The sequence below is a fragment of the Pseudomassariella vexata genome (genome assembly GCF_002105095.1).
Source record: "Pseudomassariella vexata strain CBS 129021 chromosome Unknown BCR38scaffold_2, whole genome shotgun sequence".
NCBI lineage: Eukaryota > Fungi > Ascomycota > Sordariomycetes > Amphisphaeriales > Pseudomassariaceae > Pseudomassariella > Pseudomassariella vexata.
The window spans coordinates 933,907-1,155,911 of NW_024467957.1; the positions used below are offsets into that span (position 1 = coordinate 933,907).

Sequence of the window (222,005 nt, forward strand, 5' to 3'; positions counted from 1 at the left end):
GCACACCACCCTCTCGTCTGAGTTCACAGACATGGCCAGGTTTGTATCAGGGAATCCGGCTTAGCTCCTACCGACGTTCCGAGCCTGACCCAGCCTGGCCGTGCTGAGAGTTGATTGAGCCTTCCATGGATGATGCCTATTCTCACGCAGTACTTCTTTTATACCTCTGGGATCCGGCACTGCCCCTCGTGTAAGTACTACTTGTTCTTGGTCCTTTTTTTCCCGCCGTGTCCACCCCTCACCCAAGCGCAACCATCACTATTCGGCTGCGAGTCACTCCTTTTTTGAACCTGCTCTCCCACAACCTTTATTATCCCCGTCTGGTCTATAACATTCTTGGGAGCCGGCTTTCTTCCACCTGGATGCGCCAATCTGTCTGTGCTTGCTAGACCTAACCTAACGAGTAGTTACCAACTCACCACGCTCCTTTCGGCACACACTCTGTCCCTCTCTCTCTCTCTCTCTCTCACTCACACACCCCCCCCCCTTTTTTTTGGCGCGCACCTGGCCACAAATAACTTAAGCCGTCAACTTACTTACACTCTTTGGCCCCGACCCACGCGAGACACTCCGTTGTCTGTAACATTGTATTGTACGAGAGAAAGAGATTCTCCATACCTTCGCGTTCCTCACAACCACATTGGACCAGACTGGATATCAATGGTTGCTTGAGCCGACCATAGCACTGGCTGTTATTGCTACTATGTAAGTTACGAGATGGTCTAGGGATAGGCATGTTCCATGACTCGCCTTAACAACATGGGCCATGTGGAACTCTGCTCCTAACAGTGATGGACCTCGCTACTGTCCCGCTTCATGCTAACACACATCTCGATTCAGATTAAGCCACATTCACTCCCTTGTAAAAAGTCCCATGGTCATGGACTCAAGTCAGGCACAACTGTACGCTTTAACTTGCCTATCATAACCTGCACAGGAGGCTCACTACTTCTAGGCGTCAGCAGATACAGACACCTGCTTTTACCTTCAACCCCAACAACAAATTCAGGAGAGACGTGCCGACGGCTCATCCGCCTCCTTTGATCACTATGAACGGGAACGAGACGCCAGGAAAGACGGAGGGCATGGGTGCGCCGGCAGGGGCATGGACAACACCGACGTCCCAAGGGATGCGACCCCGACCAGCGACTATTCATGAATGCTTCTCATACTGTGTCGGCGAGGAAATGGGAGGTTTGCCGTCGTGGGATTCCGCCGCCATGATGCAAAACACGCCCAGCGACACCATGTCCAGGCCAGTCTCGATGAACCATGACTTCTACCCGGTCACCACCATGGAAAGCCGTGAAGCGCACTGGAGCTTGTCCGGGTCGGCGCTGACGGGCGAGACACACCATCATCCCTGGGGCATGAAGCCTTGCGAAGACAACATGGATGTGAGTGGGCTCGACGGTGAGATACAAATTGGCCAGGCTTACACGACGGACGAGGCCATCCCGATTCTGGACTTGCGATACGCCCATGGCCCCATGGAGAACGAGACATTGAACTTTGAGCCAGGTCTGAACCCTCGCCGCATGTCTGGCTCATCATTCACCATGTCGACCTCGGGCGGCCTTTCTGACATGCCTTCTTACGAAGACTTCTCAGCAGCTCTCTCTGAAGCGCCATCCTTCTCCTCCGATTACCCGCCGCCGTCCAACCGCAACTCTCTCATGTCGTCAACCCAGCTGTCTCCGGTAGCCTCGCCACGAATGACACCCCAGAGCCGTTCCGAACTCGTCCGAACGCAAAGCCGTGGTCGTGGCGCGTCTCCTTCTCCTCGCCCAGGCATGCGGTCTGCTCCCTACAGCGTCGACAGCAGTGCGAGGAACAAGAGATGGTCTACGGGTTCATACGGTACAACGCCAAACCGGCGGCCCTCGCCTTTCGTATACCACCATTCTCATGAAGGTTTTGCCCCGCGCATGTCATCGAGACACTCTTCGCCTACCATGCCCAACAACCCTTTGCCTTTGAACTTCGGTAACCTCCAAGCCGCCCAACAACACCCGTTCTTGGTATCGCACCCTCCTGCATTCCGCAACAGCATGCTTTTGCCCTCCCAATTGCCATCACAGGGCTTTCACCCGGAAATGCACCATCACTTCGAGAACCCGCCGCCGTTGATGTCTCATGGACTATTCCGAATGCTACAAAGCAACGCCGATCCCCACTCGCTACACGGTCACTACACCGACCTGTCGGATCCTCCGGACTTGTATGCTTCTCTGCACGAAGAGCAGATTCCGCCACCTCCCGAGGATATGAACCCGTCGGATCCTGATCTGGTACCCCATGAGCAGGAACTGCGTTTCGAAGGCGATCTGTACACCCCGAGATGGGTTCGTGGTCATGGTAACAAGCGGGAAGGCTGGTGTGGCATCTGTAAGCCCGGTCGGTGGCTTGTCCTCAAAAACTCGGCTTTCTGGTACGACAAGAGTTTCACCCACGGTATCAGCGCTGCAACGGGTCAGCCCTTCCAGGAGCCCGGAGAAACACGACGCATGGATGGAAACCCAGATGTTTGGGAAGGCCTCTGTGGCAGTTGCAATGATTGGATCGCACTTGTGAGCAGCAAGAAGAAAGGAACGACGTGGTTCAGACACGCCTACAAGGTAAATAAACCCACCCGTTCAAGCCTGACCTCTGAAGACTACGAACTAACTCGGCTACAGTGTCACACACATCCCAAAATCAAGGATGCGCCCAAAAGACGCCGCGAAAGCAGCCACTCCCGGGCACTTGCGGCATCGCAAATGGCTAAGCCTAAAGTTGAATCCCAACAGCCGGTGACACCGCAAATGACTCCGTCGTCCATGGTGAACACTCCTACTCCAGGGTCAGCCATGCAACAACAGCAGCAAAATTATCTCCAGCGTCAACACCAGCAGCAGCCTTTGCAAACGCAGCAGCCTACACCCAGGAAAGCACTGTCTCCCCTCGATGGTCTCACCAACATGATCTGAGCACCATGGCAAACATGAACTTTTGCAAAAACAAAATTTTCTATTTCCTATGTCATGATGAACAATAGCAAAATTGGATGTGTCACGAAGCTTTTTTCTTGCTACACACGATGGATGGGATCAATGGACTATAGACTGGCACGGGGTTATTGGTTGACCTACCTATGCGTTTCGGTGGCTTTCATGTTCGCAGCAGCGCTTCTCTTCTCAACTCACCTTTCACATACACACACAGACACACACGAGAGATCACATTCTCTTCGGTAGGCGCGAAAACGGACAGGGGAAGATACCATATTGGAAGGAACCAACGGGGAAACGGTGGAAAGGGAAAGAAGCAACTGCGTTCGAGTTTGACACGGTCAGCATTGCGACAGCTTTTGTCGACAAGAGGAGGACTGGGGTAATTTGCAGAACGTCATTACCACCCCTCAACTTGAATTTGGCCTCTTTTTGTTTATGATGCTTCTTGTTTCTATTTTTTCTCAATTCTGCTGCAAATGTCAATATGCACGAGCACACAACTTTTTGGTTCCTTTTCTTTTCTTCTTTCTCTTAATCGTAGATAGTTAAAACACCTGATACCCCTTCACGGCACCGGGGTAGGAGCATAGGAGGAGAGGAAGACCACACAACACCAATGATGTGGTGAATCGCTAGGAGGAAAAAGCGCAGTAGATGGGAAAACTTATGGGAAAGAAGAGAGAAGGGAAAAACTGGGACACGATGATGGAATAGGGCATATTTTTTGATTCTGTTTTGAAGATGATATCCCTCACCTGTTCCATGGCAATAACTCGTAGCTAGATTCACGATGAATGGAATGATCTCAGTTTACAACAATGATCAGTCTGCTTATCTAAGTCGCTTCACATCATGACATCCACGAGTCTCAGAAGATCACTGCCTCATTTTTGACACGACATACATGGTCACCAGTTTCAAGGTACTGACTAACCTAGTAGGGACAACCCGAGCTAAGCAAACCTCTGGTAGATCGAAACGGCAAGGCCTCCAAAGCCAGGTCTCTGGATGGTTCTTTTACCCCCACCGAAATGGCCCAGGCAGTCGGCCGAATGCCGGACGGCATGAATGAGACCACTCAGGGGTTCAACAAAAAAAGGGAAAACACTGCTGGTAGATTAGAATCCCGTTTTTCTTCTTCTTCTACCTACCCCTTTGGATGTCTGTGGACAAGGCCTTGCGCCTCATTGGGCCCAACTGAACAACACGGCGTTTTTGACTGGATGAACATGGGTTAAAACTCGGCCCATCTCTCCTAACGGAGCTTTTGTGCATAAGTCCGCACACTACCAAGGACCCGCCCACTCGGCACCTGGGGAAAAGTGAAGAGAAGTAGAAATAAAAAACGAGCTCACAGGCTGCTGATTCGTGCGCGGGGCTTGGCTATCGCGCGGCTGTTGGGTGACGAGACATGTAGTATAGCGTTCGGATGATGGGTGGCTGTGTTGAGTGGGTGTCCGGATATACGTACGTAGGGTATAGGCTTGCCGCGTCAGCTGTTGCGTATGGAGTAGAGAGATATGTAAGTATCTGACAGGTGAGTAGCTTACTATAAGGTGAGGCGAGTGGCTCCTTTTCGGACAAGTATACAATTATAGGCTGCGCCGGGTTGTTAATTAGGGACCCTAGAACGCCGGGCCACTAGTCAGAGCAGGTCAGGGTAAGGCCTACTAAAGATAGAACATAGTTAGTTGCAAACCGTCGACCACGTCTGCTCGGACCCGTTCTTTAGAATCACAGATATTTTCCCCACTTTTGGTACTTTTTGTCCGTGTGAGGCGACACGTCGTCGTTCGCCAATTTATCTGAGGTGCTGATCAACGGAGACGAGGGAAACTTTAAATGGTATAAATATATCGCGGCAAAGGACGTTTTTGGCAAGCCATGCTGTGGTGCTCGAGTGGAGAAAGTTTGAGAAGTGAGATCATGATCGGAGTAGGGGTGTAGTATACATCGTCCGAACGAATGACTAAGGAATTGACTTCGGAATATGTCCAGGGTAGAATTTAGTGTTTTATAGTAGATGAGCTATCAACATTTCTCTGCGACGAGAGGAAGTTGGAAAATAACAAAAAAAGGGAAGCACACGGCGACACCGAGGCTGGGCGAGGTCTAATACTAAGACCGCGCTACGTTTGAACTCACAGGGTCGCATCGATATAACTGACATGGTGTATGCAGATGGGAAACGTGTCATTGCGTTCGATTTCAAAGGTTGAGGGGCAGGACGGACGGGGCTTCTGAGGGCCACTTACTCAGCCGTGCTCAGCATCCCCGAGATTTGCAAGTCTACCGTTGCATTCCGGGCTTTGCCGCTGTTCCTGCTGCTCGCTGTCAGAGGCCCTTACAGAGAGCGGAAACTCTATATATCGGATGACAGCTGGTTGACCCGGGTCTAGTACGCACGAAGCTTCTCGGATGCGAGGGAATCGGATTGATACCAAATGTGGACTACGCGCCGTAAAGGTACGGAGGCAGGGTAGCAGTTGACCGAGCAAGATTACTTAACAGTAAATTGCCTCTAGGGATTACCTCTCCGAATATCTTGGCTCCCAACACACTAATCCGTGCCTGGGTTGGTTCATCCGATCGGTACTTCAGGATGGGAGATGTCTTTTTACGATAGATCAGAGATTCGATCTTCTTCTCAGCTTACCAGGGCAGTGTTAATGTCTTGTCGTCCGCTTCTTCGGCCAGCTTTAGCTCAAGAGTGTAGCGTTCTTCATCTTGTGTTTACAGATAATCATAGTGACCAGGGCCATGTGCTGGGGCATGTGGTGAACTTTTTGCTGGCATGAATTTGTCACTCGCATGTTCTTGGCTTACAGCTACGTGAATCAACATCGGCTCATACCCAGCGGAGACTAGCACGACGGGAACCTTCTAGAGGTCAAAATTAGAAGTTTTCCACGGGCCATTTCGCGATGAGCGGGACTGGTCGGATGGTCCATGGGAAGCAGTAAATATGGGGGCTCTCAAAGACTAGAGCTATCGACTTTGGACTTGCTTCTGTCATCATAATAGTACTGGGAAGTACATGTGTCTCCAGATTTTAAACATGACCGAATGGATGCGTAGATCGTGAGTACGCACTTCGCAGGGGGTGGGAGCACCGGGGAACTTGCCACACTATCCTATTTATCTAGACACGGCCCTGGGTGTTCGACTTCAGCTATCAACATTGACACCACTTCTGCACATATTTCTATGCTCTACGATCAAATGCCCATAAACACAGGTTGTATCTATCGTGGTAGGCGAGGCGGTTTTATCTAGTATATGGCAGGGTCGACATGGACAGCTTAGCTCAGATATTACTGAGTCTAACAAGCATCCATCACTCCTCCGCAGGTGAGATTCCTGATAAGCCAACGGGCTTACAAGATACTCAATAACAACGATGAGATTAGCTTAAGTCTAAGCTAGGCCATTTATAGGAAACAATGTTGCCCAACTTGGGAAAACAAGCTCGTTTACGCCTGAAGTGAGATTGATAGGACACTGAACTTATACGTATCTTGAACCCGTCCGACGAAATTACACAAAAGCAAACACAAGATTTAAGATCATGAGGTAAGTCGTCTCAAGTCTATGTATGCAAGAGCTCGTGCATAGGACAATTACAAGTAATAATGTCGGTTAACTACAAGAAGGTGTGGTAGAGGGCCATACATGTTAAGCGACGAAAGTATGCCTGAAACCGTATACTGTAACGTTATGCTTCACTTATGCTCGAACAAAATTTCATTAAAAGGGCTACTCTAGCATAGTTTAGATATAATTTTCACATTAACAACGTCTGAAGTTCGGAGCACGTTCTGCTTGACGCTAACTACCTAGGTGCTTGGAGTGTAGAATCGATTAGTGAACATATCGAGCACATTGTTGGTATTTGATATCAAACATCCACGAAATCGGAAAATCAGGAATATCTGCGAAGGAGTAAAAGCAAGAAGAACTTAAATAGTTCTATGTGAACATTCGTAACTGGCATTTGACCTTTGCCACACCCTCGAGTGAAATGTATTACCATGTGCGAACAGACGATCTTCCAACCTAGCTTGTAGCAGCAAAATTAAGCAAGACCGCTCAGGCTTGAAGTAGTATTGCTTTGTAATTCCCTTATTCTAATATCTATTAACATTCAAATAAACAAAAATAAAATAGATCAGGCCTGTGGAATTGGTAGCCTAAGGTCACGTGAGATACGGGCAAAATACTTGGTGCCTTTGTGCGGCTTAGGACCCCCACCTGTACATGATCTTTGGTATGTTTTGGAGACCACAGGAAGGACAGACTACACAGCACAAGTATGCCTGCGTTTCTTTTTCAAGGGGGTTGCGGAGCAGTCCCACACCAGGACAAAGAAGTGAATACATACCTGGAGTTCAAATTATATAGGCACGAGAAAAATAATCCAGGAGACCACATGAACCTAGGCTAGGTTACCTGGAAAGTAACCTGACGGCCAACACAATCACCCAGAAGCTCTCTGGTCCATAACACTACTTGACCATATTATCTGGCATGATCAATTTGAAGAGTGAAGATGGCGTTGGGCCGCAATGCTTGCAGTCAGGGGGGAAGAGTATGGCTTAGGAACCGATGCTTGTTCGCAGTAGGATCAGGGGGGTAGGGGAAAGACTCGGCGAAATGTGATCACAGGCTGTCGCCGAAGCTGCAAAATAGTTGCTTATCAAATCATGAACTCGCCGAACTCGGGCGGCTGACGTTGCTGGTTGTTCGGATCTGAGGAGTCTATTAATCTGGATATTCCGGTGTTGGCAACTTGCAATCTCCCCCAATTCATGCAAGCCGCCAACATGACATGCTCAGCTGGGTTCGCTTGTCCTTTTCTGAAAGCGGCCCGACAAGAACATCGCCGCCTAACGAATACCAGCCTGGCTGCCTCCCAAAAATCGATTTTTTTTTAAAAAAATTCTTTTTAGTTGATACTCGGGTCAGTGGATGGTTGTAGGCTGTAGCTTCTACGAGGTAGATGGATGGAGGTTAGGGGCCAATGACCTGGGCATTGTCTGAAGACAACATTATTTGACCGGTATGGAGCAACCCCATAACATCAACTCCACGAGCACGAAGTTACAGCGGCGAATAATGATTTCTAAAATTACAAGACTTGAAGGCTCATGGAGGAAAGGACGATGGAAGGCATCGCGTGGAGAACCGGGAGGTTTAATAGAACCTAAACAGGCAAGTGGGCTTAAGGATAAGCGCCAATCACAGGCTTGGACAAACAAACATCTTCCCCCCCCAATTGGCGGGATCATTCAGCTCTCTTTTCTTTACCCAGATTTCCTCTTTCACTGGTTCAGTTGCATGTTCATCTTAGATGCATGGATCTCGACTCTCGTCAGCTCAACGCCAGATTATGGACATCTCTAGAAGTTTGTCTTATTCTTGTTCTGCCTCTTGTTTGAAGAACCGACCCCGGTTTCCATCGCACAGACAACAGACCAACAGCAGGAACGAAGTCCAATTTAACATTCAGGTTGAGCCAGACATGTGGCCCAACTGAGCCAATTTGTTCAACGTTGGTCTCTGTTGCAGTATCACGGAACACCCGAGATTGGTATTCTCCACGACGAATCAACGTGGCCAGCCACGACGGGAGCCGATGGATGCACGGGACGCCAGAACACGACGTGCTCTTTTCCCGCTTGGGAAATGCTCGTCATCTCTGTGCCGTATTTGGCTTTTCACCATTACCAGCCGCCATGCTCGGACCCGTTGCGTATAGTCTTCTGGAATCCTTCTGGCTCGCCGTGGCATACAGCGGCTAGACGATACCGTCTCAATGGGTTCCACATTGTTGCGGGATCTCGTCCGGGAGTTGAAGACAGCAATTATGGAACCAGACGCCATCAACTCTGACGGATCATTCACCTTTGCCCTGGCTTGTTTCGGCAGTTTTTGCCAGAACCCGTATATCAGCTTCATCGCCGCCCGGATTGATTGCAACCAGTAAATGTCTTGACATCGACTTTTCAAGCAAGCGTTGGAGATTGCCATTAGTCTCATTACTACAATGGTCGGATCTCCAAAGCTGCAGTGTAACGCCAACTTCCCCATTATTTCTCAGGGTCGTTGTATCTTGAGGAAATAACTACGGTCTATTTTCAAACACTAGAGAGTTTCAATTGTCACAATAATGCGGTGCTCATTACACCCGAAGATGCTCGCCTTATGGTTCGCGGCATTTCTCTTGTGCCTGCGCAATGCAACAATGCATCGTTTCTGACCTATTCATCATGCAGGAGTCAAATTGGTGCATGGGACGTAGTCGGAAGCCAGTCGTGGGTTTTAGACCGGCGCCTGTTGAGACAAAGCTGCGTGCGGGCACACAGGCCACTCGATTGGCGCGCACTCACGTACCAGCCTTCCCACTGCAGCCATCGAATAACGAAATCGAATAGTTCTGCCGACCAATGTCGGCAGCCAGACAGTTCAGCTCTTGCGGGATAATGATTGCCACACCAAATTGCCATGACCGGCTCGACCAGAGGCATGGTCAAAAGCAATGCAAATAAACGGGGGTTTAGGATCATCAAATCAGAAGATAATTGGGTGGCTACAGCATGCACGTACGTAACTCCAGTGAGATATTGCATTCGCCAAAGTCACAACCATCGTCGTCGGCTTTCTCAAAAATTGCATCTTTCCTCCACGGCCAACGCGACGTTTGCCGACGGTGATCAAGGTTCATCCCAACATACCGAGACGAGCCCTGTCACTTCTCTTTGGCTCCTTAGCCTGAGACTCAATGCAGGCTTTACATTGGCATGGCACAGATTTCTGGTCCAGTGGAATTCCCTGCATCTATCTCAGGCATATACTAGCATCATAGTAGCAGCTCGGCCATCTGCTGTCGACGAACAGTCTGCTCCTGCATCTGCTCAAGTGGGTTACGACTTGCTACAACTGTGATGGCCAATGACAATGACGGGTGGGACTGCAGCGAGTTCCTAAGCTTCCAGGTGTCCTAAGCCCGCAGTAAGCACAGTAGCTCGCTCGCTTGGCCATATTGCCTCTGCAAATCCATATCTGACAAGTGCTTCTGGTAATTGGGCACGGCAATAGCGCTGAATGGACCCTTGGCCGCGGTATTATCTCGTGCGCTCCTGGCTTTAAAGGGATTTCCACAAATACATCCCTTTTGCACCCGCCAATAAAATACCGGAAACACCAAAATCGTATGTTGCTTGTTAGCAGTACGCTGTACCATTCAACATTCTTTGTATGTATAATCGGGATGCTCGTTTTGGGCGATATACCCCTGGACCTGGCGGGTCATCGAGATCCTATTGCATTGCAGGGAATCTACGCGCCCATCCGGCTCGACCTCTGTCTTTCATCCCATGCTTCGCAGCCTATTGCCTGTTCACTTTTGTCAAACGAACCCTCTTTCCCCAGCTTCTGCCGCCCCTCTTAGCCTTTCGGAAGGCACTATCAAAACCAAAAGAGCCTCAAAGAAACTGAAGTGACGTCTCGAGCGTCTATGGTGCATCGTGTATTCTTTTATACGGTGGCTCCTCTCCTCATACCCCCTCCCCTCCCTTCCACCACGCGCACTGCCACCGATGGCAGATCTGTAGGCTTGAAATTCCGGCACGGACCCCTCTAAAATTTACCGACAGCCCTAGCATCTGGAGCCGTCCAACGTCCTTCCACTCTTCACCACCAGCCATTGGCTGTATAACAACGTCCCGCCACCTGTTGCAACGGCTTTTTCTTGTGTAGACTCTTTTTTTCACGACTAACCAGAGTTCACGAAACTTCCAAACTGGTGTGTTTGAACGTTTCCAGAAAGTCTAACTCGACATGAAGCAGCCGACTAACGACAAGCTTTCAATCTAGCTCTGCCTGATGAACACTGTCGCTCCTTGCTCTCTCTCTCTCCCTCTCTCTCTCCGCGATAGACGACCATAGTTATAATGTGCAATGATAACGACACTGACACCGCCGACAAAGTTTCCGCTGAGCGCTGAGACGGTTTCGACATCTATCTTCTGAAGTTTCCGACGTCCACTTCTGCCTGCTCGCTACTACTTCCTGTCCAACCGTTTGTCAACCGCATCCCCCCGCCGGCCCACTACTTTGCCTAGAGACAGGATCCACGCATAAGCGAGTGCTATGATCTGCCCAAGTTTTCCGAAATAGACAAGAAACTTTGCTATGAGTGGAGGTCAACTGATTTCCAGGCAAGAAATATCTTGGTCCCGTCATTCAGTTTGTCTCGGGCTAATAAGTGATCGGGTGTATAGCTTTGGTGATCCAAACGCTCAGCCTCCCACGCCGAACCGAACCCCCACCTCGGTGGTCTTCCCGAGTCCCGTTTTCGAAACGCCCAAGAACAATCGAGGGCCGTTTGAAGATTCGTCTAGCTGGACACCCCGATTTGTTGAGGAGTATTCCGTTTTCAACGCGACGCCGGGCAACCTAAGGGGCGCTCAGGGCCCGTTCGCCGATTTCTACAGCGCAACTCCGTACCCAAATCCCACTGGTCACAAACGACCATTGTCGGCTGAGAATATAGCCGCCGAAATCGCAGCCCATGTCAACCACTTCATACCCAACACCAACCTACCTTTACCGCCTGTTGACCCTTCCAGAAGGTTAGCTTCGTCTCCCGGGCCCTTGACGACGGGAGGAGCAGGTCCTCCATCTGATTCTCATTTCCAGGAGCGGTCCGTCAAGAAGGTTCGACGAAGAACCTTGGAGGAAGACCTGGCCCGGCAAACCGTGACCCCGCCACCGTCAGCGTGCAAGGGGGAACGAAAGCTTGCGCCCAAGATCCAGACGGAAATCATGCACAATGACCAAGGCTACGGTCAGGAGTATGGGGCCGGCACATCACAGCAGAACACCCTACCAAATCTCGTCACATCACCAACCGACATGTTTGGCTATGCCATATCTGCGCCGGCCACGGCTCCCGTCTTCACCGACTCGGGCCACTTCTGGGACGGGGATATGAGTGGCATGGATATCGACTTTTCCACAGCCGCCGCAAATGTATACCAGGCACCAAGCCACCGGCCGATGAACTCATTAGACTGGGGTAGATCGAATGAGATGTTCCAACCGACTGGTGCCATCCCGCAACAACCCCAGAATCAAGAGAACCGGCCAATCCAAAGGAGAGAAAGAGCATTGGCACCCAAGCCTGCCTTGCCGAACTTAGAAAGTAGTGACCAAGATGCATCGATGTATGGTGCTTCCTTCACCACTCCCATCGACAACTCCTTCAGCATGGTGAGACAGGGTGGAGGGGTCGATCCCGGATTGTTGTTCAGTAGACCGTCCTCTTCTGGTACGGAAATGGCTGCGTTCGACCGAATGGCTCAAGCTTCCTTGACGCAATCCATGTTGCAACCGGAACCATTGCAGCATCCCGTGAAGCCTGTTACGCAGGGAGGGTTGCGACGCTCGGCAACCACACGAGAGACGGGCGCAACGAACAAGCTGGACAGAACCTCGGCAAGCTCACCCAGCAAGCCTTCGGGTCGTCCTGGCTTGTCGCGTAGTATGAGCGAGAACCGTGGAAAGAAGTCAGCAAGCAGAGCAACGACCCTGCCTACTCTAGCGCCCGCTATTCGGCCAACGCCACAGCAGCCCACGAGTCGTTCAGTGCCCAAGTCTTCGAGGTCAAACGGGAGAACGTCGCCCTCCAAGAGTCACCACCGGCTTTCCAGCTTGAGTTCGATTCCGGAAGCAACTGGCCCGAAGACGCGCACGTCTGTCAAGTTTACTATCGACTCCAGGGGCCGGGCTCGAGCGGAAACAACGACGGTCGTGGTCGACGACGACGATGAAGAAACGACCCCGAGAGTTATTCGATGTAGGAAGCCTCCAAGGAACAGAAGCAGAGAATTGGAGCCATCAGACGACGATGCATCATCAAGTGATGACGAGCCCATTATTATCCCAAGCAGAAACCTCTCGTTTGCGCTCCCGGACCCCATCAAACCAAGCTCGTCGCATCCGTTCCAGCCATCGCAAAGCAGCATCAACGAGCGAAGTATCAGTAGTCTGGGTATTTACTTCCACGAGCCCAACCACAACGATGTCGAAAGCGAGGCGGAAACCGTTTTGAATGAGCCCCAGAGCAGCCGGGGCGACGCTGCTAGCGAACTTCGAAAGATGATTGAAAATCGACAGAAATGGGCCTCATTGAACACAAGTCAGCGATTTGTCTCGGGACCGTCTTATAGTAACTCCTCGACCATTTCCCCCACCACCGAGGGTGGTTTGCCCACTCCAACCTCCAGTCGAGGTAATATCATCAAATGCGTCTGTAACAATACCGAGACTCCCAGGAATACTGATGGCTTCATGGTCCAGTGGTATGCCAAGCTTTTATTTCTCGTGAAAATCCTAACTAACTCGTCTTCAGTGAGTCGTGTGAAAATTGGCTCCACGGCAAATGCATAAATATCATATCGCGGCAGGAGATGCCCTGTGTCTATATCTGCGCCTTCTGTGCGAACACGCCGGCACATGGGGCCCGCGATCGAGACGCCGGGAGGAATGTAGGAGTTCCCAGTCGGGAATCGGCCGCATCTCCGTTGGCTCACAAATCTTTCCAGTCGTTCAGGTGATGACTAGAAGTAATGACGACAGCAATGTGTTGATACGAGTCAGAGATCTTGCTGGATTAATCGGACATACCGAAAGAGGCGCGCGCCAGAGACGAAGATGACGCCAGTCGACGGAAGGACAGAAAGGAGAGCAGTTGAGAGCTGAGTTTAGGGGATATGATGCGCACGTATGATACCCTAATCTGCTAACCGATAATGATTATTAGCATCGAGACATGTTGGATAATGTTGAGCAAGCAATTTGAGGAAACGCAGCCTGATGGGCTTTTGTAGTGACATGACCTCATACATATGGCACGATGTTTGTGGGGGTTGACTTGAGTGATGCTGCCCTATGCTGGAGTGCCTGACCGCGTGTAGCATGTCAAATCATCGGCAAACAAGCTTCAATTCCGTGTTAGTCTGCTGCCAGACACATGTATCAAATATCTATCACCTATCAACGTATGGCATCCTGAGCTTGTCCGCGAGTGGATCGCCCTCGTGGTGTTGCTTCCAGCCACTAACAACGTAGTAACTGGATATACTCAACCATTGAAAGCCCATAGTCTCTGAAACCTAGTACAAAAAGTACAGACGTGGGGCCCTGAACTCTAGAGAGAGAATTCCATAAAAACACACATGGTTGGTTCCCTTACTGCAGGAAGCTACAGCAGGCGAGTCCAGTCCGACGCTGAAAGATTTCCCGAGTGTTGGAGAAGCTGCGAGTACCCCGCGTGCGCAGATTGCAGATTGGACATTCGAGCGCGGTTACCCCACTTTCCGAAATCGGAGATGCTGTGGAAAAGTTGTTGCATACTGCAAGCTTATGGACTGACTTTCTTCACCAAGCTTCTCTGTATCGTTAAAATCCTCCTTCTATCTTCTATACATCTCAATCGCATCAAGATGGCATCGCACAACATTGTAGTCTTCGCAGGAGACCATTGCGGTCCCGAGGTGAACTTTTGTCCCGCTTCTATGTGCCGTTCGTGAACCCCGCTAACACGTAGACTGCAGGTTGTTGCCGAGGCGATTAAGGTAAACTGCTTGTGTGACAGGCAATAGCAAGCAACGATGTGGTGGTTGTTGACGTTCTGTGTCAGGTTCTCAAGACAATCGAGTCGCACAGCCCGTCAGCCGGCAAGTTCAACTTACAAGAACACCTTCTCGGCGGTGTATGTAGCCCCGAGTCCTTTGCTAGCACTCCGACCTTACCTCCTTGCTTTTTCCCTTTCTCCCATTGGGGTTTGGGGATGAGTTAGCTAGGTTCCGTTAGGCTAACAATGTCTCACCTCACCCACAGTGCTCCATCGACGCCAACGGCAGCCCCCTAACCGACGAGGCCCTCAAAGCCGCCCAAAATGCCGACGCAGTCCTCCTAGGCGCCATCGGCGGGCCCGAATGGGGCACCGGCTCCGTCCGCCCAGAGCAAGGGCTCCTCAAGCTGCGCAAGGAGATGGGTACATACGGCAACTTGCGTCCCTGCAGCTTCGCCTCAGACGCCTTGGTCGAGTACTCGCCTCTCAAGGCCGAGGTCTGCCGCGGTACCGACTTCACTGTTGTGCGCGAACTGACGGGTGGCATCTACTTTGGCGACCGCAAGGAGGACGATGGCGATGGCCAGGCTTGGGACATGGAGCCGTACTCGCGTGCTGAGGTGGAGCGCATCACGCGGTTGGCAGCCCACCTCGCGCTCGCGCAGGACCCGCCCGCTCCGGTCTGGAGTCTGGATAAGGCGAACGTGTTGGCGACGAGTCGATTGTGGCGAAAGGTCGTTACCGAGGTTATGGAGAAGGAGTTCCCGCAGCTCAAGTTGGGACATCAGTTGATTGACAGTGCAGCCATGTTGATGGTGAAAAGTCCGCGTGCGCTCAACGGCGTCGTGGTGACGAGTAATTTGTTTGGTGACATTATCAGTGATGAGGCGAGTGTCATTCCGGGCAGTATTGGACTTTTGCCTAGTGCGAGTTTGAGTGGGATTCCGGATGGCAAGAATAAGTGCAATGGCATTTACGAGCCCATTCATGGTGAGTTCTCACAGCCCCTTTTCAGGACTCTCGTTCTCCTCGGAAGGAAAAAGGGGTATTGATGGGTAAAACAGGTTCCGCCCCTGACATCTCCGGCAAGGGCGTCGTCAACCCAATCGGCACGATCCTGTCCATTGCCATGATGTGCCGGTACTCCCTCCGCCTGCCTAAGGAAGCCAGCGCCATCGAGGAGGCGGTGCGCAGAGTCATCGATAACGGTGTCCGAACGAAGGACCTTGGAGGTTCCAGCGGAACCGTGGAGATGGGTGATGCGATTGTAGCGGAGCTACAGAAGGTCCTGCAGGGCTAGAATCTCGGGGGCTCGGGCAGAGGAACGAAGAGAAGACGCCCTTGTTTTCGTAGTTGGGGAGGTGCGTTTGTTGATCAGATCATTCTTGCTAGATAGATAGTGTGGAGTTCAGGAGGTGACATTCGGAGACTTTGACAGCCTGGTGAGGCAAGGTCCACGGTTGGCTAGACAAAATTTCGCTGTGATAAGTAGTTGTGCAACGAATGACATGATCAGCACAACCGGCCTGCTGAACCGTTATAAATCTGATTTGGTGCCTCCAGCCAATGTAACCTAGCCGCCCATGCCATCTTGAGGTAAAGCTAGTTCGCCGTCAGTTGGGTGGAAGCTGTACTTCCGCATCCTATGGCTTTGTTGATATACTTGGCCTGCGTACGATGTAAGTGAAATGTCATTCGGGAGATGCTTTTTCATTATCATGATTCATAACAGGCAAGTACGTGTACCCAAGTGGGTGCCTGGGCTTGTGGGTAAGAGAATGGCAACCATCATGTACTTTTTATCCTGCCAATAATCGCTGACAATTTACACCTACAGCACCACTTACTTCCCAGACTAAACCACGAGTGGACTTCAGGCACCTGCATTCAATGTCACCAGCAAACATGGCTGGAAGTAAGCTTTGCCCAATCTCCCAGTCGTAATGTTTTATTACAAGATGATCATCCTCAATAACAGCCAACAACTAGCCTGTGGTAGGCACCTCCTTAGAGGAATTTATCAGGGCATAATGCAAGGTAACTTCTGCCGCTCAGATGGCCCCATCCAGACAAGCGCGTGCTGACACAACCACAACCAGGCGCTGCTGCCAAGTCTACCAAGCCCGAGATGGTCATGACTAAATATGGACCCCGAGAGGCCATCCGAAGCACCCCGACCAAGGCCGGCGAGGGTTTCTTAACAACGAGAGCCTTGATTCTAATAGCAAGTATCGGGCGGAGCTGAAGGACGACATGAAGAAGTTCGGGCTCAAGGGACTGGCAGCATCGCGATTTGCCAAGTGAGCGCCATTCCGGATCAGACAAGGGGGAATTGATGGGCAGTGTGGGCACGACACGATGCTGGACTGTTGAGCAAGGGGTTTGGGTGCCCGAGTATGTCTGGCGTCATTCGTAGAAGGTTTTGGCACATCAATGGATCCTCCTTGACCAACCTAGGTACTTTGCGCAAAGTGGCGACGGAGAGGTGGCACATTTAATGCCTGGTATCATTACCGCCCTGTACCTGTGGATGCGTACGTACTCCCTAATGCCCGCACGCCATGAAATCAAAGCCACCACCAAACGCCGTCATGCAAATGCCAATTCCAAACCCTCACCGTGAATTTCCGCTCCATCCTCAAGATCCAGTCGGCGCTCCAGCCTCAGCGCCGGCGCCCCCGGTAGCCGCCAACACCCTTGCCGTATCCTCCCTCAGCTCCGGCATCGCCTTGTCCATCTCCCCGGCAAGCACGTCCCGAAAGCTCGCAAACGCGTCCTGCTTCCCTTTCATCATCTGATTGTTCCGGCGTACCAACTCGACGAACTCGCGCGTGTAAATATCGGGGTTGCGGCCGTTCTCGACGTACTGGATGAGCTCGGGCGGGATGCGGGGCAGGGCGTCAGGGACGGAGGCGGTGCGGTGGACGGTTTGGAGGGACGCGTCGAGGTTGCGCAGTTCGTTGGCGAGGACGTCGCGCGAGGGTCGCGAAGTGGTCGTCCCGCTGCTGTCGTAGGCGGTCACCTGGACCAGGATTTGGTAGAGAGACTGGATGGTTTCTTTGAGCTGGACTGGAAGCGGGGGTGAGTTAGCGAATTGAAAGAAGACGGGCGGAGGGGGGAATGAAGGTTTACGCTCGAGAGCATCATGGTCTACGCGAGGTACGGGCGCCATGGTTGCCGTGTTGTTGCACCTATCCAGGCGGAGTGAAGACGGAATCGCAAGTGGAACTACAATGGATGGTTGAAGTGGGATGAGTTGGCTGCGGCTCAGCGCTTGGGCTTGGCGGGGGATAAAGTCGGCCAATTAGTAGAGAGATCGCCACAGGGTAGCTCCATCTGATAGCACTAGCGTGCCTCGTAAGTGATTCCTCCGGAATGCCGACTTCGCGTTCTGTAGATCTCCAGGTCCATCCTAATTCGAGGTCCTGGATTCGATAACGGGAACCGAGTGGTCTCGCCCGGAGTTCAACTATTCCCCGCTACCACGTGCGTCGTAACTGTTGGTCAAGGTTATAGACCGTCTCTGACTCGGCGACGTTGCGACTCGGTTCCTTCGGCGGCTGAATATAACCTTCTCGTATATAAAGAAGTCTATCTCAAAGCTTCAAGAAGACGATATGTGATTGTCACTCCAGACGGACAAGAAGCTTGTCTGATCAAGATTCCATGCTAATGCCAAGGTAAACATGCTATCTAAGTTCTGCTGAACAACTACTTTTTCAGCAGCGAGGGACTCCTCAGCTCGCGGCACCCCCTCGAAACAGCCTTTTCAGCTCTGCCTGCACAACCTTCCTCCTACTGCCCGTTGACTCATCCCTTTGACCCTTGTTCGGCGACGCAGTAGCTTGGTCATCACTCAAATGTGGCGAGCTTACTGAAGACCTGCTGTTGCGCCTGAGCAAATCGGCAACATGGGGGATTTCCATTGGGTCCACATGTCGACCCCTTTTCCTTCCCGGCATAGCCATGCTAAGATTTGAGCTTGACTGGCCCGTCCCCTGTGTTGGCTTGTACAGATTGAGGTACTCCTTGGACTGCGGCGGTGGCGTGCGCCGCACAATGCGCTGCAGGTGCGAGATGACCTGCTCGGGAAGCGGCGATGATGACCTGCTGTGTAACCGCGGTGAAGATGGTCGGCTGGACTTGTCGCTTTGCTCTGAAATGGGTGAGTATGAACTGTGCGGAAAGGGAGTTTTGTTGTTACTACCACGTGCGGGAACATGGCCGGGCAGCCCTGCTGGTGCGGACTGAGGGCCACTTCCTTCTGACGAGTTCTAATACATCAGGCGAGGTGAAGGTCTACCTTCGGATGAGCCCTGGTTCAACACACGAGACGAGGGCCTCTTGAGTGGCTCGTTGGTAACGAATGAGATGGTGCGGCCGCGGGGTACAGTGATCGAAATCTGAGGTAACTCATCATATTCCGAGTGGTGGGAGCTGACGGACCCTTCGGTCCGCGAGCGGCGCGGTGATGAGCGTGTAGGTGTCAGGGGCCGTCTCGCCTCGGGCTCGGGACTTGTGGGGCAGACCGTGTTTAAGTCCGAGGCTTGCGAGTCCTTCGCGGAAGCAGATGACACATCTCGGAAGTGTTCGTCGAGAATAGAGCGAGGTCGGCGCTCTGTTTGGGCCGGAGGACGCCGCTGGTTCGGTAGCATCTGCATCCAACGCGGAATCGGCTTCGTCGGACTGGGCTTGAAAGCAGAGAGTCCTAGGGGGTCAAGCATAGAGGCATAAATGACCGAATCCAAGGGAACAATGCACTCGCCCCCATCATCACCAGATTCCCCTGAGCCACTTACTGTACCGTCACCAGCCATCCGTGAAGATCGAGGCCGTGTGTGAGAAAGGGCTGCTGCTTCTTCTGGCACCCTCGACATCTTGCTCGGCACCCTTTTGATGTGCCCCATGGCGCTGCGAGTAACAATGCCTTCCCGTTTCTCCCACCGGTTCCGACTCATGCCCCCATCCGACTTATCCACCCTCCGGAGCGCCTTTTGAACAACCGTCTTCTGATCCAACGAGTCGAGCTCAACTTCAACAACGCAATTGGCACACATGGGGATCTCAAGGATCTCCTTGGCTCTTATTCTCATATCATCGTCGTGGTCTTCTTGGCCCTCGCCCGTATCTTCACCATGAGCAAACACGTCCTCGACTTTGGTGCCGTATACCACCGATCGACTGCCGCAGAACAGGCATCCATAGCAGGAGCGATGCCAGAAGCACTAGCCTAGACTGACACACTCGCTCCCGCGGTACACGATCTCGCCACAGACCCAACATATGGCGAGTTCGATGAGGGCATTGTAGCAGGATTCGCAGGTGAGCCTCGAGGAGCGGCCGAGAACATGGGGTGGGCCACGTGCGAGATGCCAGCAGAAGGTACAAGTGAAGAGATGCGGATGGGACGGCGGATTGGTTGGTGGCGGCATTGGTCGTATGCGGCTTGTAGAGGTCATCCGAAGCACGCAGAGCAGGAAAGGTAGACTGCAATAAGTCTCCTGTATTCAACGAGTGACCAGATTGATATCGAATGAATGAATGAAGCAAGCAAGAAGCGAATGTTGCATATAACACCGATGCGAGGGTGCTCCCAAGCTAGGGTAAGAGGCGAAGATTTCAATCCTAAGAGCGGGATCAGCAGGACCGTAGGATAGATAGGATGATGTATTCAGCGAAGCCAACATGAAGGTTCAGGGAAGAACGACTTGGGCCTGGCAGAAATATTACCCTAAAAATGCCGACGTCAACACGTCAGGCAGCCACGACTAGAGGTCGAGATGCTTCCTGTCAGCCAGATCTTCAGTCCGACCCGACCCCTACATCCTAAGCACACGTATATTCCAAGATCAAACAAAGTCATGAACATTAAATCTTCATTTCCTTACCCTATGAATTAGCCATAGTTGCTGCCATGCATCACAACGCCGTAATACTCCAACACAAAACAATCCCTCCAACCACCTAAACACCTTTTCACTAGCCCTGTACAACAAAGCCATATTCAGCTCCATGTTTACAACTCCATGGCATGCGTAAAAAGCATGCCTCTGGCGGAGTGTTAGCTCTTTAGGTTAGACAGTCTGCTCCTCCAGGTACCGCCGCTGGTCGGCAAGGACGTGTCATCACCATTGACAAAAGAATGCACACGGGCTCAAGCCCGCAGATCAAGCTCATGAAATCAAAAAGTGTACATCTCGTGGCGTCGCTGTTCCGCATGAACATCGCTAGACGGCGAGAAAGCCTTCACTTGCGGACTTTCGGAAGAGCAAGCATGTTCAGCCGGCTAAGAGTCAGCCCTTTCTTCTTCTGCGGACTAGGCGTACGAGATCCAGCAGCCAGCGTCTTGATGGGAGATGAGTTTATCAGCCTAGCGCCTTCAGCAAAGGAAGGGTTCTTTCGAAGCTTCTTTGCTCCGCGTCGAGCACCCTCGTCGTCCTCCTCATGATCCCAACTAGCTCGGTGGCGCTTCTTGTTCGACATGCCGTGAGAAATTCCCTTTTTCATATCTTCGTCATCCGAGCTGGCGCGGTGGCGCTTCTTGTTCGGCATGCCGTGGGGAATACCCGTCTTAATCTCTTCATCTTCCCACATGGCACGGTGTCGTTTCTTATTGGACATTCCATGGGGAATACCTGACATCAGGGCAGGATCCGTGTTCTCTTTGTCTGGAATCGATTCGCGAGCAGCGGGGAAACTTCCGGGCATGTGATTAGCGGGGACCGTAGACTGTCGCACATGTCGTAGGCTTGCTTGGCCGGATGAGCTGCCGAAGCCGTTAGGTGATGTACTGCCAAATCGAATGGTGTGGTCGCTGCGGAAAGTGAAAGTTCCGGGTACCGATGGGGTTAGCGACGTTGCTGTGGCGGCCTCGGCTCCAAAAGCAGAAAGATCCGGATACGACACCTCTTCTCGAGTTTTCTTCGCGCTCAACACAGAACCCAAAGACGGATAGTGGGGTGCAGGGAGTTTCGCCATAGTCTTAGAACGCGGGATAGCAGACTTGACTGGAGATGGGGAGTTCTGGGTTAAGGCGGCCGCCTTCGAATCGGGTGTGAACTCAACATGCTTGTCGAACCCGAAACGTTGGCCGGGGGTTGTTACAGGTGCAGCGGCCTTCTTCTTCTCGGCGTTGCCAGGGGTCTTGGGGATCGAGCTAGCAACTTGAGGGATGCTGCTCTTCGGCTTCGACGCACTGAATTGCCTTTTCAGGATCGACTTGACTCTAGCAAATCGACCAGGGGTTTGGACAATAGTGGGGAAGGTCTTCTCCGCGTTCAAGTTGTTCAAAGTAGCCGACTTCTTCAAGCTACCAAAAGTCACCTTGCTGGGAGTTCTGGCGAGGCTGCTGAGGTCTGGTTTGCTGGGGGATCTTGCCAGACTTTCGAGATCAGGTTTGCTGGGTGACTTCACCAGTGGGATGGTGGGCGTCTTGGTGACCTGAGTGCGGGCCGTGGACGCTTTCGTGGGAGTCATGATGGAAGCAACAGTTCGGGATCGAGGGATAGCACTGCGGATAGAGTCGTTCCCACTGCTCTTGGGTCGAGGAGCAGGAATCGAGCTACCATCTCGAGACACAGGTCGAAGCGTTGAAGCGTCGTCGTCGAGGCGCTGTCTGACGCGCTTGGTGGGAGATTCAGGCTCATCGTGTTGTTTCTCTAGAGATTTGGGTGGCGCTCTGGCGGATGCCGCCTTCTTAAGCACGGACTCGGCATCATTTAGGTTGGCCTTGGACTGGCTTCGTTTGGTGCCGGCTTTGAGTGGCGTCGGGCGACCGGGCGCGGCGCGGTAAACCGACGGATGATTCGCGATCGAGTCCATCTTCTTGAACTCGGCCATATGTACATCGCTAAACCGGCCGGCCTTGCCCTTTGCCTTTGCGATTCGGCGTCTTTCGAGTACCTCATCCAGTGTCTCCTCACTACGCTTCGCAGCAAGCTCGGCCTTAATCTTAGCTGCCTCTTCGCGCAGGTCATTCATCATTTTCTGGGCCTCGGGTGTAAGGCCCTTGTCGGCGGCACTAGGTCTAGAAACGCGGAAGGTGAACGGCGTGGGCGCCTTGGAAGGAGTTTCATGGATGGCGCCGAAAGTGTGATCACGGGCATTTTGGTCGCGATTGATATCGGCAAAGCCAAGCTTGAGACCAGATGAAGGTGCAGCAGTACCCGGGTGGAACTTGCTTGGATGCATTTCCGACTTGGGCAGCTTGACTGGGCTCACAGCGGCCGGAGTGGTGGGTTGCGTTGTAGGCGAAGACATAATGGCGTCTAGACTCTTAGTAGGTTGCTCTGAACAGGACTCGTCGCCTTCGGTGAGAGCGCTCAATTGGGGTTGGACTGAAGCCGGTCGTTCCTGAAGCAATAAAAAGGCCCAAATCAGCAATTTGGGGCTAAGGAAGAACAGGTGCTGCGATGCAAACGCAACGGACGTGTTTGTTTACTCACCTTGGAGGAAGTGCCACTCGCGAGACGAGCGGACCGACGTCGCGGAGGCGACATGATGGTGCAACTCTGTAGTCGGTTGATTCTGAGAAAAAGGAACAGTCAATGATCAATGCGGAAGAGGAGTGGAAGAAGGGCGGTTGGGCGGTATAGGGTGCTTAATCACCAGTGATGTCAATCTTGGTCAAACGCACGCGGGGACCTTTGTTTACATTGGCAATTGGGCGGGTTGAAATCGACTTCTCAGGGACCGGGTTTGTGGTTGGTGCTGGTGGGGCTAGAATGGTCTGTGCCCAACGGCACCTGCCAAACAAGAGCTCCGTCCTACTCCCCGACTTCAATCACAGTCACGCTACGGTATGATGAACCCCAGTTCGCACAGCACTAGAGCTGAGCAACACACCATCAATATGACACACTTCTTCTGACTGTGACCCAAACCATCGTCGGCACTCGTTTAGGACTGAATGTTCCAGGCCTCGGGACATAATACGCCGATCTTCCATCTACAACAGTCCTGGAGCCACCCCTTGTACGAGACTTTGCTAAACACCTTAAAAGTATGTCGTCGCACGTGGACTTCAAGATCAGAGTTCCTCCATTACCCGGACATCGTCCCATTATTCCAGCAAGGAATAGCCTCTGCCCTTTTGCCCGGAGAGCCAGCCGGCTTGTCTGTAATTGGCAATCGTCTCTGGATCGCGCCGTAAGTAGCCCCTCAGCGGTTCTTTCATCTGATACGCAAAGGCCGGAGCTGCCAGTAACGGAGAGACCGACCTTTCTCAACCATAGACGTTGGCGTATATACCGAAGCAAGCAAATTCATTACAGGCGTTTATGGATAATCAGGGAGTTGGGGATGATAATTCATGGTATAATCTATGGTCTATCTTGACGTGTAGTGCAAGTCCAGTCAGTCCAACCATCTTCCGCGAGCCCAGACAGGCCATATTTCATCCACGATTGGCCAGGGTAGGCCAGGATAGGCCAGGATAGGTTCCTTGTCAGCCGCGCCCAAGACGTCATCGGTGTGACTTCGGGAGCCCGCGCCCTGAGTTTGCTCTCAAGTTTCTGGAGTGACATGAATGGACGCTGAAATCATCGGTGCCGAAGTCATCATGTTGGTTTGGGCTCTCCTTATAAAGTGTTGAGTGTATCTTCCTCTTTACATTTCTTCTTGGCTTAAAAGTCAAAGCAGCAACGTGCCAGAGCATACTTCATTTTCACTGCTTCACCCATATTAAGATGGGGTCCCTCATCATGTCAGACATCAAGCCATACACAATCTCCATCGAGTCTGCTAAACTCGCCGACCTGCAGATTCGACTCTCCTTGGTCAGATTTCCCGATGAACTTGACCACGCGGACTGGGACATGGGCGCGCCCCTCACAGATATCAAGAGGATATCAAGATACTGGCAAGACGACTTCGATTGGAGGATCGTGGAGAAGGAATTAAACAAGCTGCCCCATTTTGTCACCAATATTCAATGCGACGGCTTCGACCCGCTTGCCATCCACTTCATTCATCAGCCAAGTCCCGTCAAAGGCGCCATCCCTTTGTTGTTCATACACGGGTGGCCTGGACATTTCAATGAAGTCTCGAAGATCCTTAAGCCGCTCGCTGAGGGAGACGGTGTCGAGACGCCTGCGTTCCATATAGTGGCGCCATCCCTGCCCAATTTCGGCTTCTCTGAGGGCGTGAAAAAGCGAGGGTTTGCAATGGAGCAGTACGCGGCAACTATGAATCAGCTGATGTTGAAACTTGGCTACACTGAATACGTCACTCAAGGAGGTAAGCTGCGACTAACCCTCTTCACCATTGTGACAAACTGTTGACAGGTATCATAGGTGACTGGGGATGTCACATTAGTCGGAGTTTGGCACACCTCTACCCTGCCAATTGCAAAGCAACCCACCTGAACTTTGACAGCGCCAACCCGCCGGAGTTTGCCAAAAATCCGTTGCTTGCCGCGAAGCACGCGGTGACCCCTTACACCAAAAGGGAAAAGCACGGCGTTGGTCGCTCTAAGTGGTTTGAAGAAGAAGGCAGTGGCTACAACGTCGAGCAATCGACAAAGCCTCAAACTATTGGCTACGGATTAGCTGACAGTCCTGTCGCGTGCTTGGCATGGATATACGAGAAACTGCACGACTGGACTGACTCTTACCCTTGGACTGACGAGGAAATATGTATATGGGTCAGTATCTACTGGTTTAGTACAGCCGGTCCAGCGGCGAGTATGCGGATCTATTATGAGACAGCTCATAACGTCGATAACCGGATAGATAAGATGGATCGCCAAAAGATGATGACTTATTCCCCTGGCGTCAAGCTTGGGTTCAGTCACTTCCCAATGGATCTCCACGTCCGGCCCAGCACTTGGGTGCAAACGCTTGGCGAAGTGGTGTTTGAGAAGGATCATGAGAGTGGTGGACACTTCGCTGCGTTCGAGAGGCCCGATGATATCGTGGCCGACGTGAGGGAGATGTTTGGAAGGGGCGGTGGTGCGTACGGCGTGGCGAAGGGCGTCACTGGCTATTGTGCATGAGTTTGGCAGGCACCTGCGTACGTCCAATGAAGATACAAAATACGAATCTTCGACGATGTAGATTTCTACTCCCGGTATAGGGCCAGCTATCTCAACTGGATTAGATATCCATTGCCAAACTGGGTTGCCCAAATCCAAGTTGCGAAATCGACAAAGTTATATAGAAGCCAAACTATGCAGTTTCTTAAATGTAGAGCAATATCATGCACGCATAGAGGAATTGAGTCAGAGGATGCTGTTTTTCTATTACATATTTCGCTAACTCTGATCTATACATGTCTGCTATTTGGAGTCAGGACTTCCAGCGCAATATCAAAGAAGCTTTACTGTTACCATAAATCAGACCCGTTAAGGACAGTCTCGACCACAGCACCTCAAAAGACTCAAAGTGACGGTCATGGAACCTCGAGCAGGTGCTGGCTCGCAAAAGAATAGATTTATAAATGAGAAACTTCCCCTGTCGATACGATCCATCAAAGACACAAGTGAACGAGATCCGTATCGTTTGAGCATCTTCCAGTCGTAATCACTATTTCATCAAACAACCATCACGGGCCTTCTTATTCGCAACATTTCCTTCATTCATCGTTCAAACCATCCTTCCAGGTTCACCTCAAGAGACTAAAATATGTGGTCACCATCATCAAGCTCAACAGACGCACACCGCCCGCAATGCCTTTTGCTCCTAGCTCTCTTTCTAGAAGCTCGACTCCATCTGTCGAGCAACGCCTAGAGCTCTGTCCATCCACACCACGGCTCCATCTCCAGTTGCAGACAGCGTCGTCAGAGTTAGAAGACGACGAGTTCTGGCTGCCGCGGTCCATAGATTCCAATGGGGATGAGAACGAAGTCAATATCGTTCTTGCCGGCAAGAGAGACACCCATGGCCCCGAGGCCGGCAACGTGGTCAGGAGCCCCTTGGGTCTTAAGCACGCTGTATCTTTAGGCAAAGTCCCCAAACCGAAGCGGCATCATCCAAAATCCGAGTGGTTTGGCCCACCTAGGCTCTGGATTGCACTAAAGGTGGCGAAATTATCGAAGAATGCTGCCCACAGAAGGTCGTTGAGCCGGATGGGCAACGCTCAGCATGGCCATGCCTCGATCACCTTGCGCAACCTCCACAAAGCCGTTGTTGCAGATCCAGAAACTACCGAAGACACAGACAGCGACAGGACTACTCCCAAAGACATAAATGTCACGGAAGGAAGAGAGTCATCAGATGAGACCACCATCTCCGAGGGACGAACTATTTCAGACAGAGGAGGCGGCTCAACCCAACCTCCCCGTGAGATCACCGTCTCCGAGGACGAAAGCCCAGCTCATACTCAGTCTCCGGAGGAAACGAGCTCCTAACGGACCCATGACTCCTTCAACCCCATGAACCCTCCCGGAGAACACCTCTTGCCCCCTTTGAGGACCATCAAGAAACCCCCCCGGGAACGCCGGGTCGTCCGAAAGATGGGCGACGGTGTGGTCTTGGATGCTTTCATCATGCCCCTTCGGAGATACATGGCCAGCCTCTACATGATGGGGCAGAACAAAAAAGCCCAGGAGTGGCAACGGAAGAAGGAAGGGCAGAAGAAGGCAAAGACTGGAAAGAAAAAATGAGAAAGGAAGAAGAGAAGAAGGCGAAGGCCGAAAAGAGGAAGGTGGAGGCCGAGCAGAGGAAAAAGTCCAGGGCGAGGGTGGAGGGTCATGGTGATGGGAACTAGTGGCTTCCAGATAGGACATGCTCGCTCACTGTTGCACCTGGAGCAGGCCCCGAGAACTTTGAACGATTGTGCACCTTACTCGAATTGAGTTGATGTTGATTTCGCCTGGCCTTGCGCATTTTTGGAGAGGTCTGGTGTGGTTGATCGATTTTCTCGCGCTTGAGCTGTTGAGGGCGTACTTATACCTAATCATATCAGCGAAAACCGGCGAAATACAATAAGTTCAACAATGCTCATCCTACAGATGTTTGGTGGTGCGGAGTATACTGATCCCCAACAGTATACACCTCCGGTCAAACTTATAGTGACATAGTACATTGATTCAAGTCTCCGCATAGCGAGATATCATACAATATTCCCCCAAGCTTCCCTCTTCTCCCCCTCGCCCCTTCTCCCAACTCGCACACACGTGTAGTCCGTTAGACTCATTGACGCCCTGTTCAAGACCGCGCATGAACACAACGGCTCATATTAAAATCTGCCTATAATTACGAGTATGTCTTGTTTATTCGTGTTCGCCCTCCTCAGACTGCGGCTGTGGTCTCTTGAGCACTTCTAGATCAGCTGCAGTGTAATGTCAGTCTCAGAATCTGATTCTTTTCATAGGTAGGATAAAAATCATACACTGAACAATGTTGAGCGCCGTCCGGTTGTTACCCTCGGCATCCTGGTACGTTCTTATGGTAGCATTGCCCTGCACAAAGACCGTAGACCTGTGTTCCCCACCATAATGATCAGCAACCCAATTCCAATCTGCCCCTCCAAACTATCGCGCTTGCTCACTTACCCTTTAGGAATGCTCGTCATGAAGTCGCGGCGGGGACCCTCCTCAACAAAGGACGTGACGCGGAACCAGCTGGTGACGCGCTTGTCCTTGGGGCCCGAATTGCTCGCCACGGCATACTCAACCAGCTCGCGACCGGTGCTAGTGGCCTTGAGCTCGGGCGTCGCTGCCAGGTTGCCGACGATGGTGATCTTGGCTACGGGCCGTGGGATCGTGGCGCTGAAGGGGCGGGCAAAGCGAGGCACGGCGGCCGTTGCGCGGCGGGCGAGGAATGACATGATGGTTTGAGTACTGTGTTTTGGGAGGAGTGGTTTCGGGTTTATAAGATCGACTGGGGGGCGTTGATGTGGGTGGGTAGTGGATGCTGCTGTTAAATTTTTGTGGGATCTGATTCAATGTCGCAAACTCAGCTCGAGCTCTGTCTCTCTCCGCGTTAGAAGAAACAGAACGGACGCGGTTTAAGATTAGCTGCTAAAGTGCTCTTGGTGGCCCAAGCTCCAGGTCCCTGCTCGCTCCTACATATTACCATCAACTGCTTAACTCCAACGACCATTCTGTCGTCCACGCGATGCGCACTCGACAGCAGCGTCTATGATGATCCCATAATAGCAATTAATCTGGCTACCAAGGGAAGCCGCAACGGCCGGAAAGAGAATTGAGGAAATAGTTGTTCTGCATTAGATGTGGCGCAAAACGGAGCGTGCTGGTGTTTCGATGCTGGTTGTTCTATTCAGCTTGAGCGGTAGGTTTTGCCTCGCGGCGAGTCTGCATACGATAATTCATCACGAAACTGGCCACTTAGCCGTTGCCAAAATAGGGATACAAATACCAGTGGACCTCTCGTCACGGGGTGACTATAGCCATTCATGGCATGGTGACTTGAGAGCCGCGAGCATCATACTGCATCACTTTCGGCTGCCCATCGTGAGTATGGTCTCCATGACTCAATCGCTATGACAAACTTCAAGCAGAGGCAATACATATTTAAGTAGCTAATGCCGATTGCAGACTATTTCACATATTGTCGTTGTAAAGCTGAGTGAGCCACAACTGTGCAATCCCTCCTTGGATGTAAAGGCAAGGTTCACGATTCGAGGTTGGTCAATTTTGATGATTAGTGGTGATGCTGAACCGAGTTATGCTGTCCATCCCATGATGTTCTGCACTGGGCCCTTAGGGGCAGCTGCGGTTTTGCCAGTCTCCATTCATCAAGCTGTTTGTGAAATGCTTCAAGACTCAGATCTACGCTAGTTGTTGTGCTGTCACGCGTGGTGCTAACAGAGCTCAACACCATCGCCGAGTCTCTCCAAAATAGAACTATCCCGGCAACACGCCCAACCCCGCGGCCGTCGCCCAGCTGCACAACACTCGCTCCTGCCACGCCCGTCAACCAAAATGCCGAACAGCTTTGACGAAGCCAGATACAGCTATAACCCCGGCCTGACGGCCAATTGCGTCTGCCGCGTCTTCTTTGCCATCATCGGCACCCTCCTCTGTTGGGTCCCCTTCCACCTCCTATCGCGCAATGGCGAATTCGCAGCCGTCGTGCTCATCGCCGACGTGGTTATCCTCAACCTCTTCACCATCCTTAATTCGCTAATCTGGCGAAGTGACAATTGGGACATCTGGTGGGATGGCGTCGGCCTCTGCGACATCGAGACGTACCTCAATGGTCCCCTCCTGACGATCTATGCTGCTGCCATGTTTGCGGTCATGCGCAATCTGGCCCAACAGGTTGGTCTCATGAGAGCCAGTGCCTTGACGCCCGAGGAGAAAAAGAAACGGAACCTCATCCAGGCCGTCATCATCTTCCCGATTCCAGTTGTTCAACTAATCTTCACTTGGTTCGACCTCGCTCAGCGATACCAAATTGGCACGCTTATAGGCTGTTCAGCTGTCTACGACGGCAGCTGGCCCAAGATCCTCATCTACAGCGCACCGCCTACGCTCTTTGCGCTTGGAACTTCTCCTTATGCTTGTAAGTGATCTGAGGACAGCACAATAGAGCTCAGTAGCTAACAAGGGGTAAACAGTCCTCACCTGGAAGCGCTTCAATGCAATTTCTAAATCAACCAAAGACGCCCTAGCCGCATCCAACAGCACCGTTGCCTCACGGGCCCAGCGCACGAGACGACGCCTGTACCAGATGTCCCTCTCGATCCTGGTGCCCTACGTCCCGCTCATGGTCGCTTTCCTCATCGCTAACGTCCAGGACACCGACTTCAGGCCGTACGACTACCGTCGAATGCATTCCAATGCTCAAGAGGATGGGCAGTACCCCTGGGATGCCATTCTCTTCGTTCCCTCCTGGCTCGTGCCCTTCTCTACCATCAACCAGCCCTGGATTCCAATCCTGACTACCATGCCGATTTTTGTGTTTTTCGGCTTGACTCGAGAGGCTATCGAGACGTATAGGGGCTATGCTAGAGCTGTGGGGCTTGGAAGGTTCTTTCCAGCATAGTAAAGAGTGGACAATGTGGGGATGCTTTCTACAAGAAGGCAACGGGTTGCGTTTTGTTGTCATATGGGTGGCTTGGAATAGCGTACATGCCTAATCCAGTAGTTGCTAGTAGAAGGCAATGAGTGCAAGCCGCATCTCCCCCAAGCGGGAAAAATAGCTGCAGGCGTGGAGTCAGGTCGGACAATTCTGTCTTTTGAAGTATTCAATGGGAGGAAGGACCTTGACAACCGGTTCCTCAAAACTGAGTAAAAGATATCATGAGGAGCAAGTATATTCGGTATGCGACTCGTCGTTATCACCAAAGGAGGCGCCCTAGTTTCGACTCTTCTATTTGTTCCAACCTCCTGAACCCAGTAATGAGGGTACCCTCGTTGGAGTGGTGTATTCCGCACGCCAATGCCATGACCTCGACCACTCAGAAGCAAGTACAATTTTCAACACGACGCTGTGCCCCCAGCATATCAGCATTCTTTGATTCGAATAACCCGCTCCTAAACACACCATCCTCTTCTCACTCTTGTACGAACTGCGCAACGGCGCCATGAGGAGACGGGGCGACTCCTCACGCATACCGAGGGCTGGAAAGCGATAGGCACAAAGACTTTTGAAGCTTTACGATGTTGATGAAGACCCCGATGGATAGGATCTAGCGCACGTCTCCCTAGATGATGACGACCGTCAACCTTACGAGCCAGTTTCTCACACATGAGGCTATTTCAAGCTGAAGTGTTACCAGCGATGCAAGTGACAGCGATGACGAGGCTGCCAGTGTTCGTGACAACGATGGCGAAACTGGCGGCTTGAGTGACAGCAATTTGACCCCAGGACTCCACACTTCAGAGCGTAACTTGTACATCCTCACCTCCAGGGGTGAGTCCCTGGCCGCCTCCAAGAGCATGTTGATGGCGCTACCCCACTTGACTACAGTTTCGCAAACTCACTTCCTGTAGATTGGCCAGCTCTGTATCAGCCAATTTAACTTGGCCGAGCGGCGCAAGCAGGTGATGATTATACACCATATCTAAAGACCGGATTCAGAACGCTGATGTGGCTCGGAGAAGAAATGAGCGACACCGATCTTCTGCACAATGTTCTCGAAACCATCGGCAGCCGTCTACAGGGATATGGGTATAGTATTGATGATTCAGACGGAGAGGGGGACGAGAAGCTAGAAGAGATGCTAGTATGCGACCTTGACGAATTTGACTTTTTGCTTTCCTTTTATGGCCACATAGCTCGCGCATTTATTGGTCTCTGGAAACCTTATGGGTACGCAGAGTTGATATATGAGACGAGCGACTACATATTTAATGGCATATCGAAAGTTCGGGCATATCTAAATCCTCCAGGAAGCGATGTACTCATCACATGTACTCCCTCTTGTCAGGCAAGCTTGCGAACGATATATAGAGTCCGGGATTGCATGTCGGCTGCAGGCAAGTGGGTGAGAGTACATACCATGTTCGGAGAAGTCGCCAGGGTAATATTTCAGGGAAACCGCCCACAACAGGCCCAAGAAACTCGGTTTACGCCATGCTGGATCTATCTGCGCCGGAGTCCATTTGGCCGTCTTTGGATTACACAGTCTCGGTGGCAAATGTCTTCGCGTCCGCCACGCGATTGTATACAGGATGAGTGCAGCCTCGATATCCCGAGTCTAGGCGTTGGACAGTTGGGAACCCCCCAATGTGTCGAGTCCAAATTGGGTTGGGGGGCTTCTTTCTTGGACTCCGGATTGGTCAAGCGAAGCCCGTGGCCGCCGCTTCACTTCAACCAACTCCATACCGCCCTCTCCTTGTCAGGCACATAGAGGACGGCAACACGAACAAATGCCAAATGACACATGGAGTTTTCTCATTACAAGAGTTTTGAATATTGGGGAAGTGAAGTCGACAGTCACCAACCTGGCAGCCTTTCAAGGGACGCCATATTTGAAGACCACGACAACCTGTGATTAGCGCACCTCGTAAAAGTCCTCATCGCGGCCTCGAGCTGCGAACCCGGCAGCTACAGCAGCATGATTTGACTATTACGAATCATTACACATGACTGGCAACTGGTAAGAAACAGACTTCTTGGGGTTAGTTTAGGATACTCTAACCTTCAGGAAGTCAACTCTACTCAGGGACGAGACTCGTTAGCGACAGGAAAACACCAACTTGGAAATAAGATCACCGTACACGACATAGCCGCGGCATGTTTTGGAGAGGCCGTTGGAAGACGTCGGATGAATGACTACTTGCACCAGCTTCTGACCGACGCATCTTCCAAGGCCACGGGCTCTCCTTAGGCTTGGCACCAGATACTGCTAAAGTCGGCGACCTGGCGACCATCCGACATGGGTGTGTAACTCTGGCAATTCTTCGATTACACGATGGGGATTACCATATCATTGGAGTTTGTTGTTACGATGTCATACATGGAGATGCTGTTGATTGGGAAGAAGACGAGGCTGCCTACTTTCTACTTGCGTAAGGTCAACTTTTCAGGAACTCGCTGGACTGAGTAACCTCTGTTGCGCTTATTGTACGACCACCACTCATTGAAATCATCCTGATTTCTTTTCCAGGCAAGCACGGCCAGCCAGTTACTGCGGGTCCGGCCTCGCAATATGCCTTGAGATTAGTCACAGATTATTTCTTTACTTGGTAAATACTTTATTCTTAGCTCATGACCCCACGCCCTCACGGGCAGTCATCTATCTGCGTCTATGAAGAACCAGCAGTTTCTTAGACATCATAAACATCCAGCTTCGTACCACATCTCAACGGGGGCGATTGGCACACATCACTTCCATTCTGAATACATCGGATCCTCTAAAGTGATGGGGATACTGCTACCTGGGGAAAAGCTTCCAGGCTGAAAAGAAAAACAATACAAGGTAAGCAGGGCCAAACCAGGACGCCTCGCCATGCGTGCATATTATGCGTGTATCTAAGACGGGAAAACAGAAACAGCATTGGTAAAGGAAGAAACAATGCATGTAGGATTACAAGATCCAGATTATGGGGTGGAAGCCGGGGGTATCTTCGTGAGTCGTACAGTGTGGCGAACTTATTAGAGGCGTGCAGTTCGGTAGTATGTGAAGTAAGGGAAGAGAGAAAGCAGTGGGCAAGGCGTTAGCAGTTGGTAAGGAGTTAGTGAACACTCCCATCGTCGTGTTGCGAAGCGGGATCTGCTTGCTCGGGCCCCGATCGCGAAACCCCAGGTTCACTAGCAGCAGCTGGGGCGATTTCCGGATCCGGTATTTGAATGTCGAGCTAGCACAGTCAGCCCTCTAGAACCAAGTCTCAAGAATAGAATATTCTTACCGTCATATATCCAGATCGCCTCAGGGGGATGATCTTGGGCGCAGCAATTCCCTCTTCAGGTACAAATGTTTTCTCCATCTGCGTATTCCATTTCTCGATCCATGATTCAAGATTTCGCAGCCTAGTTTTGGCATTCGTGAATCCTATATCGTCCCAGATCCAACCTGTGAGCAGGCCTAAAGCTCCATCAAGAATGTTACGCCAGTAGTAAGGATTAAATATGAGTATCAGCTCGCCATTGAGCTTCTCGATTATGCGACGAAATTCTTGTTCCGTGATACCAGCTGGGTCCAAAATCTCAGGATACAGGTTGGAAAAGGTGGGCGCTAGATCTCCGTCGATGAGCCAGTCCCTCCGGATTCGTATGATGCGGGTGCTGGTATATTCGGGCGAGTCCATTGATACATGTGGATTCAGGTGTGGGAAGCATGGATGTTGTGGCCCCCATTCCTCGCCAATATCTGGTTGGTCTGGATCGCCCATGATAGACGAGTTGCTCGAGGATATGGCGGACCCAATGTCTTCTGGCAGGGACATGTTGTCTCGACTGTGACGATACTCATGGTCGTTGGGGCCCCTCTCCAAGTCCTTCGAAAAAGACTTCCCCGGCTCTTCATCTTCGGGGAGTGCCATGACGGCTTTGCCTTTGCCTTTGGTGGACTTCTCTGGACGAACAAGTCCGAAGCTCAGTGCTCGAGCTCGATTGGACACGCTCTGTCCTCGTTTTCTAATCCCAGTGGCCTTTGACTTGTCCTCAATAACAACCTGGGGCTGTGATGGACCGGCCCCTGTATCTTGTAGTTGTAATGCCTGCGCAAGGCGTTTCCCGTCGTAAGAGTAGCGAAGTGTTCTTGGGAGACTGACTTTCTGATCGCCGCTACGTCGGCCCTCGATCTGGAGGTTCGCACTCGTCGAGGCAGAATGGCGGTTCTGCCTCTGCTCGGGAAGACTGAGGAGTGGGTAGTTCCCAGCCACTACTCCAGTAGGATCGGGCGGGTCCGAGGATACGTCGATGGCAGGGTGCTCTAGAAGCACAGCCGGAGGCGGAGGGGTGGAACGTTGACGTCGGCGTGTTAATCTTGAAGGCGGCGGTCTCGGCGTCGAGTTGGTCGGATTCCACAGACGGGCAGCAGCAGGCCGGCGAGGTTGGGGGGACTGCAGAATAGGATCGGGAGCAGTGTCTAGAGGTCTTCGCGCCAGCAGATTTTTTCTTGCACCGGACTGGCCGGAGTGGGTAGGTTGCTGCTGTGATGGCTGGTTCACGCGAGAGTTCGCTTGTGCATCTAGGGCGGTTCGTGGCAAGCTTGCAGATTGGTCGCCTGCGTGTGAAGCCGTTGGAAGGACGATTCGGGTGCTGCAGCCGCCGCCGAGGGCTGCAAGACGGCGATCGGACGCTGCTTCCAGCTATTATATATTATTAGGTGGGTGGCGTCCCCTGCGACTTCCTCGTGACGTGCAACTAAGAGTTGACCAAGTTGAGGCTCTCGGTTGGCCTGTTGCAAATCTCGTCGGGTGCAGGTGCGGAGAGGCCAATTGCTGAGATGAGATTTTGAGTTGGAGGCCGTGAGTGGACCAAATGGACGCAAGGCACGACTCGCTGTGATGGTGCTCTCGGTGAAGGGGGCTTGTGCTGTTACTTGGGTGTCGCTGTGGCCACTGCCTGCTTGGGGCGCTGGTTGCGGTCGCCGTTCGATTTTCAGGGGATCAGCCGAGACCAGTTCGGGGCTAGCCTCATCAAGAAGTTGGCCCTTCAACCCCAGCATAGTGGTAAAATTAATATTCTCGTCTCGTCCACAATTGCAACCACTGCATGCGATCACAATTGTTAAGAAAAACCAGCCAACTATACCAAAGGTGTGGCTCGTTTGTTGGGTTTCGTTGTGCTGCTGACTTCGATAGACCTGGTTCGGGATGGGCAACTAACTACCGATGGAAGCAGCGAGCCCCGGACTTTAGATGCAGGCTCAAGTCGGACTGCTCGGTAATTGCTGCAACTTTGAAGTCCACTGTTGGTAGATGTACCCCAGATGATGGTCTGTCGAGAGCGATATCTCTTGAGCCGCACGCAGATGTTTTGTTGTCGCATCAGTGCTCTTGACAATGGAAACGGCGGCGTCGAGAAATGGAAACTGAACAGGACCTCAGCTTCTAGGGAAAGTTCCAGATAAGCACTGGCGATGTCGAGTTCTCTTAAAACATGGTCAAGGAATTTGATATGATCAAGTAGGTGTGATGAGTTGAAGGTACGCTTCCTAGAGTCAGTCAATGCACAGCTGGTGCAGGCTGAGTGTGTCAAGTTCACAGATTACGGAGCTCTGGCACGCCTCGTTTATGTATCCTCAAGTCGGTTATCCCATTCGGCATCCGTCATTCAGCCCGGCCAACAAGGTCATAATATCCCGGATCACAGCAAGATCCCAAACGCTTTAAGATTATTTATTTGCCGCAAGAATTTTCTTTCTCTCTTCCAACATTGCTTACCCAGAGGCACAGCCCAGCTGGAGTTCCCGCCGTTAAGACGCTGTCGAGGCGCTGCCAGGGGCCCCTGGTTCCATACCAGACGCTTGCTGGGATTAATAGCATTGGGAGACCCGACTGGATGGGTTCAGAGCCACTCAAAACTTCACGAATGCATTCTTTAGCTTAAGTGGATGCATCACCGCTTGTGGCACGCATCAACGGCGATTGCAGAGCTACAGTCATCGCGAAGAGCATCATAGACACAAACAATGAGCCTCTTCCAACACATGCCTCCTAGATTTTCAGATCTCCGGCCTCAGGGATGTTCGGCTATTTCTAGGTTATGTCTGTGCTGCGGACGGCATGAGCGAAATGATGTCTTCATGCCTGAGCCTTCGCTTTATCCACTTATTTACGCAGATATCCGCGTAGGGAACGCAAAAAAATGGCTCCGTCAACACAGTATGGGTCGTTGCGTATATCGTCAAAGCACCAGAACACGGCGCGGCCACAAGGCTTGATGGTTTCCGAAAGGCAGCTTACAAGGTTTTTCCTTAGAGTGTCGTTTGTGGCTGTCATCTCCAATTTCAATCTTGACACTTCTCTCAATGAGCCACAATCCCAAGGGTCTTCCTCACGAATGGACTAAGCTGTGGGATCACACTGATGCTGGCATTCCGGCTACATACGAAGGTGTAGAAGGGAAGTACAGGTGGGTGGGGAGATCCAACCCGCCCGGGGCCCTAGAGTACCTCAAGTATACTTCACCACGACCTCAGACCACCAATTCTACAGCAGCCGTATCAATAAGAGTACCCCGTATATCCTATTCTTGGAGGTTCAATTTGCTTGGACTTTGGAATGTCCTGAGTTGTTCGGATGTAGGCGAATTGTTATGTAAAGTAGACGTACGTCAAGTACTTCCTTGTTCAATGGGGTTGGTCCCAAAACCAACAAACTTCAAGCCGAAGCTGTCGTCTGATGAAAGAAATGGGCCAACGCTCAAACAAAAACGGGCTATTAACTACGAACAAGATTGGGATTGTCTTTAGCCTGGCTGCGTGCCTTGGAGATGACCGCTGGTACTGGGACTGAGCACTCTGTCTGCCTGTCTATCAAAATCATACGGTTCCTATCAGCCAACTTATAGTTCAGCAGGTGCCTAAGTCATCCGTAAAGTACTGCGCCCATCGAGGTAAATTGTGAGAGACTCTCCTTGCTGTGACATGGGTATCTGCTGTTAAACCAGAGAGGTGGGTACTGTACCTCGACGAATACTGTGGTGCACCGTTGTACTTCGAACATTTCAAGTTGGACAATACGTCCATATAAACATTTTGCGCAAGGATTTGCAACATCGTCAGATCGACTTCATCTACCACCACTGTGGACACCGCTGTAGCGTGCCAGACAGTTGGCTCTAGAAAGGGGGGCGAAATGGGGCGTGCCGCATCAAATGAACATCTTACACTCAAAATGCCGCCGGCGTGACGTCTAGAAATTTGGCGGCTTTTTGCCTGACTCCACTCTGCTTTGGAGTCGCGACTACCCCCCCCGCATTTCAAGAGCTGCCCGGTCTTGCCAGTGGAACAACTAAAGCTCTTTGGCTGTGTGGAAATAATAAGGTCAAAGATCCCTGCCAATCTAGTCGACCTTAGACAACCTAGCATCTACTACATCATCCATTCCATTCCGTCACTTCTGTCATTCATCATTGATGGTCTTGCGTTGCAACAATCATCAGTTGAAAATTGTGCAGGCTTCAATAGACTAGTCATTGGTTATGCGCTCATGCGGTCCTTTCCTCACTTCTAAAGTGATGGCCGATGACAGCTGCGCATCGACATCAGCCCCCACTGCGGCAGATAGAACGACGTCGCCGGCGAGCAATGGGAACAACGTCAACAATTCTCCCCCGGGACACGGCTTTCGGCGGGCTGTGACCGTGGATGAGGGCGTCCAATTGCGTCGCCGCTCGACTATCAACGCGGCCACTTCAGAAAATCCTCTCGGCGAGATTCGACGACGGAGCTCCAGCTTTTCCGATTACAGCTTGAACGAGGCTCGACGAAACCTCGAATCCAGTGCAGATGAACTGTTCAATCTCCGCGGTGCTAGAACACAGTCGGGGGACAAATCTCTCTATGCATCGGTCCCGCTCATCTTCGCGTTGCTGCCTGCTGTGGGTGGCATGCTCTTCAAAAATGGAAGCGCATTCCTCACCGATGTGATTCTGCTGGGACTCGCCGCCATATTCTTGCACTGGTCGGTAACACAGCCGTGGAGTTGGTATCACGCAGCACAAGAGGTTCGCGTAGTCAAGGATGAAGTCATGGCCGGATCCGTGTTCGAATCCGACAGCGAATTGGAGCTGTCCACGTCGGCATCTGTCACGACGGCGCTCGAAAACGTGCCTGAGGAAAATGGCAAGGAAAGGGAAAAAGAGAAAGTGAAGCAAGCGGAGAACGTCAAGAAGCCAGAAACTCCACAGAACTCACCAAAGCCTGCACATAGGCAATGGGAGGTGCGCAGAGCCGGTACAGCAAAGGAGCTCTATATCCACGAGATGCTAGCCTTGGTTGGATGCTTCCTATTCCCTTTACTGGGAGCATATCTTCTTCATACTATTCGCGGTCAGCTGAGCCGGCCGTCCGAAGGCCTGGTCTCTGATTATAACTTGTCGATCTTTCTCATTGCGGCCGAGGTTCGACCAATATCACATTTGATCAAGCTGGTCCAGAATCGAACCTTGCGCATCCAAAGACTCGTCGCCACGAACCCTTACCAGAGACACGCCATTCGAACCAAGCAGTTGCAGGAGCTACACGGTAGATTGGATGAATTGGAAACGCGTGCCGCGGCTGTTGAGGTGTCGTCTAGTGCTAGTGTTCAAACCGACTTGTTGAGCTCGCGAGTTATGGAAGCTACGCTTGCACGCAATGTTCGGGATGGCATGCAGCCTGAGTTGGATGCACTGAACCGTGCCGTCCGCCGCTACGAGAAGAAACTTGCTTTGCTGGCCGGCCAGATAGATACCAGGCTCGAATATCTTGACGGAAGACTAAACGACGCCATCGCACTGGCTGCCGTTGCCGCAAAGCATAGTAATGCTCAGGGGAATTTGGGTTCCTGGCTGGTTGAGACGACCGTCACGATCGTCATGTTTCCCATTCAGACGGCGATCTCAGTCTTGACCTTTCCCTTCCGAACTGTATCATCGCTGCTAGGTCGGAAGAGCAGGCCATCCTCCGAAAAATCACATAGAACGAGCCGTAATGGCAGACCATCTGGGTCGAGTAGAGCAGGCTCGGATCGCGTCCCAACCAGGATGTCTAGGAGATGAGCATAGAGGGCGTAGAGCCCAGTGTGTATGACCCTTTACGAGACCATGCATTGCTGATTAGGACTGAGATACCAGGAAAAGGATATAGGTATGGCTAATGGAGGCAATTGGGAGTACTTGGGAGGGTCTATGGGACTGACAGGATGTCACAGGAGGAGTAGTTTAGTCTCCGATATCGACTCACCGGCACCGTCGTGGTTTGACAGCGGTAAACGAGTCTGTAGACTGCACATCAGACAGTAATCTTAGCTTGTTTCGTCCAAGTGCATAACTAATGTGTTGGGTGGCTGCGTATAGTACACGATGGGCGGCGGTCTGGGAAATTATCAATGGTTTAAAGTTCAACGGTCGATTCAATAAGGTTGCGACAAATTTTACCACCGGGAACTGTTTGTTCCAGACAATAATTGGCATACATGATGTATGCCCAATCAGGCTGTCTATTTCATCACAGGCAAACAGTCTCATTTGCCGGTGAGCCCAATATATCTCAACGGAAGTCTCAAAGACGCGGGAAAACAATGTAAGCAGGGGACGAACGGAGTAGATGCAGTTTTGAGCTTTGCTAAGCTTTTTTAAGGTAGTTGAGCTCTATGGGAAATCGTTGCCGAACGACGCGATTTTACGCGATGCCGAAATTGCATCCTACTCTACTCAAGTATACTTTCCTGGTTGATATTAATTGACCCATAAGAAATGACACAGATAGTAGCTGAGAAGCCCCAGATATCTTTTCATCCAAATCCAGACGGCTGTTGACTCGTGAAGTCGTATGTCGTATGAGAAGTAACTATTGTTTTGAAAAGCTCATCTGAAGTACGCACGGATGAATAGCGGGCATTCATGCGGCTGTGTAATCGTATGGGGGTCCAAAGGAGGAAGGGGGCCCTCATGTGAGTCTGTAACAGGTATCACAAGTTGAAGCCCGATGTCGTGCGACCACGGCCGGCCGACTGTTCCAGGTTTTTCGTAAGTTTTTGTTCTTCTTGTTAGCCCGGAGGACGACGTCTCGTTTGTCTGACACGGCGGCATCGTAATTCTTTTCTTGAGCCCACTTGTCGAAAAGGATTCCGAGGCTGATCCAATTGGGCGATGGGGCCCCTCCAATAGCCCCAAGGACCTTTTCTTAGAAGCCGTTCGGTTGTCAACTTCATCATGATCTAGATCTACAAGACTGGAGCCGTGAGGTTGATCCACAATGTCTTTCACTGGAGCCCAGGTTGATGCTCCCAGAAATGCTACGCTGCAGGGTGACGCCGGTGATCGTCAATTGGCTCTGAATGGTCCAAGTCGCCGGCGCGCTCCCATTGGGTAAAGCTGCAGTTCTGATTGCTGAACTGGTTCGTCCCTGAGCTGCATGGACCGACATGTGCAGTGCTGAAGGATAAAACAAGCGAAATGGGCCGGTCCTCTGCTGGGTTGTTCAGAGACAGGGCTTGAGATCTGCTCGCCGCTCGGAGGCTTGGCTGTTCAGGATTCAGGACAGTCGCGACTGTGGTACATCGTAAGCTCCATCTATCAAGTGTTGGTCGGAGCAATTCGCCTCTGTGCTTTGCTTGTCAGCCCGAAATTGTAACATAGATCCAATGATCTACAAGTGCGTTTCCGAACGCAGACCTGCTTCATCCAGCTCTCTACCGTAGCGACGAGCTCGTAAACATGATAAATAACCCGATTTGCGTCAATGTTTCCTCGCCTTGTTCGGCGAAGCTCTTGAATATGTAAGTTAGCGTGAGTGGGTAAAAAGCCCCACGACGCAGCCCAGCTGCAAGCCCCTTGAAAGCTAGTAAGCAAGGGTGCCGTGCCGAGAATCAAAAGACACGGTGGTCAATAAGTGGCCCAGCGTTAAAAAAAAAAGGAAATACAGGTTACACACCCGATCGAGCTGCTTTTCGACCAGCACCCTGGCCGCGGGACAGCAAATGGGGATCACGGTTGCTTTGCTTTCGTCGAATAAGGCCGGCTGTCCGAGCAAAGCGGTTTCTCTTACGCTCTAACGCTACTAGTCCACCGTGGAGCGGCTGTCTGCTAATCTCCCGCGTATCGAGCTACATCCATTCGGGTGGTGGTTCCTTCGTCATGCCGCCATCACACGGCATGGCCACCCTCCACGATGAAGAAAGGCTGCCAGACAGTAAATGGGCCGTGGCAAGTGTGAAAAGCAAGTCGAGAAGGCACATCTTAACTGATGGGCTGCAAAAGATGGGCCATGCTCTCTTTCCCACAGCCGGTTCTGAATAGTTTCTTCTCCATCTCATGCCTAACGTCACTTGCATGAATATATTCTCTATTCGCTTGCCATTGATCTCCCTACCTGGAGGAGTCAATATTTTGGTATAGCCTGTTTGATCAGACATTGGGACCTCTTGGCCGTTGTGTGTCCAGTTAGTAACTGGGGCCTGTCATCTCCCCGGCTGTCGTCCTTGGAACATATCCCTCCAACCCACACCCTGCCCCCCGTTCCGTTCGTTGTAACGCGGTTTCGTAAACTTCCGGCCTGCCAGCTTTGCCCGATCCGAACACTACATAGAGGTTACTTCCCTCTTATTGCAAAGTCCCATCTGGCTTGGAAACTTTCTCAAGCGCAACAGAGGAGGATCCACGCCAGCATCACACGGCAATGGTGCTTTTCGACCGCAATCGAGCTCAACAATCATAGTTGTGGTTAGACTTTCTACGCGCTGCTTGTAGTGTGGAGTTCACCTTTGGGGCTGCACCGTTGTCGTTCCGCATATGTTTACTCGGTTGGATGAGAAGTCAGGATGCTTCTAAGGTGGCCTCGATCGTGGGCCTTTTTGTTGTGTCTGGTGCTATGCATGCACATTGTACTGGCCGAGAGAGTCCACGCGGTTCGACGACAAGATGCCTCGACGACGACGACAACAGCTGCCCCGAAAACTACTACTGAAACTGGGAAAGAGTACTCGACAACAATGGCTTGGCGCTCCAGATCAACAACAGATACTGCAACGGCTGCCAAAACTACAACGAGTGCCTCCGATACCGTGAAAGGAACAGCTATGCCTTCTGCCATCAACGACAATGCCCCAACTAGCACACTTGCGATTAACTGTAAGTCTAACCTGCAGTACCATTGTAACTAAGAATACTAGTTCTAACTTTGATCCATAGCCACTATCGTTGAGGGCGAGCTACCTCTTGAGCCCCGGCTAACACCGGCTTACGCGGTCGCCGGTGTGATATTACTTTCCACGGGTGTAGTTCATACCCTTGGTATCAAGAGAAACTTACTCCATACGTTCTTGTCGGCGGCTTATTTGGCTAGCCTCTGTACGACGGTTCTGATCGTATACATCATGAGCCCGCCCGTCTCGGATGGTATCCAAGGCGCATACCTCGTGGCAGTGGTATGCACTGGACTCGTGCTGGGTGGAGGAGCCACTATGTTCAAAGAGATCACTGAGGGGCTCGGCTGCCTGCTCGGGGGCTTTTGCTTTAGCATGTGGCTACTGACATTGCACCAGGGCGGCCTGTTGACTAGCACCGGCGGGAAGATTATCTTCATCACGGCATTCACTGTCGTGGGGTTTGCGACTTACTTCAGCCGATGGACTAGGATATACGCCCTAATTGGCTTTACTTCTTTCACTGGCTCTACGACCACGGTACTAGGCATCGATTGCTTCAGTAGAGGAGGATTGAAAGAGTTTTGGGCTTACATCTGGGCTTTGAATGATGACCTCTTCCCCCTGGGTGCTGACACATATCCGCTCACCAAAGGAATCCGGGTCGAAATCGCATTGACTGTCATCTTTTGCTTGATCGGCCTCGTGTCTCAGTTGAAACTGTGGAAGATGGTCCAAGAGCGTCGCGCAAAACGAGCAGAAGCACAAGCCGAACTCAAACGAGAGCTTGATGTGGAAGAGGCCAATGTTGGTATGCAAGTTGAAGAACAGAATGCTCGAGAAAGACAAGAGTGGGAAGCCAGCTACGGGCGGAAACCGAACGGCAGTGTGACACGGTCAGGGGACTCTGGCGTTGGCGACATGAGTGAGAATTATGCTCGAGACGGCCAAACCACCAATGAAAAACTGTCGACCACTGAGGCCATAGAAATGACCGACTTCACTCCAAACTCTCCTAATCCATCGACGGTACCGACAAAGCAAAGCCCAGATGGGAATCTTTCCGCCGACGAGAGTAGGGTGACGATCAAAACCGGAGGAGACGAACTCGATTCGCCAAAAGCAACAGCTGCGGGACAAGACGACAAAGTCTGGGTTGTTGGTACAGATGGTGAGACGCGACCAATTTCGGACGTGTCAATTCGCGACTCACAGAGGATGTCGAGATCAACCGTGCCTGAGGTTGTCCCTCTTCCCTTTACGGTCCCCAACGACGTTGACAAGGACGATGATGACGGGTTCTCAGTTGCCGCTGTGGCAGACGATGATAGCCGTTCAGTGGTGCTAAGCGAAAGGGGCTCCCGGAACTCTCTTGGCAAGCGACTTTCTGCTGGGTCTGGCAACCTGCTAAGGAGTCTGTCTCGGCATTCTCACATGTCCCTCAAGCCAACAACTCAGGAAGGTAATGATGCATCATCGCCACAGCCATCACCGACATGGGGAGGCAGCCAGGAAGACCTCATGGTAGAGCAGTCAAGAGTAGAAGGGGATGACGCTTCTGTCGCTGCAACTTTCGACGACTTGAGCAAGGATGGACTAGACAACTTGAGCATCATGAAGGATGGACGAACCCGATGGTCTATGGATATCATGGCCGAACTGGCAGACCCGGAAGGCCACGCCGAGGAGAATCCATCTCTGACGGCCAAGACAACTGAAGCCACCCCTGACAGCGGCCAAACCCCCATTCCCATCCCCACGACGTCGGAAGACACTCCTGATGCTACCAAGGTCTCGAAATCGGTGGCTGCAACCGAGGAATCCGCACCACAGAGTTTAACGAAAGAACGTCTGCCGCCCGGCCTTTCCCGCGTGGCCCTGTCATATCGAACAAATGAGTGGGCAAAACATTTGAGTCAGGCAGAGTTGCCGGAATCAGAGAGGTTGCAGCTGTACGACGATGTTGCAGGGGAAGAGTCGTCAATACCTGAGGAGGCTGCAGCTCCAGTCAATGTGGAGAGCCTCCAGCAAACTGCCCAAACCGGCGCCCCAGGTCTCGTGGTGGCACGTTCATCGTCTTCATTTTCGAGTTCACCAGCATCAATTTCTCTTTCTCGAGCCAACTCTGGAGTAGGAGCAGATACGACAATATCAGCTACCGCGAGACAAGGCTTTTCCATACCACCAACCCAGGACTTGCGCTGTCGGAATAGCGTAGCTAAAGCGACGCTATCCAACATGCACACAAGCAATAGCTTCCGAACGAAGTCGGGCAATCAGAGCCGGCGCACGTCAGCAGATATAATTGTCCAGCCTATAGCCGAAGAGCATGGCGATGAACGGCCCAGCGATATCACAAACCAGCTTGTTGAAGAGAGTAATAGCAAACAGTCTTCCCCTGCGTCGTCCCGTCGTGTCTCACTTGAGCAACGAAACTCGCGTGCCCCTATTCCGGGCGTCGTTTCCTACTCTAGCCCTCAGACACTACTTGGTCAACGGGAAGTGTTTCTACGCAATAAACCACGGCTTTCCCTCACCAACGCGTCCCCACCCGAACGTGGATCATATTCGCCCCAACCCCAAATCACGAGCGATATTGTTTCCCCCATGCACGGCTCCTACCTCGGCCAGAATGCGGACGACATTCCACTCAGCCAACGAAAGCAAATCATGCGTCAAAGCAGTCTTCTACAGATGGCTGCCGCAGGAGGCGGACGGCCTGGCAGCAAGCTGGCCATGACGCCAACCCAGCAAATAACCACAGACGGCGTGCCGTTGAACTCCTACCAACCCCACATAAGGCGCTCCACTCGAGAGAGTCAGCTAGCAAGCTTCCGCCAATCTGTCACAAACGACCTCCGGGCAGTTACCCCCGTGCAACCAGCTGGAAACACCGTACACGACTGTCGTCTTCCATCGAACTCAAGGGCATTCGTCATGCAGCACGCCGGTCGGGACGGAGAAGTCAGACGCAGCGTCGATCCAGGGTGGAGTAAGCTGCTGAAGGAAAGAGAACAAGAGGCACAACAAAAGGAAGCGGAACGCTATGAAAAGGAGAGATACGATCGCGCCTTTGAGCAGCGCATGCGAAGGGGCAACCTTACTGATGCCCACCGGGAGGCCATGAGAAAGATGCAGAACGCTGCGCATATCCAATGAGGCACAATGAGATAGATGGGGTTTCAAGCGCTACGAACAGGAATAAAGGGTTATGCTGGGATGTACATAAGTTTTCTTTACGGGTCTGGCTATGCGGTTTGGTGCGATTACATGATACCCTTTCTGTTCTTTCTCTCTTGTTCAGTAAACATTTTTGGGGTTGCCTGCGTTTAGTCTCTCTCTTCTCTTCTTTCTTTGAGAGATGTCAGGAGGAGCGGACGGATGGCCGAACATACACAACTATTCCATGGTCTATACAGACTTTATTTTCTGCCGCATTTAATATTTATGTTTTCCTACCATGCACATGTAATGGCTATTAAAGAAGGCAAAAGATCGCGGTTACATAGTCGGCAGCCAGTTATAACGGAGAATCTACTATATTAGTTAAAGCGATCGTAACGAAGTATAGTACTTGATACATAACTTTAAGGGGGCTACCCTGTAGCTATACATAACATGACAATATAGGGCTGCAAGGGTGCTAGTTAGCTAAGCAAGCTTTCCTCATATACATGAGTTGACCTCTATATGTACTCGCGTCAGTACTACACGACAGTACTCGTCGGAAGCATCACTATGGTCCTTTACGTTAAGTAGCCGAACCTAAGAAAAGTATCGTTAGCACTATATTCGCCCTTGATAAAAGGGCAATGTCACGCCGTGCAATCATGCTAGATGTCTTCATGAAAAGAAACTAATACCAAAGTCAGGGACTTTCTCACTTGCAACCACTAATCAATCAATCAATCAATTCGGACCATTCTCGGTCAATCTCGTGACAACCATCACAGGTAAGATATAATTATATTCTAGTGGTACTAGCGTTCCAACTACACATGAAGGTGAAGAAGGGAAGTACACGTATCTCGGAGTGGGGAGGGACTTCCAAGCCGCACAAGGGCACTGAAGCATCTCAGGTATACCTTAGTATGACTTCAGGCCACGAATTCCACAGCAACTCGTCTAAGGGGGGCACTTGGCCGCCGTACGGCGCTAGAGAGAAGCCTAAAGAGTATATCTTAATTTTCTTTCGGTAGTCGAGGAAAACGCTACCCTAAGGGGCGTAGCATACCTGTAGGAAGCAGTAAAAGATTCGGAGGATGGTATATTATGGGATTATGGACTACTGAGGCTGTCAGACATCGATTCTTACGATGCTAGCTGAATTTAATACTCCTCAGCCTAGATTAAGCCGTATACTAATATAAGGTACTTGGGAATAGCTTCATTTACAGTTGATTTGTACGTCTTTAGGGATTTCGAAGAGAGGTATTGCGGAGGTTAGGTTGTCCTAGTTAAGGATTGATCCTTGTCTCGAGCCCTTGTGCAGAATAAGAGAACCAGTTTACATAGCGTTGGCTGCATGCTTCGTAGAACAATTGTGAAGTGAACAAGAGACGCGTTGTTGTTGCTGTTGTTCTTGTTGTGGTCGTATAATTTCCCCGCCAAATGGAGGTATACACAAAGAGGAGGTCAATGCGGTTAGGCGATTCCCTCGTAGAATAGATGACATAGTCCCTTAGTAGATCTTCCGCTTAAATGCCTGTATCGCATCACGTATCCTGGGCCGTGCCTTCCAAAAGATTCCCCACTGCCAACTAGAACATCCATGGTCATGAGAGCCCTTAAAAAACATCTCACCAATTCTGAATTGTATATTTGTGCTATAGAGGCACTCATGTCTTGGTTTCAATAGATTGAAGCAGCTGTGTCCAAGACCAACAACTTCGGTTTCCAGGATTTGCGGGCATCCATCCCCCAAATATTAAGCTTCTGTCGGGGGCAGGGCCAACTGAGATCAGGCGGCGAGACCTGGTGCACGGACCTTTCTTTTTAACAGTTGCCCTTTGAATCACATCACACCTGGTGCTCGGGGCCGGTGTGACCAGTTTAGAACGCGCCTGCCTGATTGATTACTCCAGAGTTCATGATGCAAGCAGCCTACATCAAAGGCATGAACCATTTCAGATTCTCTTACCTCTGACTCCATTCAACTTTGAGAGCAACCTTAAGCTTACGCCCTGTCCATTGTTCCATGGCATCATCAGAGTGACTCTGAATTCACCTTTCTCCGATTGTTGGTAAGTGTGTCTCCGCTTCAAATAGTACTCGAGTACTTCGGAAGTTCTTAGGCAGTCTTGAACCCCCGCCATGAAACTATCTAACCAACACCCAAACCGCAGACCACCAACGATTCCGAATCGTTTACATCAATTTGGATTTCGCCTCCGTAACGCAAAGTCCTTTTAACACCGCGCAACTATCACGCATTCTTCTGCACATCTCTACACGAGCACACTATCTGGCTTCGACAAATTCATCACTTGAGCATCCGCCAAGATGTCTGCCGACGGTAACACCAAGATCAAGTTGCAGTCCAACGACAATGCCTTCATTGAGCTCGGTGAGTACCCCCCACGTCGCAGGCGTGTGCTTCAAATTTACTGGACGTGCGATTTCTGACGTGCGATTGCTAACCATCACATCTCGCAGACCGCCAAGTCGCTGAGCGCTCCATCCTGATCAAGCACATGCTTGAGGATCTCGGTGAGGCTGCTCTTGGCCAGACCATCCCCATCCCCAACGTAAGTGCCACTCATCAGCCCACTACTGGAACGATTGAATCTGATTATTTGATCCCAGGTCACTGAGCCCGTCCTTCGCAAGGTCGTCGAGTGGTGCGAGCACCACCGCAACGATCCTCCTTCGACCGCTGATGAGGAGTCCGACAACCGGAAGAAGACCACTGAGATTGAGGAGTGGGATCAGAAGTTCATGCAGGTCGACCAGGAGATGCTGTTCGAGATCATCTTAGTAAGTCGCGTTGATGTCATGGTTTCTGGGAGTAGTCCCAAGGCTAATATTCCTTTGCTTATAGGCTTCCAACTACCTTGACATCAAGCCCCTTCTGGATGTCGGTTGCAAAACCGTCGCCAACATGATCAAGGGCAAGTCCCCCGAGGAGATCCGCAAGACGTTCAACATCACGAACGACTTCACCCCCGAGGAGGAGGAGCAGATCCGTCGGGAGAACGAGTGGGCCGAGGACCGCTAAATCACCTTTGGTGGAAACAGCTCGTACCTGGGGTGGGCCGAAGGATTATACCTCTTCGCCATTATTGCGCCTGCCCATATAAAGACTCGGGACGAATTTCGACGTGGCACGGCTAGTGGTGGGAATGGATACCACTGGTAGAGCATTGATCAGGCGTTTTTTAATGATTTTGATGATGGCAGGTTGGTTCATGGCTTGGCTACTTTTGTGGAGTGTCCCTGGTTGACTTGATCAAGTTGGGACGCCCTTGCAATGCAGTCTCGTGATCTCCGTCATCCAGTGGTAGCATAACTGGAAACCTGCATTTGCTAGACACCGACACCTGGTAGCCTCTTTGGCATACCATGAATACAGAACATAAATCCCAATACCGTTATTCTCTGCAATCAATTCTCTGGCATCTTTGTTGTTTCTAACGGCAATGCCTAACAATGCACGCTTATATACATTGTCCAGTTTCTGAACTCTTCACTAACTAATCTATGTTGTAGATGCTTTGCCAGATATAACCAAGTACTTTGCAAGTAGGCTTGAAGGGTTCTATCGTTCCCATGATCAATACAAGCAGGCTTCTTGTTCCCACTATGCCACTACTAGAACGTGCCACATGTGGCTCAGTTATCAAATATTGATTTTCTCAACTTTCACGATATCATATTCCACGAAGTCAGCCTTCACGAGTATGTACGACGTTGGTCCTCTTAAACGAACACCAACACACTCCCCTCCCCTCCATATTATAATCAACGCCTTGTAGGCTAATAGGCCTTGTCCTCCAGTTGTTCCGAGGTTGTGGCTCCTGCGTATACGTGAGAACCAAATTCTTTCGTCATACAGCACGGCCTTCAGTCAATGGTGAAGGATGTAGTGTTGAGGTGTTACTTGATGACCGAGTTTTGGTGACACGCATCGGTCAACTTCATAATGTTCTATCAACATCAAAAGGGTACCACGCAAGGTTTGCGAATAGGTATTCTCTTCTGCTGGCGTTCAGACAGGCAGGAGCGTGTCCATGTGGGTCATAGCCTCTCTACACCGGGCCAGAACACAAGAAGCTTGTGAGTAGCGACTCGTTTGTCAACTTGGATGAGGCAGGGGCATATTCCCATGCAACCACAGCCTCCTGTATGGTGAGTAAACTAATACTTCACATTTCAACCAAAAGACAGCATCTCATAGTAGGTATAATCAGTACGTGTGCATCAAGTATTTCATTCCTATGGCCGGTACCATGCAATCGCGAGTAGAGTCCTCAAGCAAACCGAATTGACGGCAGCAGGTAAATAGTTCCCTTCGCCGCACATTTTCCGCACCCCAGAGGTCCGTGAAGGCAGACCAGATTTGTTGTCATGCTCTGCTTCGTCCGTAACCCCTAAATTTCCATCATCGTGAACGCCGCCATGGTGAAAGGCCAAGCTTTGGTGGTATCGCAGGAAAACAGGATGCCGGTTTGGAGGTGGGTGAGAGGGGCGAATCGACTAAATGCCGAGACGGGTCTTGCGCCAATGTCTTCTCTTGGCGTTGTATCTGTTGGGTATCCTGTCAGCTTACTGCTCATTTGGGATCATTCGCTCATGTTTGCTGGACTCATCATCGCCTGTTATCCACCTCAAGCGTGATCTCGAAATTCGGGGGCTCAATCGTACCTGATGCTGTTACCAGTTCGGAGACGGATCCATTGCGGGATGGGTCGGTTCTGCTTCTGGGCCTTGGCCAGCTTCTGCTTCGTGCGGAAGGACTTGTGGCTCTGAACGCGGATTGTTCGTCAGCTTGCTCATCTCGACGGCGGCTTGGAACTATGGGCCATCATTCCCCTCTCTGGTCTGGAACCACCAAGTCACAGGACCGAGATAATGGCTACGGTAATAGCCAGTTTAGGGAAGATTAGGGGATCGATAGACGGGCAGGTGAGAACATACCGGCATTTTGACGGCTGATGCGGTTCCAAATGTCGAGATGGTGGTTGATGGTCATAAAGTGAAGTGAAAATCGAGGCAAGTTCCCAAGATCCAGGGTCGGATTTTGGAAGAGGGCAGCGATTTCCCAATTTTTGTGTGGGTGGACTGTGATTGGTTAGTGACCGGTTGGATGGGAGAAAGAGTGGAGCACTTCAGGCGTGGGATCGGCCAGTCTGAGTGCACGTGACCTTCGCTGCAAAGCCACGGTAAGTACGATAAGATAAGAATAGGGCGGGATAGCGGACATAGAGTTAAAGTTGACCCCTGTTCGAGGAGGCGGTCCTGGGACGCTGACATCCAAGAGAACCGTGCCACTGCTGGATTGGCTGCCTCCTTTCATTGACCAGTTTTGGCAAGACGCAAAGAGAGAATACCGACAGATCCTTGTTGATTTCTGAATGCTTTAAAACAAATTTGCAAACAAGTACTTCATAACCACCATCACTGAACAAGACAAAGCTGTCGTTCATTGCCATTCCACCAGTTGGAGAAAGTGTGTCAGCTTCCAATACGTCGATAGCTCCACGACTTCCCACCTAGCTTACCAAAGCATCAATTGGGACAGATTGACTGCGCTGATCACAACTGAACACGCAACGAACAACCCACGGATTGGCAAAGGACAATATATCGTGGACGCCTACACTCAACATACGTACAAGATGGGCCAGAGCGTGTCGTGGCTGTCGGGCCTGCTGTGGGCCAAGAAGGAGATTAGAATACTGATTCTAGGCCTGGTAGGATAGCTGCACTGCCGCTGCAGGAGCCGCATCGCTGACCAGATCATGCAGGACAATGCCGGCAAGACGACGTTACTATACAGACTCAAGGTGCGCCCGTCTCAACTCATGCCAAACCAAACCCTTGCATTTCCAATTTGAATGGATAACTGACCGGCTAGTCTAACTGCAGATTGGGGAGGTAGTCACAACAATTCCCACAATCGGTTTCAATGTCGAGTCTGTAACGTACAAGAACCTTAACTTCAATGTGTGGGATCTGGGTGGCCAAACTTCGATTCGCCCGTACTGGCGCTGTTACTATGCCAATACAGCTGCAGTCATATTCGTCGTCGACAGCACCGATATCGAGCGCTTGCAGACAGCAGCCGAAGAATTGGGCGCCATGCTTAATGAGGATGAGCTCAAGGATGCCGCGCTACTCGTGTTCGCGAACAAGCAAGACCAGCCAGGTGCAAAGGGGGCTGGTGAGATATCCGAAGCATTGCGCCTGGGCGAGCTGAGGGATCGAAATTGGAGCATTGTTGCTTGTAGTGCTGTGGATGGTAGTGGTGTTAGTGAGGGTATGGATTGGTTGACGGTGAGTAGCATTCTGTGTGTTTCTTTGAGAGTAACTCGGTCAAGTTGGGACCTTCACTCGGGTCGAAATGAATGAGCAAAGGATCATAACTGACAGATGCATAGCAAACGGTTTCGCAAGAGTAATGGCAGCTGTAACTAGACAAGTTGCGGATGATGTACAATCCAAGACGCTATTCTTGTACACCACCTCACCACCATTACCATCACCATTCACTTTCCGATATTACCTCCGAAACTCTTGGTTAGATAGGGAAACAGACCATGATGGCACCTAGGAGATTGTCACCGGCAGCGGTGGCAGGGGCGTGGCAGAGCTATTCAAGCACAGGCGTTCTCAGGGAGTTTTCAGGGGTACAAGGTTGGCGTGAACAATCCCGCCACTATCTTGTGTGATGTGGACGGAACGCTTACTTATTGAGTGAGTGACATATATCTTCGTCTCCTGCATGAGCATGTCTTATATGGTATTGCTATGGATAAGGTTCTCAGCTTTGTGACAAAGTATATGAGTGAGCTAGGAAGGCTGATAAAACACAACGTACGTATAACGGAGAGAAATATCAAGTTCGATTGCTAGTAGAACAAACAATAGTCGGCCGCTCAGTCCATAACCGTAGGATGTGATGATTTGATTTGGGGTTTGAGAACTGTGCCAACCGCAGCGGCCAGCTGTTTATCCACAATCTGACATATATTTCACTGCTGCAGGTTTTGTGAGGTTCAGAAGGTCCTGAGCTGGCAGAACATTGCTGTGTCCAATGGGATTTGTCTCCCATCATTTTCAGCATCAACTTCACTAAGGCATGTCTCTGGGTAAATCGAAACTAGTGAGTGACCTCTGCAGGCGTGTAGCATTTGTCTCATCAGAAACGGTCCATTCTAGAACTGAGGACGATATTTAGGATACCGCGACTTTCGCATGGACAAGGATTGGAGGTGAACGAAATGATGTCACCATGGCTTCTTATGGCCCAGGACTTAGGCCTCTGGTCAGTCTAACTTGCTGTGTCAATTGTTTCGAAGTCGAAGGATGACCAATCTCTTGTCGATGAATTTTGCTCAACTGAATATTTATTGAGCCTCAGATCGAAGACACCTAATTATACACTCGGTCAGTGGCCTCGGAATTCGGGACCTTCGCATGGAAATACCCAACAGGCCGGGAAAGATCGAGGTTCGTTCCCATTCATAAACTCATGTCACGTCACAACAGTGCCCACATCTAGACTAGTCGTGTGTGCGGCCGCAGTTGACGTTTCCGCTATCCGAGCTCGAGAGCTTCCCAAGAACCACCCCTCAAGTACCGGATGCCGGCAGTCGGAACGATTGGATGAACCCGCCGTTACAAGCTTTCCTAAGCGGTGCCTGCGTTCGAATTGCCCACACTTAACACCTCATCCAATATCCCGGCGATGCCAAGCAAACTTGTGACCACTCACGAAAGAAGTACTTGACGGGACCAGGTTGCCTTTGCGATGTGATTGAGGAGAACCTATACAAGAGAAAATATCCGACATCTTTTCGGGGCGGATCCCGAATTGATAGGCGAGATATGAGGTTTGAACTAAACCGGGGTTCAGCGGGGTGTATCAACTGAAAGCTGTATAATAGCTACCGCCTTATTGGCTATTCAGCTCTGCCCCCCCCCCACTCTTCAACAGCTTGATTCTTCCCTCCCTCCACAAGCAACAGCTAAGATAACAAAGGAATTGGACCGGGTTCAACCATGCTGCCCGGCGGTTTTGTGGACTTCCGGAGGATTTCTAGCTTTCACCTTTCTGATTTCTGAAAGCTTGCAACCTGTGCTCGCCCTTCTTCAACAATGCAGTGCTCTATATAAGTTCCAACGGGAGCCTGCCTCAACTCAATCATTCCAAGTGTGAAGAACTCTACCACTTTTAATATAGCCATACTCGCAACGAGCCCCGAGTCCAAACCGTCACAATGGTCGCCGAAAAGAAGTCGGAGTCTACCTTCAAGTACAACGAGAAGCCTGTCTACACGACTTCCAATGGCGCCCCGGTCGATCACCCGTCCAAGTGGCAGCGCGTTGGCACCCATGGGCCTCTCCTACTGCAAGACTTTCACCTGATTGACTTGCTTGCCCATTTTGACCGCGAGCGTATTCCCGAGCGAGTTGTTCACGCCAAGGGTGCCGGTGCCTATGGAGAATTTGAGGTTACAGATGATATTAGTGATATCTGCACGGTAAACATGTTGAATGGCATTGGAAAGAAGACTCCCTGTATCACTCGCTTCTCCACCGTCGGTGGTGAGAAGGGCTCGCCAGACAGCGCCAGAGACCCCAGAGGTATATACTTGTTCCGCAGCCACTACGTAGTAATAATCAATGGCGACATGTTGACTCAGAGATCAAGGCTTTGCAATCAAGTTCTACACCCAAGAAGGTAACTGGGATTGGGTTTATAACAACACTCCCGTTTTCTTCCTGCGAGATCCCACCAACTTCCCCTTGTTTATCCACACCCAGAAGCGCAACCCGCAAACCAACCTGAAGGATGCCACCATGTTCTGGGATTACCTCTCGACGCACCCAGAGTCTATCCACCAGGTGATGCACCTGTTCTCGGACCGCGGAACCCCATACTCGTACCGTTTCATGAATGGCTACTCTGGCCACGCCCACAAGTTCATCAAGCCCGACGGGTCCTTCGTCTACGTCCAGATCCACCTCAAGTCGGACCAAGGTAACAAGACCTTCACCGACGAGGAGGCTGGTAAGATGGCGTCGGAGAACCCTGACTTCTCTACTCAGGACTTGTTCGAGGCTATCCAGAGGGGCGAATTCCCATCCTGGACCGTATATGTTCAGACTATGACTCCTGAGCAGGCTGAGAAGTTCAAGTATAACGTCTTTGATCTGACCAAGGTCTGGCCTCAGAAGGAGTTCCCTCTGCGCAGGTTCGGCAAGATGACACTCAACCGCAATGTTGAGAATTACTTTGCCGAGATCGAGCAGGTTGCGTTTGCTCCTTCGCACCTGGTGCCTGGTGTTGAGCCTTCTGCCGAGTAAGTAGCCCCGCCGTGTGTTTCATCATAATAAAGGCAACCGACAGGTCATCCTACAACTGCAAAATGACTAACTTGAGATGATTCTAGCCCCGTTCTGCAGTCCCGTCTCTTCTCATACCCAGATACCCACCGCCACCGCCTCGGCGTCAACTACCAGCAAATCCCCGTCAATGCTCCGCTCCAGGCCTTCAACCCCTTCCAGCGCGACGGCGGCATGGCCGTCAATGGCAACTACGGCGCAAACCCCAACTATCCCTCCAGCTACCGCCCCTTAACTTACAAGCCCGTCCAGGCCACCAACCCACACGAGCAGTGGACAGGTCAGGCCGTCAGCGCCTTGTTCGATGAGGTCAAACCTGTTGACTACGAGCAAGCTAGGGACCTGTGGCAGGTTTTGGGAAGGACTCCGGGACAGCAGGCGAATTACGTGAACAATGTTGCGGGGCACTTGAGTGCGGCGCAGAAGGATACGCGTGTGAGAACTTATGAGATGTTTTCTAGGGTTTCCCCTGAGCTGGGGGCAGCTATTCGGACGGCTGTCGAAGGGAGGGGTGCGAGATTGTAGAGTGGGGAATTCTGATATATCAATGAAGACAAAAGGTGTATAATTGGAGGGAACTGCGTTGAGAGTATATTGATACAGCAGAGAACCCAGGGTCTAAATCACGCATTTTCTTCAAGCTGAAAGTTGTCAAGGAGGAATTGTGCTGTACCGGCTTGCATAAGGGGAAAGTCACAGTTTAGTCAGTTGTCATATGTCGTCAAAACTTGATTAGTGGGATACAAAAAGGATTGGTTAGTACCGCCGTCCAATGACAACGCAGTGTACCTGATGATCACTTGAATGCTCCATACGTACGTAGACTATAGCAGCACCCATCTACGGAAGGTCCTTGTTGAAGTGCCCTGAAGGCTAGCCATGAGATGGAAGTTTACGAGCCTATTTAAGGAGTATATAATATTGTAAAATAATACACGGCGTAGTCTAGACAAAAGAACGCCTCTTGTTGATGGAGCGTAACCAGCAAACTATCCCAGAATCTCGCGGTGGGCTAGGGATTCGGGGGTTATCTGCACACAGATTAAGCAGAATTTGATATATGCGGAAGTCATGTGCCAACTGAAAATCTCATGCTTGAAGAGTTAGCTCAGAGGAAGTTCCTGCCCTCACATTAACTAGGTTGCGCTTATTACATGGTGCCCTCAATCTTTGTTTAGCCTACTTTATAGTATTGAAAACTTGTCAACATATTGCTTGTGTTTTGTATGTTGCCATGCTGTCTGAGCTCCCATGTCAGGGAACAAGAATTGGCAGGCAGGTTTACCGTAGGAATTGTGGGAAGCTGTGGCCTCAGGTATGGACAAGTACGAGGCAGGCAGGCGCGGATTGTCGTATTTAGGGACACTTCGGCCCCAACTTGGGATTCGTCCCTCACGTACCTTCGTAGAACCAATACTGCCTCTAATCCTTGGAATCCGACAGGAACCACCAACCTGTTCAGATGAGCCCCCTGCTTGGGGAACTTGGTGGACAAGGTTGGGAAGCGTCGAGGGTTTGGTAGCCCCTGCCCAACTCAACCTTATTCTGGGTGGGGCCGTCCAGCGGTGGCGCCCTAAGGCTTATCGATAAAGCCAAGAGACGGATAATCATTGGCCCCAGTGGCTGCTAAATTTGGGAGGCCACGTTCACTATAAGCTTAGCCCACGGTCGTTACTGGAACTTTTCGGAGATGATACGTAGCGACTTTGACATATAAACCAGCACGTCGAAAAGGAAGGACTGGGCCTTCTGCTTTCACTACCCAGCCGAAGTCCGGCAAGCTGCCCATCATGTCGTCCGACTACTCGTATGATGATCAGGGGCAATTCTACCCCTTCTTCATTTTTACGCTGGCGACCATCGTCACCGTCCCCCTCACTTACAGCTTGTTGCGACCCAGCAAAGATGCTGATGCACTTGCACCCCGAACCAAGACCGACTTCAAGGCTGAGCACCAGGACCTGGTAGACAAGCAACGCGCCGCCCAGAAGCGGAAGCAGCGCAAAGTGAAGCGCTTCGTTGCCGTGCTTATCGGCTGGGCCCTGATGGGCTTCATGCTCTACCTGATCATTACGACCCAACGCACCGTAGCCAAGATCTGGAATCCGTACGACATCCTGGGAATCACTGAGTCTGCAACCGAGAAGCAAATCAAAACCCATTACAAGAAGCTATCTGTCAGACTCCACCCCGACAAGGCCCGACCTGACCCAGCCAAAAATGAAACGGTTGAGTCGTTGAACGACAAATACGTCGAAATCACAAAGGCATACCAGGCGCTCACCGATGAGGAGGTGCGCAACAACTACATCCAATTTGGCCACCCCGATGGCAAGCAGAGCTTCAGCATTGGCATTGCGCTTCCCAAGTTTATTATCTCGGATGGCAACGGCACATACGTGGTCCTTGTCTATGCACTGCTTCTGGGTGTGTTGCTGCCCTATCTTGTTGGATCATGGTGGTATGGAACACAACGGATGTCCAAGGAAGGCGTCCTGATTGAGAGCGCCAACAACCTCTTCCGCGAATACAATGACACCATCGATGAGGGCGGCCTGATAACCGCATTGAGCACAGGAAAGGAATTCGAGGAACAACTCAAGGGCGACAAGGCCGAGTCTGGCCTTGCCAAGATCGAATCCAGAATTCTAGCAGCGGGCGAGTTATCACCCTTCGCCGGAGGTCTCCACGTGAAAGACAAGATAAAGCTTGAGAATCTCGATAGCGGTGTCAGGAGAAAGGTATTGGCGCTTCTGTGGGCCTACCTTGGTCGCGTTGAGCTGGACGATCCGGCCTTGAACAGTGCCAAGTACATGGTTGCGCCAATTGCACATGCCCTAACCCAGTCATTTACCGCCATCTCGCTCGCCTATGGCAATACGGTACCCATCCTGACGTCGTACTTTACGAGCCAGCGCTTGATTCAAGCACTGCCGCCCAAGGCGTCTCCTCTCTTTCAACTACCCCATTTTACTCCTGCTGTCGTCAAGGCCATTGAAGGAGACTCCAAAATACACACTTCAGTTCAGCAGTTTATGGACCAGCCCGATGCGCGGCGACGGAGTCTTGTCGTTGGCAAAGGTCTTTTAACTGAATCCCAATACAAAGAGGCCTTGGCTGTCGCAAGACAACTGCCACAACTTCGAGTAGCCAAGGCATTCTTCAAGGTCACTGGCGAGAAGTTCATTATTCCGTCGTCTTTGGTCAGCCTGGTGATCAAGGGTCGTTTCATCCCCCCTGGCAGCGTAGATGCCCCCCCTGTCAATCTCGACGATCTTGAGGATGTCGATCCAGCTGAGGACGATCTCAATGCCTTGAAAAAGGGAGACACGAAGCCCATCCTCCCGCCCATCGCCTACGCACCTCGCTTTGCTCGTGACCACTCGCCGAGGTGGTTTGTCTTCCTCACGGACAGCAAGCAGGGTAAGATGGCAGTCCCGCCTTTCACTTTCGCCACATTCGAAAAGCCCATCTTCACTGAGGATGGAAAGCCGACGTGCAACATGCAGACCCTCAAGGCCCAGTTTGCGGCACCTCCAGGGCCTGGTCATTACACTTTCGTCATGCATGTCATTTGCGACAGTTACGTTGGTTTTGATACCAAGATGGAGGTTACATTGGTAGTCGAGGACGCCAGCAAGGCGGCGGCTATGGACGCGGAGGACGAAATCAGTGAACCGGACGAAGGTGATTTCATTATCTTTATTTGCACGAGAGACCATCTACTAACTTAATGACAAGACTCTATCGCTGGCCAGATGAACGCTCTGAAAACTGGCAGCCTGCCAAGAACCGCCAAGCCCAAAAAGAGGAAAGACGATTCGTCAGATGAGGAAAGTGCCACAGATGAAGAGGAGGACGACACGAGTGATACCAACACTGACACAGAAGACGAAGACGGCGGGAAGTAGTCGTCTTGAGATACCGCAAGGGACTGGGTTTGATAATTATGCGACATAGGTACGGCGTCGGTGGCGTTTAAAGGATGAATAAATCAGCCAGCCAGTTGATATGCCGCAGCATTTGCAGGGCTCATGTCAATTGGCCACTATAGTCAGTAATAGACTTTCTTCATGCAGAGAATACTGACCTTTCTACATAGAATTGCATGTATGTGACTATCAATGATTCTCCCATCTTACACAACATGGAGTCAAGTATGCCCCATCTCAAATGAGTGGTGGGAGAGGGGGAAGGGGAGGGCAGGGGCTGGAAACGAGGTGCTTTTTTTCCGAGTCGTCATTCATTCACCACATAGTTACGTGTAAGACACCTTTGCGTCTAAGTTGGACCATCTTCTAGGGTCAGTCGGTCACAAGTCTCTTTTTTTCTTTTGGAGTTTTGTTTTCCAGTTGGTTAAGGCTGGATCATGCCCCTACATAGACATTGTTGGCTTTTGAGCAGCTTGCCACATTAGGGAGTATCGATCTTGGCGCTACAGTAGGTATAGTAGTCTGCTACTGAGGAGTAAATGTAGTATGCCACAGCCTTGGACCCATGGCTGTAGGGACACGGATAATATATTGCCAGTGAATCTGATTTTTAGCGGCATTAGCGCTGAAGGTCTGACCTAGCCAGCTAATACAGTCCCAGATAGGAAAAGCGGTGAGCTAAATTCATTGGAATAGACCCCCGTTCTGGGCAAAAACGCCAAAACGCGTAAAAAATTTCCCCCAAACCTCGCGTTAAGTGCATGCTTCCAAAGGTCGAGTCAGGATCAGGTCGTCGCCCATACCTTTGATTCATCCAGGTCCACCACTCGGTCCCGGCATATCTCCCCAGCCTAGATAGTTCAGTGGGCCCGATTATTCTTCAATTTTCGTTAAACGGCAGCCTCGTGAAGAAACGAAAAAGACAAGCACCAGTTTTTGCTTATCGCGCCGTTGAATTTCTTCTCCTCAGCGGCTTCCCTGACCCCTCGATCCTAAATATAGACCGTCAACATGCGTGTGGTCCTTGTGAGCGGCGGAGTTATCTCTGGTGTTGGCAAAGGTGAGTTCCTCGCTCTGCTGGTCATGTCTTTTGTTGTGTCTGTCGTGGGGAACTGCGATATGTGACGACGATCCCATCCCAATGCCGTCAACTCACCCTCCTGACTTTTTGTGCCAGCATACTGACTTGGGACACGTTAGGCATTATTGGTATGGAAATTCGTGGTTTTTTTGCCATTCTTTCCGTCTACTGACGGAATTTGTTTGAAAGCCAGCAGCGCTGGGCTTCTTCTCAAGACCCTGGGTCTCCGCGTTACGGTATGACAAAATATCACACGCCTTAATAATTCCATGATCTCTTGCTTACGTCACAATTTATAGGCCATGAAACTTGATCCGTATCTGAACACAGATGCCGGATTGCTAAACCCGCTAGAGTAAGATTCACTGAGTGCTTGTCACATGAATCGTACTAACAGAATCCTCCAGGCATGGGGAGTGTTTTGTTTTGGCCGATGGAGGGGGTAAGGAAGGACTCCGACTTCCAGAGACATCACGCTGACACAAACAGAGACGGATTTGGATCTCGGAAACTACGAACGGTAAGTTTCACGAGTTTCTAACATTGTAGACGGCATTACTGACGTGGTGGCCAGTTATCTCGGCATTCAGCTTAGTTGTGAGAGCAACATGACCACTGGCAAAATCTATAAGCTGGTCATTGTATGGAACCACCGCGATTCCCCGATGCTGCCGTGGGTTAATGGCAACTGATGTTTTTCCTTTGTAGGAGAAAGAGCGACGAGGAGAGTACCTAGGAAAGACCGTCCAGGTTGTCCCCCATATCACAGATGCCATGCAGGAATGGATCGAACGAGTTTCCAAGATCCCGGTAGATGACTCAGGAGAAGAGCCGGATGTCTGCATCAGTATGCTCTCAAACATATCATGGGCGAAGTGGAAATATGCTAACTTCTTGCCGTAGTTGAGTTGGTACGTTCTCTTACAACATTGCCTTGCAAGGACATCTCCTAACTCTATTTTTTTACGCTTGCAGGGTGGCACAGTCGGGTGCGTGCTTTCCTCCTTCCCCCTCCCGCCCCGTGTTGGTTATGATCATCCTCAATTCTTTACCTGGACCTAGGAGTATCTCTTATCTGGGAGTAGCACGACTAACACGCTGCTAGTGACCTTGAATCCGGCCCTTTCATCGAGGCACTGGTACAGCTGAGGCATAGACTCGGTCGAGACAATTTCTTCAGCATCGGCGTGTCATATGTTCCGATCATCAACGGAGAGGAGAAAACCAAGCCGACACAGCACGCTGTGAGACAAATGCGTAGTGCCGGTTTGATCCCTGACGCAGTAGGCACCCAAACATCATCAAGTGCTGAAACCATCTAATCGCTCTGCCAGATTGCCTGCCGTTGCGAGCGCTCCCTTGATGACGCCACAATTCAGAAGATTGCTAAAAGCTGTCAAGTCGAGTATGAGCAAGTCATCGGCGTACGAGACATGGAAACCATTTACCAAGTTCCCCTTCTCCTTGAAGAGCAGGGTTTGCTCAGGCTATTGCGAAAGGGTTTGGCTCTCGACAAGCCTGCCTTGCCACCCATGGTCCAAAAGGGCCAGGCCCTGTGGGATCTGTGGAAGAAGACCGTCGTTCCTGAGAAGCATCTCTCCCCGGTTGACATTGTTTTGGTAGGCAAGTACGTCGCTCTCGACGACGCCTATCTCAGTGTCCGCAAATCGCTTGAACATTCGGCCATGCGATGCAAACGCAAGTTGAACCTCGTCTCGGTGGATGCCGAGCATCTCGAGCACGACATGCAGCAGAAGGACCCCACCAAATACCACAACGCCTGGAAGGCCATTTGCGAAGCCCAAGGCGTCCTAGTTCCCGGCGGTTTTGGGTCGAGAGGAGTGGAAGGCATGATCGAAGTCGCCAAGTGGACCCGAGAGCGGAAGGTCCCATTCCTTGGAATCTGTTTGGGCATGCAAGTGGCCGTCATGGAATACGCCCGCAACAAGCTGGGACTCAAGCATGCAACATCTGAAGAAATATCGGCTCACGCAGAGCACCGTGTCGTCATTTTCATGCCGGAGGGATCCAAGGAGTAAGTTAACTGTCTTGCTGAAGAGGGAAAACATTGGCGGCGGCGAAAGGCAAGCACTAACATAGGCTCTTAGGCAAATGGGCGGCACCATGAGACTCGGCACTCGGACATCCCACTTTAAGCCGGGTACAGAATGGAGCAAGCTTCGGGCCATGTATGGGGGCGCTGAAGTTGTTGAGGAGCGTCACCGACATCGCTACGAGGTGAACCCCGAATACATCGAGCAGCTCGAGAAGGGCGGGCTTACCTTGACCTCTCTCGACGACAAGGGAGTACGAGTTGAGACCATTGAGCTGAAAGATCACCCATTCTATGTTGGGTAAGCAAAACAAGCAACCCAGTTGAGAGGCAAGGCTCGTGGCGGAGATTGCTAACTTTGTCAACTAGAGTGCAAGCACATCCTGAATTCACCAGCAAGGTGCTAGACCCGTCTCCTGCGTACCTTGGCTTCGTGGCGGCGAGCGCAGGATGCCTCGAACAGATGATCGAGGCAGCGCGCCTGAAGAGAGAAGGGCTGGCGAACGGAACTGGCGACCCGTCGCATTTCTAGAGTGACTGATTGCCTGTGGATGTAGAAAGTTAGACAAACCTTATTGGATCGGTTCACGGCCTCAGGGGCACCGAATACAATGAAGGGCTCACCCTGAAAAGCACGTGGGACTGAGGCAGTGACGCTTTCTGAACTGCATGGTTGGCGTTGGCTGCTTAGAATGAACATTTTCTGGGACTAGAGCGATGAAGAGCTTTGAGTAGCAATTAAAGGGGGTCTTGATGACAGTGCGTCGTGTTGGGACGGGCACGAGCCATCACCGTACACCTGGTGCCGCCTCCAGAGGAATGAAAAAGCAATCGTAAGAGCTGCCGTTTACCAACCGTCTGTTTGCGGTTCAGGATGCGAACTTCGGGCGGCATTGCTATCAAAGAGCGGCTCCAGTGGTTGCGCAGCCTGGTATTGAGTTGCTGCTGGTATGACTAATGGATATCGGTGCTTTCTATGTTGGCCAGCGCTGGTGTCTGCCTTGCATGCTATTCATAGATTGCTTTTACCCATATATCATGCTTATGGCTCATAGGCTGGCACCGAAGTTAAATTGGTGACTGCCAATTCTGGAAATGTTGAATATAGGGGGATGTGCTGTAGAGTGGCCGGGCAGGTGACTGGGTCCATTACATGTTTGCCTAGAGCTGAGGCCTTTCAAGAGTCCTAGCCGATGGCACAAGACCCGTAAAGAATAGTCCCCAATGTGTACAACAACATAAGACGCTATGGATATAACGTATTAACCTCCCCAGCCCGCCAAAAGCTGGCAGGTCGTCTCTAAGTTGATATTCCCTCGAGGCGCTATTCCAAAGTATAATATCTCATCCTCTATGATGCATTCGATCCTACCCATCACCCAGCTTACAAGCATTAGCAGACGTGCGCAAGTTCATATTAACATACTCGCACACCGCATACATCGATACCCTTACCCTCAACAAACGCCTCCCGCCCAAAGTAGACGACCACCGCCTCTTTGACAAATTCCGCATCACTTGCACTCCAAATATCAAGCCCCATGCTCCTGAGCGCATCAGTACTGATTCTGACACCCCGCCCCTCGAGCTCCTCCTCGCCCGGTCCGAGCAGAATTTCTTCATCCGATACATTACTATCCTCATCCTCACAATCGGTGTGGTCCTCCACCACGTCCGCAACCTTCTTCAAGATCTGCGATGTCAGACGGTGGAAGTACTGGACAATAGCCACTTCGGTGCGTGCCTCCTCTGGTGCCAGGGAGACGGACCCCATGGTCGACGAGAGACGCCGCGGGTTGAGGGACGTGATGGGCGTCGATAGGTCTGCCGAACGGGGAACGCTCATGCTCATCGATGCGGGAATATCAGCTAGCAATGCGGCATCCTGAGCCGATTCCTCGGCTTCGTCAGACCGTGTCTGCTCCCCTGCTGACGCCCACCACATGAAGCCATTGTACGCCAGTGCGGACCAGGAAAGCGGCTCGATGATCTGCTCAGCGTCATCTAGCCAGTGCTCGTTTTCAGCTGTGCTTCGAGATAATTGTGGTTGACGAGGTGTAGTGGGTGGGCTCTCTACAGCGGTGTCGCTAACTTGCATGCGCTTGAGGCCGGCTTTGAGGGCGTGGAAACGACGTAGATCTCGTTGCGTCGCTTTGATAGGCGTCCCGCGTGGGCACTCAACACTGGGCCAGACGTGGTCCTTGGCTGCCGGGGCGTGGGGCGCAGGCATGGTTATCAACATGTCCCAAAGAGTATCCTTCATGGCAAGTATACTATCTGTGGTGCAGGCGATCCACCCGGTGCCCAACTCAGGTTCTCGGTCTGTGGGCTGGTCGTCGGGTCTTACTGGCTTCGCCTCCTCTACGAGAAGTGGTATGTCATGCACGCCAACGGTGAACAAGGGCCGCAACCGGGGCGCTGGTCGGTCGGGCGGTAGCAGATCATATGTTTGGAGTGGGATGTTGGAGAATATGGATATGTCGTAGACTAGTCTTATCAGAAACACAGCTGCAGTGGTTGGCTATTGAAGGCTTACCAAAGTTGCACATTTCTTGTACAGGAGCATGCCCAGATACGAGAATACGTTTCCTAAGTAACGCGGCGCGATGTATAGGAAATATCAGGGGTCCAAAGGTATCCAGCAAAGCCGTGAGGCTCCACGCTGGGTGAAAAGGCGAAAGCTTGTGTCCTGGCAGTAGTAACGCCGTCCCATCACTGGCAGACCGGTTCCTAGTATGGCCATGCCGCCGCGGTGTTTTCGGCTGCTCCTGGAAGGTAACAGATGCGGTATCTAGGGATTCCTTCGAAGCCATCGCAGTCTGCTGTACATTCTCGACACGCGCTGCTTGGTGCGATTCCCAGTACTGTTGTAGTACGTCCATCTCCTTACCATTGGCAGCAAGTTTCCTGCACGTTCAGTCAGCCCATGATCATCAATGCCCTCTTGTAGGTCGAAGAGCCATAACATACGAGGCCATGTCCTTTAACGACTCAGCATGTCTCCACGCCCTGCCCAATCGTCCATAGCTCAGCGGCACCAGCACACCGACGGCCAGCATGCGCGCATTCCTCACCTCGCTGTCCTCACACGGCGCATTGACAAAGGCGCTCAGCCCCGCGAAGCCATCGTGAACGAAGTAGATGAGGTCCTCGGAGACGGTATGGAGCCCCGATGGCAGCGACTTGTACTCGACGACGCCCTCGAGCTCCACGCCCGGTTGCGCCGCCTTCCACGACAGTGTGTACCCGGCCTTCACGTCGAACTCGATCAGGAACAGGGCCGAGATGGGAGGGAACTCGGGGAGCGCCGCTAACGAGAGGGTGCCCGGGGATGGAGGTGGGAGCCCGACGCGCAGCTCGGGCTGGCCTCGCCGGGACGCGGCCATGACGAGTTGGTTGTGGTCGGATCGAGGTGAACGTGCGGGACGCTTCGACGCCTTGGGAAGCGGCAATTCGAACTTAGACGAGCCGACGCATTGAAGGCGCGTTTCGAGGACGAAGACTTCACGTTATTCTGTAATTTGGCGATGGCGAAGAGCGATTGAAGATGCCTTGGGGTTCGTTCAGTCGTCAGTGGTTGGATTGTGCCCGTTCATGGGTAGGGTAAAGTCGGGGGATGACAACCCGAGCACGTGCTAACCTCCCCCTCAAGGTTTCGTAACGGCTGTCGTTGAACGCGTTAACCGGGGCTTCATAACCTTATATACGTGGGCGCAATATGCAGCGAATTGGCCTGTCCATGGCTGCTCTTAATCTTCATCAGATGGTCTATTGACGCGTACACGGTAATGCTGCCTGGTGTCTGATACGGGTCCCCAGCGGAGTGGTTTCCCCTAGCTTTTGTCCACCCTCTGTCCCAACTTCACTCCAACCCTTCTTAGCAACACCAAAGTGACGTCTATGTCTGCTTCACAATCTTCGTGTGTAACGTTCAGCAGCTGCAATGCAAACACCAGCCTATTATACTTTGCACCGGCGAATACTGTGGGGCAGTCATGTCAGCAGTCGTACTTGCGGGGATGGGCTCGGTATGACATCAGAAGTTCGTGATTGCTATGGCACCTAAAGGCCTCTACCCTCGCAGAGCCTCTGTTCTTAAACATTTCCCAAGGTATTCACTTACACTCAACATCATATCATGGCCTCCGCTCGTGATGTCCCCAAGGATGTCCCAGGTGGTGAAATCTCAGGAAAAGACAAGGTGTTGGAGAGCGGAGCTGCTCTCGTTCAGGTACGCTGACCCCAACCCGTTTGCTGTACAATCATACAACTGACACATATATAGAACTTCCAGCCAGTCAAGCAGATATGTGCCCATCTTAATGCCTTCCATACCTATGCCGATGAGCCAGGCCGCTACGTGGAAGCGAACCACTATTGCTCGCACCTGACCTCTGGTGGGTTCCTGCTGCATTTCACTTACACGCCCTCTTCATAGATATCCACTAACAGGCCCCCAGAAATCCGCCAATGCATCCTCTACGACAGCCCCGGCCCAGACGCCAAACTAATCGGCATCGAATACATGGTGACCCCCTCCATCTACTCTACCCTTGCCGCAGAAGAGCGCAAGCTCTGGCACTCTCACGTCTTCGAGGTGAAGTCCGGAATGCTCATTATGCCCGACCCCTCTGTCCTCGGTCTGCACCAAGCCTGGGAGGTGGCTGAGACGGAGGAGATGAAGGAGGTGGTGCATCTGTACGGCAAAGTCTATCATTTGTGGCAGACGGACCGGGGCGACGCACTGCCACTGGGCGAAGCGAAGCTCATGACGAGCTTCACAGCCGAGGGGCAGTTTGATTTTGAGAAGGCGGTTGGGGACCGCGATAGGAGATTCGGGACGGATTGGAAAAGGAAGCAGGAGTTGAGAAAGGGGATTGAAGATGCGGGCGTGCACGAGGATGCGGATTGGGCTTGGAAGAAGCGGAGGAATTCGATGTGAGCTGAGATGGAGAGGGAACGCTGGACCCGAGCTGGCGGCCGGTTCGTCGGCGTGCGAATTGTGACCAACTATGAAGAATTGGGAGAACTGGTTGCTCTATAAGTCCTCCAACCGAAGGCGTTCTAACAGGATCATTAATAATGCACCACTTATTCCATGCACGAATGTCATGGCGTTGAGACACCCATTGGTTGCCTAAAGTGACTAAGTATCCGTGGCTATTATTCTTCACTTCATCGATACCAATGGCAAGCCTTTACTTCCTTAGTTGAGGCCTAGCTGTAACATGCACAAATATTAAGGGCATGCTCCTGTCAGTCCGTCCCTTGTACTGGATCTGGAATCCTAACGCTGTCGCATTTGACGACGTGCCAGATTCGGCAGTATCTCAGCGATGATACCAGCAGATCATGCAGTTTCGGTAAGATTGTGTTGCCGCAGTATACCGCGGCCAGAAGTTGAGTGAGCAATGTTGTTGAGGTTGTTGGAAGATGCTGCAATGGCCCTTGATGCACCGAGGCTAGCGGTTTCGGTTTGGCAACGATTGAGATTACACCTCCGAGTGCCCGTCCAGGAATTGAGCAACTCATTGATCTGCAACTCTGTTCTCAACCGTCCAAAACCTACCTTCTTGAAGTTCTGGTAACATGAGATCATTCACGCACCAATGCATAATTTGGCGTGGTCTCAGGTATAGGTTCCACTCTTTGCGCCAAGCTGCACCACGAGGTAGCAACCCTTTGCACGAAGGGTCGAAACGGGGACACTGTGGCAGGCGTCAAGGAGAGAAGAAGAAGAACAGGAATGTCGGAATACCCCGAGACAGCTTGTTTCGTGCAGTTTGACAGCAAAGCTGCCGTAAAGACCAATATTACGCTAGGGAAGTTGTTCAGTTGGACTGTGGGAACGAAGTTGCCCCAGGAACAGGATTCCACATGGCTCAGTAGTCACCGTCACCGACAAAGTCTTTCATTGGATCGGGGTATTGGTGTGTTGGGGGTGACTACAAGGCACCCGGGATGGTCAGGAGGCCGCATCTGTTCGTCGATTCGAGTTGCTTGCCGCAACGATGCATTTGGGAGCACAAGTATACGCGGGGTTGCGAGTCAGATACTCCAACAGGTATTTGTATCCCGTAAAAAAACGAGATCTGCCGAGGGGTACCCAATATGCACGCCGCTTCGTGGGCTTGCAATCAGCCGGGTACTAACATGGGTATATCTGGACCAAATTCCGTCGTTGAGGAGTGGAGGCTCACTTGTATCTTTGCTTGTCATCCCAGAATCCGAACACTGTTGCCATGGAAGCAGATCTCGCCGAGTTGAAGGAGCAAGTCTCTCTCCTACGCAAGGAGCTCACCCGCGTCTCGGACGAAGCTGAAGTCCGCAAGACGCACTTCAAGTATGGCTACTATCTGGACAAGTGTCTCTACAACGAGGCGAGTTATATGTTTCCGACCCATCAAACCACCCCTCTACTGTCACTAATACTTCTTCCAGGTCGTGGACATGTTCTCAGACCACCCAGATGCCTACGTGGAGTTTATGGGGTCCCGTTACCGCGGTAAAGCAGGCATCAAACGGCTCTACCAGGGCCGGTTCCAGAACAGCTTCGTCAAGGGGCGCAACGGCCCCGTGCACGGGTTCCTGCTGGATCACATCATGATGCAAGACATCGTCGACGTCGACCCGTCGGGCAACCACGCATGGTGCCGTATGCGCGCCTTGATGCAAGCAGGCACGCATAAGTCAATCCGCGAGACGCATCCGCGAGGCCACGTGCAGTGGTGGGAAGGCGGTCTCTACGAGAATGAGTACATCAGAGAAGACGGGGTATGGAAGCTATTCCGGTATCGCTATTTCCCCTTCTGGCACGCCGAGTTTGAGACGGGCTGGTCCGAGACCAAGGAAAACTACGTTCCCTGGCCGACGCGGACGTTTCCCGAGGACCCCTTGGGACCGGATGAGATCATCGAGCAGAAGATGCTGTGGCCCGACACGAGGGTGGTGCCGTTCCACTACCCTCATCCCGTGACGGGGAGGAGAACCGACGACGATGACCTCAGGGCGCCGCAGTATGGCGAAAAGGTGGGAACGGCCGAGATGCCACTGAGTCTGGCACTTCCAGAAGGCCAGTCGGGGCCTGGGGCGGGGTCGAGCGACAACCCAAAGGTCTTGCCTGAATTGGCTGGGAATATGTAAGTTCGGCATATAGCCTGAGTGACCTGATTGGTAATTGGAGAAACAAACTTCCGCCTGTCTACCATCAGACTGCTCCAAACGAGGAGCAAAGGGTACTAATGGAAAATGGATGTAACTGAAAAACATTGTACCCACTTCCTCGCAGTCCATCGTTAAATCAGGGAGAATGCTATGTCTAGAACCGATGCTATTGTTCGGTTCGCCGTGGCAAATCCCATGTCACAACTGCCGAGGCACTCCAGGGAGATTCTAATAGCCGCGAGGCCATTGGAAATAGCGCCCATGGCTGTCCTGTTTTATCAATACTTAACTGTTTGAATGTACATTGAGACGATCGAATGTTGAAATAAAATGTAGATCAAGTCAGTACGTAAAGGTAAGCATTACTCGTGTCCAAATACCAACATGGCGCACATCCATGCCCTCGACCCTGAAGTCTCCAACTCGCACTACTACAACGGCCGCCGCACCGCCACCGCCGCCAACAAGTTCCCCAACACGCCCGTATTCCAGGGCATGAACGCGCCCTCACGGTTCGAGGGAGACGTCTTCGACCTGGAAGTCACAGGAACAATCCCGCCCGAAATCAACGGCACCTTCTATCGGATCCAGCCAGACCACCGGTTCCCACCTATCTACGAGGACGACATCCACTTCAATGGCGACGGCAGCGTGACGGCAATCCGCATCGAGGACGGGCACGCCGACTTCAAGCAACGCTACGTGCACACGGACCGGTACTTGGCCGAGACGGCGGCACGGCAGAGCTTGTTTGGGAGGTATCGAAACCCGTACACGGATAATGAGAGCGTTAACGGGGTAATCCGGACGGTGTCAAATACTAATATTACCTTTTGGCGGGGCATGCTGCTGGCGAGCAAGGAGGATGGGCCCCCTTATGCCATGGACCCTGTGACGCTGGAGACGATTGGACGGTACGATTTTGAGGGGCAGATCAAGGCACCCACGTTCACGGCGCATCCCAAGTTTGATCCGGATACGGGTGAGATGCTATGTTTTGCTTACGAAGCTGGAGGGAACGGCTCAGACTGCTCGCTTGATGTCGTCTACTGGACGCTGAATGCGGGCGGCAAGAAGACGGAGGAGGTGTGGTTTCAGGCGCCGTTCGCTGGCATGATGCACGACTGTGGAGTTTCTAAGAACTACATGGTGCTTCCCCTGACGCCGCTCAAGATGTCGTTGGACCGGCTCAAAAGGGGCGGAAACAAGTTCGCGTGGGATCCAAACGAGGATCAGTGGTTCGCGATTGTGCCGCGCCGGGGCGCCAAAACCAAAGATGTGATTTGGCTTCGGGCTGATAATGGTGAGTTGTGGGAATATCGCAGGTGAAGTCGAAATAGGGGTATAATTACTCATGCATGACTCCAGGCTTCCACGGCCACATAGCCGGTTGCTATGAAAACGACGACGGTGCTATCGTCTTCGACCTCACCGTAGCCGACGGTAACGTCTTCTTCTTCTTCCCGCCTGAGGAAACAGTGGCCGATCCCCACGCGACTAAGCGCAATCGGCTCAGCAGCCCGACGTGCCGCTGGATCTTCGACCCAAAAGTCCCGTCTGGAACACGGGTCAGTCCGGCCTTGGTTTGGTCAACCAACGGCGAATTCTCCCGTATTGATGACCGCTTCGTCACCAAGAAGTACAAACATTTCTGGCAGGCCAAGATCGACCCCACGCGGCCGTACGACTTCGCTAAGTGCGGGCCTCCAGCGGGCGGGTTATTTAATTGCATGGGCCATTACCAATGGGACCCCAACGAGGAGAGGAAAGCGGGCGAAGAGGACGTCTATTTTGCCGGACCAACGGCGACTTTCCAGGAGCCTAGTTTTATCCCCAAGAATGGCGGTGCCGAGGGAGAGGGGTATCTGATCGCTCTCCTGAACCACTTGGATGTGCTCCGAAACGATGTTGTGGTTTTTGACGCTCATAACCTCGCTGCTGGTCCCGTGGCCACGCTACATCTGCCACTGAAGTTGAAGCTAGGGTTTCATGGTAATTTTGTCGACCACAAGGACATTGAGGCGTGGCAATTGCGGAGACAAGGCGATTTAGGTCCTGTACAGGTTGCGAGGGAGCCGCTGCTGTGGCAACAGTCATTTATATGAGCAGCTTTCCGGGAAAGAAAAGCAAGTGTCGTACTCATTGTGTAAGATGCGCGGCTCGAGGTGGTAATTTGGAAACCAAACTCGCCATATAGCAGTTCTAGACACAAGAAGGTTAGAACTATGACCAACAGGAGAAATAGTAAGTACCTAGGGTATATACCGAAATCATCTCATGCAGATGTTTCCAAATGCGTCCCTGTGCTCATGCAATGGCGGTATGGAACCGCCACTTAGATGGCCCCTAATAAATGATCTCGAAGTCGAGCAAATTGCACCCCAAGCCAAGGTTTCTGGCCGCGCAGGTACCCTGAAGAAGGCCCTGAGGAGTCAAAAAGAAAAGCATCAAGCCGTTGGATCTCTTCGTCGTCAGTGCCTTCGTTGACGGCACGATTCAGCTTCCCGTCATCAAAAGCGATACCGTGCCACAGAAATATCCCGAAGATTTGCGCGCTTCTCACGATTTTCAACTTGTCTGCGTCTGTACACAGTTGAGGGATCATTGATAATATTTCACTCCAGAAGAGCTTGCGGAGGCTCTTTGCTTCTGAGAAGTATTCGAAGCATCCGTTTTTGACCTCGCCAAGAAGCTCTTCGAGTCCGTACAATGATATTCCGAAAGGGAGGTATTCAGCCTCAGCCCAATCCAGTAGACCAAGCAACTTCCCACTTTCCGGACAAACCAGGACATTAGCCGGAATAAAATCGCCGTGGCTCACAATCCAAGGCATCTCCTCGATCTTCGGAAGCTCCCGCAGGAGCGGATCGACAAACTCTTGAAATCGTGAGGGAATGCCAGAGGAGAGGAGATTTAAGCGCCACTGCAGCGAGGATCCCACTTTTCCCTTCTCGCGAACCTGATCCTTCGACTTGGCATTCTTCCAGCTAGCCGCTTGGAGGCGAGCGAAATCTTTCACCATACGCTGGCGTTGCAGCTTGGTCTGGTTGCAGTTGCTGCTGTTAGTACTTCGAAGGTCTGTAAGTGAAAGCCCCGTCAACCTCCGCATGGAATAAATATGTAGCCCCGTGCCGTCCAGCCTCCCAAGGAACTTGGTCTCGGGGACCAGGTCGCCAAAGACGTCACAGGCCGCCGAGACTATGGCGATATCGAGACTGTAGTCGGCTGGTCGAAACTGAATTATGGTGTCTTCTCCGACGAAGACCGTGTAGGAGCAATAGCCCTGAAATGGAGCCGGTCTGATCGGTTCTGTATATTGTGACCGAGCAAAAGCATCGCAGTCATCCCGAGCGCTGAGTGGAAGCCCGCATCGTGTGAAGAAGCCTCCAAGCGAGAATCCCGAGTCTTTTGGTTCATCAGCCATTGCGTCAGGCTTTTGGTCGTTGTGTATCTCGTATAAGTGCTAAGCGGCAGCTTAAACAGTAATGGCAAAGCTATAGCGGACGTGAACGTCACTTAGTCGAGGAGATAGTTTCGGAAGTTTCCAACCCAACTCAACGGAGAACGTTGCGAGGTTGGGCTGTCTGGGTTCGATCATGGAGTGGGTGTGGGGTAATCCTCCGACTGTAAGTGATGAGCCACTGATATTGAGATGTTTGGTAACAGCCATCTTGATACCCCGCGCACGTTTGGGAAGTTGCGCAACCTATTTGTCGGCTCTCGCGGTTCCATGCAGTGATGAGAAACCAGGGCTCTCGGCCGTGTCCGACTCGAGTTCGCTGAATATGTAAGACATTGGATTTTCGTGCTGAGAATTGCCCAGGCAAAACGAGGCGGAGAGCCAAACTCGCGTGAGGTGAGGCTGTGAGGTGGGCTGAGACTGGCGCATTACCAGATGGTTGTCGACTACTTGTGTTAGCATTACGTCCATTTTCCTCACTCGCCTGAGTCTTGCGGTTTCCCTAATCCAGTCCATCCAGCATTCTTGATCCAAGATGCGCCTACACGGGGTTCCTCACGAGTTTGCCAATTGCGAGCTTTCTGAGATGCTCACGACGGGTCGGGCGAAGACGATAGGACAAACAAAGCTGATGTAGGGGCATCATACGTCAAATGCGGGAAATCCGGCATCAGTGGATAACTAAAGCCTCAGCTGAGGCGCTCCAATATATGTGGCTTCATTATGTCGGGCGGGCACGACAAGGTTGTGCTTTTCTGATAAAATCTAATAACGGGCACGACCGACTACTGAAGCTGCTTGAATTTGCCACACGATGTCCCAATTCACCAACAAAAGAGCTGGATTGTACAACAAACGCAGTAACATTTACTGAACAGGGCGTGGTTCGATTCGTATAACGATGACTGTGTGAGGCTTCGGGCTATGTCTGTGTTGCTCCTTCCCAGCCAGGTTGAAGCCTATTCCGCTCAGTAAATAGTAGTATTTAGGGTTGGGGTTTGATCATGCCAGAATATCCCTCCATCATCAGGCAATCTTCTCAGCGCCGTCCCTTGTTCTTATACGGTTCTTGCCGAAAACCGGCCTTCCACAATCATGACAAGTGATAATGGTAGCAGGTGCCCCTATTTCTCAAGATAACCGTGGAAGTTGCTTCCAGAGCATGGTGGGTTTGGGCTTGCATTCGCCAGCTTCAACATTGTGTTTCCATGGCCGACGCCCTGTTGACAACCATGCCTGCGCCTTCCTCCACGCAGGAGTGGGTATGGACTTGAACGTCACTTCTTGCTCGCCTGTCCGCCCACGTCGGTACAGTCGCGAATCTCAAGTGATTTGGCATGGCACCAACCCGAGTCTCATCAAATCTCACACTTTTGGACCCCATACCAATTTGTTACCTGATAGTTCATCTTACCAGCTTATACAGCTTCCTCCTAACAGCACTTGCAGCATATTACTTTGCTTTCGACTACCCAAGCTCGGAAAACTCGTGCAGAGCTCTTCAGTTTTGCTGTCGGTATGACTACACCTCTGCCCCCAAACTCCAAAAAACGAATCATTGTCTGCTGCGACGGCACTTGGCAAAACTCGGACAATGGCTACGTCCAACCGAACGCAAAACAGCCCGTCCCGACTCTCCAGATCCCATCCAATGTAACGCGCATTTCACGGTCATTTGCCCGCACTTGTAGCGATGGGACATTTCAGGTCATCTACTACCAGTCAGGGGTGGGCTCGAGAACCGGAACGGTCGACCGACTCACAGGGGGTGCTTTCGGGGTTGGAATATCCGAGGTATTGCGCCCCTTCTATGAAACAAAGTAACTCCTTTAACACATACGAAGAACATCCGCGAAGCGTACTCCTACGTATGTGCCAACTATGTCGATGGAGATGACATAATCCTCATTGGATTCAGTCGGGGTGCTTTCACAGCCAGATCGGTCGCAGGAATGATTGCAGACCTCGGCCTCTTGACTCGGGAGGGGATGGAATACTTCTATCCCGTCTTCAAGGACATGCAGCACTGGATGAACGACAACTACCAAGACCAATTTCCTGGCTTACCCTTCCCAGATAAGCCAAAGGGTGTCCACGCTGAGGACATTTACAGAGAAAAGCTTCTGCAGGTTGGTTCTGGCCCATGCTCACCCTGTGCTATATACTAACCTACGTAGCACAAATATACCCGAGTTTACCAGAACCGTGGCCAAGGAGAGCTCATCACAGTCAAGGCGGTCGGTATGTTACCAAAAACCGAGATACTACAACGAATCGATGATCGAAAGCATTGCTAATTCCAGACTCAGGTGTGTGGGACACCGTCGGCAGCCTCGGAATACCTGGCATCCCTATCCTATCGAAGCTGGGCATAAATCGCTCCACCCAAGAATAAGTGGCTTAGAGTCGCAAGTCGCGTTCTCTCTAGCGAGCTAACCCTTGTTTACATTCAGATGGTACAACACCAACTTATCACATAAAGTCGAGCATGCGTTCCATGCACTTGCGTTAGATGAGTCGCGCGGACCTTTTACCCCTACCATCTGGGAGCGCCTCCAAGAGCATCGCGAAACCACGGATCTTCGTCAATGTTGGTTTCCTGGAAGCCATATCAACATTGGAGGTGGCTGGGAAGACCAAGGCGTCTCGAACATGTCCCTTGCTTGTACGCTCCATTCCCATTTACGAATACACCCGTTTATGCACACTGACCACATAAGGGATGATGGACCAATTGTCCTCTGTAGATGTCGAGTTCACGAATGACGCACTCGACAGGCTGTTCGATCAAAACGTCAAGTACTACGAGAATCTCAAGCCGAAGGATGAGAAGATGATCCGCCGTGCTCTGAGTAAATCGAGACCCATATACTGGGCCATCAAGAAGATACACGATGCGAATAATCCGATTCGTCCTTGGTCCCTACACACTACCCATTCGTCCGGCAACGCTATTTATAAGCTGGTAGGGGATATCACGCGCACCCCAGGCCTGTACAAGGTACGTGTTTTCGATTCAAGAGGCAAGTTTCGGATGCAATGCTAACTCTCCTGAAGAAAATCAACCCAAATACAGGTCAGCCTACTAAGGCATTCCTCGAGGACACGAATGAGCGTATTCACAGCAGTGTGCGCGTGCGTCTTGCGTGCCAGGGCCTCGGTGCAGACGATAAAGAGGTGTGGAAATGTCTCCCTCTGTTGGAATTGTGGAGGCCACGCCAAGTTCCTGTGCAATTTCATGACCCTATCCCGGATCACGCTGTCTGGGGTCCTCCGGCCTCTAAGTTGGCTGAGACCACAAACATGGCGAATGGCACCACCACCGCTGAAGCAGGTCCTAATGGAGTTATAGAGGAGCCCGGACCCAGCACTGCGAACCCTCCTGGGCCGACCGCAGATGGGCTGAGATGGGTTTGGGAGTATATCGGTCCCGAGGAAGGAGCTCCGACGATCAGAACCATGGTTGAGGAGAACATGGGGCCTTACGAAAAGCATCTCTTAAAGTTGTCAACAGGCAAGGAGGATGTGGTTGTCTTTGCTGATGAAGAGGACTTCTCAAGCTTCGATTTCCCTGAACGAGGTGGCTTCAAGTCCAAAATAGGTTTGGCGTAATAGGAGAAAAGGGGCAGGAGAATTGGTGACTGAAGATTGGGAACTAGGGCAAGTCGCAGACTGGTTCGGGTGGAGTCGTTAATAATAACTAGCAGAATTATTAAGTATCAGACTAGATACATTGTCATCCAGTTGTGGAGGCCTACACTTCTTTCCGATCACCCAAAGGTATAGCCAGTAACAACGCAACCCCTGAAAGTTAGTGATAATGACGATCACTTTTGCAGAAAACTCTGTATAAATCAGTAGACACCTTGCGAGTTTCTTTAACATAGTCTAGTTTAAAGTCAGGATATGCAAAGACATAAGCACACCTTGCTATTGAAAGATCGGACAGTAAGCTCTCCATCGCACACCCATCACTTGTAAATCAACGGGTTCTACTGCTAAGCTTTATCTAGCAAACGTCGGACCCCTTTACCTGCCCAGAAACCTCTGTCTTCAAGGATGAACAATAATCAATTAACATAGTCGTAATTTTCTATCAGCGGGCGGTAGAATAAGCTCAAGACGACTCAATTTCCTCCCACAAGAGAAACTCCTCAAGCGGCCACCTTACTTCACTTTCGAGCCCTGGATGAAGCAACTGGCGGTCATAAAGGATATAGTAGAAGCATCGCTAGACGTGAATCTCACAGATAGGGAGGACCATCAGCCCAAGTAGGCGTATCTCAATATCGTACACTTTATACATAGCAAGGACAGCACCAGCAGCTTCATGGGCTTGCTCTCGCTGCTAGTTCTGTGGATGTTGTTGCCCCTGCGCATGCGTCTATTTTTTCCAAACTCCGCCGGCTTTCGCCCATAATTGTCAAATGAATAAATAACCTTGGCTTGTATGAGAACTTTGGGGCTCCGACCTAGCGAATATTCCCCTCTGCCGTTACAAAGAAAAACATTTAACATTGCTTCAGCCAACTACTTTATCGCCTCCTTTCATCACGTATTTGTCATTTATTCCCTGGGTATGTACCCGCAGTGCAATAAATATCTTGAATTAAATGCCATCACGTGTATGGTTGCTACTATAGCGAGAGCAATGCTTTGCCGTGAGGCATCTCTATAAGACACGAGAACGTACTCCCGACTTGCGGCTCCAACTTGTCTGTTCTTCGCATGCAGCAACATGCCACAGATTGGAAGGAAGAAAGAAACCACAAGCACTTGTCTCGTGCGTCCTGACATATAGCGTAGTTGCTCCATTATTTACTGCTAGGAGCAAATCCATATCTGAATTGTGTTACATGATTGACTCTTTACGCGGGAAACTAAAGGCCGAATTCCCTTCCCCATGATGTCCGCAATCCGTTCATGTCATAAGCCAGGCACATATAGTGTCGGGCACCTAATATTTGACATGGTCAACTTTAAGCTAAGAGCCAGGCGTTCTTACATCCACAGCTTGAGGTTGTCACTAGCGTGCTTCTAAGTCTTATTTTTTCATTTACGCTGTCTCCTCCGAATATCGTTACTAACATCGGTAGAGTATCTTGCAATTTGTGGTAATATAACTGATGTGCAAGTACGTGCATTTATTGCCTACTATGAATATCGTTTAACACGTAGTCCTCAAGTCGAATTATATCATAGAAATACCCTGAGGTCACATAAAACAGCCCTAAAGCCCCCTGAAGCTAGATTTGCTCTAAATTCTAGAGTAGGCGACGGGAATCATGCATGGGAGGCGACTTGCCTCTCAAAAGGTTGCATTTCGTATTATCAAACGCCACAACGCGCATTCTTGACGTCGTTAGAAATTGTCACATCTAGCGATCTGGATTCAAGCTAACGGAGAAAAGGTGACTCTTAGTACTTGTGTAATACAGGGGGGAACTTGGTTTGGAAAAGCAGAGAGCCCCCCTGCGTAGCGAAATATCCCCCAAACTCGGTATATAACGACAGCATACACATCGGAACTCGCACCTGCATCCCTACATAAAAATCCTAAAACACTACACAACTTATACTTTGTGTACTTCATATTGCTACTGGGTAGCTCCAGCCACAATATCTACCTCAACGCTCCAGGATGGTAAATAATTAGAACGTACTCACAGCCGATCGCTTAGCTGATACCCAACAGACCTCCAGCCCCGTAGTGAGACAACTCCGTTCCAAATGCCTTTAATGTATGTTTACAATGATGCCGCGAACGCCTTAGTCCAGTATGGCCCCCTAATGTGATTGCAATATAAGAAAACCTTTCGGGGTGGAGTCATCTTGGTTGACTCTTATATAGGATAGCCGTCACAAACGGTGATGGTGCTATATTATATGCCCTTCTCATCCGCTGCGGCCTTCGTTCCGCCGACGGAGAAGCCAATGCTCTCTCGGTTGTCGTCAATTACGCGCCCGTACCTGTTCGTGATTGTCAGTAACCCGTTTCGTTTCGTCTCATCTCGTCCAGACCAAAGGAAAGAGGGAAGGCGAAGTGAACAACTCACTCGAGCAATAACCTGAAGAACCAAACCTCCATATCCTCATGTCGAAGCACGCTGTTGGCCCAGTCTCTTTGCTGGTTAGCCAAACGTTCCGCCTCCTTCTTGCCCAAAGAACCATCGCCAAAGAACCTCACGGCCTCGAGCCAATCATCTCCCTGCAGGCTCAGTGGGATGTAGTGCGCCCACGGCTTCAACCACTCGAGATGCCACTCCCTGAAAACAGCAAACTTGTACACCAAGCTGCGACTTTGTAGGAAAGCGTAGAACCTGCCACTGAACGCATTGCCGTCAATGTCGAGAAGGTACTTGAAGTTCCAAGCATCCTGCTGCTCGGCGTGACCCTTAATGGTGAAGAACTCGGCCTGGGCATCGCAGTCGCCCGGGTCACACTGGCCAACCCCCGAGAAGTACACATCCATGATGTCCTTGTACTCGCCGCGGGCCACGACCTTTGGTTCCCAGTGCTGGTTTGACTCGGTCCCCGAGTTTACCAGAATCTTCGTATTGTCGGCAGCGTTGATCTTTTGCACGAAGCGCTGGCGATGCTGGCGCCGCCAGCCACCGTTCCTGCTGAATCCACCAGTTGTGCTACCACGCCAGTACAGTTTGTCTTCCTTTGTAGCCCAGGGCTTGTCTTTCTTTTCGTCATACACGACTTTGTCAAACCAGTACCAAGGCGAAGGATACAGAATGTCATTGTACGAAGAGATTTTGGACTGAGAAAATATGGGAAAGAGGTCGTGTACAATGTTGAATGCGTTTGGACGGTCAAAGAACCCAAAACTCGTGCTGAGAGAAGGCGAGTTGCAGATATCGGACATGGCGGTCACATTGTAGATGAAACCAAGGTCGCCCAGCCCGTATTTGGACACGTCGTCTTTCTTCTCATCCTCCTCGAGTCCTCTTGCGGGACTTTCAGGTGGACAGGAGAGCCTTGAATGTGTCCAAGTGGGCTGATGGGCAAATACGTTGAAGCGGGTAAACTTGTTCTCCTCAAACCGCGTCCCGTCGTTGAGCCCTTGAGGCTTCTTCGTGAACTCGTTCAGGGGGCTGCTATGCCTGCTGGCAGCCGCCATGTTGACCTCGATGCCTCTTTTGACCAGCCTGGCCAGGTCATCATGCGGCACCACGACTCGCGGCTCATCGTGCAGGTTGAAGCACAGGTCCATGTTTGGAAGATATTGTAGGAATTTGCCCATCATGCCTACTGTCGCCTCACGCTGCCACTCACCACCACCCTGCACATGTGTTGTCTTGCCGTTTCTGATCTGGATCCCCAGCAGCGCATTATCGAAGCCCAGCGCCTCCATCGCTCTTTCCCGGATCGTTGCGGGCTTCAATCCCCAGAACGGCACCAGAGACTCATGGATCATATCGAACTCGTCTATCAGCTGCACACCCTTTGCCTGCGCAAAGGCGAACCACTTGTCGAAATTGGGCGGCGGGGGAATGTTATAGCGGCGGCGATATTCTGCCACCGCCTGACCGAGCGTCTTGGACTGGCGCGACTTGAGGTTCTCGAGATCGCGCTCGGCATTGTTGATTAGATGCCACATGGGATGTGAGCCCGCGGGTGCGGGTTTGGGTTTCGGGTCGAGGGGCCCTACTGGTGGCGGGGGCTCGTAGGCTGTGTCGACATAGCTGCTGCTGCTGCCATCGCGAGTTGACGATGACGGTACATACGACAGAGGGACCCTGGTGTTGTTCGGAGGGAAGCGAGAGAGTGAGACGATGCAGATGACGAAGAGCACAAATCCTCCCGTCACGAGGACCTGCCGTGGGCGAATCCTCAAGCCCATCCCGAGGGCTTGGCTTTTCCTGGGGAATAATTTCTTAAGGAACTAGCTTCGACTCTCGGGCATAGGGAACTGGATTAGTTCGCCGAATTGACATTGGAACCTTCCCGTGCGTTCAAAGAACCGTAAATCTTCATGCCATATGCGACTGGGGCGCCGCGACCGAATACGTGGTGGAGTTTGAGTTCCAAGTTCCCAGTTCCAAGGCTGTCAGGGGTTGGTAAGTCAGCCTGTAGATTTTCTGCTGCGCGTTCTGAATGGCCCAGTGAACAACCTGGTACGAGACGAATTTAACCTCAAAACTAGAGTGTTCATGCCCACCTGGGTGCCGCAACTGGACCTGAGCCACGCTGCTTTAAGCCTGATCCCGACAGGGGTCTGGCCTGAGCTTGGCCTAAGCTTACGCCCCAAATAAGCATTTCATAAATTAGTACACAAAAGACTTTAACGTCATAAACCGGCATTACGGTAAAAATTTAGAATACGGAGGGTGTCTGATAACGGCTTGAGGCTTCCTAAATATACCTAGCCTTGGGGGGATGCGTCGCCTCCGCCCCAATCATCCGCGGAATGATCGATTCTGCATGTCAACCCATAGGAGTTGTATCAAGAAGTCATATTAGAGTCAAACTTCTATCCGTCTTGCAATTGATGTGCAAGACTCCCTCTTGTGAGGTTGATTCCTCGGCTATTCCTCGAATAGCTGTCTGAAAGCCATAACCATGCAATATCCTTACAATATCGAGTAACGTTGATGCGAGTGCATATGGGGTGTGAATTGTGTCAGATAGGGCACCTGGTTCCTAGGTTCAGAAATAATATGGCACTAGAGAAGACTATTGTCACTTAAAGTTCAGAAGGCGAAAGGAACCCCTCTTCTCAAAAGTAACACCAAAGTTACCGACATGTTCTAAAGCATCTATAAAAGGCAGAGCAACGGGAGTTCGCGAGAACAGAAGTGTCAGAGCCACAAGTGTCATCCGAGGCGGGCCGGCTTCCACCAGGAAGGAAGTCGTTTGTGGCGGCTAGAGAGCCGCTTGTGGCGAATGAGAGCTGTTGAAGCCGTTTGCAGCGGATAGGGAATCGCTTGGTTGCAGATAAAGAGCCGCTATCCAAGATGTTGGCCAAAGTCGGAGGAACACAGACATGCGGAAGCAAACATCCAGAATCCAACAGAGAACCTCGGCTGGCTATAAGTAAGGAGTCGAGACGGAGGAAGATAGAGAGGGGAGAGATCAATGAACTACTGTGGACACCCTTACCTGTCATCACCAAGTGACCACCAGTGACCACCAGGTGACCACCAGGGGGACACGCCTATTTCTCCCCTTCACTCTGTACTATCGCCTTCGGTCCAGGCCGTACCCTGACAAGAAGACAGACAGACAAGAACACACCTCATTTATATACAATCTTACGCACTGCTGACTACTCGATTGGACACACGTGATATTCGACAAATTGTTGTATTGGGAAAGTGTGAGATCAAGGCTGTGGCCAAAATGCAGCCGAGCTATCGGATAATTGTCGGAGATTCAACTCCTCAAAAAGAGTCGGACGCGTAGAACTTAGCTCGGCAGATAGAAGTCTCCTGAATACATTACTTTCTAGAATTAATCCCGTGATAGCCTAACTATAGTTACCTTCCCTAGTATATGTGGGATTGGTGGCCTACGGTCACGTGGGACACGGGCAAGAGACTCAAATGCCTTTGTGCGGCTTGGACCCCCCACCTGTACTTCCCTTCTTCACCTTCGTATGTAGCCGGAATGCCAGTACCAGTGCGATCCCACAGTATATAGCCGTACCTATGTCTTATAGTTCTAATAACGCAGAGCTAGATAAGCCAGCCCTTACTGTCACCTATAGTAGGCGTACAATGAAGAGAAAAAGACGCGATTAATCAGTAAGAAAAATAGCTACAGAATGGTATATTTACTATACAAATCCCTAAATTGGGGGTTGAATTGTTTATAAGTGAACTGTGTTAAATTTTTGTGAAGGGAGATTTCTGACTTTCATCGATAACTTCTTCGAACAGCGTCAAATCATCAAACCGATTGCGGCATTCGATTCCTAACGACCGTTTACGTCGGACAGTGACCTCGCATCGCACGCGAAGCGAGGACGCAAGCGATGGCGGCGCCGATGGTGATCGACGGGGGACGGGCGGGACTCGAACAGAGTTTTCACCACCCCCACGCCAACGAAAGTGCCCACGCACCGAACGTGGAGCGCACCAGCAGAAAGAACGCAGAGAGGGAAGGGATCGGAAGAGAACTACAAAAGGTAGAACAAGAGATTGCCGACTTGGTCCCACGTGAGAAGATTGAGGTCATGGGGGGTTTGATGGAGCGTTGGCTGGGGTTGAAACTAGCCGGCAGGACGCTGGAGGAGGGGGGCGACAGACCCGCCACACATGCCGACGTATTGGCAGTGACTCTGGCCCTTGCCGAAATTCCTGCGGCGATCCAGACGATGGTTGAGAAGACCATGCAGGATACGGTGAAGAACGTGGCCTTGCCTACAACTCGATCCTGGGCCTCAATCGCCTCAGGATCGGCCCAGGGACGGGGACCCGGTGAAGCCCCAGTGTGGCAGCAGCGGGTTGTAGTGCCCCAGCGAAGGGAGAGAGAGGTAGTGATCCGGGGGACAGAGGACCCTAATATGAAGAACAGATCGGCGGCTGAGGTCGTAAAAGCGGTGAACAGTGCACGCGGCAGCACCGATGCAGTGGCGGCCCGCAGGCTGCGCAGTGGCGATACCGTAGTGACGTTTAAGCAGTCGGCCTCAGCGGCGACCACGGACAGCAGGTGGGTGCGTAGTGCCTTCGGCGATAAGGCACTTCTCAACCGCAGAGAAGTTGCAGTGATCGCGAAGGGGCTGCCTGCGAAACGGCTGCGAGAGGTCCACGACGAGAGCCAGCTACTTAAAGACCTGAAGCGGGACAATACAAAGCACCTCTCTAAGGCTAAAAGAAACCTCCCCCGGGCGCCGCAAGCACCGTATGCGGCCCTGATACTACACGTGGATAGCGTGGAGGCGGCGATGGAACTATGCTCCGAAGGGCTTATTTGGGAGGCCCAGATATTCGATTGCGAGCCGTACGACGGCAATCTTCGGGTTCGGCAGTGCTACCAGTGCTACGAATACGGCCATATCGCGAAACACTGCAAGAAGACGGCGCGTTGCGGCGTCTGCGCTGCAACGGCACACCCAGGGGGTGAAAAAGACTGCCCCGAGAAGGCACCTAGCGGCAAAAAACGTTGTGTGAACTGCAAAGGGAAGCACACGGCGTGGGACAGGGACTGCCCTACGGCAGAATAGCAGCGGCTACGCGTACGCGAGGCGTACGCTCACCGCCCCCGACAATTTGAGGTCCGCAGCTACTCGGACGGGTTATCTAGTGAGGGCAGGCTCACACCACCTAGCTCATTGACCAGCGACGGGTTTACAGTTGTACGACCCCGGGGCCGCCCCCTGGGCGGATCGCGAGTGGAGCAGGAGCGAACCGAACGGTCTGCGTCAGCAATGCGTAGCTTCCTCACTAAGGGACGTACGAACGAAGATATACCATCGACAGCTTAATGGTAGTCTCTATTCTCTACTGGAATATCGCAGATTCAAAGGCGAACGCAACGCTAGCGCTGGATAAGGGGGGTGACTATGATATAATAGCGGTTCAAGAGCCATGGATCAACCGGCGGACGAAGGCGATTTATTGCCCGAAGTCGTCCAGGTACGAAGTAGTGTACAGCAGCGGCAGAGCTGCGCTATACGTCCATAAACGATACGACGTGGCTACGTTGCGACCCCGTACCGGGATGGACTGGAGCAGTATTACGTTCGGGGCAGGCCCGGACGTCCTTACAATCTGGTCTATCTATTCACCAAACCAGACCGGGAGCCGCTAGGTCAGCCCGCTCCAAGACCTCCCTAATGGGGCGCCGGAGGGGACACAGGTCCTCGTAGGGGACTTCAATACACATCACCCGCTGTGGGACGTCCACGGACGGTCGTCACGGGGCAGCGACAACGTAGTGGAGTTTGCGCGACGCTGGCGATTAGAGCTCGTTACGCCGTTCGGGGAAATCACACGGCAAAGGCACAAACAACGAGACTCAACTATCGACCTAGCCTGGGTGACGAAAGGGGCTAGGATTGATTACGATGGGGACCCGGGCCTAGAGGGCTCAGACCACAGAGCGCAAGTGATTAGGGTAATATCCAACGGGGAAGCAGTCAAGGAGGGCCGCCGCAGTGTCGAAGGGTGGAACTGGGCGATGGCGGATAAGTGGCTCATCGTAGCCGAATCAAGCCAGAGATTTATGAATTATTTGCCGGTTGAGACGATAACGGAGTTGGACCAGGCTGTTGACTGGGTTATCCGGAACCTCCAAGAGATCGCCGACGTGGCGGTCCCGAGACGCACCGTTGGCCGAGGCGCTGGGGTCCCGTGGTGGTGCCCGCAGGTTAGCAAGGCTTGCGCTGAGACGAAGAGACGACGGCGGGACTACCTCCAGGCAAGGTCGCAGACCAACTGGGACGAATATACAAGAGCCGGCCAAAAACAACGGCTCGAAATCAGCGAAGCGCAGACGCGTAACTGGCACGAGAAGCTCGAGGGGACGGCGAAGGATCACAAAAGCCTGTGGGCACTGCAGAGGTGGGCTAGGCTACGGAGCTGGGCCCCCCCTGAGGCCCACGGCTTGCCAGATCTCCGGAGGGACGCCGGCGACACGCCTACAGCACGTACACATGATGAGAAGGCAAAATTACTAGCTGAGAGGTTCTTCCCAGACCCGTATATAGATCTATCGGACCTCGATCGCGGCCTATTACAGACGAGACCAGAGCTGAACGTCCCTAGGGAGGTGACCACAATGGATATCGAGTCTATCATCAAAGGAACGGCTGCTCGGAAGGCTCCCGGCGACGACCTGATCCCCACTGGCCTGCTAAAGGCCTGCGGTGAACCCCTATGGGAGATCCTAGCGGATCTGGCAACAGCTAGCTTTAGGCTGGGGTACTACCCGGAGCGCTTCCGCTCAGCGAGGGTGGTTATTATCCCTAAGCCTAATAAAACGACAGCTCAGAAGCAGACCCCTGGCGGCTGGCGCCCCATTGCCCTGCTTAGCACGGTAGGGAAGGTAATAGAGACGGCGATGAGCCAGCGTATCACCAAAGTAGCTGAGGCGGCCGGCCTACTACCAAACGGCCAAATGGGTAACCGCGCTGGGAGGTCCACCGAACTGGCAATACGTATAGTTGAGGACGTGGTCTATACGGCGTGGAGACGCGGGGGCATCGCCTCGCTGCTACAGCTAGACATCAAGGGGGCATTCGATACGGTCAATTACAGACGGCTGATTTCCATATTAGCCCGGAAAGGCTACCCGGAGTGGGTTCAGGAGTGGGTACGCAGCTTCGTGGAGGATAGAACGGTACGCCTCCGGTTCGATGGCAAGGAGTCAGAGCCAATCCCCCTACGAGCTGGCGTCCCCCAGGGGTCACCGCTATCCCCGATACTGTTTATATTATACATTTCAACGCTGTACGAGGAGCTAGCGGAGCAGCATCCACTACTTTTAGTAGTCGGGTTCGCGGACGACACGAACCTGCTAAGCGTCGGCACCGATCCAGACACGACCTGCCGCCGGTTGGAGAGCGCATGGGCTACGTGTCAGCGGTGGGCAGTGAGGCACGGGATGGAGTTCGCTCCTGACAAGAGTGAGCTAATGCACTTTACTAGGGCCCGAGAGCCCTTGCCGCAAAGTATTCGCCTTGGGGACGCCACAGTGTCGCCGGTAGTCTCAGCCAGGTTCCTAGGAGTCTGGTTCGACCGCAAACTGACGTGGCACGCCCATGTTGAGCGTGTTAAAACAAAAATGGCAACTCAAAAGCTAGCCCTGACAAAGCTAGTCAATATGTCGTGGGGCTGCGATCTTATACGGGCGAGGCTGTTATATACGGTGGTTATCCGTAGCGCGATTGCCTTCGGGGCGACTGCGTGGCATACTATAAGTGAGGAACCGGCAGGGCCAGCTAAGAGCCTGATGGGGATACAGAACGAGTGCCTCCGGGTAGTCTGTGGCGCCCACAAAGCGACGCCGGTTCGCCACCTGGAAGCAGAAGCAGCAATCCCGCCACTAGACCTCTATCTTAGTGCCCGGGCTGCTAAGTTTGAAGAACGGCTACGACTTAGCGGGAAGAGAAATCTGCTTCGCAGCGCGAGCGCTAAAGCGTCACATATACTCCGACAGGATAGGCCGGCGAAGAGGAAGCAGGCGTCGCAGCTACTCCGACCGGCAGGGTACACTATGGAGAAGGAGGCCCGGGGCTCCGAGTGGATGAGTGAGGAAAAGGAGGTCCCGGCTGCCCTCCTCGACCACTGGAGGAAGAGATGGCTCACCGGAGCAGAGCATCACGATCGCCAGCGACGCGCTATCGCTGAGGAACCGGAGGGCCCTTCGATGCAGATACCGAAAGGGGGCAAGTATTTCGGCCTGAACCGACTGGAGGCGTCTACGCTGTGCCAGATCAGGACGGAAAAAATAGGACTAGCAGCCTTCTTATTCAAGACAGGGGCTTTTGGCGTGTACTCGCCGCTATGCCGCTGTGGCGATGCCCCTGAGACGGCAGAGCACGTAATCCTCTTTTGCGGGCTGTTGGAAGGACCGAGGGAACGATTACGGGCCGCCATCGCACCACGGCCACTATACTCTCGCAGAGACCTCGCAACGGCAACAGGAGAACCAGTAGTTAGTGGGACTATTGTAAGATGGCTGCTAGGGACGGGTCGGACAGCTTCAAGGCCCAGATAGCATCGATCTTCTCAGGGGGGACTTTGTTGGTAGGTTGAGAACCAACGTAGTATGGTAGTGAACGCAACGCAGTCGCCAATAGGGCGAACCGACGACGCAGCGTATGTATTTAGTCCAGCCATTAGGGCACGGTTTGACATACGGGAGTACTAGTAGAGGTACCGGGGGCTTCGAGCCTACGGCGTATTTAATAATAAAAATAATAAATGTTTATAAGTGAAGTTGTTGACTTTTCGCTATGGCCCACTAATTAAGGGCACCCAAAAGGTGGTGGGGGACGGTACAGCAAACGGCAGAACTAGAAGAAAAACATTTATGGGCATGTTGAACTTCCTCTTATCTCCCTACAACTTTACAAGCACTTTTGAAAATCCCAGGTACAGGTTGTTTATATACGTACTGTTCGTTACCTAGATGAAGGACGGATTTGGACAAGGCCAAAAGCTGCATTCGTCTGGATCGCACGGAGCAAAACAAAAGTACAGTTTTTGTTTGAGAACCGTTTTCTTTGCATAATTGTGCATAATTTGATGACTCCGGCAGGCAGCTAACTGAACCGAGACTGAGTAAAAGCGGCACTTGTGCTAGGCCCGACTTGGCCGAAAAAGGTGCGATAGACACTCTTCCTACCTGTCCCGGGTGATCAATGATTCGCGAACGCGTTTTCAATTGAACCTAAATGCCACGGCAATTTTTCCCTCAGACATGTCAGTATCACCATTGGCAGCCGGCCTCAAGTTCCATGAATTCAGGGACACATTATTTTCATCATACTTAAACTCTTACTGTTTTATGAATATCCCTAGTAAGAGCTTCACAAAAAAGTGACGACAAGCTTTATCGCAATTCACATGGACATCCGGCACTTGGTGATTATAGCAGCACTTAGGGTAGACAACGCCATTATTGCATTTAGTAGGAAACAAAACTTCCGAGAGGATTCAACATTTATAGCATTTCGTGGATTGTTGCATTTGGCATCAGAAATCTCAAGCTCATGCTTGGTCGTTATCCCACACTCCCTGAACTCCCGACAATGCCATGTCCATCCATCATACACCATTTTTGTGTTAACACGTCCAAACATTAAACCTCTAGTAGAAGAAGCCGATGATCTTGCCGGCGACATGCTTGCGGCGGGCCTCCTCGTGGTCCATGATACCAGCCGAGGTGGTCAGGATGATGTAACCGAACTGACGGGCGGGCAGCAGCTTGACAACCCACTTCTCAAGGTCCGCCAGACGAACGTTGTAGCGGGGGGAGATGACACCAGTCTTGTTGAGGCGGCCGTTCAGCTGGACGACAATCTTGCCGGATCGGTGGTCATCAACCTCCTCGAACTCGCCAATGTAGCCTGCAAGCAACAGCTTCGTTAGCGGGATGTAGCGAAAGACTAAACGTAAAAACTTCATTTCTTGATATCAGAGACACGTGTAAGATTCCCTCGCCCGTAGTGATACGTCGATCTATCGGCAACTTAAAAGACTGCGGTCGTGGGAAAATTGAAACCGTTATCCAGTTATCATGCCGAATGCTATGGGAAGGAGTTTTGGCCACGGGCTGCTGAGTCTTCCACGTCTCTTCTAATAATCAAGAATATCGTCGCAATGATGGAACGTACCGTGACGCTGCATGACAGTCAAGAACTTGACAATGACCTTAGAGCTAGGTCGAATGAGGACCTGACGCTTGCCGGCCTTCTCGGCATTGTTAATCGACTTGAGAGCGTCGTGGAGAACCGAAGTCTTGACCATTTTGGCGGTGGTTGAAGGGTTTGGAGATTCTCAGATCGTGGGAGGGAAATGAGGTATCTGCCAATAGATTTTCATGTTAGCCCTCTAAAGCCATGAGCATGGAGAGTGCCCTCACTCGAGCTGCTGCATCGAGTGAGGGTTCTGCCCGCTCAGTACTGGAGAGGAGAAGCGTATCAAGGGCCAGTTTCCATCGTGACGGAGGTCTTGCTACTATGCGATATGTGACCGCGATGTTCGGTGCAACACACTGTAGCTCCGATCCGATGGAGTGCCGGTCCCTGATTGCTCTCCCCTGGCTTCGTGAAGGGCGTCTAGGGGGGTTATATCAATCCATCATGATATTGTTATATCCACATACCTCGTCGTGGTGAGTTGACGATTTTGACAAGAATTATCGTTTTGCTGATGAGTTGACTGAAGAGTAGTCAATCTAACGAAGACGAGAAAAAAGTTCAAAATGCTGGACGAGGTGTGGCAGACGCGCCCGCAGAGCGAAAGCCCTAGTGGTGCCTGATTGGCTAAAGCTCCCACGGCCCCGCTTTAAGCGAATTTCACCGGCGACTTCCCAAAGTGCTCGGTTTGACCATGGTTAGTATTGGACATTTGGTGCAGTGATATTTTCACACCATTTTCCGCGACCATCAAATCTTCCTTCACCATTCGTCAGCAACCAACGCTCTTCGAGGATCGCACCGGTATCACACAATCAAGATGGTACGTTAGATTTTGCTCTGGCCGTTCTGATCTTCGCAATGCGGCTCTGGCAGGTACCTTTTCGGGCTTGGGCGCGTGCGATCCCAGAAGAGCCGCTAATTTGTGCGCCGCAAATGTGGGATGAGCTTTGGCTAACAATCCCCCCCCCCCAATTCCAGTCGGACGTAGAAGAGAACAACGCCCCCGAGGCCCCCGAGGAGGTCGAAGTTTCTGCCGAGGCCTCCAAGGGCCAGATGTCCGTTCTCGACGCCCTCAAGGGTGTTTTGAAGCTCGCCCTGATGCACGATGGTCTCGCCCGTGGTCTCCGTGAGGCGTCCAAGGCTCTCGACAGACGCCAGGCTCACATGTGTGTCCTGAACGAGTCTTGCGAGGAGGAGGCATACAAGAAGCTGGTTGTTGCCCTTTGCTCGGAGCACAAGATCCCCCTGATCAAGGTTCCCGACGGCAAGCAGCTTGGCGAGTGGGCTGGTCTCTGTAAGTGACAACATGGAACAGCAACTGGATTTTGAATGGGCACTAATCGGTGTTGACAGGCGTCTTGGACCGCGAGGGTAACGCGAGAAAGGTTGTCAACTGCTCCTGCGTCGTGGTTAAGGACTGGGGTGAGGAGTCTCAAGAGCGATCTATCCTTCTCAACTACTTCCAGACCGAGCAGTAAGGAATTTTGCTACCCGGCGTTGATGGGAATGGCTATAGAAATCTGAGGAACATCCGCCAAGGATGCATTGGGATGTACTAGGAACCACCATACTGCATCGGATCATGGAAAATCTGCATTGAGACCAATAACTCTTCCTGGGTGATTATTTCTCGTCTGGGTGAATATGCATTGTTATCAACGAAAGTGATACACTTGATCATGCGCCTCGCAAACTTCACTTTCTCGCATCAACCGCGATGATGTGATATCCATGCTGGGTCTTGGCCTCACCATATGGGTAATTTGCCGTGGTGTATCCATTGAACGCAGGCAGTTCGAATGCCACCTTCTCAAACTCGGGTTCCAACGTTCCCTTGCTCTTCAAACCCAAGGCGCCACCTGCACTGTGTCAGTCACTGCATTTACATTAATAAAGCAATCTTTGTCTTGCCTGTCCTTATCTTCTCTGTCGAGAACTCGGCGACAACGGTTTTGAAATCGACACCGGCTCTCAGCTTAGCCAGCGCTTCTTCCTTTTTGCTATGCTTCTCGCACTATGCCAATGTTATTACATTGCAAGAGATGAGAAGGGACCTCATTGCACTTACCAAGATATGTCGAACTACGATGGACTGTGCACCACGCACCTTGGGGTTGGCACTCTTCTGCTCGGAAATCCCCTGGCTTTTGCCCTTCCCGCCTTTCCCCCCAGCGTCCTTATTGTCCTTGGACTTCGTTTCGGCCTTCTTCTTGCCGGCCATTTCTTAATTGGATCGAGTTGTGGGACGTGAGAGGAAACTTGAAGGTAGCTGCGATCTTCCCACGTAGACGAAACCTACTTAAGCGCTGCCGAGTTTCCCCCGGACTTGACGCTTACTTTCGAGTAACTCCATACTTCCGCAACTTCATAGCCAACACGTTATTTTTCTCGGACTGGCTCAATAGTTATAGTCCATTTGCGGAGTCTTTCTTCAATCAACGCAATCGCTTTCATAGCCGCCATGACGCCAAATAAACCAATACCAGCGCCAGTCAGGTCTTCGAGGCCAGGGCGCAGAAGATTATCCCCTGGAATCGTCTTGGTGGTTCCTAGCCGTCCGCCTCGCACTTATGCATGAAGCCGATCTCGTGATTTTGAGAACTTCACTTTTTGCTGTCATATCGTTGGCAAGTCACACATCTATGTAATCTATGACGTCCGCTAGCCCAAATTGCCTTCGTGAGCCAAGTCTTTATTTACCCAACTTTCAATTCTTCTCCCCGTGAGTCCTTGCTGCGAGTTCTACGAGCCCATGGTGGAAGACCCAGAAGTTTCGCAGACTCTGGAGAGGCGGGAAACTACACAATGACTTCCTATGACTCCATCGACGCTCATCGAGCCGCTGATCAAACTCACGGGCACTTCGCCGAGTCAACATATCTGCAGCTAATGTCGCGCAACCGATATATCGCCAACTATTGAGTATGTATCGCAATACGGACATGGATCTGAATCACGCTCAGTGCTGGTTGCCAACAGAACAGGTCTGGTACCCGAATGCTGTCTCTGCGCTCTCGTCGCCTCCATCATATTACCCGGGAAATACGACAGCATGCTGGTTTGTGATGCACCGTGGCAGCTCCGCCCTTTTAACGCGCGGTGCGTGCTTAGAGGGGACATGGCTAGGAATCGTTTTGACCCTGCGGCCATTACGGTGCTGGCCAAAACGTAGTATCTGAACAAGTGTCCAGAATGGACTTGATCTACAAATTAGCTTGAATTACCATTTTAGCAGCAAGTTCCGCGGGTGCACTGCCTGATGTAGGAACCACCTCGAGGACGAAACAGGCGGTTATGAACTACCGAAGCCCTCGCGACGAAAAAGGGGACGCGATGGGCTCTGGAATCACCGTCTTCATAACTCCTCCCCCTATCGATCTAGCAATCATGCGATCAGGATGGTATAGCAGGGGCTGGTATTTTCAAGAATCGGTTCTCTCAACTCGCCGCTTGTATTTACCGACCATGAGATGCTGTCTGAGGCCGCGGGGCTGCAATGCTGCGATTCATACCCGGAGCCGCACTACAACGTGGATAATATACTTGTCGGTAATTTCCAAGAGAACTTATCCCTGGTATGGCCTTCATCATGGGAGAAACGCCTCGAAGAGGTACGAGTAGGCAGCGATTGGGACTTCGACAATCCCCGCGGCCTTAGGTCGGGATGCACATACTCTTCGGGAGACTCAAGATTTACACTGGAAAGGCCCTATTTGACACTGCGGACTCCACAAAGGCGTTTAGGGGTTCTGTGATGTGTTCTCGCGCGCTGATGCGAACTTCCGGGTCATTCAGGCCATTCCCATTTTCAAAATCGCCGAAAATCTCGACTTGACGACGAGGTTTAAAGAACTGAGTGACCTAGAGGCATTCCAGAAGAATACATTCATGTACGGACTCTGTGTACCATGAGTATACATGCTTTGATGATATTTCTTTCTTCGCCTTGAAAACCGACATCGATATCATACTAATAGACTCTGACGAGCGATATGAATAATAAAATGCATCCTGCAAAAGTACTACACAATCAAATCGTAACAATGACCATGGCAGGTACTGTATGACGCTCGCATTGAGCCTTCCACGACTTAACTGACACTTTCCCCCGCATACAAGTGCAATGAACCAGGGGCGGATGCCCATCACGTCAAACGAAGCAAATGCGAACGTTTAATCGAGAGGAACCGAGGAACGGAAGTTGTGGTTGATAATGTAGTCCACCTCAGGCGCCCGTACACAGTTGAGCCGTTTTGTCATGGAGGATTGTGATGTTGATTGAGCTAAGTTAACCTCCGTCAGGTGTAACGGTAGAATGTTACCTATCTAACTAGTGTACATTGTTACGGAGTAACTAGGGCTCCGCCAGTGGACTGTGTGCCACTAGTCCTCTGTTATTTTGCAACAATATTATCATCATCACACTGAACTAAAGCCGTCCTCAGAATACACGTCCGACGAAATCTTTTACTATGTGAACTCTGGTCAACCAGTTCCTGGTGCCGACATCGCAGGTATTCCCATCGCCTATGAGCTGGTGCGCCGCAACAGCAAGAAGGTGATAATGCTCGAAACGCGCGATGCCTTGACGGGCGAGACAGGTGAGATGATAGGTCATATGTCCAGTGCGCTTGACGATCGATACGACGCCATCAAGTAGAAGCACGGGCTGGAGGGGGCAAAGGTCGCTGCTGAGAGGCATGTTCGGGCTTTGAAGAGAGTAGGAGAGATGGCGAGGTAGCTGGCTATTGACTGCGAATATCGCCAAGTGCAGGGCTATCGCATCTCACAGCACAAGACTGGCGACAACAGTCACGCCAAGGGGATCGAGAGAATCAAGGATGAAGTCAACCTGTCAAAGGAGCTTGGCCTTGAGGCGGAGTTCCGAGAAGGCCTCATCATTAAAGGATGGGACGGCAAGATAGATCAGTGGAATGCGGTCGTGTTTACTGGACTGGCCGTCTTCCATCGAACCAAATATCCCCGCGGCCTTCTCCAGTGGCTCCAACAGCAGCCAGACTTTGAGTTTTACGCCTAGACTCACGTGCTATCAGTGGAAGAAAAGGGGCTACAAGTGCTCAGCATCGGGAATCAGTCGGTCGAAATCCAGATCGAGTCTGGCAACACAATCAAGTGCCAAGATATCGAGGCCACCTGCATCCCACTTCAGAAGCTCAGCATCGTAACCCAGATGGAGTTCATGCGCAGCTACGCCCTGGCCTTCTGTGTGCCCAAGGGTCCGTCGAGGACCGTGTTCGCTACGACAGCGTTGCCCCTACCACTACGACCGTTCAACCACTTGCGACGCCAGGGACGGCCATCTGATTGTCGACGGCAGCGACCACCCCCAAAACCGACTATGATTGGAGCGGCCACATCCACGTTGTGACGGGTGACTCGGAACGGCTCGACACACGCCATCATTGCTTGAAGACTGATCGACGAGGAGGATGAAAACGTCCCTGAAACTGAGGCATGGGCCAAGCCGTACCTATCCAAACGGCTTGCGTCCATGGCCAAGTCGGCGCCACAGAATATTACGCATGATCTGCCGTCTGACATCGGGGATATTGAGGACCTGGCGCTGGGGACGGGTGAGGTGATAAAGTCAGCGCTGAGCAGTCAGGCTGCGGTGCACGAGGATGAGGAGGGCAAGGTGGTCAGAAAGAGTACCTTGTGCCCAAAGTTTCAGGGTGTGGTGTGTTAGAACCAGGCCGAGAAGTCGTGCGATTGCCCTGTTCACGGAAGCAGATTCTTTGTTACTGAGGAGTATGTCATGGGTCCTTCGAAGGGGTTCAAACGATAGCGTTGACTATGTAAAGGGTAGAGTAGGGTGTTGAGAGTAGAAATGCTGGATAAAGAACAAGGTATACTTACTGCTTACTGCTTATGTCTGAAGGAACGTTTACCCCCTGGGTCCCGGCGAATAATAGTAGTAAACAGATCTTGAGAAAGGAAAAATAATTGAACACCCTTTCTCAGCCATGACAATCTTCAAATTTTAGTGACTGAGCACCAAGGATACCTAAACTCAGGCGCGTATAAAACCAAAGCCACCGTCATGCAATCCCAGCTCCGCCATGCTATGCAACCATAATTCATTACTTCTCATCATCATCAATCTCACCGCCAGATCATATCAAGCCTCCAACAGCCCAACATACGGCGCAGGGAACAATCCCTTGGCACCCATGTAAGACCCAAAGAACCAACCCCCATTCACATCCTCAATCTCCCTGATCTCCGCCCCCTTGGGAAACAAAAGCTCGTCGTCGGACCCTTCTTTCGGATACCATGACCACTTGGCCCTTCCCCGAACAGCCACACCTCCGTCGGCAGGGAAGGCATCCGTCCATGACGGCCCCGACGGAGAAGTTGCCGCAACGTTACAGGTTACAAGGCGTTCCAGCCTCGACTGGTCCGTGGTGTACCACCACAACTTCCGCAGAGGCGCAGACGCGTCTGGGCTCCCGTAAGGCTCGGCGTGCAAGTCCCAGCCCCCGACGAGGTCTCGCTCGATATGGCGGGTTTGGCCCCCCTTGCCGTCCTGATAGTTGATAATCACCATCCGGTGGCCGTCTAGACATCGTCTCCAGCCATCCGGGCCGTTTTCAGCAGAGATACGCCCGTCGCTAACGAGGTTGGTATAGCAGTCTAAACAGACTTCATAGTGCCCGGGCTGCGGTTCCAAACCGACAGTGCCAGTGCATGAGTAACAATGGCACCTGTTCTGAGTAGGCGGAATGGCAATCTGACAAACGCCGCAGATCGTCGTAAAGGTGAGCGGCCTGAAGTTGCCAATCTTGATGGCGTTTGGTCCACTGTAGAGACTGGCTGACGTCGGTAGTTTTAGTGACCGCGGACTTGCTGGCGGAGTCTGAGTGTTTAGATGCGGCGGGACATAGGTAAGGGGCAGGAGAGGGTGTGTGCAAGTGCGTCCCTGGTTGACACATTTATTGCAAAACCCCCAGTCGCCTTCATTGCAGAAATCGCACCGCCAGAAGCATTCGTTCGCCCACGTGAAGCATCTTGAGCAAAACATACCACTCTCTAAACGATTCATCGGGTCATCTGTCGTCATGGTCCGCCGACCATCCGCACCGCCAGGCGTCATCTTGGGTGGTTTGTATCGGTTCGACGTCAACATATGTGGCGCTTGGACGTTCCCATCACCGCTGGCACGCAATTTTTCCCACTTGTTGAATGCAGCGTACCCAAAGCCGAGCCAGTGCAGACAGCCTTGGCCGGTTCGGTAGCAGTCCAGGCAGATGTTCCATTCGCCCCCAATGCATTTCGAACAGTTGTAGTGAAGCTCATACTCGATGTGCGGTTTATCACACCGCCGACAAGTTATCGAAGGTTCTGGGTAGAATTGCGACCTGGTAGTGCGCTGACGACCAGGTGACGGCGGCAAACCCAGGCTTGGCATGGGCGAACCCGCATGCACAGGAAGACTGGTAGGTCGCGATTTGGTCTGCGATTTACTAGAAACCTCTGGCGCCAACTCCATTCGCGGTGATTGCACAACCTGTGAGGCTGAACTCCGCTCGTCGAAGTTGGCGCCCGTCGAGGTATGTCCTTGGCCCACCGAGGTCCCCGTGGGCATGCTGGAACTCCTAGACTCGGCAAACGAGGCTCGTCGGGTCGTGGAACTAGAAGTGTGGGATCGAAGGGTCAAGTCTGTCTGGGATCTCGCGGCTGGGCGAGCCTCTGCGGGACTGGGCCGCAACGGCTCTGTTGCACTGCGGCCACAACTCGACGTTCGCCTCCGCCGCCTCTCGGGGCCAGCGCGGACTTGGAGATGCGTCGAGGTAATTGGGGGTCGGCTTCGATCGTCCAATTGGTTGGTTGAAATTGACGATCTCGTGTGGGCCGAACGTGCCCTCTGTCTACTGGCCGACCGGGCGGTATCGGTGCTGATCGGAGGTCTCGAAACGGCCGACGCTGACACCACGTCGGAACGATGAGATTGATGACTGGTGCCGCTTCTCCCGGATGTTTCGTGCCGTTGCCTTTGGGCCTGGCGTCTCCTGTATGCTTCCGTGATCTTTCTGCTCAATTCGTCGTTCTGGGTTAGGTCGATGTTGTCAAGATCCAGGCCGTCTAGAAGGCCTTCTTGAGTGATCTGACGCGCAAAGTCCTCAATTTCTCTTTCGAAGTCGAGTGAATCAACATCGGAGGAGCTAATGAGAGACCGTATTGAAGCCTGGTGTTCGATAGCTCTGCTCCTGGTATTGGACGAGTCGCGTGACCTCTGCCGGGATTCGCTGCGTCCATGTCTCCTCTCGTCCGATGATGAGCTGTCAGGTTGTAACCTTGCATTCGAGTCGGTTCGGCGCCTGCGTCCCTCATCCCTCGCCCCTCTTGCTGGGTTCTCCCGACCAGTAGCACGTCTCGAGTCTCGACTGCTGTCTCTGTCTGAACGACTCCTGTCCTCCCGGAGTCGCAAGTCTCTTCGTTGTCTTGAATGGCTTGGCCCGGGTGAATCGCCTCGGTTGTCTCGCAGACTTATCTCGCGCGCCCGTTCCAGCATCTGTCTCTCCGTATCCTCCCAACGCTGCTCTTCGCGAGACCTCACCACCGTCCGCACGGGCGGGAGCACCGTGTCCCCATGTTTGTACTTCTCCTCCATTTCCTTCACCTCGGCCGCTGACCTCGCCTTTTCCGGGTGCGCAGAAAGCAGCATTTCGAGGAGGGTGGTAACAGTAGCATTGTGCTTAGTTTCTCTGACCAGCGCGCGGCATGACGGGCATGTTGCAATCTGGGTGCCCGGCGCTGGAGGGTTTGGTGAATTCAAAGCCGCTGCCGCTTGCCAGCTGAACCAATGTTTGAGACAGGAGCCGCAGAAGGTGTGCAGACAGTCGAGGAGCGTCAAGGGCTGGTAGAGGAGCTCAGTGCAAATCTGCGCATAGGGTAAGCGGGAAGCTCCATAGATCGACCTTGGGGCGTCAAGTCTTACAGAGCACGTCAGCTCCTTCTCCAGGTCGACGCCTGGCCTTGGGGAGTCCATCGTGAGCTGACACCCGCGAGTTAGAGTGTCTGAAGTGAAGCGTAGAAGCTGTTGGGCGGAGACGGCGGATCCGAAGTTGACGATGACCTTTGACCGACGATTTGTGATGGTGGGGGGAACTCCAGATAGACCCATGCATTTTCAACATCGTATTATTTCGCCGCCTAGCCTGGCCTGCATAGTGGCGCATCACGTTAGCAGCTAGAGGACTAAGATCATGGTGGAATATTCATGAACCATGTCAGCTCTGCGCCCCAGTCCTCAGGTCATGCCGTTTGTAAAAAGAAACAATATTCTCTTCGGGCGTCGGGTTCTTTGAAAGAGACCGGAAGGCTGCGAGGCCGAACCTACGAGACCACCACTCGATGCTTCGAACCGTTGTCTCGGAAGTGCACTGTCAGCCCTATCCTTGCACTTACCCCGCTTCTATTGGTGGATAGTGGCAGGGGATATCGAGGTCCAGTCTCAATAGGACTTAATACAAGACTTGACAGGTATTTCGACAATGCAAATCTTTGTTACCCACTTCAATCTACTTACGTAGAAAGCTAAATTCAAGAAGTCGTTGGGTGATGTTTTGTATGCACACAGTCGCTTCTTTCCAGGTACTTTCGAGGCTGAACTAGTGGTAGCCGAGGGGCAAGCAAGTCTGTACATTGGCGGAATACCGAAATATTGGTCTCATTTACCGTTGAGCCCCGGTGCTACCTGGGATTGGGTTCAGGATCTTTAATTCCGAGAATGAGTGTTCGTAAGTCTCATGCCTGATTATCGGCCTTTCCTTACGTTCCATATCCAAAACATCTTACGGTCTTATAATATGATCAGTCTTACTACCACGTATGCCTTCTCAGCCTTTGGGGGTCCGCCTCGCAGTTTATTGCAGCTCCAACCCATTCCGAGCCAATCTATTGATGAGTCCACTCGGCTTTCTTTTTCTCGGCAAATGCCTTCATCCCAATCTTCTGGTCCTGGCTCCCAAACAGACTGTGGAAGACCCTTCTCTCAAACTCGACACCGTCCCGCAGCGGCAAATCCTGGCTCTTATTCACCACCTCCTTGCAGCCCTGCACCGCCACGCGCGAGTACCCGGCAATAGTCTCCGCCGTCTTCAGCGTCTCCTCCATGAGCTCCTCATAGCTCCCGAACGCCTTAGCCGCAAGCCCCCACTTCTCTGCGTCCACCCCGGAGAAAGACTTGCCCGTAAGGATGAGCTCCATGGCCTTGCTCTTGCCAATGGCTCTGGTCAAACGCTGGCTGCCACCAGCGCCGGGAATGATTCCCAGCTTGACCTCGGGCTGGCCAAAGTTGGCCGCCTCGGTGCAGTAGAGGATGTCGCACATCATGGAGAGCTCACAGCCGCCGCCGAGGGCGTGGCCCGACACAGCCGCGATGATGGGCTTCTTGACCTGCGTTGTGAGGCTGGACCACGACTCGATAAAGGACGTTGTGTAGGCTTCCGAGAAGGTCAGTGGTGCCATTTCTTTGATGTCGGCACCGGCCGCGAAGGCCTTTTGCGAGCCTGTCAGGATGATGACGGAAACGCTGTCCGAAGCATTGAAATCGTGAAGAGCTTGGTTCAGCTCGACGATCAAAGGCGTGCAGAGGGCGTTCAGGGCCTTTGGTCGGTTCAGGGTCACTGGGAACGCGTGTAAGTCAACATGTAGCAGCAGGTGAATCGAGTCAATCCCGTTTGATTACCCTGACCGACGCCCGGCTTGGGCTCCGAAGTTTGAATGTACTCATATGATCGAGTCGGCTCAGCAGAAAATGAGCGGACAAGTCGGGGCAGAGTTGCAGGTTGAAGGCGCGAGGCGACTGGCCTCAGATGTCGCAGAGTATTCATGATGGTGCTGGTAGATACCCTCGGCCGGCCGCTATGAGTACGGAACGTGCGTGATTAAATAATGAAAGACAATGGGATTCGTTATTACAATTTGACGAGAATTTGGATCACAACCTACCAAGAACTATGGTTGAGCTTCAAGCTCAAACTGCGATTGAGCTCCAGAAGCTAGAACTCAATGCCGAGGATCGCCTGGGGCCGGGGTCTCCAAAGAACACCCCAAGCCATGAGGTCAGAGGTCCATAAGCTAAATGACAAATGGAAAGCCGACGATTAGGGTGCTAGTCACACACCTGAGTGTACTTCCAGACAGCTCCCAGGGTCCCTAACAGTTGTGTTTGGATTGAAAGGGGCCACCGAGCGGCTTGCGTGGGAGGCGGAGGCTAGTGGCCTGTGGCGCTCTAAATTAACAGATATCCCCGTAGTTGGCCAAGCTAAACCTTGAATTTGAAAGGTCGTGTGCAGTGCACATCTAGATCTCGAAAGACCACCTGCCGCAAGTCGTGACACGAAATTGTACAGTACAATCCATTCAATTTCTTGCCATTGTGAACCTCGTCGCGAATTTTTTCCACAGCTTGCTCTCAACAGTACTGCCAGATTCAACTCGCTCTCCGCAACACGTCAAGATGGACAACATGGAGACCGAACAGACCCCTTTTGCGGCCGTCACAGCCCAAACCTCGAAGCTCCAGATGGTTCGTCTCCCGTCGCGCACCCCGATAAGAACGACGAGCGGGATCGCCAAACTGATATTCATCTAGCAATACCAAGCGCTTCTGGACAAGTCGACGCCATTTACTCTGTACAGATGGGTTGGAACAGGCGCCCTTCTGATGGTCTTCTTCCTGCGCATCTTCCTGGCGCAAGGCTGGTACATCGGTAAGGCCCCCCCTAAATCGCCTGCCTGTGGGAGGAAAACACGGCGCTGACTTGGAGCAACAGTGGCATACGCAATGGGCATCTACCTTCTCAACCTGTTCCTCGCCTTCCTCCAGCCTAAGTTCGACCCCTCCAATGAAGCGATGGATAATGCCGACGACATGGAGGACGGATCTGCCGGCGGGCTGCCTACCAAGCAAGACGAGGAGTTTCGCCCCTTCATCCGACGGCTTCCCGAGTTCAAGTTCTGGCACGCGGCCACTCGCGCCGTCGCCATTGCCTTCCTCTGCAGCTGGTTCGAGGTCTTCAACGTCCCCGTCTTCTGGCCCGTTCTGGTCATGTACTGGATGATCCTCTTCGTCCTCACCAGTAGGGTCCCTCTCCTCAGGTGATGTGTGCTGTGCATGTCCATCAGATGCTAACTTTCTGGTTCTAGTGCGCAAGCAGATCCAACACATGATCAAGTACAAATACGTCCCCTTCACGCTCGGAAAGGCCAAGTATGGCAAGAGCAGCACCTCATAGGTTGGCGTCTGCTGAAATAGCCGTGGATCTGCGAGATGGGCCCCTATGAGGTGGTATAATGCTACATCGCGAAGGGTAGCCAGCTGCAGACCCAGATGCTATACGATTAGAACCGTTGGGGCTGGACAAACGGCTGCCCCCCAGGGTGCATATGGATGGGCTTGTTTGTTTCCAGGCTTTCTTGTACAAAATGACTATAGGGTGCATATGCAACAATGACGCTGGTAGAGGCGTTGGCTGTGGTCTTGGTGTTCTCGTTCCTTCTTGCAAGGAGGCCTGTGGTGGATAGAGGTCTCGTGGAAGCTGTCAAAGCGCAGGAAGCATCTGAATGAACCATAAGACTTTTTTAATGAACAAGGAACAAGATAAAGCTCGGCCTTGGAGCTATTTCAGTGTTCTCTGGACTTGGGGCTTCTTTTCAGTTTACGGCTCATAGGATTGTCACATGCAGTTATTATCTCCACAGATATCTGGTCCATAGATTGCGAAATTTATAGCGCAAGTAACTTGAGCAGCAACAGTAACAACGGTGGGTCAAATTCCCATACTTGGGCCGAAAATCAATTGACTGGTTTAACAGCTTCGCAGCTCGGCCATTCTTACCAATTCTCTATTTGCTACTGACGTTATCTTGATTTAGGGGAGAAGGGGGGCGTGCTCAGCACCCTGGCCCACGGCGGAGACTACCCGACAGCTAAGTGGGTGTGTCGGCTGCGATACACGGTTGCGCGCAACCTTTACTTTTTCGAACCACATCGCTGACCTCTATTTATTCACAGCAAGCTGCACCCGGGCTTGAGGTCAAGTGCCATTCGTCTTCAGAAGACGGCACCATTGTCGCCTCGCCGTTCCTGCCATTAACCCGCTCGCCTGGAATTCTTCGAAGATGGCATCCTCGTCGCGAAATAGTGAGCACCGCTCCATCCACCAAGACTTCATTGCGCGGATCCGATTTTCCAACGCGCTGCCTCCGCCGCCTAATCCTCCGAAGCTGCTTGATATCCCTAATACGGGTCTCGCAAGTGGCCAGTACACCGCGCCCGGTTTTGCTTCGAGGCTGGCCAGAGAGCAGCCACTGAACATTGAGGCCGATGCAGAGCTTGGAATGCCCTTGGACTTGGTGGGTATGCCTGGCATCTTCGACGGCGATGAGAGCTGTAAGTTGCCTTCATTGGCGTTATCAGTATAAAGTGAGTAGTATTTCTTTCATTAACACTTATACGTAGCTATCCAAGCACCTACGCAGCCACCGCGAGTCCACCCACACGATGCGGCTCTCCTGAAGCCATTACATACTCTCGGCAAGCCCAAGATTGGAGAAGCTGCCGTTTCCTTCCTGCGACGTACCGAGTACATTTCTTCCGTCACAACCAAATCTTCACAGTCTGCCACGCCCTTGCGTGGCTTCACTGCTCCTATAAAGCGTCTGGTGAAGCGCAAGTCGCCCGAGCCCGACATTGATTCGCCCGCATACGTAAAGAGAAAGATTGATCAGAGCTTCACCATCACCGAGCAGAACCTGAAAGACCGAAACCGCGTCAAGCACCCGTCCAAGAAGAACCTCAAGCTTGTCGAATCCTACCCTCTGCTGCCGGACCCTGAAGCCTGGCCCGACTCTGGTACCTACGTGACCATGAAGTTTACCCACAACCCGGTGCCCGGCAAGGGCAGCTACGACACACGCATGCTAAACGGCATCTTCAGACCTCTTAATAGGAGCCAGGAGGAGGAGGACCTCCTGGACGCAGCCATGGAGGCGTGGAAGATCGATCCCGTCAACAACCCCAAGCCTGACATGTCCATGAGCTACGATTTCTACCTCGCCGAAAGCGGCACGAGCGCCGAGAAGTTTCGCAAGCGCTTTGACATGGACAACCCCGAGCGCGACAACGACTCTCTATACACCAGCAACCGCTCATCGGGCCCTTGCTTCCAGTTTAGCCGCCTGCGCGCGTACGAGACGGCGCAGGAGTCGGAACTTGACCACAGCTCCAAGTACGACGAGGAGCTTATCCTTGGCTTTAATGATAACGAAACGGCCCTGCACCAGAAGGCCGCGTATTTCTACCCCGTCATGCAGCGCAGCACGATCCGGCCGCAACGCACAAAGAACATCGCTCGTACGATAGGCATGGCGAATGACGATGAGAAGATCATTGAGCAGCTCGACGTCAAGGTGGATGACCCGACTGAGGAAGTCCTGGCCGATATGGAAAGGTTTAAAGAAGACCCATACGGACTCACCATCGAGCCGCCTCAAGAGGAGGACGGGATGGCGGAAGATGGTGAGCACCATGAGAATGGGGATGCGGAGGCGAATGGACTGTCACAGCGCCACACCCCTGATTCAGAGGAAGATGTTGATGCCGAGGGCGATGAGGATGACTAATCCCCCGTCTCTAGTCTCCCAAAAAGGGGGCTGGGGGGATCACTTGGCGAGGAGGATCATGAGCTGAGTGAGGAGTTGTGGGGTATGGTGTAAGGCGTAGTAAATTAAGAATACCTCGGTGAAGACTGGATGAATGGACTGAGCATTGAACCTGGCAAGTGACTTTCATCCTGGATCGTACGGCAGCTAGATATGACAACAACGTAAACGGTGTTTTTTTTCTCGCCATTCTCCATTGTTCGTAAAGCCCCAAATGAGTATCTATCAACTTCTCAAACTCTGAAGTATAATGGGTGAGTGTCGTGAGCGAGGCCACCGCAAGTAGTAGAGTTGTAGTATATCCTAGTGAAGATTCACGCTGTGCAGCTAACTTATACACTAGGCGGAGGGACAGGGATGATACTGCCTGCTTTTCGTGTGGCGACTATACACTGCATATTATGTATGTTTTATTTAGAGCTTTCTTTCTAGGGGAATAGCTGCTGTAAACCGTGTAGAATAGTCTTACAAACTTGTTTAGTAGCAGTTCGTAGGACTTGTTTGCGAGAGAGGAGATGGCAAAAGAGGAGCATGATAGTGCTGTCGATTTGCGTTACTTAAGACTGCCGCTTGGGCTGGAAGATATGGAACCAATTGGGCGAGGAGAGCCAGAACCACGCCTATGCCAATTGTTCATGACCCCCTACATGTCTATTCCCCTCTTAGTGTACACATATTTGATACACGACTTCCTGCCAAGAAGCTAAGCTCTAAAAATCAATGCTCGCATTGGAAGAAGAAGGAACGCTCCAAAGATGGGAATTGAGAGAAAACAACTCCAATTCCTTGGTCGGTAAAGAGCTCCCATAAGCCAGCCGTTTTCGTTCTATAAGCCATACCATCCAAACTCCGGTGCCTTAGCCAATGCCGCTTGCTTCTACGATAGTCTTGCCTCACAGTTCGTAAGCAGAACACGTTTCTATCCCAGTATCCAACAAGCCCTTCTAGTATTCATACCATTGTCTGTACAGTTGCGCCACCCTTTCCTTGTGATATTCTGATGTATGTATGTGATGGGACGACGTGTCGTCCAAGATAAGTCGCACTGATATGGCAACTTTATCCCGTACTGCCCAGATACTAATTGGTTCCATTCCGTGGCTTCCACCGAGTCATCATGGATGGTGGGTCTCCACGGGTGTTCGCCTCTTCCAATCTCCAGGGATTTCGAAGAAATGGCTGCGTCTGGGCCCTGGCTCTTACTTTTCCCTTGGGCACCACCACTACCCCTGTGGAACGAGAGTCTTCATTAATTGTACCCAGCGGCTGCCCCCATCTCTAATGCGAGTCGGCCGGCTGTGTCTCTGCTCTCCTGGGTCGTGGCTTAGGCTCATCATCGTCATCGCTGACCGGTTCCGTGTTGCTTCGCCTAAAAGTCTCGCTCTTTCCGAAAGCAAATGAATATTCCGTCTTGGAGATGGAATGAGATTTCGGCGGATACGAAGGCCCGGGATGCAAGAATGACGTGATGACGTTCCTGCGGTCGATACTGCGGGTGCGACCCCGGGATAAGCTCACTGGGCGGTTCGTGTTAAGTGAGACGGCCGATTGGCGCCGTTGCAGTTTGAATTCGGCGTCCTCAGCCTCCTTACGGTTGAGCGATTCGCTGGGCAGAAGGATGGCTCGATCTAAACCGTAAGGAAGACCACGATGGCGACCACGAATTTGCATCGCGATTACGACAAGCTTGCCAACAACGCTGAACTGGGAGCTGAGAGAGGCGTTGATCCCAGTGTAGCCCAGGCTGAGCCCAACAGTACCGTAGGCGCTGACAATTTCAAACAATACAGCGAACATGGAGAAGTCGCCTGCCATGAGTCGCGAACCCTCGGATATGGACAAGATAAAAAAGCCAATAAAGATATACCACAAGTCAAAAGACAGTTGCCGACGCAAATGGGCGCCGACATAGGAGAAACCGTTCTCGTTCCGCTCTTCGATGTCGTTTGTGGATCCGTATAAGCCCAGCGACTTCTCCTCATAGACATTGGTGCGGCGGATGGAGATGGCGATGGGGAAGACGGAGATGTACATCATGATGAGGTACGAAGTCTGGACGGCGGGATGGACGTCAGCCAAATTGACGACGGCAAAACCAGCAGTTCTTGTCGCCGCCGCTTGAAACCACCCGTCGAGAAACTTGATATCTAGCGGCAGCTCGGCCACCACACCCGTTCCCAGATCGAGAATAATGAAGAATATCAAGTCTAATGCGTTAAGGGCAACCAAAATAAAGAATAACCACCAGGTCGGAGTCGACGGAAAGAGCAAAGTGAAGCAACGTCGGGGGTGATCCAGGAGGAAACGTAACTCTTCCCACAAGCCGGTACCTCTGGGAACGAATAGGTGAGTGACCCAGATAATGGCACGCAACATGATTGGGAATCCTGTGTTGCCGATGATGATGAGAAACGACATGATGAGCAGAGGAAACCTGGCCGTAGCGAATGAGATCATGCTGTCAGGCGTCAGGGTAAAACCAAGGTCCATGAAGGCCGAATTGGACGAGAAGAAAGCCCACCAAGTCGGACTTTGTCCGACGCTAGTAACCACATTTTGGTAGTGCTCATTGTTGTGCAACATCCATAGCAGGAGGCAGATGAGGCCAAACACCCAAAAGCCCCAAAAGTAGCCGGTCATAACGACCGCAAGCGTCTTCAAAGACCGGTACTCGATGCCGCCAAGCTCCTCCCTTTGTTCCTCGGTCAAATCCAAGAACTCGGAGTTGCGGCCCAGGGTCGGTTGCCAACTCAGGTATGGCATGGAATCTTGATCCTTGTTGTGGGACAGGGCAGTTTTGATTCGTTGTAAAGCATTGAAACGAGGCTGCGTGCTGGTATCGATGCCGTTATCGATGCCGTGCTGGTGGAACTTGTCGCCATGCTTCGCCTTGTTGCGCTGCGGGCCGAGAGAAGACAAGACATGAGCAGATGCTTCAATGGCATCGGCCATGGCTTCCTTATTAGGGTGAGTTGGCTCTGCAATAGTGATGGTTTGCTGTCGTTCGGGATTGGATGAGAACCGCGCGGGTGGTGATTCGCGGCGGGGGGATTCGAGGCTCGATTCGCGTCGTTTCCAGCCAACTCGGCTGAGACGATCCCCGTCGATCTCGTCGTCGTCATCGTCGAGTTCCTCGGGCAGAATGCCCCTCTCGGCATCTCTGGGCCCGGGGATGCGAAGAACGCTCTTGTCGTGCTTGCGTTGCCTCTCCAGGATAGCAATGTGCTCGGCGTCAGACCTCTGCCGGGGGAGTTCCATCCCCACAACATCGTCTTCGGGGATGACGTCGCTTCTCGTCACCCTGTCGGCGAACTTGATAGTCGCGTCTCGAGGTGCGGGAGGCGTATCATTCTGCGCCGAGAAGCTATAGACAAGTTCCGAATCCGACTTGACTGCCCCGTTCATAGCATAATCATCCAGCAGGATGCCATCATTCGTGAGCCGGGAAGCCTTGGCCGTGTTGTGCATGACGGTGATGTGCCTCCCGTTCACTCCACGTTCGGCATCGGACGCGGCATTTATCGCCTTGGAGCGGGACTTGGTGATGGTGCCCCGTTTCTGTCTTGCATCCTTGACCATGTTTCGGAACCGTTTTTCGAACCAGTACAGGCGCAGAAACACAACGCCAGCGTTGATGGTAATGGGAGAGGACATCATAGACATTAGAGTGATAAGTACTTGCTGAAACGTGTTCAACAGGTTGACGTCGACGGGGTTCAGTCCTGCCTGCGTGTTGGCGCCGCTGGCGAAGAACAGGGCATCGATGTAACGTATTTCACCACTGCCAGACCCCTTTCCCGACGCATAGATAAGGATGGATCCAAGAATCGAGAGGCCAATGATCCAGAAGTAGTGCACGGTAATGAAGTTGAAATGAGGATTCTTGGACATAAACGAAGGCCGAAGGGCCTGGAGATGCTCCGTGACAACTCGGGGTATGCCCTTCATCTTGGCCGAAATGATGAATGATATCGTAGGTTTTAGGGTGTGTAGGGAGACAGGGGATCTGAGAGGTCCTTCTGCTAGAGAACCAACGTATGATGGACCCAATGTTTAAGGACGATGACAGGTTGAGGCTCGCACAGCATGATAGCTGCTTCTGAAGGTTGTGGCTGTTCTCGTGTCAACCAATGTAATTCATCGAAACCGATTTCAGGGAAGGCATCAAACAGAAACGCCGAGCATGATGAAGGTGGCTAGGATGCAAAGCCCAAGCGCAATGCAGGTTCAGGAAGGCGTGGCTGGCTTATCAAGACCTTGTGTGATCCACCACGGGAAGGTGGCATGCGGACAACCAAGAAGTACATTAGGTAGTAGTAATGCAGAACAAAGCACCAAGGTATAGGAATTCAACCAAACATGTTGGGGGGAGGGGGGGAGGCGGGGGAGTGCTATAGGGAGCTTTCCCAGATGTCCAACATTGGATGGGGCTGGTGAGCCCAGGTCGAGGTTCGAGAAGCTTTCTGCATGAACAAACTCTGTATTCGGGACTGGGTGGTAAGGAAAGCAAGCTGGCAGTGAAAAGGAACCTACCTTCATGCAACAGAGCCAGCGGCCAATATAAGGGTCGTGTGCTGTAAGCAATTGAATACCGGGGCTTCAACCGGATAATTTAGTCGACAGAGGGCGCAGGACATTCGGTAGAAAACAGATAAAGTTGCATGTCACGTCGCGCAGGAGCGGTAGTGGTAAGTGGTAACGTCGAGCTCTGTGTTTTCAATGTTGGTTTTCGTTCCACCTCGGCATGCGTCGGCTGGGGGATAGAGACTTCCGACAAGCCGCTCGTCGAAAAGGAGGCGAGAATGATGTGGTGACAAGTTGGTGTTGGGAATCTAGATATAAGGCGCAACCAAAAACGGCCAGCAAAAGTGGTCGAAAGAAAGGAGACTTTGGCAACGTTGAAGGCATATCATATCAAGTCAGGGGTGCCAATGAGGCCAGAAATCTTGGCACGACCAAGAGAGGCTGTGGAAGCTTAAGAAGGCCTGGAGGTATCCAATATCGTATCTAATCTCGACCATTCGATAGCAACGCGCGCCGGCCGCGGACAGGGCTTAACGATAATCCCTCCCCTTGCCGCGCTAATGTCGAGCACGGTACAGTTGGATTGAGTGGCTATTTTCAGTGCAGGTTCAAGGGCCCCGACGCCCATCATTAATCTCCAACGGAGGTGGATATCTTATCGTCAGTTCTGCCGACTGCTCCCCAGCGCTGACGAACGTGTACTATGCCACAGGGAAAATGACAGCTCAGCCCCGAACTCGGATTTGGAATCTGGAACGTCACTTTACGTGCCCAGAAGCTCGGAAGGCCGCATGGCACAGTCCCGTTTTTCCAATGTCCCCCAAGTGTTCTCTTCACTAGCATTGGAGAAACAGCGCTAAAATCCCAGCGAAGCCGTCGGGACTTCTTGGCAACTCTTCGACCCTTGTCCGTACGCGTGCATGATGTCAAACTGGAACAAGCGCATCCCGGAAGATTAATAACAAGATCATTCGCGCGAGTCGATGCAATGCTTCAACTCTGCCTCGTTTGTCCTCCAGGTGTGCAACGAGTATAATACAGTACAGTGAGTGAGATCGGTAGCTTCTATTGTGTGTGAGGAATCCAGAACTTGGAAGCCTCCGATTACCATTGCGTCTCTTGGCCACGAGCATTGTGAGCCGATTCCTCGCATCATTGATGCGCGCTGAATTGGCACATGCAAATCCACTTTGCGCCGACGCGGCAGTATGCGGTTACCATTACCCTGCAGCCAATCGGCAGCTAGAGTGTGCTTTCTACGAAGATGCATATAGATATAGGTATTGTTTCATGACCACAGCCGATCCGATAAGGACGTACTTGTTGTATAGGTTAGGTAACTGTTAACATGCTGCTAAGCCTCTGATGATTCTTTCGGGTGGCGTGAAGCATGGCATAAGGGTATAATTGTGGGCGAGTGTGGCCTCAGGTATAGAGAGATACAAAGCACCCAGGCACAAACTAAAGTAGTGTGCATTGGGGGGAACCCCTCCGCCCCCGGGGCCAACCATGCACCTTCGTAGTACCAATACAGCCCCCCAGTACGAGGAATCGACAATAACCACTGTGAGTATCAAACTCAACGTGGCGGGCGGGGAGTGAAGCATCCGAGGTCGAGCGAGTGCGTTCATGTCAATATCTAGATTCTTATGTATTCGCATTTGCCACCTCTACTATAACACTCTCGGGTATTTTTCTTAAGCATCCTATGCCATTTTCCTATAAAGTCAACACCATCCAAACTCCACCCATGCATGGTAGTACAACATCACTCTCTGTTCATTGATCCTTGCTTTCATGAATCCTCGCCTTCTCCCTTGACAATTTTTTGAAGAAGGCATTGCTTGTTGGCTTCTTCTTCGAGCCCTTGCCACCCTTTCTTTCCATATAAGCCATACCCTGTGCGCCGCTGAGTTCTTCCAAGGCCCCAGCTGTCCGCTTCACACCTCTCCTCCTGCCGGTATTATTGAAAAGGTCGTCTATGCCTGCGTCCAGATCGGCATCTTTCTTGTCCTTGGTGTCTGTCTCGATTGTGGTTAGGAGGTCGCGCCGTGACTCGGCCGTTGAAAACACGAGGTTTTTCATCTTGTCCATGCCAGATAGCTGAGTGATCACCTTGAAGGAGTAGCCTTGGTCAACAAGGAAAGCTTGGCGTTTGGTCGAGTAGTACATCTCCGTGGTGTCTTTGGAGACTAGTGAATAGAAAAACGCGTTGAATCCCTCGTCTGAACGACGCTTTGCTCGTAGAATTCGACCCAAGCGCTGCGCCTCTTGACGCCGCGACCCATAATGAGACGATATTTGGATTAGACAGGTAGCCTCGGGAAGGTCCAGAGATGTGTCGCCGACCTTGGAAAGGAATATCGACCGGACATTGGTGTTGTGCTTGAAGTTCTCCAGAATGAACATCCGTTCCGAGTTGCTGGTCCCACCGTGGATCATTGTTTTTGCAAGGCAGGCGGGTCCCGCGATATACTTCAAGGCATAGACGTTGTCCGAAAATATAATGATCTTGTCCCCACGATTTTCATGATACTCAATGAGAAACTGGAGAGCCTGGATTTTGCGAGGGTTCATGACGTAAAGGTTCTGCTTCAAGGCCCGGTCATTCGTATTCAGGTACTTGTCGTAGAACTCGGTGGTCATGGGACACCAAACCTCGGCGCACTGGACCTTCGCAATGTGGCCTTGTTCGGACAGCTCCATCCAGTTTGCTTCAAAAAGCTTGGGCCCGATCAGGAAGTTAAGGTCTCCGATTTTGTCATCTTCTCGGAGCAATGTAGCCGTCAGACCCAGCTTTGAATGGCTCTTAATGTGAGATGACACCTTCCGGAAGATGTTGGCAGGAACAACGTGTACCTCGTCCAGCAGCATCAAACCCCATTCTCGTCCCGTGAGAAAGTCCATCATCTTCTGCGAGTCGTACGCGCGCTTGCCAGATTGTGTCACCATCGGGTACGTGGTTACAATGATGCCCGTATTTCCAGGAAAACGTTGCTTGGTGTCGGCACTGAAGACAGCAATGTCTTCGGGTCGAATATTAGACCACTTGATAAATTCTTCACGCCATTGATGTGCAGACATTGTGCTGGTGCAAAGCACGATGCACCCCTTCTTAATAGTGCAGGCAGCTGTGATGCCCACAAGCGTCTTCCCAGCGCCGCAGGGAAGCACAATGATACCACTCTTGGCTCTACCGTTACCGAACATCTTACTGAGGCTCTTTTCTTGGTAGCTCCGGATCTGAGTATTGGGTCTGAGGTCGATCTCGAGGTTCGCATTCCGGTCGTCGTTGCGGAAATCGTACTCTTGGAGGATGGGATATTGAATGGCAAGACATTGCTTTTGGACTTTTTCAATGTCGGTGTCGTAAATTTCGAATGCGTGAACAGCTTCTTCGTTGTCGTCGTCATCTTCCTCTCTCAATGCCTGAATAGCAGCTGCTGGCTGGGCTTTGTCAGGAGCAGCGGCCTCCTCTCCGGACTTTTCTGCCTGCTGCACTTGCGCTTGCTGTACACCTGCCGCATTTGATGTACCAGGAATTACCAGACCTCCCATGGAAGGTGCGGCAGTTGTGATGTCAGTTCCCTGCACACGGCATGGTCCGATGACGGGGTCCTTCAAGAGTTTCTGCAGGACGTCGGCATCGTTGCTTTCAACGTAGTACTTGTTGTTCTTGATGACAAGCTTGACTTTGCCATACGCCGAGGCCGAGTTTTCAATGTACGAACGGATGGAGTCTGGCAAGACGGTTTTGGAGAATCGCTGAAGGGTATTGATGATATCCTGAGGTTGCAGGCCGACGGAGACGGCGGCATATAAACTGTGGGTGGTGAGAGCATACTCGTGGAGGTAGGTCGGTCGCGACAGAGGCTCTGCAATTGTGATTAGAAAGTCCTTGGCCTGCTCAGCCAGGGGACTGAAGTTCTCGAGGATGATGCGCCCTCTTTGTGGGTCAATCCATATAGGGCGAGATCTATAGTCTTGCCGCAGCGGTAAATAGGAAAAATCTCGACTACCACCGCCAAAGTGCCTACTGGCGCTATCTATAAGGCCTCTATCTTTCTTGTCCTGGTAAAAGGCCAACGAGAAGCGGTCCACGGCATTCGCAATTTGCTCCTCGTTTGGGTTGGTGTCGTCTGCCGGGGGAAGATCGGAATCGTCATCGTCGCTATCGATGTCCCGAGGAGTCGAGGGTCCAGGCGTAGAAGCAGCTGACGTCCGGCCAGACTTGGCTGTCCCCGAAACGTTCGCCGATGCTTTCCTCTTTGGCGGCATTTTGTCTTGCGATGCCGTTGTTGAGGAGAAGACGAAGAAGGTTGCGTTGCTGAAGACAAGGCCAGGCTAACGAACTTCTGGAATGATGACTGCTGGAAGGGTAGCGACTGCTTGACCAATCGGAGATTTACGGATTCATATCCCTGTTGCACCAGGCGGGACCCGTCGCAACTGCTCCACTATGGCCATTCCAGCACCCTACGTCTAGAGCTATTGGAGCTGTAGTCATCAAAACAATCACCCGTTTCCTACAGAGTATTGGAAGGTACTCACTCGGCACTAACCCGTTGCTCTATGCCCTAATTATTACATCGCAGTAGGTAAAATATAGTTCTGAGAGGTATGATCGTTGTGATGAATGTAACTGGTGAGGGGTAAAAGAGCGAGGTACTACGGAGATTTGAACTCGGCTCGCTGGCTCAATGCCGTGTCTCCATTATGTTATATCTACTTTGTATACTCATATACCTCAGTACATGCCTGTGGCAGCCCTTACATTTACCAATGCCTTCGCATATGGCCTGCCATCACAACTGATTATGCACAATTGCTTAGCGACTGATATTCAAGACCTTCCGGTCTGTCATGAGGTTACTTCAAGGTGTAGCAGATACGGATCGCTCTGGCTTGGTCGCTCTCTTCACCGTCCCGGGACCGCCACAGTTGAGCCCCTTGTCCCTACGAACTACGAACTATCCTTAGCCAGCAAATCCTCCACCCTCTTCACCTTATCCTGTGCAGACTGTTTTTTATCCGTTCTACCTTACGTCAGTACATCCCACCCGGGTCCACCGCCTTGACGAAGTCAGGTCAACTCGAAGTCAGAATAGCACTCACCTCGTGCCAACCCTCATGGACGACTGGACCCTCAAAACCCCCTTCTCGTGGACAAGACTATGCGCTTGTCCAATAACTTTGAAGACCTCATCCCAGGACCCCTCTAATTGAAACGGTCCTCATTAGCTTGACACTCACTGATGGGTCTCTTCCGCATTTAAGTCAAAAATTATAAGATACAAGGAGTGGAGGGAGGAGAGCATGAAGGTAAGCTACGCACCAACCGTCGTACCCGCCGAATGCATCGTGTACATGATGCCACTAGCCTTGAGCAGCTTCTGTACCTCGGCCACCTCGGCGGCTACCGAGACATTGGCCGTGCCGACCTGCGGTGATATTCGTCTTAGTCAAAAACATCTTATCGTTGACCATGTGTGGTGGCATATTCGGATGGAACTCACGGGAATCAGACAAAAGTCAGCATAGCAACGCTCGGGTGTGGCGATGGTGCTGTAATCCATCTTGCTTGATTTGGAAGTGATGGGGGCGATATTGATAAACTTGGTTCGTCTTGCTACTTGGCTGAACGCGGACACTGCTGTGTTCGGACGAATCATTTGACGTCTTAACTTCCTGTGAGATGTTGATCCAGCTTCAAGAATATTGCGGAGTTGAATGGCAGCAATTGAGTTACATAATGGGTCTAGACGGAAAGTGCCGGAACAATAACGTGTGGCCAGAAAAAGAAAGTACACACAGTTGTTGTGCTTCCAGGTTGTTTGCAAATTTTGCAAAAGGCAGCAACAAGGCATATATCGAGTTACCGATTACAAGTTATCAGTACTCATGGGGTTCAACTGACTATTCCCCTTACGACATCACTATAAGCAATGCACTTGGTAATTGTTCCTGGCGTTGTACAATAGATAAGCAATCCTCATTGTTTGTTGGATTACTTGAACTTATATACTCATACTCTGTGAGTTCTCAGTGCTGTATATACCTCTTGATCATTCATCATTCTGTAATTGAACCCGTTATCCCGTTTTGAACCCCACCCCGAAATCCATGCAAACGCCGTCGCTATGAATCCAATGACAAAATGATTTTTTTCAATCCCAATCTATACCAATAGAACTGCCGCCGCGAAGAATGCAACCAAAGCGCCCGTCTTGACGCCCAAACCCCTGGGGTTAGCAGCTACACTCGAGGAATCGCTACTATCGGAGCGGCCCGTCGCCGTAATCCCGTTTATATTGTCCGCGGTATCAATGGCCGGGCCTTCGCTGTAGAAATCAACCAACACAAACGTCGGGGCCTGAGCCCACTCGTTGTAACACTGGTAAGCATGTGTGCCCAAAGCCCCTGTGGTGTTCGTATCAGGGCTGTTAGTCGTGTCAATGTCGGAAACGTTGGGAATCTCGACGGAGCCGATGGCCGAATAGGCGAAGTGGTTCATGAGCGGCAGCAAGCCGTCAGAAATGGCGGCTGAGGCCGAGTCGTAGGTGGTAGGGCGATCGATAGAGCAGTTGAAGCCGGACAGGGACCGGACGTCATAGGCGGTTTCGAAAACGTACTCAAATTCGGGAAGGAGATACGAGTAAGTGGTGCTGGAGTTGATGGAGGCGATGAAGGTGACCAGGCGCGTGTTGGCACTGATCATGGAGCCCAGCGTCGGCCAACCACTGCCATCGGGCGTGTAGCCGTACTCGTCAATGCCCGAAGATTCGAAGACCGACCCAAAGTCTGATACGTCCTGGTCGTCCGAGTTGACAATGAGCAGAGTCACAACCTCGTCCGTGTTTTCGTCCATCCAATCCTTGATAGCAGAAAGCCATGACTCGAGAGAACCTCCATCCAACAAATCGCAGGTTGTATGGCAATTTTCGAGTGTCCCGTTGAGGAGATGGACTTGAGTTTGCAGCAAGCGTAGCCCGGCGTTCAGGGCATATGTTGCGTTGAAATACTGGTTTCCTGATATCGAGTTGTCCGTGCTAGCATCTCGAAGAAAGGCACTGTCGTGTGCACCTGCAGGACTTGAGTCAGTATTTATTACTTCTTTTCAACTGTCCTAGGAAATAGTCGACATACCCATATGTGTAACATTGCTGTATTGTCGGTCGCAAAGGTCTGGGGAGTTGTTGCAGGCAGTCGAAGTTGACACAGCCTGGACTGCGGACGCTGATGTCGTTGAGGTGGCACTGGCGCTTGCTGAAGCCCAATTCGATGTTGTCGGAGCCCAGCTCGATGTCGTCGTAGCCACACTCCCGCTGCCCTGTTGACCACCGCCCTGGGCGCCGCCTTGGCCACCAGGTCCTTGCGGAGCCGCAATAGCTGTTGCTGATAGCACGGCAGCAGCTGTGAAGATGTTTCGTAATGAGAAAACCATGTCGATGTTATGAAGCAACCAAAAATGACTTCTGAGCAGTTGCTGAATTTAAAAAAAAATATGGAATAGCGACAGTTTACGTAGATAAAGAAAACCAAAACCTACCACAGTACCGAGGGCGCAGACTGTTAAGTATCTTCTCAAAGAACCCAAGGTCGCGGCCGGACATAGGATCAACGACGCAGGATCCCGGCTGACCGTGGGGCCGCATTCGGGCTCAGATGTGATCGTGACATTGCTTAAGAGGCGCTGACGTTGTCCAAAGGCACACAGCCTCTCGGGCAGTCGTCAGCCCCACCCCATCTACCAACCACATCTCTCACACCTGGCCAGTCTTGAAACTGGCAGTTAGGAGACGCGCGGCGACGACCCCATAATTGTGGTTGGCATTGACTATGCCAAAATAGACTTGTCCATCTCATGATTCTCATCCTGAGCACAGTAGCTTAGAGCAACAGTCATAATCCTTACAATGGTATTATGCAGGTTCGGCCGTTGTGATATGCTACTGCTCGGGGAATCCTCAAATCCTAGAACGCGTCACTTGGCGATATGCCGGGCCAAGAGCCTTCGAAGCCCGATGCTCTAACGTAGATGCCGCAGCTCTGAAGATCCATAAGCAAAGACTTTATTTCCTGTTGCCTTTGACTATTGTGCCCAAAATGAAGTGGCGTGCTGTTAGAGCAACGGCAACGGGCGGTCGGTTTCATTCGGTAATCGTCCCAGAAAGGAGAGAGAGCCAGCCTTCGCCTCATGGCCACCGGAAATTCGTGTTGACTGAGATTTGTGGGACCCTTAACAGAACAGCCGCAGATCTGTCGTGTAGCTTTGTTAATGCGTAACCAGTCTCTTTCGCCCTAGCCATTTCTATTTTTAATGTGCTGCTTGGCCACGTTCCCACCTCGGGACATGGCCGATGATCTTCAGGGTCTAGGTTTCTCTTCATCCAACCGAGGTGCCAGCACTTCGTGATCTACTGCTGACTGAGACGGTCACCATCATACCCAGCCTCGTGACGTTTTTTCTCACAGTCGACAGTTTTTCGGTAGTATAAAAGATGTAGGAGTACCTTTCTCAACCACTTGATTTCATACATGCGTCATAGCGAATCTGCATCGATTGGGCATCAATTGCGAAGCATCCTCCCCGAGTCTTCGTCCTTACAAGATCTATATCGCCAGTTGGAAAATGCTTCACGTTCCTGCAAATCACGGATACGAAAATGCTCAAGGCATGCAGATTGTTAGCGTATTACAACCCCGTAATACTTAGCCTTCCCCTCGTTTCAGCGCTGTGAAGGGTAATGATACCCTTGTCTAAGCAAACTGGTATTTGACCTCTCCCACAATTTGTATTCTCTGATCAGTCGCTTAAGATGGGACATTTCATCCGCTAACAATCTGCGTGCCAGGAAAGCTGTATCAGGCATTTGACATTCAGAGTTCGTCCTTGTCCATAAACATATGACGGCTGGTGAAACTACGTTCATCAGTTGCCCGCTGGCTTGGATCCTGCCCGACAAACTTTGTCCTCGAGGAATCTCGCAGTTCAAGCAGTAAACCAGGCTTATTTTACTCAGGATCATCCGCATACGACTCCAATGCGGCTTTTTCCTCCATTTCTTTTATCTGCTTCTTTCCTTCCTCAGTGGTGCCATCAATGATTTGCTCCTCAAGGCTCAAAATGTTCGCCTGCAGTCCTTGTTAGCGTTTAGTCTCATCAAGTCAACCATCCCAGAAAAGCTCACCTCGCCGAACAGGCCAACGAGCTCCTCTGCCTCCTCGATTTTCATCCTACCCAACACCTGATTGACTTTGTCCAGGCTGCCGGTCTCGAGTGCTTTCCTCATGTCGGGCTTGAATCCCTCGAAGATCTCCCGTCTTCTCTTTTCAGCCTCGTCCTCGCTGTTCGCCGCCGGAATCTTGATGTTGACGACGGTGCCTGGCTCCACAGCATGCAACTGGATCTGTTCTACTCCTTCACCTCCCGATGCCTTCTCGGCTGCCCGCTCCGCATTAATCTCCTTGCACCGTGTCTTGATACGGAAGCAAGTTTCCTGAACATCCTTGTAGAAGACGTCCTGCGCTTGGTGGCCCTTGGTCGTAATGCGTTTGAAGAATAAGGGAACACCGTCCTTGCCAAGTGCGCGGCAGTATTGCAGCAGCAGGGCCTGGTGGACGTACCGCTGTGCGAGTTCATCCTTGCCGTCAAGCTGCGAATCAAACGCCATGACTAAGATGCCATCTTGCTCCTTCTCCGCCAGAATGTGTGGGTGCGAAGATATGAAGTTGTTGCTTTCTCGGTAGTCGGATGGCTTGATATTGGCATACTTACGGGCATCAGAGGAAACTTCAACTTCGTCATCATCATCGGGTGTTGCTGACGACGAGGTTTTGGGCTCTGCAGCCTTGGTGGTACCAGCGTTGGGGTTTAGCAGTTCGATTTGGGGCTCGTGCTTCTTGTCCGACGGTGTCGACTTAGAGACGAAGGAACTGTCAAAGCCGGTCGCATAGCTCTCGCTGGTGATTTTGCTCTTCTCAGCTTTCTCGAGCTCGGCTAGCTTGGTGAGGAGGTCCTTTTGTAGGTCCTGCACCTTCTCCAGGTGGTCTCCGATCTCCTCTATCATGCCATTGTACCGGTTGTCAGGTTTATTCTCGTCAAGGGCCTTGTTGACTTGGTCGAGCAGCGTCGCCATCATCTTGGTGTATGTGGGTAACTCGCCTTCCTCGCTGTGAACGCCTTCAGGTCTTGGGGGTGGCTTGTCGTCTCCTGCATTACCTGCAGATTCCATAACGGCTTGAAAGGCAACTTCTGCAGGATTGCGAGTTTCAGCCTCCGCGGCATGGCTCTTCAGGGCATCGAGGAGAGACGATATTCGCTTCATTAAGCCATCGTTAATTTGGCGCTCGTACTTGAGGGTTTCGATATGGTGCTTCCGTTGCTGGCGCTCGGCATGGATCTGGTTCTGCTTGGCCCGGATGAAAGAGCGCTTGTCGACATTGGGATGGACCTCAATGTCCGAGTCGTCGCTGAGCTCCAGCGCATCCTGAGCAATACAATAGTATTAGCTACCCCTCTCTCGAGCAGAGTGCTCGCCTTTACTCACCCATTTACTGTAGTCGAGCGGCATCTTGATGGTGTGGGACACTTCCGAGGTATGACTTGAATAAGGAATTAGAATTCTGTAAAGTCGACAGTGTCGTTCAGACAGTGACATCCAAAAGGTAGTAGCTTCAATTCGGGTTTCTTGCTGGAAACTTCTGGCGACTGTTGCAAGGTGGGGTAGCAGCTGCCCCGCATTGCCCGCCTCAACGGCAGGCGGCCTGGATGTCGTCAGATAAAAAGAGTAAAGTTCGAAGTAGGGGCCGGGACTCCAGGGTAGTGCTCCACGATAAACCCGGGTCAAATCTTGTCGAATACCAGTCTGATATGAGAAACACTGTATTGCATTCTTCGCCGAAGGCTTCTCTTTTTTATTACCAATATTTTCCTTATATTCATTAGCATTGTGCCTGCTCAAGGATGGAGGGTTTTAGACCATGTCGTAGTGACCCAAGCTATGCGCCAGCGCCAACGCCAGGCATTATGGCTTGTAGATTGACCTGTATCGTGTTGTACTTGTTGTGTCTTGCTTCCATGAGAGACTTTGAGCTAAGATCAAGGTCCTCTTGTTCGTCACACCCAGGCAATGCATTCCTTCTTCTCCTCCCTGGGGAGATGATTTCTGGGGACTTTTCACCTACCATCATGAAGAGAAACTGCCTATCTATCTCATTCCCCTATACTTTCGAAATCGCCTTTGATGCTAGGTCACAATCGCACGGAAGTCAAAAACACATTAACCTTGTGACATTGTGGAAGACATTTCAACAATGTTTATATCCCCTTGGTTTTGATTCATTCACGTAATGCACATCCTCCATAGCAAATAGGAGGTAAAGGTCACGTCCCTTCCTCTGCTTTCTTCGAGCTGCACGCTTGATTGCTTGTTCACACCTCTTTCTGTCCCAGCCAACGGTCATGCTACTCCTGTAGGAGAAGTAGATATTGGTGGAGGGGATGCATCCAGTGGCCGGAGAAGTAGGCATGAGCTTGATGTACACAGGGGAAGCACTGCTAGATATAATTTTCCTGACAATGGAATGGTGGATATTAAGCGGTGGTGACAATAAATCCTACTCCCATAATCAAGTTCAGGCTAGGTCTATTACGCTGCGCTTATGTTCCTTTGCCCTTGATGTGTCATTTATTCTGGTATTCACTCAGACAAGCCTATACAACCTGGAGGGAGTCACCACATATTGAAACTCTTCTACTTGTTTATTTGAGTTTCAGGGGTAAGTCTGCAGATTGGTTCCATAATGTTATGTGGGCGCCCTTGACGGCGGAACTTTTGGTGCAGCACTCAGCGGGAACTCGTCCATGAAGTGGCGATGTGCTGTACATAAGAACGCATATGAAAACCAATATCCCTAAATTTGATTAGTTTGTAACAAGTCACGGCGAGGATGTTCCCAGACATGGCGTTCTTATAGCGAAGAGAAGCAAATAAAGCAATGGTTTATCCAGGAAAATCTCGATTCAAGCAACGTCGTCTCCGTCAGGCATCGTAAACCTACTAATACCATGTTGGGAGTTATCGGGCGGCGTCCTGTGTGTCTATCCCTGAAGAGAAGCATTATCATCGCGAACCTCTTCCATAGCTCTCCACGGCTGCGTCTTCGTCCCGTCCCCTGGGTAAGAGCCTGGTCCTAAAAACGACTGCGCGACGAACCCAGATCGTGGCATATTCATCGAGTGCAGTTTTTCGGTGGCGCTACGGCCCTGCTCGTGGTCCATTGTAGACCATCGCATCCTGTCGTCGCCTGGCTTAAGACTAACACTGCACGAGTACCGACTCTGGTTCAATCCTCACAAGACAAGTTGCGGCTTTGCGGAGCCTGTCGGCTATCTACTCCAAATCTAAACCTGTTGCCGTGTAGAGGAGGATGTAGGAGTAGTAGTAGCAGCCACTTCGGCCTCGACTTCTCCAGTCGCGCTTTGTTTTCCCTCGACTCGTGGGGCGAGAAGTCGCTGTTGTCCGCTACTTTGGACTGCCTACCTAACTTGCCTCACTCGGTCAGAATCACCTCTGCTCCGAGTTAAGGGCCACCACAAACGTCACCGCCGGAGAAGGCGGGAAAGCGCAAGGAGAAATAGGCATACACACAAGGCCGTCATACATGTGAAGGGTGCAGTATTATTGGCGTGGTCTGACCAACGAGAAAGGGTTACGTGGGCAGAATACCCACCGAAGAGGCCTGCCACCCTCACATCATGTAGATGTCTACATGTGAGTAGCGCATGAGCTTCATGGCTCATATGCCGGACTGGGAGATGGAGCCGCCTGGTTTGACACACATGCAATGTCACGAAACCCAGGGGTAGTCAAGTATACTTGTGTAATACTTGCCTGCATATTCAGCAGCAGGCCATGAATGCATCCATTTCGCCAAATGCTTCGCAGCGCCCCTTACTAGGTTAATGATATAACATGGCGTTTCCTTGTCCGCGCAGCCGTGCGTGGCCCACCTCCGCTCCCCTCGTGACGTTCAATCGGCTTCATCCCTTATTGCATCGTCTTCATGAAGCCATCAAGATCGAAAGACTCTTCATACTGGCGGTTATCCCAAAGTTCACCCAGGTCGTCCACCCAGGCCTTCTTGCCTGGAGCTCGAACGTCCCCAGTTTCCACATCAACCATATCTTCCTCACGCCCTTCGATTCCTCCCGAGGGCTTGTCCGAGATGAGACTGGGTCCTGAATCACCCAGGTTGAACAGGTCCAAGATTTGGTCAGTGTCCATAGTGCCCAAGCCGGCGTTTTGTTGATTCACGACGGTGGAGGCAACGTCAATTTTGAATGCTTGTAGGCTGTGGCAAAAATTAGCAACCCCGCCCCGTGGATTAGTGTGCTTGTGCTTACCTCAAGATTTTCTCCTCCAAAGTACCCCTCGTGATCAATCGGTAAACATTGACAACCTTCTTCTGACCAATTCGGTGAGCGCGATCCATAGCCTGCAGATCCTTCTGCGGGTTCCAGTCATGCTCCACGAAGATGACCGTGTCAGCTCCTGTTAAATTGAGACCCAGACCGCCCACACTGGTGGTCAAGAGCAGAACGTCATACGACGGGTCACTGTTGAACTTATTGACGATGTCTTGTCGTTTGTTAGCCTCGACCGAGCCATCGAGACGCAGAAAAGACACCGAGGGAAGCATGCGCTTGAGGACCGTGTTTTGAACCATGTCGAGCATTTCTTTCATCTGGCAAAAGACCAGTGCACGGTGAGGCTTGATAGGTTGATAAAGCGGGTCATTAGAATCCATACCCTCGACTCCTATGCCACAATCGACGAGGAGATCCTTCAGAGCTGTGAGTTTAGGTGCGTGCATAGGATCATCAATACTTGTCCCCTGCCTGGCGAGCAATTTCTGCGTGTCGTCGTAAAGCTTGTTGTTGGGGGTCATGACAAGCGCCGGAGAGTTGCAAAGCTTGCGCATGTATTGTAGAGCCTGGAAGATGTGCTGCTTCGCTTCTTTATCTTCCCGACCGGCCTGTTCGCTAAGCTTCTTGCCCTGCCTCTTGGTGAAGTCTTCAAATAGCTTCTTCTGCAGGTCACTGAGATCGCAATAGTAATTTTGAAGGATCTTCGGAGGGAGGTCGTCGAGGACTTCCTCCTTCAGACGACGTAGTAAGAATGGAAGCACTTGTTTGTGGAGAGCTTCGATAGCCAACGCGCCCGCTTCCTGTTCCTTAGAAGAAGCTTTGCTAAACCGACTAGCAGCAATGGGCTTGGCGAAGCGATCAAGAAAGACCTTCTCCGCTCCCAGAAATCCAGGCATGAGGAAATCAAACAGAGACCACAGCTCAAGCACGTTGTTCTGGATAGGCGTGCCAGTGAGAATAAGGCGATGATTACTGGGCAGTCTTTTTACTGCAACACTGATCTTTGCTTTGGGGTTCTTGATCAAGTGGCCTTCGTCGAGGACTATGTAGTTCCAATTTTGTTTTTCGAGGAATTCCGTATCATTGCGGCACACCTCGTACGAAGTGACGACCAGATCTGAGGTGGCGAATTGCGACGCCTTTGCCCTACGTTCGGCGGGAGGACCGACAAAAGCCGTCACGGTCAGGAATGGGGCGTAAGTTTTCAACTCCTGTTGCCAGTGTCCCGATAACGTGGGGGGGCAAACAATAAGTGATGGGAGCTTTCGCACGTCAAGAGCGCCAGTCTTCTTGAATTCTTCAGCTCTGTTGTAATGGTCACTGGCAACCATACAAATCGTCTGAAGAGTCTTCCCGAGACCCATATCGTCACACAGAATACCATGTAGATGATACCTGTTGAGAAAGTTGAGCCAATTCACGCCTTCTTGTTGATATGAGCGTAGCTCAGCATTGATGGCTACGGGAATCGTGAATGGCTCGACCTTCTTTGGATCCAAGAGCTGACCAATGAACGTGCGTTCCCGATTCCTGCCTTTGAGTAATTCCTCCGAGAGACCCGGCGGATCGGGTATGCCCGCTTCGAGAGGAACCAGCTTGACGAGAGTAGCAAAAGACGTTGTGGAGATTAATCGGATATCATTGTCCGAATCACTCATGCGACCTAAGACCGGAACGATGAGGAAAATGACATAAGGCAGAATACCATCGCCCATTACCGCGATCAAGTGGTAGATGGCCTCAATGGCACCTTGGCGGAAGTGAAGATCGAGAGGATTGTTTATGGATGGTAGAACCTTCTCTACCAAAGCCGTCATGCCTTCAACCGTGATGATACTGCAAATGGTAGCAAGGCACTTCGCAGCCATATAACGGTAAACAGACAATTCAGAATGCAGCGCCTTGATAACAAGAGGCACTTGCTGCATGACGAATGGATGGAGAGACTCATGGAGGTTAGGCACCATTGTGCGAACGACTGACATGGCATCAACAATCTCCTGGCCTAGTGTTAGCCCGGGATTCCTCGCCTCAGCAGGCAGGTCCCCGGAAAAAGCTGTGATCAAGGGAACTTCCATTAGAGCCCTCAGGCTCGGCACCATTTCGAAAATTGCGGCGCCGAAGGACCGACTGAGTACCTCGAGCGCTTCTTTCGCTCCTCGTCGCGTGATACGTGCAGCCTTAGCTTCACGTGCCCATTTCTCAGCATCTTCATGGTCAACTCGATCTTCTTCCTTCTGCATGGACAAGATGCAGTCGGTCTTAGCTGCGTGTACGGGGAACTCGGGCGTCTCGGCGACCTCCATGCAAGAGAACTTGACGAGATTTGCGACGACTTTGTCTGCAGGCCCACGACGCCCCTTGGTGGTGAATAATTGTACGAGTCGCGAGATGGTCTCGGCAGATCGGCTCTGCAACAGTTGGTTTTCCTCGAGCTTGACACTGTCCATGATGCCCTTGATGAGAGGGCTCGGCTTTTTGGGCATTACCATCATGGAAATAAGTGCACAGGCGGCCGCCGCCTTGATCCGAATATCGCGGGAGTCCTTGATGGCCTTGGCCTCATCAATGGCCGAGAGCGTCGATTTGCGGGCCTCGGCCAAGTCGGTTGTCGCTATCAACCGTTGTGCAGGTGCCATTGCCTTTCTCAACCGTTCGTAGTCATCGCCAACACATTTTTCGGCCATGGAGAGCGAGAAAGCACTGGGTCCCGCATCCGCTTCGCCCTGGACGACGACAGGAAGGGCCGGCAGCTTGCTTTGAGACACCTTTCCGTGGTCTCTGAAGAGGTTGAGTAGTTGTGAGCACTGCGAGCGCACCCTCTGGACGTAACTGACAAGGTCTCTATAGTGAGATGGGCGTTCGGAATCAATAATCTTTTGCAGCTCTCCAACATATCGCATCTCTTGATGTAAGCCAGGATCTCTGTTCTTGGCGAACTCGTCAATGATAACACATGCAGTCAATTGTGTTGACGCATATGACGAGGAGAAGCTGGGGACCAAGGTGGCATCATATGTTTCCAATGCTGCCGACGAGACTTTGGACATAATGTGGCCCATGGCCTTCGCGGCTGATACTCGAGATCGAACGAGGGTTTCCATGCCCACAAGATCCACGTCGCCTAGCATCATATGGCCATCAAGATCATGAGAGTGTGTAGTCGCCGGGGTGTCATCGACCTTAGTTGACTTCCTACGCCTTTTTGCGGCTCTCTCACTGCCTTCCGGTTCGGAACCTTTACGCAAAGGGGGCTGTGGCATCCCTGGCATCCCTGGCATGGAATAAGTACCACCAGAGGGCTTCTGGAACAGCATGCCGTTCATTGGGATCGGGTTTCGCGACACACCAATTGGATGCAGGGTGAGATGCATAAGTGCGTCGATATGCGGGCTAAACTCCTGTGCGAGAAGCTCTGGGTTTGTGGCTAGGCAACCGACGAGTGATGTCCAAACCTCCATGGATATATTCAGAGTATTGACGTCTCGCTCCACCAGGAGATTTTGGAAGATGAGTCGAAGGGTTCTCCCATCTAGCCAGCCCAGTGATTCTTGACCCAGGTTGACGAATGTCATCAGAGCCTTGAGGACGGCAAGGCGAACTGAAGTAATGGTATGGCGTAAGAAAGGGTACAATCGTGGGACCAAAAGTTTGAATGATCTCTCATCATCCTGCTCAGCAGATGACTTCATGGCCTCGAGTACCTCGGGGAACCCACAGAGAGTGGCAAGAAGATCCATGATCTTGCCAGTGCTGGCGCTCAAATCATCGCCCAGGCTAGACAAACTTTCCCAGACAATGTTGATCAAATCGTTCAGCGCCGAAGGGCGCAAGCTCACGAATTCTTGAGCCATTGGAATTAGTGTCGCAGCGCTAACCGACCGAACATCGTCATCGCTATCACCGAGTCCTTTCATGACCGCACCGACGATGCCATCAATCATATCGTTGTGTTGGAGCAACATGTCTTTCCGTACGGCTACGACATATCTCAGGCCGACCATGCCACCATGGCACACAGACCACACCGGCCTGTCCAAACCTAAATCTTGCTGCATAACCATGCGATATAAAATCGTGTATATGCTATAGACGGACCCCGGAGACACATGTTTCAAAAAGGAACCCAGTGTCTGGCCCACGGTTTCTCTAATGGGAGCGACCGAAGTGTCCGAAGCGTAGTCCGTGAATCTGTCAAGCATGAGGACGCAACAAAGCCGACATGCTATATCATCCAGCCATATTCGGTTGAGCTCTCTATTTTCTGCTCTGGACTTGCCTCTCAATCGGCCAGCGCCGGCACCATGCACCCTCAGAATTTCTCTGAGTCCGAGTGCGGCACCGTGACGGGTCTCCCATTGCGGGTCAAAAATGTCAATCTTGAGGAATTCACAGAGACGCTCATAGGGCCATTCCGCACCTTGGAGCTCGTCTTGTGCCTCTATTTCTGACTTGATGGGTATTACAGGGCCTTTGAACTCCGAGACCACCTTCGTGTCCTCATCAACGTCTGCAGGCCTCTCGAGATTAAAGTAGTCAGTCTTGCCGTTCTTCTTGGAGTCGGCATCGGGCATTGGCATGTCCAACTCAACTCCGTCGGACCCTGCGGTGAAGGAACGCCGTATCGAAAGATCGCCGAAGCCTCCCTTGCCTTGCGCTGCCTTCTGGGCGTCTCTCTTCCGCTTCCGCTTCAGGACGTTGAGTTGCCTCGCACTCAAGCCGGATTCCTCGGTCGGCTGACTCGGTCCCAAATTGGCAATGCTGTCCTGGCGCCCGAGCCCGTTGTGGCTGACGGCATCTTGAGGTGTCATTGGACTCGCGGATTTTTCAATTGTGATTGGGATCTCCTCATCCTCGAAGTTTCTTCCCAACAATCCCAGCCGGCCAATGAGCGTCTTCTTCTGATGGGCCAGTCGAGCCTGTGGCTCGAGACTAGCTAGTCCGTAGTCAACATTGCCCGTACGCAACAAGTCGCGGCCGTATTTGAGGATCATGGGTAGATCTAAAGTTTCCAGCTTAAAGTACTGGTCAGAAGGGAGCAGAACGTCAGGTTCTTCCTCTTTTTTGACATGACCGTTTTCGCTAGCTAGCTCCTCCTTCTTGGCTAGCGATGCATCTTCGTCTTCGTTGGGATCATAGATAGGGGCGTTTTCAATGATCTTGCCGATCGCTTTGGCAGCTGTAGCTCTCGTGTCCCAATCCTTGTGTCGAAGGTAAGGCACGACTCGGGAGAGTAGATTGAAAAGCTCCTCAGGTTGCTGCTTCTGCCAATCTGCCAACTGATTCACGGCGGTGTCCTTTATCAGCTTAGTACTCCCCGTTTCTAAGATCCTGTGGTATGTTAGCGGGTGTCATTGACATCAGGTAATCGATATGGCCAGCCCCGGACGGCGACTTTTGTTTTTGGAGGAATAAGAGTTGCAAGCTGAACATGACACTCACGTCACAAGACGATCCAATCTATTGCATTTGTATTAGCTAACATCTCGTGGCACGAATAGGTGACCACGCTTACCTGGATGCCATCTTGGCTATTTCTTCACACCGAGGCAGTTGGCCTATACCCGATGGAGGTTCATTTCGCTACCTGATCTTCACCGTTCCATTAGTACCACTGCCCGGAAAACAAACATCGCTAAAACGGCTACAGGGCTGAAAGCATGGATGGAGTAGCAGTGGTGAAAGAGTGAAGGCACGAGTCATAATGGTCCAGCATTTGCATGTGTCAGACAGACACGATGCAACCACCGCTGGCTTCTTCAGGTTTGAATTAGCAACATTCTCCCGGGTAATCAAGCAAGGGAGAAGTGACCAGGCTGGTGATGATGGATGGCACTGCGTGCAAGGTTGCACGATGGAACGAGCAGCGCGTTACACCCCATGTACCAGATACGACTGGTGAGGCTTGGCTTTAGATCTGTAAACATCTGGATCATGAGCAGAAGAGATGTCTAAAATCTGCATAGCTCGGACAAAATACTCAACCAATGTGGACGGTACGAATGGCGATCACACCTAAAATCGACCCTCGGCATATGGTGCGTTGCAGCCTCAGCCAACAGGAGGACGAGGTCAAAATTCGACGTGAATGGTCGGTGTTGCGATAGTGAGAAGGGGATGGCATGTGGGGTGGAGCAGGACCAACGGGTGAGCGAAAGAAGCTTGGGTGTGCACTTACCCTGTAAATTGGTGTATTGAAACCTGAGGCTTGGCGTTTTCTGCCCTTCGTGTTTTGGTACGTCAAGTCCTCACGGGTTCGACGTCGGTAATGGCCGAATCGATGCAAAAGAAGACGATGCACCCCAATAGGACCGTCGCAAATGAATAAATGCAAGCTCAACCTCGATAAGTGGCGTTTGGTGATGGGACACCTCGAGCTTCAAGTGAAGCAATTACACCTCTTGAAGGTCGGACGTGGAGCGTGCGCAAGTTGTCCAATGGCAGGAGTGGCCGGGTTGCAGGCGGGCGTTGTGTCAAATGCGGGATGCAGGTGCGGTCTGACGACGACTTTGGATTTCGAGGGGGGCCAGCTCTAATATGTTCTTTTATACACGTTGAGCCAGGCCGTTTTTTCTGCTTTGGGGGCCCCTTCTGAGTTAAAGAAGGACAAGGTCTAAGCTCCTAGCCGACAGACGGCCAGGTCCTGCCAACGACAGCTGGCCAGCGACTGTTTGGGCTTAGCGTCACATGTTGCCATGGGTCCACCGGGCTCTTCTCGACCTGGGAATATGTGATCAATGTAGCCTTTTTGCTTCAAAAACAATTGCAGCTGCCCTCAACATTTAATATCTTGACATGTATGATGGGAGGCCAACCTCCCTACTGATATAAGTATTCATATTTCTATATGGGCTAGCATCGTTGATATGCACTCACGTCAATGGTGGGTGGCGTCTGCGAATTTACGAGCTGATTCCCAACAGTCGCATAAGGTTATGATCAATCACCAACCCTATTTGAGGATCACGATTCCCGAGGCTTTCTCACGGACGGCTCGATGAGAATATCTTGTTATGGTCAAGCAGGCATGTTGTTAGGTTAGGCACACAATCTAAGCACATATCAAATCCCAGCCCACTGTCGCACCAACTAGGCTCAGAGGCGAGAGTGATCCCTTGCGGCACATAAAGGCTGCACTGTTGCTGAGCGGTAATCAAATTCTGCGCCGTAGATGCCAACAGCCTGGTATCACTGCAACATTTGCAGGGAGCTAATTTGGTAAGAAACACTAGCCCCAATGAGGCAATTCACCAATACCAGCCTTGATACCTACACGTCGTCGTCGTTCGAGATATCCATGGATACGCTCTGCTATAGAGCTTCATTCATGAGGTACTTAGAAGTGTAGAACGCATGGTTACGGACCACCATGAACCACTATCTGAAGGGGCTGGAAATTTGGCAAATGCAGCTATGAAGTCTAAAGAAGCATGTACTTCCAGGGCAACGGCGAAGTTAAGCCTGTAATTGCACATTGCAGCTGTGCTTAGCCTCATGGTATCATACATCGATGATGTACGAACTCGGGATATTCCAGGGAACCTGACCATGCCGAACGTAGGAGAAAGACAATCCCGAAGCATGGTTCTCTCAGCTCTATTTTAACAATCCAGTAGACGGACAATTATACCAGAGCAGCTCGGCTGCGAAAACTTAATGGGGTCAGTGGCCGTCGCAAATCTCCAGTTTTTACTGCCGGCAACGGTTTATTAGCGCCATACCGTGGGGCCACGCGCATGACTTCCACGTTGAATGGACCTGTCGATCAAGTGTCAAGGGACTAAAACTACCCGTGCCACGCCCCACCTTTTTTGATTTCGCCGAAGCTCACCAACTAAAGTTGGTGCTGGACACCAAGTTCGCCAGGACACCAAGTACGCCAGATTTCGCAAAAATAGCTGCTATTAACTAAAATCGACGTAGCTGCTTAACCACACCACCTGTAGTTACAATCTCTGCTGGCTTCAAATTGCCATCTTTTCGCCATTGCCTGGACTTTTTGGCTGCTTCTGAAAAGACCTTCTTGGCGGTCTTTTTTATACGTTCGTTATGGCTATCCAAAATCCGTTGTGCCTTGACGACTTCACTTTCAACCTTTTTTTTGACCATTTCCCGGCCTTCTGAAACAGATAAAACTCCTCCGGATTGAAGTTGATAGTTCTTCATTGATCGGCGCTGTTTTGCAACTCGTTCGGCGTATTTGGTGCGGCCAAGATCCCGTTTAACTTGGACCAGCTCCGTAGCGTTGATCAGGGACCCTTTGATAAACCGATTTAGCTTGGTGGCGAATTCGGGGCTAAGACCAAGCTCAGGGTCCGAAAGGGAGTTCTCGATATGTACAGCTACTTTGTGAATTTGTCGTAGAGTAGTCGGAGTATTATCGATAGAGGAAGAATGAGGTGGTGGTGATGGTGTAGGTGTTTTGGCTTGCCGTTCATAGACCTCCTGCAAAACTAGGGTAGGATTGAATGGATAGATGCCAGTTTTTCGGAAGGCCGATTCGATAGTACTTCTCTTGAAAGTAGACTTGCGTACGTTTTCGATAATTGACAAAAACTCCAGTTTGGAGATGTTCTGAACGCCATCACGAACCAGCAGATCTAGCGCTTTTGCGTGGTAGTGTTTGTACGGTTGAAAAACCACTACGTCTAGCGGTTGCAAAAGATGGGTAAGGTGAGGTGGCAATCCAAAGGGGATAATATCGTGATCTTCGCAGAACTGGATGAATTGCTTCGTATGATGTGAACCGTGGCCATCTATAATTAATAAACGGCGACGGCCCTTTTGCGACTTTCTGGATTGGTATTCGAAATGCTTTAACCACTCTAAGCAGACCTCATCATTTGGATACCCAGTATCGACTGGGCATATCTTCGTTTCGGGGTGGAGGCTTTGTTGGTACCATTGAGCCATATGAACAGTTGCTTGAAGGATGATAAATGCCGGGATAGAAGCGCCGCCAGCAGAGATAGTTTCGATAATAGTAGCAGATTCCCTATTTTCTGGCAAGCCGAAGTAGTGAGCGCGTTTCCGCTTGGTTACGATTAGCTGATTCTTGCCTACTCCGATCCGGAACCCAGTTTCATCCATATTCCAGATATCATTAGGGCCAATCCCGTTTTCTAGAATAACCGTCCGAAGCCGTTCGTAATAGAGCGTTATAGACTCGACGTCCTCAGCAGATTGACGTTCAGCTTGAAGCTGTTTTTGCGTTCGATGGAAGTATCCATGACGCTTTAGAAAGCGCGTGGTCCATTTCGTACCGACTGTAGGGATTTCAATCGGCCGGCCTTCGCTATCCGTTGCCCGAAGCCGCTTCAAAAGGATCAGATTGGCAGCTTCTGTAACAAACTCCGGGCGAACAGCCAGATTGATTCGATCAAGCCGATCAATGTAGTTGCAAAGAGCCTTTTCTTCGGCTTTGGTAAAGGTCTTGTTGTTGCCGCCGTGCTGTTTGGTGTCTGTAGGGCGATTGACGCGATCGCGGAGGGTTTCGCGTTTGACTTTGAAAGCAGCTGCCACCCTCGTTTTTGGGGCTTCCGGATGTTCTAGGGCGTATTGAACGGCATCGTACAGACGTGAAGCCATCGCGAGCTCGAAAATTTCGTCGTTTTGGTGGTTAAATGGTAGTGTAATGATGGATGTTTGCGAAATCTGGCGTACTTGGTGTCCTGGCGAACTTGGTGTCCAGCACCAACTTTAGTTGGTGAGCTTCGGCGAAATCAAAAAAGGTGGGGCGTGGCACGGGTATATATATTGTAAAATAATTGAGCCGCCTCATGCATGGGAATATTCAAACTGGCCCATTTATAATACACAAAGTCAACAAGCCAAGCACAAACGGCGCACCCAGGTGGAACAACCAACTTATATCTTTCTACTGCACTGAAATATCGGCCTGTTCCACGTTATTTCATCTTTGGTGCGCCGTTTGTTCTGTCTACTATTTACTTGGTCAGATTTGCTAGACGAAATCGCAAGACACGATTTTTTTAAACTTTTAGAACAACTGAACTAGTTCTAGAATGAGCCGACGTAGAACGTAGAACGGGTCCTGGCCACTAAGTATCAGAAGTTTGCGATAACTCAAGTACTTCGCGATGCAACGGGTACCTAGGCATGTTACATGACTGACTTGCCTACAGTCTAGCAATGGAATGAATCTCCGGATGTATAAGAAGCAGCCTCAATTTACATAGGTCGGATATCCTAAGTTGCTAGTTTGGACTAGCACGACTTTGACGTTATTTAACACGTAGCGAGCTAAAATTGTATTTGAACCCTAGACCTGCTGACCTTGGGGAATTCGAAGTTAATAACAGGTTTCAAACACCTCTATCCAAATTGTTAAACTTCATTGCAATGCACAATGTTTCTTACCCGTAGAATTGAAACTGCCCACTATCAAAGTTTGAGTTTTTGAGTTGTCCAGTTTGAGGCTCAGTCAGTCAAGCCACAAATCAGTCTGATCAGTGAAAGTCGCGCGGCCTGGGGTGTGGCTCAAGTCCGGGTGGTTTGCAATTGCAACCGACCACCCAAGCCTGTTGCAGGCAAAATATCCAACTCCCCCCGCGATATTCACGCCATTAAACGCGTACCGTGTCACCGCGCCCAATATCTCCCTCTCCACCAAAACTCGTCGCATTAGCTACAAATCACGGAAATCAACTCTGCCACTGCACGCGACGGCTGTCGTGTAGTGTATTGATACTGCGACCATCACCGAGCTGCCCACCAGCAGCGACCTGCGTCCAAACGCGTGTTGGGGAAAGGTTCATGGAGCTCATCTTTGACCGGTAAATACCGATTCCTGGACAGACATTGTCATCATGTGGTATGTATAGCATGTTTCGCTGGAAACTCATGAATTTTCAGCCCTTCATTTCCCATAAGTGCCTTGAAGAGTTTACTAACGCAAATGCAGTAAGTTACCTCGATACCAACCATATCATCTATCCACCCGTCGTGTAGGCAATGTTCCAGAAAGATCGAACACTTCGAGCTCGAGCTTTCGGTTTGGATAAAAGATTGACTCAGGACTTGCAGACATAAAACAAATAATTATTCAAGGCTTTAAGTCTTATAAGGACCAGACGGTCATCGAGCCCTTCTCTCCCGGCACCAACGTCATTGTTGGTCGCAATGGCTCGGGTAAGAGCAACTTCTTCGCCGCTATCCGTTTCGTTCTTAGCGATGCATACACGCAATTGGGTCGCGAGGAGCGACAGGCTCTGTTGCACGAGGGCTCCGGGTCGGCAGTTATGTCTGCCTACGTAGAAGTCATATTCGACAACAGCGACGAGCGGTTCCCCACCGGTAACAAGGAGGTAGTCCTGCGACGCACGATCGGATTGAAGAAGGACGAATACTCGGTCGACAAGAAAGTGCAGACGAGGAAAGAAGTCATGAGTCTGTTGGAGGCGGCCGGGTTTTCGAGCTCAAATCCGTACTACATCGTGCCACAGGGTCGCGTCACTGCCTTGACCAATATGAAAGAATCGGATCGACTGAACTTGTTGAAGGAGGTTGCCGGTACGCATTCGTATGAGTCGCGTAGAACAGAATCGCTCAAAATCATGGCCGAGACGAACAACAAGAGAGAGAAGATTGACGAACTGCTGGACTATATCAAAGAGCGACTTAGCGAATTGGAGGAAGAGAAGGAGGAATTGCGAGGTTATCAAGACAAGGACCGCGAGCGCCGTTGTCTGGAATACGCATACCACCACAAGGAGCAAGTGGCGGTCCAGGAAGCTCTGGAAGAACTAGAGGAGTCTCGTCAAGGTGGTATTGAGGATACGGACGAGAACCGTGAGGCCTACAGCGCCGGCGAGAAGGTGATTGCCCAACTGGATGCCGAGATTCACAAGCTGCAACAGCAGATGGAGCTGTTACGCATCGATCGCCGACAACTAGACGAGGATCGACGGGACAGTGCCAAAGCAAGAGCCAAAGCCGAGTTGGCGGTCAAAAGCCTCTCTGATAGCATGTCCGCCCAGGAGCAAGCAAGGCAGGAGCACGATACCGGATTGAACCAGGTGAAGGCTTCCATAAAGGCTAAGGAGGCTGAGCTTGCAAAGATCATCCCGGAATTTGAAAAGAGAAAGCAAAAGGAGGCCGAAATCAAGCAGACTCTGGACACGACTGAAGCATCTCGCCAACGCCTATTCACAAAGCAGACTCGCAGCAGCCAGTTCAGAAACAAAGCTGAGCGAGATGCGTGGTTGAAAAAAGAGATTGACGAACTAAACATTACGCTGAGCCAGCAGAAGGCGAATCGCTTGGATGCTGAAGAAGAAGTAAAGGCCGTCCATGCGTCCATCAAGCAACTTCAAACGGAGGTCGCCAGTTTACGGGCAAAGAACGAAGGATTTGGAGGCGCCAGACACGAGCTGGATGAAGAAAGAACGAATGCCAGGGACAACTACGACAAGCTCAACGAAGAACGGAAGCTGCTCCAGCGAGAAGAAGAGAAGCTGGAGAGGATTGTAAGAGATGCCCGAGAAGAGAGAGATCATGCTGAGCGCGAACTGTCACACACCATGGATGGCGTAACGTCTCGCGGCCTTGCGACCATCCGCCGACTCAAACGCGAGAGGGATATTCCTGGCGCCTATGGTACAGTTGCGGAGCTTCTAGATGTGAGCGAGGCATATCGGTTGCCTACCGAGCAAATCGCCGGTGCTAGCCTATTCCATTACATTGTGGACAACGACGAGACAGCGACGTATCTCGGAAAGCATCTCCAGAAGACTTATGGCGGCCGAATCACCTTCATGCCGCTCACAAAACTCAAGATAGGGCCCGTCAATATGCCTAGAGCCAACGATGCGGTTCCTCTGCTCAGCAAGATACAATATGATCCCAAGTATGAGAAGGCTTTCCAGCAAGTTTTTGGCAAGGCCATCGTCTGTCCCAACTTGACTGTGGCTGCTCAGTACGCTAGAAGTCACAATATCGATGCCATCACTCCTGATGGTGACACAGCGAACAAGAGAGGTGCTTTGACGGGTGGTTTCATCGACCGACGGAAGTCACGGCTGGAAGCTGTACGCGCAGTGAACAGGTGGCGGGATGAGTACGAACGCCTACAGAGTCAGGCCGACGACATCCAAAAGCAGATTGAGCTGAAGGCTCAGGAAATCACTCGAGCACTGGGCGAGTCTCGCAAGCTCGAGCAAAAGCTGCGCCACATGGACGATAGCTATGAGCCCCTCAAAGCCGAATTGAACGCAAAGGTTGGTCAATTAGGAAGGGAGCAAGATCGTCTCGAGGCTGCCATCCAAAGGCGGGACGCTGTCGACAAGAACATGAAGGACTTTGGCGATAATCTCGGTGCTCACGAGGCGGAGTTGGCTTCAGACTTTAAGAAAGCGCTGACGGCGAACGAGGAGCGGCAGCTTGACAGCCTTAGCGAGTCCGTCCGAGATCTCCAGAAACAATGGAGCGAAGTCAGCAAAAGTCGACGCGAAATGGAGAGTCGCAAGCAGATTCTTGAGGTGGAGCTACGGTCGAATCTCCACCTTAAGCTCGACCAATTGACAAGTCAAGCTTTCGAGTCTGCAACTGGTGGCGGCAGTGGAAGTCTCAAGGAAGCAAAGCGTGGCCTTAAGAAGGCGCAGGCCGCGGCTGCTGCAGTTGAGAGCAAACTTGAGGCGAACGAACAAGAGATTGATGCCGCAGAGTCCAAGATCGGAAGTTTAGAGAAGCAAAAGTCCCAGAAAGAGACCGAGCAACAAGAGATCGCAAGAGAGATCTATAAGCAGCAGAAACGTATGGAGAAGAGCATACAGAAGAAGGCATTGCTGACTACCAAAGCCTCCGAGTGTGCAAAGAACATTCGGGATCTTGGCGTGTTGCCTGAAGAGGCTTTCGAGAAGTACGAGAGGTTGGATGCGAAAAACGTTAGTACAGCCTTACTAACTTATGCTTGATTTGTGCCTGCTAACGGAACCAAGATTGCAACGCGGCTCAAGAAGGTTAACGACGCGCTCAAGAAGTACAAGCACGTCAACAAGAAGGCTTTCGAGCAATACAACAGCTTCACCAACCAGCAGGACCAACTTCTCAAGCGCCGCAAGGAGCTGGATCAGTCGCAAGGATCCATCGAGGAATTGGTCGCCCACTTGGACCAGCGCAAGGACGAGGCCATCGAACGCACGTTCAAGCAAGTGTCGAAGGAATTTGCTACCATTTTTGAGAAGCTGGTGCCAGCTGGTCATGGCCGTTTGGTCATTCAACGCAAGGCTGATCGGCGCATGGATCCCGACGACTCGGATGAGGAGCAACGTGGCAGCGTAGAGAATTACACTGGCGTTGGCATAAGTGTTTCGTTCAACTCGAAGCTCTTCGACGAGCAACAACGCATCCAGCAACTTTCGGGTGGCCAGAAGAGTAAGTTCTCAAGTGAACCCCTTTTTGCTAGCTAGATGAGTAACCAACGACCCCTAGGTCTTTGCGCTCTCTGCCTGATATTTGCTCTGCAGCAGACTGACCCCAGTCCCATGGTCATCTTTGACGAGGTGGATGCCAACCTCGACGCTCAGTACCGTACTGCAGTTGCCGGGCTGCTGCAGTCCATCTCTACCGAGGCCGGCACGCAATTTATCTGCACCACTTTCCGCCCGGAAATCGTACATGTCGCCGACAAGTGCTACGGTGTTCTTTTTAGGAACAAGAACAGCAACATCAACTGTGTGAGCACAGAACAGGCGCTGGATTTCGTTGAGGGACAAGCGCCGCGATAGATATCGGCAATCGGAAAGGCGGATTAATTGATTGATTAGTGATCAGGGGTTCGGAGTTCTTGTGGCTTGGCTTGTTGGTGTTGCGCCTGTACAAAAGCTTGGAGAACGAGTATCATGAGTTGTGAAGCTGAATAGTAGCGAATGGCTAGCTAGGCTGCCTTTCTACCGGTTAATCACATGAGCTATTGACAAGAATTTTACTTAACAAAGCATGGGATTTGCAAGGGCCTATGTGTTAGTTCTAGTCTCTGGTTTATTGGTACAACCTGCGCCAGACCGCTGTGTTGTCTCCCGAGGTCATTGCAGACAACCACCCTAATCCTAGCTTCCTTGGACCTGGCTGGACATGTCGTTGGCCAGAGCCAACCCCCGGACGGCCGGCTCTGGCATGTAGTTTCTCGCCCTGGCGAGATCAACAAACTTTTAGAGGATCTTTTCCTTGCTCGTCCCAGAGTACTGCGCGTTTGGATCCGTATAATGAACTATCTTAGAGGTACCCTTCGGTTTCCGGTCATCCGGTTTCTGTCTCGAAGTCTCAGCTGTTGCAATTTGCGTTCAAGTCTCCACAGTCATATATCGGGGTTCAGTCTAACTCGGGCTGCCAAAGAAATCCATAAATATCTTGCAGGTTGATAGAAACCCAGACCTGGCAGCCATAATCTTATTCACGATAGAGGGTATTGTTCAGAGTCTTGTTCTATCTGTAGTCATATCGCAGCAGAGGCTGGGAATCGGTGTACATATATATGCGCACCCAATTCTCCTCTCCCGTAACCTCTATCAATTTAGTTGAGATAGCCACAGCAACAGCCTAGTCTACGAGACTCCAAGGGGAATCGTAAAAACTCTGTGAGCAGGGACCGTCAAACCGTAGGATGGACACCTTGGGGAGTTGCTGGCTCCTATGCCCCGATTAGCTCGATGTTAGGTTTGCTTAATCCCACACACCACTGCCTCCTTCAGGGACACAGTGCAATCAAACCTCACAAGAAGGATATACTTAATTGGTACTCAAGGCTCGCATATTTGAACTGTTTGCCTGTAAAGTTATTCTAGGTCAGTCATTCTGCTTGGCCAGGAAAATTTCGCCTTCTGATTTGTGACTGGTGACATCGGGAAAGGCGTCCTGTTATCCGCAAGTAGGTAGACTACAAGTCCTTTTCTCCCTGTGGATAAATAATGTCCTAGGACTTCCTGTGCTGGTACGCTCTGTCGGACAATACGCCGGCGCAATACGGAGGATTAGACAAGATATGGAGGCAGGCGAAAGCGTGAACATACTGTAAGATAGATTGTGGCCCAGTTGGGGCCTCCTAAGTACGGTCAACCTGGCAAGGTTCATGATATTGAGAAATCAGAGTATTCAGGAAGGATCGAATCCTTCACTCGGAACATAATTCCTGGGAGCTACATGCGCTAGGGTCCAGCTGTCTTCGCATTATTGTCTTCATTTCCATTTGTAGCATTAGACCATGCTTCCGCGAAAGTACCTCAGCTTCAACAGCACCACATACGTGCCAATTTGACTTGTTGTATTCCATGGGAATGGTTATGTGTGACTAGCCACGGCGATACTAGTACCTTCAAGCCTTGGTGCCCCATTGCATGCACGTAATTGATTGATATTGATGGCCCTTGTGGTAATTTGCACGATGTGCACATGGCAGATTATGAGTCAAGTCCACACAGCTGGACATCCGACGACATTGAGGGGTCATTTCAGGTTGATCTGCAGAAGCACGAACATTGAGTTGGATCGTGTAAAGCTCTGAGGGTATTATCATCAAGACGTAGACTAAACTGCAACTACGTCGGCCAGCTTACTTGCCTTTAGGCCTTCCCTTGAATGACTTTAGCGGATCCGCCTTGCGCCCGCCGAACTTCTTGCCTCTGCCTTTGAACGATTTGCCCCTTTTGCCCTTGCCATCTCCAGGCTTTCTGAAGGGAACGAAACCAACATTTTGTGAAGTCAACCCCTTCCGACCTTCCGCGGGCAGAAGGTAGTCAGGTACGTGCCGAAGATGCGGTTGTGTCCTCGCAGCTCGAAGTTCTCCGTCATGTCTCACCAAATGGGATAACTCAGCTGGGTTCTCCTCAAAGTGGCGCTTCAGTTTCTCGCTTTTAAGTAGCTCTTGCCTTAGCTCCCGGGTTCGAGCTGCACGGTTCGGTTAGCTTTAGGCGTGTGAAAAGTGGGAAGGCCGGTTTTTGGACGCTCACCCTCTCTTATCGCAACTTTCGTTACCGCTCGTAATGCATCGTTCATACGGTAACGGAAAGCCTCAACCTGTTTCATATCAAACACTGCAACAGTTGTGATTAGTAAGTATTCCTTTTCGTCAAATCGAATGAGGCAAGCTCAACACTGGAGTCAGACTAGGACGGGAATTGAGACGCCCGGGTTGCATACGGTACGGTTTGATTTCCTTGCCCTTCTTTGACTGCTGCTTGACTATCTTGTCCAGTACTTTCTCGTCGTTCTCTGCTGTAGCAATGCTCGTCGGAAGATGCTTTCGAAACTTTTCCTTCGGAATAACGAAAGACAGAGCTGTGAAACGTTTGTTAGCATGTAGATCATATATGTAATTGAGCTGTTGACTACGAAAGGATGGCATACCAAGACCGGACCGACCAGCTCGGGCAGTACGCCCCACACGATGGGTGTAAGACTTGGAAGATGTGGGCAGGTCAAAGTTGATCACGCAGGCAACTTCCGAAAAATCGATACCACGAGCAGCACCATATTCTTTGTCACGTCTAGACGACTTCCGTTTCTTCTTCGGCGGGACTTCGTCCGTGTTCTTGCCTTTGGCTTTTTTAGAGTCGCATTTCTCCTCGCCCGCACCATCCTGGACGGTTGTAGCTTCTAGGGAGTCTTCGTCGCCGATGGCCTCGTTCTCGTCGGAGGCGATGATGATGTCGTAAACATTTCGATTGAATTCTTCGATAGTGTGCAGTCTGCTATTCAGAGGCAATTCGGCGTTAAGAATGGTACTCCTTATGCCAAACTGATCGAGAAACAGCTTCAGTCTGTAACTTCTATCGACATCGGAGACGAATATGATGCTCTTCCCCTTTATGAGGCCCATCTTGAAGCACACATAGGTGAGAAGAAATTTCTGCAAAAGTAGTCGTCTTAGCTAAAGACAGATGCTGGGGCGTATGGGCAGGGAGCTTACCTCGTCCTCTGCGCACTTAACAACGAATTGCCGGACGCCTTCTCCTTCAGCATCAGGCTCCTCCAGGTCAAGCACGGTGGGGCTGCGGCAGAAGGTTCCTTTCAAAGTGTCGACCTCAGTAGTCAATGTCGCACTCATCAGGGTTGTCTGGATATTTTTGGGTATGGATCCAGTGATGCTCTGGAGGTCCTCATTGTAGCCATATTGAAGAAGTAAGTCAGCTTCGTCGAGGACCAGATGAGTGAGCTTCTCCACCGATAGCGCTCCACTCTCAATGCATTTCCATGCTCTAGACGGCGTTGCAACCACGATATCGGGGGTGTTTGAGAGGAGTGCCTTCTGCACGGCATCTGATACTTTGTCGGATAGCTTCACGGTCTGGATCTCCTTGGCTGCGAAAGCTGAGAACGAATCAATGGATTTGGCGACCTGATCGGCCAGTTCTCTGGTTGGGACAACGATGAGAGCCGCTATGTACGATTCCGAAGATGTCTTGTTTCAAAGTCAGCGCCGCCATCTCCATGGGGGTTTGTCGAGTTAAAGATGGGATGCCAACGGACCTTCTTGCGTCTGAGGATGGCTTGCAAAAGCGGTAGGACGTATGCAGCAGTCTGCGAATATGGTCAGCGTTAATACATTCGAAGCGCGACCCACGTCACCGTGGTATAAGAGGCTCGCTACCTTTCCTGAACCCGTCTTAGCTTTAGCTAACACATCGTGGCCATCCAATACCAGCGGGATGGCTTTGCTCTGCACCAGGGTCGGCTTCTCGAAGCCTTGACTGGCAACGGCCTGCAGCAATCGCGGATCTTCAAGGCCGAGGTCTCGAAATGTGGTCGCGGCACCTGCTGTCTCTCCTGTACTTGGCGTTTCGGCGAGGACAGGCTCGTTGTTTTCATCGAGTTTGCGCTTCATCTTACAGGCGGCGGCTCACACGAGCATGTAATGTTAACGGTCGTTGTTGGTTGGTTGAAGGCAAGCAACACTTGGACATCCATCCACTCAACCCGCCGTCCAACGACCCAAGCCGCATCTCAAAAAAATTCGAAGTTCGTAGTCCCTTATCTTATCGCACCCAAGCCCCACTTCAGCTTTAGGTTGAAGTTACTATTCCCCATTAACACATCCCGTGTGCATAAAGCTCATCTGAATTCCTCATCAACTTTCCGTCAGATTGTGGCTACGAAATTGCCTTCGAACGTGCAAACAGCATCTCCTATCATCCCATGTTTCCCAGTCGACTCTGCGGGCTGTGCGGTAAGACGGACGTCCACCTACCCGATATTACAAGGTGTATGTATGCTATTAGTACCACAAATGTAACGAGGATACTACAGTAAAAGTTCTCATGAAGTTCTTTTGGTCATAATAACCGACACGACAACAACGACTTCGATGATGGTCGTCATCTGCCAAGCGCGAACAGCGGCCCCAATCTACCTAACCGTTCATTAGCGACGCTGCAAGATGCGTGATTTCATGACGCGTGTGCTCGGTACAGGGCAATCAGCAAATTACCGCTACTGTTGCATTTAAGAGCCCGAGAGCCACGGTGGTCACATTCTGCAGGGTACGATGCAATCTTCGGCAGTGGTCAGAAACCCACCCCCAGATCCATCGAAATTCAGATCCACAGAATAATATACCATACCGGTTGTCGAGGTCAACATACAACATCCTCCTATCGGTCTTTGGTTGTCGAGACCTTCTCGACTTCCTCGGCGCCTGTCCGACTATGCTGGTCGCTACCTCTTTGGAGCTGAACGCATTCTCACCACTATCTATATGTAGCACGAACTGTTTGAATAACGCCTTAAAACGACTCGTCATGTTTGGGCCAAGAGGCTGTAAAAAACAGATGGCGTCGGAAGTTGCCTTGACCTTTTCCTGAATCTGTTGCTGGTGCGACAAGATCTTTTGTGGTCTTTATCTCCATATTTAATATTTAACCCCTACACCACCAACCTTGGCGAGTAATGGTAACTAACAGGGTCTTATTGGTTTGATCTTCCTCCGTTTCGTCACCACATCAAGGGTCCGCAAATAGGTGTCCACCACCGACCGGCCCCATGTCCGAGGTACTGCCGCCGTATTTAGCGTGGTCGTCAAATGGAGTTCTCTACTAGCCCAGCAGCCCTGAACCTTACCTGGACCTTTGATATAGGCATTATCAAATGTGAGACTGGCTGGGTCTGAGCGCAAAGCGTCTTCGCCTTTCGGTTGCTGGCCACACACGACGCCCACAAGGTAGCCGTGGTAGCACACGCGAAGCCTCGCTAGACGTGGCTGGTTATCTGAAGTTGCGCGCAAAGCCCCTTCCCAGGAAGCCCACAGCGAAGCCGGGAAAACAGGGTCTTCTCCGCTGGGCAGACTCGGACCTTCTTACCGACCGGGACCATCCAAAGTTTCTCTGTCCGATGAAGCTCGTTGGCCATGCTGGCAACATCCTTGGAATCGGTCATGTCGTCTTGGACCGTATTGTGGATGTTCCTTGTCGCCAATCATATCTCTACCTCCGAGAGCTCCATCTCCGGCCAGCTGCCATTCTGCGAACGCACGCGAACGCAGCGGCACGTATGCAACTACTATGGCAGCGTGGAGTCAGGTAGCATGCCAGGTCAAGATTCGTATGACTGATTGTCAAGCAAGACGGTTGGCTTGGCATTTCAGAAGATGTTTCTGCGTCGTCTTGCCTATTCCAAGCAAGTAGTGTCCGTTTCTGCTAGCGCCGGCACATGTTGGTTGAGATCTTCGCTTTCAAGGTATCATTGACGAGGCTCGGCGTGCTTGGCAGCAAAAGTGTTTGTTTCTGGATCTGCCGATGCTACTCTAGAGAGACAGTTCCCCCATGTTGTCATCATCGGTTTCTACTAGGTGTATGTGCATTGCAAGGAAGAGTCTGAGTCACGTGCGTCACTTCAGCCGCCAGAGGTGCACCTTGAACACTGTTTCATGTCCTGTCTATGCTGAAACTTCGCCAAGGGCATGTCTCTCGCCTCTCTCGGGCCCGTCGTGGGCTTCGATCGACCTGGATTTGTCCCCGTTGCGGCATTTTTGGATGGGTGGAAATTTTCCGTTGTTTTCACTTGCGCATGCGCGAGTCTCTATTGGAACAGCTGGCGTGTTCAGAGTAGTTCACTCGAAACGGCTCAACGCTACGACGCAGTCCCCTTCATGTCAGAGATAACCAGGCCTTGATACCGGACGAGAGCGCTCTCTGATAGGCTAGTCCGTCCCATATCACATCCTCCCGTAGACGGAAATCTCAAAGAGATTCCAGCGTCCAGACCTCGGCCTTGGAGGAGATTTGGACCGAAATCCATTCTAATCTTCATGTAAGCTGTGGAGCTCCCTCCCCTGTAGCTTCCAGGTTCCCTGGCTGCTTCAAGGCGAACGGCCAAAAGTTTGGCTACAGAGTACAGCGGGCCTGCGTTATCGCTTCTGACGTTGAGGCAATTCCGATCCGATACCTATAAGTATAGAGATGGCCCGTCGTCCTCCTCGAACTTTCTTCCTCTCCACCTCTCTCTACCTCTCGCCTCTTCCTTCCCTTGTTCTCCGCGTGGTCCGGTTTGAGTTGTTCCCTTTCTCTTCTTTTCTCATACAGCTGGACTGTAAACGCGGGTCGTCATGGCACCAAATCTTAAAAAGGTCAAGGCTTTAACTGGCCACCGAGATGGCATGGCAGCGCCAGATTACAACGGCAACGAGGTTGATGGTGATCTTGAATCTGGCAGCTTCCTGACGGAAAACCAGAGGAACAATGACACCGATAGGAGACCGGCTGGCAAAAATGACGGCAACAACCCTTACTTGGATGAGTATACAGCGTCAGTTTCCCATCTAACAATGCCGGTTAAATATGACATTGTCGACTGACAGAGAACAGGCTTATTCGTTTCGTCGATACCTACCGGGATCCCCGAGCAGCGGAAGAGCTAGGGGAGGAAGACTTTGATCAACAAGGCAAGGGAAGGCCATGGTGGGCTTTCTGGAGAGGCGGCAAGGTAGGATACGTCGCTGCTTCTAAGAGCGACTTCGAGACGCCTAGTGACTGGCTGAAAACCAACATGCGAGATGGTCTCGACCCGATGGAAGTCGAACGGAGACGCAAATATTCGGGCTGGAACGAGCTGACCTCCGAGAAAGAGAACATGCTTCTGAAGTTCATCGGCTTCTTTCAGGGTCCTGTTCTCTATGGTAAGCATCTTCTACAGCACCGAAACGCATGTATGTGAACATGGCTTACACGTCCTTAGTCATGGAAGTTGCGGCCATCCTCGCTCTCGGTCTTCAGGACTGGCTCGATGCAGGAGTCATCATCGGAATTCTGCTACTCAACGCTGTAGTTGGTTGGTACCAGGAGAAGCAAGCTGCCGACGTCGTGGCTTCGTTGAAGGGCGACATTGCTATGAAGGCGCGTGTCATCCGAAACGGCAGCGAACAGGAGATTCGCGCCAGAGAACTTGTTCCTGGAGACATTGTAAGTCTTGAAAACTAATCATCTTGCCACTAGACCACCGCTAACAAATATCAGATTATCATTGAGGAGGGCCATGTCGTCCCTGGCGATGCCCGTCTGATCTGCGAGTACGACAACCCTCAGGGGCAGGCTCAATACGAAGCCGAACTCAGCGCCCAAGATATCACCTCGCCCCGCAAAGAGAAGTTCTCGGAAGAGGAGGAGGAAGGCGTCCCGCACATCGGCCACGCTATTGTTGCCGTCGACCAGTCTTCCATCACTGGAGAGTCTCTGGCTGTCGATAAGTACATGACTGATACCGTCTACTACACCACCGGCTGCAAGCGGGGCAAGGCATACGGTATCGTGACTGCTGGAGCTCCGGCTTCGTTCGTCGGCAAGACTGCTTCGCTGGTTCAGGGCGCCAAGGATTCGGGACATTTCAAGGCCATCATGAACTCTATCGGCACGTCCCTCTTGGTTCTCGTCGTCTTCTGGATTCTCGTCGCATGGATTGGTGGTTTCTATCGCAATTTGCATATCGCCCTTCCCTCCGAAAGCTCTACCAACTTGCTGCACTACGCTTTGATCCTGCTCATCATCGGTGTTCCTGTCGGTCTTCCAGTTGTGACCACGACAACTCTGGCTGTGGGCGCCGCATACCTCGCCAAGGAGAAGGCCATTGTGCAAAAGCTCACTGCCATCGAATCGCTCGCTGGTGTCGACATCCTGTGCTCCGACAAGACAGGCACGCTCACTGCCAATCAACTGTCCGTCCGTGAGCCTTTCGTCATGGAAGGTGTCGATATCAACTGGATGATGGCTGTCGCAGCACTCGCGTCTTCTCACAACATTAAGGCCCTCGACCCCATTGACAAGATCACCATTCTCACACTCCAGCGTTACCCCAAGGCCAAGGATATGATCAGTGAAGGCTGGAAGACGGAAAAGTTTACCCCCTTCGACCCCGTATCCAAGCGCATCACTGCGGTTGTCACGCACCAGGGTGTCCGATACACGTGTGCCAAGGGTGCACCCAAGGCCGTGCTTGCCCTGACCGACTGCACTGAGGAACAGGCCCAACTTTTCCGTGAGAAGGCCACCGAATTCGCCCGCCGTGGTTTCCGCTCGCTCGCTGTTGCCGTGCAAGAAGAGGATGGTCCTTGGGAGATGCTCGGCATGATCTCTCTCTTCGACCCTCCCCGCAGCGATACTGCTCAGACCATCGCTGAGGCCCAGGCTCTGGGTCTGCAGGTCAAGATGCTGACTGGTGACGCTATTGCCATCGCCAAGGAGACCTGCAGGATGTTGGCACTGGGAACCAAAGTGTACAACTCGGACAAGCTTCTCCACAGCGACATGGTTGGTACTTCGGTCCATGATCTTTGCGAAAGAGCCGACGGTTTCGCCGAAGTGTTCCCCGAGCATAAGTACCAAGTCGTCGAAATGCTTCAGCAACGCGGTCACCTCACTGCCATGACTGGCGACGGTGTGAATGACGCCCCTTCGCTGAAGAAGTCGGACTGTGGTATCGCTGTTGAGGGTGCCACAGAAGCCGCACAGGCCGCAGCAGACATCGTTTTCTTGGCTCCTGGCCTCAGCACCATTGTTTCCGCCATCAAGATCTCCCGCCAAATTTTCCAACGTATGAAGGCGTATATCCAGTACCGTATCGCGCTCTGCCTACATCTCGAAATCTACCTCGTCACTTCTATGGTCATCATCAACGAGACAATCCGCGCCGATCTCATCGTCTTCTTGGCTCTGTTCGCCGACTTGGCGACCATTGCCGTGGCCTATGATAACGCCCACTTCGAGAAGCGCCCCGTCGAGTGGCAGCTGCCCAAGATCTGGATCATCTCCGTCATACTCGGTACTCTGCTCGCCATCGGCACCTGGATTCTCCGTGGCACCCTTTGGCTGCCCGACGGAGGTGTCATCCAGAACTACGGTGGCGTCCAAGGGATCCTCTTCTTACAAGTCTCCCTAACCGAAAACTGGCTCATCTTCGTGACGCGCGGTTTCGAGACGTCACCCTCATGGCAGCTTGTGAGCGCCATCTTCGGCGTTGACGTCCTGGCCACTCTCTTCTGCGTCTTCGGCTGGTTCTCGGGCGGTGCGGGCGAGCCCAGCAGCCCAGCGTCCATCAATCCCAAGCTCTCGGACAATGGCGCTACCGACATCGTCACCATAGTCGTGGTCTGGATCTACTCCATCGCCGTCGTCATCGTCATCGCCATCGTGTATTACATCATGACGGGCATGACACGCCTCGACAACCTCGGCCGCAAGAAGAGGTCGGCGAGTGACACCATGATCGAGAACATCCTCACCCAGCTCAGCAAGGTCGCCCTCGAGCACGAGCGCGACGAGAAGGGTGGCGAGCGGTATTACATTGCCCAGAAGCAGGTCATTGAGGAGGAAGATTAAAGGAGAAAATTGAAGGGATTGGGACAGGCGCAACAGGGGAAAGGGAACGGTAAATAACACCATATTCGAGCTGTACTTAGACCGTCTACACTAGAGCGTTGCTTTTAATTAGCCTGGGTGGCGCGACCATACCGGTCGATACAGGGTCACGACTGTAGAAAATTTAATGTTCTTTGTTCACAAGTTGGGATTCGTTTGCTGGTATCTTTCAAATTGCTTGTTGGTGATTGCGTAAGAGAGCAGCACCCAGATCCCCCCAACTAACAACTCTTTCTGTGTAGTCCAGTCTCTATTATTGGTCCAAAGCTTTGTTTTCGGACTTACAAGTCCCGGAGACTGCGGAGACGGGGCCGTCCATGACCAAACCTTAAAACGGAGACCGAACCGGCGACGAAACAACGACACTGAGTGAAAGGGGCCATGTCGTAGCTGCCTGTTCTAGCAGAAGACGTACGGAGGAGATCCTGCCTCCAGAAAGGTAATCTGGTTAGAAGTGATGTCCGCTCCTCTCATTGAAAGTACGCTTAAGTGGTTACACTCCTTTGGGATACACAGTCGTTTCAACACATAGTAGTCCGGGGCGGGGAGCAAAGCAACGAAACCAATGGAAATGCTTTAGTGTCTGGAGGTATAATATATGATATAATTCAGTGTTTCGCCAAAGCTAATATCCTCCACTCTCGAAGGCACAGCACCGCGATGTTAGGGTATCAGGCTCGATACCCCGCGTATGACGAGGCCAACCGCTTTTCGGTGCCATAGACACTGATCGCGGCTCAAGTACTTCAACCCACTTGCAACTGTGCTTAAATACCACGCCATTCTCGAGAAAATGATCTACAGTAGTGACATCAATACATCTGACATAAGAATCATCATGGAGACCCCACAACTGGCACAAAACGCCCTGCCCCCCTTACCCGGCCTACCTCGTGATGTCATGGCAGCCCTCCAGCTGAGAATTCACTCGCCAGACGGCCCCATCCGGACAAAAGGCGCCGGGTTCTCGGTATCCCAGGCCGCCAACATCGACCTGACAGACATGCTGGACCAATCAAGCAGCGTCCTCTTCTCAACCATCCCGTCCGAGATTCGGAGCTACATTTTTGAGTACGCATTCATCCCGGACGACGACTTTACCAAACCCTACCCTGTAGATCGATTCTATTCCCGCCCAGGGCACCGCTACCACCCTAAAACCAACCTCGCCCTCCTGCAGACCTGCAAACGCGTCTTCCAGGAGGCGAGGGTTTTGCCTGTGGCCTGCGCTACGCATACCTTCTGGCTCTTCAAGGGGCCGTGACTCCACATGCGCGCCGGATCCTCAGGTCTGGGTGGTTTTAGGCCCTAGCAGGCGTCGCTGAGTCCCGTGCAGCGGTGTGGGGTGAATTATGTCCATATCATCGCGCAGCAAGTTTACCTGGAGAACATCGGCACCATGCCGATGCTGGCGCAGCCGCTGGAGGTGCCGCTGGAGGTGGTGAGGGAGAGGATGGAAGCCGGGACGTAGGGTTGGCAGATTGGGCAGGTGAGGGGGCTCCAGGAGTTGGAGATTGAATTCGAGATGGTGGTTAGGAAGAAGGAGCAGTTGGATCTGGTGCTGGAAAGAGCGAGGTATTGGGTTTTTCCCTTGGCGGGGACCGAGGCGGTGTTGAGGCCGGAGAAGGGAGGGAAGCTGGTGGAGGAGTTTGAGTGGGAGGGACCGGCGACTTTGACTCATGACAATATGCCGATTTTAAAGCAGACGGGGCAGATGGGGAGAACGGACGGCAAGAAGAGGACGTATCATGTGGCGGTTATGCGGTGGGCGAGAGTCTCGCCTGGAAGCCAGGAGAGGAGTCTGGCTTTGTGAGGTTCTTGTTGGGATGGGGGATTGCATCCCACTTGAAAGTAATTTGGCAACAGTGTGGTGTACGTTAGGTTGCATTTTGCTATCCTTACTTGACTACGGACATAGGCATGCAGCTTGTATTTGATTATGCAGCAATTGTCGCTTTGATGTTCTCAGGAACACCATCCCACACCACCCTTTCGCTCAGTAAATCGCCCGCTACACACAAACCTAAGAATCTATAACTTAACGGTAAATGCCGCTATGGATATTGACGACAGGCGAGAAGCGCAGAGTGTAAAGGTGAGGATGATAGAGCGGACAACAAATTCTCAACAAGATCTGCTGCCCGGGCGGATAGCAACAGAATAGGACCTCAACAGGTCAGTCAACAAAATCATTTCAACAGGTGTACAGCCCAATAGAGCCTCAACAGGCACTAACGTCTACTCGAGTGCGTACTTAATGTCACAGTGACGGGATTACGGCCTGCAAGCATAAGCCAGCAGGGCTGGCGTGAGTGTGACGGCGAGTTGCCGTTTCAGTCAAACTTTAGTCCCTTCAAAGGGATGGCAAGTTTCCTTCTCTGCACATTCGTGACGCTACTGGAGGAATGGGTGACTGTGCCTAGCTCGGACAGCATGCCGCCGACCTTCTATACGACACACAGTAACAGGTAAGCTAGGTTTACCTGAGCGAAAGGGTGGTGGGGGATCGCGGTTCCAAGCTTGTATGCATCTCCGTGCATCGCATAGTGCCCGTGGCCCTCTCATCCTGGCTTCGGCTATTTTCATACTTTGAAGGTTCTTGTCCAAGTACCCAGCATAAAAAGCAAAGAGTTTGAATATAGTAGAAAAGGACACCGACAGCATGTGGCTTTTAGCCCAGAGCCATGACATGGACCGGCAACCAAAAACACTACCACGATGGGTTGGTTTCTTGCTGCATAGCCTGAGCAAAGCTCCATTCAAAAGACGATTCCAGGTAGTGACGCCTTGAATTCTACACCGGCTCACATGAGGTAACATGTAGTAGTATCCATACTACCCTTACAGTAAATAAAGTTTGCTTAAGGTGAATCCCTGCCTTAATTGATCTATACCACTATACTCTACGACAGAGTATAAGGAGCCTTCGTCTGCAGTTTCCACGATATCAGTATTGTTGGCACATTTGCAGGTACCGATTTGGGGTGTGAGCGTGCGGGGACGCAAAGACGGGCCACGAGCAAATCTGGTATGAAAATGCCAACCAAGCAGCAGCAGGCAAAGAAGAAGTGATCATGAAGTCAACAGGACCGTGCTATCCCGTATGTGTGTTTGACGGCGAGTGCTCTACTGCCGTGGTGCTCACATGTTCTCGAGGGTTCTGTTGTTAAAGAGAGCGCTCTGGCAGTGAGTGGAAGGACTGCTCCACAAGCGACTCAGATGCACATCATCTAATCGGAGGGACACTTGTCGAAGCAAATGTTTGACCACCAGGAAGACCGATTGCCAATCATTGGCTGGCATCAATATAGCAATGGCGGGCGTGCACAGAAGCTGCATTGATTTGATGAGAGAACACGAAGGATTCAATATGCACGACACCAATGAGGTGATACGCCGCGGTTAGCTGCTTCACAAAAACAAGTTGACGCAGGCTAGCGGGCCTTTTTAGCGCTTACAGAGAGAGTCGCTGGAAAGAGGTTGAACACTGCCACTGCGGCAATCTAGTGTACCGAGACGTCAGGCTGGGTGGTTGGTAGCGAGGAAACCCAGCCTCTACGTGCTACCTGCTGAACTCTGATGCTGACCATAAGCACTTTTTTCTGCTGGGCGCTGGGCAGAGAAAATGCCTGATCTGAGGCCGTCGAGGTGAACAGGGACGGATCTTCAAGAGATGGCTAGCGGATTGTTGACGGCGGGATGGTAGATAAAGCAAGTGCCGAGTGGAGCGCGATAGCTGCTCCCGCATAATAATGATGGAACCACAAGGCAAGCACGACCAGAGCGCACCTCCAATAGTCTTCATGCCCCAAATGAACACCCCTTACTACGACTTCACTCTAAATGTTCGATAACTACTTAACGGAACGTCCAATATTGCTTATGTAATATTACGTTCTCTATTTTATGTCCAGTTTCCCAGTTATCCAAATTACAATATACAGAGAAATAGCTAAGATGATACAATTCGTGATTTAGTTTTTACAAACAAAGATACAGTCTACAATAACAAAAACACCTTCCTTTCTAGAGTGTGCTACTCGAAATAACGATGTAGTTTTCTTCATGTACTCAACTAACTTTTAGTTGTTTTGATACTTATCTTAATATGGCTATTTGAAAGCACGTGCTTAGGCAGATATTTAGCTATATGAGATCTATTGTTAGAGGCGCTCTGGCACGGCCTCGAAGACCGAATGGGATGGCACCTTCTCCAGGTTGGCTGGGGAACCGATTGAGTGCATTTGGTGCTGGTTTTGGCGTGGCAGGGAGGGGCAGGACGGGAAAGAAGCTCGGGCGTGTTTACATGACGAGGGGTTGCCCAGCGAATCAGATACACCCATGGTGCTTCCAACCCGACCTCCTCGACTTGGTCACAAACACCACACGCACGATTAATTAGTAGATCTCTCGATACTTCACACCAACCTCCATCATCCCTCCTTCTGTTCGTCCTTAAGCTTTGCAAGGAATTTGCTGGTTGTACCCAACGGCGATATAGCTTGGCAGGTCTTCTCTTCCTCGGGACGCCGTTTCTTATATCCCCCCCCTTCATGTCAACAAATGCGTGAAGCGCTTGGTGGATTTTGTTAACCAGCACTTGTCGCATCGCATCGCATCGCATTATTGCACCATTCGTTGCAGGGCCAAAGTCGGTCTGACTGTCAATCCAGTCAACAGGCCCGCGGCACCTTCTTTCCTGCTTGGATTTTCTTTCTCAGCTGCGTTGCGGTCTTCGCTAGAGGACATGGTCTTGCCGCTGTGTTGATACTCGAGCACAACAACAATGGCTTCACAGCAGCCGGTGGGTACCAACTTGACAAGTTCTGTTACCGATGGTGCGATTGTTCGGTCGGCTAATGTTCCATCGCATCAATAGGTCACGCAACCTCTGCGCATCTCGAAAAACACCCCCACCCCTTCGCCAACTAAGAGTAGTATACCGCGCCCCTTGTCTGAGATTCCTGCGACAGAGAAGCGACGCAATTCCCCAAGCTGGAACCAGGCCACCAAGGTATTTTCCTCGCTTGACTCGCTGTCTTCGGAGGATGTTCTAGCTGACGCACGGCGCATAGAAAATGACCCTCAGCACCGATTCTTCTCCGTTCCAGTCGTCGCCACTAGATGGCACCACATCTCCACGCTTGTTCTGGCAAAACCGGAATTCCCACAAGAGCAGCAACAGCGAAAACGACCTGTATGGCGGCCGTTCTGGATCGCCGTCGCCTGTTCGGCGCTCCTCGATTGAGCGTCTGCAAAGAGCTTCGCGCGTCAAAAACAGTACCATGTTTGCGCGCGAGCAGAAACATGAGTATGATCCTACGCGCCTGCCAACCATCGAGCGCCCACTAGCCAAGGTCCAAGGCAACGCGTACGGCGGTACAGGCCGCCCCAACTTTCGCCCTAGTCACGGGCGCAGTGAGAGCGAGACGAGCACCTCCCTGTACAGCCCGTCAAGATTCCTCGTCAGTCCGACGACCGCTGCCAGTGGTCCACGAACTCCGAGCAAGGACCAAGCCTCGCCCATGAAATCTTCACTATCGATGGCGCGTTTCAAGAGCAGCAACGACTCCCAGTCTCTGGATTTCTCCGCCGACAACTCCTTCGACGAGCGCGAACTTCCCCAGGGCAAGGCGCTGCATCGCAACATGAAGAGTGTGACTTTCGATAACGGGCCACCTCAAGTCAACGAGTACGAAATGGCAACCCCGGATCTGTCCTCCATAGGGACCAACTCTCGGGAAGGCAGCTACGAGTCTGACGAGGATGATGACGACGACGAGTACGGCCTCTATCCAGGTGAAGACGGGGAGGCTCAGGACGACAGCTTCGATGCCACTCTAGAAGACACGGACAAGACTCCTGTCGTGGGCCCAGACGACTGGCGGCAGCAAGACCCGTTTGAGAGTAGCCCCATGCCCGAGCGGGCTCCCTCCCAACCAGCCGCGGCCAGGCCCCAGCATGGTCGCACCGATTCATCCACGTCGAGCGGTGACCACCGTCCACTCCCTCCTTTGCCCCCCATGGGTCTTACCAGAACACAATCGCCATCTTCGAACGGGCTCTCTGCCACGGCCGAACGTATGCATGGTGTTCGCCGAGACTTGCCTTCCCCTCCCGCCGCCGCTGCCAGCAAGTCGGAGATCCAGAACATCGGCAATGGCAAGATGTCATTGGAGGAGCGACTGAAGCTCATGATGCTTTCCGACGAAACCAGCCCCAAGGCGGCCGACAAGTCAGCCAAGTCCTTCACAGACAAGGCCTTCGCAGAGCAACAGCGGGAACGTCGCATGAGACGGGCGGGCGCTCGCGATAGAGTTGGTAGCCCCACCTCAGACCATGACATGGCAGACTCCGAGGCAGGCGAAGAAGATGACGCACTTGGCGACCTCTCTGGTCTTGACATGGACTACCAGTTCCCAAGCATCTCTAGACAGTCCATCATGAAACGCGTTAACGGCAACAAGGACCTGGAGATGGAGTCAGACTTCCACTTCAACTCGTCCCCAGCTCCTTCCAGCTCCGAGCGACGCACGCCCTATGATCCGGACGTCCCCATTGCTAGTATCGAGGACTCGATTCTTGAGGATGTTGCCGAGAAAAGCGAGGACGAATCTAGTGTTATCATCAAAGGCACTGACGACGAGAAGGATGATGTCTATGATCTCTACGGGCGATCTGAGGATGATCATTCGGAAACGGAAGAGACCGAAAGGGATGATGACGACGACAGTGACAGTCAGTACTCGGATGAAGTTGAAAAGGCTCAAACACAGTCACCGGAAGATGATTCTGTCACAACTCCCCGTGCAGCTACCTCCCCAGCAGAGATGAGTATCACAAACTTCAGCGCCACGCTCCCCCAGGTGAACACCAGCGGTGCGAAGGACACCGACTTTACCCGCAGCTTCCAATCATACATGCTTCCTAAGCCAAAGGAGTCTGATGCTGTCATTCACACTGAAAGCCATAAGTCGTCTGAAGCGCAACGGTACTCGCAGAGACCTCGTACTCCGGACCAGCCCCTATCGAAGCCCGAATATGACGGCTCAGGATGGGGCGAGCCCGACGAGGATGAGGAAGAGGAGGAGGAGCCTGGCACGCCCGAGTCTGTGATTCACCACCCCGTCTCAGACGATGACTATGAGGACGAGGAGGAGAATGAAGAGGAGTACCCTGAGGAGCATCACGGGGAGCATCATGAGGAGGAGGAGGAGGAGGAGGAGCACCCTGGGGAGCACCATGAGACGCATGAAGAGGAGCCTCGAACGGAACCTCAAGAGGAGCCCAAAGAGGAGCCGCTAGAATGTCCCGAGGTTCCTGAGCGAGTCGCCACTATCAAGAGCGCTTCGGGCTCCAAGTTGAAGACGCGACCTTCTGCTACTCCTTCTGACCTATTGTCAATGAGGGAAGCCCGCCGACACGTCAGCCACGAAGTAATGATGCCAGAAATCCCCGCGATTCCTGACCGTCATCGAAACCGGCTTTCCCGAGATTTCGACACCGAACAAACTGATGCTCCAAACGGCAACTTCTTGGACCGTCATCCCAGCTTCAAAAAGCGCAGCCTGACTTTAGATCTTGACTTGGGCCTCAGCCTTGATCAGGACTTTGACCGCGTCATTGAGGCACAAAAGGTGGCATTCCAACAACTTTCCTTTGCAAACGAATTCCTGGCTGCAAGTAGCAGTCCCACTAGACAAGTGTCTACATCCCAAGTCGTCGTGGCGACGGATAAGATGCCCGGACGTACCCCTGGCCGCAAGTTATCTACCGAAGCCCGACTCAATGCTAACATCACCGCTCGTAAACAGCGCGGTTACCTCATGCGCCAAAACACGAAGCTGGTCACAGCTAGCGACAAGCAAACAGAAGACGCCAGAGAAGGCACCCGATCGGCGGGAAATTCGCCTGTCAAGCAGACAGCACGTCCGCAGTCGTGGACGGTCGAACCGTGGAATGGCAGGCCGCGGCAGCGAAGTATCAAGAAGAGAAGTATTCCTAGCATGAGTGGGCCGGTCCCGCCTGTGCCTGGTCAGGAAACTAACGCCACCGCTCTCTCGACCATGCCTGAGGAGACGCAACCAGAACTCGCAACCGACGAGTGTGGCGAAAGAGGTCGATTGTTCGTGAAAGTTATGGGCGTCAAGGACCTTGACCTGCCTCTGCCCAGGAGTGAGTTTATTTTGTCCATCAAGCCAACTTGAAGTAGCGTTTTCGCTGACGTTAACCAGCCGAACGAACATGGTTCAGCCTGACGTTGGACAACGGCGTTCATTGTGTCACAACTGCTTGGCTGGAGTTGGCACGCAATGCGCCTATCGGTCAAGAATTTGAACTCGTCGTCCCCAACGACCTGGAGTTCCAACTAACTCTCAACGTCAAACTAGAAAGGCCCGAACCTCAGCATGAGCCATTGTCTCCGGCCAAAGCAACCAAGGTGGCGAAGCCGAAGATCTCCACGTTTTCCCGTGTGTTTGGCAGCCCCAAGAAGCGCAAGGAGATGGAGGCGCGGATGAAGGCCGAAGAGGAGGCTTACGCTTTGGCCCAACGCGAGGCAGCGACGAGACAAAGGAAGGTCGCGCCCTCGGCGTGGGATCTTCTGTCGCCCTTGGCCGCTGAGGATGGCAGCTTTGCAAGGTCCTATGTATGCCTCAAGGAACACGAGAGCCGCTGCTACGGACGACCGTACATGGCCGAGATAGCTGCCTTCAACGAGTGGGCCACGGAGGAACCCGGTTTCGCAAGCAGCGTCAAGAGTAAGCGCGCAGGAGCTGGCAGCGCGGTTGTGCGCCGTGCCCCTTACAAGATTGGCAAACTGGAAGTGCAGCTCTTGTTTGTCCCCAGACCCAAGGGTGCGGGTGACGATGACATGCCCAAGAGCATGAACTCGTGCATTCGCGAGTTGAAGGCCGCCGAGGAGAGATTGAGCCGTAACTGGGAAGGCCATCTGAGCCAACAAGGGGGTGATTGTCCTGTAAGTGTGCCTTCGCCCCTTTTCTGAATATATAATAGACGACTAACGAACGCTACCGGCAGTACTGGCGCCGCCGCTACTTCAAACTTGTTGGACAGAAGTTGACGGCATACCATGAAGCTACCCGCCAACCTCGCGCAACCATCAACTTGTCCAACGCCAAGCGCCTTATTGATGACCGCCGCGCACTGACTCAACCCGATACGACTGTTCGCGCCGGCAAGCGTCGCCGCTCTGCCTTCGCCGAGGAGGAAGAGGGCTACATGTTCGTCGAGGAGGGTTTCCGCATCCGCTTCAACAACGGCGAGGTCATCGACTTCTACGCTGACACGGCCGAGGATAAGGAAGGCTGGATGAAAGTACTCGGAGACGTGGTTGGTCGCGCCAGTGGCGACGACGAGCCTGCTCCTGGCACTGCCAACAGCCGCAAGAAGTGGTGCGAGCTCGTCCTTAAGCGGGAAGAGGCGCTTCGCAAGCGAGCCGAGGGCAAACGGGTTCATTCGCGAACGAAAAGCATGATTGTCTGAGCTGTGCTTGGGTCACTCCATCATGTTTTGTTTATGCATGGACACGCATCATGCTTATCTGTGGATGAGAAACGACTTCGACCAGGAGAGACACGTCAAAAACGTATTGTATGATCTACGAATCCGCGAAGAACGAGTTGAGGAGATTCACGATCTGAATGCGCTACGTTCCGTCTGCTCTCTTCCGTCCTTCTTCCCTTCCCACCAACCCTGGATTATTCTTTTCATTTCTTCATTTCTTGTTACTGTAATAGTTTCTGGACGAGAACTGCTCGCGCATTGCATACAAATGCCCCGGGAGCTGGGAGAAGCAGTTCGTGGATGATTGGTGAAATAAGGGAAGACCGATGATTTTTGTGGCGATACGGCGTGTTACAAGCGGAGTTACGACCGGGGGTTGTGTATGGAGTATAATAAAGATGCATACCATTTGAGATTTTTGTTATTTGATACTGGTGATGAGTGTTCGGCGGCGTTCTGAATGGCTGATGGTCATGCTTGCGTGCGGATAGGCAAAGAGAGTTGTTGCCGAGCACACAGTTCTGGTGCCGCTGATTATGAAAGACCCGGACTTTCACCTGCGTGGCAACAGATATCTATCTACCTTGGTCGAATGTCGAGAGCATACCTTTGGGGACCATGTCCACTGGACACACGTCAAGAGTCGACGGCAGCAAGTGCCAGATATGTAATGGCAAGCCTCGGGTTCATGGGTGTGTTTTGGGCACTTCATCAGCCAGTTAGCTACTTGTTCGTATGTTACAGTCAAGGGATTGGAAGAAACCCCAACCATGCAGCAATGCCTCCGAGTAGATGAGCGGCTTGTATCCGCGCTTGATTCGTAACCACAATCGCAAACTAAACCAGTCATTCCGAGTTGAGAATACCAAAACACGGGATGATATCAACGCAGATATCTGCCCAAAACGAAACCCATAACAGTAAATAAACCATCACCAAGGCAAGTAAGCGTTATTCAGACTGGGTGGGCAATTGCCTGATCAACTTGTAATCAAGTTCATCAATCGAGCTCATTCGAAACCAGGAGCCTGGTAATTCAACATAGCCCATTTCAACTCATCATTACTCATGGAAAGGTCACTCAATGATTATAGATCCGGACTTTGACTTGTGATGAATGACTGCTAAGAGGGATGAGGCAAAATCGGAGTCTGTCCGAGGTCCGCCAGTTAATATTACTGTAGTTTGTGGGCGTCTCAGAATGGGGGCAGGCACCATGGCCAAGCACTTCGTGGCTGCTCGCAGAGAATTCTCCAAGCGCAAATAGGGGTGATACAGGTGGTGAGATCATTTATGGACTATAGAAGCCGGCTTGTCACAACGTCCCCAAATACTTCAGCATTGGGAAGGCATTAGTTCTTGTTCCCAGCATTAGACTGAAGGCTAAAAAAGCAAATAACTACAAATGACTATAATTTCACCTTCCAAGTTCACCACCCCCTTCCAGTTCCGCATGGGGAACTCTGATCGAAGTGTTTCATTGTATCAGATGGCTTTGCTGAGGTCTCTTTTTAGGTTGAATACGTCCATGACGAAATCTTAAATCAGCATCCATCATGACTTTAGAACATCCTTGATTACTCTGACTTTGCTTCCATGCTCGGATTCTCTCAGCGGCATAGGAGATCTATCCTGCACGGTAGCCTCGGTCCGACCCAGCAAGGCTCTTTCATCACAACATTGCCAACGAGCCATATAAATTAGCTGCGGCCAGGGTATTTCCCAGCATTGATTGAACAGCACATCAACCTGAGACCAGATGTCTCGACCGAGTGAGATGTAACACAGCAACCGCAATACCCACCCTGTAGTTCGTTTCTGTTGCAGAGGATGAGTCCTTATACTCATACAACGTAAGTCCACATCCACCAGAGGCCCTATCCCTAGAGCACTGATGTAGACTGCTTGCCTCGAAGTATTCAACAATTTCCCACGTTGAATCATGCGGATGTTGGGATCCAGAAGGCCGTCAACCGCAAGCCCTACCAGTGGGCTAGCCAAGTCGAACCCAGTCATATGCTAGATCGCCTGCTGCCTGTAATGGGAGGACTGGTATTAGCAAGGCTGAGCAAATGAATACCAAGGCTCTAGCCATACTTGGCAGGATTTGAGCAGAAGCATGGGAATAGGTGTCCTGATTCAAAATGTCGACCATTCCGACGTTACTCGCCATCAGCTTGACTTATACACCAGCGGACAGGCATTGCCCGACTTGCTGGTCCGCAGGAATCTCACTCGACAAAGAATTCACCTGTCGTGATGTATTGATATGACGTAAAGCCCAGATTATGCCCTGCAGAGACACCATTTAATGCTTTGACATCGACAAGAGGCGAGGGCCATGACCAACAACAAGCCAAGACGTCGGATACCCAGCAGCGACTCGTTCGTAGCGTGCGAAAGCTGTTGCCGAACCCGGCTGACAATCATATACTTTTGTAGAGTGGCAGCGGCGTTTTCCAGATGTAGGTCTGGTTCCAGCACGCATTGGTCCGTCCCATCTACAGCCCAGAACTATCACCGGCAACACAGGTAGGTACCATTCGTGGACCATAAGGACAAGTGACTAGAAAAACCACATTAACCGTTTATCGTCAAAGTCAGTACCGGAGCATATTTCGGCAAGACATACGTCACGACACCACGGTCCAGCCGGGCTCGCCCCGGTATCTAGAACTCTGAGCAAAGACACAGGCCGCAGATGAGAATCGTGAACTCCGGTGCCCATTCCAACCCTTGTCTTTGACAGCATGACCGGCTGTCAAGGGTACTTTGCAGGCAATTATCGGGCAACCCGCGCAGCCCGAGTCACGGGCGAGATAATGTTGTCTGGGCATGAGAATTATATGATTCTCGCCAGTGAAGTCGGTTTTGCCACCCACATCTTGACAATCAGCGTGGTGTGAACACCATGCCACCCGAACGTATATTGATCTCAAGGCTGCACACCATAGTTGGTTGAAGACCCGAAGACTGATGCAGTGGCATCATCAGCGAGTGCATGTCTATTGAGCCATGACAGAGAACCCCGCCCACTCCCACCAACGTCCAGGAGAAGACCGAGCGACGCAGCGGTCCGTCAATTGCATTACTATTGTTCCCGTGACGGACTGTCTGACCGACCCTCCTGCCTGCCTGCCTGCCTGCCTGCCTGCTGTGCAGCGAAGATCCATGACCTCAACTAGCAAGTCAGTCCGGTCCAGTTCTTTTCCCTTTGAGCTTCTCCGGGCTTTATGCCGCAACCTCTCAACAGGCATAGTGCCCGCCTACCAAGAAGAAGGTCAAGGGAGTTCTCTCGGCACGTTTCAGAAGTCGATCTGGGATATCTGGCTGGCCTTGTAAGTGGGAACCGGCCAGACTGGGGGTCCCTACCCTGAGGACCAAATGTTGGCTCGTTGACCAGACAGTGCCGGCCACCAACGTGTATTAGGGCCGACGAGATGATGGGCTTGAGATGATGGAATAAGCTGTCCCTCCGGAATGTTGGGACGACGAAAAGGTTGGCGAGGCACCCACTCTGTTGGTCGGTCGGTCGCAGTCTTCCATGAGAGAGAGCAACATATGACAAGATTTTACCATTGGAGGGAAATGCCTTTTCCTCATTGGGTTGATGATGCGATTGCAGGCGGCTGGGCGATCCGTTATGGCTTCTCCGGAGTTACCCATACTTGTAGGGCGCAACGGGATCGAGATGGACAATGTTTGGTCATACCGTGTCCGCTATCCGTACACCGAACGTCTTCAATGACAAAAGTCGTTCTGGAAGGCCACTGGATCCTTCCGACCGGGACCGTGGTCTCCAGTCAGGCAATCGGTCGGTCACTCAGCACCACGTCAGCAACATTAGAGATTGTAGCACAAGACCACATGTCTGTCATGGTTTCGGATAGCCGACCCTCTTGAGTCAAAGCAAACCCCGAACACACGACTCATTGAGAGCGGAACAAGACGACTGACTGATGACTGATGGCTGGTCCATTCCGTCCTTGTAAGCTGTGTGTGTCCTGCGTCCAGTTTAGGGCCCCCCCCTCCCCCCACACGTACGAGCTAAATAAAGGCAGACCAGTTTGTCTGTGCAGAACGAAATTCTGATGAGAAATAGAGCCGATATCTGAAACACCACTACTTGACCAAGCGTTGCCAACAATGACAGGTCGTTGAGAGGGAAGGGGGTCCTGAGTATGTTCCACGTTATGTGATAGATCGGTGGCATGGCATTGGATACTGCCGAACAGACGGAGCATGTGGCCGATTTCAGCCCTCTTGGTCTCTTTCCCCACAATGCCTGGAGTAATATTTACCGTCCGTTCTAGGCTGTTTGCTGGGCATAAAGCAACAAGACACGTTCATGGCCAGCAGACACTCTACTCTCTCCGATCAGGACTGCCGCTGAGGCGGGGGTAATAGATATTTTCGGAGGCGTGGCTCGTCTCGTGATGCCCACTGTCTTACCCACCATGCTGAAGACTGCCGTGGGGTATACGCGCCTCTTGCCGCTGCGAATAGTCGACGCCTCAGCCAATCCACTCGACTTGGCTCGTGTACTGAGCAGGTAGGTCAATGGCTGGGAGGCAATCTATTTCAAACCCGGCCCTAAACCTGGCCCATGGTGCGAGGGCCCAAGTCGTTGAGCGAGGTGCGGCATGGGGAGACCTGGATCCTGCGTGGACCATGGACGGTGGTGGACTCGGCCAATTGTTGATTGACCAACTGCACCCCATCCAAATCAGCTGGGAACAACGTAGCGCTGGTCTGGTCCAGTTCCACGCGTCATAATCTCAATCGATGTTCTGGAAGAAGTTGTGACGAGCCGTACCTGTTTCATGTTCCTGGCCAAAAGGACGAGGGGTGCACTTGGACTTCCGCATTCAACGCCCGTGGTGCCTGTTTCAGATCTGTGCATGACATGCCATTGTGGACTGTACCGTCGGAGGAGCGTGCTTTTTTGCACCTTTTCGAGCACAGAGACACCATGCCGTAAACTCGAGTCCAGGTCGTTGCAGCCCACATCGAGTATGCAAAGCCGCACCGCCGTCTGCTCTCATCCCGCATGCCTGCACGCAAAGGCCGGTTCATGCACGATTCAGGCACACACCAATTGGCACGTCGCCTTGCCTGCTGCATGACGTGCCCAATCCATGCTGCCAACGCTATCTTTGAGGCGGTCGATCACAACTCCATAGGTCTATTCTCCGGCTGCACAGCACGGGGAATTGTGCGAGGACTGCGGATGTTTCAACGACTTTTGCGATAGTGATCCCATCGGGCCTGTTTCAGGCGAATACCCCTGGGAATGTGTGGCTGCACGTGTAAGTCGGGTTTGGGCCGCCAAGATGATGCGAAAAGCGTGGTTGCAATTTCGACTTGGATTCGCAGCCTTCGGATTGCGACGATGATGGGTGTGCAATGGGCTAGACTTCTGAACCGACGAAGGGAGCCAGACTACTTCTAAAGCGTGACAAAGGAATTGGTAATGATTGAAAGTTTAACCTTGAGACTCCTCGCACCTCAACTACTGAGCTCAAGAGCCCCTTCTGGTTAGATAGGCAATCGAGCCTCTGTTACTTAGATCGGAGACCGTTTATCCTGAACTCTGCTCAAATTTTCAATTCGCCGTGTGGGACGCAGGCCGCATCAAGGAAAGAGCCGATCTCGCCTTCAACGTTGCTCTTGCGCCCAATCAGTCGTGGTGTGTGGATGGATGTCGTGCGTTGAAGAATCTCCCTTTGGCGCGGGAATCTCGCATCCAATATCCAAGATGCTACTCTTTAGCAGAGCCGCCAGGGCGCATCAGTGGGCAGCGTGCCGAAAAGTAGGCCGTTCAAGAAGCGGCCAGCGGAGCGGGTAGACAGACTACACGATGAGAATATGCTATTTCTGTCGACGTTGTCATCGCACAGAAGCACGAGACGCGAAGCACAGAGGCGGGGAGCATGTGAAGCAGCCAATCATGGGCCTGAAGAGCTCACCTGAACCGGCAATGCAGGCGATACGCAATGCTGGGTCGAGCTCCTCCGGCCTTTCGATTGGTTATCCATGGCATTTGAAAGCATCGTAATTAAGCTTAGCAAATTTGGCCCAAGATCTCCACTTGAAACAAGACACTCTGTGGCGCTAGAAAAGAAGCTCTATTGGGACGACAGTCGGGTGAGCTATATTCGGGGCCATCTCGAGCTGATACGCTGCGAACGAGTTCAGCGCATTAGGAAACCCTGATGGGCGCCGGATTTTGTGTTGAGCGTAACGCCGGGAGTCTCGGTCCTAGGTGCACTGCTTGCTGTGCTGCGATACTAATAAATCGGATGGCATGTTGTGGTGCAGTGGCTCGCGAGCTCCCAAAATAGCGGACAACAGGCCAAAAAAAGAAGTCGTCGCGTCGTCTGACAGGAGCTCTTCATTACATTGTAGGTGCTAACAGGAACGAGAACGAGAAGCTTTTGGTCACAGCGGACCTGTGCCAATGCTGCCCGACAATTGTTTCCAGCGATCGAAACGATAAACAAGCTAGCAGTCCGCCAATATGGATTTGTTTGCGATGCAACCTGACGTGCTCGTGAGATTGCGGCAGGAGCTTTGCAGCTGGAGCTCGCAACGATGTCACCCTAGCACTCGTGCAGAGTGGAGGTTCCCTGTAGCAAAAAAATGCTTGCAACTCGCGAGTGGTGATGAATACGAGAGACAGAGACGGACCGGGCAGGCTGGACGACAAAAAGTCGTAAAGATAATGTCCCCAAACCCATGAGCTTCTGCAAGGGTAACGAACGGGACAATCAAGCAAGCAGAGAGAGAGATGTGGCCTTGTTGCCCTGTTGCTCAGCTACCTGGGCCTTGCCCATATCACCAAAGATCAATGTGATGGTTTCAAGTTTCGGAATATGCTGGCCATGACGATCAAACAGGTCCGCCTGCCGTCTTGGGATGCCAACCATGGTAAACAGTGCACGTTTACCGAAGATCGCCGTAGTCCTCGTCCGTGACTTGCATCGTCTACTCCGGACTGACGTCCGTGTGGCCGGGAACCACGATGCAGAAGCACCGGTGCAGTTGTGACACTGGCGGATGACAGTCCCGAAGCCGTTGGCAGATCATAGCCACCATCATTACAGCGTAGGAGCTTGCGTTATTTTAATAACGGCAGCTCTCGGACAATGACCTTCTGAAGTCGCGGATAGACCCTGGCGAATACGTTCAGATCGGGCGACTGCAAGACCGATGGCGGGCCTTTCTTCTGGCGCGTATGATATCACCTGGGCATCATGGACTGAGACCGCGAAGTAGGTGGCTGGTAGAAACGGCCTATTCCGTTGAAATAATGAAGTTTATCTGCGGGGCCACGTCCCAGCCCACGATGTGCATTTGTCACTTCACTCCACACCATGGAGCAAGGACGCATGTTGAAGTTACCAAAGCAGCCAGTCAAATTATCGTGACGGAGAGCGAGCAGCCCCGTTAGCCGCGACTCAAGCCATGGCTGCTGCTGGCTTGGTACCATGACGGCCAGGTGGCGGGAGTCGCTGCAGCGGACAAGCATGAAGCCGCGACGCAGACTATTTTGCTATCGGCTGGCGTCCTAGCTAACGCTGACGACGTCCTTTCTCTCAACCTTGAAGGGAGCTCCTCTGATTAACACAATTGAAAATAGACATACCTTATTCCACTGCCAGATAATCGACCACAATAATCATCTGTAGCGCCCAGCCTGAAGCATTTCCCCTTACCAGACACGGGGCCTGGTTATACACAGCCACACTTGGTGGTGTTGTCGATATTGCGCTTGCACAATGCCGCGACCTGGTGCCATGCGACGGGTCGTGAATGAGTGGTTGGAGGTTGTCTGCGTATCGCGGAGTCTGCTTCTGCCAAGGCCGGTTCGCTGGCGGAGAGCGCCTTCTCGCCGAAGAGCAAGTTAGAACGGGTGGGTACCGTCCCGGGATAGTTTAGCGCCCTTTTTCTGAAGCAATGCACCAGGCGTGTTTCAGAATTCTGGCAGGGGTTTGCGTGCTCATAGGCTCTGCAGTCCAGTCCAAGCTTGGCAGCAGCGACAGGGGACCGAGGGGGAAGATGCCGTGCAGAACCCATCTAGAAGGGAGAAGGTCGGTCTTTTGATGGGAAAAAGGGAAAAAGAGACGACAGAGTCAGCATAAAGCAGCGCCGCGAGTTTGCCGACTGGCGACATGTTTACCCACGCTTTCTTTGGGGGTCCGAGTACCGATACCTTTGCGCTCAGGGGGGCAATTGGATATCGCAAGCGTTGAGAGTGGGATAACAACGTGGCTTGTCACCGTTAGTTGTGGAACTCTATTGCTCTCTCTAGCTGCTATTGACACTTGACAAGTGCTCATTTCTTGTTTGGAGAGACGCTTGAGTGATGAAGGAATCAGACGGCGGCAGTCCAAGCAACACGTCGATAGACAAGTTGGACAGATGAGTTTGATGATAGGCTTATGACTAGTGTGAGCGAGTAGTTCGGCATCTTCTTGATCTCATCCTAGCATGAATTACGCATTAGAGGTTACTGCGTTTACTTTTGACCATTACCAGCATGAATTTACCAATTGCCAATGTCTGTCTACGAGTACTAACAGAGTTTCCGAACTGGCCAACGTGACGAAGGCATTTGGGCCGCAGCCCCTGATCTTTTCTCAATTTGTTGTCTTTTAAGCCAACTTCAGAAGGTCTAACGAGTTGGCAGAACGTGTTCAATCCAGCAAATCAGAGCGGGGCTGATTGCCTATCTTCGCGGGTCAACAACAAGCATGAGCCGCAAACCACGACTGGGAAAACACAGAGCCAGAACCATCACTATTCCACCGTGACGCATCAGCGAGCGGAAATTGCGCTGACCCATCGCTTACACCCCTACTCCGTCCCAATAGTTACCCTCAACCCTCAACGGGTGTCTTAGACATTGGATCGGTGTGATTGCGGTGGAGATTTGGAACCACTGTAGAGACATAACACAAAGTTATTAAAGAGAGTTGTCTCGCGGCTTTCTTGTCTCCTTTGTCTACTTGTCTAGGGCAAGACAGAACAGGTGGAGTACAAGGTCAGCCGCACAGATGAAACTATGGAATCGTGATGATGAACGGCTCCCACTATCGAGAGCTGATTACCGTGCTGGCGTGGTAGGTATACCGCTTTTTACACACAATTTCCCTATTCATTTCGCATAATGGGGTACTGAGCAGGCCCAGCTCGGGAGTTGGAAGCTGGTTGCAACATTACTCAAAAAACCCCCCATTTTTATTCAAGCTTATTAGTTCGCTTTAGGCCACTGTACGACGGGCGGCTGGCCAATTTCGCTTGCCGCCTTTGGCATCCGGGAGCTCAAGTCGCTTCGTCGCCATTTTTGGACCGGTGGAGGTATCCGCCCGCGTCGGAAACTGTTGCCCGCCCGGTGCATTCTGGGCCTTTGGGAAGTCGGGGGATCCATATAATCTTCCAGGGCACCAGGGCAAGTAATTCGGCCGAGGCGAGCTCCTCCTGTGGGGTTTTGTGCTTTGACGAGTCCACTGGCACGTCTTTCTGGACCAGTGCTTCTGTGTGGAGAATTGGTGCGACCAGTATGGCCGCCACTATGGGGGAAAGCAGAAGGCGTTACGCCAAACGCGTCGTGGCGGGTGCTTAGGACGAACCGCAATCAACTTCTAGAACTTAGAGCTCTCTGGCGGCGCGAAGGGGGGCTATTCGCTTCTTTGCTGGCCTTTTTTTGCATCTTCGCAACGCGCAGGCAATCGGTGTTGCGTATGTGCTCAGAGTCGACAGGGTGCCACCGAGGAAGCGGGTCACCTGGTAGGTAAAGGTAACATGCGATTCCAACGCCTTCTCTTTTTTGCAACTAGAACCACACCAACGACATGGCCCCTTCCCTTTGCAGAACGAAAGCCGGCCGTTCCTGGCTTGCTATGCATTTGATGGGCAGCATCCCAGCACAAATATTCAGTGTAAAAAAAAAAAAGGGCCGTGAGCCAGTCCACATTCGCTGCAAAGATCATCCTTGGGCCAGGCAGGTGCCGCCGACAACGTGCCAACTTCCAGCAGTGGCTGGCAGCCGACTCGTGTTGACGAGTGGCCGACGGGAAGTTTCTAAAGTTATCAAAAGTAAATCGTCTGCGGGCACTTGCACCGGAAACCACTGCAGGAGCAAGGTCAAAATCCAGAAACAAGGGCTTACTATAGGACATGCAGAGTGCAGAGGGTACGCGTACCACCAATCACATCAAACCTCTCACAAAAGGGTCTTCAAGATCCATGAAGCTGCGTACTGCGACTGATGAGCTGAACAACTGGAAATGCAGCGCAGCAGCTTCTTTCGAGATCCCTCCCATGTTAGCCGGGATGTGGAGCCAGGGTAGAGCGAGCGAGCGAGCGAGCATTGTCCTCCTTCCTCCATGTACCCCGTACCTAGTTCGCGATCCCTTCCTCTTCCCACCTGCTGCTGGATCCCCTGCTAAAGTGTAGAACGAAGCACCAGTCTGTTGTTCCCTTCTCTTTCTAGTCTAGGAAGAACCGAATCTCCACCACCCCTAGCAGTGTCCTTGTCGTCGTCCACCACGCAGTGGGATAGATGCCCATACTGTTATGTAGGGTTGATCAGTCATTTGGCTTGTAGAATGTACTGAAGTGCATGCAGACGCTTCCCACGACGCCAGCCAGGATCCTATCGTCACCCAGATTGTGGTTCTCTGCAAAAGTGCTGGCTGGCGCGCTGCGACTCTGGCTGGCTAGGCTAGCTTGTCCCCCCTCCCCTACCCCCCCTCCCCAAGAAGCACAAGCCGTTACCGCAGCCGCCTGCTGTCAGTCAGTCAGTCAGTCAGTCTGTGGTGCTAGCCACAGGTACCGCGATACCTCCACCCCCGTTCTTAGTAGCGTGCTGGCGAGGGCCTGTGGGCAAGACTTGCCCAATTGCATCGGCCTCCCTTGCCCTCCCGAGCAAAGACCCAGTTCAGTTCCCACCCAATCTATTATTCTACCCGACTAGCCTGCGGAAATCATTAAACCCCCCAGGTCCTCCATCTCTTCTCCATTCCCACCTCCTGGACTTGCTCTCTTGAATTCCTCTTCCAAGATCTTCCTATCCTTTTCGGAAGACCCCTCTCGTTTTTTTCTTTCTTCCTTAAACCTCTTCCTTCCTCCTCGTCTCTTGTGTTGCAGGCCTCTCACTTGAAGAATTCGAGCCATTCGAGCCGCACACTCACAACTCAGCCCCCCTTGGCTTTTACGAGACGCTTCTCTTCTCACCAAGACGAAACCCCTCCTCCCGAATTCCCCAGCACCGCGGCCCCATCAGACGCAGTTCGCCGCACCCACGCTCGACTGTACGTCTTGTTTGATCTTCGGGAGAATCTTGTTGATTATTTTGGTCTGTTTCGGGCATTGACACGACAACCTTGACTGTGCCGTCGTTTCAATAAACGGTTTAATCCAATTCGATCCTACCAACGCTTTTTTTCGAGTACACCGCGCCTACTGCACCGCACGCACAGTTCGCATACCACGGACGGAGCATCGCATCGCGTCGGGTCAATTGCGCCTACTCACCACATCACACCTCGAAGGTTCCCTCACATTGACGAGACCTGCCCATTCGCTTGAGGCAAATTGGAGGCTCAGTGTCGTGTGTACAATTCACTGCGGGCTGGACTCGACTCAACACAATCAAATACACAGAATCAACAGAGTAGACTGCGACCCGCTGTCAGGTTCTATCCAACAAGAGGCAGCGCCTCTGAAGTCCTGACACCAGCGACATCAGTAACCATCAGTACCACCTCGCTGAATCTCATTACCATTTTCCTTCACGTTCAAAGCCATTGATTCCGTGTTCAAGACATCGCCAGCTGGTCTTGGTCACTGCAGTAGCGACTAAGAAACAACTGGAAATCCCGCCTCTCCAGTGGCAGCTGTGTTAGTACACTATGTACTCGCAACACGCAGCTATGGCGGCAGCACCACCCCAAAAACCAGAGACCTTCATGCTCAGCACAGAAGCCCAGCAAGCACTACCACACGATGCTCAGGTAGCGCTGCAACAAGTAGACAATCGTGAGTAATTGTCAAGAATGCACTGGTTCCCCCTGATCTTCGTCTCAAGTGGCTTACACAATGTAGTAAAATATTTCCTCATCTCGGCACCTGTCGACTGGCAACCCGACCAGTACATCCGAAGATTTTTGCTTCCCACTGGCGAATACGTATCCTGCGTGCTATGGAACAACTTGTTCCACATTTCGGGCACCGACATCGTGCGGTGCCTGTCGTTCCGCTTCCAGGCGTTCGGCCGACCAGTCAAAAACTCCAAGAAGTTCGAGGAGGGCATCTTTTCAGACCTGCGAAATCTGAAGTCGGGAACTGATGCTTCTCTGGAGGAGCCCAAGAGCCCTTTCCTGGACTTTCTCTACAAGAACAACTGCATTCGAACACAAAAGAAGCAAAAGGTTTTCTACTGGTACAGCGTGCCACATGATCGACTCTTCCTTGACGCGCTGGAGCGCGACCTTAAGAGGGAAAAGATGGGCCAGGAAGCCACCACCATGGCCGTCAGCGAGCCTGCTCTGTCGTTCCAGTACGACTCGTCGCAGTCTCTGTACGAGCAACTCACCAAGGCCCAGCAAGCCAACTCTTCGTCCTTCAACGCGCAGCAAGTGTCGTTTCCTCAGTCGCAAGCCCCGTCACCAGTGATGAGGGCGATGGACTCGATGCCTCCTCCGCAGATGATCCCCCAATCGATGGCCCCTTTATCGGATGGCATGGACGCCATGGTCCAATATCAACAGATGGCGATGGCGCAGGCCCAGGCGCACGCTCAGGCACAGGCACAGCAGCCCATGGCTCAAATTCCGCAGGTCGTCAAGCGAGAGCCTGACTACGCTCGCGTCCAGTACAACCAAAATGGCGTCCCCATGCATGGTCATCAGCGTCACGCGTCCATGCCTGCATATGGCCTGGAATACTCGCCAGCGCCGTCTTTTGTCTCTTCTCAGTACGAGGACTACAGCAACCGCGGCATCTCCTTCGAGCCTATCACGCCTCCCCAACAGGCTCTTGGCCTCGGTGCAGAGCCTGCCTACATTGCAAACGAGGAGACGGGCTTGTACACCGCCATCCCTGATCACATGGGCGGCGTGAACGGACTGAATGGCATGATGCAGCTTCCACCCTCCAACCTGGCCGGCCCGCAATTCTCCCGCGCTTATGGGGCCAACAACGTTTACTCGGTCATTGAGGGTTCCCCGACTTACAAGCAGAGGAGGCGTCGTTCGTCCATCCCCCCGTCCATGTCCGTGATCGCTGCTGCGACCGCCCAGGCCCAGGCTCAAGCTGCTGCCCACCGTCCATCTGATCTGAGAAGGTCCGTTTCGGCGTCCGTCGGGCCGTTGGCTGAGGGCGACGAGGACAACAACTCGCCGCCTGGGCTGTCCTACAGCAACTCGGGTATGTCGATGGCAAGCCAACAACAACACCACAAGGAGCTGCTCGATATGTCTCGACACGGCACGCCGCTCTCAACCGTCGAGGGTAGCCCCGCTCTCAACCCTTTGTCCCTCCAGCACCAACAGCAAGAATTTGTTCATATGCACCACGACGACTTGAACGGAGACGTAATGAGTGAGCGACGGACAACGCAGACTGGTGCGCCAAACGTGGTCAGACGAGCCCGGTCTGCCACGGTCATGGAGCTCGGCCCGTATCCCCAGAAATCTCACTCATGCCCCATCCCCACGTGCGGCCGTCTCTTCAAGCGCTTAGAGCACCTGAAGCGGTAAGACCGATTTATTTCTTTTCATGTCATGTGTGATGCACCGCGCATGAATCTGACCAAATATCTCTAGACACGTGAGAACACATACCCAAGAAAGACCCTACATCTGCCCTTATTGTAGCAAGGCATTCTCCAGATCAGACAACCTAGCACAGTATGCCCCCTTACCTTTCCTTGACGTATCGTTTTCCTTGTACGCTCGAATCCTGTGATGAGTTGCGATGTATGGTGCGAAGCGAAAGCCGATATACGAAACCAAAGCAGTCAACCCGAATCATGTCACAACCACAGCCACAGCACAGCACAACAATCAAGACTTCATCATTACCAGGCAGCAAGTCATTCCAGCAAGAAAATGTATGAAGACTAACAGATCGCCCTCAACAGACACAAGCGAACACACGATCGCGGTGACGGCGCCGAAGGCGGCTTTACTCTTTCGGGTGAAGACGAAGAGGAGTACTCGGGCGAGGACCACCTTGGGTCGCTCGAGGAGGCGTCGCCCAACTCCGAGGGTGGTTACATGACCACCTCGCTCAACTCCGTTGCCAACGGGACGCCCCAAACCAGCAACGGCATGTCGCATGCGCCGTCCTATAACAGTCTGCAAACACTGTCAATGCCTATGACGATGAGCACGCTGTAAAAATCGCATTTATTCTTTCTAGCGGGATTGCATTATGACGGGAAACGCCATGTTATTTTCACATGTTCGAGGGTCACGAACGGGCAACGTCCACGGAGTGGGCGGCATCGGGTTTAGCGGATTGATATTTCGCATCTTCTTGTGGGAGATCACGGAGTTCTTCTATTTCCATATTTGGGAAAAGGGGCCTTGCCTGCTCAGCAGACAAGGTCTATTTATATTCCTTTTTACGTTGTGGGACGATGGCACTTTTATTTCATACACGAGGGATACCAAAACTTCATACGATCCCATTTTCGATCGTCATAGAACGGCGGCTGTTATTTCGTTGTCCCGATATGATAGGGACACAGCTTGTTAACAACATTGCCATGTTTGCATGGATGCAGAAGCGAGTGGCAGAGGAGGGGAGCGAACTCGTGCAATATGTATATAAATAAGCTTCCTTTTTTCTTTATCATCTGATGGAGGCGATCAAGGAGAAAGCAAGAAAGACATACATATGAGGAAGAAGACATGATACCAAACATTGAAATCGAACTGTCGTCTTATCGCTTTCTTGGTTGGTTCGATTGGGGTTCCTCATGAGAGAGGGAAAAAGCCAATAACGGCTTGATAGACAATGAACATAGTGAAATTACCCTTAGCCAAGCCGTTGGCGATGTTCTTCAGTGAACACCAAACGGCGTACTTGTTAGACTGCTCCTGTGAAGCCACTGGGCTAAAGCCATCTTGCTGGAAGATCCCTTTCAAAACTCGGGTTTTCTAGCGCACACTGCTTTCTTGTTGAAGCTTGGTATTGGACTACTTGAAACCTTGTTCTTTTTGAATTATGGATTATAGTTGATAGCCATCACAACCTCTATTTTGCCTAGCTGACAAGTTTGACGTAATGTCTATGTGGAGAACTAGAGCTCACGCTCGAGACGAACACTCCTCTCCCTATTCTGGGTATAGGCGCCGTCTCCAATATTCGCACTGACTTGCGAAGTGGTTGCAAGACTTCCGAAGTCACCGGTTCTGCGATTGGTCGTTCGCCCATCGCGGCTTAGAGAGACGTGCCATTTCAAGACAGAGACAACGGCACTACCTTCATCCATAAACGCTTCCATTTGGTGAGCCCTCGAGTATGATGACCAATCGTAGGCTATGAGAGGGGGAAGCTGCAGTAGCTTCGCAGACATGCAGACCTAGAACGAAAATCGTCGGATTATATGATGGGGTCGATATGACGAAAGCAGCAGCCGGTAGACTTCCGGGTGCCATTGCATTTAGCGTGGCCGTTGGAGATATAAGGCTTACTGTGTTTAGATAGCATAAGTTGCTCTAATACCGGTGTGCCTCGATGGTTTCGAAGTCGATTTTCCCAGAATATTTCCCTCCAGCTAAACTCCCACTGAATCCTGGCGGTCATCCAGACCCAGGGCACTGGGGATCAACTTGATCTTTCGAACGAAATCTGAGTAGGTGAGCTCGAGGACGCTTCCTTCGTAGTTCAAACCTTGGTCGGAATACGCATAGATGATGTAGCCGTCTTTGCTGTGATCACATTGACGAGACGTTGTTCTCCCGTTCATTCCCATCTATCTTCGCTTCTTCTTCTTGCCGCCTCTCCCCGTATCACCAGGCCCCTGAATCGCATAAACATCCCGTTGACTCAGCTTCAGCATACCATTCTGCATCTTGCCCACAGCAGGCGCATCCACCACCGCTTCGCGCCTCTTAATACCCTTCGCCTTCTTGGCCGGGGCGGGTTTCTCGAGCACGATGCCGTTCTCCTTTGCCTCCCGCCTCCTCTTGTCCTCTCTGGCCTCGGCCGCCGCGGTGATTCCCTTCCTCATTGACATGGGCATCTTGGTCTGCTTGTAGATACTCGACTTAGAGCCCAGGGCCGACAGTCGCAGGTCCGTCGCTAGATGCCGGTTACGACCTTCGTGCTCGTGTGATGCACCTGAGGCGAACCCATTGCTGTGTGGAGAGGAGAAAAGGTGTGATTCGGAGAGCAGTCGCTGGAGAGCTAAATCGTTTTTCAAAAGCGAGGCGCTGTCCTCCTCTGCCTCGGTAGGGACTTTGGACTTTGAATTTGAGGCTGCGGTCGTGGAGACGACAGAGGAGGGAGGGCGTGAGGAGAGCCAGGCTTTTGCCTCTCGCTTCGAGAGGATGGCCGAGTCGGGTTTGCTAGATGCGGTGTGTTCAATCACTTCTATGATTGTGGCAGGAGACTCGTCGTCATCTGACAACCCCGTCCATTCGTCCTCTTCGTCCTCGGCGCCAACGTCCTCGTCTAGATCCTCATCCGTACTCTCGGGAGCAGGCGCTACTTCTTTCCCTGTTGAGTTGGCGGGAGGTGATAGAGGTGCAAATTGCGCCTCGAAATGACGCCGAAAGATGGCTTGGGCGTCTTCTTCGGAAATCGATGGTTCGGCTTGAGCAGCGCGCGATTTGCGCTTCCCTAGTACACTCGTCATTTTTGCTGTCTTTCAAGCTGGTAGGCTGGTTTGAGTGAAGGATGCTGCGACACTTGCTGTGTAAAAAAAAAAGTTTATGACATGCCAGTTGGGATTTGGTAGCCTTGCATAAGCCACGGAGCTTCGGGCAACGAAACTTGCTGTTGTTGGAGAAGATCCAGCTACCCCACACGTCAGCCTTGTTATTTTCCAAAAACCCCACCATCTTGGATCAAGTCTCACCCATCTATTATAGCTATCTCATATTGCAACCTCGTTACTTGTCTTGATACATAAATATGACGCGTTTCCGCCCCTGCATAGACCTACATGCCGGCCAAGTGAAGCAGATCATCGGGGGAACTCTAGACAGTGCGACGTCAGAGCTCAAGACAAATTATGTCTCCTTACAACCCGCCGGCCACTTCGCCCGGCTATACAAGGACAACGACCTCGTAGGCGCGCATGTCATTATGTTGGGACCGAAAAATGACGATGCGGCTGCGGACGCTGTATCTGCGTGGCCAGGAGGACTTCAACTCGGGGGCGGCATCAATGACTCGAATGCAAAGCTGTGGATTGACAAAGGGGCTGAGAAGGTGCGTTCATCACTCAATAGAATGACCGAGATCCAACCATTAGACTCAAATAGAAGTGACGTAAAGCATGTATGTTTGAGATCTGAGACTGATTGTGTACCCAGTAGGTCATAATCACATCCTACCTCTTCCCCTCAGGCAAGTTCAGCCAAGAACGCCTGGACACCGTCCTTGAAGCCCTAGACGGCGACAAGAACAAGCTTGTCATCGACCTCAGCTGCCGCCGGCAGGGCGAAGACAAGTGGTTCGTCGCCATGAATAAGTGGCAAACCTTGACGGATATGGAGGTGAATCAAGGTAGGAGGACTACCTTGTCCCTTTGCAGTATCTCACATTTCCACACCACAAGTTCTAACTTTGACATCAAGACTCCATCAAACGGCTCGAGCCGTACTGCTCCGAGTTCTTGATCCACGCAGCCGACAATGAAGGGTTACAAAAGGGCATTGACGAGAAACTGGTCACAAAGCTGGCCGAATGGTGCAGTATACCCGTGACTTACGCGGGCGGTGGCCGCCACCTCGTAGATCTAGAGTTGGTCAAGACTCTAAGCCACGGTAAGGTTGATTTAACGATTGGCAGTGCATTGGACTGCTTTGGAGGCAGCGGAGTGAAGTTTGACGATTGTGTCGAGTGGAATAAGAAACAACCAGCGGTGGATTCGTAGCATCACAAGAGACGACAAGAGTGCTTCCGTTACCCGAGTGTTGAAGTTGGGGTTAAATGGTGCTCACCACGATAAGGGACAAAAAGAATGCGACACCCGTAGAGCCCCTGGATATTTTCAATGCTCGCCCAACAGAAGAGTACACGTTTTCATGACACTTATCATTACCCAGCCACCCCAACTTTTGCTATCCTACTCTCGGCCCCCTTTCATCCAAACCACAGCGTCCCCTGGTATTTCTATCCGAACCCCAATCTTACGACATCACGAACGGTAAGACTCTAGTTCAAGCTCCAGCTGTCGGATGCGTTCATTCTGGTCTTGCGAGCCCGCCCCCACCCGCTTCTTTAAGGTGTCGACCTCGTTAGTCAGGTGTCCGATGAGCTGACCTTGATCGCTGATCATCTGGGTCTGTTTCTCCAACAACTCTGTGATGTGGCCTAGGGTTGACTCAACTCCCAGTGGAACCGCGTTGCCAGATGTGGTAGGTGTCGGGGTGGCGGCAGCACCAGCAGCAGCAGCAGGAGTTGAGGCATACGTGGGTGATTTGATGGGAGACGCAACCTTCGGTGGCGGCGCCGTAGATGTCTTGGTCGGCAATGGTGCTTTGGGTTCGGATCTGATAGGCAGGCTGCTGCGTTGTACAGGCTTGGGGATTTCTTCGAAACTGCTCGTCTCATCCTCCTCTTCTTCTTCGTCATCTTCGTACTTGGAAGCCATGGCTGCTATGGACTGCGATTGATGCTTCATGGAAGGCGGCGGAGAGCGTGCAGCAGCCGGGGCCAGGGCCGGTTCAGGCTCCTTGGCTGGTGCCGGTTTTGCCACTGGAGTCGGGGCGGGCGCGGCAGCAACGGCAGCAGGCTTGTAGTCAGCCGGAACCTCAACCGGCGCATTGCCCTCGTAGATGCTCTCAAAGTCGATCTTCGGCGGCAGCCCCGACTGGCCTGAAAGCCACTCCTGGGCGCTTACAGCAGGCTTCATGCCGACAGCAGGCGGGAAGATGTCCGATTGAAACGTCTCGGCACGTCGCGGGACCGTAAAGGAGATGGGCTCAATGTATGAATCGTTCACTGTCTTGAAAGCTCTCATGACCTCATTGTCGTGCACCTACAGGGCATCAGTATGTCGGCTTGGAAGGTATATCCACCTTGATAGGTGGTACTCACATTGACACCGCGTTTAGGCAGGAACGCAATACCTCTCTGCGGGTCTCCAGACTTGTACTCTGACAGAAATTCGAACTTGTCATTCTCATACTCGAAATAGCGAATGTTGCCATCACTAGGAACGCGTCAGCAGTGAAAAAATGGAAATGGAGAAGCGCGAAAGACCTACCCCTTTCCAGCAAGATATAGGCAGTGGCAGCTGTCGTCTAAGCATCAGTTAGCAAAAGCAAAACGAACCGCCCCATTGTTGTTTCTCATCAAGACCTACCCCAGAAGGGCATGCAAACGCCAGATATGCTGTCGAGGAAAGTAAAGCCACCGATAGGCGATGGATTTCCCGGCTCCCATAGCGCTAGTTGACGATCACTCATTCTCGAAAACCCTGTAGTAGCGATGCGGTTCTGCTCGCCCATCCAGACTGCTCGACTATTCTTGGCGCCGTCATGGCCGGGGTGCTCGCTCGCCGGTCTCTCTTGTCGGACATCCCATACTCGTAGCTTCTTGTCTCTCGAAGTGGTGACCATCATGGTACCGCTCGCGTTCCAGGAAAGCGACTGGACGATGTCGGGATGTTTCAGGGAGAGCGCCTGAGATCCAGCGCCCACATCCCATAGTTTGACCGTGAGGTCGCCGGAGGCAGATGCCAGGATATTCTCCGCGGCCGGGTTGAACAGGACCTGACCGACCTTTCTCGAGTGACCGGTGAGCTTGGCTACGGGGTGAACGTCGGCCGGTTCTTCGGCGTCGGTGAACAGGGTGAAGTCCTTGGGGACTTCCCAGAGCATAACTTTGCCATCATCGGAGGCGGAGGCGATAAGTCGGTCGTTGAAGGGGTTCCTTTGGGCTTCATTAGCTAGAATACCGGGTGGGGTCATCGGCGTCGCGTGCGCACCAGTCAGTATCAAGGACAGTCGAGGTGTGCCCTCGAAATAGGGGCATCAGGTCGGGAAGCTTGCCCTTCTCATTCAAGGGGATGACGGCGAAGGCGCCACCTCCACTGGCCTCCCAGTTGACCGAGAGATACTCCGGATTGGCCTTCGCGACGATCACGAATGTTAGCGAGTCGCAACATCTCGGCGCATAAGGGACTGCTGCTCTACAGAAGCGGGAAGCTGACCTTGACCAGGTTCGTATCCCAGGCATTGCGACTGATTCGGATGTTGTCATAACAAGACTCTTTCTTTGTCGACTTGCCAAAGATATGCCCTGCACTCAAGTCAGAAACATGGCCGTAAGTTGTTGTTGGACGCGCGAAGGTACACACGATATTTGGATGCCCGCACGAAGCGACCAGCCATGATGATTGTGGACGAAAAGTCTGAACTATGATACTGGGAAAAAAAAAAAAGAATGGAATATGGATTGGGAATACACGATAGTGCCGGGAGGCTGTTGGGTATCAAGCCTGATCAGATAATGATAGGAGAAGCAGAGCACAAAGCAAAGCTGTTGGCCAGTTGCACGTCAACTTGCACCCTGAAACTAGATGGTCTAAACTGCGCCTCGTGTCGGTCCTCAGTTCAAGGTGCACCCGTCGGTTGGAGCAAGCAGAGCACCCACAGGAGGTCTCCACTTAAGCACTCGGCATTGATGATCTAGCCCTTAAGGGGTGGCGACCACTGAAAGAGCATAAACGCATTCAATGAACACTGGAACCACGATGTCTCCAATGAAACTGCCAACTCTGAGAAGCTTCGGTAACAGTACAATGCAATCCGTACCCCAGCCTACGGTATGTTACTCAGCCGCATCAACATTGGTCCAAGCTCATGTTGCCACCGTACGAAGCAATTGGGGGGCACATACGCGGGTCTATCAAAAAAAGTACCTTATTTCAGGAACCCAAGCACTTCAATTGCAATTGAGGCAAAGATATATCTGGCATGTCCCTTTACTTAATCATTATGGTTATTCAACGGTGGAATACTTCTGGTTGGAAGAACTTATATAGCTTATTACGAGTTCGTCATGCTATCGCACCCAGCCTCCAGCATGATAGAGAGAGCAGACAAGTGATAACTCAAAGTCCACGGGCACACAGAGTAACGGCAGCAGTAGACGACGAGGGACTCTAGCCTCGAGTTGTGAAAAGACTTGGATTGACCGTTGGCACCTTCCAACCAAGGCAACTTCGATTTAGTGCTCGTAGGAACCTGCTGTTTCTTCATCACGTGCCATCACTTAACGCGCGAGCTCGATCGGAGTCGCGTTTTCTCGTCCCATCTGCACGGTTGGCGCGACCCGAACTTTTCTAGTCAAGCTTTCCCGCTTGTCGCATTCAAAGGCATCTGCTTGAGTTCATCCCAGAGTCCTTCTGGAACCAGCACAGGAAGAAGCCTGCACTTGAGTCCCGTACCAGACAGTGCTGCAACAGTTCGAATGCGCCATATTCATCTCCGCTCATTTCACTTCTCATCGCCATTTTGTCGACCGCCCTGCGTGTCAGGCCCCTGACCTCTTCCTCTCTCCCTCCCTGTCTCCCCACCTGCCATCTTAACAACGGTACGCTATGGCAGCTATGGAGAGCTTTGATAACATCTACCTGGATCTGTCTAAGGACAGCGGAAAGTGCCGGTTTGCCGAGAATGGCCTTGGTTGGAAGCCAAGCGGCAGCAGCAACACCTTCACCCTCGACGCGGGCGATATCGCGAGCGCTCAATGGAGCCGTGCCGCCAAGGGCTACGAAGTCAAGATCCTGAAACGATCCTCTGAGATAGTCCATCTCGATGGATTCCAAGAAGAAGACCAAGCCCGTCTGGTCAAGATCTTCAAGAACTGGTACAGTGCGAACCTCGAGACCAAGGAGCACGCTCTGCGCGGATGGAATTGGGGCAAGACCGAATTTAGCAAGGCCGAGCTTGTCTTCAATGTACAGAACCGACCCTCCTTTGAGATCCCGTATTCGGAGATATCCAACACTAACCTTGCTGGACGAAACGAGGTCGCGATCGAGTTTGCTGCGTCGGACGAGGCCGACACGGGCACCAATGGCCACCTGGGCGGTGCTCGAGGCCGAGGCAAAAAGTCGGGAGCTGGCAAGGATCAAATGGTAGAGATGCGCTTCTACATACCTGGAGTCACTACGCGCAAAGAGACGGAGGGCGAGGACGCTGGCAGCGACGCTGAACAGGAGGAGAAGAATGCCGCGACCTTGTTTTATGAGACGCTGATCGACAAGGCTGAGATTGGTGAGACGGCTGGAGATGCCATCGCCACATTCCTCGAGGTTCTACACCTCACCCCCAGAGGCCGCTTCGACATCGACATGTACGAGTCATCTTTCCGCCTTCGCGGTAAAACCTACGACTACAAGATCCAATATGATCACGTAAAGAAGTTCATGGTGCTCCCGAAGCCCGACGAACTGCACTGCATGCTCTGCATCGGTTTGGATCCGCCTCTACGCCAAGGACAGACGAGATACCCGTTCCTGGTGATGCAATGCAAGAAGGATGAAGAGGTCACGATCGATCTGAACCTGCCAGAGGAGCAACTCAACGAGAAGTACAAGGACAAGCTCTCGCCTCACTACGAACAGCCCCTACACCAGGTCATCACATACTGCTTCAAGGGCTTGGCGGGCAAGAAAATCGTCTCTCCTGCCAAGGACTTCACCACGCACCGCCAGCAGACCGGTATCAAGTGTTCTATCAAAGCCAGCGAGGGTTTTCTTTACTGTCTCGAGAAGGCCTTCATGTTCGTGCCAAAGCCGGCTACCTACATCTCGTACGACCAAACGTCATCCATTACCTTCTCGCGTGTCGGTGGCGCTGTGTCCGCCCTTTCTACCTTCGATATTACTGTCCACATGAAGAGCGGCGGCTCCAGCCAATTCAGCAACATCAACCGAGAGGATCTCAAGGCTCTTGAAGACTTCTTCAAACTGAAGGGTCTAAGGGTCAAGAACGAGATCGACGAGGACGCGAACCTGCTTGCGGCTGCTCTTCGAGAGGAAGCTATGGCCGACGATTCGGAAGAGGAAGCCGCACCCCGCGCCGATCGCGGCTCGGCCGACGAAGATGAGGAAAGCGTCGACGAGGATTTCCGAGCTGATTCGGAAAGCGACGTCGCTGAGGAGTACGATTCCAACCATGAGTCCAGTGGTTCTGGAAGCGGCGAAAGCGACGTCGAAGATGACGGTGATGCTGACGCTGATGAAATGGATGTGGACGACGAAGACGAAGCTGAGAAGCCCCAGGCGAAGAAGGCGAAGACCAAGAAGTGATGGAAGGATGGAGCTCTTCCGTGACGTAGGGTCGGACAAGCAACGGCGTTAGGGTGGCTCGTGTTGTATAATCACGCTATTCAACTGGAATACGTCTTCGCGTAACTTTGCAGCAAAAGGGCTGCGTTCAGCGAGATGAAATGCATTATTTCCACAATCATCTCTGGCGATGGACAAGAACGGATACTTTCACCAAACCACAGAATTCCCACCAAGGTCAAATAATCAAGTGATCAGCACTATGGCAACGGGTATGAGGATCCCGTAGCCATTGAGTGACCCTCGTCTAGAAAGGCCGCACGGCTCAAGCTCATGTTGTACGTTCTTGCGAGTGTGCTTTGTCATATCTGGTCAGCGTTGATGGTGCCTACCTCCATATACGTTGTATACCGCCGGGTGAATCTTCATATTGAATAAAAAGTCATGGGGAGCATACCAATATCGAGTATCCGGACAAATTGCGACTATACGAGACACAAAACGAGTCTCGCATGTGAACAGTCAAAGTATGTTCTAACCACAGAGTATATGTGAGTACAATGCTTGTTCCTAACCAAACCGCAACGTCCAGAAAACCAAAGTCTATGTACAAATCGCCCAAATTACCGAGCTGGCACCGCAAGTTCGAGCCCATCTGTTGCAATTCCCGTAATCGTACAGCTCATTTCGCAATAACGGGGAGAGCAATCTTCGCCTTGGACGCCAACTCAACAGCCTTTGCCAGCTGCTCAGCCCGAAGTTTCTTAACGTAGCGGAATAGCAGAATAAACAATAGCTCCATCCTAGACATGCAAGATTAGCGTCATGACAATGACTTATTTCCACACCGAAGAGCATGGATAACCTACCTCTCTTTAGTCATCATCAGTATCCCCTGTACCAAAAGTCCTTTTACGATTTGTGGTGCAATGCCCTTGAAGAGACTAAGGGCGCCCTCGTTTTCGACGATGAATTTCATGACCTCGACGAAGCCCTTGAAGGGCTTGCCTTTCCTGGATGGTGGCGGCTTGGACTGCAAGCCGACCTTGGCCACGATCAGAGGCTGCGTGACGATGGTAGCTAAAGACTTGGACATGGCACCAAGCACTGGGTCATACATAATTAGCTTCTCTCCAGAAACGGTTCCTTTATACTGCCTGCTCAGGGAATACTTACAAAATGCTTCTCCCGGCGTGAGCCGCGTCTTGCCCGGAAACATATACGTCTTTAACCTCTCGTACGCACCATACGTGATCGCCGGATTCACAACCAGCACCAAGCTGGCTTTGAGACCCCTCCAGAGTCCGAAGACGCCGTCCTCACTCTCGATGACCTCGCGCCCTGTCTCCAGAAACCCCCTCTTGTCATTCTTGCTCTGCGTCTGCTGGCGCGTCGTCACAACGGCAACGGGGATGGTGCATAGCTGTGCCACGGCGCCGGCAACCGCGCCCAGGGCCAGCTCGACGGCGGTCGACGGCGGCGCGGGCATCTTTTGCGACTTGAAGTACAAGGTGCGCACGGTGGAGTACCAGTAGAAATAGGCAAAGTTGGTCGAGGCGACGCCGAGGAGCGCCCCTTCCATGCCTGCGTAGAGGCCTCCTATCCCATCTTCGGCGACGATTTTGGTGATGGCATCCCAGGTCGAGTTGTAATGGGGTTCTTCGCCCTCGGCGGCCGCTTCGCCCGGTTGCCGTTTAACTTGGACTTGGAGTCTGGTTTTGACGCTGTAGACACGGAGATAATGAGCATGACCATAATACACTAAGAGACGAGGCACTACTGCCAGACTTTGTGTGTTTGGCTTACATGTCCAGAGGATATACTAGCGCATTGGCAAGAACTGCCCCCGTAGCGCCGGCCGTGGCCAGACCCCATGGAGGGAGCGGGGCGGATGTCGATTGGGCGCCCATTGCTGAAGGGAGCGAAATATTGCGCTCGTAAAGAACGGCGTGGGAAGCTCTGGCCCAGCCTTAGAGAGAAATTTTGCGGTGGTCTTTTGTAGTTGCGCTCGTGGAGCCAGCCTTTGCACGCCTCGGCAGTCTGGGCCTGGCGTCACCGGTGCCGGAGACTCAGGGATAAGCGGAGGCGGGAAGGAATTATCTCATACAGGCGACGATACTACGGCATGGAGAATTGTGTTGAGGTTGCCGGAGGGTTGCCAGAGGGGAGCGAGGACGGCAATCTCACGCAACTATTAAATGAGTGAGGAAGCAAACGATTGATGAATGGGCGGGTAAGAGGATGGACAAAAGCCAGCCAAAATGTATACTAGTAGCGTGAAGATGAACCTCGGCCATTTTTGTTATCTTATCGCTTCCGCAACGGATCGGTAACGGCGGTGTGGTTAATGCCGATTTCACCGTTTTGCAGTCGGCATGTGGTCCAACACCAACGCTACCCAGTCGCTGATCCCCATGACGCCATCGTATCGTTTCGCTGAGAAGCCAAGCGGTTCTTGGAGGCATCTTTTTGGGCCAAGTTGGGCCCAGTGCCGATGCCGCTTTTACTCAGGCTCGGCTCAGTCCAATGTCAGTCACGCTGTCTTTCTACTCTGTACAGTCGCAGGCTAATGTGGCTTGTGGCTTGTTGAAGAGGCCTAATTGTGGGATTGAGTGCCACGGTTATGCCCTAGGCCGAAGGCGGTGTAGCGGCAATTGCACTTTGGTGGGGTCAAACCCTTCCCAGTAGATAAAATAGCTACAGATACAACACACAAACAGTAGAGCGATACAACAATCAAGACAGGATCGCCACAGAGTCATCAATAGAGGATTGAATCCCTCACTAATTAACTGGTACAGCTTTTGGCCACCTGATCTTTCACAATGGTAGATGTTATTAGATTAACAATGGACCGATCTCTTCGGCACGCTAGAAAACTTACTCCAAGGCCCCTATGAACCCTCAGGACACCGATCTGTGGTGCTAAAACGATTTGCGACTTCCTACAAACATCCGTGATAATCACACGCTGTACTGGATTTGGTACTGGCTGACTATCCCTACAGCGCAGGGCCGAATGGAGGTTTCAATATATCTCATCATATAAAATCGAATAGCCAAAGTGGAATACAGTTTTGAATTCCAAAGCGCTTCTGTAAGTCCTTCTAAAGGTTAGAAAGGAAACGGTGGTTGTCTATTATCATAATCAAGCCTTTGAAACTACCTCATACTCTTTCTTATCTACTTTCGTCATGCGAGAAAGCTCTTCCAACTGGGACTTTGGCAATGTTAGAGATGAAGTTCGTACACGTGTCAGTATGTTAAGGGGTTTTCACATACCTGTTAGATTTTGGTGGCTTTGACACGACCTGTAGGTCTCCTAAAAAGGCTTGGCGGTGGTGTTTTTCTTTGACCAACTCTCTTCTCCTACACTTTTAACCTATGTATTAAGAGTGTCCTATCCTGTAATCGCCTCGACGTGACTAGGGAACAAGCAACTTAGGCTTCCTCTTCCTCTTCAGCCATGGTAATGCAAAGCACAGAAATACATACCCGGCCCAACTAAAATGTCATCGAGTTCAGCTTCAGCGAACATGACACCGACGCCGAGCTGAGTGTCTTATATAACGGCACACGTCTCACATCTACTTATCAGAAGAAAACCTTGCCGAATCGCCCCAGCTGAAAGAGAAGTATCTCTTCTACCTCCAAGCAGCAGAGGAATTCGAATTAGATGGTGTAACAGTTGAGGACTTCTACGACTGGATCATGGAACCATTCTTATCCCTGCCCCGTAGCATACCACCTCCAGACCGAAACAAGACGCCGACTCTTCAAGATTTCTTTCACCCCAAAACATTCCTAATTTCGTTACATTGGAATTTAATACTGCTCTCTACGGTGAGAGATCTTGCTCTAGTACCGACTAAATACTATACTAAACACTACCTATAGTAAGTAGTAACTTGTTTAGCAAGGGTTAATTAGGAAAGAGGATTATGTTAACTTAGTTGCTTATGTCTGCTACGCCGTTTACCTATTAACCCACGAGTCTCCCAAACGTGGTGACCCAAGCTCCCGGTCGATCCTCGGCTTGTATAGGAAGCGCCACAGTTCATTACTACACTAAGGGGTGCAACTTAAACCGTCCTATATCACATCCTTCGTTATCAACTCCGTATAAACAGCTCGATTATCTCTCTAAAATTCAATTATCGACTAGAGCTTTATATCACGGCTATAGTCCTTGAAGGACCTGTTGCAGTTATATAGGGTTATCTAGAAATAATAGCGGAATCAGATGGAGGCAAAGGTCTAAAGGTGTGTTTGGCTGTAAGACGTCAATAAAAACCCTCCGTAAAAGAGCTTTAACCGTAAAGTCGGTTTGTTGCGCTAGAGTTATTTGTGCATAATTCCTGTATACACACTCTTCTTTTTAGATGCGTTCATTAGGGGCCAAGCTCAGGCCAAATTCCAGCCAGGCTCAGGCTTAAACCGGCACGGCTCAGGTCTCGATGTGGCACCCAGACCTGCATGGACACTCGACTTGGGCGGTTGTTGATTGCTGGCTGTTTGTCTTTCACAGACTTCAGAGTTGTCTGTTCACTGGCAGCCCTTCTATACGAGTTGCCTTGTTAAACCATGAAGCTCTAGCTGCATCGATACAAGTAATCTGCCGGCACGTACATACCATATCTTCATCCGATTTAGGGTTCAGACGCTGCCTGGACCGGCAGAATATCGGACGCCGTATATGGCTCGCATCACCAGCAACGTCGTTTCCTTCTACCATCTGACGGTCGTGACTATCTTACACATGCAAACGCTCTTTCTATGTGTAGCGGCACTGTGACTGCGGTGGCTTTCTATCTTGTTCTCGAAAGCGATTAGATGCTTGCAACGGTTACTGTCGCCCGAGCCTGAGCACTTGCATGCCCATTCAAGTCGCGCTTACACAATTGAGGAAGGCATCCCAATGTCACTGTGACTACTAAACAACCTATAGCCAACCACGCCCCCAGAAGAACGCAAATGTCCCGGCGCCGAAGTATACAAAGAAGGCGCAACTCGGGACAAGGAGATCCACCTCTTGTCCAGTGTATATTGAACGTGGAGTGACTTAGGGCTATGCTAAGTGCCACTGAACGCATGCATCCACAGACCGTCAGTCCCTTTTTTTGGCGGTGCATGCATTTCAGCTTCTATCAATCTACAAACTCACCATGTCTGCCATCGAAGCAAAAGCCAAGGTGAGAAGCGCCACCTCTTAGCTTCTTAGCTGCCCTAACGATCCGCAGGCGCGAGAGGATCAAATATCACGGACCTCGGGCCAAGACGCCCTGGACAACGCCATCGCTGCGGCAGACCTCTACATCAAAGCCGCCAACTCTGCAAAGTTTGATGCTGACAAGGTCCGCCTCAAGAAGAAGTGCAATGAAATCATCCTGCTTGCAGAACGGCTCAAGAAAATTGCCTTGTTGGGAGACAGTGTCAGCCAAGTCGAGAAGCGCCTCAAGGTGCCCTGTATAGCCCGCCAAATCCCCACGAGCGAGAAGATAATTCTACTTCGCAATTCCAAGCTTCACGGAAGTACTTTCCCTCCGTGGGAGGCTGATCCGCATCCTGACGAGTTTGCTGGAGATCCCTTCAGGTGAAGCTCATAGTCAGCACGCTTGGTGACCGCTTTCCACGTGTACTGACGCTGTTGCCAGTGACACATCGGATTTCCCCTTGTCAGATCGCCAACTAGCCTTCTTCGCTGGGTGGAAACGACCCTCGGACCTCGTCGGGAACGGCCAAGATGTCGGCACGTGCAAAGTCGAGCCGCGTTTGATGGAGCCCCAAGACGACTACGATCTGATACAAGACGTTACTACCGACTGCTCTGTCGTAGCTAGTCTCTGCGCGAGCATGAAGAACCTGCGACCCGGCCCTGCCTCGTTACTATCCGCGTTGATGTTCCCTACCGATTCCGAAACGGGCCAGCCCAAGGTGTCTGCAAATGGTCGATATGTATTCCGCATGTACTTCAACGGCTGTTTTCGGAAAGTTGTCATCGATGACAGGCTGCCGTCCTCGTCCACCTCACGGGCACTATACGTCGTGGATCGGCAGAACTCGCGACTCATTTGGCCTGCACTGCTGGAGAAAGCATATCTCAAAGTGCGCGGCGGATACGACTTCCCCGGTAGCAACTCCGGAACGGATCTGTGGGTACTTACAGGCTGGGTCCCACAGCAGCTCTTCCTGCAAAGCGACGAGATCGAATTTGGCCGCACATGGTCGCGGGTCAAGAAAGCCTTCGATTATGGCGATGTTGTCGTTACTCTCGGCACAGGCCACTTATCCATGGCTGAGGAAGAAACCTTGGGACTGGTCGGCGAGCACGACTACGCCGTTCTAGATATGTCTGAGTCCTCGGGCAGCCGGCGGATGCTCGTCAAAAATCCATGGTGTGACGGCCTTGTGTGGAAAGGGGTGGGCTCATCCGACACTCCGGAGCGCGCCACAGACGACCACCCGAAAAAACTGAAGCCAGGGTCATTTTGGATCAGCTTTGATGACGTGCTACAGAATTTCGAATCCCTCTACCTCAATTGGAACCCAGCCCTCTTCACAGAACGGCAGGACCATCACTTTACCTGGGAGCTACCCCAGACGAGTATGGCAGCCTCCTTTGCGTACAATCCCCAGTACTCGATGGCGGCGGCAGCCTCGGGCAGCACTTGGATCTTGCTTAATCGGCACTTCCAAGATGACGAACTCGAGATCGCCAAAAGCCGATCGACAACCCTCTCGGCAACGTCAAACAAACTGGGCTTTATGAGCCTTTACATCTTCGACAACAAGGGCGAGCGCGTACAACTGAGTGACAAATCCATCTACCGCGGACCATTTGTCGATTCACCACAAACGCTAGCTCCTTTCGAGGCGAAAAGGGGCGTCAAGTACACCATCGTAGTGGTGCAGCAGGCCCTCCCCTTGCCCAAGTATTCCTTTACCATGTCCTTCTTCTCGCGATGTGCCCTGGACGTGAGGCCTGCTGAGCACAACATAAAGTCGTACACCGAAATTCAAGGCAGTTGGACAGGGCGAACCGCAGGCGGCAACGCTGCTTCGCCTACGTATCTGCAGAACCCACAGTTTGCCATCACCGTACCCACGCCTGGGCCTCTCTCGATCCTCCTATCTACCGATAAAGAAAATCTCGCCGTGCACGTCGACCTAGTCTGGGCGGGCGGCAGACGCGTAACAGCTGTTACAGTGCGCGATCTCGTCTCGACCTCGGGCGAGTACCGCCGCGGATGCGCGCTGGCCCAAGTCCCGTCCGTCGACGCCGGCACATACACCGTCGTATGCTCGACCTTCGAGCCCGGTCAACTCGCCGACTTCACCCTCCGCGTCGGCTCCATGGTTCCCTGCAAAATCAGCGTCGTGCCCCCCGACGGCGCCGGCCGTCTGCGCACCCAACTGCCAACGCTCGTCTTCGGCCACAGCGAACAAAAGAAACGCGCCGCCTTGACCTTGAGCCGGTTGACTCGCGCCACCATCGTGCTCATGAGGAAGCACACGGCCTCGGCTCCCGGCACACCGCGCAGCCATCCTACGGTGAGGCTAGGCGTGGAACTCGGGCGTGGGCCTGATAAGGGCGTCTTGGCTGCGACAGGCGAGGGCGAATTCAAGGAGGTGGGCATGGGGTTGCGCACTGCTGAATTCGATGTCGATCCACGCATGGCGCAGAACCGGGGGCTGTGGATCGTCGTGGAGCAGATCGGGTCGGGGCCGTACATGGCGGCTACCGACGAAGGGCTGAGTATTGAGGTATTAAGCGAGACGCCGATTCATGTTGGCCCATGGGAGACAGTGGATAGTTGATACTATGAGGTTTTTATTTGCATGAGCTGGAGAAATAGGGACTGAGACCTTGTGTTGCATTGAGTAGACCGTATTATATTTGTGGTGGGGGATTAAGGGGTTCGGCACAGTGGGAATCACTTCCGGCGAATGAGTTGAGCACGTAGAGTTTGATGCAATTGAACTTGTCAAAATGAGGCCATCATATCTCGATCGTCGGTGTTGTATGTGCCATCTTAGGCGATTACCGTATAATTTTGTCGGCACCACAGACGTTAAAAAGGGGAATATAAGACGGGCAGATGCCCAGCCTCCTTCTCCCAACCGCCTGAATGCATCTCTTCATTCCATATTGAGGCTAGGATATACAATATAAATGTCAAGGACGACGATCGTTTGCAAATTGTTTCAGTGTCTTTTCCCACATTCATCTCTAGGCTAAGCTGAGCTCCTGAGCTCTAGCTACTAGTCAACTTCAAGGGCTGACCGAGCACTCTCTTTATCTTCCCGTCTTGCTGCCCTTCCAATCGTGGCTTATATCTAAACACTTCATTGACCGAATTGACCGACCTTCCGACAAAGTAAGGGTATCAAAACAAGTCAAAGTGGAAAATGGGCCTGGGTTAAACGGGTTAAACCTCCAGCACAGCTCACGGCCTAAAATCCTGCGTGCATGTTATCCTCCTTCATAAGATCATCAGAAGATATGTCATGTCTAGTCAAAACCCCACTCCTGCCTAGCTCATATCTCTCCAGGAAGCGAACGGGGGATATCGAAAAAAAAGGAAAACAAAAACAACAAAAAGGGGGGGAGAAATGCGTATTGGGACACAACAGGTTCATCCCTTCCTCCAAAAAGCATCAAAGTAAATGCACCCCCCTTGTGGTATATATTATGCGCCAAACTCCACCAGTGACCCGTTATGACCACGGTTTCCTCGACATCAACGCCTGCCAAGTCACCATAACCTTAGTTTGGAATTTTGCAACAGATGCAGCCGCCGCCAAAAGCCCACATCCCTGGGTATATCATCTGCAGTGTGTATGTACATCTAGTGTATATAGTGAAGTGAAGAAGTGTACGAGGGAGATTAGTGAAGAGAGTGGTAGCGAGTGTGCGTTATGGAGCACCACGACGCCTGCGACCTCGATTCGGACCATCCGGGCGCTGGGCCAAGACACCGCGCAACAAGGGGTCGTCTTTGTCCTTGTCGACGTGGTGGACACGGACATGTCGTTGTAAGTTGTCTGGCCTTGGGTACTTGTGTTCTCGATCCGGACAAAAGGGGCAGACGTATCCTGGCGAGTCGTGAACGAGACCGTGTCTGATCATCTCATTTTTGCGTTTAAAGCCCTTTCCGCCCTCGGCTCGAGGGCATCCCTTCACTGAACAATAATGTGGCCGGGCAGAAGAGTGGACATTTGCGTGCGAGTTCAGCAAGTACTGAGTTGCGAACGGCGACGCAGTGCAGCCTGGAAATTCGCAGACAAAGTTGGAGTTCTGCGGATTCGTCATATTGTCAATGCTCATGCGATCCGTTATACTCGTCGCAGTTGTAGGTGTCGAGGCTGGCTCCGTGCCCGGTGTTTCTGTATTGCTGCTGCTATAATCCGCGAGAGACCGGGCTGTATTGCTGCTACTACTCGGGTAGTAATATGGGCTCAAAATCGGCAAAGACGCAGGCGAGGGCATGCTTTGGTTATAGATATTGTGGGGGGAGATGGGTGGAGAAGCATGACTTCCTGTGATAATTGGTATGCGGGTTGCACCACCCGGGGGGGAATGAGGAAACGTAGGATGAGTGTGACGATTGGAATGGGTGAGTTCGTCTCCAAGAGTAGACCTGATAGAAGGTAAAGGACCATGACCGCTCGTGTCGGATATTGGAGACATTATCTGTATTGGCGCTAGTTCTCCGTGTCCATTTGGCACCCCCGCTGGCACCCCCGCTGACGACTTGACATCGTTGGGATGCCTAAGCACTTGACTCGATGTTGACTGTCCAGGAGAAAACACGTCGGGCATAGGGTGGTTTGGAGTGTGAGGGGTGATTGGTGCTTGTAAGACTGATTTCTGGAAGATAACCTGTCGCTGCTGTTGCTGCGGCTCCGGTGCAGCTCGAGGTTGAGGTTGGGGCGATGTCACGTCTTCCGCCATCTCTGTATCCTCCTGACCTCCGTCCGTCTCCGAGGCTTCATCTGTGAGCGTGGGCAGGGGTGCTGAAGCTGAGAAAGCAGCCACTGCCAATGCTGCCATAGACTTTAGATGATCGATGGGACCAGGGGATGTCACAGCGGCAGGCTCGGCGGGTCGCGGCCTAGGAGATACCATGGGACTCATGGTGAGGTTGTCTAGGTCGTCATCGCTACCATCGCCGGAGCTGCTCGTGCAGCTGTCCTCCTCTTCCTCGTCCACGTACTCTACTAGAGGTACCTGTCCAGCCACGTGAGCGATCTCGGGTCGCCTTCCACCATCCAGCATCTGTATCAAGATGGCATCACCCCGGCTGCCAGGCACCTTGCGCCGACGATTAGAAGACTTGTGACCGGGGCTGGGAGGAGGACTGACTTGTGGTAAATCAGGCGGCGGAGAGGATGAGGGCTGGAGGTTGGGGTGATGAGGCTTCAATATGGGGCTATTCTGCGGGAACACCCCATCAGGATCGTAGACGTCGGTGAGTGACGGGTCATGAACAAGGCCGGCGGTTGTAGTCATTGCTTTCGCGCTGTCTCGAAACGTTACCGTAAGTCACGCATCAGTCAGTCGAGTTGCTAACTCGCCATCGGGCGCGCAGAATACTGCCCCCAATTCGCTAAGATGACGACTTTGCGCTCGCGATGCTGCCAGGCAGTCTCGATGCCAGTAACCGGTTTGTCGCTTTATCGCCTGACGTGCCAAAGCAATACGCCGATCAAACCAGAACCCAATCTGAAGGTTATGGTGTAGACTATGACGGTCCGAACCTTAGGTTAAGCTTTTGGGCGTGCAATGTTTCAAGACGGTACGATGCGGTATAAAACGATTGCGACAACGACGACGATGGCAACGGGAATGCGCCGGAGGATCAGAAACGAGTAGGAGAGAAGTAACTATGGCCGGTACAAGACCCCAGGTAAGAGAAGGTGTGGTAGAGCTTGAGTAATGTTGGACAAGGCCACTAGCCGTCTGGCTTGCTAATGGAGGATACTCGTGACAGGCCGCTGAGGTCGTCGTAGGGTTTCGTTGGTCTGTCGCGCAGATGAAAGGCGGGGGGAGAATCCGCGGAGCCTCGGTCGTCTTCTTTTGTGGATTACGACGGGGGCAGGCTTGAAGGGCCAGATTGCGTCGGCAAGTGTCCAGGACGGTTCCTCGCTGCGAAGCAGGGATCCAGGTAAGTAGGTCACAGTGATAGCAGTAATAATAGCAGCTCGAGAGTTTGGTCTGAAGTCAGCCGGAAGGGAACACGATAATGCGCGAGTTTTTCCAAGGTTCAGACTTTCAAGGTTGCTAAATTGCTCGAGCAGCTTGGCCAGGGATGTTCGAGTGAAAGGGCGAGCAGATGCAGGTGGGCGACAGCAGACGATGCGGCTGTGTCTGTGTCTAGTTCCGCGACCGCAAATAGGGACCACACCCAGGTAGATAGATGTGTACTTTGTACAACTGTGTGCACACCGAGCGACTTCAGACCGCTGGGGACAGAGGTGGGTGTGCAGGTGCTATTGTCTGACTTTCCGCGACACAGAGACGGAGCTCTAGAGCACCATGCGCAAGTAATGAACTACGCTTGCCACGGTGTTGCCTGGGTGGTATGGGCCGAATCGCCAAATTCGATGGCAGTGGGCAGTGCGACAACCGGTCTATCTGCGATGCTTTTTCCTTTGGCGCTCCCAAGTGCGGCTGATGCAAGTGCGAGGTGGAGAGAGGCTCTGGGCTGCTACCATGGTGGTTTATTAGTGCAACCTTGATAAATGACACCCAGCCCAGTACGTGTACACACTTGCATAGCTGTACTGGAATATCAGGAAATCGTCCAATGCCGACGTACGTGGGATGGTACTATGGTACTGCTCTGACTCGCCCTTCCAACTTTAAGCTTTGCCCACCAAGGCTGTGCTGGCGTGTTTATTGGGATGTGCAACAAGAGAATGACGAGGGGCTGTTGATAAGCTGGGTGAAATGGATTGACGAGGATGTCCCCTGGTGACAAGGAGTGCGGGAGTGCGGTTTTCTGACTGCGTTTTATGCGGGGGATCTGTCTGGTAGTGGGAGCCGCACCGTTGCAAGTTTGCAGACTGGTCCAGGTGTAGATTGCCAGGGAGAATCAGAGAATCGGAGCGACGAATTGGATGATCTCTCCAGCATACTACGATGGCGATAATGCCAAACAAACTACGGAAAGTCAGGTTACGGTAAATAGATGGTAGACAAATCCAATAGAAGTTGAGTTGCAAATCCTCGATTGCCAGGAGCATTGGAAGGGATAAAGTTGATGAGCATGGGAAGCTACGATGCACGAGCTAAGCCGCGAGTTCCGTCGGTCCATAATCTATCTCGTCGTCCTTCCTCAGTACTTCGCCAGCTACTTCATGTGGATAGCAGCATGCCCATCAACACTCGGGCAAGTAACAAACCAATTTGACTGTTCGCAACGCCCAATGACGGCTTCAGCTTTTGGTGTGAGTGGAAGTGCATCTGCACTTGCTGTGGCCGTCAAGGTCTACTTTCTTTGGTAAGGCAACCAAGCGACGTCAACATTGCGCCCGAAGTTCCGGCAGGCAAGCATGCGGCGCATATGTTCTTTAGGACATCGGAGTCCATCATTGTCTGTTTGGGTCCGCAGGCATGTCGAGCTTCCCAGACGGGACGATCCTACGGAAGTTTAGTACCCACGGGTGAATAATGGTTAGTTATAAATCAACAACTATTGCATGAAAACCTTCACTATTTCAGGATTATTTTGCAACTATCCCTCCCCAACGAACCCCTGCCACCCATGTTTGGGCTTTTGCGAAGTTGACCGGCCTAATCTAACAATCTGCAGAGTTGAAATCCTTCTACAGTAGTGGGCAACATGGGCAACATGGTTCCATTGACTCCAGAAACCCACCGTGCTACACATCACAGGAGTTAATAACAGCAGATTCCGTGGTTCCGTGACCAATTTACCTGAGTGAGTGCAGACAAGATTGCGTCTCAACAGCTTAAATTGTGGGTTCCTGTAAAATCCCAACGTCGAAAGTTAAGGTTCGTTCCGGTATTATTCTCATCTTGTGCTGCCAACTTGGAAGCTACAGGAGTTGGCAACGGGTTAGGCGGGGTGGATGCTGCTTCTGCAGATTGACAAGACACTCTCCACAGAGCCTACGATAGCTGCTTAAGTGCGGCCCGTATTGGCGGTGCATGACGTGGACCACCGACTCAAAACATACAGCCGCAATGCTTCTTGTTGATTCGAAAGGTTGTTTCTTGCTATACCCCGTCGGAGCATTACCCCATTGACGCCACCCAAAGCTGTTTCTTCAATGGTAAGTAAACCTCTGGGTACCACGGCTTTCAGATTGACGGTTTCGTGCGGTCCAAGGCATGCCATGCCAGCCCAACGGTCTGGGAGGCAACCCAAAGGCGGAACCGAGGTGGGCTTAAATTTTTGAATTGTCCAGGTGTCCAGACCGCCCTTGAGGACATTCGTTGATTCGGCAAAGCAAGGCAAAAGAGGGGAACCCATAACGGCCTGTCTGGGTAGTGCTAAGACGGAGGCTCGACGGGCTGCGGTGCGGGAGATATTCTGGACGTGGCCAAGCGGCTCAAGTTGCGACCATCCACCAGGGTCAGCATGGCCCAATGGCTGATGCGGCGAAATACCAACGGCTAATGAGACGCAGGCGGCGTGTGGGAAAGGGTAAGCGACGAGGAAACAGATTCGGGACTTGTGGAATACCTTTCATGGCCGCTGTCCTTGCTGTGGTTTCACGAGTTTCATCGTAGTTGGGTGGTATTGTTGTTCGCATCACTGTTGTGCTAGCATCTAAGTGGCTAGGAAAACGTGATCGACGGGCAGAGCTTCGCCTCACTAAGAGAGGCTAGAACGATATGAAGGCAGGGAGCCCTCCAGTGATTGGATGTTGGTGCAAGTGGTGCTCACTAGTCACCACACCGAACGTTTCTACTGGACCTGACTGGCCCGGATCTGCGAAGAGGATGTCGCTTCTCTCGCCTTGCTTTGACTTGAAACCATCAGGAGCACCGTCGAGCCGGGAGCAAGAAAGATAAGAAACTAAACCCAAGGGCACATTGCAAATTGTATGTGAACAGTCGATGTCGGACCCGACGGCAGCATGTGGCGATTGATATTGAGGCTTGAAGCGGCGGGCGGTTCAAGAATGGCAAAGTTCCCAATCAGACCTCAGCGTCAAATTGCAACTGCTGGGGGCGGCGGTATCGATTAGTGCCTGGCTCGGCGGGCAATCAAGTTGAAATCAGCCCGTCGCAACGTCGAGATATCAATATACCTTCGGTTACGCTTCCAATTGTTGCTGTACCTTCCTGTTGACTCACCTGCATGCATGGACTCTGCAACCTAGCGAAGGGCCTTCCAGATTTAAACAACACGTCGCGAGCTTGAGCGATATTCCGGTCTACGACCAAGACTGCTGCGATCTACGAAATGCTGTCGTGTCTCCTGTGCACTGGCTCCAGCATGTCGTCTCCAATTGATGGCGTCAGCGATTCGCTCGTACAACAGCGTCGCCTCTAGATTGATGTCGTTCGACTTGGAGGCGTCAAGAAACACAATCGTGGAACCTTCTTCGTCACTTCCATCTTCAGCCGCTTCGGCTGTAGGGTTGTAGTTGTGGATCCCCGCAGCGAGCCTCTTTCTGAGCCGCAGTGCCACGACAACCAACCTGTTGCAAAACACGCCCTGCTGCGTTTAGTCAATCAGATGCAACCTGCTAGTTCCTGTTCATGTCTCCGATATCGGGGCAAGCCTCCATGCAAGTCGGAACCGTTGAGTAGGTCGAATCGACTTGCGCCCCTTTGAAATGGCGTCACCGAAGACGTGAGATCGATAGGACACGTCTCTGTGACTTGTGTGACTGCAGTATCACATCTCTTCAAGTGCTTCGTTGCTTTGTACAACTAAAGCTATAGGCCCCAGATCATGAGGTAGACGGGGCGACTATCTGCTGGTCTCCCTTATCTACGCACTAACGCTGACGCCGCAGTATGCCAACAACATTCATGTGCCCTTGAGTAATCGTTAGACTTTGCCCGTGGAGGTCAGATAGCCGACTTGAATGATTGCTATGACGGTTTCGTGCTGCCGAACCGTGGAATAGCTCCACAATATCTCCAGGACTGGGTTTGCCGTAGGCTACATCGCAGTCACCCCTCTGTCGGTGTTGTTGACTTAGCTTCAAGTGAGTATATGCGTAATCACATCTCCAAGGCCTTTATTTGTGCATTTGCTTAATTGGGCAGCCAAAGTCAAGTTTTGCCGGCGCCGAAAGGTGGGTAATCAGCCACTTAGGTTGTAAGTGCTCCAAATCTCCAAGCACTGGAGATTGTGCATTTCCTGTATCTCCTCAGGGACACTGAAGGTACTTGCGATACACTTCGAAGTGTCAAACACGTTGAGACGAAAAAGTACTTCGAAAGGTATCAGTTCAGGTCTTGTTATTAGTATGACCTATGACGGTGCTACCCTATGTCCAAACGACGCTACAATGGTTCCGCATAATCCTTTGTAGCACACAATCCTGGTATTTCCCTCCTGGACGGGTCCTTCATCTACAGACTATCACGGGGTGCTCTCCTCAAGTCGAATATAATCTTGCGATGATACCTTGATAGGATCGTTCTGCTACCGAGACTGGAAAGAAAACATTCAGTACGGATTATGCATGAATCTGAACTGGATAAGGTGGACTAGTTCGTGGCGAGAAATGAGAGCTTGTTGGCTACCAAGGGGAAGGGGCATGGCTATGGCGTTCATCATAGTTTTCAGTCCATAAAGGGAAGTAACCTAGCTTCCGTTGTGTATGCGAGACGATCTGGGCCCTTAAGATTCCTTTCTTTCTTTTTTGCTTGTGCTGCAGGCCATCTTACATCAACCCCCCGTCCGCTATCAAGTCTATCTTCTGCTGGCCATCTCACTCATCTTTATCACCCTCGCACTTATGCTGGCGATTACCTCGATCAAGTGCTCTAGCATCCTCGAGTCCTACCAAAAGATGCACTAGGCCTTGGCCAGCCTTACAGTCAGCCTTGCGCAGTTGATCTAGCAACGTGGGGATCTAGACACTCGGCCCGTGGAAGGAACGACCTGCTGAAAATAGCAAGTCGTCTCAGAATACACACTGTATAAGGGCTGTTCGCAAATAAGTACAAAGCCATCGGGACCCGCACCGTCGTATGGAAGACACGGCACTTGTAGTTAAATTGAATGAATGGTCGGGATGCAGCTCTCATGGGGGGGCAGAGGCTGAGCAAAGAGGCGGATTGCCTTAATCTGTGAGCCAAACTGTACAAGTACCATGGCCAAAACTGTGAACCAATCTACAGGAATGATAAATATATCCTGTTGTAGCAATTTCATTGCGGGCCGATGTATTGATCTCGACGTGATGTTACTCTCCATTATCCATCGCTAGATTTGGTACTACCATATATTCTATGTGATGCTTGTGCAAATATATCCGCACGTGAATCGATGGACAAGATAGCATGAACAAGTAAAGCCTGTACAAGAAATCCAATGCTAACATACCTCAATAGGCAATACCTCCAGTAGGAAACTCACTAATCCGCAGCCCGGAGTTCAGCTACCCAGCTCCGTTAGTTTGGTGGCATGGGACCTTGGGTATATGGATACAACGACAAATCAAACGTGAATAGTGATATCTAGAACACCAGTACCACGTTGCAGGTAGCAAATAAAATAATTGGTATCATAGCCGGGAAGGAAGTCTAGCTGTATAATACTCGAGTCAAATGTGAATCCGTTGCAAAGCGCGAGATGCTCATGCTCGTCAGCCTCTAGCAATGGGCACTTGCCGTGTATCCCTCGCCAGCAGTCCCTTTCAAGCTTCTTCCGTGGTGCAGTTTGTCCTCGACCAGACTCTCACGTGTAGTCCCATGTACGCCCCACTGAGAAGCCGCAATATCCTGCATCTCTCCAAACCCGAGCATGGCCAAATCCAACGCGGTGAGCAGACTCTGTACTTTGTTAATGGTGGTCCGCATAGTCTAACCAGTATCGTCCGGTTGGCGGCTGCCAAGATTGCCGGCTCGTCCTGGACCGATTGCTCGTCAGGCACTGCGAAGAACTGGACTTAGTTGATGTGTTGCAACAATTCTTACCCCAACTGGCCGACGCAGGGGGAAGCGAGGAGCTGGGTAGGCGACTTCGATGCGATTGTGGGAGTTGACACAGAGCCGTTGACGGTGGTGACCAGAACAGAAGGAGAAGTCGCTATTAGATGCCAAGGCTCCGGCACTCTCCAGAATGTCTCTTTAGAACTTTCCGCAACCTTTGATGACAGATGTTAGAGGGAGTCTATACCAGATGTTTGGAGTCCGGTATGAAACTCACGGAAGTGGGCACGTCTACAGTGCAGTGGATTGGATACAGGCACATATTGGGCAAATTGGTTGGGGAAAATGGGGTGATTGCCAGGACCTGCAATTGTATGTTTGAAGTTCGATGCTTGTTGATCATGATGAAGTCGACGAAGCAAGTGCCGGGGCAATGTATTGGAGGTAAAGCCCCTAGCTTCGTTAAGGCTGTGGCCTAGAAAGCTAGAACCTTCGAGTATATCGTGACGGAGCCAGCTATCTCTCCTCGTTTCCGTGGCGTTCACCGTGCCGTTTTCAACTTATCTATAATCGGGTAAGACGTCCTAGACTACGGGTTGATCATGCTGATATTGTGCGAATGTAGGAGCACTGTGTATGACGCAGTTTCGCACCGTAAGAACCCTGACTCCCTACACGGCAAACCGCTTGCCAAGAAGCAAGACCTTCTCACAGTAGTCTTTGGACATTCTGTGTTGGCCATCCGAGGCATGATATGTCGACAACATCATGCCTGTGTCATCAGGCCGTCCAAGGCCGTAAGCTGTTGGACCAAATGAAGGTCCAGAAAATCATTTTCAAGCTGTAATGAAACCCCGTCGCCGAATACATTGAGCTGGACCAGGTTCATATTAATTCTGTCGAGGCTTCACGATACCGTCGTGTATAAAATAGTAGACAACCGTCGAGTCATCGTGAATTGTTGCCAGCAGCATTCGCTTTGGACGGGCTGGAGTTGAAGGTTGCAGCGAATCTAGTGAATCAAATACAGCCGCAAACTCCTTGAGTGTCAACTTCTCATTAAGATGCGTGGGCAGAACCCATTCCATAATTGGTGTCTCCTCGATCTCATTGATGGAGTGCGTTTTGAGCATCTCAATCTGATCGTCTGGATGTAGATACAGTCGACGAGGGGGGAGACCCGTAATCATAGGCCGCGGAAGAGCAGCGTTGTTGGCCGACTGAGAATGGGTTTCTAGGTTTGTCCAGTCGTGCTGGTTTTCGAGGTTCTCGTAAACTGCTGTGACCAATTCGTTGATGCGAACTTGATCGGCCATCATGCGTCGAACATCCGGCAGGGGAATGTGAAAATGCAACTGTGAATTATAGGCAATCTTGAAGAGTAGGGTTGATATGTGAGGGATGGGATCAATTTGTATTTCCGCATAGACAAGGGATGGTGCTTAAGATGAAGTCTGCTATTTGGTGAGATTCATCTGATACTTATCAAATGAAGGTGAATTTAGAACTGGGCCTTATTTGTGGAAGGCGGTGACTCCTGGCAATTCAAGCAGTAGTTTAAGCTTTGTTAGACTAGACAGCAGGCGCAAGGACTCCCCCTACAATATCATGCCTGCATTTTCAGATACATGCTTCATATATGAAAGTTCACACAGCTTCCCATCTGTACGATTTCGCCCAGTAATTTACAAGTCTATATAGTTTGGATGGTTTGAATGGTTCGAATAGCGAGAGTTCGAGCTCAGCGATGGGTTGGCAGCATCACTTCGCTCATGCGGGGGATTAAAGCGATTTGCTCGGTTCTTCTAGGTTCGATGCAAGAGCCTTGACAAGCAGATAGATATCTTCTAGTAACCGTGGTTCCTTGATGGACGGTGAAGTGGTGAGTGAAACCCTACGAAGTGGGACAGGTTGAGAGTCTCATTCGGAAACTAAAACCCCTAACGTACCCCACGGTCCAATTGAACACTTCTTAAGACCTCGTACAATAAGACATAAGTTAATTCAACTATAACGTAAAAAAATAATTAAAACTACTCGGAACTATCTTCTTCAGATATCTCTTTACTATTCTGACAAGTACGCATATTATGACCGGGCTCTCCGCACGTCCTACAGCGTTGCTGAAGTATCTCTGGCCTCCTCGTACGACTACGACTCCAGCGCGATTTATTATCTAACTCTCCGTTAACTAGCTTCTGAGACTGTAAATCTTCTCCAGCTTGTATACGAAGTGATCCTCCATACTGTAAACGTTTTTTTCTCGTATAACGCCGCCGGCTAAGTGTCTCATTTGCCTTTCGAAGCGCGGCGTTCTCACCCTCTAAAAGAGCAAGCCGGTGCATAACCTGCGTCGTACCCTTCGCAAACTGGTCAAGTGCAGTAAGTGTAGCTGTCGGAGAGCTATTTTGATGCCGTATAACTCGGGTTTTCACGTATTCGGTCTGGGATTGTGCCTCAATTGGGTTATTTGGGGTCTTCGACTCCCAGATAATAGGAAGGCCAGACGAGGTACCCGGAGGTGTTGGAGTATGTAACTTCACATCTAACTGTGAAATCACATATTCCGGATCGTACGGTACGAGTCCTGCCCTTCGGAAACCTCCTTGGATATTTGATATCGTAAAAGTTACCTGGAACGCTTTTAAGAACGCGGAGAGGAAGTCCTCCTTCGAGATATGGGTAATATGTGCCCGCATAAGATCCTCAATTTCTTTACCGTACGCTCTTTTCAGTGCACGAAAACAGCCGATATCGAGAGGTTGGAGCTTATGCGACGAATGAGCAGGCATACAGAGTGTGATAATAGAGTTCCCTTTACAGTAGAGCTCGAAAGCGGTCGAGTGGTGGCTCTCGTGGCCGTCGAGAATTAAGAGGCGATAAACACCTTTCGTACGAAGCTTTGTATGTTGATCGAAATGTCGAATCCAGTCCTCGCCTCTTTCATTTGTAGTCCAGCCATTTTTCGTAACCGCGATAACCCAATCCTTTGGTAGTAGGCTATTTTCGTACCACGAAGATAGGTGAGTTTTACCAGCAAAGATGATATACGGAGGGATAGTATAGCCGTCCGATCCGACGCCCTGGATAACTGTAACCCATTCCCTATTCCCTTGCTGTACTGCTCTAGGTCTTCCACGTCGATCAGAGGTCGTTACAACTATCTCGGATGAGATTTGACCCATAAGAAACCCAGTCTCGTCAAAATTATAGATATCCTCCTCTTGAATTCCATACTTATTAATTGTATTCCATACGAGATAAAACCACGCGCGGTACGCGTCGGGATCTTCGCAGAGGACTCTCTGGTAGTCGATTCTTCGATTAAAACGCGTCCGGAGGTCTGGTTGTCGTCGTACGAAGCTCGAAGCCCAGTTAATACCGACGCGTCCTGCGTCGCGTTGGTGATCGTATATCCTGTCGTGAAGTACCGCCGCGATATCGGTGACGTAAGGTTGTATGAGGGATATTATAGATCCGTGCTACGGATCGTACGCTTAGTTTGGGGTTATTTTGAAGCGCTTGAAGCGCTAATTGAATATCGCTTTCTTCCCAATTACGTGCCATTGTAGAAGGTGGAAAATAAGGGATAAAACCTAGGTTGTACGGAAATGCGCGAAAGTGTTCAATTGGACCGTGGGGTACGTTACATCATGATAAACGTTTCTAACTCGACACGCACGAAACACGGTAGCCGGCACCTTTATAAGCAAGCAGTGTAGATGAATCATCGTCATTTGATAGTCTGTCCATCGCATGGATATGGATCGTGCTCAATATGCTTCCAAAGGTGTTGAGAGCCAACTAACTAATCTCGATGCGACCTTTTCTGTCCATCTCCAAATTGGATCCCCGCGCGTACTCGCACCTTAGTATGGCCACCGCTCGCAGAGCTGATAATCGATTTCAACCAAGACTTGTACATAACGCAGCGGGATGACATCATTCCCGACAACATTTGGAATCTAAGGTTGGCACGGGCTTACCTTAGCTGCGATGCGCAATCATGTGTATGTTGATATGAGGAATCGTGACATTACAAACTCAATTCATCATTGGTGTTGAGTGTATGAAGCATATGCTTTTGGGGTGGATAGTCTGCATGCTGCACTTGAACAGTATACAAGTCGAGTTGGAGCTTATCATGGCTCACAACTCGAGGCACTACCTCGGTGGATTTGAATCCACTGCGAGAAGAAAATCCCCACTGGTCCTTACGTGTGACAGGCATCGAAAGAATCCGCGTATTCGTGAGGTCTATTAGCACTTCTACGCTAGACAAGTCGGCTCCGAGCCCGCGATGTATTTATACTTGTTAGGCAACGCAAAGGCTAAATGCGATGACGCGAGAAGTTGTAGCTTTTCATTTCCCGTTATGCAAAGTTCCCATTTGCAGCTTCAACTGCCGGTCTAAAAGTTAGTGTTGCCAGATAAAAAGACGGATTGAAACTGTGTGATGTTGTCATCGCGTTGTAGTCCCCTAGAGTCTGTAGTATCGACAGCCTGCTTTTGCGATCTAGACCTTTTCCCCGGAGTCTCCTATCACCCCCCGGCAGGCTCTGTGGATCTGACGTAGCCGGTATTTATGCACTACGGAGCCACCCCAGCAACACTTCTCGCTGGAAACAGCATCTTTCTGCAGTTCATCTCTCGTGCAACTCCACCCTGCTGACCACTTTTTTTCCACGTACAACGACTAATTTGCGGTCTTGACCTGCGATTTTGATGATACTCATTTTGTATGCATCGTTAGTTCGAGTAGAACATTTTCAGTTGAAACACACCAAGCTTGACGACACGGCCTGTGGAGAAGAACCACACCAATATCACCTCGTAGCGTCCGGGCCCTGAGCTGCCAACCAAGACACCTAGAGTTAGTACTAGCAGACAGCGCCACTGCCAAGCAACCTCAATCGGACACTTGCAATTTGGCGTGTGCTTTGCTCAAAAGCGCACCATCCCTCGACACCTCCCCGTACCTCACTATCATCAACATCAGCTACAGCTTCGGCTTTGCTACCAGCCTACTTCGCTTCGCATGAGCGCCGCATTCGACCTCTTCTCTTTGTCTGGATTATTATTGTATATCTTTTAGTTACGTGATTGTTGCATCCCGGGTCGTCGCCTGAATTTGTCGAAAACTCGTTTGGACCCAGCTTCTTTGCAGGCTTTGGCGACACACAACGACACACAACGACCACGGTATCCCAGCGACATTTGACAAACGCCACTGTACAGAAACCGACTTCCACGAAACCTCCCTGCGTACAGGCCGTCGACAGTCTTTGCCGTTCGACATGTCTTCAGATACGGCAGCTAGTTCGCCGACGAGGAAGCCGGCGCAGGACAGCATCATGACGGGAAACTCTGGGGTTACGGGCCCTTCGACAGCCGCGAATCCCGACGTGGAAGACCCGAATAAGCGTCAGGCTCAGGAAATTGTGGGAGGGACTGTGGCGGGAGGCGTCGCATCCGGAATTGAGAGAGCTCACGAATACTCAAACGGATACCACTTTCCACCGAAGTATTCGTGGCGCGAAATTATTGTGCATGGCTGCATCGATTTTTGGAACTTCTACAATACGGGTTTCGGCTTCTTCCTCACCATATACGCTCTGAATGTGGTCGCATGGGGTGGTATGCTGTTCCTGCTTCTGTGTGGTGCCGGGCCCGCCATGTGTAGGCAATCGAACGGTAATACCGATTGCAATGCAATCGATTCGCCAAGGCGGATCTGGATTGAGATCGATTCGCAGATTCTCAACGGCCTGTTCTGCGTCACTGGGTTTGGTCTTGCTCCATGGCGCATTCGCGACTTGGTTCTACTTCTCAAGTGGCGTGTGGGCAAAAATATGAACGCGCTGAGAGAACTTGCTGGTGTTCACCGGAATTGGTTTCGACTGGCAGGAGCCGAGAATCTCCCTAGCCACCTGGGGCCCAAGAATATTGAGGAGACGACTATCCAGTATCTGCCCGAGAGCGTGCCTTTGCCGCTGGAAGCAATTCCTGAAGCCCCGCCAACAGGAGAGCGAGCACCGCCAACGAAGCTGTGGAAGCTCGACTTCGTTGTCTGGAACAGCATAGCCAATACCATCCTCCAAATTTGTCTATCAACCTTCATGTGGGCATTGAACCGCTATGACCGACCTAGCTGGTCCACCGGGCTTTTTGTGTGTCTGGCATGCATTGTTGCGATACTGGCTGGTGTTGTGATGGGTGTGGAGGGCAAAAATGTGAAGAAGATTGAAGGTGTGTCTTTGACAAAGAGAGATCGCGAGCGTTTGGCGAGAGACCAAGAGTTGGGCATACCACACTGGAACAATATTAATGACAAGGACCCAAATGAGAAAAAGGCAAAGAATGACAAGAAGAAGAACGCATCGCTACATACGGAAAAGTCGAGGTAGTCTATACCCCTTCCAACACAGCTAGACCTTGCGAACAAGATATACGATTGTACAAAGGCAGTCTGAGCATGCGTAGAGCACAATAAATAATATTTGACGATATTCTAAGCACTTGGCGGATCAAGAGAGCTATCACGTTCTTCACACAAATGTGATCGAATTGATCAATGAGGATAGACCGCTGTGTTGAAGCTGTGTCATTGATGGTAGACGAATAGGCTGAGTACCCGTTAGGGCAGGTAGGGGGGTTTGCCTCTGTGTGTACGCTTCTAATAGTACATATAATGGACTGAACACTACGGCTATAAGTATATAAACTCCAAAATGCAAGGATTGATTTGAGCGAATGGTGACGTTCGGAAGGCGATGTAGTAATTCACGTGTCGTGGTTACAGCGAGTCATCCTGGGGTGCAACAGTGGTCAACTGTGGACTTACACCGCCGGGACTCAGGTAGGTCCGAATCATGCAATCGGCTAATGCGCCAGGCCCCGGCAGCTACATGGCTTGTGATCCTTGACCTCCGGTTTCGTATCTGAGGACCTCTTCCAGAGTTTCAATCTGTCTTCACTGTATTCCAATAGCAGACTGGACTTTCATGGTCATCATTGTGCATCCTTTATTCGGATCATCAAGCATCATCGGTAAATTGAGTGTCTCTACATCCTTAGGCGGTCTTATCCCTGGGCTGTGACGCAGCATCTCGGCGACCGCCACACCGCGCAGAACCCATCGCACCACCGCGATGCCTTCCAAAGCTCTTATCCCCTTTTTGGTGGGCATGATGCTGCTCACGGGAGTGTGCAATACGCTCCTGACGAAGTTTCAGGTACGTATACAGATTGATGCGCCTCCCCAAGTCAACATCCCAGGGTGACTAACCTCCAACCCCACCCAACGCAGGACAACCACTGCGTCCGCAACTGTGATGACCCCGACCCTAAGAAGCGCCACAACTTCGAGCAACCGGTGCTGCAGACGCTGCAAATGTTTATCGGCGAGACGGGGTGCTGGCTCGTGGTCGGCGCCATGTCTCTGTACCGAAAATACGCCAACAGGCGAAGCCCCGCTGAGAACGGATACAGCCCCCTCAACACCCAAGACCCGGTCGACGACGATTCGGACCACACGCTGACCAACAATGGAGCCCCCAAACCCCTATCGCATGAGCAGCAAGACGCCGGCGTGCTCAAGGGTGCGCGCATCTTGCTACTTGCTCTCCCGGCCATCTGCGACATCTGCGGCACTACGCTCATGAACGCTGGTCTCTTGATGGTGGCAGCTAGTATCTACCAGATGACTCGCGGTGCGCTGGTCCTGTTCGTCGGCCTATTCAGTGTTGTGTTTCTCCGCAGGAGACTGCACGCTTTCCAGTGGACCTCGCTCGTCGGTGTCGTTTTTGGGGTTGCCATCGTCGGGCTTGCGGGTGCCATCAGCCCCGATACCAAATCCAAAGCCACGTCTCTCACCGACCTGGCCAAGCGCATTGCCGAGGAGCCGGTGGTGTCGGACGCCGTGCGAGCCGTCGTTGGCGTCCTCCTGATTGCCGGTGCCCAGATCTTCACCGCGACGCAGTTCGTGCTCGAGGAGTGGATTCTGGAACGCTCGTCTATCGAGCCTCTAACCGTCGTCGGCTGGGAGGGCCTGTTTGGGCTTGTGGTCACGCTGATCGGCATGCTGCTTCTGCACTTCACCATCGGCCGGACTGAGAGCGGTCGGTTCGGCATCTTTGATATGGAGGAGGGTTTGCGACAGATGTTCGAGTACAAGACTGTGCTGGTGTCAAGTTTCCTCATCATGATCAGCATCGGGTAAGTTTCCCCCTCCACTGCTTTCGTTATACACTTGTACACGTCAACATACTAACCAATATCCTCAGCGGGTTCAACTTTTTTGGTCTCTCCGTCACCCGCAGTGTCAGTGCAACGTCGCGAAGCACCATTGACACGTGTCGTACCCTCTTCATCTGGATCGTCTCCCTCGGGCTTGGCTGGGAGTCGTTCAAGTGGCTGCAAGTCGTCGGTTTCGTTCTGCTGGTCTACTTCACGTTCCTGTTCAACGGCATTGTCCAGCCGCCTTTCAAGTTCCTCCGCGTTGAGGACGAAGAGGTCGAGGAGTTGCTCCCCGAGGAGCCCATTGAACACAACTAGAGGATAAATGACAATGGTGTTCATTTTGTACTGATCTTTCTTATTATATGGGTGGCTATGCTTGGTTTCGTTGCCTCTGCATGAGGGAGGATGGCTGTGGGTGCATTGGCTTGGGTTGGCGTTGGGTTTTGGCTGCTTTGACTCTATTACCAGACTTCTTGCGTCCGATAGAGGTTCATACACTCTATACCATATACAGTGCCCGTGTGCGCTGCAGTAGCAACTGGTAGACATACATTTAGGTAGACAGAGTTGACCTATCAATCGTATCAGTCCATCATTGTCGCAAGCCACTCATTGCAATCTCGTTCTGACGCTCAATGGCCAGTTGTTAATGTTGCCAAACCGTAAGAACCGAAAGCCAACAACTAGACTTAATATGCGCGCATGTTACTTATAAAAGACGTATTGCTCATTTCCTAGCAGGTATGTAAAGTATCAAGCTGATACTTAATAGTCAACCACCATGACTGTGAAACATAGTGTGAGAATCTCCTTAACGCCAGAACCAATCTCCATGTCCATGGCCCAGCCCAATCAATTCGGTTCAAACATGCTAACAGGTCTGGATCCGTAAAGGGTAAAACGCCCGTTCCAATGCAAATACCCATTATGCTGTGTAATCTGGGTGGGGCTAGGGGACGGACATTTTCTCTGTCTCACTGTCTCTGACTTTCTTCAGTCCTTCAACGCTCTAGCCGGACTACTCCAAGTGACGATGATTGATGGCCAACCAAGCGAACCACCCACCAGTTATCACTCATTTAACTGACGTTGCAGAGCAACTCGGCCTCGAGGATGAACTTGCCCTCTTTGTACTTCTCGCTCGACTCGTAGGCCTTGTCGTATTTCCAACCCACCGTCTCCTTACACTGCTTGCATTTGATGTCGCGTACAATGTGGCGGCCCGTCGTCATGGACCGCTCGATCGGATCCTCCGTCTCCACGTTGACTACCATGTTGAAGAGGTACGCCTTACCGTGTTGGCCTCGGAAGTTCTGATTGCCCGTGATATGTGTCAGCAGTCGTGAATTGTCTTCTAACTTGAATATGCTTGGAAGGAGAGACAGAGAGAGGGGAAGAGAAGTGGATATATGACCGGTCGGCTGCGTAGGCATGGTATAGGGAGCGATGGAACAGCTAATTCTACTCACGCGGCTGATGATGTCGTCATGGTTCGACAGGTGCGCCTTGCAGTTCTTACAGCCGTAGATTTTGTTGCTATTGAGATACGTATTGTATGCGAGACCCATCGTGGCAACCTGCGGTGGATGTTATGTGTGAAGGGTGGTTTGCCGGTGTTTTGGGATATTCGTCTCCTCAAGGGACGCTGGGCTTTTCGGCGATGGTATTCTGATCACGATGAGCTGGATCTCACCAAGGACGACAACACGTTGTCCGTCAACGGAGACTGTCGACGATGGTGGCTTGCGGTTTGGATTGAGGGGCTTCTCGAAGATAAAGATAGCGCTGAATATGGCCTAGATGAAAGGATCTCGTAAGGGGGGCTAAGGACTATTGCTAAAGTAGTTTACCGTTGCCTACCGAGTCCTCGAGATAAAGAAGCGGACCTCAAGCTTCAAACTACGCCGGGATAACGGGGTCTTGACCACAGCGAAAGCGAACGTCCGTCTCTGAACCCAACCAAACCGAAAGAACCGTGGTGAATGCGGTTGCCTTGTGCTCTCTTTCAAGAAGCCGACTGACTGACTCCAAGTCCAAGGTGAATTGGCTGCGGCAAGTCGATAAGGCTACCAATGCTGTTGTATTGTAGTAGGAAATGACAGCCCGTGGAGATGATGTTTAGAGTGTTCTCTCAATGGAGAGCAAGAGTGTGCCTGGAAGCCTTGTCAGCAGTGAGGGAAGGAGCGACGTTACGTCGCGCGGGGTCCGAGTGGATCAACATGATGGAAGGGCAGCGTAATTGCCCATGGGGTTTGGAAACATCGGAGCTGAGAGCTGCTGACGGACCGATTACCCGCCATTGGCAACTAAGTTGCTGAGTCGCTGAGAACTCCACTACAGGGTAGCTTCCCTCATACTAGTACCTGACTTTGATGGTAGATCCTGTGTCAGGCAATACAGGCAAAAAGAATTGAAAGTGGCAGTATTGATGATATTGCCCTCCGACGTGCAGTAGTAGGTTCAATTTTCGGTTTGAATTCGCAATGAAGGAAAGAAAGGACCCTGCGTCTCCTCAACCAGCCACCGCGAGATGCCCATCCATCCCAAGACTGATGAGGGAAACCCTCCAGACGAGCCACTGCCCTAAATGGATCGTCCCAGGACACATTAGATTATCGGGGAATAGCTGTGACACTACTGCAGAGCTCAGTGTTCTTTCAAAGGGATCATCATGCATGCAAGTTGAAACAAAACTTCCGACAAAGAAAGGACTGGGTTTTCCAGAACGTCCCCGTGGTACTATAGTCTGAGCGCATCGATCAACTGTCGATAAGATCGATCCGATAATTGCTGGAAATGGAGTTGATGGGGACATGGTCTACAAGTACCGTCAATGCAACTCGCGGAAAGTTGTTCGGGGATGAACCATGCAAGCATCGTATCAAGAGTCAGCGTTGAGTAAGACGTCACTTGAATCCATCACTCAGCTCAGGTGGAGCTGGGCAAACGTCAAGAGTGTCATTTAGCTAAAATAATACTCCAACATGCACAACAATGATTTCAAGGCGGGCCGGCGAAGCCGAAGTTTGGCATAGGTCATGCGTTGAGATCTGCATTCATCATGATACGCCCTCGGTAGGACGGCCAAGTCGCCGCCGTCATGCTTCTATCCAGTTTGAATGAAGGAAGAGGGAAAGAAAAAAAAGGGGGATAATCATGTACAGCAGGATTTGACTGGGCGGTCTCTTATTAGACCAGAAGAATATGCACAGGGGAATAAAGGTGGTGTAGAAAAGTAGAAGAATAAGAAGACGAGCACATCGCGAGGTGCCCGGTTGCAAATGCACCCCCCCCAACCATGGACAAAATGACTCCGTAGCAGTTTTTCAACACCTAGACCACTCATTACCATGAGAAAGCCTCATCAACGAAATCAACGTGGCCATTATACTGTTTTCTGCGCACAGCTTGGCGCACCTCGTCAGAGAGACCACCAGGCCCACAGACGGAGACGCCCATGGCGCCGATGTGCTGCTCCATCTCAATGCCTATGAGGGTCTCGATGTTGGGCCGGCCGGGGAACATTTGAACGGTTGATGACGGGCTGTGAATCTCCTTGGTCGAGCGTGGCCTGCTAACGAAAAGCATGATGCGCAGACACTCCCGTCGCTTGTCCATGGCTAAGATCTCCGTCATCCACGGCCGAATCCACTCGAGATGTTCAGGGCTTTGGATGATCCAAACCAAGATGATCTTGCGGGTGGCCACGGTGCCGTTAGCGTAACCGGCAACGAGGTCACGTACGTGGGGTACTTGGTGAGTGATACCCACACCGCCGGCAAATAGCATCACGGTACCGTACGAGTGCATCTTGTGCACACCTCCATAGGGGCCCTCCACAAAGCAAGTCGTCCATAATCGACCCTCCGGCTGTGATGCAGCCCGTTGATAAAGGGTGTCGGTTGCGCCGGTGCGAGCACGAATGACGTAAGACATGGTGGTCTTGCGCATTGCGAGAACGTCCTGTCGATTCATAGCCAGTTTCTCTCCGTTCAAGTCCTCTGCCTCCTCGCTCCAAGCCAGTGAGAATGGATGCGACTGCCAGAGGCTGATCGTCGGCAGGTACAGGTAAGCATGCTGTCCGGGCTTGAAGGTCCACGGCCGAGCCATGGTGACGGTAACACGACATGCGTTGCCCGGCAGAGCCTCTACCAAAGTCTTGGTTCCTCCGCAGCCGAAATTATGCCATGCGATGCGCGTGAAGCGGGCAAGTCTATCAGCAATCCAGATGGGGATCACGGGGATCAGCCACTTCAGTTGCGGCAAATCCTTCAGGTTCAAATGGTAGTAAAGGCCAGCAACGGCGAGGGCAGCAAGTCCGATGTGCATAATCTTGAATGTCTCGTAGAAAGCGTGTCTAGAGATGCTCGCTGCTTGAATTGTGAGAGCAACAAAGGCGCACGTGGCCTAATTCTTATCAGCACGCGTCAACTGGCACATACATTACCTTCTTCAACTTACAATGAATCCCCACATGAGGTATGGCACAGCTAAAGAACCTCGAACCGCAACATCCCAGCCCTTTGCCTGAGCAGAAACGGCATAGAACGCGAGAGTATGGCACAGGGCCTCCGCAGCAACAATCCGCCCGAACCAGCGGTGCAGAAGGTTGAAAGTGTCGAAGGAGATGCCAAGCCAGTTGATCAGCGGGTTATTCCTGCCGGCCATGATAAAGAGAGGGATCTGCAGAGAATCAGTGAACCATCCCACTACTGCACATCAAGAGTGGCGAGTGCTGCCAGTGCAAGTACGCACCATGTTTACTGTAGCCAACGTTCCACTGCGATTTCGCAACTGCCTGCCGGCATCAGAGAAGGATCCTGCGAAAGGGATGTTGATAACACAGAAGGCCACGTTGGTTGCCAGGTATCCGAGGAGGAAAAGGAGTTGTAGGCGGGTCGGTAGCGTGCCCATATTGGCCACACTGCTCAATTGGAACTCTCGGTTTCGCCGCTTGCTGAAAATGGGCGAGTATAGAATGTTTCTCTTGAACCAGGAAACCTTGGTGGACGGGTATGCGAAGTATCGTTGTGTGTCATTCGTAAGACAAGCAACCATCCGCACGTAGGTGACAATAACATGTGTCACCCGCCAGACGATCAAGACCACCGCTAGGGAACCACAGATGACGAGAAGATAGTTCGAAAGGGCCTCGTTCTCCATATCGGGTGTCCAGCCGGAAGCATCCCCAGTCCCTGCCTCAGTAGCTGCAGTCGCTCCTCCTCCGCCTTCCGCCCGAATACTGTGAGAAGCCATTTTGATATTTCGATGTTGTATAAAAGAGCGTATATCCATAATATCGGTCTAAGTCTAGTCTCGGGGACTGGTCCAAAGAAAACACAAGACCTGCCGGTCTTGCAGATTGTGAACAGGGTGGTCGAAGGGTTAAAAACAGCCCATGAGGATTGTACCGCAAGTTGCCGTCTTACAATGGTCACCAAGCCAACAAAGATCAACTTCAATTGGCAGTCAGTCTGGGGGTGTTCTTAAACAAGTGACAGCCGGCTGTTGGAAAAGGGCAGAACAGTGAACCGAGTCTTCGTCACACGTCAGGTCGAATTGTCGAGAAAGCGGGTGACGCAACGAGGGAGATTCGGTAGACAAATAAGTCAAAGGTGAACAGGCGCAGTTCGGCTCGAGCCGAAGGTAAATGAGAGATATGGAGGTGGAATGAAGACGGCCACGTAAAAGATTGCAAGTCAAGAGCACGAACAGGGAGTTCGTCTCGAAAGAATGAAGCAAAAGAAGCTAGCACTACTAGATGGCGCTGGAAAAGTGTATGTTCAGTACGACCGGCAACGAAGAAAGTAGATCGCAATATAACCAAATATAAGGCGGGAGGCGGTGCCAGAGATATAATAGGAAGCAACCAAATAGTCCATACAATTGGATCAAAAGGGTCCGCCGCCAATGGTACGAACGCTAAGACGGTGCTGTCTGTCCCTTGCACTCTAATCGGGTAGCATCCATGATCCAGGCGCCCAGGCCGGATGCTGGTATGGTGCACGGTCCATCTCTCTTGGAGATCCCAGCGGTTCGGGGCTGTGGGAGGGGGTTTTCTACATGCCACGACTCGAGACTCAGCCAATTTTGGAAGCTGACCAGGTAGCGAGCGCATTCTCTGCCCAGTGGCTTGCGACGATTGCCAATGCCGTTCAATCAGAAACTGCAGGATTTGATGATTTCGTTCGTACCTGCTGTGGATTATGCAAGGTACGGTCAGCGGTCAGCCAGCGGGCGGCCCCCCATTGTACGTCGTAGGCAGGTCTTCAGAGCGCCTCAATTAGTTGCAGATCATTCGGGCTCCATCAGGAAGATTGGGGAAGTCCTTGGATTCCTGGTAACAGGGCAGTTCCTGCGATAGATGACGAGGCAGTTTCTCAACGAACAAGGTCCAGCGCAATGCCCTAGGCAGCCCTTGGTCGCTCGAGAGCCAGTTGTCAATGCGTCGGTCTAGGTAGCACGCGTGGCCGATGTTTGGCCCTATCAATGTCGTTTGACCTCGCACGAATATTGAGCACGTCTTTGGGGCGGGTCGGGTTTTCTGAAACGACACCGTCTTGTCGGAGGACCAATCACGGCTCAGAATTAACTAGCAGGCCGCAGGTCGTCGGTTGTGGACCTGGGATTTCGTCGTTTTTTGTCGCTTGGTAACTATGTCGACCTTGGCTGATCGGTTCTTCTCTGCCCCTTGCACCTGCCAATGCCAGTGCAGAATTGGCATTGGAGCAGGAAATCCCCCACACGTGCAGACAACGCGAGGGAGACCCCTGACGAACATCTTCATCGATTGATTAATTCATTGGATATGGCCGCAGGCATGCTAATTCCACGGTAGTTGCATATGATAACTACATTATTCACCGAGCGGAACTTGTCTTCCCATTTAACATTGGCAGACGGTCTAAACAGCAGAGCTCCGTCCGCTTAAACTTTACTGGAATAACTCACTCTCAAACGTCTTCGGATTGCATTCGCATTCTACGATTTTTCTTAACTATGCGGCATTAGCAGTGATGAGTGGTCGGGTTCCCACCACAGGAAATCCTAGAAATCTTCTGTGCTGAGATCTGATCAATGATCAGCCCGATACCACAGATCATGTGGCCTCATCGCACGTCGAGTGTCCGTCCGATTCCAGATTCGGACTACGTACGTCATATGTTGCACCTTGAAACAGCTTTCTCAGCCGTTCCGCTTTTTTCGTAAAATGCAGTAGGCGGCAACTACGAGCGCCACCAGTCGGTCGATATCGTACGGCAGCTCGAATCAAGTATGATTGGCCCCCAATGAGGAAGATAGCTTCAAAGGTCTGGAAACAACCACACCACTAAACCTAGCTGATCACAGCATATTGCCTACCTGACTCATCTAAGTCAAACATTTTGTGCGAACACTTAAATTTGACATCTTGAGAGGAGCCGCTCAGTTGTGTGCCACTCGAATGATTTCACAATTCCCCGCATTCCTCAACCGGTATAAGAAGACTTTTCGGTCAAGATGCATGCTCCGATGGTGCGGTAGGCTGGGCGGATAGATATCCGCATCGCACCGCCGAAGGATCTGCGATGTTGGCTCGCTGGTATTCACGAAAACAATATGCTTGTCTAGTCGCACCGTCTCAAGTTACCCGACGACTAAACCTCGTTACTTGCAACTATCCAGGTGTCAAGTATCTCAACTCACGATTCAATATAAATGACTGACCGACGTGACTTGAACTTGGAGGCCCTGGGAAAGGCTTACGTGGTACGCCTCTCTCATGTTGTGTGGAGAAACCTCGTCATAATCTTCGTATCCACCCTGAGCAAGGTGCGGCTGTAAAAAGCTCGGTTTGGAAATGGCTCCGACTTCGACGACGTCGCCCGAGCCGACGTAAGTGTGGAATAAAGTGCTTTTCGTTCTTCAGACTTGGCCCCCGGCAGAGCGAGAGATTGATTGTGGAAGTTGCAGCAGATCCCACCTGCGCATTCTTATTGCAAATCTACAACTACGAAGTGACCGCCGACCCGTATACGTACTCCAGGATTTTGATATCACAATAGGGGCCGTTCATCCGTGCCACACGAAACCTGAGCTAGTTCCCGAAGAAATTGAGGCTTCCTAGAAATAGCGGGCGGACGGGGGAGAGGTGAGTTGACGATCCGGGCTACCCTATCCGAAAATCAACGTCCGTCCGTCTTCGAGATCCTTCTAGCTGCGATACGCCTTATCTTGATTTTCGATAACCCGGCGTAAATCATGCCATGCAAACTCATGTCAACGGTCTCAAGGGAGGCAGGCAGGTTGAAACAAGAAAACTCGAGGCATAACGTTTCATGTCTTGAACGTTGCAACCGCAACCAACAGAAGAGACGAACCAGAGAAGTTTTCTGTCTGCTTCCACGCCCACTTCCCGAGCCCACTTCCCGATGTGGAATCAATCCGTTTTCTTGAACTGCTGCTTTTCTTTTGCGTGAGATAGCGGAGCAGAATCTAACGTTGTTTTATGATTGACTAGCATCTTGGTTATTTGCAAAATGTTAACCGGACACGTCCGAAGATAAATCAACGTGTGGGCGGGTATCGTTGACCAAGTTGTCGCTGTTACTTTCCATCCAACACTCCTGACACTCGGCATAAAGCGCCTCGTAAATCGTGTATCCTATAACTTCGTCCAGTGTCCATCGCCCTTCACAGTGTTTCGTCGTACACCCGAAACCTGTTGATTGGCAAATCTCGGCAGATGTGACACCCAGTCTCTGTCGTACTGAATGGGAGACCTGAGCGAACTCCAAGTTATAATGTGCATCCTTTGAGAAGGTTTGCCTTTAACAGGCTTGGAATGCTCCAGTCACGCCAGTCAAGTGCCGGCCTAGCCAAGATGTTATATGCTTTATTGGCCACTCCAAATACCATTGATCAGATCTCCGTAGCGGTGATGTGCTTTCATATTCCAAGCTCATCATCGCTATGATGTCCTCCTGATATTCGTACACGCCGCTTCACGCCCAGCGGGATTCCCTTTCGAGTGCGCCGTTGTGGATTCCACGATGTTCCATATTGGTTCTCTTTATCGCCGCATAGCTCGTCTCGACTTGTAGAGGTCGTTTTTGAAATATCACAAGTGCCTAGTTTCCCAGTTGGGCAGTATAGAATAGTAGATGACTCGTAGATGGGTTGGCGTGGACAAGCTGTAGGGCCGATATGTCCAGTCTCGTTCGACGCTTTTCCTATTTCGACATCGCCAACCTGGATAGTGTCCATATTTGGCGCATGACCTGCGACGGTATACATCATGCCGCTTGATCGAGTGGGTGTCCGAGTGGGTGTCCGAGTGGGGGGCGTTTCCGTGTTAGTTGACGACTCGGCCCTATCTGTTCGATCGTTTGATGCCGTCGTCGTTGTCGTTGTCGTTGTCGTCGTTGTTGTTGTTGTTGTTGCTGATGACCTCAGGGAGCGCCTCCGGGTTGGCTTCTTTGCCACGGTAGGGCTGACGGTCACCCACTCGCCGATTGTATCTTCCCATCGATAGCCCACAAAAATAATGTCTGTTTGGCAGGCACGCTGAGGGCTGTTTAGGACATTCACTCGGTTTGAAGCTAGCTTTTCGGCGTAGATGAAATCGCGGACGTTGTTTGTTTGCTGAGCGAGGGAAAAGGCTGCGGCGCTTTTGATGCCATTAAGCATGTTGCCTGATATTCCTAGAGTGCCCAGGCGCCTGCAGAGAGTCTCAAGATAGTCGTGAGATGTTTGGGAAGCCCCGCGGCTACAAATCTTAGCTACTGAGGATAGGAGTGACACCATGGCGTGGTGTCGTGTTCGGGGTATCTTGTTTCGCGTTTCGAAGCTGCCAAGTGTTTCGATGGCATCCCTACTACAAGAGGAAGCTTGCTCGCGATGAGATGTAGTCGATGATAGGAAGGTTGCCAAGCTCAGCAAGTCTCCTCTGACCCTATCCCGCCGACGTTTCCAAGGTTGGACCTCAACAACAGAGGCCTGCAGGGTATAAGCTAAAGCTCGACTGATGCGTGCTATATTCTTGAGATTTGTTTGTGAGCTGGCGCTGGTCTGTAACGCCTCCTCGCCCAGAACGCCCATTGCTGATAGAATAGCCAATGCACTCGTCAGAGTATGTTGACTGGCAGACGATATGTCCTTCTCCAAGCCTTGCTGTTCACCCCTGTGGAAGGGAGAACGCTTCAAACACAGTAAGGAGATGGAGGTGGCCAAGAAGTCGACCGCGTCAACGACCGCCGCGTCTCGTGATATGGATCGATTTGCTAAGGCCCAGACTCGCTCAAACTCACCGGTGGCCAGCCATTCCACTGGAAGACAGCCATTCATTAACAGCTGCGCATACTGTCTGAGGAGAAAAGCTGACCGGCCCGTCTTACTTTCGAGCTCCCGGAGGTACAACAGCGGATACAATGCCTTGTCCTCTGCGAATGTAGCTTCGGGACTTGACGGGTTAGGATACCGACGGTTAATAAACACGCTGATGAGGTCGTCAACCTCGGCAGCTGCTCCGCATTCGGTGCAGAGGTCGGTGAGCAACATGGTGAACTCATCGCTGAAGAGTCCTTCGGCCACCGCAGTCTTGACAGCATTAAGGCCATCAGCCCTCACGACAGTCCTAAGCTGCCTCCATCCGTGACTCGATGCACCGAGGGATTCAAGTTTGGTGTAGATCTGGAAAGACGCGTTTGCATCCTCGATCATCGACTTGGTGTTGTTCTTCTCTGCCTCTGCCGCCTCCCATGCTTCTACGCCCATAATGTACTGAGGCAGCCGCCGCAGGCATATATCCAGAAAAACCGAGGCGCCATGCCTTTCTCTCGGCTCTCGCTGGGTGGCTTTGAGTAACGCTTCCAGGCCCCTGAATATTGACTCGTAGTCGTTGTACCTCGCCGGCGAGAGCTCAGAACGCAATGATGTGAGGCGTTGCTCGAGGGCAACAAGTCCATTTCCATTTCCGGCCCTGCCGCATCTTCCAGTGGGATGTTGCGGTCTGACAGTCTCTGGTGCTTGCGTAGGAGATGACATATGGTGACCTCTTGCCCGGCGAAGTAGTGGAGTGAAAGCTACTATTTCTCCAGGGACAACATTTGCGGCAGCATGTTGCAAATCCTTCGCAATCTTGAACCTCCCCACATCTGGTTCTATGCTCATTGATCCACAAGCCGGTCGATCTGGACCTTTTTGAGAATATGTGCGTCGAACCTTTTTCTGAGGAAGCAGCCAAGCGCAGTCTGGAGCTTGCCTTTTCCTCTGGGCTCTGTCAGAATTACCAATGATCTCCAAAGGCTGATTGGATAGTGCTGTTAGGTCCTTTCTGAGCGAAGCGATTCGTGATACCAACGGCCGAAGCAAGCGATGACAGCGCGAGGCAGTCCAACGGTCTCCTCGATCCAGCTCTTTAGCCACGCGGACGCGTGACCAATGCGGTGTCGGGTCGGGTTCCATAGCTATAAGTAATGCTTAGCAATAATGTAGGGCAAATATGCATGCAATAGTAGCGTCTCATAGGCCCGAGACTACATATATGTAAAGCAAAGCTGCGAAGGTCAATGTTGAATAAGCATGTCCTTTGTCATCAACAAAAGCAACTGCGGCGGGAATGCAGAAGCAATGTGATTCAACGATCTGTCATAGCAGTCGATGCATCACTGCTGCTGCTGCTGTTGTAATCGACGATGAATGGAAGATAATACTCTCGGAGATGCGATGATTACAATAAATTGGTGTTGATCGGATCTTTGTTTACTTCCTATTGGGCCTGGTGGAGTTTGGACTCTGAAAGCTCCCACTCCTGTAGCCAATCATAGAATACCAATGCTCCAATTCGACCCGACAGTTTTATGCATTCTGACAGGGTTCAAAATTGATCAAATGCGTCCAACAGATAAATCATGACTGCTGGGTTAATGGATTAATGACTAAGGGGCTTGAAGCGACAAGATATGTGCATGCGAAATGCGTGTCTAAACATCTAAACATGTGAAGAGACACCATTCTACTGGTCGACCACCGTCATCAAGCCTTCCTTCTCATTGAACACTAACGTTGCAAAAGAATTCCTTAAGGTTCTTATTCTGCATTAAACGATCGGTTTAGCCCCTTTAAGCAAGACTCTCCGCATTTCCCGGGGACTAGCCGGGTACCGGGCGTCACCGGGATTCGATGATCTGAGCTTTAGCAACTTTTTTTCTCCAAATGCTTCATAAAAAATTATCTTCTGGGGTGTTTCTGTGTGCAATAGTATATGACCTCCAATTGCATTGCCGCTCCTTCTACTCACCTGTACAATACTTGTGCGTATACTCCTTTAAACTTTTCTTCGCATCTCTGCTTACCTTGACGGCCACTCTAGCGTCGTTGCAGCGGTATTCTGCCTCTACACAGCCACGGGCTTGTACATCACCCACCAACCACCACCTCGAGCTCTCCTCCTCCGCAGACCCGCATAATGGCCGACAAGCAAGAGAGTACTTCGGCAGCTGTTGGTATGCATCCCTCGAGTTCCCAGGTCAACGCACGAGTATGCAACTTACACTGCTCGTATTAAAGCTGAGGCTTCCGCGACGAGCCAGGAAGTAAAGACCAATGGCCAGGCCACCGAAGCCCCCGATTCGACCGAGTCGAAGGCTGAGACGGCCGATGAGGAAGGCGAGCAAGAAGGCATCGACGGTAGGTACCCCCATCTACTCTCGTCGCTCAAGAGCGTTTGCTGATAGTCCGCCAGCTCTGTTCCCCGTGACGATTCTCCTACCGCACGAGCCGAACAAGCTTCACATCATGGTTGGCCATCCCACAGTAGAGCCGCCAATCTACCGATAGTGCTGAGTCTTCCTTTACAGGTCTCTTCCCAAGAGCAAGTCCATGAACTACGCCAATCCATTATCGAAATGCCCGCCGCATTTCAGTACTCCTGCTTTCACCTTGAACACGCCGGCGAGCGTATCAATGACTTCATCCAGGTGTCGGATATCAAAGGTGTGGGGCCAGAGTCAGAAATCCGGCTGGTAGAGGACCCTTACACAGAAAAGGAGGCGCGGATACATGTTATCCGGACGCGTGACTTAATCGGCGCCGCTGGAGATCGCACCGATACCCTACACGGGGTTCTGCACGGCATCTCCCTTTTCGATAACGTTACCGCTGCGTCGAAGGATGGCGATAATGTACAGGCGAGTGTCTACGAATTTGACGCCCCGGCGAACCCATCGGCAGCTTTGTTGCCCAAGGAGGAGGAGCCTGCGCCCAAAACAGTCAAGTCTATCGCACTGTCCCCATGGAACCCTCCCCCGTACCATCTCCGACAAAAAGGCCACTTGCTGTATCTGCTTGTGACTACCAACGAAGGCGAGCAATACCAAATCACATCACATGTAGGCGGTTTTTACGTAAATAAGTCGTCTAACCAAAAGTTTGATCCTTTGCCACGGGCGGCTCCCAAGGGTCACTCGGCCCATTCCCTCTTGAAATTGATGAAGCAGATCTCTCCCTCCTTCACCGAGTCGTTTGACAAGCTGCTCCAATGGAGTAGTCAAAGGGACCCAATGGCAACGTTCCAGATGACAAATGCTATCCCGGCTGCGCCGTGGTTGGTCCCATCATCATCATCGGCGTTGACCCAACATAGCTCAGATATCACGCGAACCCAGGAAGGCTACTTGATCTCTGGCGTGGACAACACCGACACTCTTCGAGATTGGAACGAAGAGTTCCAATCGGCTCGTGAGCTGCCCAAGGAGACGGTGCAGGATCGGGTGTTCCGAGAGAGGTTTATGTCCAAGTTGTTTGCCGACTATGCTGATGCTGCTGCCCGGGGAGCCATACTTGTTGCCCGTGGCGAAGTTACCCCCCTTAACCCAACTGAAGAACGGGACGCACAGATTTACGTGTACAACAACGTCTTCTTCTCATTCGGCGCCGACGGTGTGGGCACTTTCACGACCGAAGGTGGCGATGATGCCGCCAGGATCGCGACGGGCAAGGATGTGAATGGAGTGCGGTTGGTCAATCAGTTCGACATCGACGGGCTGTACAGCCCCGCTACCGTGGTGGTTGACTATCTCGGAAAGCGGATTGTTGGTCAGACGGTAGTCCCGGGTATCTTCAAGCAGAGAGAACCCGGTGAGAACTCGATCGACTACGGCGCCGTGGAGGGTAAGGATATTGTCGCAGCCGATGAACGATTCGTGGACACTTTTGCAAAGTTGTCCAAGGCTCTGAAAGTCAAGAAACATCCTGTCTGGGACAAGGACGGCAAGCGATTTGACTTGGAAGCAAGCGTAGAGACCAAGGGTTTGATGGGCACAGATGGGCGCAAGTACGTGCTGGATCTGTACCGCATCACGCCCCTGGACATCTCATGGATGGAGGAAGTTGGATCCACTGGGTACGAGGAGCAGAAAGACTCGGATTACCCCCATCGGATGACAGTTCTGCGACCAGAACTCGTCGAGTCCCTCAGGGCGCAAAAGTGGGCCGAATGGGTCAACGCCGAGTTGGCCAAACGTCAGAAGCAGCTGTCCGATACTAAGGCTCAGTCAAAGGACGAGGCGTCTGAGAAGAAGCCTGCGGATGCGTCTGAGAAGGAATCCGAGGACAAGCCTGAAGTTGCCATTACGGAGCAGACGGAAACCACTGGGACCGAAGGGGAGAACCCGAGTGAATCCAAGGAAGATGAAGGTGCTGAGGCAGAAGTCGAGAACCGTATCGACGCCTCTGCATTCCAGTTCGCTCTGAACCCAGATGCCTTCAGCGGACAGGTACCCCAGACCGATGCCGAAAAGGAGGAACTGGCCGCTGATGAGCAGGATGTGCGAAATGCATGCACCTACCTTCGCGATTCCGTCATCCCCGAGTTTGTTAACGACATCAAGAACTCAGACCAACCCTTCCCTATGGACGGACAATCCCTGACTCGCATGATGCATAAGCGCGGTATCAACGTTCGTTACCTCCCCAAGGTCATGGCCACCTGCGACGGTCCCAGACTTCAGCCGCTGCGGGATCTGTGCATACAGGAAATGGTTTCACGGTCATTCAAGCACGTTGCCGGCAAGTATCTGCGCTATCTTCCAATGCCGCTGACCTCTACATGCATTGCGCATCTTCTCAACTGTCTGCTGGGCTTCGGGCTGAACCCCAAACCTAGTGCAGAGGTCGATGAGTCGATGAAGGCGTTGTACCCCGAGGCAGATTTGGCTTTCACAGACACCACGCCTGAAAGTTTGCGAGCGGAGATGGAAGAGCAAATTGCGCGTCGCTTCAGGTTCACTCTGGAATCCGACTGGCACACGCGCATCAAGCATTTGCAACTCCTCCGTGAGGTGTCGTTGAAGCTTGGTCTTCAGGTGCAGTACAAGGACTTCCAATTTAATGCCGAGCAGAGCAAACCCGAGGCTGCCAAGGTTGCAGCCAACGGAACTGGTAATGGCGTTAACGGTCATGCGAGCGGCGAAAGCAAGAAGAAGAAGAAGAAGGCAAGAGATGGATCTCCAGCTTCCGTCGCCTCGTCGACAAATGCGCTTTGCACCTTCACTGCGGATGATATTGTCAACGTAGTGCCCATCGTCAAGGACTCGGCACCGAGAAGCGCTATCTCTGAGGAAGCCCTCGAGGGCGGCCGTCACTCTATCATGCAGAACAATCGAAAGATCGGCCAAGAACTTCTGCTCGAGTCCCTGAGTCTCCATGAGCAAATCTATGGCATCCTGCACCCCGAGGTTGCCCGAGCCTACTCGAACCTGGCGCAGATATACTATCAGCTGGAGGAGAAGGAAGCAGCCGTGGATCTGGCCCGCAAGGCCATCATTGTGTCAGAGCGCGCCATCGGTGTCGACTCTGCCGAGACGCTGAGCTTTTACCTGAACCTGAGTCTATTTGTGCACGGATCAGGTGATAGCAAGACAGCTTTGTCCTACATCAAGCACGCGCTCGATCTGTGGAAGGTGATTTACGGCCCCGATCACCCCGATTCCATCACCACGCTCAACAACGCTGCTGTGATGCTGCAGCACATGCAAGCCTACCACGAGTCGCGGCTCTGGTTCGAGCAAGCACTGGGCGTCTGCGAGCGTGTCATGGGCAAGAACAGCTTGAGCGCGGCCAGCCTACTCTTCCAACTGGCGCAGGCGCTTGCCCTGGATAACGAGTCCAAGGCGGCACTGGGTAAGATGCGCGAGTGCTACAACATTTTCAAAGATACGCTGGGGCCCGACAATAACAACACCAAGGAAGCCGAGAGCTGGCTTGAGCAGCTGACGCAAAATGCCGTGAATATAGCGAAGCGCGACAAGGACGCTCAGCAGCGCCGCCTGCGGGCTGGTATCCGCTTCCCGACGCGCAACATGGCTCTCGGTGCGGGTACTGGCACAGTGGAGCCAGCGCAGCCCCGAGGGGGCAAGACGCCGGCCATCGATTCTCGGAGCATCGATGACTTGATCAAGTTTATCGAGGGAAGCGACAACCAGAACAAAAGCACCAAGAAGCGTGCGACTCGGGGCCCGAAAACTAGGATCAGTGGCTCCAACTGAGGGTGCTTGGCACGCGTTTTAACGAAGACGCATGAATAATATGATCTCGGACGTATGGAAACTTGGCGGTTGCGAATAGACGGCGGGCGACGGGGTTGCATTGTATGATATTTTGTTATTGTGCATGTAAGCAAGTCCCCGAGGCAGCTCACAAAGCCTACTCGGGCTCTTCCATCGGCTGGGCACGGCGCTGGAGAAGCATCACATAGACTGAGCCAGGAGGTGGTTACATTGGTTTGGGTGGTGCATGGGGTGGGGGGGCCGAAG

General features: G+C 51.7%; 66 protein-coding genes across 66 annotated transcripts; 34 read left to right on the forward strand and 32 right to left on the reverse strand.

Annotated features, from left to right (window-relative positions):
- The first annotated feature begins 514 nt into the window (after positions 1-514).
- On the forward strand, positions 515-3,051 carry BCR38DRAFT_91720 (uncharacterized protein). The gene is made up of 4 exons (XM_040865764.1): positions 515-705; positions 841-903; positions 956-2,618; positions 2,679-3,051. The coding sequence occupies exons 2-4, from the start codon at positions 875-877 to the stop codon at positions 2,967-2,969; spliced, it is 1,983 nt and encodes a 660-aa protein (XP_040719699.1). The 5' UTR covers positions 515-705; positions 841-874; the 3' UTR covers positions 2,970-3,051.
- Positions 3,052-8,441: 5,390 nt separating this feature from the next.
- On the reverse strand, positions 8,442-9,273 carry BCR38DRAFT_91730 (uncharacterized protein). Its single transcript, XM_040865765.1, has one exon. It carries the CDS (start codon positions 9,081-9,083, stop codon positions 8,601-8,603), a length of 483 nt encoding a protein of 160 aa, XP_040719700.1. The 5' UTR covers positions 9,084-9,273; the 3' UTR covers positions 8,442-8,600.
- A 1,913-nt stretch (positions 9,274-11,186) lies between these two features.
- On the forward strand, positions 11,187-13,612 carry BCR38DRAFT_333742 (uncharacterized protein; the record flags this gene model as incomplete). The annotated part of the gene is made up of 2 exons (XM_040855255.1): positions 11,187-13,357; positions 13,408-13,612. 2 exons carry the CDS (start codon positions 11,187-11,189, stop codon positions 13,610-13,612), a joined length of 2,376 nt encoding a protein of 791 aa, XP_040719701.1.
- An 826-nt stretch (positions 13,613-14,438) lies between these two features.
- BCR38DRAFT_420007 (Isopropylmalate dehydrogenase-like domain-containing protein) lies at positions 14,439-16,219 on the forward strand. The gene is made up of 5 exons (XM_040859356.1): positions 14,439-14,551; positions 14,612-14,632; positions 14,698-14,769; positions 14,898-15,621; positions 15,696-16,219. The coding sequence occupies exons 1-5, from the start codon at positions 14,501-14,503 to the stop codon at positions 15,929-15,931; spliced, it is 1,104 nt and encodes a 367-aa protein (XP_040719702.1). The 5' UTR covers positions 14,439-14,500; the 3' UTR covers positions 15,932-16,219.
- Positions 16,220-17,269: 1,050 nt separating this feature from the next.
- On the reverse strand, positions 17,270-17,803 carry BCR38DRAFT_333872 (mediator complex, subunit Med10; the record flags this gene model as incomplete). Its single annotated transcript, XM_040855268.1, has 2 exons — positions 17,270-17,700; positions 17,764-17,803. 2 exons carry the CDS (start codon positions 17,801-17,803, stop codon positions 17,270-17,272), a joined length of 471 nt encoding a protein of 156 aa, XP_040719703.1.
- Positions 17,804-18,368: 565 nt separating this feature from the next.
- On the reverse strand, positions 18,369-19,936 carry BCR38DRAFT_480922 (uncharacterized protein; the record flags this gene model as incomplete). The annotated part of the gene is made up of 3 exons (XM_040863322.1): positions 18,369-18,787; positions 18,935-19,812; positions 19,872-19,936. The coding sequence occupies 3 exons, from the start codon at positions 19,934-19,936 to the stop codon at positions 18,369-18,371; spliced, it is 1,362 nt and encodes a 453-aa protein (XP_040719704.1).
- Positions 19,937-20,877: 941 nt separating this feature from the next.
- BCR38DRAFT_334233 (uncharacterized protein) lies at positions 20,878-23,129 on the reverse strand (the record flags this gene model as incomplete). The annotated part of the gene is made up of 3 exons (XM_040855297.1): positions 20,878-21,085; positions 21,224-22,983; positions 23,076-23,129. The coding sequence occupies 3 exons, from the start codon at positions 23,127-23,129 to the stop codon at positions 20,878-20,880; spliced, it is 2,022 nt and encodes a 673-aa protein (XP_040719705.1).
- Positions 23,130-24,332: 1,203 nt separating this feature from the next.
- On the forward strand, positions 24,333-25,624 carry BCR38DRAFT_334256 (microsomal epoxide hydrolase; the record flags this gene model as incomplete). The annotated part of the gene is made up of 2 exons (XM_040855299.1): positions 24,333-24,867; positions 24,924-25,624. 2 exons carry the CDS (start codon positions 24,333-24,335, stop codon positions 25,622-25,624), a joined length of 1,236 nt encoding a protein of 411 aa, XP_040719706.1.
- A 1,105-nt stretch (positions 25,625-26,729) lies between these two features.
- Positions 26,730-27,652, reverse strand: BCR38DRAFT_420017 (uncharacterized protein). The gene is made up of 2 exons (XM_040859357.1): positions 27,579-27,652; positions 26,730-27,521 (listed from the first exon to the last, which is right to left on the reverse strand). The coding sequence occupies exon 2, from the start codon at positions 27,353-27,355 to the stop codon at positions 26,894-26,896; it is 462 nt and encodes a 153-aa protein (XP_040719707.1). The 5' UTR covers positions 27,356-27,521; positions 27,579-27,652; the 3' UTR covers positions 26,730-26,893.
- Positions 27,653-27,841: 189 nt separating this feature from the next.
- On the reverse strand, positions 27,842-28,398 carry BCR38DRAFT_334273 (uncharacterized protein; the record flags this gene model as incomplete). Its single annotated transcript, XM_040855300.1, has 3 exons — positions 27,842-27,900; positions 27,961-28,049; positions 28,124-28,398. 3 exons carry the CDS (start codon positions 28,396-28,398, stop codon positions 27,842-27,844), a joined length of 423 nt encoding a protein of 140 aa, XP_040719708.1.
- A 1,117-nt stretch (positions 28,399-29,515) lies between these two features.
- On the forward strand, positions 29,516-30,581 carry BCR38DRAFT_333472 (putative mating type pheromone G-protein coupled receptor; the record flags this gene model as incomplete). The annotated part of the gene is made up of 2 exons (XM_040855232.1): positions 29,516-30,098; positions 30,154-30,581. 2 exons carry the CDS (start codon positions 29,516-29,518, stop codon positions 30,579-30,581), a joined length of 1,011 nt encoding a protein of 336 aa, XP_040719709.1.
- Positions 30,582-33,718: 3,137 nt separating this feature from the next.
- Positions 33,719-35,035, reverse strand: BCR38DRAFT_333174 (Golgin subfamily A member 7/ERF4 family-domain-containing protein; the record flags this gene model as incomplete). The annotated part of the gene is made up of 3 exons (XM_040855201.1): positions 33,719-33,841; positions 33,893-34,611; positions 34,675-35,035. Coding segments are annotated over 3 exons (1,203 nt in total), but the record flags the coding sequence as incomplete, so codon positions are not given.
- A 3,208-nt stretch (positions 35,036-38,243) lies between these two features.
- Positions 38,244-39,695, forward strand: BCR38DRAFT_308125 (uncharacterized protein; the record flags this gene model as incomplete). Its single annotated transcript, XM_040854632.1, has 1 exon — positions 38,244-39,695. A coding segment is annotated over one exon (1,452 nt), but the record flags the coding sequence as incomplete, so codon positions are not given.
- A 90-nt stretch (positions 39,696-39,785) lies between these two features.
- BCR38DRAFT_91987 (uncharacterized protein) lies at positions 39,786-40,246 on the reverse strand. Its single transcript, XM_040865767.1, has one exon. It carries the CDS (start codon positions 40,161-40,163, stop codon positions 39,876-39,878), a length of 288 nt encoding a protein of 95 aa, XP_040719712.1. The 5' UTR covers positions 40,164-40,246; the 3' UTR covers positions 39,786-39,875.
- Positions 40,247-42,255: 2,009 nt separating this feature from the next.
- On the forward strand, positions 42,256-42,906 carry BCR38DRAFT_92002 (uncharacterized protein). Its single transcript, XM_040865768.1, has one exon. The coding sequence runs from the start codon at positions 42,458-42,460 to the stop codon at positions 42,797-42,799; it is 342 nt and encodes a 113-aa protein (XP_040719713.1). The 5' UTR covers positions 42,256-42,457; the 3' UTR covers positions 42,800-42,906.
- On the forward strand, positions 42,827-43,456 carry BCR38DRAFT_303595 (uncharacterized protein; the record flags this gene model as incomplete). Its single annotated transcript, XM_040854584.1, has 1 exon — positions 42,827-43,456. A coding segment is annotated over one exon (630 nt), but the record flags the coding sequence as incomplete, so codon positions are not given.
- A 4,827-nt stretch (positions 43,457-48,283) lies between these two features.
- On the forward strand, positions 48,284-48,998 carry BCR38DRAFT_405444 (Skp1 family, dimerization domain-containing protein; the record flags this gene model as incomplete). The annotated part of the gene is made up of 4 exons (XM_040857960.1): positions 48,284-48,347; positions 48,437-48,528; positions 48,587-48,757; positions 48,822-48,998. The coding sequence occupies 4 exons, from the start codon at positions 48,284-48,286 to the stop codon at positions 48,996-48,998; spliced, it is 504 nt and encodes a 167-aa protein (XP_040719715.1).
- Positions 48,999-50,476: 1,478 nt separating this feature from the next.
- Positions 50,477-50,745, reverse strand: BCR38DRAFT_332163 (ribosomal protein L39e; the record flags this gene model as incomplete). Its single annotated transcript, XM_040855124.1, has 2 exons — positions 50,477-50,525; positions 50,645-50,745. Coding segments are annotated over 2 exons (150 nt in total), but the record flags the coding sequence as incomplete, so codon positions are not given.
- A 424-nt stretch (positions 50,746-51,169) lies between these two features.
- On the forward strand, positions 51,170-52,896 carry BCR38DRAFT_420033 (ADP-ribosylation factor 1). The gene is made up of 4 exons (XM_040859358.1): positions 51,170-51,693; positions 51,748-51,786; positions 51,869-52,276; positions 52,381-52,896. Exons 1-4 carry the CDS (start codon positions 51,619-51,621, stop codon positions 52,399-52,401), a joined length of 543 nt encoding a protein of 180 aa, XP_040719717.1. The 5' UTR covers positions 51,170-51,618; the 3' UTR covers positions 52,402-52,896.
- Positions 52,897-53,946: 1,050 nt separating this feature from the next.
- BCR38DRAFT_360955 (putative catalase) lies at positions 53,947-56,228 on the forward strand. The gene is made up of 3 exons (XM_040857166.1): positions 53,947-54,589; positions 54,657-55,308; positions 55,399-56,228. Exons 1-3 carry the CDS (start codon positions 54,223-54,225, stop codon positions 55,874-55,876), a joined length of 1,497 nt encoding a protein of 498 aa, XP_040719718.1. The 5' UTR covers positions 53,947-54,222; the 3' UTR covers positions 55,877-56,228.
- A 913-nt stretch (positions 56,229-57,141) lies between these two features.
- On the forward strand, positions 57,142-59,262 carry BCR38DRAFT_480934 (DnaJ domain-containing protein; the record flags this gene model as incomplete). Its single annotated transcript, XM_040863323.1, has 2 exons — positions 57,142-59,038; positions 59,093-59,262. The coding sequence occupies 2 exons, from the start codon at positions 57,142-57,144 to the stop codon at positions 59,260-59,262; spliced, it is 2,067 nt and encodes a 688-aa protein (XP_040719719.1).
- A 1,032-nt stretch (positions 59,263-60,294) lies between these two features.
- Positions 60,295-62,949, forward strand: BCR38DRAFT_480935 (CTP synthase N-terminus-domain-containing protein; the record flags this gene model as incomplete). Its single annotated transcript, XM_040863324.1, has 14 exons — positions 60,295-60,343; positions 60,484-60,492; positions 60,554-60,600; positions 60,664-60,719; positions 60,772-60,806; positions 60,854-60,884; positions 60,939-61,005; positions 61,073-61,211; positions 61,268-61,275; positions 61,340-61,353; positions 61,470-61,647; positions 61,699-62,399; positions 62,473-62,718; positions 62,787-62,949. The coding sequence occupies 14 exons, from the start codon at positions 60,295-60,297 to the stop codon at positions 62,947-62,949; spliced, it is 1,743 nt and encodes a 580-aa protein (XP_040719720.1).
- A 671-nt stretch (positions 62,950-63,620) lies between these two features.
- On the reverse strand, positions 63,621-66,112 carry BCR38DRAFT_360964 (uncharacterized protein). Its single transcript, XM_040857167.1, has 3 exons — positions 65,388-66,112; positions 64,954-65,324; positions 63,621-64,904 (listed from the first exon to the last, which is right to left on the reverse strand). Exons 1-3 carry the CDS (start codon positions 65,801-65,803, stop codon positions 63,835-63,837), a joined length of 1,857 nt encoding a protein of 618 aa, XP_040719721.1. The 5' UTR covers positions 65,804-66,112; the 3' UTR covers positions 63,621-63,834.
- Positions 66,113-67,603, forward strand: BCR38DRAFT_384114 (uncharacterized protein). Its single transcript, XM_040857453.1, has 3 exons — positions 66,113-66,648; positions 66,703-66,814; positions 66,878-67,603. The coding sequence occupies exons 1-3, from the start codon at positions 66,556-66,558 to the stop codon at positions 67,357-67,359; spliced, it is 687 nt and encodes a 228-aa protein (XP_040719722.1). The 5' UTR covers positions 66,113-66,555; the 3' UTR covers positions 67,360-67,603.
- A 788-nt stretch (positions 67,604-68,391) lies between these two features.
- On the forward strand, positions 68,392-69,763 carry BCR38DRAFT_92271 (SnoaL-like domain-containing protein). The gene is made up of 2 exons (XM_040865769.1): positions 68,392-68,797; positions 68,859-69,763. Exons 1-2 carry the CDS (start codon positions 68,660-68,662, stop codon positions 69,558-69,560), a joined length of 840 nt encoding a protein of 279 aa, XP_040719723.1. The 5' UTR covers positions 68,392-68,659; the 3' UTR covers positions 69,561-69,763.
- A 202-nt stretch (positions 69,764-69,965) lies between these two features.
- On the forward strand, positions 69,966-71,686 carry BCR38DRAFT_333213 (carotenoid oxygenase; the record flags this gene model as incomplete). The annotated part of the gene is made up of 2 exons (XM_040855202.1): positions 69,966-70,884; positions 70,950-71,686. 2 exons carry the CDS (start codon positions 69,966-69,968, stop codon positions 71,684-71,686), a joined length of 1,656 nt encoding a protein of 551 aa, XP_040719724.1.
- A 230-nt stretch (positions 71,687-71,916) lies between these two features.
- On the reverse strand, positions 71,917-73,005 carry BCR38DRAFT_332638 (uncharacterized protein; the record flags this gene model as incomplete). Its single annotated transcript, XM_040855169.1, has 1 exon — positions 71,917-73,005. One exon carries the CDS (start codon positions 73,003-73,005, stop codon positions 71,917-71,919), a length of 1,089 nt encoding a protein of 362 aa, XP_040719725.1.
- A 1,395-nt stretch (positions 73,006-74,400) lies between these two features.
- Positions 74,401-76,653, forward strand: BCR38DRAFT_502653 (uncharacterized protein; the record flags this gene model as incomplete). Its single annotated transcript, XM_040864861.1, has 7 exons — positions 74,401-74,835; positions 74,886-75,170; positions 75,219-75,286; positions 75,495-75,706; positions 75,762-76,042; positions 76,099-76,309; positions 76,376-76,653. The coding sequence occupies exons 1-7, from the start codon at positions 74,560-74,562 to the stop codon at positions 76,651-76,653; spliced, it is 1,611 nt and encodes a 536-aa protein (XP_040719726.1). The 5' UTR covers positions 74,401-74,559.
- A 2,270-nt stretch (positions 76,654-78,923) lies between these two features.
- BCR38DRAFT_333552 (uncharacterized protein) lies at positions 78,924-80,893 on the reverse strand (the record flags this gene model as incomplete). Its single annotated transcript, XM_040855237.1, has 2 exons — positions 78,924-79,011; positions 79,098-80,893. 2 exons carry the CDS (start codon positions 80,891-80,893, stop codon positions 78,924-78,926), a joined length of 1,884 nt encoding a protein of 627 aa, XP_040719727.1.
- Positions 80,894-88,599: 7,706 nt separating this feature from the next.
- BCR38DRAFT_420056 (ribosomal protein S8) lies at positions 88,600-89,895 on the reverse strand. The gene is made up of 3 exons (XM_040859359.1): positions 89,827-89,895; positions 89,336-89,525; positions 88,600-89,068 (listed from the first exon to the last, which is right to left on the reverse strand). The coding sequence occupies exons 2-3, from the start codon at positions 89,466-89,468 to the stop codon at positions 88,809-88,811; spliced, it is 393 nt and encodes a 130-aa protein (XP_040719728.1). The 5' UTR covers positions 89,469-89,525; positions 89,827-89,895; the 3' UTR covers positions 88,600-88,808.
- A 400-nt stretch (positions 89,896-90,295) lies between these two features.
- On the forward strand, positions 90,296-90,840 carry BCR38DRAFT_332199 (50S ribosomal protein L30e-like protein; the record flags this gene model as incomplete). Its single annotated transcript, XM_040855128.1, has 2 exons — positions 90,296-90,656; positions 90,716-90,840. The coding sequence occupies 2 exons, from the start codon at positions 90,296-90,298 to the stop codon at positions 90,838-90,840; spliced, it is 486 nt and encodes a 161-aa protein (XP_040719729.1).
- A 217-nt stretch (positions 90,841-91,057) lies between these two features.
- BCR38DRAFT_384134 (uncharacterized protein) lies at positions 91,058-91,610 on the reverse strand (the record flags this gene model as incomplete). Its single annotated transcript, XM_040857454.1, has 3 exons — positions 91,431-91,610; positions 91,249-91,376; positions 91,058-91,226 (listed from the first exon to the last, which is right to left on the reverse strand). Exons 1-3 carry the CDS (start codon positions 91,581-91,583, stop codon positions 91,058-91,060), a joined length of 450 nt encoding a protein of 149 aa, XP_040719730.1. The 5' UTR covers positions 91,584-91,610.
- A 1,341-nt stretch (positions 91,611-92,951) lies between these two features.
- BCR38DRAFT_480948 (uncharacterized protein) lies at positions 92,952-95,069 on the forward strand (the record flags this gene model as incomplete). The annotated part of the gene is made up of 5 exons (XM_040863325.1): positions 92,952-92,973; positions 93,808-93,963; positions 94,132-94,387; positions 94,445-94,615; positions 94,796-95,069. The coding sequence occupies 5 exons, from the start codon at positions 92,952-92,954 to the stop codon at positions 95,067-95,069; spliced, it is 879 nt and encodes a 292-aa protein (XP_040719731.1).
- Positions 95,070-95,501: 432 nt separating this feature from the next.
- Positions 95,502-98,372, reverse strand: BCR38DRAFT_454714 (uncharacterized protein; the record flags this gene model as incomplete). The annotated part of the gene is made up of 2 exons (XM_040861724.1): positions 95,502-97,278; positions 97,312-98,372. 2 exons carry the CDS (start codon positions 98,370-98,372, stop codon positions 95,502-95,504), a joined length of 2,838 nt encoding a protein of 945 aa, XP_040719732.1.
- A 908-nt stretch (positions 98,373-99,280) lies between these two features.
- BCR38DRAFT_332620 (enoyl-CoA hydratase) lies at positions 99,281-100,218 on the reverse strand (the record flags this gene model as incomplete). The annotated part of the gene is made up of 2 exons (XM_040855166.1): positions 99,281-100,011; positions 100,074-100,218. 2 exons carry the CDS (start codon positions 100,216-100,218, stop codon positions 99,281-99,283), a joined length of 876 nt encoding a protein of 291 aa, XP_040719733.1.
- Positions 100,219-100,617: 399 nt separating this feature from the next.
- BCR38DRAFT_92528 (retrieval of early ER protein Rer1) lies at positions 100,618-101,678 on the forward strand. Its single transcript, XM_040865771.1, has 4 exons — positions 100,618-100,916; positions 100,983-101,100; positions 101,164-101,469; positions 101,537-101,678. Exons 1-4 carry the CDS (start codon positions 100,848-100,850, stop codon positions 101,623-101,625), a joined length of 582 nt encoding a protein of 193 aa, XP_040719734.1. The 5' UTR covers positions 100,618-100,847; the 3' UTR covers positions 101,626-101,678.
- An 833-nt stretch (positions 101,679-102,511) lies between these two features.
- On the forward strand, positions 102,512-104,008 carry BCR38DRAFT_324257 (RNA polymerase II-associated; the record flags this gene model as incomplete). The annotated part of the gene is made up of 2 exons (XM_040854801.1): positions 102,512-102,782; positions 102,852-104,008. Coding segments are annotated over 2 exons (1,428 nt in total), but the record flags the coding sequence as incomplete, so codon positions are not given.
- A 1,323-nt stretch (positions 104,009-105,331) lies between these two features.
- Positions 105,332-108,001, reverse strand: BCR38DRAFT_454718 (cation transport protein-domain-containing protein; the record flags this gene model as incomplete). Its single annotated transcript, XM_040861725.1, has 2 exons — positions 105,332-105,436; positions 105,527-108,001. 2 exons carry the CDS (start codon positions 107,999-108,001, stop codon positions 105,332-105,334), a joined length of 2,580 nt encoding a protein of 859 aa, XP_040719736.1.
- Positions 108,002-110,208: 2,207 nt separating this feature from the next.
- Positions 110,209-112,906, reverse strand: BCR38DRAFT_420074 (P-loop containing nucleoside triphosphate hydrolase protein). Its single transcript, XM_040859360.1, has one exon. The coding sequence runs from the start codon at positions 112,853-112,855 to the stop codon at positions 110,357-110,359; it is 2,499 nt and encodes an 832-aa protein (XP_040719737.1). The 5' UTR covers positions 112,856-112,906; the 3' UTR covers positions 110,209-110,356.
- Positions 112,907-113,269: 363 nt separating this feature from the next.
- On the reverse strand, positions 113,270-114,441 carry BCR38DRAFT_420077 (YkoF-like protein). Its single transcript, XM_040859361.1, has 4 exons — positions 114,094-114,441; positions 113,913-114,018; positions 113,693-113,795; positions 113,270-113,613 (listed from the first exon to the last, which is right to left on the reverse strand). Exons 1-4 carry the CDS (start codon positions 114,247-114,249, stop codon positions 113,541-113,543), a joined length of 438 nt encoding a protein of 145 aa, XP_040719738.1. The 5' UTR covers positions 114,250-114,441; the 3' UTR covers positions 113,270-113,540.
- A 314-nt stretch (positions 114,442-114,755) lies between these two features.
- On the reverse strand, positions 114,756-116,021 carry BCR38DRAFT_454722 (PLC-like phosphodiesterase; the record flags this gene model as incomplete). Its single annotated transcript, XM_040861726.1, has 2 exons — positions 114,756-115,660; positions 115,724-116,021. 2 exons carry the CDS (start codon positions 116,019-116,021, stop codon positions 114,756-114,758), a joined length of 1,203 nt encoding a protein of 400 aa, XP_040719739.1.
- A 1,571-nt stretch (positions 116,022-117,592) lies between these two features.
- BCR38DRAFT_480957 (uncharacterized protein) lies at positions 117,593-119,151 on the reverse strand (the record flags this gene model as incomplete). Its single annotated transcript, XM_040863326.1, has 3 exons — positions 117,593-117,712; positions 117,769-119,067; positions 119,128-119,151. The coding sequence occupies 3 exons, from the start codon at positions 119,149-119,151 to the stop codon at positions 117,593-117,595; spliced, it is 1,443 nt and encodes a 480-aa protein (XP_040719740.1).
- A 2,478-nt stretch (positions 119,152-121,629) lies between these two features.
- Positions 121,630-127,535, reverse strand: BCR38DRAFT_480958 (uncharacterized protein; the record flags this gene model as incomplete). The annotated part of the gene is made up of 4 exons (XM_040863327.1): positions 121,630-121,933; positions 121,986-127,340; positions 127,452-127,469; positions 127,525-127,535. The coding sequence occupies 4 exons, from the start codon at positions 127,533-127,535 to the stop codon at positions 121,630-121,632; spliced, it is 5,688 nt and encodes a 1,895-aa protein (XP_040719741.1).
- A 4,991-nt stretch (positions 127,536-132,526) lies between these two features.
- BCR38DRAFT_384166 (RecF/RecN/SMC) lies at positions 132,527-137,092 on the forward strand. Its single transcript, XM_040857455.1, has 4 exons — positions 132,527-132,842; positions 133,056-135,913; positions 135,968-136,403; positions 136,461-137,092. The coding sequence occupies exons 1-4, from the start codon at positions 132,839-132,841 to the stop codon at positions 136,754-136,756; spliced, it is 3,594 nt and encodes a 1,197-aa protein (XP_040719742.1). The 5' UTR covers positions 132,527-132,838; the 3' UTR covers positions 136,757-137,092.
- Positions 137,093-138,378: 1,286 nt separating this feature from the next.
- Positions 138,379-140,960, reverse strand: BCR38DRAFT_420093 (ATP-dependent RNA helicase dbp9). The gene is made up of 7 exons (XM_040859362.1): positions 140,614-140,960; positions 140,493-140,543; positions 139,933-140,424; positions 139,371-139,872; positions 139,164-139,301; positions 138,974-139,057; positions 138,379-138,911 (listed from the first exon to the last, which is right to left on the reverse strand). Exons 1-7 carry the CDS (start codon positions 140,845-140,847, stop codon positions 138,577-138,579), a joined length of 1,836 nt encoding a protein of 611 aa, XP_040719743.1. The 5' UTR covers positions 140,848-140,960; the 3' UTR covers positions 138,379-138,576.
- A 2,653-nt stretch (positions 140,961-143,613) lies between these two features.
- BCR38DRAFT_333455 (plasma membrane H+-ATPase) lies at positions 143,614-146,824 on the forward strand (the record flags this gene model as incomplete). Its single annotated transcript, XM_040855229.1, has 4 exons — positions 143,614-143,762; positions 143,822-144,132; positions 144,192-144,415; positions 144,470-146,824. The coding sequence occupies 4 exons, from the start codon at positions 143,614-143,616 to the stop codon at positions 146,822-146,824; spliced, it is 3,039 nt and encodes a 1,012-aa protein (XP_040719744.1).
- A 604-nt stretch (positions 146,825-147,428) lies between these two features.
- On the forward strand, positions 147,429-148,544 carry BCR38DRAFT_420098 (uncharacterized protein). The gene has a single exon (XM_040859363.1). The coding sequence runs from the start codon at positions 147,657-147,659 to the stop codon at positions 148,125-148,127; it is 471 nt and encodes a 156-aa protein (XP_040719745.1). The 5' UTR covers positions 147,429-147,656; the 3' UTR covers positions 148,128-148,544.
- On the forward strand, positions 148,263-148,676 carry BCR38DRAFT_480964 (uncharacterized protein; the record flags this gene model as incomplete). Its single annotated transcript, XM_040863328.1, has 2 exons — positions 148,263-148,304; positions 148,353-148,676. The coding sequence occupies 2 exons, from the start codon at positions 148,263-148,265 to the stop codon at positions 148,674-148,676; spliced, it is 366 nt and encodes a 121-aa protein (XP_040719746.1).
- Positions 148,677-151,941: 3,265 nt separating this feature from the next.
- BCR38DRAFT_405473 (cell division protein anillin-domain-containing protein) lies at positions 151,942-156,367 on the forward strand (the record flags this gene model as incomplete). The annotated part of the gene is made up of 3 exons (XM_040857961.1): positions 151,942-155,038; positions 155,098-155,840; positions 155,879-156,367. The coding sequence occupies 3 exons, from the start codon at positions 151,942-151,944 to the stop codon at positions 156,365-156,367; spliced, it is 4,329 nt and encodes a 1,442-aa protein (XP_040719747.1).
- Positions 156,368-157,743: 1,376 nt separating this feature from the next.
- BCR38DRAFT_92857 (uncharacterized protein) lies at positions 157,744-158,581 on the reverse strand. Its single transcript, XM_040865772.1, has 2 exons — positions 158,486-158,581; positions 157,744-158,423 (listed from the first exon to the last, which is right to left on the reverse strand). Exon 2 carries the CDS (start codon positions 158,402-158,404, stop codon positions 157,943-157,945), a length of 462 nt encoding a protein of 153 aa, XP_040719748.1. The 5' UTR covers positions 158,405-158,423; positions 158,486-158,581; the 3' UTR covers positions 157,744-157,942.
- Positions 158,582-167,938: 9,357 nt separating this feature from the next.
- Positions 167,939-170,596, forward strand: BCR38DRAFT_92962 (STE like transcription factor-domain-containing protein). Its single transcript, XM_040865774.1, has 3 exons — positions 167,939-168,433; positions 168,500-170,150; positions 170,221-170,596. The coding sequence occupies exons 1-3, from the start codon at positions 168,307-168,309 to the stop codon at positions 170,360-170,362; spliced, it is 1,920 nt and encodes a 639-aa protein (XP_040719749.1). The 5' UTR covers positions 167,939-168,306; the 3' UTR covers positions 170,363-170,596.
- Positions 170,597-172,379: 1,783 nt separating this feature from the next.
- Positions 172,380-173,264, reverse strand: BCR38DRAFT_332677 (uncharacterized protein; the record flags this gene model as incomplete). The annotated part of the gene is made up of 1 exon (XM_040855172.1): positions 172,380-173,264. One exon carries the CDS (start codon positions 173,262-173,264, stop codon positions 172,380-172,382), a length of 885 nt encoding a protein of 294 aa, XP_040719750.1.
- Positions 173,265-173,486: 222 nt separating this feature from the next.
- Positions 173,487-174,641, forward strand: BCR38DRAFT_93023 (uncharacterized protein). The gene is made up of 3 exons (XM_040865777.1): positions 173,487-173,842; positions 173,950-174,139; positions 174,211-174,641. Exons 1-3 carry the CDS (start codon positions 173,543-173,545, stop codon positions 174,507-174,509), a joined length of 789 nt encoding a protein of 262 aa, XP_040719751.1. The 5' UTR covers positions 173,487-173,542; the 3' UTR covers positions 174,510-174,641.
- Positions 174,642-174,773: 132 nt separating this feature from the next.
- BCR38DRAFT_334411 (uncharacterized protein) lies at positions 174,774-176,973 on the reverse strand (the record flags this gene model as incomplete). Its single annotated transcript, XM_040855313.1, has 7 exons — positions 174,774-175,616; positions 175,676-175,790; positions 175,845-175,881; positions 175,944-176,512; positions 176,568-176,710; positions 176,793-176,881; positions 176,940-176,973. 7 exons carry the CDS (start codon positions 176,971-176,973, stop codon positions 174,774-174,776), a joined length of 1,830 nt encoding a protein of 609 aa, XP_040719752.1.
- A 793-nt stretch (positions 176,974-177,766) lies between these two features.
- On the forward strand, positions 177,767-180,230 carry BCR38DRAFT_92977 (uncharacterized protein). Its single transcript, XM_040865776.1, has one exon. It carries the CDS (start codon positions 178,185-178,187, stop codon positions 179,898-179,900), a length of 1,716 nt encoding a protein of 571 aa, XP_040719753.1. The 5' UTR covers positions 177,767-178,184; the 3' UTR covers positions 179,901-180,230.
- On the reverse strand, positions 180,231-181,925 carry BCR38DRAFT_92976 (mitochondrial carrier domain-containing protein). Its single transcript, XM_040865775.1, has 4 exons — positions 181,686-181,925; positions 181,056-181,603; positions 180,749-180,986; positions 180,231-180,682 (listed from the first exon to the last, which is right to left on the reverse strand). Exons 1-4 carry the CDS (start codon positions 181,787-181,789, stop codon positions 180,562-180,564), a joined length of 1,011 nt encoding a protein of 336 aa, XP_040719754.1. The 5' UTR covers positions 181,790-181,925; the 3' UTR covers positions 180,231-180,561.
- Positions 181,926-183,073: 1,148 nt separating this feature from the next.
- BCR38DRAFT_405481 (uncharacterized protein) lies at positions 183,074-183,779 on the forward strand (the record flags this gene model as incomplete). Its single annotated transcript, XM_040857962.1, has 3 exons — positions 183,074-183,137; positions 183,481-183,722; positions 183,777-183,779. The coding sequence occupies 3 exons, from the start codon at positions 183,074-183,076 to the stop codon at positions 183,777-183,779; spliced, it is 309 nt and encodes a 102-aa protein (XP_040719755.1).
- An 833-nt stretch (positions 183,780-184,612) lies between these two features.
- Positions 184,613-187,875, forward strand: BCR38DRAFT_420119 (PALB protein). Its single transcript, XM_040859364.1, has 3 exons — positions 184,613-185,071; positions 185,120-185,472; positions 185,534-187,875. Exons 1-3 carry the CDS (start codon positions 185,045-185,047, stop codon positions 187,695-187,697), a joined length of 2,544 nt encoding a protein of 847 aa, XP_040719756.1. The 5' UTR covers positions 184,613-185,044; the 3' UTR covers positions 187,698-187,875.
- Positions 187,876-188,805: 930 nt separating this feature from the next.
- On the reverse strand, positions 188,806-189,219 carry BCR38DRAFT_328001 (C2H2 type zinc finger domain-containing protein; the record flags this gene model as incomplete). Its single annotated transcript, XM_040854833.1, has 1 exon — positions 188,806-189,219. A coding segment is annotated over one exon (414 nt), but the record flags the coding sequence as incomplete, so codon positions are not given.
- An 8,642-nt stretch (positions 189,220-197,861) lies between these two features.
- Positions 197,862-198,290, reverse strand: BCR38DRAFT_333315 (tRNA-splicing endonuclease subunit Sen15; the record flags this gene model as incomplete). Its single annotated transcript, XM_040855215.1, has 1 exon — positions 197,862-198,290. One exon carries the CDS (start codon positions 198,288-198,290, stop codon positions 197,862-197,864), a length of 429 nt encoding a protein of 142 aa, XP_040719758.1.
- Positions 198,291-202,325: 4,035 nt separating this feature from the next.
- BCR38DRAFT_332895 (uncharacterized protein) lies at positions 202,326-203,378 on the forward strand (the record flags this gene model as incomplete). Its single annotated transcript, XM_040855186.1, has 1 exon — positions 202,326-203,378. The coding sequence occupies one exon, from the start codon at positions 202,326-202,328 to the stop codon at positions 203,376-203,378; it is 1,053 nt and encodes a 350-aa protein (XP_040719759.1).
- A 486-nt stretch (positions 203,379-203,864) lies between these two features.
- Positions 203,865-205,814, forward strand: BCR38DRAFT_463297 (uncharacterized protein). The gene is made up of 3 exons (XM_040862638.1): positions 203,865-204,206; positions 204,281-205,188; positions 205,257-205,814. Exons 1-3 carry the CDS (start codon positions 204,123-204,125, stop codon positions 205,525-205,527), a joined length of 1,263 nt encoding a protein of 420 aa, XP_040719760.1. The 5' UTR covers positions 203,865-204,122; the 3' UTR covers positions 205,528-205,814.
- Positions 205,815-206,291: 477 nt separating this feature from the next.
- Positions 206,292-206,780, reverse strand: BCR38DRAFT_333857 (Yippee/Mis18; the record flags this gene model as incomplete). The annotated part of the gene is made up of 2 exons (XM_040855264.1): positions 206,292-206,525; positions 206,682-206,780. The coding sequence occupies 2 exons, from the start codon at positions 206,778-206,780 to the stop codon at positions 206,292-206,294; spliced, it is 333 nt and encodes a 110-aa protein (XP_040719761.1).
- Positions 206,781-208,557: 1,777 nt separating this feature from the next.
- On the reverse strand, positions 208,558-210,375 carry BCR38DRAFT_332161 (ferric reductase like transmembrane component; the record flags this gene model as incomplete). The annotated part of the gene is made up of 3 exons (XM_040855123.1): positions 208,558-209,619; positions 209,674-209,895; positions 209,968-210,375. The coding sequence occupies 3 exons, from the start codon at positions 210,373-210,375 to the stop codon at positions 208,558-208,560; spliced, it is 1,692 nt and encodes a 563-aa protein (XP_040719762.1).
- A 3,611-nt stretch (positions 210,376-213,986) lies between these two features.
- Positions 213,987-216,757, reverse strand: BCR38DRAFT_93242 (uncharacterized protein). Its single transcript, XM_040865778.1, has one exon. The coding sequence runs from the start codon at positions 216,655-216,657 to the stop codon at positions 214,141-214,143; it is 2,517 nt and encodes an 838-aa protein (XP_040719763.1). The 5' UTR covers positions 216,658-216,757; the 3' UTR covers positions 213,987-214,140.
- A 903-nt stretch (positions 216,758-217,660) lies between these two features.
- BCR38DRAFT_405490 (clustered mitochondria-domain-containing protein) lies at positions 217,661-221,738 on the forward strand (the record flags this gene model as incomplete). The annotated part of the gene is made up of 4 exons (XM_040857963.1): positions 217,661-217,697; positions 217,762-217,881; positions 217,937-217,992; positions 218,052-221,738. The coding sequence occupies 4 exons, from the start codon at positions 217,661-217,663 to the stop codon at positions 221,736-221,738; spliced, it is 3,900 nt and encodes a 1,299-aa protein (XP_040719764.1).
- Positions 221,739-222,005: the final 267 nt, after the last annotated feature.

Coding starts and splice junctions, on each gene's coding strand:
- BCR38DRAFT_91720 (XM_040865764.1), top strand. CDS start 875: ATGGTCATGGACTCAAGTCAGGCACAACT. Junction 904..955: donor GACTCAAGTCAGGCACAACT/GTACGCTTTAAC, acceptor CACTACTTCTAG/GCGTCAGCAGATACAGACAC. Junction 2,619..2,678: donor GGTTCAGACACGCCTACAAG/GTAAATAAACCC, acceptor ACTCGGCTACAG/TGTCACACACATCCCAAAAT.
- BCR38DRAFT_91730 (XM_040865765.1), bottom strand. CDS start 9,083: ATGGGGAAGTTGGCGTTACACTGCAGCTTTGGAGATCCGACCATTGTA.
- BCR38DRAFT_420007 (XM_040859356.1), top strand. CDS start 14,501: ATGGCATCGCACAACATTGTAGTCTTCGCAGGAGACCATTGCGGTCCC. Junction 14,633..14,697: donor TTGTTGCCGAGGCGATTAAG/GTAAACTGCTTG, acceptor GTTCTGTGTCAG/GTTCTCAAGACAATCGAGTC. Junction 15,622..15,695: donor CATTTACGAGCCCATTCATG/GTGAGTTCTCAC, acceptor TGGGTAAAACAG/GTTCCGCCCCTGACATCTCC.
- BCR38DRAFT_420017 (XM_040859357.1), bottom strand. CDS start 27,355: ATGTCCTATCTGGAAGCCACTAGTTCCCATCACCATGACCCTCCACCC.
- BCR38DRAFT_91987 (XM_040865767.1), bottom strand. CDS start 40,163: ATGAGACTGTTTGCCTGTGATGAAATAGACAGCCTGATTGGGCATACA.
- BCR38DRAFT_92002 (XM_040865768.1), top strand. CDS start 42,458: ATGCTTCTAAGGTGGCCTCGATCGTGGGCCTTTTTGTTGTGTCTGGTG.
- BCR38DRAFT_420033 (XM_040859358.1), top strand. CDS start 51,619: ATGGGCCAGAGCGTGTCGTGGCTGTCGGGCCTGCTGTGGGCCAAGAAG. Junction 51,694..51,747: donor GAATACTGATTCTAGGCCTG/GTAGGATAGCTG, acceptor CAGATCATGCAG/GACAATGCCGGCAAGACGAC. Junction 51,787..51,868: donor CGTTACTATACAGACTCAAG/GTGCGCCCGTCT, acceptor GTCTAACTGCAG/ATTGGGGAGGTAGTCACAAC.
- BCR38DRAFT_360955 (XM_040857166.1), top strand. CDS start 54,223: ATGGTCGCCGAAAAGAAGTCGGAGTCTACCTTCAAGTACAACGAGAAG. Junction 54,590..54,656: donor CAGCGCCAGAGACCCCAGAG/GTATATACTTGT, acceptor TCAGAGATCAAG/GCTTTGCAATCAAGTTCTAC. Junction 55,309..55,398: donor GGTGTTGAGCCTTCTGCCGA/GTAAGTAGCCCC, acceptor AGATGATTCTAG/CCCCGTTCTGCAGTCCCGTC.
- BCR38DRAFT_360964 (XM_040857167.1), bottom strand. CDS start 65,803: ATGGCCGCGTCCCGGCGAGGCCAGCCCGAGCTGCGCGTCGGGCTCCCA. Junction 65,325..65,387: donor TCGTTAAAGGACATGGCCTC/GTATGTTATGGC, acceptor CTGAACGTGCAG/GAAACTTGCTGCCAATGGTA. Junction 64,905..64,953: donor ACAAGAAATGTGCAACTTTG/GTAAGCCTTCAA, acceptor TGATAAGACTAG/TCTACGACATATCCATATTC.
- BCR38DRAFT_384114 (XM_040857453.1), top strand. CDS start 66,556: ATGGCCTCCGCTCGTGATGTCCCCAAGGATGTCCCAGGTGGTGAAATC. Junction 66,649..66,702: donor GCGGAGCTGCTCTCGTTCAG/GTACGCTGACCC, acceptor ACACATATATAG/AACTTCCAGCCAGTCAAGCA. Junction 66,815..66,877: donor TTGCTCGCACCTGACCTCTG/GTGGGTTCCTGC, acceptor ACAGGCCCCCAG/AAATCCGCCAATGCATCCTC.
- BCR38DRAFT_92271 (XM_040865769.1), top strand. CDS start 68,660: ATGGAAGCAGATCTCGCCGAGTTGAAGGAGCAAGTCTCTCTCCTACGC. Junction 68,798..68,858: donor ACAAGTGTCTCTACAACGAG/GCGAGTTATATG, acceptor TACTTCTTCCAG/GTCGTGGACATGTTCTCAGA.
- BCR38DRAFT_420056 (XM_040859359.1), bottom strand. CDS start 89,468: ATGGTCAAGACTTCGGTTCTCCACGACGCTCTCAAGTCGATTAACAAT. Junction 89,069..89,335: donor GACTGTCATGCAGCGTCACG/GTACGTTCCATC, acceptor TGTTGCTTGCAG/GCTACATTGGCGAGTTCGAG.
- BCR38DRAFT_92528 (XM_040865771.1), top strand. CDS start 100,848: ATGGACAACATGGAGACCGAACAGACCCCTTTTGCGGCCGTCACAGCC. Junction 100,917..100,982: donor AAACCTCGAAGCTCCAGATG/GTTCGTCTCCCG, acceptor ATATTCATCTAG/CAATACCAAGCGCTTCTGGA. Junction 101,101..101,163: donor GGCGCAAGGCTGGTACATCG/GTAAGGCCCCCC, acceptor TTGGAGCAACAG/TGGCATACGCAATGGGCATC.
- BCR38DRAFT_420074 (XM_040859360.1), bottom strand. CDS start 112,855: ATGCCGCCAAAGAGGAAAGCATCGGCGAACGTTTCGGGGACAGCCAAG.
- BCR38DRAFT_420077 (XM_040859361.1), bottom strand. CDS start 114,249: ATGATTCGTCCGAACACAGCAGTGTCCGCGTTCAGCCAAGTAGCAAGA. Junction 114,019..114,093: donor CTGACTTTTGTCTGATTCCC/GTGAGTTCCATC, acceptor ATATCACCGCAG/GTCGGCACGGCCAATGTCTC. Junction 113,614..113,692: donor TCCATGAGGGTTGGCACGAG/GTGAGTGCTATT, acceptor GACGTAAGGTAG/AACGGATAAAAAACAGTCTG.
- BCR38DRAFT_384166 (XM_040857455.1), top strand. Junction 135,914..135,967: donor AGAGGTTGGATGCGAAAAAC/GTTAGTACAGCC, acceptor AACGGAACCAAG/ATTGCAACGCGGCTCAAGAA. Junction 136,404..136,460: donor ACTTTCGGGTGGCCAGAAGA/GTAAGTTCTCAA, acceptor AACGACCCCTAG/GTCTTTGCGCTCTCTGCCTG.
- BCR38DRAFT_420093 (XM_040859362.1), bottom strand. CDS start 140,847: ATGAAGCGCAAACTCGATGAAAACAACGAGCCTGTCCTCGCCGAAACG. Junction 140,425..140,492: donor CCATCCTCAGACGCAAGAAG/GTCCGTTGGCAT, acceptor CTTTGAAACAAG/ACATCTTCGGAATCGTACAT. Junction 139,873..139,932: donor TTAAGTGCGCAGAGGACGAG/GTAAGCTCCCTG, acceptor CTACTTTTGCAG/AAATTTCTTCTCACCTATGT.
- BCR38DRAFT_420098 (XM_040859363.1), top strand. CDS start 147,657: ATGATCTACAGTAGTGACATCAATACATCTGACATAAGAATCATCATG.
- BCR38DRAFT_92857 (XM_040865772.1), bottom strand. CDS start 158,404: ATGACTGGGTTCGACTTGGCTAGCCCACTGGTAGGGCTTGCGGTTGAC.
- BCR38DRAFT_92962 (XM_040865774.1), top strand. CDS start 168,307: ATGTACTCGCAACACGCAGCTATGGCGGCAGCACCACCCCAAAAACCA. Junction 168,434..168,499: donor GCTGCAACAAGTAGACAATC/GTGAGTAATTGT, acceptor TACACAATGTAG/TAAAATATTTCCTCATCTCG. Junction 170,151..170,220: donor CGCTTAGAGCACCTGAAGCG/GTAAGACCGATT, acceptor AAATATCTCTAG/ACACGTGAGAACACATACCC.
- BCR38DRAFT_93023 (XM_040865777.1), top strand. CDS start 173,543: ATGACGCGTTTCCGCCCCTGCATAGACCTACATGCCGGCCAAGTGAAG. Junction 173,843..173,949: donor TTGACAAAGGGGCTGAGAAG/GTGCGTTCATCA, acceptor TGTACCCAGTAG/GTCATAATCACATCCTACCT. Junction 174,140..174,210: donor GGATATGGAGGTGAATCAAG/GTAGGAGGACTA, acceptor TTTGACATCAAG/ACTCCATCAAACGGCTCGAG.
- BCR38DRAFT_92977 (XM_040865776.1), top strand. CDS start 178,185: ATGGCAGCTATGGAGAGCTTTGATAACATCTACCTGGATCTGTCTAAG.
- BCR38DRAFT_92976 (XM_040865775.1), bottom strand. CDS start 181,789: ATGGGCGCCCAATCGACATCCGCCCCGCTCCCTCCATGGGGTCTGGCC. Junction 180,987..181,055: donor CACGCCGGGAGAAGCATTTT/GTAAGTATTCCC, acceptor TGTATGACCCAG/TGCTTGGTGCCATGTCCAAG. Junction 180,683..180,748: donor CTGATGATGACTAAAGAGAG/GTAGGTTATCCA, acceptor TTGCATGTCTAG/GATGGAGCTATTGTTTATTC.
- BCR38DRAFT_420119 (XM_040859364.1), top strand. CDS start 185,045: ATGTCTGCCATCGAAGCAAAAGCCAAG. Junction 185,072..185,119: donor CCATCGAAGCAAAAGCCAAG/GTGAGAAGCGCC, acceptor AACGATCCGCAG/GCGCGAGAGGATCAAATATC. Junction 185,473..185,533: donor TTTGCTGGAGATCCCTTCAG/GTGAAGCTCATA, acceptor CGCTGTTGCCAG/TGACACATCGGATTTCCCCT.
- BCR38DRAFT_463297 (XM_040862638.1), top strand. CDS start 204,123: ATGCCTTCCAAAGCTCTTATCCCCTTTTTGGTGGGCATGATGCTGCTC. Junction 204,207..204,280: donor CGCTCCTGACGAAGTTTCAG/GTACGTATACAG, acceptor CACCCAACGCAG/GACAACCACTGCGTCCGCAA. Junction 205,189..205,256: donor CTCATCATGATCAGCATCGG/GTAAGTTTCCCC, acceptor CAATATCCTCAG/CGGGTTCAACTTTTTTGGTC.
- BCR38DRAFT_93242 (XM_040865778.1), bottom strand. CDS start 216,657: ATGGAACCCGACCCGACACCGCATTGGTCACGCGTCCGCGTGGCTAAA.